Raw genomic sequence first — 288,358 nt, 5'->3', positions numbered from 1 at the left:
ATTTGAACCTCAAGTGACATCTAAGTAATTGTCAATACCAAGCAACAACCACCATGAATTAGTGTGAAAGTGGAGAGGCAATGAAGACAGAATGGTGAACAGACTGATAGACAGGTACACACTTAATTTAATTTATTACATCAGACTTATTTTTGCTGTTTTAAAAATTGATTAATGTAAACCTAGGAAAACTTGAACTAATCCTGAAATCATGTGACAACATCTTAGAATAACACTTTTCAAAAACCTTGCTTACTTGGAAGGTGATGCCGGATGGACAAGAAAATCTAAAGGTTCATTTTCCAGTTTTTGGTTTATTAATCAAAAGTTTTGTTTAATGTCCATCTCATTCTGACTTTATTAAACCCTTTACTTATTTGATTAAAAGCCTAATTTCACTTCATTTGCTTCAAAGATTGTTGTCAAATCAGAAGAATCATTTTGAGCAGCACATATCAGTTTAAAATGGAAAATGAATATTTAAACATGTTGCTGTCATTCTACAGTCAATAGCAAGTTACTTAAAATGTATTGAGGTTAATTCCTACATATTGAAAAGTACTGATACAAAATGCCAAAAAGCATCATTTTTGATTAATTTTCTAAATGTTTTTATTTACTGATGTACTTTCCATGGAAGGCTATTTATGAAGTGGTTTCTAATTTAATTATAATGTATTCTGCATAATATATAAGCAATCTATATTTAAAAAAAAATATAAAAAGCCCTGTCTGAAGCATGCTCAGATAAAACATTGTAACATGCTGAGTTATTCATTTTTTTCTATTTTTTGCTCTATGTTCATTTTTTAAATTTCAACTGTCATTTTTACGGGTCTCATGCTAAATGGGATACAAAGTTACAATTGCAGTGAAAAGAATAACATGATCTTTAAAGGGTGATTTGACTCAGGTCTGCTTTTACTCATTAATTTTACATGTGTTTATTTCTTCTTAGTTTTTTATTATTTTGCTAGATTCTCTTTTCTTTTGTGGGTGTCATTATTGACTAATGTCTATCTGCTCATACAAATTCTTCAAATATCATTGTTGGGTTTTCTGAAAGCATTAAAAAAGTTAAGAACATCATAAACTCCATTTTAAGAGTTGTCGTTTATTTACAAGTGTTTATCAAAACCCACTTGTTAATTGCTAAATGCTGGTTAAAGCAGCCGTCTCTTTTGCCAACCTTAACAACAGACAAAGATTGTGAGAGCACATTAAATTCATATCATGATAATTCTCTATAAAAAAGAAAATTAAAATATATATTTCATTAGATGCTTCCATAACTGAATGCAGTAATGCATTATTTATATTAAAGCATTGGTTACAGTGGTGGCTGTATCAGGGCTACAAGCTTGTGAAGGCTACAGCAGCAACAGGTTATTGGCTTTTATGAGTATAAGAATAATAATTTAAACTGAAACAGTGATTTATGTTCTGTCAGGATTGTTGATGGTAATATTTATTTGCTACTAAAACTGAATATTGGTTATGTGTTTTTGAGAGAACATTGTAGTTTGAACACATGCTACACATAAAGCTTAATAGTTAATTTTCTCAGATGTCATTTTAACTATGCCAATTAAAATGTGGTTCCAAAATACCAAATAGCTATGCATAAGAGTAGGATTTTCCCATCAAGGCCTGTGAATCCTAACAAGAGTAGTGTGCCTAAGAATACTTCCTTTAAATCAGAGATGCTGTTCAAAATTGAGAATTAATGCTACAGTTGTAGGAAAACTCAGTCCACTTGCTTGTCTCAGTAAGTAAATGAAAGATACAGGATTCAAAGAGTAGAATTAATGTTGTTTCTCAGTAGTATTAAACAAAACAGGAAGGTTTAGATTCACTAACAGTATTGTGAAACTGAAAATAAAATAAATTTTTTTGGAAATTTCACAAGTGAGAAACTCACTAAAAAGAATTTTTGGGGTTATACATTTTTTAATGGTAGAAAACAAGAAAGGTCGCTTGTTAATCACTCCTTTACACTTCTGTGTTTATCGATGTTTTTTTCTGCCACAGTGTAATGCAAGTAATCGTCTGCATATCTGTCATGTCAATTCTATTACAGTGATCCCTCGCTATATCGCGCTTCGACTTTCGCGGCTTCACTCTATCGCGGGTTTTAAATGTAAGCATATCCAAATATATATCACGGATTTTTCGCTGGTTCGCAGATTTCTGCGGACAATGCGACTTTTAATTTATGCTACACGCTTCCTCAGTTTGTTTGCCCTGTTGATTTCATACAAGGGACGCTATTGGCGGATGGCTTAGAAGCTACCCAATCAGAGCATGTATTACATATTAACTAAAACTCCTCAATGCTATAAGGTATGCTTCCCGCGCGGTGCTTTATTGTTTGCTCGTCTCTGCCTCTCTCTCACCCTCTCTGACATTCTCTGCGCCTGACGGAGGGGGTGTGAGCAGAGGGGCTGTTTGCACAGAGGCTGTTTGCTTAAAAGATACTGACACTCCTCTAAAAAATGCTGCTTTATTGCGGTGCTCGGCATATTTAAAAGCACAAAAGCACACGTATTGATTTTTTGATTGTTTGCTTTAATCTCACTCTCTCTCTCTGACGTTATCTGCGCCTCAGTCTGTCAGTGGAGCAAGACAGTAACAGCAGTCTGTCGCTGAAGCTACTCATCTGTCTGGAGATGATCCTGTTCAGTGGATGTAGTGGATTCTCCATGACTGACAGGAGCCTGCTCAGGGCCAGTTGTTCTGCCACAGATGTTAAACTGTCCAGCTTCATTCTTACAATAGAGCCTGCCTTCCTCACAAGTTTGTCCAGGTGTGAGGCGTCCTTCTTCTTTATGCTGCAGCAGCATAGAAGAGGGCACTCGCCACAACCGTCTGGTAGAACATCTGCAGCATCTTATTGTAGATGTTGAAGGACACCAGCCTTCTAAGGAAGTATAGTCAGCTCTGACCTTTCTTACACAGAGCATCAATATTGGCAGTCCAGTCCAATTTATCATCTAGCTGCACTCCCAGTTATTTATAGATTTGTACCCTCTGCACACAGTCACCTCTGATGATCACTGGGTCCATGAGGGGCCTGGGCCTCCTAAAATCCAGTACCAATTCCTTAGTCTTGCTGGTGTTCAGGTGTAAGTGGTTTGAGTCGCACCATTTAACAAAGTCCTTGATTAGCTTCATATACTCCTCCTCCTGCCCATTCCTGATGCAGCCCGCGAGAGAAGTGTATCAGCGAACTTTTGCACATGGCAGGACTCCAAATTGTATTGGAAAAGTAAGCATCTACATTGCATTTCCATCCACCCCAGAAAAGTTGTGTGAAGTAAAATCAGAATCCATGCAATCGATGACATCCATCATGTTGCAGGAACAGTAAATTATACCTTAATTCTTATTTACTCTCAGCCTTTTGGGACCTACTTGCACCTGCTCTGAAGTGTTCTCCCATATAGGTGGATTTGCAAATATAAATGACTTTTTATAGATATGACAAAGTGCCCATGGTGTACCCGTGATGCCTTCATCTGGGCCAGTTCTACAGTGTGCCTAAAGACAAGAAGTGAAGTGTTAGGTGGTGGACAACTACTGAAGGATTGTATTCCCTATGTCCATAACCTTTGACATATGTAACTATCTCACAGAAGGAGCTATGGAGAAACAAGGAATGGAAGGTTGGAAATGTAGAAATTGCTGATCCAGAAGCAGTGGGCGCATAACTAGGCTGGCGTGGAGGCTAAGCAGGCCATCATATCTACTGTTACCTAAAGAAAGACTTTATTTATGCTTAATCTCTGTATATTTAGCAAATAAACTTTGTGCACAGTCGAAAAATATAGAAGTTAATCTACCTGTCTATCTGTCTAAAATGTAAAGGTAACTCACCCATTCCCTCACTCATCAATAAAGACACTATTTCCCATTCAGTTAAAAAGCTGTAATTTGACAGGATTGTACACCTTGGTTAGTAGGTATCTGCTAAGGAATGACATTTCAATATATTAATATTTAGAACAAAACAGAAAAACTAAATACCATCAAATCTCTAAAATGCTTTGACAGATTTGATGGAAATTTGATGACATTATACAAAAGAGAAAATTAGCCAACCCTTTTTCTTTTGTCGATAATAAAGCTGTAGTGACTGGGCTATTCTAAGATGCCACATCCTCATTTTCATTTCATTATGTCAGTTTAAATGCTACTGCAGTTTATGGAGTGTTAGCAAATCCTTACAGAACAACTTTCCTTTTTTTTCTACACAGCACCCCCCTCCCAAAAAAAACTAAAAACTCTGAAACCCAAATACCTGTTTATAGTAAGTTTTGCTATTACAAAACTGTGTGCAAAACGTAACATATTCCGAAAGAAACTCTGCTGTCTTGCATATCATTACTATTGTGATGTTATATTTGACATTATCTACAAAGTTAGAGTCGGGCAGCTTATGGTGGCAACTTGATGCACTTGGCCAAGCGTGCACTGCAGTAAAACTAAAAAATAAACTGATAACAGAAATGTTTTTTAATTGGTGGTTCCATTTTTGAAAAAGTCAACACTGTTGTCCGCCTACGTGTCATTATTACATTCACGATACAAACAATGATAAAAAAACACAGAGGTAATTAAAAAAAATAAAAAAAGAGTAGAGCACTATTTTTTCTGTAGCTGATACAGATACTGGTTTTCAGATTGTGATACTAAGAGTACAGGATGGTGCTTTTGAGTGATTAAAAGTATCAGTTAACTTGTTTTTTTTTGTTGGTAGACATTTTCTTCAATGCCGATGTATAATGAGGCTATAATTATTTTAGACTATGATGCCAATATAGAATCAAGATTTTTAGCAGTTTTCACGGCTCCAGCAGACTCCCGTGACCCTGTGTTAGGATATAGCGGTTTGGATAATGGATGGATGGATGGATGAATCAATTTTAAATCGCCTTTAATCAATACCACTATCGTCCTGTTATACTTCCACACCATTCACCATATTTTTGGCCCAAGAGTATAGATGCTTTCTGCAGTCCATTCTGTACATAGTTCATTATATTATTTCTTTTCACTTGTTCCTTTCTGTACAATGCTTAAAACGTTCAGTTCAATGCAAGGGCATCATAAATGTGCAGTCTGTTAACATCTTTAATGCTTGTAGTAAGTTAAAATAAAACACAATTCAGTGTAAGAAATGTATTGCCTGCCAGTGGTTTTCATGGTAAAGCCTTATTAATAAAATAAAAAACACAAAATGATAATAACACTATCTTAATGCATTCCCCTTTCTACTATAACTGATAGTAAACTGTAAAACAAATTCTTGATTGAACAAAGTAAAACCCACATCTGAAACTGAGCTGAGTTCTGTTCACTTGCTACCATTGTATGATCCTGTCGTAGTATTCATTGCAAAAATGGTATTTGCTGCACTTTTTATTTCACTTTGTATAGTTTTCCATGTTGTACATTTATTTCAGTTCTTACAAGTTTCATTTTTTAGTTCCCCACTTTCCCTGAGTTTGACTTTTGTTCCCATACTCTAGGCGTGTTTCAGTGTGAGCATTGCTGTTGATGTAAACTCTTCAAAACTTTGTAACAGTACAAGATTACATATCAAACCTTTGATTGAAGTCACTGTTTTTACAAAATGTGTTGGTAAATGGCCTGTATTTGATATAGCGCCTACTAGAGTTCAAGAACCCCCCTAGGCGCTTCACAACACAACAGTCATTCACCCATTCACACGCTGGTGATGATAAGCTACTTTGTAGCCACAGCTGCCCTGGGGCGCACTGACAGAGGCGAGGCTGCCGAACACTGGCGCCACCAATCCTTCCGACCACCACCAGCAGGCAAGGTAGGTTAAGTGACTTGCCCAAGGACACAACAGCTGCATTCTCATGCCGGGAGCCAGGATCGAACCTGCGACCCTACGATTGCTGGACAACACGCTTTACCGACCAAGCTACTGCTGCCCTGCTGTGTTAAAGGGTGAAATTATATGTACACCCAAAATTCCCAGTATTGAACTTATTAGCTGTTTCAGTGAAGAAGATTACAAAGTAAGTTGTAAGAAAAAAATAAGAATTGATCTATGGAAGGAATGTTTTACTCATGGGCAATTTTATGTAGCATGTTTAAGAGTAAATGAACTCATTTATATTAGTCCTTGGTAAAAAAAAAAAAAACATACATACAGAAAAGTATTAATTTAACTACATAGTACTTCTGACACATCCAATTAACGGATGACACTATAACTGAGGCCCATTGTCTTAGAAAATTGGGTAACATGAGTAGTATTTATTTACTATATATATAGAATTTATTTAGAGACCTTTGTTTAATACAAAATTCCTTCAGGCTGTCCAGGTGCTATCCATGTGTCTAAAAAGAAAACCAAGTACAGAATGCATAAAATTAAGTAACAAACAGAAAACTGTACAAGAGGAGTGTAATACTGACATGTTCATCATAACTCAACTTGTTCAGAATGAACTGTTCCTGGGCCTACTATCGAGACTGGTTATATCATGGGTCAGACAAAGCTAACTCTCTATTTAACTCCAGGGCTGTGTACTCTGCCTTTCGCATTGCCTCAGAAGCTCACATTTTAATTAAAATAAGCCCTCCAGAGTAGCTCCTCTCTATCTTAAGAAACAGAGGCTATACCCTAAGATCCCAATGTATTTTCCTTCTCCTATCATTGACAGTTAAATCAACAATCTCATTTTGGACGTTTTTTACTCATGATTTCTTTTTGGTCAGTACCCAGAACTCATTTCCTGTTATTTTATAGCCAGGGTTTGTTATGTTATATTCATGTTTCTTTTTTATTAATACAGTATTTCTGTTATTTTTAGATTATTATTGTTTATGTGTTTTCTTTTTTTTGCGCCATTTTTATTTATATTGCTTTATGTAAATATTTTTAATTATACATTGTGTACATGGCCTTTTAAGTCGCACTCCTTATTTTCTGTTTGTGGAAACCTCAGGAGATGAGGCTACCATTATAATGGTACTGAGGGGCCGCTTTCAGCCTATACGAGATGTGATCAAAAACGTACAGTGAATGTTGATGCAGTGCACCATCCAAGAGCAATACAAAAAATTCAATGCATGTTCTGACATGTCCATCCTATAGCCTGGTTTGTGACAGGTTTCAATTTGTTTGATACTTTCAGTCATTTGTGAGCCACTGTTGAGTTCAAGTGTGTTTTTCAAGTTTGTCGTTAATAATGGATAGTGAGCAACGCATTAACATGAAATTTTGTTTTAAATTGCAAAAAGCTCAGGAAACCTATCAGTTGTTAAAATCGGTTTATGGCGACACTGCACCGATAATTAAAACTGTTCACTTGTGGTTTTTTCGATTTTGTAATGGATCTGACTCGGTTGAAGACAAGAAAATATCAGGTCCTCCTTCAACATCAATAACCAAGGAAAATGTTGAAACAGTTTAATTCTTTATCATGACAACGCTCCTTGTCATACATCCCTTCTAGTATGACAATTTCTGTCGAATAAAAACATTCCGCTGTGTCCGAATCCAACTTATTCGCCGGATCTGGATCTGTGCAACTTCTGGCTGTTCCCTAAATTGAAAATGATCATGAAAGGCAAATGATTTCAATCCATTGAGGACATCCAGGCATCCACGACAGCCCAACTAATGACACTCTCGAAAGAAAACTTCCAGAACTGCTTCGCAAATTGGCAAGAGCGTTGAGATAAGTGCATTCATAGTGGAGGAGAGTATTTTGAGGATGACTAGTAATTGTAAAATTTTACTGGATTAAACGTTTCTTTTTTAAAACACTCACTGTATCTTTTGATCACACCTCGTATATTTCAGGCTGTTGAGTGAGATTGGAAAATAAGATCATTATTGTGAGTATTGCGTTTGTGATTTTACTACTTCTGTCTTTAGGTGTAGTCTCTGGATTACAGATTAGACTTGTTTGTTCCATATTGCCTTTTTAGGCAAATCCTTGTTGCCCTTATTTTGCCTTTTTCCATTTGTTGTTGTTATAAAATAAACTTCCTTTTTGAATGTATTTTATATTTTTTTTTTCAGCAAAGGTTTCCCTCTCTCTTGAAGGGAGTTTATTTACAGTATATCAGGGCCATTTAAAGGAATACTCTACCCAAAAATTATATTTGTCATACATTATTTCATATAGTTTGTAATGGAGGGCAAGAAAAACTTTTAATCTCATGTTTTCATGGACATAATAACATTTATGATAGAATGGGACACAATAGTAACTATTGGTGGACAACAGCAAGGAATGAGAAAACTGTCCATAGAATAAAAAAAAAAACTAATGTTACTCGTGTTGCATAATCCACATATCTGTTATCCTGTGATACACTCAAAACGTGCAAAATGCATGCTTTTATACTAAAATATTGTAAAATAGTTACTTTCTGAACGAACAGAGCAACTCATAAAAAATAAACAAAGCCTCATGGGAGCCACTTTTTGAATTAAGACAGGACTCTTCACCAATGAATGAGGGGTAGAGGCGGGTCTTCCTTCAGAAATATTTTATGCCTTATCTCCACAAAAACATGAGGTTAAAACGTTTTTCTTGGCAATCACTACAAACTTCATGAGGTAGGTAACGTATAAAAAATGCCATTTTTTGGGAGGAGTATTTCTTTAAAAGCATTTTTGAACTGTTAATCATGAGGCCCATTTTGGATCTGTACAGGTCAGGCTGCCAGGGGTAAAACATGCTTTTGGATTTCTAACCAGGTGAATGTTGGTTTGGTTTAGGATACTTTGTGGCCTGCACCCCTTTACATGATTTTATGTAGAATATATTATGATTGAAACTGCTGTAATACTTTTATTTTCTGACTGCTCTGGCTAACATTAAATTCAAGTATTGCTAATGCATGTGTTCTGCTGTCAGGGGAAAAAAACCTAGCAGAAAGGATAAAGTGGCTAACTGGAAAAAGTGACAAACGGTAGACAAGAATCTAAACCAACAAAAGGGAAGGGTTGTGCAAATAAGCTAAACTAATAAAGAAGAAATAAAACACGGTTAAATACAGAAATCAAACATGAGAAAGTTTAGCACAAAAGGCTTCTTTAGATTGCCATATTTTTGGACAGTGAGTGCTTCACCAGAAGCCATTTATACTATTGTGAAATTGTAGGAGCGTTACCCTAGCAAACCCCTACCAACCGGGTTCCAAAATGGCTTAAACTTAAAATTATAAAAAATGGCATTGCTATATTTTGCCAAGTACAAACGTAAAATAATGAATAACGGTAAAAACATGCTATGTACAATTGAAATTCTTAACATGAAAAAATCATAACAAATAACATTATTACCAGGTCAACCTTGTTTAATGAAAATTGTATCCTTCTTTGGGACAATTTAAAGTAAATGTGATTAATGACAGTGTGGTGCATATTCTTTATTCACAATCAAAATATGCAAAATTGCCTTTTATAACACATCACAATGAGAACAAAGTGCCATATTCAAATGAAACCACAAGGCAGTATACAATATGTTATCATTCAACAATGAAACAAGTCATCAAATTCAGTAGAAGGTACACTAAACTTGCATTTTAACTTATTTATTGAGTGTTCACTTATCTTTCTTTATTACTTTACCAAAAATAATCTGATGACTTCCTCATTTGCTGTAATGAAATGACATCAGCAATTTACATTTTCTTAAGCTCATTTAAAAACAGCGAACAATGCGCCTGTCAACCTTCTTCTTGTCAATCTCTAGCAATCTTCATTAATGAAATCCTGTTTAAAACGTTGCTTTAAATTGTCTCATTTGTATGACAAAAGGACTTCATTGTGATTGGATTTATCGATTAATTAATATTCTTTATTGTTTAGGAAGCACTCCAGATAGGTTTAATTAAACAAACAATGTTTGTACTTAATTCTTATTGGAAATTACATCATTATGTTAGTGGATGGAGGCACTCAAAAAAGGGCTGTGATTTCCTTGAGCAAATCACTGGTAACTTAATATGAACTGCAATGGATTTTACACTAGATATTTTAATAGTTATAGTCATAGCTGTAAATTATTTAAAAATTCTTATTCAGAAATTATTGCTAAACATTGGAAATACCTTTATATATAATATGCTACTGTGGCTGTTCATTTGTCTGTCCAGGATTTTACATCACCTGTAGCTCACAAATCTATTGACCAGAAATTTGGTACCCATATACTACTTGACATATACTATCCGCTTTTGGGGTGATGATTGACCTCCAAGGTCAAAGGTCAACCCAGGAAGGTGAAGGTCAAAAATCAAATAATCTGTAGCCTGAAATTTGGTACACATAAATTACGTTGAAACTCTGCACTAACAGCTTTATATTAAAAGCAAACAGTTTTGGAATTATTACTATTTTTATTTTATTGTAGAACTAGCAAAATACCCGCGCTTCGCAGCCTTAAAATTTTTATTAAGAAGAAAATTAAACGTTTTTAAACTGAGGGAAAATATAGCAATAATTATTTGTTAAGGATCTCTTTGTATACCACATTGTGAGTTCAGCCCTCCGGATGTAATATGACCAAGCTGTGCGCTGAGCTTACTCTTGAGCATGCAACGTACAGTTGGCCATGTGAACAGTAATCTTGTTTCAAATCTCACAGTTTGGATTGCTGCTGTCATAATCAGTTTGAGTTTCATGGTTTGTTTCATTATGACAGTATTTGCAGGACTTGTGTTGAAGTGACATTCGGTATCTGTCAAGCGTTGTAAGCATACAACCGGTTTCATCGATAACTTTACATCCAGCTTTTGAGAGTTTAAACATTCATAAACATCAAAGTGTCTACTACTGAAATCGTCACCTGTGAGTCTATGATGTTTAAGAGGCATTGGCGGTTGTCGAAAGTGTAAAATATTTGGCCATTTTGGTACACTTGAAAGCGACAACCAAACAATTCAGCGGTAGCCATCAACTCACATGCAGAACCATAGGTGAAGGGCTTAAGCATTTCACTCTTCTAGTGCTCCTGTGTAGCATAATTATCTCCTGTACCATCATCAGTCCACACCTTGAACCTGTCCCTGTCATTCAATACATAAGACACAATGTTCCTCCAGATACCAAGAGTGAGCCTGATATGGCCGTGCAATATGTAACAAAGAGAATGGAAAAGGTAGGTGCCATCTCCGGGCATGGAAACCACTCGGTGACAGTTCTTTGATCGATGGTGATCACCTCGATAGACATGTTAATGCGGGTACAGTTGGAATGATAAAGGAAATGGGTACCTGAACAATGTAAATTAAGTCTAAAATACCTACACACTAACTATAATCATAATAAACGAACAATAAAACAGCGGAGAAGCTGTGGATTAAATAAAAAGGCTGTAGTTATCAGCAGGGAGACGTGAATCCCATGGCAAAGCAAGGAAGGGAATGTAGAGACCGGAGTGATGGACGGCCTTATATAGGCAGGCAGCCAACAACGTGGGAGGCGTTGGGATGGGGACCAACGCCTCACACGGTGACCGAGCTGCAGGCTATGGATGTATATATGTACGTAAGTAGGATTCAGTTAGCATTGGGAACCCGCGCACCAAATTTCTTGAAGATGGACCCATAAGTAACAAAGACAGTGGCATCATACCATTGAAATAAGTACGTACATTGGTTTCGGTTAGCACAGGGAAGCCACCTACCAAATTTCGTGAAGATGAGGCCATAAATAAGAAAGTTCAACATGGCGGACGTTGTCGACCATTATGTCCGTTACGCGTGGAATTTCGAAATGAAACCTGCTTAACTTTTGTAAGTAAGCGGTTAGGAATGAGCCTGTCGAATTTCAGCCTTCTACCTACACGGGAAGTTGGAAAATTAGTGACGTTGGAAAGTTCAATATGGCAGCCAACAGTCGCATCATACCACTGAAATAAGTACGTACATCGGTTTCGGTTAGCGCAGGGAAGCCACCTACCAAATTTCGCAAAGATGGGGCCATAAATAAGAAAGTTCAACATGGCGGACGTTGTCGACCATTATCGACCGTTATGACCATTACATGCAGAATTTCGAAATGAAGCCTGCTTAATTTTTGTAAGTAAACTGTAAGGAATAAGCCTGCCAAATTTCAGCCTTCTACCTACACGGGAAGTTGGAGAATTAGTGATGAGTGAGTCAGTCAGTCAGTCAGTCAGTGAGGGCTTTGCCTTTTATTAGTATAGATCAACTCTTGGCAGTGGCCAGCAGGGTGCATGTGTACGGGAGCCATTCTCATTCCCTAACACCTTCGCTGTCACTTCCCCTACCTCTTCATATCTTAAATCATTATAGAGGCAGATTGAAGAATTATTTGCCAGCGTGAATAATTAAAGAAAATAAGTAATTGCAACCCAAACACTGACTTAACACTAGAATTACCAGAGCCTACGAGAAAACTCGTAAATCCGATTACACCTTAAATCCGTTCGCACCATTCCGTCAGCGTCTTTGTCCTGTAAATGTACCGATTAAGACAAGAAGCAAGCAGCCGGCTATTCCATCCTCCACCGTCGCAGAACGTTCACTAAGTTCTCCCAGCTCATGCCTTGTTTGATTATCTGGGAGTGAACTGCTGGAGTTTTAGAGTGGAAATAATAGATCGTTATTTGGAACACATGCATTTCATGTGTGTTCCGTTTCTACAGTAATCTGTGTAAACACATTGTTAAAACAGAAACTTTTTCATATTTTAGTAATAAATGTTACAAAATGTAGGCATAAATTCTAGAATGTGTGAAGCCTGAAGTCCAAAGATCAAATAAACACTTTCACAAAAGGTTCAAGGAGGATGCAACAGCTTCTGTAGCGTAGCAGTAAGATTTGCTGACTTGTATTTAAGGGGACACCGGTTCAATCTTCACTGCCTCCTATATTTGCCATTTTCAGTAGTGAGCTGCTCTTATTGTTAATATTATACAGTACACACATACATTTGGTTTGCGTCTGTAACAGACCATGCACGTTTATAGTACTGTACTTGTAAAAGTTACCTTATTTTCACTTTTATTCTTTCACTCACGATCACGATCCATAGGATCCGCCCTAGGAATCTGACGCTTTTAGTTTTTATTTGAAACTGGGAATAACTGTAGATGTGAGTGGTGTTTTGCACTTTATTTTTTTATTCAGTCTTATTGAGTGTTCCTGCTCACGCAGAATTAGTATGCACCTTATGGTTTATGATGTCAAAAAAAAAAAAAACACAGACATAGGTATATGTGATATTTTGAAGAAATCATTTTATGACATGAATATTATGAACAGCATCAGATCGGGTGTAAATTTACGCTGGCGCTGTTACTTAGAGTCAGATCAGGAGAGGCCGGGAGGGGGCTAGATGTTAGAGTGTGATCGTCATTGAGAGAATAAAACTGAAAAAAGCTAACTTTTACAAGTACCGTAAATTTATACCCTATGTCCCATATCTCCTGATCTAACTCTAAATAACAGCGCCAGCATAAATTCACACCCAATCTGACGCTGTTCGTTTTCAAATAATATTGCATTAGTGCGATGTTTTCTGATTGGTACTATTCATGTCATAAAATGATTTCTTCAAAATATCATATATACCTGCGTCTGTGTTTTTTTTGTTTTTTTTTTTGACATCATAAACCATAAGGTGCATACTAATTCTGTGTGACCAGGAACACTCAATAAAACTGAATAAAAAAAAAAATAAAGTGACGGTAAGATACGAAGAAGGCAGATTCACCAGCATTTGTGTGTCAGCTTTTATCCCTCCAGATCAGAGAATGTCCAGTTCCTTTGCCTCAAAACACCACTCACATGCTACAGTTATTCCCAGTTTCAAATAAAAACTAACAGCGTCAGATCCCTAGGGCGGCAGTATGGATCATGATCATGAGTGAGAGAATAAAAGTGAAAAAAAAGGTAACTTTTACCTTTTTTATAGTACAGTACTATAAATGTACACAGTCTGTTACAGAAGCAAACCAAATGTATGTGTGTACTGTATAATATTAACCATCACTACTGAAAACGGCAAATATAGGAGGCAGTGGGGATCGAACCGGTGGCCCCTTGATTACAAGTCAGCAAATCTTACTGCTATGCCACGGACACTGTTGCATTGTCCTTGAACCCTTTTTGAAAGTGTTTATTTGATCTTTGGACTTCAGGCTTCACACATTCTATAGCTGATGCCTACATTTTATTACTAAAATATGAAAAAGTTTCTGTTTTAACAATGTGTTTACACAGATTACAGATTACTGTAGAAATGGAACACACATGAAATGAATGTGTTCCAAATAACGATCTATTATTTACACTCTAAAACTCCAGCAGTTCACTCACTCCCAGATAATCAAACAAGGTACGAGCGGGGAGAACTTAGTGAAAGTTCTGCGACGGTGGGGGATGGAATAGCCGGCTGCTTGCTGCTTGTCTTAATCGGCATATTTACAGGACAAAGACGCTGATGCAGAGGTCCGAACGGATTTAAGTTTGGCCGGATTTATGAGTTTTCTTGTGGGCTCTGGTAATTCTAGTGTTAATTAGTTTTAACGCGAAAAGATGCCAACTAAAGAAGAGAAGAAGCGAGCTGTTAGGGTGGAGAAAAGAAGAGCTGCTCAGGAAGCAGCAAGCGCATCAACCTCTGAGCAAGCGAATGCTAAACGTACAGAGAAAGAGGATGAAAACTATGAATGCTCAAGTCAAATGTATTCACTGCACGTTATCGTGCAGTGCGCCGTTACTGGTACTCAAATAATCCCAAATCAAATCAAATTTCTCAAATACTATCATACAATGTATAATCAAAGGCTTAGTTGCTAAACTCCAAGACTGCATTAGAAAAAAGAATATAAAAAAGACATTAAATACACAACTCTGTAAATATCAATAAATATCTCTATATACAATGGCAGCAGTCGTGTGCATAATATTAATAAAAACATATACATATAAAAAAATTGGAATCAGAATCACTTTTATTCATCCATACTTAATTTATAGGAATTTAACTTGGTAACTTTGTGCCTGTTTATAACATAACGCACACAGTATTACATACAAATAACATAAATTAAACAACATACATTATAAACAGTTGCAGAATAGTGCAATTACACTGGCATAAATAGCATAAAAAAAACATCCGCTGCTGAGCCTTCTTAGTGATGAGAGTGATGTTCACATCCAAGAGTGTTTAATTTTCAAGCACAGCTATCTTAAAGGATTACACCATTCAGATTGTTGGATCATTAATTTCTAGTGTGTGTGTGACTGGAGGGTTGTAACTGTTGTTTAAGTATACATACAAATGTTCTTAAGTAACATGACATGAAAATCCAAAAAAAAAGTAAATCTGTAAGAAGTGAAAAAGTATGTAAGCGTGCAAAGGATAAAACAGATGTTATGGCAACGTTCAGCCACTATAAGTGTTCAGCTTCAGTGTTTTGAGACTTTATCTTTGACAAAAGGACATCAGGTAGTCCTAAACACTACCCTCATTTTGACTTAGTGAGTGCATTTAGTCTGCATCCTGGGAGAAAAGATAAGTTATGTAATGAAGATGAAAGTGAAATTTTTCTTACTTGTCTGTTTTTCAGTGGATTAGAAAATTATTGGAATGATAATCCTTTAGTTTAGTTGTACCACTTTCTGAATTATTTCTCTACCAAGTTTGGGCAAAAAGTAACACTATAAATCAGTAGCCTATTTGAATTGGTGTGTATCCTTGTAAAAAAAAAAAAAACTTTCTACTTTGAGAATGTTTCATGGGATTATCATTTTATCCATAGAAACTCTTTCTCCCGAAGTGCATGGTTAAGATTCTGGTAAGCGAGCAGCTTTGCAGACACATAGGAGCACATACCTCTGGTCAGCTTGGGCAACTTGTTACACTGTGGGTAAAGAAGAAATCAGCAGAACATAGAAAACCTGTAAGAGTGGTGTAGGTCCTAGGAAAAGGTTACGACTATGCTTACCAGAAAGAGTAAGAGAGATAAGCTTGTTTGTCTGTGGGTTGGTGAGCGAGTGAGGGAACTCATTTAAGTGGAGAGTTCCAGGATAGGGAATTGGCATTTGTCTGGCATCACAGAGCTAGCCCTCATGGGAGGGAAAGGAAGCAGCAAACGGGATTGGTCACAACAGTAACACAACCATATAAAGCTGGGTGGAAGATGCAGGGGGGGTTCTTTCTGCCATGACTGAATGAGGAGCTGAGGAGCATTAGCAATAGAAAGAACACCTTAGACCTTTACAAGGGGGAGTGTCACTGCATCTGTAAATAACTTACTAAGAGCCTCTTTTTCTTTTTCTTGACTGTTTAGAACGATTTGTTTTTTGATTGTTATAAGGTGTCATCTGGACTGTGTGTGTGTGTTTTTTTTATTGTTACTGATGATTAATGGCTTTTAATGTAATTTTTGATTACTGTAAACAAAGCAGTGTTTTTTCACTTTTTACTTTTACTCTGTGTCTTGTTTCTCTATATTACTGACTATGCTTGGTCATGAACTACTAGATGCCCAGGGTTCAAGATCATGACGGGGTCTCATAGGTATGGTGCATCACATCTAAGAAGACAGAGCAAAATTTATAAACAAGGAAATACTAGTTAAAGTACAACACCATAAAATATAAAAGAAAAGAAAACTGAACCATGTTCAATAGCAAACAACATGGAAGAGTTTATTTGAAAAATAACAACATAAACAAAAGTATCTAAAACCAGCTTTGAAGTTTTGGTCAAGCCATGACAGATTTAACTTTCTTTATGCACTGTTATGTATATACTTTTCTGAACGCTTAAAAGTTCCGGAGGGGCCAGTAGACCTTTGCCTATTATAATTGACCTACAGGGATTTATTTTCTCCTGGAGTTTGTGTTTTCCTTTCTTGTCATCTAGGTCATCCAGCCATACCTCAATTTGTAAGTTAACTGACTTGATATTTTCACGATTTGTTTATTTTAATTATATTAGAACTGCTCTGATTTTATGCTAGTTTAACTTAGTTTGGGTGTTCATGCATGTTGTTTGGTTTAACAATTTACTGTTAATACATTACAGCTGTAAATGTCTGCTCACACTCTGTACAGTCTGTACACATTGAAGGCCTCTATATTAAAATAAATTGAATTTCAACCGCTGCAGAGGCATAGGTTCTTTAACACTAGAATTACCAGAGCCTACAAAAAAACTCGTAATTTCGACCCACCTTAAACTGCTTCTTAAATCCCTTCACACCTCTTCGCCAGCGCCTTTGTCTTCTAAATGTGCTGATAAAGAGAAGCTAGGAGCAGCCGGCTATTCCATCCCCCCACCAATTTAGAACGTGCACGAACTTCTCCCAGCTCATGCCTTGATTGAGTATCTGGGAGTGAAGTGGAGTTTTAGAGTGGAAATAATAGATCATTATTTGGAACACACGCATTTCATGTCTGTTCCGTTTCTACAGTAATCTGTGTCAACACATTGTTAAAACAGAAAAGTTTTTTATATTCTAGTAGTAGATGACAAAATGTAGGCATAAACTATATAATGTATGAAGCCTGAAGTCCAAATAGCAAAGAAACATTTTCACAAGAATAACACAATTGTGCTTTTATTAAAAAATATAACTGCAGAAACAAAAAGCCGCCTTAACATGCGACATTGACTGCACCTTATTGTAACTGCCTCCGTGGTTCAATAGAATCACTTCCCGCTTGGGAATCAAAAGGTCACGAGTTCGATCCTGCGCCACTCTGTTTTGAGAAGTAAACTGCTCTTAGTCTTACTGTTTTAGAATAAAAGCATACATTTGATTTCAGTCTGTAACAGCCGGTGCAATTTATGATCCTTGTAAAGGTTAGCTTTTTTTTTTTAATTCACTTTTCATTCTCTCAGTTGCGTTCAGAATCAATCCATACAACCCCATCTGACCCGGCTGTTTTCACTAAAGACGCGCTATAGCTCTGCAGTGTACCACGATGCATACTAACGCCCCCACCCCAGGTTCTGACACACAAACGCTGGCGAAGCTGCCTTCTTCGTATCTCACCGTCACTTGCTTTTCTTTTTATTCAGTTTTATTGAGTGTTCCTGCCAGTCCCCGCATGTTGCTGTATGTTGTTTCTTTTGTACTCCAGGACATGCAGAGGAAAGAATGGTAAAGACCAGTAACTTCGGCGCTATATGCAATCATCAGACACTCCCCATCTGCCCGTTCGTTCAAACACAGGAACATATATTGGTGTAAAAGTATAACAAAAGTGCACTTTTTCTATCGCCTTTTCCTGTAAGAAGCAATGTACACACTTCTCTCTATGCTGTGGTTTCTATTACACACCTGAAAGAAAGAGACAATACATGTGAAAATATAATCGCACTAATGCAATATTATTTGAAAGTGAACAGCGTCAGATCGGGTGTGAATTTATGCAGGAACTGGAAATTCTCTGATGCGGGACCTTCCCCCAGGGAAGAAAGTACAGTGTCAGGTGCTCATTCAGTGTAATAGAAACCATAGCACAGAGAGGTGTGTACACTGCACCAAGTACACGTGTCGTAAATGTAGGAAGGGCGGTCCTTGGTTGTGTGGGAACTGTTAATATTTGAATGTGATGATTTTATATAGCACGGAATGAAAATCAACACTTCTTAGCATTGCATAATGCAAGCTGTCGTATCAATCGCCTACTGTAACTTGCTTTCTTTTTTCTTCGGTTATACAGGTAGTTTTGAATAAAAGTGCACTTGTTTTGTTTGCGAAATGAAGTGTCTGCGTGCACTTTTCGTGGCATTACACATGTATTTTTTGAGCATGCCCGTTTGAGCAGTACAAACATAAGTTGGTGTAAAAGTATAACAAAACAACGGGCAGATGGGGAGTGTCTGATGATTGCATATAGCGCCGAAGTTACTGCTCTTTACCATTCTCTCCTCTGCATGCCCTGGAGTACAAAAGAAACAGAATACAGACGCGCTATAGCTCTGCAGTGTACCACGATGCATACTAAAGCACCCCCCTAAAGGGTTCTGACACACAGCGTGGCGAAGCTGCCTTCTTCGATCTCACCGTCACTTGATTTTCTTTTTATTCAGTTTTATTGAGTGTTCCTGCCAGTCCCCGCATGTTGCTGTATGCTGGATATTTTCACATGTATTGTCTGTTTCTTTCAGGTGTGTAATAGAAACCACAGCATAGAGAGAAGTGTGTACATTGCTTCTTACAGGAAAAGGTGATGGAAAAAGTGCACTTTTGTTATACTTTTACACCAATATATGTTCCTGTGTTTGAATGAAACGGGCAGATGCGGAGTGTCTGATTATTGCATATAGCGCCGAAGTTACTGCTCTTTACCATTCTTTCTCTGCATGTCCTGGAGTACAAAAGAAACAGCATACAGCAACATGCGGGACTGGCAGGAACACTCAATAAAACTGAATAAAAACAAAAGCAAGTGACGGTGAGATACGAAGAAGGCTTCGCCAGCGTTGTGTGTCAGAACCCGTTGGTGGGTCGGGGGTGTTTGCGTTAGTGTGCATCGTGGTACACTGCAGAGCTATAGCGCGTCTTTAGTGAAAACATCCGTGTCAGATGGGGTTGTATGGATTGATTCTGAACGCGACTGAGAGAATGAAAAGTAAATTAAAAAAAAAAAGCTAACCTTTACAAGGATCATAAATTGCACCGGCTGTTACAGACTGAAATCAAATGTATGCTTTTATTCTAAAACAGTAAGACTAAGAGCAGTTTACTTCTCAAAACGGAGTGGCACAGGATCGAACTCGTGACCTTTTGATTCCCAAGCGGGAAGTGATTCTATTGAACCACGGAGGCAGTTACGATAAGCTGCAGTCAATGTCGCATGTTAAGGCAGCTTATATTTTTGAATAAAAGCGCAATTGTGTTATTCTTGTGAAAATGTTTCTTTGCATGTTCTAAATTGGTGGGGGGATGGAATAGCCGGCTGCTCCTAGCTTCTCTTTATCAGCACATTTAGAAGACAAAGGACGCTGGCGGAGAGGTGTGAAGGGATTTAAGAAGCAGTGGGACGGAATTACGAGTTTTTTCGTAGGCTCTGGTAATTCTAGTGTTAAAGTTAACAATATCAGATAATTCATAATTACAATTTACTAGTCCCAATAATCAGTAACTCATCTTACTTTCATAGCTGGCTTTATTAACATTTTCTGTTCTTAAAGTGTTATTTTTAATAATTGTATTTTTGCCTTTTCATAAAATAGTGAGCAGATTGTAAATTTGAGGAGAACAAGCTGTCCATCCCAACACGGTCGCCAATCTTATCCACCTCATTTTTCCAAAATCACATTAAGTCAAGATTTGAAAATCTTTAATGTCCTACTGTCTACCACACTACTTGGAAGTGTATTCTGTTTATCTAGGTTTACATAAGTACATAAAACTTTTGACAGATGAGAGGAGACCATTCAGTCCTTCAAGTCTGTCTGTCTATCTAATAGCTAAGATGTCCCAATATCTAATCCAGATTCATCTTAAAAGTTGTTAAGGTTTCTGCTTCAGCTACATGTCTCAGTAGTTCCAGAGTCCGATATGTAAAGAAGTGCTTCCTGGCTTCCATTTTAAATGCACTTCCCCTTAATTTCCATTGTCACTGAGTATGTGATTCACCCTTAAGCTGAAAGAATGTTGCTGGATCTTCTGTATTAATGCTGTTGAGGATTTTAAACACCTGGACTAGGTCCCCAAGAAATCTCATCTGCTTTAACTCTCTGTCAGATATGCATGAAAGACAATAACAAGCAACACAAAACATAAAATTACAAAGGCTTAGTTCAGGGGTCCTCAGTCATAGTCCTGGAGGGCCGCAGTGGCTGCAGGTTTTTGTTCTAACCCACTTGCTTAATTAGAAAGCAATTCTTGCCAATAATTTAATTTCATGGCCCATTAGTGCTTTAACTCTGCTATGTCAGGTCATTCTCATATCCTAGATTTTCTTCCCTTTTCTAAGGATATCATCCAAAGGATATGAAGCTTAAAGTGGATGAGTAATTCTCAGTCCTTCACTTTTTTCTCTTCACTGTCCTTCCAAGTATTTAATTAAACCCAATAGTGCATGATAAATACACACGGGTGTAAATGGTAACAAGCTAAATGGAGAAATGCTGGTCTCTTGTCATTTGCATGTTATTGCTAATTAGGAGCTATTGAAAACCAAGAATACAGCTGTTTAAGACTAAAATAAGCAATAAGGGTTCAAAATCTTAACGAGCAAAACAACTAAAGTGAAGCAGAAGTGTTACTTGAGCAATAAGTGCTTCTTATTAAGTATCTGGGTTATAACAAAAACCTGCAGCAACTGCGGCCCGCCAAGACCGTGATTGAGGACCCCTGGCTTAGCTGAACTTTTTCTGTCCTATATAAAAAGGCGCATAACTTATGGATTCTGATCTGTCAATTCTTGTTAATGTCGTTCCTTTGCTCACAGCTAGTCTCTGCGCTGGCTTACTGCCATTATACACAGACACACACACGCACAAACTGTGTTGGTATGAGCGTGTGCATATATTACTGCACTGTCTTACTGATTTTGGGATGAGAAACTCCTAATACCTATAACTTATCCTTCACAAGATTATTACCTTTCAATTACAGTAACACTAATGCCATAATTCATTAAATTGCTTTGTCCTATCAATTAAATTGCAATTAATAGTTCTCAGAAACAAAGTAGGTGTACTTATAGTCTTGGTGTAAACAAGGCACTGTTTCTTTGGTGGTCTGCATTCTCAAGACATGTGGAAGGAACCTCAGCATGCTTTCTTTTTTGTTTAGGGGCTTCTCTCCTTCTTCATTGTGGTCACACCTTTTGGTTGCAGTTTCCCTTCAAGGTTCAGACACACGATGTCATTCATCCTCTTGCTAGCAAAGTTATGTCTTCTGAGAAACTGGTGATCAGTGACCTTTTTATATATGGACTCTCTCAGCTTGCGCACTTGATATTTCTCAGCAAGGTTTTAGCTTGGACTAATGGTACCCTTGACCTAACTCCAATACAGACCAGTCCTCCACCCTTCCAGTCTAGCATAGTTTCACTTTGAATTAAAAAGAATTCTTCAAGCTCTGTTATTGCCTATAAACTGTGGGTTCTGGAGAGCCAAAGCTATAGCCAAGTATAGTCAGAAATGTAAGCTTGCTAAGAATTAGTTAGCTAGATGAATTAGTGTGTGTTTGGGGTTTTTAAAAGAAGAAAGAGAGTACCTGTCATTGGTTTCTTATGTGCACCCTTTTGTTTGATTACTGGTGCAAAGTTCTGTCCATTAATGTTACTCAACCTTAATTTATGGTCCTTTGGTGAAACTTAGATGTCCAGTTCATGCCTGCAAGAAACATTTGTATGTTACATGCTCTGGCATCGATCATCTTATCAAATGAGGTGAGAAGATTACGTTCTGAATATATGAAGAGGATCTGGCAGTGGCTTGCAAAGTCAGGACTTGTATTTTAGTCTGGCAAAATTGATAATGTTATTCTGCCCTATAATGTTATACTGAATTTGTTTTATTCATATTCAATATTAAATGTTGAATATGAATAAAAGTTTAAATATTTTTGAAGTATTGTTTTTAATGTTATTTTTAAGATCTACTTACAGTATGAAATGTTTGTCTGTGAGTTGCTGTTTACTGTGAGTCTTATGTTATAATTCTGGAATGTAAATGACATTACAAAACCTGTGGACACCATGGAAAATGCCTTTTGTTTTAATCATATTTCACTACCCTAAAATCAGAACACAAAACAATTACTTAATTCTTTTAATGATTGCCAGCTGGTGTCAAATTTAAATGGGAGGAGTTAAAATCAGGCTTTCTGGAAAGTTCTGATGAGTGAAGAAGTAGAATGTGGCACCTTGTGAGGGTTTGTATGGGGGCCATTAATTGTGTTTATCTGACATGAACGCTGAGAATTTGGTTGACACTTAAAAGGAACTGACTGGACAGTCACTGCAACCAGCTTTTTAATAAGGCCTCATCAGCCAAAATCCACTTAGTAGACAAGTTGAAGTTTCAGAAACAGAGTTATTTATAGGACATGCTGTCCGCCATCTGCAGGAGGGGAGGTTCATTAATCTTGGAATTTCTATGGTGTTTGCTCGTTAGAATAAATAGACTATAGGTTTTATTTCTTTCCTTCTTCTATTTGGGGATTTATTCTCATTGAATGTCACCTCAAACATGTTTTGCAACCTTTGCTTTCTTTATAACTTGTCATGAAATGACTTCCACCTCTATTTGAAATTGTAACAATATCTAAAAAAGTAGAAGAATAATGAGACGAATAAGGTATAAGTTAAAATATTTTACACTTCAAAAACAATCTTGTATTAGGAGATAAGTATAAAGGCAAATTGGGCAAATCACAATAATTATAGGCCAGTAAGCTTAACTTGCATCACATGTAAATTAATGGAAGCAGCTATTAGGTAAAAAATAAGCATCTCATGCCAAGAACAACATAAAATCAGCATTGCTTCAGATCGGGCTGGTCTTGTATTATTAATATGCTGGAAATCTTTAAGGAAGCAACAAAAGCATATCATTCTTTCCATGTCCCAAAAATAGGCATGCTAGATAATTTGGTGACTCATAAATGGCTCTGTGTGAATGTTCTAAAGTATTTTGGTGCAAAGTGCAAAACAGGCTCCTGCTTTGTGCCCAGTGCTGTCAGTTTAAGCTCCAGTCCCTCAGACAAAGAACTGGGCCGAGAAAGTTCAAAATCGGTAAGTAAATACTGTATATTGTGGTAGAGCTTTCCCTGCAGCCTCGTAAAGTGAAGAAGTAAATGTATAAAAAAATATATATTTGTATATAATAATGCAGAAGTTACATAAGTGTGCTTTGGTGATAGCAGTATTGGGTTTGAATCACTGCAGCAGCCATTTAGGTGAATTCTGTTACAGCAGACCATTATGGAGAAGAGCAACGTTTAGCTGAGAATCCTGCATGGTGGATAAAATGGATTATATAATACAGTGTATATCTTCAGAGTCTTTTTCCATTATCACGCTGAGAAGAATGTGTGCCAGAAGTAGGCACCTGTTTTTCTACTGCTGTCTCAATTGATCAATTAATCTTTATTTTATTTTATTCAGCAGGAACCGCCACAGTGCTAACAAGATTTACAATATACCATCTAAAGAGTAAAGTATGAGCCACATGCAAAGAAAACGTATATACTCTCACTGTACAAATTATTAGGGATATTATATTAATACTAGTGGGGGGCAACTTTTGCTCTAAAAACAGTCTTAGTTCTTTGTGACTTAGATTCAACAGAATGTTGGGAACATTCCTTTGTAATTCTAGTCCAGTTAGACAAGACTGCATTACACAATTTCTACAGATTTGTCAGCTGCGCATTTAGGCAGTAAATCTCCCATTGTACCACATCCCAAACATGTTCTATTGGATTCCGATTCGATGACTGGTAAGGCCAATGAAGAACACTGAACTCATTGTCATGTTCATGGAACCAGTTTGAGATGACTAACTTTTTACTTTGACATTAGCATGCTGGAAGTACCCATTAGAAGATAACTAACTTGTGGCAGTGAAGGGATGCACATGGTCAGCAACAACACTCACTTAGGCTGTGGCATTCAGGTGATGATTGATTAGAATGTATGGGCCAAAAGTGTTTTAAGAATCACCTGACACCATTACACACATCAAAACCACCACCAGCCTGGACTGTGACACGAGGCAGGTTGGGTGTATGCATTCATTATGTTGGCACCAAATTCTGACCCTAACATCTGTGTGCCTCAGCAGACATCGAGATTCATCAGACCAGGCTACATTTTTCTTGTTTTAAATTGTCCTGTTTTGGTGTGGCTGTGCCCGCAGCAGCTTCAGTCTTCTGTTGTTGACTGACAGGATTTAAAGCAGACATTGGCTATCTGCTGTTGTAGCTCATCCACCTCAAGGTTCGACATGTTGTGCATTATGGGATGCTTTTTTGCTCACCTCAGTTTTACAGAGTGGTTATGTGAGTTACTGTCGCCTTTCTGTCACCTCAAACCAGTCTGGCCACTCTCCTCTGACCTCTGTCATCAGCAAGGCATTTCCATCCACAGAACCTCCACTCACAGAAGGCTTTTTGTTTATCATGCCATTCTAAGTAAATCCTAGAGGCTGCTGTATGTAAAAATACCTGCAGATCAACAGTTACACAAATAGTCAGACCAGCTTGTCTGGCACCAGCAATCATGCCACGGTCAAAATCTTGGAGATCAAATTTTTGTTTGATGTGAACATTAACTAAAGCTCATGACCTGTATATGCAGGATTATATGTACTGCGCTGTTGCCACATGATTTGCATTGTATGGATAAGAAGGTATGCAGGTGTTGGTAGAATTTGCTCAGTAAATTTTGAGATATTTACCTCTCCCTTAGTAGCACTGCTGCCTTACAGATCTAGTGTCCTGGGTTTAAATCCTCTACCTGGGCCATGTGAAGTTTATATATTTTCCCTTTCTCTAAATAGGTTTTCCTCCAGGTGCTCCATTTTTCCTCACACGTCTCAAAAGATATGTGTCAGATCACCTGCTGACTCCAAACTGGCCATGTGCAGATGTGACTGTGGACATTGCAATAGACCAGTGCCCTGTTCAGTGCTGTTCCCTTCCTTGCACCCACTGTTTCTTAGGTAGCCTTTAGCCCCCTATGATTTTGAATGGTATTTAGTGGGTTTGAGAATGATATGTGTTTATATTGTTTAGTAGTAGTAGTTTTGTCATATTGTCAACTTCTTACTGACCCAACCAACATGCAACATGATGCCATTCTCTGGCACCATGATAAACAAGAATGTGTTAAAAAACATAAACTTGTTTTGTTTAATAGAAAACACTGCCCACCTGTAATAGTGCAAGTACACATTTACTATTCACTTTAAGCAGTCAAATTGGTTATGAAGGCCAGAAATAAAGTCTGTCAGTGCTTTCTGAAAATGTCCTCACTTCAATTTGCCATTAATAAATGTTTATAAGTTTCAAGGGCCACTATCTTTAAAATTCAATTCAAATACTATGTATATACTGCATACAACAAGTGGTGGCTTAATTATAGTGCTCAGTTATATATGTTGTCACACAATTACATGAGTCATACCTTCAAGGATCTTCAAGAATCTAAAGAGAAACGAATGGTTTTTACCTAGGAGGATGCAGTTGTTAGGTCGTTAACTTCTTCTTCTGTATCATTCTCAGACTGGATCACAAAGCATTTGATGATCTCTGATGTCACTTTCAAGGGCAACCCACTAGTTCTTCACCTTGCACTCCAATGGATATATAAGAGATTGTCAGACAGGAGGTTGGCAGTCATTCTTGAATCTGTGCCTGAAGAGGATGAAGCTCACCTAGCAGATGCTCATTATGTCAAAATGCATTTGCTAGATGCATTGTGTCTTTCTATTATTTGTTTTAGCCTTATGTATTAAATGGGGTACTAGGGTAGTCCCCAACACTATGTTTTGTCCACAAGAAGTACACAAGGGGTGAAAAGGAATCATGTATCTTTAAATTGTTATTTATTCCTGAGCTTTCAACACCTGCCAGGTGTCATCATTAGAGGAAAACGATTAGACATACAGGAATCAAAGGCAAATGAGTATGGTCGGGGTAGGTGTGTGTTTAGTAAAATGGGGTTCAGTCTTTTTTTATTATTTGGATGTTCTTTTTGAGCCTGCATCTGCTGGGTTCATGTCCAAGTAATAGTGTTTTATTTGATAGCCACAATTTACACAGCTCACTGGCACTCTTAATATTTGAACTGAATCTAATTTGTACTGTGTCTCAGTTAAATGTGTGCCAGGTTGAACTGGTATATGCATAAATCAGAGTCTGTTGGTTATTCTTTCTGACAGTGTTCTGATGTCCTTGTATATGTGTTGTGAGTGTTTTAGATGTTTGTACCACATATACAGCTGGGCATGCACTGTATGGTATATAGTCTATCGTGTTTTGTGTCTGTGCTGCAGATTTCTTGCTTTTGGCATTAAAAAGAATTGTCCGTATAGTGTCTCCCGGTTTATGTGTTACTTTAATGCCTGATATGGACAGAATGTGCACTGTGGTTTCAGATATGCCATGGTGATATGGAAGACTGTACAAGGTAGAATGGGATATCAGGTTGGTGCCAATTGTTTGCTGAGGTCTGGGGTGTCTCCTATGTAAGCAGAGTCACGCTTTTGAATTGCTGCATAACCAGTTCAGCTAGGAGTCCTGATAACGGAGATCCCATTACTTGCCTTCTTTCTCTCTGTAATATTTCCCATTAAAATGGAAGTGAGTTTTCTGGTAAAGTGATGTTAAAAGCATAATGTCCTCCATATATAAATATACAGGGTGGTCCAGATCTAATAATGCAATTATGAAAAGGCGAACACATTGCACTCGCTGTTCAACTGACAACAGTCTCCCCGCAATTTTGAAATGCAGGGCAGGTGCTGCCATCTATCGGCAACAAAAAGAATTTTTTGTGAATTCTCTATGTAATAAACTTAATAAGTTATAGTGTAATGAAAATTGCATAATTAGATCTGGACCACCTTAGATATATATATATATATATATATATATACTGTATATGTATATATATATATATATATATATATATATATATATATATATATATATATATTGTGGAGCCGACCCGGACACAGACAGGCGGACATGTTGTTCTTCACCACCACAGGTTTTATTTACAATAATATTTACAATAAATGGTCACTAAGACCCAGTCCAAAAGTGCACAAACCCAAACACACAGTCCTGGCCACACAAATGCCTCTTCTCTGGCCACCTCCACACCTCTCTCGTGCCTTGTCCTTCTTCCACCCGACTCCAGCCCTGAATGAAGGGAGACGGCCCCTTTTATTCTCTCCCGGATGAGCTCCAGGTGGTTCCCGGCATTCCCTTGTTGGCCATGCCCCAGCATGGCGGAAGTGCCGGCTGTTCTCCTGGCAGCTCTCCAGGTGTCCTTCCAAATCTTCCCCCCCACCACTTCCTGATGTGGCAGAAGTGCTGAGGCAACAGGTCCCCAAGGCATTGGGGCACCTCCTGGCGGTGACCACGGGCCCCTGCAGGGTGGGGCTTCCATGCCCTCAACCCATGGCCCCCAAAGCAACCAGGAAGGCGGCCCCCACGTGATCCAGGGTGGGCGCAGACCCACATCCGGTCCCTCACGGCCCATTGGGTCATTGCCTTGGCATCCCTGACAATATATATATATATATATATATCCCTGCGTGGTGTTTGCATGTTCTCCCCGTGTCTGCGTGGGTTTTCTCTGGGTACTCCGGTTTCCTCCCACAGTCCAAGGAGTCAAAATTGTCCTGTGTGTATGTGTGTGTGTGTGTGTGTGTGCATCCTGCAGTGGTCTGGCACCCTGCCCGGGGTTTGTTTCCTGCCTTGCGCCCTGTATTAGCTGGGATTGGCTCCAGCAGACCCCTGTGACCCTGTAATTAGGATATAGCGGGTTAGATAATGGATGGATATACTGTATATATATATATATATACAGTGGAACCTCGGGTCACAAACGTCTCGGACCATGTACGAATCAGGTTACGACCAAAAAGTTTGCCAAACTTTTGCATCTGTTCACAACCACACACTCGGGTGATGAGCAAGCCAGTTTCCCTTCCGGTTTGTACGCACCAATGATTTCTGCACGTATTCAGTCTCTCCCCGTGCATTCCCCATGCAGCAAATGAGCGAGCGTGAGAGAGAGAGAGCGCAAGAAGGCAGTAAGGACGAGAAGGCAGTTAAAGAATGCACCAGGCTTGTTTTTAAAGAGACTAGAGGGTGGCATGGTCCGTCACCAGGGTGAACTCCCGACCCAACAGGTAGTACCACAGGTACGTTACCGCCCACTTGATGGCTAGGGCTTCCCGTTCAACCGCTGCATATCTTGTCTCATGGTCCAACAGTTTCCGGCTAAGGTATATGACAGGGTGCTTGACACCATCGATGCTTTGGCTCAGCACAGCACCTAGACCTGTGTCCAAAGCATCGGTCTGGAGGAGAAAAGGAAGAGTAAAATCAGGTGTTCTCAAAACAGGTGCCAAGGTGAGGGCCATTTTTAAGTCACTGAATGCTCATTTCATCTCCCTATTCCACACCACATGAAAAGGGGCCAGCTTCTTTGTCAAATCCATCAAGTGTGCCGCCCTCTTAGAAAACCGAGGTACAAACCGGCGATAATAACTCACTAGTCTTAAGAAGGCTTGCACCTGCTTCTTGACCATCGGACGGGGCTATTCGAGGATGTCTTTAATTTTGGAACACTGGTTTCACCAGTCCACCCCCTACCAGGTAGCCTAAATACTTGGCTTTGTTCAAGCTGAAAAAACATTTCCAGGGGTTGATATTTTGCCCAGCTTTCGCTAGTGTCAAGAGAACGGCGTATAACTGCAATACATGTTCCTCCCAGGGGCCGGAAAAAATGACCACGTCATCGAGGTGGTCGGGACTGGTGGGGCCGTAGCACTCTGTCTACCAGAAGCTGGAAAGTTGCTGGTGCCCTGTGCAGCCCAAATGGGAGGACCTTGTATTGCCAGTGTCCACTAGGGGTGCTGAAAGCTGTTTTTTCTTTTGCGGATGCCGTTAAGGGAATTTGCCAGTACCCTTTGGTCATGTCAAAAGTAGCCAGATAATGAGCCATCCCCAGCCTCTCGAGAAGTTCATCTACTCGGGGCATAAGGTAGGCATCAAATTTGGAGACCTGATTGAGATGTCTAAAGTCGTTACAGAATCTTCAGGAGCCGTCTGGCTTAGATAGGATTGGACCAGGGCCTGTGGCTTTCTTCGATAACGTTCATATCCAACATTCATTGTACCTTTAGCTCCACCTCCGCATGTTTCGCCTCTGGGAGGCGATAGGATCATTCCCTGACTACCACCCCCGGGTCTGTCACAATGTCATGCTGAATCAGCGTGATCCGTCCTGGTGCTTCACGGACCACTTCCGGAACAGACTGGATCGCACCTATGAGCTCCTATCATTGGTGGGGACTCAAATTAGGACCAAGGTTAAGGTGTTTTTTTCCGAGAAAAGGGAGAGGGCCGGTCCGGAGAGGAGCGACTCTTCCCTATCTCTCCAGGGCTTCAAGAGGTTTACATGGTAGACCCTCTTGCTCGGCTGACGATTTGGCTCGAGCATCAAATAGTCTACGAGCCCTTTTCTCTCTTTAACCTCATAGGGACCCTGCCAATGGGCAATAGTTTGAAGTGAGAAGTGGGCCCGAGCACCATTATGCGGTCCCCCTACTGAAATTTGCGTAGGGAAGAATTTCTATAGTTCTGGGCCTGCGCTGCTTGAGCCTTAACATGTGTTCCTTTAGGAGGGGTTGAATTTTCTCTAGCCTGTCACGTAATTGCACGATATGTTCTAGGATATTGGTGGAGGGAAGTGCATCCCCTTCCCAGCCCTCTTTTAACACATCCAGAATACCCCGGGGCTGGCGTCCATAGAGGAGTTCAAAAGGGGAAAACCCAGTGTTGGCTTGGGCCACCTCCCGGTAAGCGAAAAGTACCAGGAGTAAAAGTTGGTCCCAGTTCCTACCGTCCGTGTTGGCTACCTTCCGGAGTATCTGTTTCAGGGATTAAAACGCTCCACCAAACCATCAGTCTTGGGATGGTATACTGTCATCCTGAGATGCTTAATGCAGAGCAACTTGGCCATCTCCCTGAACGTATCCGAAGTAAAGGGCGTACCTTGGTCTGTAAGGACTTCTTTAGGTATGCCCACTCGGGAAAAGAGAGCTACTAGTTCTTGTGCGATGTTTTTTAGATTGGCAGCTCACAGGGGAACTGCTTCTGGGTATCGAGTTGCATAGTCGACCATCACCAATATATATTTGTGGCCTCGTGTCAAAGGTTCCAGGGGTCAAACTAGATCGACACCGATCCTTTCGAATGGCACGTCTATGAGGGGTTCAGGACGAGAGGAGCATGGTCCCTCCTGGGAATCTGGCGTAACTTACAGAAGCGTCGTACCTCCTCATTGATCCCGGACCAATAAAACCGGAGCTTCACCCTCTTCAGTGTTTTTTCAGCCCCAAGGTGGGTGCCTAAGAGGTGGGCATGTGCTAGTTTGCACACTTGCCGCCGGTAGGTCCGTGGAACTAGCAACAACTTCCGCACCTCGCCTTCGTGTTCCGCAACTCAATAAAGCAATTCGTTATCCAATACAAAGTAGGGTCCTGGTGGTATGGAATCAGCTAACGATATGTCATTCGCGGATACGATCGCATTCCAGGCAAACTTCAGGGAATCATCATTCCACTGTTCTGTCTTAAAGGACGCTGGCGTTAAGCGAAACTGATACTCCACGCTGGCGAGCAGATCGGGGGAATCTCGTCTCCACCTGGCACCTCATTGCATTTCTGGGGCGAAGTCCACAGGCAAAAAAAGTGATGAGGCATTTGAGAAAGCATAGCAAAAATCAAGTAACATTATCCAAATTGAGAAAAAATGGTCATGAAATCCAAAGTGCACTTAGAAATCAACTCAACAAGAGGGCTAAGCAAGGTCACAAAGTACGCTGCAAGATCAATGATCCACAGCCAAACTTCCTACTTAGCTTTGGTTAACAATTGCTACAAAAGTGAGGGAATGGAGAAAATAGAATGTGACAGCAGGGGTCAAAGTAAAACCAAGGTAGAAGACCTACTTAAAATTCCCCAGAGACCATAAATGTCAAATATTGGCTCAATTTCTTTTTCAGTCTGGGTGGATTCTCGATTGCATTAAGAGTGACTATCACTTTTAAAGAAGCACCTTCAGGATTTTCATGACATTATTAAGTTTTTCTGTCATCCTGCAAATGAGTAAGGCATTTATTTATCCATGGAGCTCCTCAGCCTATCTTTATAAACAACAAACAGCTTTGCAATTGCTCGTGAAAATATGATGGGTGCACTAAAAATCCTAAAAGGTAATTTGTGAAACATATAATTAACTTTATGTTCTCTTTCTCTGTCTCTCTTGTGGCATTTAACAAAATGTACAGTAGGCACCTGGACTTAAGATAGATAGATAGATAGATAGATAGATAGATACTTTATTAATCCCAAGGGGAAATTCACATAATCCAGCAGCAGTATACTGATACAAAGAAACAATATTAAAATAAATAGTAATAAAAATGAAAAGAATTAAAATAAAATTAATGTTTGCATTAACTCCCCCGGGTGGAATTGAAGAGTCGCATAGTGTGGGGGAGGAACGATCTCCTCATTCTGTCAGTGGAACAGGACAGTGACAAAAGTCTGTCACTGAAGCTACTCCTCTGCCTGGAGATGACACTGTTAAGTGGATGCAGTGGATTCTTCATGATTGACAGGAGTTTGCTTAGTGCCCGTCGCTCTGCCACAGATGTTAAACTGTCCAACTTTACTCCTACAATGGAGCCTGCCTTCTTAACAAGTTTGTCCAGGCGTGAGGCGTCTTTCATCTTTATGCTGCCACCCCAGCACACCACCGCATAGAAGAGGGCACTCGCCACAATCGTCTGGTAGAACATCTGCAGCATCTTACTGCAGATGTTGAAGGATGCCAACCTTCTCAGAAAGTATAGTCTGCTCTGACCTTTCTTACATAGAGCATCAGTATTGGCAGTCCAGTCCAATTTGTCATCCAGCTGCACTCCCAGATATTTAAAGGTCTGCACCCTCTGCACACAGTCACCTCTGATGATCACAGGGTCCATGACTTACAAGAGTGTGCGGAAGTATCGTTACACCAAAGTCGGTAACACCTAATTCTCTGTTTCTCTTAATTTGTTTAACTGCTTACATAAGTGTCACCATTATGCTTTAGGACTGTGAAAAACTACTTGGTTGACTCATCTTTTGACCGTGGGAGGAAACTGGACCCATGGGGAGCCACATGCAAACTCCACACAGGGAGTGGAGCAGAGCTGTCACTGCACCACCGTGCCACGTATTTGTTGATCATAAACATATTTACTTTAGTTGTGGCTAATTTTGAGTAAAAAATACATTTTATTTTAGTAGCAAAGTCTTTATTCCTCTTAATTGCTCCACACCTGATCCTAATCCTGTTTTAGATAGATAGTTAGATTTGGTGTTGGTCGAGATGATATCCATTTTTCAGTAGGGATCTGAAATTTTCTTCAGGAAAATCTTTGCTAATTTTACTGTATTTTTCTTGAGCCTAGTTTAGCATCTCATTTCAATCGCCCCATGGCAACAACAACATTGCAATAAAGCAGACTGTTCCATGCTGATCTGCATATCACAAAGAAATTAAATCTAAACTTTGTTCCATGGCCTATGGTATATCTATGAAGTGTCTTCCAATGTTCTGTACATCAGTAAGGTTTTCACACAGTTAAAGATTTTACTAAAAAGAAAGGCAGATATAGATAAATCAAAATCTTGTATGTATCTGTGCACATCACACATTAATTCTATTTGAACTAAAATATACAGTATATGTGTATGCTCATGTGTCAGTATTGAATAATATAAGAATTTAGTTCAGTTGAATCATGTCACGTTCTTGTGGAGGATGGCACGGTTAACTTCTTTTGCTTTGATTTCTCTAAGGAAATGAGAATTTTTCAGAGCACATTGTCAGTGGCAGTTGCATTGTCCATCATGGCTGTTTCGAAAACCATTGAGATGTGACCTATTTTTCTGCACTTCATACACTCTGCATTTCTGCCAGCACAGGTCACTATCTTTCTCATGATTCTTTCTGCAATTGTAATATTTCTTTGTATTTTTGCTCTCAGTTACTTACATTTCTTTGAGAGTGACAAGGTGTGCCTTGGTTTTGACTTCATTCAGTTAATGTGGTAACATCATCTTTTCACCTGTTTAGAGCGTTAATTTACTCAACTGTTGTTTTTTTTTCTTAATTCCAATATTAATCATGTTCAAAAATTTTTCTGACTTAGTAACATCACATACTAATTTGTTAGAACTTGTTATGTAGATAGATAGATAGATAGATAGATAGATAGATACTTTATTAATCCCATGTACTCTCAATGCTTCTATTAGCTTGGATAAAAGTCTGTCATATTGTAAATAAATATACTAATTTGTTAGAACTTGTTATGTACTCTCAATGCTTCTATTAGCTCGGATAAAAGTCTGTCATATTGTAAATTTTATCAATATTATCCAAAAAAAAGTTATTTGCGCTGTGCAATTCTACATTACAATCATCCTTATCATTTCAGTTTCTAGATAAAAAAGCATTAAAGACTTTGGTTTCCCATTGTGTACACAGGATTACTAAAACACACTTCTCTGCAATTGAAGAATCCAGTCTTAATCAAGAAAGTTTGAGTGAACTCTTAAATGTGTTTTATAAGTGTGCACCCAAGTTGTCAGATTGGTGTTGCATTCACATTGAGGACCTTGACCTTATGCCCTTTGCAGCATAGGCAGAGTTTAAGAAGTGGCTGTGGGCCCTGACTCCACCAATGGATACACCATGTTATTAAAATAAAATGTAGTTTTTATTCAAAATTAGCCACAACTAAAGTAAATATGTTTATGATCAACGAATATGTGGTGTAGTGATAGCTCCGCTACCTGTGTGGAGTTTGCATGTGGTTCCCCATGGCTCCAGTTTTCACCCACAGTCTAAGGATAGGCAGGTTAGGTGAATTGTCCATAGTGTGTATTCACCCTGTGATGCTTACTGGTATGGGTTCCAGTTGCCCTGTGACTCTACCCAGTTTAAGTTGGTTTAGAGGATGGATGAATCAAAGAATAATATAATCCATCCTGCCCTAAGCAACTCTGCCTCTGGCACATTGCCTATCCTTAAAACAGAGAAACATTCTATGCAGTTTCAATTAGAGATGAATTTACAGTTTCAGATTTATCTTAAGATGTTGCTATGTCTTCTTTTATATTTATATGCATTTTTTTTCCTCTTTGACACATCCTGAAGGTAAACAAATTATCGTTAGTCAACACAAACGGTTGAAACATTAGTGCCTGCATGCCAGATGCTTCTGCTGCCTGTACACACAGTGATGCAGCAATTTGAGTAAATCTCTATCATACAGCACACATAACCCTGTGACAAAATAATTTGAAGAACAAAAAAGTGCTATCTGTTTGTTTGATAAAGCAAAACAATTACTAAAACTGTTCGAAATTTCAAATCAGTTCACTACGTTCCCAAACACATTGGAATGTTACACCATGCATATATTTTCTAACTTGTTAAAAATATGAAAGATCTTATTTTGCCACAATTATAATATGGAGAAACACAAACTTTAAAAAGCAGCATTTTCTAACATTAAAATAACTTTAATGATATTTGTCTACTTTTTCATACTTTCAGAATTTTAATTTTGTTAATGTAAGTGAGGTGTACACTACAAATCGTTAAAGTTATCTTACTTACAATCAGGGGCAGATCTAATATGAAACTAGTGAAGCTAATCCCTAATCCTGGAGACTTTAGTGCCTATTAGCTAAACATTTTGGGTGTCTATTGTACAAAAAGGGTTTTTTAAATAATAACATTAATAATATAGTGTAATTCAATACAAAATAATAGTTAAAATAAAAATGTAAAGGTTATTAAGGTATAATGTTGACTAGCTGTAAATGAAAACATGGGAATATTAAGGATGTTTAATTCTAAATATATTTCATATAAAAAATTACAAATAATTTAAAACATTATTAACATTTATGACAGAAATTTAAATTTTTATTAAACTTATTTATCTTAGGCTAGCTGTATTTGGAAAAAATGAAAGCATATTTCATTGCTTGCAGTCATTGAAAATGATAACATTTTGTTACATTTTTATTTACAAGAACAATTTATTAAAACCTTAAAATATGTTAAACTTGTAATATTATAACAATAAATAATAAAAATTTGACAAATGTACAATTAAAATACAGGACAAATTAAAAGGTAATTTAAAAATACCTTCGTTGCTAGGTTCAGACAGTGGATGATGTGTTGTACCAAAAAAGAGGAGCTGTTGAAAAGGCAATCAAAATGCTAACGTGATTTGTGATTGCCTTTTCAATGTGATGGCACTTGTGATAGCAATTTAGACAAGATTTCTTTTAATAAAGTGTTCATAAGGATACATTATATTAATTACCCATACTAAAAAATAAATGTTAAGATAACGGTGGTTAGTCAGATCTCGTTGCAGGTCACAAAGGATCCTCAAAAAAGCAGGTCCGCCAAAGCTTTACAATTTACAAAATTTGACACAATGTGATTCTAATAAATGCAGTTATTTTTAACTCCCAATGCTAAATGTTAAACACTCTCCATGCTTTGTTTGGAGAATAGGTTATTTAGAAAATAAATTAAATGGTGTAGTATAGTGGGTCCACGGCTCAGAAGGAAAGGCCCTTTTTTAAATAATCCATTTGGCCATGTTATTCTCCGTGGCCACGATTGTGTAGCCATGGGGAGTTGGTGATGTAAATGGCGCGAGTCAAACATGAGGGTGCAGTCATTCTCAATTGGTTAATTGGCTTCCTGCAGTGCGTTATTCAATCTCTGCGCCCACAGAGTCGTATAAGAATGGGCCAGCACAGAGAAACAGGAAAGAGTTATAAAAGAAATGAAAGAAAGAAAGGCTCGGAGAGCAAGTGTGCTGCATTGGGGGAATGAAAGTGAGCGCACAAGCCAGCTAGCTGATGAGAGAGGTCAGTGTGGTCAGGGGTCCCATGTGGAGCGAAGGATCGGCACTTGAGGGACAGATCATGTCCACTGATGATGTGGAAGAGTGGGTTCGATGAGGGACGGATCGTATCCACCGATGATGTGGAAGAGTGGGTTCAATTGTGGAGGAGTACGGGATCCGAGAAACGACTGCGTGGGCGAGAAAGAAGATAGGAGGACAACCGACCCCAAGCGGTCTGACAGACGCAGGTGGAGACAGCCAAGATGGGGTTCGTAGTGTGTGGACCGCAGCGGCTGAAGTCTCCCCAGCTAAACAAGCCTTGGGCGACCTGGAGAGACTGGGAAGGAACAGTGCGTGGCTGGTGTGATCCCAATCTCTACTGCAGGATTTTAGTCTCATTTTAGCCTTGTTTTAACCTTTGGGATTTTTATCTTTTTATGGATTATTTATTTATGGACATTTTTGAGCAATGCACTGTTTTGAACACTTTTTGGTTTTTACTATTTTTGGAATAAAAGCACTTGGATCTTTTGCACCATCCCTTTGCTCAGTTTGATTTGTTCCCATCAGACCAGCTCATCCGGTTATGTTACCGACGCTGTTGGGTTTAAGGGCTCCCAAGTGTGGAAGTGGTAGCATAGAGCAGGACCCGCATCGTCACAAATGGCTTGCTTTTGAAAAGCGGCAACATCATACTTAGCTGGTCACCTGGAACTTAACGTCCCAACTTCCTCTATACGTCTCATGAATGATACTGCAGGTGTGATCCTGATTTGTTTCCAATACTGAATGCTATAAAGGCAAGCCAAACTCACAACAAAAAAGAGGATTATTAATACAAAGTAAATTTAAAAGTTATATTAAATAAAATAGAATTGCACACATAATAAGCATCTTTGCCTTTTAAATGTCAGTTTGGTGTCTTTGACAATCTGTAGGAGGGCTTGCTCACTTACTTGATCACGTCTTCCTATCATTCCCCAAGCACCAAACACTCCTCTCTCTCTCTCTCTCGCTTATTCTTTAAACTATAATCTTCCTACCAGTCATGTCCTTGTTCTCTATGCTTCCAACCCTACATTTTTTCAAATTGTGAGCTGAAGGTGGCTGTAGATCCCAGACTGATTTTCGGTCATGCATGAAATTAATTCTGGATCAGAGGTACATAGGTAATTGTAATAAAAACATCAGGCTAGCAATCCATCTATTGGTCTCTTGTATTCATGCATTCCTTGAAGTACTTACTAGCCGTAAATGGTCAGAGTTTACTGGCTGCACTAAATGGCAGCAGTCTGAGTGAAGAATAGAATTGGGAGATAGAACAGAGATGTATAAGCCAGCCAAGGTCAAAACCAGGAAATCAAAAAATAAGAAAAACAAGCTTCAAGCATGAAACAAAAAGACATATTTAGGGGGCACAGCAAGAAAGTCAGATTGAGCCAGATATGCAAGCCAAAGGTCAGGGTTGAAAAGGACAGAGAAAAGGTCATAATTAGCAATAAATTATAATGCAAATTAATATAATTGTTATTAGGTTATATCCAAAAACATGGGAAAGTCAAGAAATACATGACGGTGTTGTTATGGTTGGATTCTATTTAAAATTTTTATGCACCTTTCCATAGTGATCATGGTGTTCTGGGCATCTTTTCAAGGATTTTCAGGCCCAAGGAATTCATTTCTTCTGTTTGTTTTTTACCCGAATGCATAATTAAAAAAGTCATCGTTTTTTATGTTATCTTTTACTGCCACAATGGGTGCTTCTATTTTGTAAATTTCGCATTGCATGTTACATTGGTAATGCTTCCCACAATTCACAGGGATGGCAAAACGATGATATCACCGGCACAACTATTTAAGGATTAATTCTAATTTAACTGAGATTGGATAAAATCTCACAAACTCCTTGTCAGTTTCTTTCAATTTTCTGCCTTTAAAAGATTGTGTTTCTTTCTAACTTTTGACAACAATTTTGTTTTTGCCTTGTTTTTTTTGATGATTGCCTTCTGGCTAAAGAACTTTGCATGTCTCTGACTCTGTTTTCTCTTCCAGTTCTTTTCAAACATCTTTCTCTGTAACTTAGGCAGAACAGCTAACTTCTTAAACTGTTCAGGTAATTATGTTCTCACTTCCAGCCATAGCAGCCATCAAAATAACTGTCTAATAATAGCAGTGCCCACAAGACAAAAAAATGCATCACAGGGGAACATTATTTACTTTTAACATTGTTAAAAACACATTAAATTGGAACAGAAATGTTATGTCATGTCATTTTCTAATCTGCTGGCGTGACAGAGCATATCCTAGCTAACTGAGGGTACAAGGCAGGAACATATCCTGGGCAGGGTGCCAGTACATTGCAGGGTGAAGGCACACACATTTATACCCTAAACACACACTAGGGCCAATTTAGCAATGCCAGTTCACCTAAACTTCATGTCTTGCAACAGAAAAGCAACCATCATATTCCTTGGTCTCCAAAACCTGCAAAAGTGTGCCTCAAACATTGCTGTCCCAAGTTTCCCTTTCAGGGGCAATATTGGCTACACTGGGCAAAAGGTATTGCCAACCCTGATGTCTAAATCCAGTCCAAGGCATGTAGGAAGGAAAGTCCTGCACCCCCCAGTATCAGTTGCCTGTCTCCAGTCATTAAGTAGGAGTATTGACTTTTCTTTCTTGTTTGCCAGCTTTATCTTTTATTGTAGGTGGCCTTGCCTGACATATATTTGAGCTACCTTATCAAAATGGGAGAAATTCTGTAGTATGTCTATGTCTACAGTTACCTTTCATCCTTCATTCTTATAATAGCATATTAAATAGCATTTTTAAACATCATCATTTAAAAGTCTCCAGTATTATTGTCCTATAGAAATATATTTGTCAAAGCAGCCTAATCAAGAAATTTGAATATATGTCCTTGTGCACTCAAGGACAAACATTGCAAGTAGTAAGATAGAGCAATACTGTATAATTTTCAGTTCTTTGTTTAAAAATAATCGCCTTAGGCTTAGTCAGGACTGAACTGGTGAGGTAAAAATAGATTTCTCGAGTGGATTGTTTACCAAGATCATTTAGATTTGTTTTGTGCTACTAATGGTAGAGAAATGTTTGTCCACAGAGTCACATGTTTGTTTAGAATTAGCCACAGAGCAGCAATGAAGTCTATAAAAACAGACAGACAGAAGAATGCAGAATGTATTTAATTGAAGTGATTTAAACTTCCTTATGCAAAACCTTACTTTCTAAGATTTTTTTGTTTGTTATGCAGTACCCGTTTGAATTTATTTTTGCTTTCTATAGCATATAAAGAAATAAATAGCAGTAGAGCTTGCCATAGGCAAAATAATACTGGAAACTGACTAGACATTGTGCTAAATATTTAATGGGCTTTACTTGAATCAGAATAAATAGCATTGTTCCTGACTATACAGAATGATAAGAAGAGAGTAAAGGGAAAAGCAATTAAAGCTCTCTTTTTCTATTTCTTATTAAGCAATTGAACTCCAGAAAGAATAACACACGATATAATGGTTTTCACTTTTTATCTTTTAAGAGAGGCGGAATTAAGGCTGTTTAAACAATAATGACAAAGTAAACATTTAGGTTTAAGAATAATTCTGCAATGATTTTGTTTGCTGTTCTGTTAGACTCTTCCTGGCATTTCTCTTCCCTCACATTACTTTCAGTTGCATGACCATCATGAAAGGAGTGTGAAATAATTTGTAAGCGGACATCAGGCATGTCTGATAGAGAAGCATTTAAACAAAATCTAAGAAATGTATTATTTTTAGTTGTGATTATTTTTTCAATACACTATGCTGAAACACCTATGAGTGATGTCTAGATTTAATATCTTCTTATATAATACGCTACCGTGGCTGTCCGTTTGTCTGTCCAGGATTTTAAATGACCTGTAGCTTTTAAACCATTTGAACTATTGACCTGAAATTTGGAACACATATACTACGTGACGTCTACTGTCTGCTTTTGGGGCGATGATTGACCTCCAAGGTTATTCCTCTATTTATTTTTATGTTATTTTATTGTAGAATCACCTCTCGACTGTGGCCAGCAGGGCGGCCATGTGGCTCATGTGTACGGGCGCTGTTCTCATCCCTACCACCTTCGCCATCACTTCCCCTACCTTTACATATCTTAAATCATTCTTGAGGCAGATTGAAGACAAAGTGCCAGCTTAAGTGAAAAATTAGGGAAAATCTACTAAGTAATTACAACACAAACACTGACTTAAACGGTTTTAACGCAAAAAGATGCCAACGAAAGAAGAAAAGAAGCGGGTCACTAGGGTGGAGAAAAGGAGAGCTGCTCAGGAAGCAGCAAACGCATCAACCTCTGAGCAAACGAATGCTAAACGTACAGAGAAAGACAATGAAAACTAGGAATGCTCAAGTCAAATGTATTTACTGCACGTTATCGTGCAATGCGCCATTACTGGTCTATGATAAGAATAGATCTCAGGGGAAAGATGTGATTTAAGAATTAGGATCTAATGATCACAATATAATAGATTCACTGTGTTTTTGCAAAAGTAATATGCAAAATTAAAACTTTGAAATGTAATTGCTGTTAGGCAAACTTTCAGCAAACCTGGCAACATTTAAAAGAGACCAACTGGGCACACTTGTAAGAGTGGAAATGATTAAATGAAAAAGGGGGTTGGTTTGAAAGTGTTTTGCTTACAATGTAGGATGTGTTCCTGCACGTCAAATTAAAAATCAGAGAATCAAAGTTAACTCCACAGAAGGATAGATAAATAAAAAGTCAAAAAAGAATTGCAAAGGAAAATCAGCTACAGTATATGGCTTTCTTCTTTTTTTAGGTTTTTACTCACAAAGTAGTTGATAACATCCCAGTAACCACAGTTGGCAGACAGATAGTGCAACTAGGGTTAAAATGGTGAAATCAAATATATCTCATGGACACATTACATATACTGTAGATTCTGTAATGAAGTTAGTGACCAGGGTGTTTAGAGAGAAGTATGTACTTTGTCAGACATGGCACTCAGATTGCCATCGTTCATGGTGGATCTTAATCTTGCTTTCAGTATTGTAGGCACCTTGTTTTCTGTCAGTTTTCCAGAAATTTTGCAGCTGGAAGTACTTGAACCCTAGAGTAGCAGGGGAATTTAAAAGAAGTCTATCAAAGTTTTTTTGATTGATTTCTTCAGATTGTAGTTGACTCCAGATTTGTTTCCAAGTGAACTGTGCACGTGCCATCATATTTGGTAGCACATACAGCTGCAAGTACAGAATTTTTAGTCAATATATAATTTTTAAAATATATTACAAATATATAATATGAAGCCATAACAGAATACATTTTTAAATTATTAAACACAAGGTAGCACGGGGCCGACCTGCACCATCACACCAAGTAAGAAAATGAAAGTGTAATGGAAAAAAAAACAATCAAATAATAATGATATATTACTAAGCATTATTACTCTTAAGCTTGTTGCACTCATTAATCTAATCGGTGGAGGGTTACAAGGAAATTCATTGACTACTAAAGAAAAAAAGCTTGAAGAACTTCTTGCTAAGCTTACGTCAACACCTAAAAGGGACAGTGTCAGTGCAAAATGTGAAGATGTACATAAAGCCTCTAACACATAAAGCTTTGGTGGTATGCAATTCATTCAAATTAATTTTGTGAATTTTGTTTATTTTTCTATACAGTATTGTACATGTCATTTACATATTTCCTTTTTATCATTGACAGCTAATCTACGTCATTTTCTAAAGCGTTTTGTGCTGAACAGGGTCATTTGAGTGCTGGAGCCAATCCCGGGAGAATTGCTAATACTGAGATACTACATCACAACTGTGTATTAGTCAAGTCCCTAGCACACGTAATGCATGCTGATTCCTGAGTCTTATATTGCGGAGGTATCAGATAATTCCGAAGAATTACCTAGGGGCAGAGAAAGTGAACTGAAAGTAGTAGACGTGTTAATTTGGAAAAACTATTGCTTTTTCTAGAATTTATTGTGATGTGATTACTACTGACAACTGACTGACTGTTGTGAGTTGTGCTCAGTACCAGCAGCAGCCAACTTTACTTAAAATAAGCTTTTATTAATCTCACTTCAGTCCACACATATATAATACATTTGCTCATACAGAGCTCACTCTCCATGAATACATACATTGATGCATGATGCAAGATTTAACATACATTGATATGGTGGTGCCAGTCATACCTACTTTCCTACCATGTAAAACTGTCATGTAAAGGAATAGATTTTTAACACTTTGTTACAAAACCAGTACTTTTGCTTTCATAATTCAGATACATTAAAGGTTTTTATAATTATCATCTGGTGCTTCCAAAGTCATTTTTTAAAACATCACATTAAATTTTACTTTGCACTCATCAGCCCAAGTGTTGTGCAGTTGTCTGTGACAGAAACAGTTTGACCAGAGAAGTCTTTTTACAAAAGGGTAGAATCAAAAGGAAGAGCAACCTTTTGAAATGAAAGGGATGATTTTACTGGATGAGAGGAATCTATTATTTAAATACGGATTGCCATTTATTACATCCTGTTATCACGATGGCCATTTGTTCTAACCACGAGTCACCCCAATGAGACTGTCGTTAACCTCATTGTAACTCATATTGTAAAGGAGCTATTTAATGGTCAACAGTGGAAACCCATCATTATCAGATTCACTGAGGCATCCTTGCCACTACATCGAGATGCCATATTGCCTATATTCTAAGATGGTCTATTCCTGGGCTGTATTCCAAGTTTCATGAAATCATGTACAGCCAATTTGACTGAAGCAGCATATGAGCTAGAATGAAAAACTGAAGGAGCTGAATATGTTCAATTTAAGCAGAGATTAAGTAGTGTCATGATAGAAGTGTTCAAAATTATGAAGGGATTTAGCAGAGTGGTTGCCAGCTGTTAGATTAAAATAAGTTCTTCAACTAGCACGCAGCAGCATAGGTGGATGCTGATTAAGGGTACTTTTTAAATATAAGGTCATTATTCTACATACAGAATACCAGAAATACTGTACATGGAATACAATACGTTACCAAAGTAGTGAAGTAGAATTTGTTTGTACCTTCTATGCTCAATTTAATAATATTTTGCGAAAGTTAAGAAGAGAAAAGCTTTGCTAGCCTTCATTTCTTGGTTTTATCAAAAATATTCTTGTGTCAAGTTATTCTATTAAAGGTTTATATACACAACCATTCATTTTCTTAGTCTGTGTCATAAACAAGGAGTCCCGAAGCATGAAGACCCAAAAACACTTTCAGAAATGCCCACTAGAGGAGGATATCACCATCAAACCCCAGCTAGTAACAGGGGAAACAGACCCTTTATAAGTAAAAAGATTTATTTTTCATAAAAGTGCTTGTAACAAGAATGGAGATCTGTAGAAGCACAAAAGGCAAAAAAGGAGTTGCCTTTAACACCAAAGGCAATCCAGAGCAAACAAGTCCCAATACAGATATTCACAGATTTCTTCTTTGTTCTTTATTTCGCCTTATACAATTTCTCGTATTAGGAATTTGTTAGTTTTCGCATAGCCCTTTAGGTCAGAGCGCAGGGTCAGCCATTGTACAGTGCCCCTGGAGCAATTGAAGGTTAAGGACCTTGCTTAAGGGCCCAGCAGAGTAGGATCTCTTTTGGCAGTGACAGGGATTTGAACTGGCAACCTTCGAGATACCAGCGCAGATCCTTAGCCTCAAAGATTTGTTAAAATACAAAGCCAAAGGTCCAATAAATTAAATAAATACAAGTAAATTCATCACCCCTAGGCATGTTTGAAATGAACAGGCCAAGAACTGTGGGAGACTCTCTGGATTTATAGGGTGGAGAGCAGTTCCTGGCAGTGATTGGCAGGTGGCCCTGCCTCTTTGGGGACCACCCACAAAACACATGGAAAATAACACAGGCAGTTTACATAAATAATCAAAATGAAAAACAAAGAATGATGCACAAAATCAACAAAAGTAATATTAACATAATCAGCAAAAACCAAAGTATCAAAAATGAACAAAATAGACATAAAACGTGTATTTGAAATCCACTAAAGGGAGGGACCCTGGCTGAGACATAACAGCCTGATTAATTTTCATAAAGTATAACCAGTTAGCCACAGCATGACTTACGTTTTGTTCTGCCAGTTAAGTGTATATGGTAGTTAGTAGTTTTAACAGGACCAGGAAATGAAACATTGTCATTCTTTCAAGAGCTGAAACAGTTAAATAACTGCTAAACAAAACTCAAAGTCACTGACAAAGCAAAGGGTTGACACACTAAAGTTCACAATACAGATAGTTTGATAGGTTTTTTGTTTCACACTCCCAGTCATCATTATGGCAACTATAGACAAAAATGATGGCGCCCATATTCCTTAGGTGTGAATAAATGTTGGCATTTGGTTGTCCATTATTTTAAACAACAACTAAAACCAAAAAAAAACACCAACAGATCCAGAAAGTTTTTTTAAGCTAATTGTCAAACCAACCCTCCGGTAACTTTAACTTTTAAGATAAGACTCTTGACCAAAGAATTAGTTGGAGAGGTGGAAGATCAAGTGTGAGCTGGTTTTTCTGGAAGTATTTAGTTAATAATATTTTTGCAATAAGTGCATGTTGATTGCATGTTGTAAGCATAAAACAGGATATCTGACATGTGGATTACAAGACACAAGTAACGTGAGATTAATTTTTCTTTTTTCTAAGGACATTTTTCACATCATTTGCTGCTATACAGTATTGGTCACCATTGGGTTGAATGATATCATAAACCTTCTTTATCTTCTTTCTAGAAGAACAATTTTTTCTCAGCTATCACTAAAAAAAAATATGGGTTAAGTAGCATAAAAAATATAATTTTGGGTTGGAGTATTCCTTTATGGCATATTAGTAAGGAGAAAAACATTCAACAGACACTGTCTCATTATAGACCACCTTCCACCTTCCAATTGTTCATTTACTAGACTCTCTTAATCATGTTTGTGGATTGCAGGCTGCCAAAGACTCCACTGAGCAATCTTATTTCAATCACTGTAATGTTATAAAATGCACATAATATACTTTCAACTTAACTCTTTCTCAACTAGTGAAAATGATGGCCTGAATTATTGTTGCTGCACCATGAAGGTGGCAAAAGACTCAGTCACACTGTCACATTTTATATATGTTTGTCCCCATATTTATGTTTCCTGTTCATAATTTCACAACATAATTTTGTGTGGTTTCTGTTATTTTTGGAACTGCGTTAAATCATCTTTAATTGTCTTAAAGCATGAACAGTATGTATACATGCACACATTTTACATCCTTTAATAACCAAAAAAAAGTTACTTTTCTTCGTGAGTATCTTTCTGGTTGTCTTCCCACATTCAAAAGATGTGTAGGATGGGTTGACTGGTGACACAAAATGCGGATCTGTGCCAGTTTTGGATCTATAAGATTAGTTTATACTTTGCATCAGCTGCAGCCAATGTAATTGAAATAACAGTGTTCAAAATGGATGACCTGCTATGCTGAAAATGAATTTCACAGTCCCTTTGATGATGCATATAAATGACAAATTGTGACAAGCTGAGAAAATTAGAACGATAGTGATGAGATCAGGCCATTCAGTCCAACAAGGTCCTCCATCCTATTCACCTAAATTGTCCAAACTAACATTAACATCAACATTACTTGATAATTTATTCTTTGTGTCTGTGGTTCTTTGCAAGAAGAAAAACCTGTTACTATTTCTGCCATTAACAAGTTTCCAACCATGTGCCCATTGGCAATAATGGATACAATGAGTCTATTAGAAATAAACTGAATACATTAGAATTAAAAGTCAAGATGGAGGTAAAAAGCTTAGGGGTAATTGTTGACTGTAATCTGAATTTTAAATCGCATATTAATCAGATCACTAGGACAGCATTTTTTCACCTAAGAAACAAAAGTTAGACCTCTTATATGATGCTGAGAAATTAGTTCACGCATTTGTTTTCAGTCGACTAGATTATTGTAATGCACTCCTCTCAGGACTACCCAAAAAAGACATAAATCATTTGCAACGAGTGCAGAATGCAGCTGCTAGAATCCTAACTAGGAAAAGAAAATCCGAACACATTTCTCCAGTTTTAATGTCACTACACTGGTGGCCTGTGTCATTCAGGATTGACTTTAAAATTCTGCTTATGATTTATAAAGCCTTAAATAATCTCGCCCCATCTTATATATCGGAATGTCTGACACCTTATATTCCAACTCGTAACCTTAGATCCTCAAATGAGTGTCTCCTTAGAATTCCAAGAACAAAGCTTAAAAGAAGTGGTGAGGCGGCCTTCTGCTGTTATGCACCTAAAATCTGGAATAGCCTGCCAATAGGAATTCGCCAGGCTAGTACAGTAGAGCACTTTAAAACACTGCTGAAAACACATTACTTTAACATGGCCTTTTTATAACTTCAATTTAACTTAATTTAACTTAATCCTGATGCTTTGTATGTTCAATTTCCTCATAATAACTACTCATGGTGGCTATAAAATCCGTACTGACCCCTACTCTCTTTTTCTGTTTCTTTTTCCGGTTTCTTTGTGGTGGTGGCCTGTCCACCTCCACCTACTCAAAGCTTCATGATGCTCCAACAATGATGGATGGATTAAAAAGCAGAAGTCTACGTGACCATCATCATCATCAAGTCCTTCCATGAAAACCCTAAATCCGAAGAGGACTGTTTCATTTATGTGAGGTAGAATGCCCAGAGGGGACTGCGTGGTCTCATGGTCTGGAATCCCTACAGATTTTATTTTTTTCTCCAGCCGTTTGGAGTTTTTTTTTTGTTTTTTCTGTCCCCCCTGGCCATTGGACCTTACTTTTATTCAATGTTAATTAATGTTGACTTATTTTGTTTTCTTATTGTGTCTTTTATTTTTCTATTCTTTATTATGTAAAGCACTTTGAGCTACTGTTTGTATGAAAATGTGCTATATAAATAAATGTTGTTGTTGCCCATATTCTTGTTGAAGAATTTATTTTAAAGTAACATCTGGGACACCCTTTCTTAATTTTAAACACTTCAGTCATGTCACCTCTTAATCAGAGGCGTAGCTAGGGTTATCACTACCCGGGGACAACTGAAGATTTCGCGCCCCCTCCTGTTTGCCAAAATGCAATGGGGAAGGGAAAGAAAATTTTAAAAAATGTATTTAAAACAATAGTATTTTAAGAAAAAAAATTTCATATAAGTCTCCGAAAATGATAATGCTGCATTGTGTTCTTGAAAATCTAAATCCGTCATTAGTTTTTGTAAGAAAAAATTCACTTTCCACATTTAAAAATGATTTTAAAGAAAGTATATAGCAAATTATAAAGCAAAATAATTAGATATTTATAAAAACTGCAATACTTACAATTTATTCGTACGAAAATATAATGGGGAAACGTCTAGACTTTTGCAGCCATCTACTAGAATACTTCACCACAGCCCAATCAATTTTCTATCAAACACATAAACATAAATCACTTGGCACACAGAAATGGCATTTGCAACAACTTAGATAATGATACCCTAATGCCTCATGTCAGTCGCGTGACCTGTTTAATAACGTCAAAAATGTTTCTGCGTGGGAGTCAAGCATGTTAGAGTAGTGGAGGGAATAAATTATTGTCTGTTGGGTATGTAGAACTAATATGGGCTTTGAAATCAGAAAAAGACAAAAAACATTGGAAAAAGGTATCCTCATACTGATGGAGTGATGGACTGAGTATGTGAATGTTTTTTATTAACTTTTTATTGCATTTAAGAATGGAAAACATTTCATTCTAAAATTTCCTAACATCAATTTGGTGCCCCCTGGATGCTGCATCCGGGGACAGATGTCCCCTCTTGCCCCCCTTAGCTAAGCCACTGCTCTTAATGTCCATTTGCTTAAACTGAAAAGGTTCAATTCCTTTACTCTCTCTTCAGAGCTCATACCTCTCACTCATGGAATAATGCTAGTTGCTTTCTCTAGCATTGCTCTGTTTTTGTTTTTGTACTATGATGACCAAAACTGTACACAATACATAATGTATGCCAAACCAGTGAGTTATCTCTCTATTATAAACCCACCACCAGCAGCAGCAGCAGCAGCAACAAGCCAGCAGATGATCCAATTGCTTCTCCTTAGCTTGCGTTCAGCCTACAAAAGTTTTAAAGTAAAAGTGAAAATAATGCATATGTAACAAAAACCCATGAAAATAACAATCTCTTTAAATTGTATATCTGGTTAACCAAACCCGAGGGTGGGTGAGGAAAGCAAACAGGGGGCAGAGCCCCCTAGTATAATTTAAGAGTAACCTCCCTTGACTTGTAGTCCACACGATGCTGATGTAAACCTTCACATGTTACGAGCATCCTTGATCTCTTCTGTACACTGTCTGAATATAGAGAGTGATGAATCCATTATGATTTTTATATCCTTCTCATTAGGTGTGCTTTCAAGTTTCAGGCCTCCTACTGTGTATTCAAATCTAACATTTTTACTTCCTACATGTACAACTTTTCATTTACTTGCATTAAATTTAATCTTTGAAATCCTGTCCAGGTCCCTCTGTAACAATTTAGCTAATTCTACATTATCTGCCCTCCTAGTTTAGTATCATCTGCAAGACACAGACCCTAATATAGACCCTTTATATTCAGGTACTTAGAGAATATTTTGTTTTAATGAATGCTCAAGCTAAATAATACCATTGAGAGGGTAGTATGATGACACAGTGACTAGCAATGCTTCCCCACAGCTCAAGAAATTACCGTGTAGGCTTTTTTTTTCTCTAGTTAACCCTGCTTCCCTTCCATGTCCCAAATGACTACATGTTAGTAAATTAGAAAGTCTAAAACAGCTCCATTTGAGTTTGAGTACAGAGCTGAGTGTGAATTGCAATGAACTGGCTCCACAGTTGGTCCCTAACTTGCCTCTGATGCTGCTGGGATAGCCTCTGGCCACCATGCCCGTTGAACCCTCATGATGGATACAGAGAATGAATGGATGGATAGATATGTGGGTAACACATAAAGAGTGCCTGAAGAAATAATAATTTATTGGTAATAGAACAACTCTATACATAATAACTAAATAAAAAAGTGAAGCCACCCCTTAGAATCAGGTCAATAGTTGTCAGTTCCTGTGGCAGATGACAGCCCTACTGGGTTAACCACTGCTTAGAAACCTAACAGTACACAGCCACGCATGTTCAGAAACAAGGATGTCATGTTTCCAGTGGTTACTATGGGAACCAAGCTCTGCAGATCAAAAGCATAAGGTGATTTTTTTCTTTTTTTTATTATTCTCGAATTCCACAAACTTAATTAAATATAAAGTGCTTCATCTGTGGGATCATTCAAGAGGGTATTTATTGTGTCTTGTTGTCTCAGTAAAGATGAAAACACTTAGGAGCAAAAATAAATAAATAAACAATATGATGTAAAATTGTGTGTTGCTTTGTTTTTGCTTGACAAGGACAAACTGTGCAATATGCTAGGACTGGATTTCCCAGGTTACTCTGCCTCTTTTACTTTCAGTTCATTTTTACGTACTTTATACTTAAATATACATCACCTTTAAAAGTTAGGAACAAACTACCCAGCTGACATATGTTATCTTGTACTAGTTCGCCATGGTTAATTGTGTTTAGCGTACTTCATGTACCTTCTCCTGGGCGTACAATCTGACTCTGGAGGGTCACACTGGCCTTTGGCTTTTTCTCAAAGCAGTTTCTGAATTTTATGTCGATTGCTGCTACTCTGATAGTCAGATGGCTCACTCCAGCTCTGTGCCTGCAGTCTGATCAGTTCATAAAATGACTATATTTACTTAACTTTAAAACTCCATATTACCTTTGTTTTGTCTCATTTCTTAGTTAAAAATGTCAGGGTCATTATTGTCTCTTTTTTCAGGTTATGTAGTGCTTCATGTCTCTTGATTTCTCCTTCCAGCATGTCCTCCTTAAGTCTCCATTCTGCTTTTAGCTGTTTGCTGCTGTTGCTCCTATCATCTGGTCTGCTGAAACTGGACATGCATTGACTTGGTCACTGCTGGCAATCACTTGGTCACGTTAAAAACATGCATAGAAGTACTTGAGATTGTGATTGGACCACATTAAGAGCAGGTGAGAAGTAGAAAGTAACCGCATTTAACACAAGCATAAATACAAAAATGTATTTTGTATCTGCATGCAACAACATAATTTGATTTGAATTTTATGCAGGAACAGTGACACTGTATTTCCATCTAGACACAGTGCCAACTCTGGAGAAGCATTTTAATGTCAGGTATAAGTGTAATCCAGCTAAATTATATCCAGCTACAAAATGCATGTTATTGCCAGGTGAACACTTAGGGCAGTTTTGAACTTTCTTCCATGCTGTTCTCCTCCTGGATGTCTGCAGGTGTGCCAACCTAATCAAACATCAGGCAGCTTTGATTCTGATTTTGTCTAACCTCTAGTTTTTCATTCATTTTTGTCACTGTTTTCAGTACTGCACTTATTGTGCAATGCTTAGAATTTCGATCTTTATTCCTTGTAAACTTTAACCTTTCTAATCATTCATATTTTTATTGGTTTGCAATCAATATGAATACAATGGTAAGCTGTTTATTTGTATGTTTGTTCGTCAGTCACGCGAAACAACTGAATCAATTTTCACGAAACATATGGGTTGGTGACCAGAAAGCAGGAGACAGAACTGGAAGTAGCAGAGTTAAAGATGTTAAGATTTGCATTGGGTGTGACGAGGATGGATAGGATTAGAAATGAGGACATTAGAGGGTCAGCTCGGGTTGGATGATTGGGAGACAAAGTCAGAGAGGCAAGATTGCATGTGCAGAGGAGAGATGCTGAGTATTTTAGGAAAAGGATGTTAAGGATAGAGCTGTTAGGCAAGAGGAAAAGAGGAATGCCTAAGAGAAGGTTTATGGATGTTGTGAGAAAGGACATGAAGGTGATGGGTGTGACAGAACAAGATGTAGAAGACAGCACGATAATGCAACCTCTAACGAGAGCAGCCGAAAGAAGAAGAAGAATATTGCCTTTGGTCCAACTTAAAATATAGACTGTATAGTATATTGGGAAGAAGGGTTATAATAGAGAGGAGTAACCCAAAAAACCAGAGCCAACATGCAGAATACATTTCTGATCAGGCAGTTATAAAAGGTCAAAGTAGGATCTCATCTAAGACCACAGGCACAATATTTTCTTCTCTACTAATTTGGATGAATAACAATTTTATAGTCTTGCTAGATTACAGATTTTGTCTAGGAGCATATCATTCTGTTTCATCATGAGTTGTGTTTAGCCATGTTGAATTTTCAAAAGACAGTTTTTCCCCATTTATTTTTCATCTGTATGGTGTATGGTGTTACCAAGCCCTTAAGAAGCAATGTTCCTTTCTGTCAACCCCTCAAAAAACTTTAAACACAAAATATCCTTTTCCGTGAGCTTCACAGTTGTGGAATTGTATACAAAACAAAGTTTAGCTTTAATTTTGCATAACAATATGCAAAGGGAAACTCAGGTGTTTTGCTCAATACTGCCTATTATTTTGTGATGTAATAAGTGGGTTTACAAAATGAATGGACATTATGCATAATCAGTGGAGTGAGATTTAAACCACTGGGCAAGGGCAGGGGCAGTCTGCTCTGTGTTAATCAAGTATGAAGGTGGGAAATTCATTGCATTGTGTACACACAACAATAACTGAACAGATAACAGTACATTTTCTCTGACAGCAAAACCTTACATTTTTTGAAACGTCAATGCTATTACCTGCATACCATTACTAAGTGTGACAAAGATAGGCCATGGTGAAATACCATAATAATATGGAGATCTGCAGCAATGTCTGTGCACTCCCATCCCCCTGCCAACCCTTCAGGTGCAGAAGCTGGCAAGTCAGTAAGTAAATATCTAGCATCATAGTTATGAATAATTAAGGGTAAACACACTTACTTAGTGGGATGAAACTAGGGTAAATAAAGAATAATTGGATAGAGCAGTACATAACGCTCTTATTGAAAAGCAGTAGTGCTAGTAGAGACCAAGTGCGAATGGAAGAATGCTTTTATTCTAAGTACGGTGTAGGTGGCAGGCTTGAAAGTAAAAAAGATGGGCTCCACAATAGGAAAACAGTCATTCTAGTGAGAGAGTAGAGCAGTGGAGGCAGTGGTAGACAAGTGAATAAGTCTACTATCACTATAACTGTCAAATGTACACTTACTCAGAAATGAAGATCACAATAAGAGAGAGGTGTAATACTAGTTTTTAAACCTATACTTTATCTTTAATTCAGTAATGAATAAAACTCTTAACATTAGGTTAAACCATGTCAGTCAAGAGAATCGCACCAGTACAATTATTAATATCAATATCTTAAACCCATTTACCAATATCAGAATGGCACCTCAACAAATTTCACCAGATGCAAAAGTAAATAGTGCCTACAGAATAAACAACTATAAACCCAAAAACATCTAAAAACCCACCACTGTACAGAGCATACCAAAATCAACGCTATAAAGAGTAATACGACAAAAGCAATAGCAACAATGACAAAAGTCATAAAAAGAAAAATTAAAAGGAAAATCAGTTCCACATGTAAATACTGTGCAAGAATCACTTAATGCAGTACACCAAAATGGTCCCAGAATGAGCTAAAGAGGACAAATGATCCTTAACCATAAAGGGTACATCATGATCCAGAGTATGCTCGATCAAACAAAGTTCATAGTCCTCTCTCATGAAGCAGAAGAGGTCAATCCCTTTCTTTTGTTTCTTCCCTTCCTACACGTTTCAGAACTGGCCCAGTTTCTTTATCAAGGATTACTTTCACATGGGAAATGAAGCACTATAACTTATAGACACATTGGGAACACATTACCAAAACATGATGAGCTTTACACATCATAAACCCTTACACTAGTACAATGAAAACATGAAGACAAGTGAATAAGTACATAACCAATGGTGTAACAGAAGATAGTATTCAGTAAGTTAGTTTTCTTGGTGAGAAGGAATTTGGATGTAAAAATTTAATAAAACAGTTCTTAGTGCTCATATCAGGGAAAGTCAGCTCTAATGAAAGTGCCACAGCACAAGTGCTCATTAATAGGAAGGAGCGCAAATGTGTAGGCAAAGGCACAGAGCTTGAAAGTAAGAAGGTAATAAGAGGGGCACAGAGTTGCGAGAACAGATAGTAGGGAAGTAAAGGGAAGAAAATTAAAGTTTGTTAACTTCAAAGAAAGAAACACAACAGGCAGTTGAAGGGGGAGAATATTACAGGAGCTGCAATAACTGCAATAGTTAATTAACCTGATATTAGTTGAAATTTAATATGAAGGGGTTGAACAGTTATGTAATCCAAATTTTAAAAATGAGGTTAGTACAATTGCAAGTCCTGTTTGATGTTGGAATTTTCTTTGTGTGGCTTAGATGAGTCCGTCCTCCTTGACAGCTGTATCTGCAGGATATTCAGCACCTCGGGGTTGAACTTTGAGAAGGAAGTGGGTGGCCTGCATTGTACTACAGTCGGGCCTGGCCTTGCTGTCTTTGTGGAGATGGTGTGTACCCCTAAGGTGTCATGGAAGGAGACTCCAGACCAGAGAGGCAGATATAATTTGGTTACAGTTGAAAGTAGGCACAAGGTAAAGGGTTCACTTTGTTTGGGGGAATCAACCCAAGAACTGAAAGTGTCAAAACCATTTTCAGGACCTTGGTTAGCTGGATGGTTACTCTGAAAACTCTGAGGTGGAAGACAGGTATGAGGAGCCATTAACAGGTCACTCAAAATCAGCCCCCAGAAAGAAAGGATACAATCATTAAGGGGATTAACATGCAAGTTCTGCTCCAGAGACAGAGAGTCTCACACAGTTTGTTTTCTTTCAGCTTCTCTGATGGGAGGCCTCCCTGGAAGGGTAAATATGCCGTTGGCCAGATTGAGGGTGGATCCAGCTGTGATTGTCCATATTGGAACAAATTACATACTGTTAATAGGTTCAGGCAGTCAATTCTGAAGTCCAAAATTAAAGAGTCAGGTGCCAAGTTGAGAAGCAGAACTGTCAAGGTAGTCATTTCCAAATTTCTGCCTGTGCCATGACTCAGTCCAAGTAAGACTGAGAAATTAGATAGATAGATAGATAGATAGATAGATAGATAGATAGATAGATAGATAGATTAGAAATCTTAATGTGTAGCTGAAATCTTGGTATAGGTTTATGGGGCTTTGAGACTTCTTCTGCAGCAGATAGGACCTGTTCCATCACAACATGTTATAACTGAGCAGAATGATCACCAATGTACTGGGAAAATGAATGAGTAGATTAGTTGACAGTTGTTTAAACTAGGAAATGAATGGGCAAGAAGTTTAGGGCAGACCAGATTTCGAACTTTACAGGCAGAGTGGAATAACAATTAAGAATAGTAACTTAATTTCTATGTTAAAGATGGTGGGCTCCAGGGATGAGGTTAATCTTGCTGGATAGGCTCTACCAACTCATGACAAATTCAGTAAAGAAAATAGAGGGATGTATGGAGGAGCGCAGATATGTACATGATTATTCCTTCTGGTGGCATCATGTACAGTCTTGGTTCTTCCTTGTTACTGATGTTGACAGGGCAACCTACAGCCTTACCATTATCCTATTTTAGAATAGGTGGGCTCAGAAAATGGATGGAGGGATATTATCTCTTAACACTAGAATTACCAGAGCCTATGAAAAAACTCGTAGATCCATCCCACCTTAAATCGCTTCTCACCTCTCCGTCAGCGTTTTTTGTCCTTTAAATGTGTTGATAAGCAGCAAGCAATCTGCTATCATATCCCCCACCTGTACACAGTTTTCTCAGCTCAAGTAATTAACAATGTGGCAAGATAGCAAGGAGTCCAATAGCTAGCCATGTATAGTACCTAAATAAATTAACCTCCTTGGAAGTTGTCATATTTTATTGTTATACAACATGGAATAACAATTTATGTAATTTGGCATTTGTGGCACTGATCAACAGAAAAAGTTAAAACAGACCTGCAAAATGACATAAATCGATTACAAATATGAAACACAAATAATTGATTGCATAACTGTTCACCCCCTTCCAGTCAGTATTCAGTACTGTATATTCACCTGTGGCACAGCTTGAAACCTGTGTATACATCCATTAATGAGCCTGCTTAATACAAGTCATGGTTGTGGAATACTCATCCCAGAAGCACTGACTGCAAGGAGTAACTAACACTGGGTGGCGTACCAGTGTATTGCAGGGCACACAACCACAATCATTCATTCATTTGAAATGGGCTGGAAAATGCTCACTGATAGGGAGAAATTCAAAAATATGTTAGTGTGTATGTAAATCTGTGTTTGGAGTACTATGTAAAATGGCTTTCACTTTACACATAATATAGAAATACAGCACAGTGTAATGCACCACTCTTTAGGTGAAAACCTCCATCTCACACCTTGTATCTCTCACTCATTTCAAAAACTTGCTCTCAAGAGATGGCAGAATTTTGCAGCTTCTGTTCTTTTCCCATCCAAGGAACTGTTCAACATGCCTTCTACTTCAAGTTTGCCCTGCCTTTTTAATTCTCTGTTGTTTGCTCTGGGCTTCAGGGCTACCTCCAGAAGGCTTTGGATTTCCAGGAATGCTTTCTTCAAGTGGATTCTTGATGTACGGATCCCTGGCAATACAAATGAAGAATGTCTCCTGATATTCCCCTATTTTTCTACTGAACAGGGGAGCAAATACAGGACTGGCTTCTGCAATTAAATGACGACTCTTATGAGTGTAAATATCCCTTTCACAATGCTCTGTTGAGAGGATACTGATGAAGACAAACTGCTTCTAAAAAAGTCCACGTGCCTCTTCTCCTGTCCCAAGTGTTTGAAGTTTAAAGCAATAAGTCCTGATACTCTCCTTGGGCTGCTTGCTAGTCAGTATCAGCAAATCATATTAAATTAAAATTTTCTGCCTTGAATAAAACAAGAAAATCATGCTGATGTTCACAATATATACAAATCAAATTCGGTTATTTTGAACACTGAAGTTATGAAACTTTCAGAATAACAAATACCTTTTGTTGGTCCGAACAAACGTTCATACAACATCATGTTAAATTAATTTAATTTTTCAGCAAAAATGGCCACCAAAGTTAATAATGCAATGCAAAAAATACTTAATGCCATGCCTGTAGTTTCCGCTCTGAATTTCGGGAACCCCTACAACAGTAACAGACAGTTGTGAAATTTCTGGTCTCAGCCAGTCTTGGTGAGGCTCGGCAAGATTGTAGGCATGACAATATACACATAGCCGAATTATGAGTGCTCCACCTAGCATCCACATGGGTAGTTATGTCATGTATGGATACTGTACTGCTTGAGTTTCAAAAAAGTGAGAAACAGCGTCAGATTAGGTTGAAAGAAAAAGTTAACAATCCTGGAAAAAGTTCATTCCAGAATGAAGAAAAATGATGTGGTGAAAGCATTCAGAATCGCACCTTCATCTTCGTTTAAAGTCTTGTTTTCATTCTGTAATTACATATCTGTTGTGGCAAGCGGCTGGGGGCGGTACGCAGCTGGGATGCCCAGAAGGACCGGAAGAAGGACTACGCCTCCTCTGGTCCACGAGAAGGCAGCCGCCATGGATGGTATGGGGACCATGGGAACAGAGCTTGGAAGCTCAACCCTATAGGGGCCCGTGGTCACTGCCAGGGAGCGCCCGGGTGCCTGCAGAGCCCTGGTCCTCAGCACTTCAGCCACACCCGGAAGTGCTGGGGGGAAGAAGATCAGGGACTCCCAGAGTGCTTCCAGTGCACAGCCAACACTTCCGCCACACCAGGGAGTGCCGGGAGTCACTCCTTGGGAGGCACCTGGAGCACAACTGGGTGGATATAAAAGGGGCGGACTCCCTCCATTCGAGGGCTGGAGTCAGGAGAGGAGAAGGATGGAGCACGGAGGAGAGGAGTAGAGGCAGACCTACACAGAGAAAGGCATTGTGAGGCCTGGACTTTTTGGGTGAAAGTGGGTTGTGTGCTGTATTTCACTGTATAGTTGTAAATAAACATGTTGTGGTGCTGATAACAATGCGTACCGGTCTGTGTCCAGGTCGTATTCCACACTGTATTTCTATAATAAAAGTTACATCTAACGTCTCATTTTCATTCTGTGTTTATACCTGTATTTCTGTTAAAAAAGGTATATGTAACGTCTCGTTTTCATTCTGCATTTTAAAACCTGTAATTTAATTAAAAGCACAGAAAAAGCATTATTCATCCTGCCAGAAGAGTTTAGACTCTGGAGTTCCTTTCTTAAAGTAATAGCTTCTTCTTGGTCTTCTCAGACTAGTCTCAGTCAGTGGTACAGAGCTTGGCTTGGCTTGGCAGAGTGTATCTCAGCTTTCAGCTCCCCAAAGAGAAGAATTTTATCAGCTTTCAGCTCCCCAAAGAGAGAGCAGCTCATCAGTTATTAGGTTTAATAGAGAGAGAAGAGAGGAGTGCAACTAGTTTTGAAGGATGATGTTATCTCAGATGATTGGATCAAGGCCACTTTCAGTTACAGAACCCAGTACCTGCTAATAGGAGCATTAACTTTTTCCATCACATCCAGGCAGGTTCAGATTCTGATCACAAGCATAAGATAAATGTCAATTTGGGAGATTTTGTCTGTGGGATCCTCTGCAGAGGTGTCAGCTCAACTCTAATTTACACCTTTTTTTATCAGATGAAATACAGAGATGGCCAATGTATGGTACGATCGTCAGTTTATCCATTTATTTTGGAATGAAGTCTGGGGGAAGGTGCAAGTGGCTTTCTTCATCCCTGATAATTCTGCTGTGTTAGCAGGCCTTGTGCTCCACTAAAGCCACTAGTAGAACAGGTATAGACACAAATCCCAAAAAGATGTTTTTTACAATACTTTAATTGAAAAGCAGTGTAAATATGTATATTTTTAACAATATAAGTGTTTTACATGTTGTGAACAAATGACTAGATAATCCATTTGTGGATTTTGTGACATGGGTAACAGGACAATTATTTCATGAATGTTTTCACATTGTTTGCTATTGCACAGCATTGTTTACCATTGGCTTCTAATTGTAATCATAAACTTTTTTTACATTTGTTCTCAATCGAAATCATGAGATTAAAAACATTTCTCTGTCATCACTTTAAAACACATGGGGTAAGCAACCATTTTGGTGAATTATTCCTTTAAATCTGGAGTTATTTAATGTGATACAACAATGAAAAGTAAAAATATCCAAGAGTCAAAATATTTTTAAAAGCATTTATGCAGTATATATTTGCTATAGATAAATATAAAGGGCAGTAATGAATTGAATTAAGCAGATTTGAGAATTTTATGCTATGTGTAACTTGTATGAGGTGGAATGCAGGATCAATATACTATATATGTTTTGTAATGCTTGTCTTCATTAATAAATGGTATTCTCTTGTTACCTAAAATAAGCATTGCTCTGTTAACACTGAAATATACACTCACCATCCACTGTATTAGGTACACATGTTCAACTGCTTGTTTATGCAAATATCTAATCAATCAATCACAAGGCAGCAACACAATGCATTTTGGCATGTATACATTGACAAGACAACCTGCTGAAGTTCAAACCAAGCATCAGAATGGGGAAGAAAGGTGATTGAAGTGACTTTGAATGTGGCATGGTTGTGTCAGTTGTTGATGCTAGATGAGCATTCCGAGTATTTCAGAAACTGCTGATCTACTGGGATTTTCACACACAACCATCTGTGGGGTTTACAGACAATAGTCAGAAAAAGGGAAAATATCCAGTGAGTGTATTGTTCTCTGGGTGCAGAGGTCTGAGGAGAATGGCCAGACTCAGCAACAGTAACTCAAATAACCACTCATTACTACTAAGGTATGCAGAAGAGCATCTCTGAACACACAACACATTCCACTTTGAAGTAGATGGGCTACAGTAGCAGGGGACCACACCGGGTGCTGCTCATGTCACCTAAGGGTACAATTCACACGGGCTCACAAAAATTGAACAATAGAAGACTGGTAAAATGTTGCCTGGTTTTGATGAGTCTCAATTTCTGCTGTGACATTTGGATGGTAGGTCAGAATTAGGCTTCAACAACATGAAAGCATGGATCTATTCTGCCTTGTATCAACAGTTCAGGCTGCTGGTGGTAGTGCAATGGTGTGCAGGATATTTTCTTGTCACACTTTCGCCCTCTTAGTACCAAATGAGCATCATTTAAATGGCACAGCTTACCTGAATATTGATTCTGACCATGTCCATCCCTTTATGACAGCAGTGTAACCATCTTCTGTTGGCTACTTCCAGTAGGATAATGCACCATGTCACAAAGCTCAAATCATCTCAAACTGGTTTCTTGAACATGCCAGTGAGTCCACTGTACTCAAATGGCCTTCAAAGTCACCAGGTCTCAATCCATTAGAGCCCCTTTGGGATGTGGTGGAATGGGAGATTTGCATCACGAATGAGCAGCAGACAAATCTGCAGCAACTGTGTGATGCTATCATGTCAATATGGACTAAAATCCCAGAAGAAAGTTATTAGCACCTTGTGGAATTTATGCCATGAAGAATTACATCAGTTCTGAAGGCAAAAGGGGGTCCAGCCTGGTACCAGCAAGGTGTACCTAATAAAGTGGCCGGTGAGTGTAAAACCAAAGGCCATAGGCAACTTCATTCTGAAAGAAATACATTTGGAGATATCTCTATAAGAGATAATTAGTCTGAAGCCCTTGCCCCAAATTACAGCCAATGACAAAGAAAAAATCCTTAGATCCTTTAATTTTCATGGCAGTGATTAATATTACAGACTCTCTTCAGTTTGCAGATTCAGTCATTTTTCAGTATAATTTCAAGGTTCAGCATGCACTGCTGTTACCACATTCATCTATCCATTTTGATGATAGCTTTTCTAACTCAAGGATACGGGCACATTGAGACTGTCTCAGCAGAACTGGTGTAAGGCTAAACTCGGCCCTAGGGTGGGATGATAGTCTGTCATAAAATAAATTCATCTTGGTAAAAACACCATAATAATTTATAATCATATATTGGAAGAAGAGTGTGGAACATACACCAACTCTTTAAGAAAATGTTTTGGCAGTTACTCTCTTGATCTTTTGTTATCAAATTTTAGCATCACAGAGAGCTTATTGAAAAAAAGACTCTAAACATCTCTAGATGGGGCACCAACCAAATTCTGGTCACACCACACTAGACTACAAACAAGTCAGGATTCAAACTCAGCCTCCATGCTGCCCACAAACTGAACAGACACATAATATTATTCTGTAACGAATGTTGTGAATAGAATATCTGTGTCAATCATAATGTCTGTTTAAATTTTGTAAAGACTGTTTCACTGACTATTACAAATTAAAATGTCTGGACTCAGAAATGTTAAACAGTCTATTAAGAATGCTGAGGTAAAATGATCAAATCACAGTAGAAAGAATGAAACAGGCAGTAATATGCACCTATATTATCTGATAATGTAGAAAATATTGTCTGTGTGGTTTCTGAATGTATTTAATTCATCTATATGGTCAGGAAGAGTCAAAGCTTGCATGGGCCATGCAGGATTGAAGGCAGAAACCATCCCTGACGCAAGCTCCACTCCATTGCAGGTTACACTCATGCCAAGCCAATACTGGGTTGCTAATTAAATTAAAATGACTGTGTTTGGAATGTAGGTGGAAAACTGGAAAAATGTCCAAGCAGACACAGGGAGAACATGTAGGCACTACACAGGTGGGAGCCCAGGAAACTACACATGTAAGGAAGCAGGGCTAAACACAGTGCCACTGTACCACACTCTTACTGATTCAACTTAATCTGGCTTTATAGAGTCAAAATGAGTTGGGGCCTAAGCTGCCAGCATCAGATGCAAGACAGGGATCATCTGTGACCAGGGTGCAAATCCACTACAATGCACAATTATGTAAACTTCAACACTCATTTATAATGCAAATGACAACTTTTCTGTAAAACCAGATTACACTTTGGGATACAAAGACATCACTGGGCTATTTGTAAAGGTGCACGGTGCACCACCAGTATGTGGTCTCTGTAGCTCATCATTATGACGATATACTCAAAGTCAAATAACTTGAGGCTCAAAGAACTGGCAGCTTATGTTCACAAAAACATGAGTTGTAAAATAGTCATTCAAACTAAATTTTGTGCCATGTTACTCAGTTTACTGAAAGCCTATTTTTCTGCTAATGTAAAACAAAAAGAAGTGCAGATTTTGGAACTCAATACACCCAAAACAGTAAATATGGCTAATGATACTGACACTTCTTCAACAAAATTACGGACAAGGCTGCACAGGATCCACCTGCTCACTGTTTGTCTGGATGATTAACTAAAGTAGGTAAAAATGCAATAGCAGAAAATTGTTGCAATGTTTTAACACATAGTATATATACTGTATTGTGGTAGACCAGCCCAGACACAGACAGACACTGAGACAGCCAAGTCTAAAATCACACATGTTTATTCTCTTTTGCCAAACCCACAATAAACTCAGTCCTTTACTTCTTTTCTCTCTCTTTCTTCTTCTCTTCTGCTGCCTCCACTCATCTCTCGCAAGCTTCATCCACCTAACTGTGGATTCTTGAGTGGAGTGAGAAAGCCTCTTTTAAACTGCACCCGGAAGTGCTCTCCAATCACCCTCTGGCAGCACTTCCGGGCAGCACTTTTTTGTCAACCTAATATATCATGTGAATAATATAATTAAATATGCATTTTGTGAAGTAAGTTTTTCAGTTTCTTAATTAATTCTTCACTGATTAATTACATTCTTGCATTTTATGCACTTACAGATAGTTTAATAACTCCTAATTTTCACTTTTGTCAGTGAAATATTTAAATGGAATATACAGTTGGTATTGCAACATTATAACAGATATTCCAGTATTTTACAACAAACATAATCAGAACAAATTATTCCAAATCTCATTTATGGATAACCAGCAACAAATGGGGTTCAATGTTCTTCCTCATTTATGTGTGCCACCAAAATCTCACTACATCTCCACAATACTTTGTCTAATACTAAGAAAGTAGTAGTAGTTAACATTAGTGAAGAGAATGACATCTTAGCAGGTTAAAGAGCTTACCTTTGCAAGCAAAGAGATAATCCTTGTGAAAGAATTTTTTTGATATTTGACATCTTTCAGCACTAATACAATTTGAGAAGCTCCACTACGTTGGATGATGTAATCTTCTGCAAACTCAAAAACATTGTTTTAAAAACTTCTGCCTGGGGATCCTTTTTACAGAATTTAGGTTTGCATAACTATTTAAAACTGGAAGTTATTAAAATACACTGGTGAAAAAAGTACTATATTTTAATATACTTTAATTTTTATGTTAGTTGTTTTTATTAATTAATATTTGACATGCAAATGTTTACACACTTTGAAAATTGAAGTAATATCAGACAAAAAAATCCAGAACCTGGGGAGAACCTACAAACGCCACACAGACAGTGAGACATATGAGATGGTAACGTTAACTACTATGCCACCTTATTTGCCATCCAGCCTCTTCCAAACCTGGCTCCTCGATTAAAAAGATACAATAGCAGAATTCAGATGCTGCACAGCTAGAAATGTATTTAAAACTTCAGTTATAAGTGACCTTGAAGTGAATTGTAATTCAGCTCAACCTAAAAATGAATCATTATACAAATATTTGTTTTCACGGATATTTTTGATGTACTCATTTCAAAGGTCAGCATGAGATCAATGGTTTGAGTTTTATGTCACAGGTGAATTTGTTTCTCTTGATGGAGGCAAGACTTCAGTCTACTTTTTACTTTATTCTTAGAACTAAATTTTGAAGTTCTGACCACCTTTCATCTCCTTTTAAGCTGATACCTTTATTCTGTTTTCAGCATTTCCCTGATCACACAGAAGTAATCCTTTAATGGATATAATTGCTTAATTTTAATTAATTGAAACTCGACTCAGCTCCATTATGCACTGTAACATTGTCTAAGAGAATTCACTGGAGACACTAAATTGCTTGTGCTTAACGGCTTATTATGGAAGCAATACATTTTGGCTTGATTTGTTATGGACAACCCACATCCAGCACTTTTAGCCCCCAGGGTGTCTCATCTCAGCCTTTTAGCCCTTGGGACATTTCACTTTGTGACCTTTAGCTGTTATGACAGTTAGCAACACTGAAAAAAAATCATCCTTCACTTTCTTAACCCAGTCTGGAAAAGTTCAAATTTTAAGCTTGTCCTTCCTTTATATATCAATTTGGAAAAAAAGGTATATTCAACATATTAGTCATTATTCAAGAGACAAGAGCGACTGATTCACTTCACTTCTTTAGTTGAAATTGTCTCAACTTAAGCTCAAGTGTGCATATTATTTGCTGATTTATAGCTTAAAATATGAGTAATCTGATCACAAGCTAAACATAATTATTTCCTATAGCTTGTATGGATCAATTTTTTAATTCACTGAATCAGTTTACTGTCACGGGGAGCTGGTAACTATCCTAACATAATCACTGCAAAATCAATCCTAGATGGTGTGCCAATCCATTGTATTGCCCACACAGATTCACTCATACTGGGACGATGTAATTAACAAACAAACAAAAAAACATTAGGATGCAGAATGAAAATTAATATATCCAGAGAAAAATTCTGCACATGCATTGGGAGAAATATCAGGTCTGGGACACACATTCACGACACTGGAGCATTGAGGGAGCTGTGCTAGCCACTTTGACACCTTGCCACCCTTGTTAATTATCAAAATTAGTAAGTGTCTTTTGCTTTGTTTTATTTACTTCTCACATTGATTAGTTAAACACTCCTTGAAAATTATGCAGTACAGGCATCGCAGGAAACTCTGGGGACTTGCTTTGCTATCAGCAATAGCTGAAGGATATGCTCGGACTTGGCATTCATATGCTGATGTCTGTTTTCATCCGTACTCACTCCTTTATTAGCCAACAGCATTTTTCTGTTGTTTTGCAGCAAGAATCTCCCAATACCTGCTTGCTGATTTGGCAGATGCCTTTATCCAAAGGAAGTTTATTAGATGAGGATGCATTACAATTGTTTCATATATATATATATATATATGGTTGAAATAGTTTTTACTGTCAAATAATGCAAAGAGTACGCAACTCGTGTTTCGCCCTAATTCTGGGCTCATCAGGCATACACACTCACTGCACTCCCTCTCGGGAATCGAACCTCGGGCATCAGCGGCGAAGCCTCTCACGTTGCACCACAGCGTGTAGTTCGTTTATTTGACAGTCTGTAGATCGGGATAATTACATTCAATGCATTCATAGTCTGAATCACAATCTGATTGTGTGGGTGGTTACCTACCAGGTAACGCTTGTGGTTGGTCAGCAAGTCAGCTAACGTCCGCCACGGTGCCCTCTTTCAGTTGCGAGAAGCAGATCATAGAATGGTTGAAATAGTTTTTACTGTCAAATAATGCAAAGAGTACGCAACTCGTGTTTCGCCCTAATTCTGGGCTCATCAGGCATACACACTCACTGCACTCCCTCTCGGGAATCGAACCTCGGGCGTCAGCGTCAGAGGCGAAGCATCTCACGTTGCACCACGGCGTGTAGTTCGTTTATTTGACAGTCAATGCATTCATAGTCTGAATCACAACTGAAAGAGGGCACCGTGGCGGACGTTAGCCGACTTGCTGACCAACAACATTAAGAATTAAGAACATGCCAGTTACCATGTTGAGTACCATCATGTCTGCTAAAGGTTGACCCAAGCCACTGAGCCATGGAGTTTGTCAATCTCATCTTGGCATCACAGATGGCTTGTGAGTTAATGGAATGTCATTACTCATGTTTAACAAAAGCAGCTTCATTCTCACTAGATGCCCTTCTTGCAATATAAGTGTGGTAAAGTGCTCTAATTATTCTAGAAGAACTAAACATTGCTGCACATTGCCCTTTTATGTTGGCAAAAAATAGATGTTTAATGTATGTACTGTATACCCACACGATATGAAAAATTAATGTAATATTTCACCAGTAGGTTAAAGGCTTCCAGGACAGCAGGCACTGAGGAGCGGAGCTTGGAGTTATTCCAGACCTGTCAGCCAGGTCAGGGTGAAATGACAACAAGTAGCCTATATAAACTGATGGAAAACCAAAAAAGTTCTTCAGTGCAAATGACCCCCTTAAAAAAATTATTACTTTTGAGATGTAATATGTATGTCACATCAATGAACATTATAAGAACTGTTCAGTGAAACATATGAATTATTGTACACTAGCCGAAGCCCGCCATAGCATATGGCGGTGTAAGAATAGGAACGGAAAACGGTGAGAAAGAAAATCAGTATAACAAAGGCTTAGGAAACCACCGTCGCAGTATAATGAAAATAGCAAGGAGCGAAACCAATGCCAATGGTCGAGAGAGTACCTTCCTGAGGCTACGGAAAACATAGACATATATAGATAGACACCGCATTCACTGTGTTGCCCAGTCAACATGATACTGTAAGTCAGCGCGTGCGCACTATTGCGAGTGGTAAAAGTGCCATTTAAACTAATACAGATAGACTTGGAAACTGGGTTTTCTGATGAAAAAACAATAACGTTTTAAACAGTATCGTTTACATACAACAGATTTTGGCGAATCCTTTACATGCAATTATTTATATCCATTTATACACTAATAATGGCAATTATTAAATAATTATTATTATTATTAAATAATTCCTCCTGTATAAGTAACATTTTATCGGACTGCTTTCTTCCATCTCCGAGACATTTCTAGACTTCGTCCTGTTCTTACGCAACACAGTACTAAAGTATTGGTTAATGCCCGAGTCACCTCACATATAGATTACTTTAATGCTATTTTATCTGTCATCCCACAAAAACATATCCATCACTTACAATTTATTCAAAATTCTGCTGCCAGGATAATAACCTGCTGTTCTAAATCCACTGAACATACTACACATATTCTCTATCAACTTCACTGGCTCCCTGTTAACTACAGAATACAATACTAAATACCGCTCTTAACATTTAAAGCTCTCCACAACCTCACTGATCTCCTAAAGGCTGACACTCCTCTCGCTCACTCAGATTCTCATCTGCAGCTGTACTTTCTGTACCATACATCGAATTCTGTGCTATGGGAGCTTGAGCGTCTCTCATAGTACTCCTCAACTCGGGAATTCCCTTCTCTCTCATATACATATGCTCGATTCAATAACACATTTTAAAACTGCCCTCAAAGCTTTTCAAACTGGCATACCAATTGTGAATTTTGCACTGTTACTGCCAGTTATTTTTGTTTGTTTGCTAATTATTGCTGTTTGATTTAGCCTTCTCTTTTGCCTCGAGAGTGACGGTGGATGTGGACGGAGGATTAGAGATGGCGGGCGGGGCTCTGTCGTGCGTTCCCCATGACGCGACAGGAGGGTTAGAGTGGGCGGGCGGGGCTCTGTTGTGCGCACCCCATGGTCGGGCGACTTGGTCAATTATATATATAGAAAAGCAGCCGGTATCAAAAAGAACAATGAAAAGTCAACGTGGCTCTGAGGTTCATATGGACTGTAGCAGAGACGAAAGTGATTGATGCTGTGTTTGGTGAGGTGTTCTGTTCAGGCACATAAGCAGGCAGTACGCATGCCTCGAAAGCAAGGGTGGACGCGGCAGTAGAGTTAGAGTTGGCGGGCGGGGCTCTGTCGTGCGTATCCCATGGTCTTAGAGTTGGTGGACGGGGCTCTGTGAGTTGGCAGGCATAGCTCTCTGTCTTGCGCTCACTGTCTTGCGTGCCCTTAGTTAATTATATATATATATATAGATGTGAGTCGTCTTTTAGCTGGTTTAGATGCATTTCTCTTCTTGATCAAGGGTGTCATCATTTCCCAGTTTCTCTGAAACATTGCATATGGATAAGTCAGAGTTGACTTAAATATATGCAAGTTTTCTAAAAATTAACTTCTGGTCTGCCAGAAATGCCATTTTGCATTTGGAGAAAAGTGATATACATTTAATATGTTTAGTTTTCTCTTTATTTCAATGAAAAATACAGTTTATTTTTAATTGTTTTTCTTTGCAAAATGAGCAGGAAATCAACAACGACCTTGTGCTTCTCTGAATAGTCAGAACAGAAACTCGGTTGAACACATTAAAGGGGAAAGATGAACCGCCACAACTTGAAGCTCCAAAAATTCCAAAAGTACATGAATGCAGCATAACTCCTCAAAAAGTAATCACAGATTGCCTGAAGATTACAGTAGTTATGTGGTAATTGGATTCTTGTAACTGTCTGGCTGATCAGCCTGTCTTATGGTATGAATGGTATAATGTTCTATATAACCCCCAAACTTTGCATTATTTTTAAGCTGATTTCCAGTGGTGAGCAGAGCCTTTTTATAGTGCAGTGTTTGTGCACTAGCTTTTTAACTTACCCTGTTACTCTTTATTTTAGCTTATAAGGGTTTTCAAACTTTGAGGCCCCAACAGACCATGCAATGGGAGGTGTTATGTTCTGTTTACTCAATCAAGTAGCAATGCTCCTCAGCCATGTTTCCAGTCTGTCAATGCACTCTTTCTGAATTTTATGCATTTCATTTTCAAAAATATACAAATTAATTATGCATAAATCTAGAGACTGCTCTTTATCCAATATCCACAATGCACATCACAATATGGCACATAACATACTTAATTCAGTTTAGGAATACAGCTCATCCTGGTAGAGTAGGGCACTAAACAAGAACCAACCCTGGACTGAGTACCAGTACCTCGCTAGACTAATACACACATAACCACTATTAGTGAACCAAATCAGAAAACCCAGTTAACCTAACCTGCAAGTCTTTGGATTTGGGAGGAAGACTGGAGTACCTGGAGAAAAACCTACAAAAACATAGAGCGAACAAGCAAACTCTACACAAGCAAACACTGGGAGTGGGGTTCTATCATAGGACACTAAGGCAGCAGTGTAAATGAATAGGCCATCCACAGCATGTATAAATTAGGTATATAACCTAACTTTCCCTACATAAGGCTGTGATTCTAGCAGTATTTTATTTTTTTGCATTGAAACATTTGGATCTTATCTTTTTGAAAGAATTCATATTCTCCTTCCCCAGCTGTGCTGCAGTTAGGGTGTAAAATCATTATCTCTGTAGGGCAAAATGTACTAGAGAGATTTTGCTCAAAATCAATAGGCTTCTAGTATTTTACAGTGCTAATAACCTGGCCAAGTTTCATTCATTCATTCATTTTAGAGTTATCATGTCCACAGACTCACAGTTCTGACACCAGAACAGACAAACAAAAACTCTCAGGCATGCCTCTAAAAAGTGATAAATCATTCAAGGGTAAGTCTGTCTGACTGGTAATTCCATAGAAAACTCATTTTTAACAGCATTAACAGTAGTGTACCTAAGTATATACTGTATCTATAGTCTATGCAGTTACCTCTTCTTCTTCGTCTTTTGGGTGCTCCTGTTAGGGGTTGCCACAACAGATCATCTTTTTCCATATCTCCCTGTCCTCCTTTATCTTGCTCTGTCCCACCCATCACCTACATATCCTCTCTCACAAGATCCATAAACCTTTTCTTAGGCCTTCCTCTTTTCCTCTTGTCGGGCAGCTCTGTCCTTTTCCCAATATACCCAGCATCTTTCCTTTGCTCATGTCCAAATCAATGCAATCTCGCCTCTCTGTCGTTTTCTCCTAACCATCCAACATGAGCTGACCCTCTAATGTACTCATTTCTAATCCTATCCATCCTCGTCACACTCAATGCAAATCTTAGCATCTTTAACTCTGCCACCTCCAGCTCTGTCTCCTGCTTTCTAGTCAGTGCCACCATCTCTAACCCATATAACATAGCTGGCCTCACTACCATCCTGTAGACCTTCCCTTTCAGTCTTGCTGATACCCGTCTGTCAAAAATCACTCCAGACACTCTTCTCCACCCATTCCACCCTGCCTGCACTCTCATTTTCACCTCTCCTCCACAGACCCCATTACTCTGTACTGTTGCTCCCACGTACTTAAACTCACCCACCTTTGCAACTCTATTCCCTGCATCCTCACCATTCCACTGACCTTCCTCTCACTTACACACATGTATTCTGTCTTATTCCTACTGACCTTCATTCCTCTCCTCTCTAGAGCATATCTCCACCTCTCCAGGGTCTCCTCAACCTGCTACCTATTCTCTCTACAGATCACAATGTCATCAGCAAATACCATAGTCCACAGGGACCCCTGTCTAATCTAATCTTCTGCCTCCTAAGACATCTCCCCCTCTTCTTCTCCTTGTACAGCCAACAGTAGGCCAATTTCCACTAGCACCCTGATGGCTAAAAGTACTGGTGGCGGCTGTTTTTAACCCAGGCCTCGACTTATCTGGTATGGAAATGTGCATTGTTATCTGCATATTGATCTGGCAAAATGTTTAACCAGATACCCTTGCTGACATAACCCTCCCCATTTATCCAGGCTTGGGACCGGCACGAAGAAACACACTGGTTTGTGCATCCCATGTGGCTGGGTTCTCCCTGTAGCAGCACATCTTAAATTCAAATCCTTAAGACTTGCTTAGAAAGCAGTCATTGGGTCAGCACCTATACATATATATATATATATATATATATATATATATATATATATATATATATATATATATATATATAGAGAGAGAGACACTTATGAGGTCCTATGCTCCTTCTCACCCACTCAGTTCTGCTGTGAAGCCATGTCTGTGTAGCATCAAATATTAATCTAGACTTTTTTCATGTGTAACTTCTAGCTGGAGGATGATAGCTGGAGGAATGAGCTTCCCAACATCATTTGAACTTCTGACTTCCCCACTGTGTTTAAAATGTGTTCAAAAACTCTCTTGCTCTTTGAATTTATATCTCATTGATAATTGGTATGCTTGGATCTTATACCTATGGAAGTAAACATAACCTTGTTTGTTCTGCACTCTTCACTTGTGATGATCAATTTTGTACCATTGTCTTGTCACTCTTGTTCCAACAAACTCCCCCAGACTGATTGGTATGTTATGGTTATGTTGACATCTTTTGGATAAAAGCATCTACTAAACGAATACAGTAAATATGACTGTAACTCCCTTCAAAGGCATTCAGCAGGCCTACCATTCATATCACTTCCTAGCAGACCCTACTTTCCCACTCTGGTATTTGTATTTGAAGGACATCTTCTGGTGGTTATTTTTCACCCAGAGTTCTTTTCTAGGACATATCCTGACGTCTGCCATCAGCTGGGCAATCATTCATAGTCTGCATTTATTATTTGCTTACTTTTTTACTTAATCCATAAGTTTCATTATCAGTGTGCTTGTTTGTCATGTATTCGTTTGTTCAGTTATGTGTGTGCTTGCTGATTGAAATGTTGAAATTATTACAGATACTGCAAAGCAACTTCTATATGTCTAGACACCTTGGATTCTTTAATTATTGTGATGCTTTTTGCCTGTTTCACCTTTTTCCTCCTAATTTTCTGAGCTCAGTTTTCCAGTTATAGGTGTACTGGAAAGCAGAGTATACTTGTTTACCATTAAGATTAAGGTAGAGGCCAACGCTAAACAGGATGACAGCTCATCACAGGATATAATCATACGCTGCTTCACTCCCACACCTAACACACACACCACCACAATTTAGTCATAAATTAACATAATCTGCAGATTTCAGAAGAAAAACGATGTACTCTGAATGTCTTTTTGGAACTGAACCAAGGATGCCCACACTCACTCATCACTGCACCACTTTGGGTCAGTTTTCTAGTTAAATTGAGTGATTTTCCATGCAAACTGCACTTGTTTGAGGATATCATTCGGCATTGGCTGTTTGTTTTCAATCAGTCATTTTCCTCATACAGTATAAACTAACGGTGCTTACTATTTTGGAATAGGAGAAAGTTTTTGCCATTTGTCAGACACATTTGTAATTTTTTTCTGTATTCCTTTGTTCAGAAATATAAATGTTGGTATCACAGAATCTTGATAATTACTTTTGTGAAACGTTAACAGCATGGAAAAATACCGACAGCGGTTAGCTAAGTTCCAACTGTGTTAATTAATGAAACTTTATGCTCAATTGAAATAAAATAGTTTCCCTAATAACTGAACAATGAGCAGATTAAAGTGATACCAGTTTGGCCACTAAAAAAGAAGAAGAATATGGTCAAAGGAGATATAATTGCATCGGGACAAAAGAAAGAATTCCTCATTTGTAATAGTTTAGAAATCTGAAAACATTGGTGGCATTTATAATGAAATGTGAAGCTATGATGTGTGAGACCCCCAGGTTAGATGTGAATGCTAGTATGATTAGAGAGGTGTTTGTATAAAGAGAGATTTAAATGATAGGCTGACTTTCTATTTTTTCAAACAACCTTAGGTAACAGTACTAAAAATCGATCATTAATTTTGATTCCCCTTGTTTCCACCACAATTATCGCTAAGGATCATTTTCAGGCTAATTGTGTAGGAGAGTATAAAATGAAATCATTTGAGAGTTTTTGCTACTATGCCAGTTTCAGTCCCACAGGGAAAATTTGTTGGACACCAAGCACAGTCAGAAGGGAAAGCCAATATCTTGTTAAAAAAGGCAATCTGCAGTACCTTACACACAAGTAAAGGTCTGCCGGGTTACGGAAAGTAACGTTCAAACAAGTAGTCATCAGCTGCCTCACCGCACATTTCTTACCATTCTCTCTTTTCACATTTCGAAGAAAAGTGGTTGCTCTGACTTTAAATTCAGACCCATTGTACACTTAATTGCCATTATTAGGGGCCTGAAATGGATTTTGTGGCCAGCTGGTAATTGCCTTCTCCGGACAGAAATGTTGACCTCAGTGCCAGAGCCTGAGTTTACCTCAAAAGGAACATCACCAGGAGTCATTCTATCCACATAATGTTTCCTGTATTTGGGTTGCGCTGGGAAGCAAGGGAGATGAAATACTGTGCTTTAATGAGTTCTATTTCTCTTTTAAGAAAGTTACCATCATAGTCAATTCAGAGACCTGCAATCCATTTGTAAGTTGAGCCAAATTGTTCTCTGTGATTAGCTGTACTTTTCATAGGCAGCATATAACAGCTTATGAGTGCATATGCAAACCATCTAAGGTGCAGTAAAATTAATCTTCAATATCTTGAGAAACTAACTGCAGGTTCAAGCTGTGACTGAGATTCCTTTTATTATGGAGGGATATTGCAGAAGTTATTAATTATCATAATTGCAATGACCATGCAGGGTAAGATTATTCCAGGGTTTCAAAACTGTCTCTTTCATTGTAGCAGCTGAAGAGTAATGTTCTGCTCATTGACTCACCCAGCAGTAATGTTTCCTAGCAACACGCTCTCAATGTACTCTACTTCTGCATCTCATGGGCACCTTAAATAATCCGCTCGGCTACTTCTGTATATGGCTGTTTAAAGATTTATGATAGAGCTAAAATCTTGCTTTCTTCAATATGGTATTTCCTCGGCATTGATTTTAGTAAAAAAAAAAAAAAGAAAAAAGAAAAGACTTTCAGACTGTGAAATTAGCAGTGCAAATTATCCATGACAAAAAGCAATGCAACTGAAGATTCCTGGTGCTCACCACTAATGTAATCATAAAAATTGTACTTATATTAAGAAGAGCTTGTCAAAAGTTGAGTTATTTAATTTGTGGTGCAAACTGTGTTTCTACATCTTTAATTGGAGAGATCTGAGTTAGTCGATCAAGCATGCAGTCCTAATGATTGATGGAACCTATTAAGAGCAATGAAGCTTACACCCAATATAGAGTGCTTCTCAAGAGAATATTTTGGGCCAGAAGTTATGACATGTAAAGAATGGTAATATGTTACGCGTATGTTTCCAGCACAAACAGTGCTCTAATTAAGTTATGTTGTCAATGGAACAATCATGGGCAAATTATTAAACTATAGTAACTTTTCAACTCTTAAAGAAAGAGGCTATGTAATTTACCTCACGAGTCCTTCATTTCCACTAATAAATATGATTCCTTGCGCTGCATTCTTGATTAAGGCATACATAGGTTGTATATATACACAGATTTGACAATATGTTGATTTATTAACCTAGTATATTATCAAGCTCCTGTGTGCAATTATAAACTCTGAGCACTGATACAGAATTAGATACATCAAAACAGCATTAAAACCGTTCAAGCAACTTAAACTAGCTTATAGAGAGCTTAACATTATATCAGATCTCATTTTATCATGTTATCAGATCACCTAACATGAAAGGTACCAGCTTACAGCTGAAGAGCCTACATACAGGAAAACCCATGTGACTGGACAAAGACAGTCATTGAGTACTTAATGCCTTTGCTGACCAACTTTGTGATATCTTCTCCAGAAAGTGCTGAAGCTATGGAAAGTATCCTGTATTTTTCCAGTTCTAAACATGGTAGACACCCATTTTCCTAATGATTACAGTCCCATGGCCCCTGTGTCCCGCATCCTGAAGTCCTTTAAGAGGCTGGCCCTGGACTATATACAGTATATACATCCTCTTGTGAAAGACCACTTGGACCCACTGTAGTATTGCCTATTAGATGAAGTGCAGTTACCTTTCTTCTCCACAAAGCTTAATCCTACCCGGACAAAGCTGGCACCACTATGAGGATTATCATCTTTGATTTTTCCAGTGCATTTAGCACCCTTATATCATCCCTGCTAAGGGATAAACTCAGAAATATGCAAGTGGATGACCCTTTGGTGTCCTGCATAGTAAACTATCTGTAAGGAAAACAACAGTTTGTGAGCTCCAAGGGATGTGTGAGCAACACTGCAGCACCACAAGGAACAGTTTTGTCTCCTAATATGCTTACTTTGCACATCTTGTAAATTTAACAGCATGTCATGTCGCCTCCAGAAATTCTCAGATGATACTGCACCAATGGGGTGTATTGGTAGGAGGAATCAGACAGAGAATAAAAGTCATGAAGTCACGCAAAAAGAATTGTATGCATCTTAACATCAGCAAAATCATGGCTCTAGTTATTGACTTTCCCTGCACCAAATAACCTTTATGCCTGGTCACTATTCAGAATGCTAATGTGGAGGTGGTGCACTGCTACAAGTATTGGGGGTCCACATCAATGACAAGCTGGACTGATCTTGTAACAGGGAGGACCTATATAAGAAAGAGCAGATCAGACTCTTTTTCTTAAGGGACCAGACTTAATTAATGCGGGTAACAACAACCGTTACATCTATAAATCTGTGATGGCTAGTGCAATTTTCAAAACTGTGGTGTGCTGGGCCAGTAATATCACTTCAAGAGAGGCTCATGGAATCAACAAACTAATTAAAAAGACAGGTTCAGTCTGGACCCTCTAGAAGTAATAGTGAAGTAGAGAATGAGAACTAAACTGTTGGCCATTATAAACAATGCTACATATTTTCTCTCTTAGCCACCAAATTATTCAGTAGAAGTGTGCAAAGAAATGCTACTGGGGCTCATTTATGCCTATGGCAATACGCCTCACTGTGACTGTGACTGTGACTGCTCTTTTTATCTTTAGTCTGTCAGAAGTTTTCTTTTTAGTTTTCTTTCATTTTAGTGATTCTTTTGTGTATTTGTTTCTTATAATGTTTATTTACTGAGCTTCTGTAAAATGCTGAATTTGGTACAAATAAAGTACTATCTATCTATCTATCTATCTATCTATCTAAATTTCAACCCATCTATATACCTATTACCAGTAACATCGTAACTGTCTCCCTTTCTATAATTTACCCTATGTATTCAACCCTGAGGAGCTGTAATGGCAGGCTGTTTGCTGAATGGCACTGTCAAAAAAGCAAAAGCAAAGGAAAACAAAGATATGGCGAGAGACAGACAAGAACTCTTTGGCAGTTTTAAAAGAAGCTGGGGTTGCTTCTCTGGCATCAGGCCCCTCCTTCTTCTTTTTTTTTTTTTTTTGATTTTATTAAAAACAAATAACATTCCATACAATCAAATCAAGCTTACCAGAACTAAATTCAATCCCCACCCAAGTGAAACAGCCAGAGTGAAACCCTTAAACCCTTTTCCCATATATAAATGTTTATTTTAAAATGTTATTGATTAGATCCTGCCATGTTTTAAAAAGGTTTTGTACAGATCTTCTAAAGATCTTCTCTGAGAATATGATTTTTTCCCATTTCAAATAGTATATAACATCAATTACCCACTGACTTAGAATAAGTGAGTTAGGATTCTTCCAATTGAGGAAGATAAGTCTTCATGCTAGTAGTGAGGTAAAGGTAATTACAGTTTGTCCTTCTCCACTATAAGCCTATCTGGGTGTACACCAAACACAGCTGTTAATGGATTAGGAGGGATTGTGACACCAAGGCTGTCTGACAGGCATTTAAAGTTGTTGGTGTAGAATGATGTTAATTTGGTGCAGGCCCAAAACATGTGGCCCAGTGAGGCTGGAGCTTGATTGCAACATTTGCAGGTTGCATCTTGCCCTGGAAACATTTTGGACAATTTTAAATAACATAGATGTGTTCAATAAAAGATTTTAAGTTGAATAATTGTATGCTTTGCACACATGGAGCTAGAGCAAATTCTGTGCATGGCTGCTTTCCAGGGGGGAGGTGAGGAAAAATGGGAAGATTCTGTTTAGCAAAGTTTCTAATTTGAAAGTAGTGGAAAAATGATCTTGATGGGAAGTTAAATTTGACATATAATTGTTCTTAGGATGCAAAGACATTATATACAGATCTGTAAATGATTTAATCCAAACATTAAAAAAAGTATAAGTTTAAGAGGGTGGTAAAAGGTGGTTATCATGTAGAGATGCAACAGATAATAGCTTCTCTATCTTATGATATGCTCCCTAAATTGGTTCCATATTCTGAGTGAATAAAGGACAATTGGATTGTTGGTTAATTGACGATAACTTTTATTTACTGGGGTGCAAAGAAAGGAATATAAAGAAGTACTGCAGGATTTTATTTCTGTTCATTTATTTGTGTCAATGTCCAGTTTTTACAGCTTGTATATTTGCCACCCTTTAATAAAATTGAAAGTTAGGTAGTACCATGCCACCTTCTGCTTTATGTCGTTGCAGGGTTACCCTTTGGATGCGTGGATGTTTTGAATTCCCAATAAATGAGGTTATGATTGAATCTGACTTCTTAAAAAATGATTTGTTAATGTATATGGGGATGCTTCAGAATAGAAAAAGAAGCTTGGAACAGATATTCAACTTGAGAGTGTTGATTCTCCCTGCTAAAGTGAGGTAGAGGGTAGACCATTTCTGCATGTCTTGTTTGTTTTTCCATGCAGACAACAAAATATTGTTGAAAAAGAGCTTTATATTTATTTGTGATGTTTACCACTAGATATTTAAACTGATCTGCAATGATAAAAGGGAAGGTGTTCAATCTAATTTGTGTACTAGAGAGATTACAGTAGTTTCATCCATGCACATATGTTCGGACCTAACCCAAATTTATGGAATGTGGTGAATAGGTAGTCCCATTCAACCATATCATTTACTGCATCCAAAGATAATAAGATCTCTGGGGTATTAGACCTTATGGGTGAATATATTACAATAAATAGGTGTTGAAGATTGGAAGCTAAGTGTCTGCCTTTAATAAATCTGGTTTGGGCTTGTGATATTACCGAAGGAAGGACCTTATCAAACCTTCTAGTTAGAACTTTGAAGAGTATCTTAGTATCATTATTCAGAAGTGAGATTGGTCTGTATGATACACATTGAAATAAGTTCTTATTTTTCTTAGGAAAGATGGTACTTAATGCTTGGCAAAAAGCATAAGGTAGATATTGTTTCTGACTTCTATAATGCTGCTAATAATAGGGGAGCTATTTCAATTGAATTTTTTTTTTATAAAATTCAGCAGGGTAGCCATCAAGGCCTGCTGCTTTTCCACTCAGAAGTGAGTTTATATCATTTAGTAATTCTAAGTGTCAGAGGTTTATCCAGTTCCTCTGCACTAAGAGGCGCTCAGCTCCCACCCACCCCCCTTTTTTTTTGTTCAAACAGGAACTACATTGGGATCTGTTCATGTTAACATTATGTGTTGCAGTTACTCATAACAAAGAAATGCTTCAGACATTGTTATCAGAAAGCCCAAGGTTAGTGTTATGAGATTCCCAGCTAATTAACCAAAAATATAAAATAACAAAATCATAAATTCCTGCTTCATGTCCCAACTACACCAGCATGCATGGCACATGTGTTTACTTTGACAAGAATGGAATCAAATCAAAAAGCCTCTTACTTAAACATTTTAAATTATCTTCTGTATAATTCTTAACATAACGCAAATCGATCCACTCATTCGTTCAATTTTCTTAAACCACGATATGAATGAGGCCATTTTGAAAATGGATTGATGGAATGTTATTTTTCTAATCCATCTTATTCCAATAAGGCTTTTAGGACACATAGCCTATTTCAGCAGATTTCTATGCATCACAGGGCATTGCCCATGCATATACCTACATTCACACACAATGTCTGTTTAGAGTTGTCCATCAACTCAATCAGTATATCTTTGGGTTGTGAAATTAAAAAGCTGTATTCATTCAGATACTTGGTGTGGAACGAAAAGAAAGAAGACAAAATAAAATGTTGGGGTCTCCAATGAGATCCCCATTTAATAGCAATGATACTAATAAACTGAAGTTACCCTATAAAAGGAACAGCAAAGCAAAGTTGTATGAGATTGTTTTAGCGATCTGATTTTAGAGTGCCGCTGTGGCAGTCAGGCTTTGTGAGATGTCGTCTGATGAATCAATGGTTATACTGTTTCTTATAAATTATGTGGTCGGGCAGTGAAATGACAGACTGGAATCAGTCAAAATTTTGAACACCAACCGGGTCGTCTGCTTTATTTGTCACCAGTCTAAGTAAACTGAGCATAAAAAAAGAAACGGAAAATGCACAAATGCGTTGCTCCCCAGTCTGGGGTTCCTTCTATACAAGAGTCAGTCTTGTGCTCCGCTCTGCAGCTTGCTATGGCCTTCCAAAAGAGGCCTCTCTTTAGGCTGCCTATCCATTATGGAGAAACCACCGGAAGAGGTTATGGGTAGGTGCCCTTATTGGGTGGTTTCTCTGAGCTGTGAGGGAAGAGGATAAACAAGACAATCAGTGGTTGCCTCCCCCATGTCAGTGGGTTATTATATACCTTTACCAAGCCCTCAGAGTAGTCCTCCAACACCCATGCATGACACGGCAGTAGAGGGTATTTGCGTTGGTGTGGAGTGATCCTTTCTGGTGTACTATTTTAAATTTATAAGGCTGGAGACTCAGGAACTACCATGAGACCCTCAGATTTGAGTCCTGATGAGAAGAGAGTCACTGCAGCAGGGTGTGGTCTGTGACCAGCATGAATTCCTGTCCCAGCAAGTAGTACTGCATTTGGATTACTGCCCACTTGATGGCTAGAGCCTCATGCTTGATCACTGCATACCTCGTCTTCCGTTCCAGCAGTTTCTGGATGAGAAACATAATGGGGTCCCCTTCTCCATCGACAACTTGGCTCAATACGGGACCAAGGCCGGTGTCTGAGGCATCAGTCTGGAGAATAAAAGGACTAGAGAAATCAGGTGTCATTAATACTGGAGCAGAAGTCAGGGCCACCTTCAAGTCACTGAATGCAGCATCTGCCGCAGGATTCCACACCACTGAATTGGGTGCCTTCTTCTTTGTTAAATTGTTCAGAGGGCAGAGCCCGTTCGGAGCTCTAGCAAGCTCCAGCAGCTGACCTATCTCCAACTCCACCTCTACCCTCTTGGCCTCTGGGAGGTGGTAAGGACGCTCACGTATGAGCACACCCACCTCCATGACAAAGTTGTGGTTTATGAATAATGTGCGGCCTGGCTGGGTACCGATCACTCCTTTCACTGAAGCTATTACAGCCCCTAACTCCTGTCTCTGTCGGGTGCTGAGCTTATCACCATAATTTATTTGTTCTGCGTCCAAAAACAGGGAGCCGGTGGTTCCGGGGAGTCACGGTCAATCCATCATTTTAGCAAATTAACATGGTATACCTGCTCTCATTGGACTGGTAAATTGAATAATCTACCAGTTCTTTTCTTTCACGTACCTCAAATGACCCCTGCCAATGTTCCAGGAGCTTTGAATGACTTGTTGGAGTAAGCACCATGATGCAATCCCCTGGGCGGAACTCTTGGAGACAAAAGTTCCTGTTGTACAGTCAGGCCTGTGCACTCTTTTCACCCTCAAAATGTTCCTTCACAACCAGTGATAATTGCTTGTAAGAAATCTCTAAGCTCTGTGATGTTCTCTACCACAATACGGAAACAAGATTGAGCAGTCTCCTGGGTTGCCTCCCTGTGGCACCTCCCAGAAAGCAAATATGGACAGCAGGTGAAGTTGGTCCCAGTTCTTCCCATCAGAGTACCCTTTATAGCATTTGTTTGAGTGTCTGATTGAAACGCTTAACTAATCCATCCACCTGGGGGTAATAAGTGGACATCCTGAAGTGGCATATCCGGAGCAGCCTGGCACCTCCTTAAAGGTTTGCAACATGAACAGTATCCCCTGATCTGTGAGGACTTCTTTTGGGGTGCCTACTCGTGAGAAGACCCCTATAAGTTCCTGGTCAATCACTTTGGATGTAGCCACCCTAAGGGGTATGGCCTCTGGATATCGAGTGATGTAATCAGCCATGACTAAGATATATTTATGTCCCCTTGCTGAAGGTTCGAGGGTCCCCGGAATATCTATGCCTAATCAAATGTTGATTATACGTAAGGGGACCAGAGGGGCGCAATCCCTACGGGGTTTTGCGTGAGCTGACACTCTGGACAGTATATGCAAAATTGCTGTTCCTCGAAGTGCATGTCCAGCCAGTAAAAAAGTGCAGTTACACGCTCAAGGGTTTTTTCAGGGCCCAAATGCTCCCCCAACAGGGGCCTTATGCATAACGCTGTGCATAGAATTCACACTATAACATGGCGTAAGGACAAAAGCGGAAATGTGTGTACACACATACATAAATCTGTACGTTCACCAACTTCCACATTCTTCCTCTCCATAAATCCCAGTCAGCGTGAAAAGTAATGCACATGCACGCGCCAGCCCTTAAATAGCCCTTAAGCTCAGAGTTCTGTGAAAAGTCAATGGCAAAAGCATGGGTGAAAATAGAAGAATTTCAGTGAATACCAAGTAGAGGCAAGGGAAACGTATTATTTGTTGGTTTAAACAGTGGTATAAACAACTAAAGGAAGTTGATTGAGTGACATAGAGTGTCGCAGAAACTTGAAAGCTCAAGTTCACAAAGTTGCTCAGTGCCTGAAATAAAAAAGAAGTTGTCAGATATCAAAGTTGCCGTGAAAAGGCGAGTCGTAGCCCACTGTCTGAGTGTCATATGAAAGCTTATTAGGGTACGGAGAAAATAAAAAAAAAATAGGGACACAGTGAGAAAAAAGCTCAAAATGTCAACTTTAATCTTGAAATTTCCACTTTAATCACTGTGGCATATGGCCAGTCGTTCATCCCGGCCAATACCCCCAGGCGCCAGATGCCTGCAACATGGAGGTGCCCCGAAGGCCAGCAGGGAATCCTGGACAATCGAGTTTTTATCCACAGCCGTGCTGGATACAATGGGGGCCGCTAGAGGATGCTGCAGGGAGGAACAAGGAGTATTTTCCATACAGCCTGGAAGTACGTCCCAGTCACATGGACAGAAGAAATGATGTACTTCCGGGTTGAAGAAAAAAGGAGTTAAGGAGTAAAGAAACACTTCTGGGTCAAGGACTATAAAAGACTAAGAGAAACACCAGAGCATTGAGCCGAGTCGGGTGGCAGGGTGACAACGCGTCTGGGAGAGCAGGACTGTGTATTTGGTTATTGATTTGTTTATTGTTTATGAGTATTGTGGAGTGGAGGGTGCTTTGTGCAGTGTATAGTCCGAATAAAATTAATTATTGGACTTTTACCTGGTGTCTGGCGTCTGATCTGAGGGTTCAAGGTGACGACAGCGCCCCCTATCTGTGACATCACGTAATTCATTTTGTCATTAAAGTAGAACATCATAAACTTCATCTTTAAATTGTTTCATTTATTAATTTCTCAAATCCATCGTAACTAAAGTAGCACGTTAAATGCTGTGTTTTGTATATGTTCTTCTATGTGCTCTGTGTGTGAATCACTACATGCTTCTTAAATGGGCTTTACATTTGTGATATTACAGCTCTCTGAATAATTAAAATACTCATATGTATACTTGATTTAATTTTCATGATGATAGGAGTTAAAGCAAGTTATTAAACATGGGAACACGGTCCTGCAGTGATAGTGACGAGCTGGCACCCTGTCCAGAGACTGCCTCATGCAAGATGCTTGCTGCGCGACTTTCAATGAAATAATTTATTGCAGCAGTACTGTCCCTTTCCAACGTAGTAACTCCCAATTCCTGCCCTGCCTTTTCTTTCTCCAAGTAACCAATCACCACACAATCAGCACTGTAACAGATGTTAAGCCATCTGTAAGCTTAGAACGCAGATTCTTCAAAACATTTAAGGAACATTGAAATATCTTCACAGTACATGTTTAATTATTCTATCCATCTATCCCTCCAGTGTTGCGCCAGCCCCAGCAAGAATACAGCGCGAAGCAGGAACAATCCCTGAATGGGCGCCAGCTCCTTGCTAGCGCTGCGTTACCGTGTCCTCACATGTTTAATCATTAACAATATAGATTATTTAAATTATGTTAACATTTTATCTGTATAATGTAATAAACATATTTTGCCGTATTTCATCTTAAAAATTATATTGTCATCATATGTAAATACGGGCTTTATAAAGTGGTGCAGGTTGTGCAATATTATAACTGTATCGCAAGTTTACAGTGAGGTAATTGTACTTATAGATACAAACAGTTCTATAAGGGTGATTGAGTGCCTTTATAGTTCCTGGCATGAAACTGTTTCTGAACCACAATATCCCTACAGAAAAGGCTCTGAAGCATTTGCTGTTTGAGAGCAGTTCAATAGACAGCATGGTTGACGCAGCGTGTGCTTGATGCTGTATACCGATAATTCTCTTTCAGATCAGATTGCATACTCAGATACAGTGATATAAATACTCCGAGTGGTGCATTGAGAGGAACAACGCAAAAGCAGCTATGGTATTTGGAATAGTTTGGCCGTTCCGTGGAGCATTATATTGTTACAAGTTAATTACAGTCAGATGCCTTAAACTTATAAACAAAATGTGGTTAATTTCAGTGTATACGATAAAGCCACATCAGGGATGTGGATCTAAAAAAGAAAGGGAAACCACACTTGAACAAAAACACTGATTTGAAGCTGGGTGCCGCCAGTTTGTAAAACCAAGCGGAGAACTTGCATACGCCAGGCATTTAGCTAGCATGAAAATGTGCGTGGTTTTACGGCAAGATTAGGTTATATACATTGTGATTTGAGCGTGGAAACGGGCTTACAGAACATTTTTGTGCGTAGGCACCGTTTATATATGCGGCCCCAGGTGAGCGTGAGCCAGGTCATATATTTTCTGGCGAATTGGCCGGGGAACAAGGAGTTGGCTGCATATCCTGTCTGGGCTTTCTCTCACCTGATATAACAGATTGTTCTCGAGGATAAAGTGAGGCATAGGAGACGTAGAATCATCAGTGGATTACCCTTTAATGGCCATGCTAGCATGCTTCAATGATTCATCATTCCACTGCTCTCACCTAAAGCACGATGGCAGTTGGTGGAATTGTAGCTGTAGAGACACCAGGGCATTAGGGAGGCTTTGAGCTGACACAATGGGGTTTTGAAATGCAGTGGGTGGGTCATCCTCCCCACACGCTGTCTCCTCTCCTGGCTCCAGATCCACGAGGTCATACTGAGTAACCACCCTCTTACCTGCTCTTTCTCATGTCTGGGACTCCATCACGGACGGGCGTGTTTCAACTGTAATAAGGCATGTGGAGCCAACAGGACACGCCATAGTCCGGTTGAAGTTATTCTGGGACCAGTCCATCCCTAAGATCAAGGTGTAAGGAGGCTGCAAAATCACCACCACACACATTCTAGTTAATTATCCCTGAATCACCAACCAACAGACCACGGTGGGGTAATCCATAGCCTCACCATGAATACACGTGAGACTGGTCCACTTGCTATCGTACTGTCCCAAACGAACGTAACAAGAAGCAACAATGGTTGCATTACTGCCGGTATCATTGAGGACTTGGGCTGGCTGCCCATTCAGTCTTGGCATGCATGTGACAGGAGAAATAAAAGGGTTAGACGTGACTGCATAATAGTACTTTCCCACTTCACCCCAGGCACAGTCCATCGTGTTTTTTCCCTTGGAGCAGATTGCCACTGTGTCTCCCAGCTCACTGCATCAGTAGTGAAATGGGGATCTTTCCCTCTTCCAAGTTGGGGTCACTGTGTCTCAGAATGGATTCTCACTCTGGGCTGCTCTGACTGTAATGGGTGTGGCACCTTTCCTCAGGGTGCTCGGTTTGGATGGCAGATATGTGTCATTCCATAATTTCAACCAACACTTCTATGTTGGCCCAAGGTATTCTCCAGTAAGGCGTGTACCAGAAAATCTGCTGCAATCATTTCTACACTTGGGCATGGCCAGCACATCATTCTCTCCTACAGGTTGAAGGCTTGGGCTCATGCTGGTCTCTCTGGGTCAAATCTCCATTCCCAGCAGTGTTGTGCCTGACAACTAGGGGTCAAAAGGTCGGATAATATCCTCTTCATCTCTCTTCCTCTTTGCCGACTTCATAATATGCATGTTGTGCCTCGCCTGCTAGAAGAGGTGCTAGTATGTGACTCCAGCCCCAGTGCACCCAATACTGCTGTGTGCCTGTACGCTCAAATATCAACAAGTAAGCCTCAACATCTTCCCGGGCCTCATGAGAACGAGTAGCTGGGCAGGACCTTGCCCTCTTCCCCGGTGTACCCCATCCTGACATACTGTATGTGGCGTCTGTCCACGTCCATCAACTCCACCTGGTGGGCTTGCTGCTGGGCTAGCTATCAGCCAATTGCTGCACAACTTCAGCCTGCCATACTGGCTCAGATATCATAGAAGCCCAACCGATCTTGCCGACTATGCCACATGTAGTCAGGCAGCGGAAGAACAGACTGGAATTAGTCCAAATTTTGTGATACCATCCGGGCTGTTCCCTTTATTCTTTGACAGACGAACAAAGTGAAGTGAACAAAAGTAAGAAATGAAAAACGTGTAGATGCGCTGATCCCCAATCCGGGGTTCCTCCTGTATGGGAATCAGTCTTGTGCTCTGCAGCTTGCTCTGACCTTCCAAAAGATGCCTCTCTTTAGGCTGCCCATTCTTTATAGCAAAACTACTGGAAGGACGGGGGCAAAGTCAGCTGTAGCCAAGTCATCTCGGCAGGTTATTACATACCGTTACCAAGTCCTCGGAGGAGCCTCTGATGCATGACATGGGAACAATTAGAAAGTGTGGGGGCTAACTGGAATAATCATCATGGCTCTTTTGGAGGTCACCTCCTCCATTCTAGAGCTATAACAGAAGTTAGAAACTATATCTCACTCAAAACTCACACAAGTTTACTTTATGAACGGAGCCTCCAACGTGGTTCTGTAGAATGTCATGGGGCCATGGCAAAATGGCAGGATGCAGTTATTTTTTGTTTTTTTTTTTTAATTATGCAACTCAGTTTTATGATTGTAGGTGTGTATAGGGTTAGGATGTAAGAGAAACCAGCGCAGCTATCCCGTATTTGTGACTCTGTGGGTTGTTTAGTGAAATACCTGCATTCAGGAAATAAATAATCTGAACAAACGAAGAAGAGGATGAAAGAGTCAAAACTAATGGAATGTGAACAAAGTCCAAAATGAGAATAGGGAGGGTAAACCAGATAGACACTAAAAGAAAAACAGTTGCCCCATTTGGAGACACCCCATAAAACGAGTAAGGAATGCCATTCTGAGAAATGCATTTCAAATCTGCATGGTTACAGGGATCATTGGAATTCAAGGGCTCTGGGAATCTCACTGCAGATTCCAACAGAGGTGACAGTGAGGAAATCATGAAGACTGTGTTATTTGGTGTCTCACACCTGCTGAACATATCTGAAGAGAGAGGAGGAGAGATGAGGGGGATAGAAAAAGACACTAGTATAAGAAAATTGTGAAGACCGATTCTGATTTAAGTTCCTGGTTTTAACTATTTATTGGTTGATTATTTTTTTTTCACACTGCACTATTTTAAGCATTCATTTTTTAACTGTTCTGCACAATGACACTTTTGTTTTTCATTGTTTAACAAACTTGTACAATTTTGCACTTTGCTCCTCAATTTGTTGTCTCCTCACTTGCCCTAATCCATTTTGGTCTATGGTGCCCATTGGCTGGCTTGCATTAAGGATCACACATGCATACATAACAAAGGAAAACATACAAACTTGACACAGCTAGAAACTGGGCTTGAATTGAACCCAAGATGGGCAGACTCGAATGTTGATCTTTTAAATGATGGTTTAGACTAATTTATGAGCGAGGAAGTAGATATCTATTAATTTTTCACAGGATTTCCTGCATGCTTCTCTGATTCCTGCTTGTTTTTGACTATACCTCAAAGGTAACTTGTTGACTTACCTCAGAAAAAAATGCACATGGATCTACAACATTGAATGAAAAGGCAATATTCTGATAGACAAATATTATTAAACCCCTTTAGTTTAAATGACTACATAGGAACTTAGTTGTGTTCAAAGTTCTAAAAGGCATTGATTAAGTTCACGAGAATTCCGGAAGAGTTCCCTCATTTAGTCACTTTATCAAGAACAATGGTAGAAATTAAGGAGAAATGCATTTAAGATGGAAGCTGTTGTATGAATGTGTAGCGTTTCAAAAGAAAATCATTCAATTAAGAAAGTTCACACACAATTTTTAGAATTTTGAAATACAGCAAGGTTGCTTTCCAAGAGTGTGAGCTTAATGTAATGTGAAAATGTGTATCGAATGTGAATTTTGTAATGTTTTTAAATGTCCTTTTTCAATACAGTTATTAGAAGTAAGAGATGTTATTGGATTGAACCAATGTTTTATGATCGCAGTGTGCACACATCACCTTCTAGCAGAACATTTTCGTGGTGATATTCCCCATAATAAATGAACTGAAGAGAATGAAGAGCAGTTTAAAAGACTAAATGTTGTTATAGAATGTTATAAATTGTGTAACAATTCACTCCTGTTGTGCAATGCTAATATCGTGAACCAAAAAACCACGAATTACAATGAAACAACATATAGCAGAGTAATTTAGAAATAAGAAAAACTGGGAAACATTGTTAAGGTGGGCAAAGCATCAACAATTTTCTTCTTAGTACAACAATCAAAAGAATTCACTACAATAAATTATTAAATTAATAAATATAAAAAATTCATGAATGCCCATTAACAAATGACAGTTAAAGCATTTTTTCTCACCTTGAGAAGACACAGTTCTCCTTATTTTGGCTAGAGGCTTTGAGGTGGACTTTTTTATTTTAATTGGAAGAGAAGGAGGAGGAGTGATGAGCAGGGATATCAGAATTCACCTTCTCTTCTTGTAAACACTTCAAACATTTCTTGTGAAGCTTCGTCAGTTGCTAATTGGAGCAGCGTCAAGCCAATATGTAATGCTCTATGCAAATTCGCACATCCACGCATAATCCAAATGTGCTATCCATTTAGTTTGGGTTTATTAACTTGTTTATTTTATTTTACAATACTTTTTTACCTTTAAGATTGAAAACAGTGGTTAGGATGTAGAGTATATGCGTTTATTATTATTTTAAGAATTTCTGTTTAGCTTCATGGAATGGAAATTAAATTACAATATTTAAATAGAAAAGGATTCTCATATGAGTTATTCATTATTTAGAAAGGAATCAATTCTTGCCAGTTTTGTAACTTTGAACATGTGTGAAATATCGCAAGTGGGTACTGTAGTCATGTTTTTATTCCTGTAGCTTGAACATGACGTAGGATTACACAATCTGTAACTTTTTTAGTGACATAATTGATTAGCAAGGTTTCATTGCTTTTGGGTTTTTTTGGAAAATATGTGAATTTTCTTAGCACTGGTACTATTGACAGGAGATTAAAATGAAGAGTTTGTGAGGGTGGTATAATGTAATTTCTAAACCTGCTTAATTCAGTTCAGGACTACATGGAGTCTGGAGCATAGGATGCCAGGCAGGATCAAACCCCGGACAGGGCACCAATCCAGTGGAAGGCAAAGCATGAGCCAGAAACACACACAGTAGAGCTAATTTGGTATCTCCATTGCTCATAACATGCATGTATTTGGACAGTATGAAGGAAACCCATGCAGACACATGGAGAACATGCAAACTCCCTTCTTAGCCATCCTCCACCTCCACCCCTAACCTCCTTGTCTGCTGATGACTTTGCCACCTTTTTTAACTATAGGGTGGCTGCAGTTTTCACCTTCACTGCTACCCATTATGCCTTCTCCCAAGCATCACCCAACATTCTGTACATTCTCTCCAATCTCTGCCACTGATGTTTACAACCTTCTCTCCAATCACCCCACTCCCTGTCCACTTATCCCTATCCCCATACATTTCCTTCAGACCATCTCCCACTCACGAACTCCTGCAATTACACACATCATTAATACCTCACTCAGCTCAGGAACATTCCCTAAGATCTTCAAACACGCTCTGATAACCCCATTTCTCAAGAAACCAACACTCGATCCATTTCAAGTTAGCAATCACAGGCTTGTCTCTCCTTTCGTTTCTTTCCAAAACACTTGAACATACTGTTTCTAACCAGGTCTCTTCCTTCCTTATACAGAATGGATTGCTCAATACCAACCACTCCAACTTCAAGAGGAACCACTCAACTAAGACGGCTCTACTAACGGTCGTTGACCAGCTTCAACTTGCTAGAGCTACTAGCAGGTCATTGGTCCTGATCCTCTTAGATCTCTCTTCCACCTTTGACATGGTCAACCATGACATCCTTCTTGCCACCCTCTCTGACCTTGGCATTATTGGGACTGCTCTCAAATGGTTGGGCAGATCCTACAGCGTGTCCTGGCGCCTAATACCATTTTTCTTCCTCCCTTTGCATAATGAATGATTGATGATCCTTCCACCTCTGACAATACTTCCAGTTTCCGCCCTCCTGAACCCGTCCCTTCTGGGTCTTCACCTTGAAAACTAGTCTGAAGTAGATTACTGCTGAACAAGACACCATCACTTCTTTCTATTAATTTCTAATTTCAATTTCAGTTATATTCAGTATACAGGGTTCACCCAGGTGCCGTAAACCTTTATGACATGTCCTTGACTTAATTTACTTTATATATACTGTATTTGTGCATGTGTGTTCCTGTTGTCATACATGCAGATTTAGCGTGTCTTTTATGGGGTCTCATTTTAAGGGTATTTTAAGGTCTCCTATAAAAGCCACTTGTCTCTTCCACCCCCTGTAGAACTTTAGATATGTCAAACCCTGCCTCGGAGCTTATCTCTTCCATCTCTTGGCAATAAGATTAACAAAATAGAAAGTTGTTGTTTTTTTTTGGGACCAACAGAGCTTCACTTCACACTGATCAGAAAAGCAACTCCCTTATTAAATTGGTATTCTTCTGCCTTTCCAGTCATTTGTATCTGTTTTAAAATGTATATACTGTACTGTATATGAACAAATAGACTTTTTTGCATCTGCCATGTTCACATATTTTTTAATCTATTCTGAAAAAACAGCAAACTAGGGGTTAAGCTTCTTTAATTCTCTAAACAGATGCTACTCAATTCTGTATTTGCCTTTCATGTGACAAAGAGAAAAGCGAACATCTAATGGCTTAAAATTTCATTCTAATGAAGGACCCTCCTACTGCTAGTCAGCTGTGCAGGACATCTTGCAAAGCTATTGAATTGTCACATCAAAAGCATTTATTGAAGGTTGGTCATTTGTGCATCAGCCTGGGTCTTGCAAAGTAACAACCTTCTACCTCCAGTATATTATGTATTAAACTGATAGCTCATTTTCAAAAAAGAAAGCATATATTCATTATATAATATAAAAACTGCCTATGTCCTTCTGATAGCCTTTCTGATTATTATTTGTCATTAATTCAGGTTTGGGTTTCTTTCATCCACTAAGACTAATATATGGTTAATTAGTGTAAATAATACATTTATATTGTTATTCATATGCAAATAAAACCTGTTAAAAATATACTCATAAAAACTAGGGAACATCAGCCAGTAGAGGATCTAGAAGACTGTTGAAAACAGCTCCAGTGAGACATTTTCAGCACCTGCTCTTTCTTCTTTGAAAAGCAACTAAATGAGACCCATTAAAAGGATATTGTTCAAAATTACCAATGTAATTTTATGAGCCATAATTTAAATTTTGTCATGTTTTATTTCCTGTTTGTTTGTTTTCATGATTTTCTTTTTCTTTTTGGATTCTCTGAAATCCAAAGAAACAATTTAGGACATTATCTTCACTAAACTCATAATTATGTCTAAGGGCTTTTCTCCTCCTTTAAGATTAAATCAACATGATGATGTTTGAAGAGTGTTAATTTTATTGCAGGCTGACAATATTCAATTCATTTTAATGATACACCAAATATTGTTTAACAATGTGCCTGGTTGCCCTGCAACTTCAATTAAACCGTGCTGTTTGATATTTGATGATAAAACAATGATTGTCCAGAGCTCATGTGCTTACTTCAGAATGCATCTTTAAATAAGGAGATTCTTTTTAGTGGTTGCTTTAAATGTGTAAATACTAGGAATCTGTGTGCCACTCTACATTAGGCAGTTTATACCGAACTGAAAAAGGCACAAATTTCTAGAATATATTGTCAAATATTATGCTACCATCTTATAGTGATCATGATCATGCAGAAATGACCAACAGGGAATAATCAACCCTAGAAAAGATCCATCCTTTCATTTTCAAACTAGCTTAGTTAAGTTCATAGTTACAATGGCCAGAGGCTACCATGTTAGACTATTGTGGGGCATACTTCTAAACGCATCAATCCACACTCACCAACAGTTTTAATTGTGAATGACCCGAATTGGGATGTCTTAGGAAATAGTGAGGAGAACATGCAAAATCCACACAATCATTGAAAGGACTGGAACTATGAAGGTAGGAGGTAGCAGCACTAACTGTGTCCCCATGATCACCAGTTCCCAGTCAATTGAAAATACATCACATTTGACTTGGTCTGTTCATTACCTATTATAAAAATCCAAAGGTATGAGAACAGTAAGATTTACCTCTTATCAGAAGGTAAATATTCTTGCCTACCAGGTTCTAACTGAATTCCTGAAACTTATTTCCAGTTTCACTGTTTTTGTCATAGATGGCACAATGTGACATGTCTCCAAGGGGGTTCTGAGCCTAAATGAAGAGAACTGTTCCCACCCTGGATGGATAATTGGAGAGAAAGGACTCACAGCCAGGGAAATGAAATTCCCAGTGTATCACTCTTTGATATGGAAAGTGGCATGGATTTGTATGTCATTAGTTTACTGGTACTAATTGGTTCCCAGCAGATGATTCACCTGTGGATCTGGACCAGGTAATGTACATAAAAGGATCCGTCAAACTGATCCCCTGGAAATACTAAGCACCCATGCTTTGATGTGATATAATATTCTTTAGCAGTTCTGATTTAAGTACCCATTGTTGCCCAAGTGGGTTAAGGTAAGAAAGCAGAAATGTAGGTATTTTTTAAATGTTGACCCTTTTGCTATTGCTGGATGTCACGTCATCTCCACTATCTCTTTTTCAGTTTCTCTGCTCTGATGAGTTGAGTATTTGTTCTTTTTTAGTTATGATTGAATTCCATAATTGCAGTAGGTCCTTGCTGGTCTGGTACCATGAACACTACTTCTTTGTATTTCCTGGTTTAGTCTGACTTCATTAATAAATGTTAGTAAACAGAGTGGCTTATTGAATAATTGAATCCATAGAAAGTAAGGAGCCCAAGGGAAATCTGCATTCAAAGATATTGCTGCAGGTCTCTGAATTATTCCAGAGGACAGTGCAAGTGGCAGTATTTGAAAATGTTATAAAGATGACTCAGAGTTGATTTATTCAATGCTGATTTAAAATTGCTACAGATTACAAAAGTGGAATTGACAGCAATGCCCAAAATGCTAAGCATCTAATCATATAATAGACTTGAACAAATGTCTACCTTCAAAAAACGGTTACCAAACTAAGTTACTAAGTTACTAAACCTGTTCTCAGTCCTTCACTTTCTACCATATTATCAACCGGAGGCGTGACCATGGGGGCTGGGGTGGGCACTGCCCCCCCAGAGACAAGCCGTGCCCACTCTGCGAAATGTTCTGTCTGTTCAGTGAAAACTCTGAAGAAGAATAACATTTGATTTTCAAAACTGAGTTGCTTTCCGATTAGACAGGCTGCTCACAGTTCATTTCGCCGCACATTTTGCAGCATGTTTTGAACCTGTTGACCGCATTCTTTAAAATGGCGTATACGTTCCATTCTTCTTTTATTTTCTGGTTGGTAACACCAAAGGCTATGCATCGGTGGCTTATTAAAAAGCAGACATGCAGCACAGTGCACCCACGTCGGTAACTGAAACTCCAAAAGATGTAGATAAGTTTGCACAATCCTCCAGCTCTGCGCCCATGTCGGGTACTCCAAACCTCTGCCTTCAACAAGATATACAGTCCGGACAGCCTGACTTAAATATGAATAACCCATCCCAGCCCATTTTAATTAATTATCCCAAGCGCGCATTCGGAAAGACACTCAGATATTTTAGTGCAAGCTGGCATCAGTCTCGACCATGGCTTGAATATTCTGTGGTCCGTGATGGCAGCTTTTGCTTTGCCTGCCGCAAATTTAGTGTTTCCAATTCGGACCGCGAGGACATATTCACCAAACACGGCTACACTAATTGGAAAAAACCTCTAGAAAAAGACGGTGGCGGCTTACACACACACGCGTCTAGTATCCCGTACATCAGAGACATGTCTGCATGGCAAGAGTATCGGTGCCAGGCAGAGACGGGTGAAAGTATAGTTCAACTACTGGGTCCAACCCAGATACAAAATAGATATGTGAAAAGCATTGGGGAGGCCGTTCAGTTCCTCGCAGTCAATGAACTGCCTCTGCGTGGTCACAATCACGTAGGTGGGGAGGAGGGACTTTTCCTTAAGTTCTTTGATTACACAATCAAAAAAGATGCCAAACTTGCAGAAATTGTAAAATACATCCCAGACAACGCAAAATACACATCCAATGTAATTCAAAATGAAATAATTGAGACTCTTGCCAAAATGGTGGTAAAAGATATCAGGACCAAATATGAAAAAGCTGACTCTCCTGGACTTTGCATTAAAATTGATGGTGCCAGGGATCGCTGTAACATTGAGAATTTGTCTGTAGTGATTAGATTTGTCCAGAACTCCATCCCTGAAGAACACCTGTAGGCTTAATTGAACTGAATCAGCTTGATGCTGAACATATTTGTAACCAAATTCTGTCACATCTCTCTGAGCTAGGTTACAGCCCAGACAATTTAGTGTGTCAGTGTTTTGATGGTGCTTCTGTCATGATGTCTTGGGCAAAGGGTGGTGTCCAGGCTTTGTTACAAGTACATTCCATACGTACACTGCTACAACCACCAGCTCCATTTAGCAGTGATACAGGCAATGGAATCAGAACCTCTGGCTAAGAAGTTCTTTGACTGGTCAAACTCATTGAACACATTTTGTCACAGACATTATGTTTCACACACATACAATACACCCACACTGACAAGACTTGTAGAAATACGATGGACCAGTCATTATGATGTCACAAAGTCCATTGTCAAAAATGAGGAAGCTATAAGGGGGCTTCTCTCGAGGTAGCAGAGGCTGGCACTGCCCCTTTTGACATTTGCATAGAGGCATGTGGTCTTCTGACCCAATTAAAAAAGCAGAATTCCTTCAATACAGGAAAATTCCTCCTTCATGTGCTTGGTGTGCTGAAACAAGCCAATGCAATTCTACAGGCACATGCAGTGGACTTGTGTACGGCTGGGGAGGTGGTGACAGTGTCACTGGCCACACTGAGGACTCATTCTGGGAGGATCATTTCTTTCAGTGTGAAAGTAGGCCTACAATTCGCTCAAAAGGAAACGGAAAGTTAATTCACAGCTTGATGATAGTATTGTCGTGTCTATGCTTGGGTATGGTGAACAAATTACTCCTAATCAGACTTTTAAAAGGGCTATGTTTAGCATTCTTGATCCTCACAGAGAAATGTTGAATTATTGAGGGCTGCATCGCTTCTCCTGCCAACATCAGAATTATTTCTTGATCATTCTCTCCTGAAACCACTTCAGGCACTTGCAGGCACAGAGCAAAACAGCATGAACTTGCAAAATAAAATTGCAGTGGCAAAAGCAATGTTGATCAATAAACTGGCATCTGATGCTAATCTCTCTGAAGCATGCAAATGCATTCAGCAGTACAAAGAGGCCTTCCCTATGTTGCATTCACTATACGTCACACCTTTCATCATTGGTGTGTCTTCAGCTGCATGCGAAAGCTCTTTCTCTACTTTGAACCGCATTCTCACTCCACTCCGCCGAACAATGCTGCATTCAAAGAAAAGAAATTTAGTCATTCTGGCACATGAGAAAAACATTACAGAAAATCTACATGAATGAATTGATTTCAGAATTTGCCAAGAGTAACCGCAGACTGGTCCTGTAGATAATATCCAAGTTAAACACTGGAAACTGATATCCTATAGCCTCCCTAATGACTACAATGAGCCACGTTTCTGTTCTTGCTCTCATATGTTGTATACATTTGACTTTATTGATATTTACCTTGTAGATGTAGTTCTATATTTGTTCACAAAAATTAATATTACAAGTTCCATTGCCTCTGTTAATTTTATTGAACAATAGATTATGATTTATGCCACAATTTTTGCTTTTATATGTTATATAAAACTATGTTGTTATTATTATTTGACGCCCCCTAGAAAAATGGGGATGGATATTTTTTGCTCCCCCAGACAAGCCAAATGCCCACCCACACATGATGTTCTGGTCACACCTCTGTTCTCAACAGAGACTCAGCATGCACTAAAAAACATGTTTCATTCTGCTTCGTCATGGCCTATGTCTATTGCACTTAGTAATGATATGCAGGTATTCAATAGATTTGGCTTTTTTAAAAATGTATGGTTTTGCTTTTATAAAACATGTAGCGTCATCAGTTCATTTCAGAGTTATTATCACCTGTACACTTCCATGTCTGGCAGCTTAAATCTCACTCCATTGGTTATGAATAATATCTATCCTTCAATTTTCTAAGCTGACTTTTTCTAGAAGGTCGCAAAATAATAGATAGTAGTGAGCGAAACAGACAGTTTTGCAAATTTGATAATAAACTTAATTCCACATGTGCAAATGAAAAACTCACTAAAACAGGTGTTTTGGAATTTTGAAAGTTTTTTTGGAGTCATCTGAAAGACAGTTTCATTGCTCCTTAATGGTTTAGCAGCATCATACAGCCCTTTTGGACACGTATATTTGCTAAAAAGAGTCTGGATGAAGATAAACCAGAAAAACTGTCTTTTGGAAATTCAGCAATGATACATCATGGCATGCTCTTGGACAAAAACTGCAATCCAGCCAGATCGTCAAATTGGTATCCCAATTAGTTGAGAAGAAAACAATGCACTTGCAGTCTTAAATAAGATCACTGGGATTAAGATCTGGGGACTTTCCTGGCCACGGGTCCAAACTTTCAATGTTCTGATCTCCGAGCTCCGTCATTATCACTTTTTTCTTGGTGTGACATGATGCTCCATCATGATGGAAAATACACAGATCATCACTAAATTGCACCTGGATTGTTGGGAGAAGTTGCTTTTGGAGGACGTTTTGATACCATTCTTTATGTATCGCAGTATTGTTAGGGAGAATTGTGAGTGGGCCCACTGCTTTGGATGAGAAGCAACCCCACACATGGATTGTCTCAGGATGCTTCACTGTTAGCACGATACAGGACTCATGGTAGTGTTCACCTATTCCTTCTCCGGAGAATCAATTTTCCGGATGTTCCAAACAGTCAGAAAGAGGATTCATCCAAACAAATAACTTTGAACCAGTTTTCTGCTTTCCAATCCTTGTATTTCCTGCAGACTTACAGTCTGTCCTTGATCTTTTTCTGGGAAGGAAGTGGCTTCTTTACTGCCCTTCTTGACACAAAGCCATTTCCAAAAGTCTTTGCCATATCGTGTGCGCAGATGAACTCACACCCACCTGCTGCCAGTACTGAGTAAGTCCTACACTGTTGGCAACACAATTCTGTAGCTGACTCCTCAGGAGGAGATAGTCCTGGCTCTGGCTGGACACGTTTGGCTGATTGTTTTGTGTTGGGGCCAAAATAAGTGAAAATGGGTTAACTTTTTATGCTAATAAAGCTCTTTCTAATGAATTAATATGCACCTGATCAATCTGCACAATAATATAAAAACAATGTGAATTGACACCACAAAAAACGAAGCTGCAAATTTTGCAAAATACAACATTTGTGTCATTGCCAAAACTTTTGGCCACTACTGTAGATCAGTACATTTACACTTATGTACTGTATCAGTTAATTTAGCTGCTAGACAGGAACCAACATTGAATGGCCTATGTACGTAAAACATGCACGTTTGAAAAATATTATTGAAGATCTTGACCACCAGCCCAAACAGTCATTTCACTTTTCTCTTTCTGGAGTACAAGTACTTGCACAATTATATTTAGAAAGAGTTTTTATCCACAGGCCATAGTGCTGCTCAAAAGCCAGTCTTATAAACAACTGCGTGAGTGTTTCTTGTATATAGAGTTTTGTCCCGTGCTGCATTTAATGAATGATGCTGTATTGATTGTCCAGGTTTGAATTCATATTCTGTTGTTGGTATTGTGCCACTTTTATTAAGGTGCAGGAGAAATGCAAGTAAAAATTCCACTTGTATTTCTATTAAGCACTGGGTGAATTATTCTTACCTTTATGTTACGATATGAATTTATTTGTAATTTTTCTATGGACTAAGTTCCTCATTTTGGGGGTTTGGATATATATAGAGTTCAATTTAGCTACTTAAAAATATTTGGAAGTGTATTTAAGAGTGTTAATATCTAACATATTACTGTAGTGCCATTATTTATTTGTGGGCACCCCCATTTTGTGAGCCATTTTGTTTACTGTTGCAATTGCTGTGTAACCCAGGAATCACTGTGAGTGTATATTGAGTGATGTCATCAGTGCAACAGTTTAAACGTTTGCACAATGTACTTCCAGGTCATCAGAAATTGGGTTAATTCCTGCAAGTTATATAATATGCTTCTTTAGTTTGATTTTAGTTAATAGATTATTCGATTACTATTTTTGCCTACTGTTTTGGTTTAGATAATTAATAGAACTGATATTCTGGTAATGAAGTTTGGCTAGGTTAAAGTTAACGTTTCGTAATAGATTTGTCCTTAACTCAATTTTTGTTTTTGTAAGAAATTGATTGATTTGTATGGATTGCAATAAAGTAAATAAAACTTCAAAAAAAAAAAAAAAAGTTAACGTTTCATCTCTTTGGTTTCCTCCTTGAAAAATTCGGCCTCCTTTTGTCAAAGCATAAAACTTTGGAATGTGGGAGGAAAGACCATGGAGTCTTGCCACGGAGACAATAGGTGGAGAGTGTAAGGAATTTTTGGAACCATTTTGCTTTATTTAGCTTAATATCCAAAATGTTATTGTCATTTTAATGTTTAATGTTTTTATCATTATTATGGTAACATCATTGGTTTCCCTATGGGTGCTGCAATTTTGTATATTTGTTTTTCATGGCTCCAGCATTTTCTTTTCAATGGGTGCATTTTGTGTGTTTGGTGGTTATGATGTTTCATGGTTTCATGTGACCTGTGATATTAGTTTAGAGCTAATTGGAGTGAGTTTTTAGAAATGTGCCTTTCACTTTGTCAGAAACCTGATAGCCTTGTGTGACCAGCTAATGCATTATGAAAAACTATCAGGCAGGAACTATCAAAATCGAAGCCAGAAATTCATTTGTATTCTTGTTTTTTAAAAGCATGAGGATCCATTTCTGTATTTTCTTTAGATGGGGTGCATCTATAACCCCCATTGTCTTAAAATAATGAGGACTGTCACACCAGAAATTCATACTCAGTAACTTTTCCACAGCAGGAAAGCATCCTTAGATACAAGTATGACACTAAAATGAATGATTTCTTCAGTAATATAAATGAAAATAATGAAATATATAAACAAAAAAAAATTTCAAGAATAAAAAAACATTAAAGATGCAAACAATATTCACAGACCACACAATTTATAACAACCTGTTGTTTCTCTTCACACACTAGCACTTTGAATAAAGCTTCTGCTAACTAAAATACACGTAAATCTTCATCAAGTTCTTCCATGAGAACCCTGAATACAATGAGGACTGATTGAGGTAATTTGTGTTAGGTAGAATGCCTAGAGGTGGCTGGGTGGTCTCATGGCCTTGGAACCCCTGCAGATTTTGTTTTTTTCTCCAGCTGCCTGGAGTTTTTTTTTTTTTGTTTTTTTCTGTCCTCCCTGGCCATCGGACCTTACTTTTATTCTGTGTTAATTAGTGTTCCCTTTGTCTTTTTTTCTCTTTCTTCATCATGTAAAACACTTTGAACTACATTATTTGTATGAAAATGTACTATATAAATAAATGTTGTTATTGTAAATGTAAACATACTGCAGAACTGATGGAACCCCAAGAGGATCCAAGGATCTTAAACTGAGTGGGACTGGTGAAAAACATTACATCTACAAAATATAAGCATTGCTCTGGTCTTCTAGTTTATAACAAGTGCATTATGCTTCAGAAATAAAGTCACAAATATCTCATCTGCAATGTTTAAGTGTTTAAGTAGATGAGGAAAGTAAGGCTCCAAACTAATTATTAACACTGGCTTTAATCCAGGCCAGTAGTGCACATATAAGAAGATGTATTGTCTTAGGTAATGACAGTAAGGAAAGAAGAAATGAAACAGTGGCATAAGGGGACAGGGTCTTAGATTCTTCATCCCCTAATATATTGTGCCTAGCCTCCAATCTTTTTGTCCATAATATACACTGTGACTGAGACAGCGGCTGCTGTTCATTCCTGCCATTTATTGTCAGCAGCTGTATGCAGAAACTCTGTTCAACAGTATTTCAATGACACACAAACACATTTCTAAGAAGCCCTGTGCGGGATCAGCAACACCCTTACTGCGTAAAATGCTTGTTGCACGATGCTTAGAACATTTCAAGCTGAGCCTTCACTTACGCTTTTGCTCCCTGTCTTGTCCTCTCCTCTCCAGACTGCATCTGACCCAGCCGATGCTTCTCAGCCTCTGATTCTGCCTGATGAGAAAGGCTTTTTGTTCTTTTAACCTTAACAAGCGAGCTAAAGCAGGACAACTACTGTGATGCTTCGCGTGTGCAGTGTGCTTATGTGCTAAAGAAAAGCCTGGACTGCTTCTGCCTTTTCAACGATAAAAGTTATTTTATTGGACTTGCCTTCCTGTCCCTGGTGCAACTCTGTGACCCAAGCTTGACAACAACTTCAATAGCGGCAAGCTCCTGATCTTTTTTGTCAAACATATACCACATAGAACCTAACCAAAGCATATTTTATAATTTGATGCCCTCAAAGGGGGAACCCCCTCCCCCATCTTTAATTTAATATACATATAAGATTGGGCATGACAATAAACACCTTGATACTTGCAAATTCTGAAAACGCCCTTGGTCAGCCATTTACCTATTGTTATTTTCATGTTGTCTCGTGAAGTCAGCCTATTAATTCATTTCTACTTTGTTAAATTTCTTGTCCAGCTCAAAATATACTTGTGCAGATGCATGCTTCTTTAATCTTAAATGAATGTCTCATATATATATATGGTATATCTGTGCTATAAAAATATATAGTATTAAACATATTATTTCTTTCCATCTTTTGTTTTTTAGAATATATGTAATAAAACAGGACATATTGTATTTGTGTATTTGTGATATCTGTATGCCCGCAGCTGACACCACCTTGACATCGGTAGTCATGGCTGGGGTTAACCGTGGCAAGTGAGGTAAACAAATGAGACTTTAAAATCAGAATTCATGAGAGCTTATTAGAACATAAAAAATAAAAAAGTAAAAATCAGTTCCGGGTTCAGGTTAATAAGCCAATAAATAAAAGAAATGGTGTCCTAGGGTGCAATTTAATAATCCAAATAAATAAAATTCCAAAGCTTTAGGTAAATTCATTATGACAATGGGAGACTTTAAAGGTTGCAGCATGTTGCTTCCTTAAGCCATCCCATAACTGTGCTATAATGACCGCCTCGATTCCCAAGGCTTGCTCATCTTTCAACTGTCAATGCAAATGGCTGCTTCCCCACTGCAGCTCAATGCATCCCCGATCCTTCTATTGCATCTGAACCACCACCGCTAACGCTTTCCTTGCAGCCCCCAGGACTTTTTGCCTGTCTAACAATGCCACTGTGATTTAAGCTTTCCTCCATCCCGCTCCTAGTTCATACTCTCTCCTGTCAGCTCCACTTAGTCTAGCTCATCCTATGATGGACAGCCCGACTGCCACTGCCCTTGCCTCCATCCTATTACCTCTGCCCATCAGTGATCGCTCACACTGTTTTTTTCTGAAGCCAAATACAGCCTCTGGTCTAACCACACATCCCACTCCACAAACTACCAGCTCATACGTAACTTTATCAGCCTGACACTTGACGAATCTGGTAGCCCGAGAATGAGGCTAGCACACTTCACACTGTTTTGAAACCAAATGCTAACATTCTCCCAAAACTCCCCCCTATAAAACTGTAAAAAACACAAACAGGGCAAAATGAACAATACAATGAATAAAACCTTTGTGACGGGCGGCTGGGTCCCATGCCCGGCCGGGACGCCCCTGCTGCATATGTTCTAGGGGAGCAACCATGGGCAGCTCAATACCTCCCCTAGGACGCTTGGTGGCAGCCTCCCTGACCAATGGTGATTCCCCAACCTCCCGCAGGGCTCCATGGAAGATGAAGTCCTCAACAGCCCGGTTGGGAGCTGGGGTGGCCACTAGGGGGTGCTGCGTGGATTCCACAGCCTGGTTGGACAAATATTCAGCCCCACCTGGGTGGGCTATAAAAGGGGCCAGCCACCACCACTCAGTGGCCAGAGTCAGGAGGAGAGGACGAAGCTTCAAGGAAGGAGTGGCGGTGCCAGAAGGGCATGTTACTTGGTAGCTTGCTTTTGTTTTGTGCTTTAATTAGGACTGTGTTGTGGCTGGGAGGTTCACGGGGAAGACGTGAAGAGAAAATAAACGTTTGTGTTCTTTTTACACGTGCTTCAGTGTGAGTCTGTGCCGGATCAGGCGCCGATATAGCACCTTTTATCATACCATAAAAGTAAAATCATTTTCAAAGTCCATTGGTATTTTGTGCATTTTTCTAAAGCAGTCATTTACCCTTCTGGATAAGACCTTCTGCCACTCTTCTCCTTTCATCCTGCGTTGTTCTCTTCTGTGCCTCACTGTCACCAGTACATCACATCGATGCCACCATTTTGTGATGTCCAGGAACCATTAACTTGACTTCGGACATCGTTAGTCCTTACTGGGATAAGCCATGGAAAGTGAGGTAGACAATAATCCATGGCATTTTATTAATGTAGAGAGAATAACAAATTCCTCCATCCAGCCTCCTAAGCTCTGTCTGCCTCCTGTCAGCTCCACTACTCAGCTGACATGAGCTCAGCCATTCACATAATGGAATTAACATGATGGCCAGCCCAACTGCCATTGCCTCTACCTGCATCTTGCTACCTCTCCCCATCTCCCCATCAGCTATCACTTAATCTTCATTTCTTTCTGAAGCCAAATTCGCTCTCCTGCCTTTTCTCAGTATCTGTGTTCCTACAATCATTGTGGGCTTCACTGTTAAACATAGATCTGCAAAAGACTGTTGTGTAACCCAGCAGCAGAGACCACCCGCATTCAAAAACAATTATTTTTAAAAGTCAATGGACACCTACAATGCTTAGTGATTCTATTATTGTAAAGTGGTGTGGGTAAAAGAAAACAATTTTCTCAAAAATGGTTCTTAGTTTATTTCTAAAGAAAACATTAAAGTTAAAAACTTTTGATAAGTCCTAACCAGGTATTTATAGATGAGTTGTAGGATAATTAACAGAGATTTTTTACACATTTTCACTAAGTTCAAGCTCATTGGTTTACAAATTGCAAAGGGCAAGTAGGTGCCGTCTTCAAGGCTTGTTCCAAGTTTGTGCCCAATTCTTCTGGGACAGGCTCCATTACACGGCAGGCAGTAGGGATGGGATAGTTGGGGTCCACCTCGAACTTCCCTATTTAAATGCAGTGTTCAAAAATTAGGTGGAGGAAAAAATAAAAAAAATAATTTGCTAGTGTGAGGGTTGCACTGTTTTACCTCTTGCACTTGATGACATCTTGATGGTCTTTGTTGGCTCAATATCCTGGGCACTGCAGGATAAGGTATATACTGGCAGGTAGGAGGAACTCTTCCATTTGTAGGTCCTCCTGGTTGTAGAGGAAGATAACAAACAGTAAGTTCACCTCAATATCCTTTAGATAGATAGATAGATAGATAGATAGATAGATAGATAGATAGATAGATAGATAGATAGAACTTTATTTGTCCCCAGGGGGAAATTTGAGTTTTTACAGAAGATTTTTAAATAAATACATATATAAATAGAAAAATAAATATGTACACACAAACTTCGGTGTGAACACACACCAGAATGACTAAAAAGCAAGAGTATTAAAAAGAAAGGAAACTTCTGACTTGGCAGTCCTAGTCCCGCTGAGGGATCAAGCAGGCATATTGCAGGTACAATGTAGGCCTAGTTGTGTTTCCTGGCACACTTCTGCTGAATAATTTGTTGGCTAAAAGTCCTCAGTGTTAGTGTGTCAGAGAGAGAATGTGCAACATTATTCATAATGGCACTCAGTTTTGTCTTAATTATCTCCTTTGCTATTACCTTTATAACAGTGTTCCTTCTAAATAGGCCCGTGTAAAGCTAACAACACACTCACACACATGACAATGGCTGTGAAAATGCTAGATTATGTCATTATGGAATTTCAGCCCCAATGATTTTAGAAGTAGTATGGACAGTCCTTTGGAGGAGCTTGCATCCATGGCAAGTCAGGTTACCAAACCACACCATGATTCATTCATTCAAGATAATTTCAAAACTGTAGGGTTAGAATTTCACCAGTATTTTGGTTTCCACCTTAAAGCTCTTAAGCCTCCTCACGAATAAAGAGCCTTTGCTGATCCTTTTTGAGGAGGCAGGTGGTGATGACAGACCACAAAAGGTAGTCTTTGGTTCAGAAACACAGGAACCTGTAGCTGGCAATTGTCTGGATGGGGGAGCCATTTATGTAGTGTGGAGCATGATTTCCTTTGTTCTTCCGACCTCCTTTGTTTTGTCAATGTTCAGGGAGAGGTTGCTGTCTTGGCACCATGTAGTTAATTAAGTCTTTTACCTCCCTACCGTATTCAGCTTTATCATTGCTGTATGACTTTTTTCAGGAACTGCTATTGTATTTGCAGTTTCCCTGGGTGACACTGTGGTACAGTGGTTACCACTCCTGTCTCCTGGATCGCAGATTTTGGGTTTCCCGTTAGGTGCTCTATTTTTATTTCAACATCCTCAAAGGTGGATGTGGTAGAATAGATGGACTGGTGACCCTAAATTGATCCGCTGCCAGTCCCAGTATGGATGTGAATGTGTATATGCCCCTTGACAGATCGAGAAAGTGTGGATGTGTGCATTAATTAAATTTTTCTTTTTAAGATTCTGTCCTCAGCAGTGGTAGTTGTGGAAATGTGTCAGAAATGTATTATTTTATTTTACTTTTTACTATTTATTTATTTTTACTTGCATGTTTTTTCTTTAACATCTTGTAAAGCACTTTAAGGTTCATGTTTTATTTGAAAATGCGCTGCAGAAATGAATGTTATTGTTGTTGTTTACAGATTTCAGGACCCTAGTTCCCAAGAAAAAAAACAAAAACTCTTAGGCCAGCACCATATAATTAATAAGCAAAATGAAGGTTGTATATATTATTTTACTCAAATCTCTCTATATATAAAATGACAAAATGTTTGGCACATGTCTGTGCCCAGATTGTATAACAGTAATAACATTTATCAACATTATTAATACATTAAATATTCTTAAAGTATCTTATAAGAACTGAACAATGTATTTCTCAGAAATATAATAACTGTACTTATTCACTTTACATTTTTAACTTTAACAAATAGTTTACTGGCACTAAAGGTATATAAAACAATGTATACAATAAACTAAACAAATGTGCTGAACTTACATTGCTTCATTAAAACCGCTTGACATTACATAGCGTTACAAGCGCAACATAGCAAACGTTCCGGCATTTATCTGTGCCTGAGCATAACAATGTGTCAATCTTACGGCGTCCGCCACGATATCTTTTAAAAAGTAGTTACTTTCAATTAATCCCGTAAGGAATTAATAAAACCTAAAATGAATTTTTATTCAGATGAGAAGCGAACAGAACATGAAAAGAAATTAAAAGAACGTATGGCAGAACAAGTTATAATGTCAAATGAGCAGAGACCACAAGAAGCACAAAGAAAGATGAATGTAAGAACTGGAATGTCTTATCAACAAAGGAAACAATAAGTACAAAGTAACAGGAATGTAAGGACTGGAATGTCCAAGAACAAAAACAACAAGAAGCACATAGGACAAACAATTTCATCTGACAGTTAATGACCGGACTCCATATATATTCAGAAAATGTTATAGGAAACATAAGATCAATCAATAGCACCTTGGCATTTGCCTCTATGGCTGCTAGGATCACATTTCCACCAGGTTTTGGCCTGATTTAATGGTGCGATTTACCATCGTATGGGTGCATTACATCCAGCTAATGGAGAAAGAAGACAGTTTACCTAAAACATTGTATACAAAAAAATCATTAGTCTTTACAGATTTTGTTTTATACAACTCCAATCCATAAAATAGACAAATTAATAACAACAATGATTAAATATACTATGAACAAATGTTTACGTGACACTTCTGATAACAATGGCACTATTTCTGCTCTCTTAAACGATTCTGTGGCTTAAGTGAGACATATTTTTCTTGATATTGGCTACTTCAATATAAGACGTGTGAATCCTTCATATTCACAAGTAATTTTACCAGTGTTTCAAAAGCTATTAATATGCCATGCCACACAGAGATGAATAACCACTTTACTGATGCTTTATAAGCATAATGTCAAGGTTTTGTTACCTAAGAGGGATGAAGCAATAGATGCATTTTTGCAGTACCTAAAGTGTTACCCTAATAATCAATATGGAAGCTACTATAAAGAAAAAAATAAAATTGGGGTAATAAATACATATTTTCTGTTTCTTGTAAGGACTCTAGTTGCTGCATTCTAAACTAACTGAAGTCTATTAAGGGATACTGAAGTGCACAGAGCAAGTAATCAAATAGAGAAGCAATAAATGTATTGATACTTTTTTCAGCATCTTGGAATGGTAACACACTTCTGAATTTTACATTATTTTTTAAGTCAGAGACGGCTACTCAAGAAATATTTTTCCTCTGAACAAATTAATCTATAGAGACAACAGAAACTCTGACTACTGTACTACAAATGATAGAGATGCCATTAACAGACATTTTACGTTTAAACTGTCTTTTTTAGTGGCTTTAGAACCAAGGACCAGCACCATGGATTTGTCAGACTTCAGCACAAGAAAATTACAAGCCAACCAATGTCTAGTATCAGACAAGCATCCCTTTTGGAAAACTGAGTCACTTTGTGTGGTTTAACTGAAATATAGGGCTGATATATCATCCGTATAGCAATGAAAGCTAATGTCATTGTGGACCACCAGGCTGGCACTGCCGCCTCAACCCGACACAGTCAAGTATGGGACACAAGTTCAAGGCACATGCGTATTTTTTATTTTCCTATTACCTTTTGGGAAATGTCTCCACCCCCCAGCACCCGGATATGGCAGAAGTACTGCCCAAAAGGACTCAGCAGATCCTGCTGCAGCACCCCCTTCTGGCACCCGTGGATCCCAATAGGGCTGCACCAAACTCCAACTCTCATGGAGCCCTGTGGGAATCCGAAGCACTGCTGCAGCCCAGAGGTGCTGCCATCTAGTGTCCCGAGGGAGGTAATGCTCTGGCCACGCTTGCTCCCCCGGTTCTCGCAGTGTGGAGACATCCCAGCTGGTCAAGGGCCCCGGCCGCACGCTACACATGCTTGTGAAATATATGTCCAAGGGGTAACATATACAAAGAGAGAAAGAAAATTACAAGTCAACTAATGTTTAATGTCAGGCAAACTTATATTCTGGAAAATTGAGTCACTTCTTATAATTTAACTGATACATCTTCCACAAAGCAATGGAAGCTAATACTAGTCTTGTCAATTATATGACCAAGGGGTAAAATACACAAAGAGGGCAGCAAAGGACCATTGAGCACCTAGGGACCCCATACTTTACCCTGGTATTTATTGGTTACATGTAGAAACTGACAGTGGTCACTTAGATAAAATCCAAACTAAGATAAGGCCTGCAAACATATATCAGAATGTTTTTTACTAATCAGTCCACACTTTCAAATGTTGCACTCAGACCTAATAACACAAGCAGAGGAATATAGTCACAGTGACGAGATGTAAATCATTAAGTACATTGACAAAGCAGTCTGTACTATGGTAGTAATGTCAAAGACATTATTTTCGGAAAAATATATAGTTTAGTTACAGCTTTATCTAAGATTTTTGAGAAAAAAAGGAGATTCGAAATGGGTCTCTGATTTGGCAGATGTAATTATGAATTTTATAATTCAACAATAGCAGACAGAAGACTTTTAACAAATTTTGAAGCAGGCAAGTAGTTGACTTAGATGTTATAACTAATGCACCAAATTCTGAATATTCTGTTTAGCCAAGGGATTCTAATTGCTGAGTGTACTCAGCAGTGATTTTATTTGCCATTACCTCAGAGAATGAAAAAGAAGACCGAGATTTATTATAAACCACACTAGAGATTAGAAAGTGGGCAAAGGCAGGTACACAAGTGGGCAAACAGCAAGCCCAGAAGCAGGTTTAAAACCATAGAGATAAGAAATAAGGTTCTTTTATAAGCAATCAGGATGTAAAATGAGAACAGTGAAAGAGTAAAGGCAGTCTGTTCTGGACTATTCCCTGGGCCACTCCTTTTATCTTTTACGTGCCGCCAATCATGGCGTTAGTTCTAGCTATCAAATGCAGTTGCTAAGTAGCCTCAGTGATCAAGCACGCATTTGATTGGAAGGAAGTGCATATTTAAGAGGGGCAAGCCTTTCTTTTGGGGCTTTAGCTTTGTGTTCTAATGTATTTCAAAATCATATGTACCTGCCCTGCTGTTTTTTGGAAATGTTGCCTATTTATTACATTCTGCACCTCATTTGGGTTTGTACCCCTGTTTCATCCAGCTCACATAATTACCAACCTTTCTGTTTTTTGAATTTCGGAATTTTGGACAATAAACCTTTTACAGATCTCCTGGCTCCTGATATCTCTTTCATGGTGTGAACGCTGGCCCAGACACAGACAGACGGACGGACATCGCCTTTGCACCCAACACACATTTATTTACAATATTTACAAGTTAATTTTCGCAGTGCCTCCAGCACCGATCCCCCTCAATCCAGGCCTCACAGTCTTTTGTGCCTTCCTGGCCGTCTCCAGTCCTCTCTCTCCAGCTCCGTCTCTCTTCCACCCGACTTCCGCTCTCGACTGAAGGGAGGTGGCCCCTTAAATAGGAACCTGGATGGGCTCCAGCTGCTTCCCGGCATTTCTCCGAAGACACGCCCCAGTGTGTCGAAAATGCTGGCTGCGCACCCGGAAGCCCTCCGGGTGTCCCCTGTCTTCTTCCCCCCACCACTTCCTGGTGTGGCGGAAGTGCTGGGCTCCAGACTTTTACAGGCACCGGGGCGGTCCCTACATGGTCCCTACATGGGTTGGGCTTCAAAGCCCTTTACCCGTGGCCCCCAACATAACCAGGGCGGTTGCCCCCTCGCGGTCTGGAGGAGGTACAAGCCCTCCTCCGGTCCTCCTGGGCGTCCCGGCCGGGATCCACAATGGCTATTGCTCCACTTTGTTCCGCCTCTTCAGTCACACCTGTAAATCCACCCTACTTGCAGTATATGAAATACATGGCCAGCACTGCTTCATTTGGCACCATTACACTCCACAATCATAGTGGCTGGCCAGATGTTGCACAAGAACATTGTCATGACAGCATGTTTTAGAGGAGAAGCTGGCATTGTTTTTTTCCCTCTATCCAATGTAATGTCTGTTCGGTTTGTTCTAGAACAGTCTGAGTGGTCTAACATATACATATTTTGTTCTCTAAAGATTTATTTAATTATCTGAATAGCAACTGATATACCTTTCTACATGTATACTTGAAATTTGGCAGTGGAGTTTTAGGGACAGCTCCCTAAGTCATTATTACAGAATATCAGCTCTGTTTTGGGACTATTCTGAAGCAACCCTAATTCTTTATGAATGCGAAATAGAGTGACCAAAGGTACAATGATTGCAGCCTGCACAGAAAACTGGAAATGGGATGCACTTGATTGAAGCCATTAAAATTCCTTTACAGTTAAAGAAATACTTCCATCAAAAATATTTTTAATACTCTATGTGTCACGCATGCCCACCTGAGGATCATCTTCAAAGCTCACATTAGATATGTGGTACCACCCCAGGATGAGAGGGGGTGCTGTTGCTAACAGTCTTGTCTTCCTTTTACCTCATAGCTTCAAGAAACCAACCCTTGAGGGCAACGAAGCCAAAGAAGCTGCACACATTCTGGTCCAGCAGATATAAAGCTGAGACCCTCCCAGGAAGTGGCATCTCAAATTGGACCTGACAACCCATGAGGAAGGTTTCATAGACGCCACACAGGCTTACAAATGATGGAAACTTGCAGAATTTTGCAGCAACACCGAGCGCATATTTTTGTTAGTTTTTTTTTTTTGGTGTGGCAGGGTTTTACCTGGTTGGCACCCCATGTATTTTTGGACTTACCTATTGTCATCCTTTCCCCACAAATGTTACTTACCCCATGTAATTTGTATTGATGGCTGAGAAAAAATTTTAATCTCATGATGAACAAAGATAACAAAGTTTCTAATATTGCAGGGGAATATGATAACCAACTTTGGACAACAGCAAGCAATATCAAAAAGTCCATGAAAAAATCTCCCACTACTCGTTTTGCATAATCCCCATTTCAAATCATCTAGTTGTATACTAACAACATCCAATTTCTGGGAAACACTCTTGTGAATGAAAATGGAACATGCTCACATGAACGTAAGGCTTTGAACTGAAGGCCCACCTCCCTGTCTCAATAATTGATTTGGAGTCCAACTCAGTAACAGCTTGTTCATTGGATAACATTGTTCTTTGCGTGACATCAACAAAAAGTGTGCAGATATTCGCCAAGGCCATGTGTGCATTTTCTAACTTGACATACCAACATCCATTTGTACAAGGTAAATTTGCAGTTTGCTTCTTCTGTTTCATTTGGCTGCTCCCGTTAGGGGTTGCCACAGCGGATCAACTTTTTCTATACCGTCCTGTCTTCTGTATCTTGTATTGTTACACCCACCACCTGCATGTCCTCTCTCACCACATCCATAAACCTTCTCTTAGGCGTTCCTCTTTTCCTCTTTCCTGACAGCTCTATCCTTAAAATCCTTCTCCCATTATACTCAGCATCTCTCCTCTGCACATGTCCAAACCAATGCAATCTCGCCTCTCTGACTTTGTCTCCCAACCGTCCAACTTGAGCTGACCCTCTAATGTACTTATTTCTATTCTTGTCCATCCTCGTCACACCCAATGCAAATCGTAGCATCCTTAATTAACTATAAATACAAGTATTTGAGAAGGAGTGAGTGGAACATCAACAGAAAACCATGTGGAGACAGTGACTGGGCTGGAAATCAAACCTGCCTACCTAATGTTGTGAGACAGAACTACCTTTTATGTGCCCCCATTATTCAAACTTAAATTACCATATCATAATGTTTTCTAAAACCACTTAATCCTGAGTGGTATCATGGGAGCCTGGAGCCTATCCCAGCAAACAGAGTAGAAGGCTGGAACAAGCCCATGGAGAGGGCACCAGCCAATCACATGAAAAACACACTCACATGTGCACACACACACAGGACCAATTTAGCATCTCCAGTCCACCTACTTTGTATGTCTTTGGACTGTGGGAGGAAACCAGATGAAACACAAGTGGAAATGTGGGGAACATGCAAATTCTACACAGCAGACAAGGTTAATCTGTACCACCCCTCATAGTTTAAGTTAGGAACTTAAATTAAAGGCAAACATCTACTGTTTGCGTAGTCACAGGGGCAGGCAACACCAAATATAATTTTTTTTGTCTGGAATATTTGAATGTTAAGCACAAGAGATGGAGCTTAATTTCAATGAAGTGTTCAGCCGAGTGATATTGCTTAATATGCCAATCAGTCAAGCATGGGAATAGCTGGTACTTTCAATTCTGCTGTACAAATGCCTCTATTTTAGGCGTTTGGATTTGAGTCTTTCATGAGCTCTCCACTGGATATAAAACAATAGCAGGCAAAGAGGTATGTCCGTTTTTTGACATCCTGATGCAATTTTTCAAGGTTGAGGAATGGTACTAAACTGCAATTTAGATGGCTCCCCATATATGTTCAATGTAATTAAGGTCAGGAATCAGAGTAGGCTGTTCAAGAATATTTGATTTTTCATTTTTAGTGTCTTCATTATCGCTCTGGCAGGGTGCAGGTTCTGTCCTGCTAAATTGCAAACATCCACCCCAGTGTCAGTCTTCTAGTGTGTATATTTATCATTTTTCTACATTTGACCCTTTTAAATTTTCCCTCAGTTCTGACAAGTTTGCCAGCCTCTGCTGCTGAAAACATCTCAATCATACAGTACCTGTCAAAAGTTTTAAAACACCTTAGTTTTTCCAGTTTTTCTTCAAACTTAATCAGTTGAAAATGATGAAAAGATAAGCAGTAAACTGACAGAGGTTTAAACTTAAAGTTTAGGTTAGCAAAAACTGAAAAAAGAAATTTCAGAATGAATCGGTTACAACCTACAAATGTTCAGCAGCAGTTAAAGCAAATTAAGCCTTGCAAGTTGAAGCAAACAATTTGTACAGATGTCCCAACTTCTGTTGATTACTTAAAAATTCTTTGTCTATCTTAAAGTAGAGTGTAGATTCCAATGATAATTAATGGCAAGAAAAAGGCAATTAGCAAATTAAATTAAGCACAACATAATTATCCTAGAAGTGCAGGCCTTTCATTGAAATTGAAAAAAAAAATCAAAGTGTCAGTGAGTACAGTGATGTCCTACACAGTCCAAAGGCAAATGGAAACTGGAAGAAACTCTGATAGGAAGACATCTGGCAGACCCAGAAACACTTTCTGAGGGTCACTAGCTAATGTGATCACAAGTGCCTCACAGCACAACAGCTTCAAGCGCAGCTTAACAATGGTCGAAAAAAGCAAGTCTCAGTTTCTGCTGTAGGTTTGTCACAGCAACTGGCACTAACAAAGCCATTCTTTAAAGGACAAAATGGGGCCTTGAAATACCAGCTATGGAATACTGGAAACTGGAAGAAAGTCTTATGGACCAATGAATCAAAATTTGAAATCTTCTGCTCATCACTCAGAGTATTTGTATGGCATCGAGTTGGTGAAAGAATGGTTCCTCAGTGTGTAACACAAACTGCCAAACATGGAGGAGGAAGTGTGATAGTCTGGGGTTCTTTTGCAAGAGGCAGAGTTGGTGACCTCAAAGGAGAGGGCCATTGAGTCAGTTGAGTGAGAAAGCTGGCTCAGTAATGTGACGCACTCTCAAACCACAGAGGAGAAAATAAAGACAAAACTGATGGCCATCTTTCACCTTTACACCTGGTGCAATTGCGTTGTTCTTATGTGTGAGTGGACATTACTTGTGGGGAGGGCTTCCATACTTTTTCTCTCAGGTAGAACCCTCTTCCTCATTTGAGTTCATCTCTGTTACAGCACCTGTTTATTTGAAAACAGCAGTGTCAGATCAGGGGAAGCGTGAACATGACTGAGAGAATAAAACTGGAAAAAAAAAAGCTAACCTTTACATGTACAATAAATGTACACCGGCTATTACAGACTCAAATCAAATATAAGTTTTTAATGTATAATAGTAACAATAAAAGTAGCTCACTGCTCAAAACGATAATTCTGGGAAACTGCCGGGCTTGAAACTGCAACATCTTGATTATGAGTCACCAGTTCTTACCGCTGCACCACCCAAGCAGTCGTGTCAGTGTTGTAACCTAGCCCGATTTCTTTTTCTTCTGTTATATTTATAACTAGCAAAATACCCGCGCTTTGCAGCGGAGAAGTAGTGTGTTAAAGAAGTTATGAAAAAGAAAAGGAAACATTTTAAAAATAATGTAACATGATTGTCAATGTAATTGTTTTGTCAGTGTTGCTGTCATCAAGGATTTGATTATCATTATTTCTTTCAATCAGGTTCGTATTTGGAGGATGTGTTGTGTTCAAGTAATATTCCGTGTTTGTCAACCGTTGTAAAGATAACAGGTGTCATTCATCGAAGTGTTCACTACCCAAATCGGTACTCATGAATCTAAGATGTTTAACAGGCATTCCCGGTATTAAGTTGTGGATTTACTTGTTAATATTTAGCGGCAGCGTGTCTATGAACGTAACTTAACAAAGGCTTGTCAGATTCAGAGGGTCGTTCCTTTCTTACTGCATCAATAAACAGCTCATCTTCCTCTTTATCTGAGTCATCACACACTGCATGCACGGGTTTACATTTCCCAGTCCTGCAAAGTCAGTTCACGTGAGCTGCTCGGAGTACTTGCATCGAAGGTTCTCAGCTGTGCTTGTGCTATCACATGCAATATTGCGATGTCCACGGCTTTATTTAATGTTAGCTAAGACCCAGCACTTAAAAGTTTCTCTCGCACTTTCGCTGAGTTTGTGCCAAACACTAGTCTATCCCTGATCATCTCATCTTTGTTTGCATAAGCACAGTCCTTCATCCGCAAATATTTAGCGGCAGCGTGTCTATTGGATTGCTGCTGACGGACGGCCTTATATGGGCAGGAACTCAATTACGTGGGAGGCGTGACGATGAGGGACGCAACTCCGCCTCACACGGCGACCGAGCTGCAGGCTATGGCCATATATATGTACGTAAGTAGGTTCCAGTTATAACCGTTACGTGTAGAATTTCGAAATGAAACCTGCCTAACTTTTGTAAGTAAGCTGTAAGGAATGAGCCTGCTTAATTTCAGCCTTCTACCTACACGGGAAGTTGGAGAATTAGTGATGAGTCAGTCAGTCAGTCAGTGAGGGCTTTGCCTTTTATTAGTGTAGATAAAAGCATACTTGTTTTGTTATACGTGTACCTTTTGTGAAAGTGTTTACTTGATATTTGGACTTCAGTCTTCACACATTATCCACTTCATGCCAAAATTTTGTTGTTAGTACTAGTTTTTTATTTATGTGTTCAACTTTTCTTGTATTTCTCGTATTTCCTGTAATCCTACATTTACACAGATCGTTGTAGACATGGAACACACATGAAATGCATGTGTTCCAAATAACAATATATTATTTACCCTATACAACTCCTGGCACCTCACACCCAGATAAACAGACTTGAGTTGGGAGAGCTTTTTGTCCGAGTTGAGCTACGTCTGGGGAATGATGGGATAACAGGCTGCAAGCTGCTTGTGCTGATCGACACATTTACAAAACAAAAGATGCTGATGGAGAGGTGGGAAGGAATTTAAGGTGGTCCGGGATTACAACTTTTTTCGTAGGCTTCAGGGATTCTTGTCTGTACAGCACCATAAACTATAACAAAACAGAATATATTTAGGCTCTTGAAATAAACTGAATAACATAATTACAAAATGTAATAACATTTAGTAAAAAAGAAATGTCTCTAAACATTTATCCATGATTCATGTTAACTGTATCTTCACTAATTGATGCAAGTAACGTAATATCACCATCTAATGAATGCATCATCTCAGGAGTTAAGATGAAAAGTTTACTATCAAACCATTGACAGTGAAAAACAAGAGAGGATGGTATTTATTGAGTTTTAACACAAATATTATTTTATGCTGATTTGATAGACTGTTACTTGTTTGAATAAAATTAGTCTTTAGCAGTGCATTCAAAGCACAGAGCTACAGTAGTATTGATGAGTCAATAATTTCATTTTTTTTCTGCACCATCTATATCTCCTATGCTATACCAGTTTGAGGATTTTTGTTGTTGTTGCAGGATTGTTTTCAGTGTTGTAGCCAATGGGCAGCAAAAATGTACTTTGCCTCAGATGCCACTACTTTATGCATTTGCCCTGCTTGGTGGTTCCATGATAATATGTATAATCTTTATTTTTTACTAGAAATCTTAATAATAGTCATAAGTAATAACTTATAAAGTATTACATTATTTTAGGATGTATATACAGTATGTATGTTTCACTGATAAAATAAATGTAAAATAATTAAATCTAAATAAGCAAATGGTGTGTGTCATTTCTATGGTTTGCTTAAATTTTTAATTTTAAGAATTTTATGTTTATTTGAAATACATTTTAAACTGAGCCTACTGCAGCTTTATGTTTATAAATAAAATAGACTAGCAAAAAATCATTGTTTCTAAAAAAATAAAGTAAAAAAGTAAATCTTGGCATGTTATTAAATTGGCAGGTGTTGCGTAGGCAGTCATCCTTCTGCGTGGGCTGTATTCATTGGATCAGCTTGACAAAACTAAATAAAATTCAATGTATAGCAAGAAAGATTTTTTTAAGCAGCCATATATTGTTGTCCAGAACACAAAACAATGCATTTTTCCAATATTCATACTTAATATTTCAGAACAGTATATTTCATCATTTGATAAATCAATCTTGATTTCATGTTATGTATAAAAAAGAAATGAAGTAGTATTCTAGAGGGGAAACAAAAGCAATGAAAGCACGCCTTGAATAGGTAGAGGGGAATGAAAGGGTAATGTTGAAAAATATCCACTGTCCATTACAATATGAAAATAGGATGTCCTTCCATCCGTATTCTTACTCCTCTGTGCTGTTCCCACTCTATTTATAAATGGTCATTAGTAAGTCCTGGCATTACTTTTTAATATTAAAAATTTCTCTATAGAGCAGTTTGTCACCATTATGCATAGAACACAAATTGACTAAGAGAAGAGGATGGCCTTGATTTCTGATTTTAATACTGATTAAGGACAGCAGAGATAGCCAGATTTTTCCAGCAGGAGTGTATTTTATAATTTATCTGTCTGATATTTTAAAATTAGTAATGTATACATGGACTGAATATGATGAAGCCTGTAGCATTATCACCTTAAAGTGCAATCAAGAGCCCGATTCAGTTCTGGATTGTTGGATATTTCTGTTTGGATTCTTGATGGTTTCCTAAATATTTCTGTTGACACAACTCTGTTCCAGTATTCCAAAAAATATATATATATTTTTTTTTTTTGGTGTTTGGAAATTATGGGAATGTCGGTTTTAATGTGTTCTGTCATGAGTTTATGTCTCACCCCAAGCTACATACGATTTTCCGTCTGATTTGATCACAGAAGTCACTTTGTTACAGTACTGTAAGTTAGATATTGGATGGAAGGGGAATAAATAAATGCCACCATGCTTTAATATATTTTTAAACTTTATCTAGTTTCAGGTGATGGGAGCCTGAACCCATCCTGGAAGCAATTGCTACATGTGAGGAACTAGAAACTGATCAGTATGTCAGTCTGATGTAGGGCTTACTTACACACTAACCATCACGTGGGTCAATGTATAGTTTCTAATCAACCTAACATGTACACTTTAAAGAGGAAAAAGCAAAATGGCAGAAAGAATTTCTCATATCTTTATGGGGAGGATGCTCAAAAAGCCAACATCTTTCAGTACTGAATAAGATCCAATAAATCTGGGAGCAAGCTTGTTAGATTGAACCCTTTAAGCAAATGTCCAGTGTAGCAAGTGACTCCTGCCCAGGTTTAAACTTCAACCACACATTACCTTTTTTCGGAGAAACTTTTCGTAGAGATTCCCACTGTAACACAAGGTCTGTTTGATAAGCTTCAGCTTCCTTTTTAAAGCAGACAAATATTTTGATAAGCTTAGAATGGATGAGGAATATGATTGAAAGGTGAATTGAAAGGGCTTAAACCCTTACAAGACCTTTCATGGCATCAGCAACATATACATACATGAATTCCGTAAAACATTTCTGGATAGATCTGTTAATTAAAGGTAATTGTTTCATTCTGAAAGACTAAACTACAGTAGATGTAAGGAGTTTTTGAGATCTTGATTAATATGCTTAGTTTGTTATTTGTTCTCTGGGTGGTAACTAAAATTGAGATTTTATTTTTAAGTCAACATCAGAATTAATGGTTACTAATTAGAAATGATGGTTCAAGTGAATCCATGTAAATGAAAAAAAATTCATAAAAATTTCAGTAAGTTATTTTATAGATAAGCGTGTTGTTAAGTGGTATAAGATAAGCTTGCTTAGAAAAATGGCCGACAATGACTAACAAAGCAGTATAACCATGGGATGACGAAGACATTTGATTAAATCCTAAATATTTCTCCCTGTGGTCCTCAAAGAGTTTCCCTGATTGCAATTATCACATATAGATATGTAATCATTTAAATTTTGATATTGATATTCAACAAAATATGCATTTATTAACTACAGAATTGTAGATATGCTGGTGTATCTAACTATCAAGGAATCATATGCTCGTTTTATCTCTAAGGCATCAGTGTACAAAAAATTGGAATCAGTAGAATTAGACTTAAATAAACAACTACAAAAAAAATCAAAACAAGTATATCAAGAAAAAAATCGAACAAACTGAACATTTAACAGGAAAGTGCTGAATTAAGAATTGATAAATGAGTGAATGAAGATAATGTTTTAAATTCAATCAGCCAAGTATAAAGAACTTTATCGTTACATCATAGAGACCTAAAAAGTAACATCCCATATAATTTTTAGTGTGCATGTGCTATTGCTGTAAATAAGAAATCATAAGTGTCCAGAGCATCAAGTAAAATGTGATAATTCATTAAGTGAAATTAATATTAATAGAACATTAATATTTCCATTCAAACTTCTTTTAAACTGTTCCTCTCATAAGCCCTAAAGTTTGCGCTGGAGTTGTCTTGTACATGTTATATACCTGTTTATTTATTTTATTATATATCAACTTTACTCTTCTTTTTTTTTTCTTACTGCTCTAGTGCGTTAATGCAACCTGTAGATAAATGAAAGGCCAATAATGAATATTCTCCATTCTCACCATTAAATTGTACTTTCTGTCTTTTTAAAATGTTGTTCAATTCCATGTTAATAATTCTATCTAGGGTTCCCTTTTGTGTTCCAGTCTGAAAGAAAAAAATCAGAAAGAAAAAAATTTGATTCAATTGCTTCTGTCAAGTTGTATCTCAGGGGTAGTAGCATCTAAAGTCTATAGTCTCTGCCAAACCTTAAGAGCTAGGGTAGTGGGAAGTGTTTACCATATGAACAATCTCAGGCTCATCTAAAAGAGGAAAACGGTGTTCAGTTGCCAACTGGGGAATACTGTCCAATTATATTTAACAGTGACAAATGGGCTAGAAATAATCCTGAAGTTTAGAGGTGGCAAGTTGTCAGGGACATAGAGTAACCATCTTGACATTTGAAATGTATATAGGTAATTTCAAATGCTGCAGGTATAGGAAAGACATACTGTGTGGTTGGACTCATCTTCTTTTTCCAGCAATAGTAGTTTGTGTCATGGAATGCACTCTTTGTAAGATGTACTATGTATACATAAGTGTATGTGTATTGTACATTATGTATGCAATAGATGAATATATGTATGCAATCTATATTACTGTGCTGACATTTGGTCAGAGCACTAGAACTGGCTCATTGCGAACTGCAATTTTGACATGGCACTCAAAAAAGAAAAAAAAAACTTGAAGTGTTTACATCTGTAAATGAGGTGACTCCATCTAGGAGAGCTTCCTTTGCAGTGGCCCGCAGCTCAGGTCAGGGTGGTAGTCTGGCTGAATTGAGCATCAAATGAGTAGCCATTGAATGGATGACATCCTTTCAGCATTTGGCTCTAAAACCAATAACAAAATCCAGTTTTATCCTACCAATTGTTCATTATTGTTGTGGGTGATTGTAACATCTACATTTACAGTGAACCCTCGTTTATCACGGTTAATCTGTTCCAGACTCTACCGTGATAAATGAATTTTCGAGAAGTAGGATTCTTTATTTATAAATCGAATATTTTCACAGTTAGAGTATAGTAAACCTGATTACGACCTTCTAAATACGTTTTTTAACATTATTAGAGCCCTCTAGACATGAAATAACACCCTTTAGTCACCATTACACTCGTATTACCCAATATATTAGACAAAATAAGAGAAAATAAGACATATTAGACGTTACAAATATCATATTACTAGGCGCACTCGCCTTTTAAGGCGACCGACTTTTATCCTCAATTTTTGTGCGCTCCATGTGTACATCAGGCATGTAAGTGTAGGGAATGAGAACATCAAAGTGCCCATTCATAACATCTCATAACATTTTTTTTTATCCCCTCAAGTGCCTGTCCAAAGTCGTACAATGTCAGCCCGAATCTGTACCGCTAAAGATGGAGTTTCATGCACTAAATCAGCTATAGATGTGAATAAGCAAGCACCATCTCCCCTGATATTTACTACACGGTGAGGCATTTGTACTCCATCAACATTAATTATTTCCAGAGACATAATTTTGTCTATTTTTCCAGCGCATTGCGCACAAAAGCAAGGGAACGATGAGAGCACCAGAACTCTGCTCACATCGCGTCGCCTCATACCTCAAGCCACAAGTATTAAGTCTGTAATAAGAGGAATACCGCTACACTTTGCACTCACGGGACGGAAGGACAATCCCGAACGCTTTTATATAGTAGATTATTGTACTGTACATTTAATTGCACACCAAAACACACAGTTCTCACACACAACCACTAACCTATGAAGGCACGACCTCAGTAGGAGAGTCTTCAGAGTTTGGTGCAGTATCTTCAGCAGGTGCGTTGTTGTCTTCTTCCGCTGAAGGAGTACTAGGAGTAGGCAGTGGGTGTCATGGTGCGTGGCTGAAGAACATCTTGATAGGCAGTTGCTGGCGCTGTCTTTTCATATGCGTGAGGAGGCTTTTGTAGGGTATTGCCATCTTTAATCATATCCAAGAGTTTCACCTTCTCCTGGATAGTAAGCATCTTCCTCCGGCGCTTAGTTTTATTGTCAGAAGGCTTAGAAAAAGCAGCACGTTTAGGAGCCATCGTAGGGCTTAGATAAAAGTTCTCAGAAAGCGCATGCATAGTGACTTAAGCGTGTATGAGAAAAAAATCGCGATAGAGTGAAGCCGCGAAAGTCGAAGCGTGATATAGCAAGGGATCACTGTATATTCCTACATGGAAACATACACAAACTGTGTTATTTTTTTTCATGGCTGTCTTCTTTTTTTAAACTTATTGTTTCTTATTCTAAGTCAGAATTTTGATCTAATCTTTACTGTTTATTGCTTAATAATAGTTATGTATATAGTAATGTATATTGTTTTTAATGTCATATTTCCTTTTATTCCTGTTGCATTCCTTTGAATTTATGTGAAGCACTTTGAGTATGACAAAGGTGGCATATAATTAATAAGTATTATTATTACTGTTATCAGAAGGGGCCTCATTTGACCTTTTAGGTGACTTCATGAACTCTTCAAAAGTAAGTCAAGCTCCTTGCCATTACTTTATAATCGTGTAGTGGTCCAAAAGACCCTAATATTGCAAAAACAGGCAAAGACAATATGGCCCACCATGCCAGGACAATAGCATGTATGAAACAGGGCAGTGAGGCTTATGAATGTATGCTGTGCTCAGCAAATGAAACAGACAGGGACAATCATGTTGAAGGAGAAGATTCAAGTGTTGGCCAGAAACATGCTTCATTCCTCCAGACTACTACAAGGCAGGGATTCAAACTTTGGATAAGGTTGCCTCACCTTCTGTTCTGGTGGTTCTCCAGATCAGTCCTGGAGGACCCCGCTGCGGTTGTACATTTTTGTTCCAGTCAATTTCAATCTGTTAGTTACCTTCCTTTAAACTGATGTTGTTGTCAAATTAGCTCATTTGTTTTTCTTCTCTTCTGTTGCCTTAGTGTAATAGTGTTCTAATAATAAGAAACTTAAAGACATTTATATTTTTGCCATTGTTTTACATAGTTAAGTCCCTGTTGTCATTTTACTATTAAGTCACCTTTCTTCTCTGGAGTTTACTTCTTTAAATGTGCCTTAATAATGGCAATTAATGATGTCGACACAAGGGCAAATGACACTGAATGATGGATGGCTTAAATAATCAGGACACCAGAGAATAATGAGAAACATGTTGATGATGTTTAAAATCTTAGATAAGAATATTAAAGTATTTCAATTTAATATATAGTAATGTGTATTAAATTGCAATAACAATTTAGTTTTGTAATTTTTGTAAAGAAAATAAAATAGTACATATACAAAATATTCAACCTTCTCGGAAGTTGTCACATTTTATTTTTAAAAAACACTGACTCACCGTGAATTTATTGATCAACAGAAGACGACACTTTAATGTCAAAGTGAAAACAGATCTCTGCAAAGTCTTCTAAATTAATTACAAATAATTAACATAAAATAATTTGGTTCAGTATTTAGTAAATGATTGTTTGACAACATTGAGTCTGTGGATAGGTCTCTGTCAGCTTTGCACATGTAGACACTGCCATTTCTTTTCCTGTTCTTCTTGTTAAAAATGCTTAAGCTGTGTCAGGTTGGATGGAGATTGTGAGTGAACAGTCTTTGGCAAGTCCAACCATAAATTCTCCATTGGATAGAGATATGGATTCGGACTCGGCCACTTCAGCACATTAACATTGTTGTTTGTAAGTACAGTAATAGCTGTGTAGCTTTGGCTTTATGCTTGGGGTGGGTCAACAAATCGTTTCCCAAGGTGCAGATTTCATGTAGACTACATTACGTTTTCCTGCATTTATTTTACCCTCTACTCTAAGACGTCTTCCAGGGCCTGCTGCAGAGAAGCATCCCCATAGTGTGATCCTGCCACCATCAGGCTTCAACAACAACAACAACATTTATTTATATAGCACATTTTCATACAAACAGTAGCTCAAAGTGCTTTAAATAATAAAGAATAGAAAAATAAAAGACACAATAAGAAAAACAAAATAAATCAACATTAATTAACATTGAATAAGAGTAAGGTCAATGGCCAGGGGACAGAAAAACAAAAAACTCCAGGCGGCTGGAGAAAAATAAAATCTGTAGGGATTCCAGACCATGAGACCACCCAGTCCCCTCTGGGCATTCTACCTAACATAAATGAAATAGTCCTCTTTGTATTTAGGGTTCTCATGGAAGGACTTGATGATGATGGTCACGTAGACTTCTGCCTTTTAATCCATCAATCATTGTTGGAGCATCATGATGCTTTGAGTAGGTGGAGGTGGCGCAGGCCGGTACCACAAAGAAACCGGAAAAAGAAACAGAAAAGAGAGTAGGGGTCAGTACGATTTTAGAGCCACCATGAATAGTTATTATGAGGAAATTGAACATACAGAGTATCAGGATTAAGTTAAATTGAAGTTATAAAAAGGCCATGTTAAAGTAATGTGTTTTCAGCAGTGTTTTAAAGTGCTCTACTGTATCAGCCTGGCGAATTCCTATTGGCAGGCTATTCCAGATTTTAGGTGCATAGCAGCAGAAGGCCGCCTCACCACTTCTTTTAAGTTTTGTTCTTGGAATTCTAAGGAGACACTCATTTGAGGATCTGAGGTTACGATTTGGAATATAAGGTGTCAGACATTCCGATATATAAGATGGGGAGATTATTTAAGGCTTTATAAACCATAAGCAGAATTTTAAAGTCAATCCTGAATGACACAGGTAACCAGTGTAGTGACATTAAAACTGGAGAAATGTGTTCGGATTTTCTTTTCCTAGTTAGGATTCTAGCAGCTGCATTCTGCACTAGTTGCAAATGATTTATATCTTTTTTGGGTAGTCCTGAGAGGAGTACGTTACAGTAATCTAGTCGACTGAAAACAAACGCGTGAACTAATTTCTCAGCATCTTTCAGTGATATAAGAGGTCTAACTTTACTTATGTTTCTTAAGTGAAAAAATGCTATCCTAGTGATCTGATTAATATGTGATTTAAAATTCAGATTACAGTCAACAATTACCCCTAAGCTTTTTACCTCCGTCTTGACTTTTAATCCTAATGTATCCAGTTTATTTCTAATAGCCTCATTGTATCCATTATTGCTAATCACTAAGATTTCAGTTTTCTCTTTATTTAACTTGAGAAAGTTACTATTCATCCATTCTGAGATACAAGTCAGACATTGTGTTAGTGAATCAAGAGAGTCGGGTCATCAGGTGCTATTGATAAGTACAGCTGTGTGTCATCAGCATAGCTGTGGTAGCTCACGTTGTGCCCTGAGATAATCTGACCTAACGGAAGCATGTAGATTGAGAAGAGCAGCGGACCCAGGATAGAGCCTTGTGGAACACCATATCGGATATCATGTGTCTTTGAGTTACCACAACTAACCAAATTTTTTCTCCCTGTCAGGTAGGATTCAAACCAATTTAAGACACTGCCAGAGAGGCCCACCCATTGACTAAGGCGATTTCTAAGAATATTGTGATCAATGGTGTCAAATGCAGCACTCAGATCTAAGAGGATGAGAACAGATAAATGGCCTCTGTCTGCATTCACCCAAATCATTTACTACTTTAACGAGTGCAGTTTCTGTGCTGTGATTTGTTCTAAAACCCGACTGAAATTTATCAAGAATAGCATGTTTATTGAGGTGGTCATTTAACTGCATAATGACTGCCTTCTCTAGAACTTTACTTAAGAAGGGCAGGTTAGAGATGGGTCTAAAATTTTCAAGAGCTGAGGGTCAAGATTATGTTTCTTAAGTAGGGGTTTAACTACAGCAGTCTTAAGACAGTCTGGGAAGACCCCCGTATCTAATGACGAATTTACTATGTCCAGAACATTATCAATTAGCACGCCTGATACTTCTTTGAAAAACCTTGTTGGTATCGGGTCAAGGACGCAGGTGGAGGATTTTAATTGAGATATTATTTTTGTAAATCAGGTAAATCTATCCTAGTGAAAGAGTTTAATTTGTTTATAACAGGATGCTGGGGTTTAGGAGGATCCTTAGTGTTGGAGGGATATACTATGTTATTTCTAATATCATGAATTTTTTGATTGAAGAATACACAGGTTTTACTGGAAGTACTTAGGAGGCATTCCTTTGAGTTACCTGGGTTTAGTAGGTGATCAATTGTAGAAAATAAGACTCTGGGATTACTAGCATTGTTATTTATAATCTTGAGAAATAGCAGCGCCTCTCAAGACGGACAGTGTTATTGTATTCTGTTATTTTAACTTTTAATATTTCATAGTGGATAGTAAGTTTAGTCTTCCTCCATTTACGCTCAGCTCTACGGCATGTTCTCTTTAAATCAGACACTCTTTGGGTCTTCCATGGTATAACAATGCTAGAAGATTTTTAACTGTCTTTTCAGGTGCAACTATGTCAACAGCAGCTCTCACTTTAGTATTAAATCTTTCCACCGTACTATTTACATTATCCTCGCTATTATAGTTGGCACTATAAATGGACTGATTCCTTAGAATGTTTGTAAGTTTTAAAGCTGCTGCTGAGTCAAAGAAGCGTTTTTTAACAATATGCTTCTCATGAGTGTTTTTTATCATTATTTCTATATTAAAAAGTAGAAGAAAATGGTCTGATAGACCAATATCAATGATCTGTTTTATATCAACTTTCAGTCCTTTAGTAATCACTAAGTCTAACGTATGACCTGCTTTATGTGTAGGCTGATTTATGAGTTGTCTCAAATCAAAAGAATCCAGGAGGTTCATAAATTCTTTTACTTTTAGATCACACTGATTATCTATATGAAAATTAAAGTCGCCAACTATTAGGAGTGTGTCATAGTTAGTAATTAAAATTGGCATTAAGTTAGAGAATTCCTCAAAAAAAGACGTGTTGAATTTTGGAGGTCTATACACGGATAATACTAGAACTTGAGAATCTCCATGGATAACAACGGCGAGATACTCAAAGGACTTGAACTTACCAAAACTGACATCTTTACATTTTAACCGGCTCGAGTAAATGTTTGCCAAACCGCCTCCCCTTTTTCCCTGGCGGTCTGCACGAGAAAAACTGTAATCCGGAGGCGCAGATTCGATTAAAACAGCCGCGCCGTCTGAGTTAAGCCACGTTTCACTTAGTGCAATAACTGCTTCATAGAGGTGAAAGTGTGTTTCTGATAATATGCAGTGTAACATGGCTTCAAATGTGATGTCCAAAAAGCTCAGTTTTGGTCTCATCAGACCATAGAATAGTTTGTGCCTCTGTGTCTTCTGGCAAACTCTAGCCCAGATGTGTTGTGCATTTTTTTAACAGTTAACCGTCTCTTTACCAGTCTTCTGTTAAGCTGCAACTGGTGATGCACCTGCGTAGCAGGTGTTATCTGCACAGTCTCTCCAATTTTAGGCACTGTAGCTTGTTATTGCTTCAGAGTTCTCAGAGGTCACTTGGTGATCTCTCTCACTAGTCTTCTTGAACAATCACTCAGTTTTTGTTCACAGCCTGTTCTAGGCAAATATACAGTACATCTGTGCCATACTCTTTCCATTTCTTAATGATTGTTTTAACTGAACTAGAAATATTCAACGAATTGGATATCTTCTTATCTCTGTCCCCTGACTTGTGCTTTTCAGCCCCCTTTTACATAGTTGCATGGACTGTTCTTTGTTCTTGATTGTGTTGGTTAGGCTGCCATAGTGACTCAACACAAGCTGGAGTTTCCAGATAAGGTGCATTTAGACTACAGTCATTTTGCGAACCCCAGACAGGTGGTCTCCATTGTAAAAATTCTATGACTTTTAAAACCAATTAGGTGTGCCAGTGATGTTTAACTTGTGTCATATTAAAGGGAGTGTATACTTATGCGATTAATTATTTTGTGTTTTATATTTGTAATTAATTTAAAACACTTTGCAGAGATCTGTTTTCACTTTCACATTATTGAGTCTTTTTCTACTGGTCAGTGTCAAAAAAGCCAAATGAAATCCACTGTGATTCAGTGTTGTATAACAATAAAATGTCAAAACTTCCAAGGGGTGAAATCATTTTATATATACTGTAGACAGAAACTGTTAAGTCACAGTTTGCTTAATTAAAGCAGGAGTCAATTAAAACCAGACGTTGGTTGTAACAATACCTACAGCCACTGGGGGGACCCCAGGACTGTTCTGTGAGAAACCTGGCATTGGTACTTAAAGCTTTGTGCAGCTCGGGGGTGGAAGGACACCATTTGCTGCTACAGGAAGTGTTAGCCTGCTGTTTCTATAAGGCTGCTCCTGAACTTAGAAGTAATTCTGAATCTCGGCAGAATGCAAACTCTGGAGAGGGCTTAATGGCACCTGGAAACCTGCCCTTAACTGAGGTTAGAGTCCAGAGGAGTGAAAGGACAAGTACATGACAGGAAGAAGTCAAACAAACCAGAGTGACACTGCATGGTAAAGAGGTGTGTTTTGGTGATTATGCACAACAACGGGGCATAGGCAGGTGGACAAGGAGGTGGGAGCACCAGGCATGGGTTTGGAAGGTCCGGGTGTTTGTTGTGCTCCTTCTGTTACTTTGTATTGTAAGCTACCCTTTTTTTATCCTGTCTCGTTATAATTTTTCAGCTATTCTTTTGGCATGAGGAGCAGCTCAAGAACATCTATTCTCTGCCGGTGCTTCAAATGAATTCAGGATTCCCTACCCCAATAATTTATCAACCCGCTTCACAAAAAAAGCCACTGGGATAGAATTAATTTCCCCGTGAAAGTGGGTTCAAGAAATGGAATGATAGATTGAGGATCTGAACTGTACTGAACAAAAAGATGGGCCTTGTGTGTTGTTTTGAATACAAATGAATTTCACTGTGAGGAATGAATCTAAAAGCATTTTGTCACTTAAAAGATCAAACACTAATATGAATCAGCATTGATTCTTAAAAGAAAATCTAATAGAGTTATATTAATAGCTATAGTAGATGCCTTTATGTGGAAGCATTAGTTTTAAGAAAAATTCAGTTTTAAAATTAATCAGGCATTCATTTAGAAATAAAATATATGATACTATATTGTATTTCATCTTCTAAGATAAAGTTTTGATTCTTTTTAGGACTGTCTAACTATCAGCTTCTTTTTCATAATATTCCTGTTTAACGTGAAACTGCGCTGCTTTCCCTCCATAGCTGCTCTCCATGGGGAAATTTCTTTTAAATGTATTCTCTACTTCAAGACAGATCAACAGTATTACCAGAAATGTCATTAAGAAAAATGTTTCTTCATTATATGATGTTATTCATTAACCAGCAATGGCAGGTGGAACTCTCATCAGAAAACAAGTTTGCTTTATCATTTAATACATGAAAGTAGAAGGAATGAATGACCATGTGATGAGAATAACAAATAACTTGAATTCAAGCAGAATCAATCCACATATAAAATCAACCACTTTGAGCAAAAACCTTTTATTAAAATTACAAGCTGTGACACTTTCGTTAATGTAGTCACTCTCTCTGAAGTACCATTTTATTGACTGTGCTGTGTACATCTTCTCTCTAGCCAATGCAAAATATTCTATTTGTGTTTTACATAAAATAACTTTAGACAGTAAACTGAAGTGCTTTATGGAGTAACTAAAAACTAATTAGTTGACCAGATGATTACAAAAATGTATTTTATGGAAATCTCATTCAAACTACCAAGGAATGTAGATACAGCATGAAGCCTTTGGACTGCTTCACTATTAATTTATTAGACATTTGGCCAATTTGTTTGTCCAAGACAATTTCAAGACCAAGATATGTCACAAATGTTTACAGCTCGGGTAAGTGACCTCCTCAGGGTCACAGAGACAGACAGACAGATAGATAGCTAGATAAATAGCTAGATCCCTGGGAAAATATGCCTTTTTACAGAAGATCATTAAATAAATCAATACATAAATAGATAAGTAGTTAAATAAATAAATAAATATACATACATGTTGGTCTGAACACACACTAGAAAGACTATAAAGCAAAATAATTCAAAAGAAGGAAAAGTTCTCCCTTGGCTGACACAGTCCCAGTGATGTCTTATGCAGACGTATTGCTGTTGGTATAGAGGAGCCCCCTGTTGCGTTTCTTGACACACTTCTGCTGAATGATTTGTTGACTGAAAGTCCTCAGTGTTAGTGTGTCAGAGAGAGGATGTGCAGCATTGTTCATAATGGCACTCAGTTTTATTTTAATTCTCTACTTTGCTACTAACTTCAGGGGTCCAAACTGCATTCTATAACTGAGCTTGTCCATTTAATTTGCCTGTTGAATTGGTGGGCCTCTCTGGAAGTGATGTTACCAGCCCAGCTCACCACAGTGTAGAAAACTGCACTAGCCATCACAGAGTTATAGAAGATGTGAAAAATATCACTGTACACATTAAAGGGACACAGTCCCTTAGGAGCAAGGATTCTGCTCTGCCCTTAATTATATATTTCCTCTGTGTTCTGAGACCAGTCCAACTTGTCATTAATGTGGAGCCTCAAGTTCTTGTAGGAGTTCAGCACCTCTCCTTCCACTCCTTGAGTAATGACTGGACATAGAGGCTGTTTGATTTGCTGAAAGTCTATAACCAGTTCCTTGGTTTTGCTGATGTTAAGATACAGTGTCAAAGAAAAACAAAAGAGTCAAAAAAAAGGTTTGTGGCAACCTCCCATATACTTGAACCGGGCTGCAAAATTTGGTAAATTGATTGTACAGTTATGCACAGAGTCCAAAACAGAACTGACTGGGTGACGTAAAAATGGCAGTTTTAAATCAAGGCAGAGGAAGTGATGTTATCGGGCTGAGACCAGAAGTGACATCATTGGGGCCAGGAACTAAAGTGGTGTCATGAGGGCCAGGAATTGAAGTAGCATCATCAGGGCCAGGCAGAATTTCCTGTAACTGGTCTGCAGTGGAAAGAGAGAAAGGATTATCACACTCTGCCACCCCCTGGTCTGGTGTGGAATTACCCTCATTTGAGCCCTTTAGCTGCCTCCCATGTACATGTCTGTGACAGCAAACAATCCTCTTTGTGCCAAGAAACAAAGTTCTCCACCTGACCCTTATACTCTATCTCATCTCATTTATGAATACACCACATAAGTACAGAATCATCTGAGAAATTATACAAATTACATCACCTGGTATTTACTGTATAGTCTGAGGTGTCGAGAGTGAAGAGAAAAGGAGACAGGACTGTTCCTTGCTGTGTTCCAGTGTTGTTCACATCTGTATCAGAAACACAGTGCATCAAAATTAGGAACTGAGCCTTCAGCCTTGTGTTATAAAGTCCATTGCCCTAGATGCTACAACACACTGCCGGCCATCAGCTGCTACGGTATCTGTATTAGGTAAATGGACTGAATGTTCTCATGTACTGACATGTACTGACCACCTTTACTGGGGAAACACTTAAGAAATGCACAAGCAGTCAACAGTGTATATGGAATAAATACGGGAATGGTGCTTAGTCTCTTGTATTCAAATGGAATTAACTGTGGTCTAATTGGGAACCTACAGAGAAGCAGCAATCTTTTCACAGTAATCTTGTTGCAAATTGAATTCATTGTGGCTGACAGGTGCTGCCATTCTCAAAGATGAATTAATTTGTATTGAAGACGTTTTTCAAAATAAGGAGTAGTGCATGCTGTTAATTAGAAACATGCACAAGCAAATCACTGCATTAAGTTTATAGATCATTCTTACTGTAGACTCAGATACGAAGACACCTAATTATAAAATATCAAATAAACATATACCACCTTGAAAGTGGGAGGACACTGTCAGACAAAGAGGTAGACATTGTGATGTGATTTCTCCATGTAAAACATGTAAGAATTTCACTGTACTCTGTGCTTGAGATAATAATGGCTCTATAAATCGCACAACCCATGCTGATACTCATAGTTAGAAATATATAAAGCAGCAGTCATGCTACAAAAACATTAATTTGAACACTAATTGTGAATTGTTATGGTATTTTACATGAATGCTACTGAACCATCCTCCTCATAGCCCAGACCTTGCACAAATGATATTGATCTCTTTGGTCTTTCAAAAAAGTACTTGTGTAGTATGCAGTTTGCATCTGAGGATGGTGTGCTGTGTATCTTGATGCCAATTTCTTCACTGTGGGACAACCTTGAAGAGTATGTGGAAAAACTAGCACTTAGTACTTGACTAAGCCAGCAGTTGTACAACCTGCACTTTCAGAACAGGTCATCCACCTGAAGCTAAGCATGTTGGGGTCTGGCCAGTACTTGGATTGGAGATTATCTAGGTCCACTAGAGCATCCAACTCTGATCTTAAAGGGCAACATGGCTGCAGGTTTTCTTTCTAACCATTTTCATAATTAGTGACCAGTTTTTGTCCCTAATCAACCTGTTTTGCCTTAATTTTATTTGACTTGTTTTTTGAGACTCAGAGTCCTTAAATGTTTTTTTTCTTTGATTAACAGCCAAAAAATAATTAGATGTAAAGCAAGCCAACACTTCCTAGCGACCTTGATCCGTCATACAATATCTGAAAATAAAGAAAGGTGAAGGTCTTAGTAATGTTGGTCTGCTCAGATCCACAAAACATTTTGATGGTGCTCTTAAAAAAAAAAAAGAAAATCAACCTCTGGAAATGTCTGCTATGGCAGATTGAGATTACCAACAAGCCATGCCTTTAAATAACTGGTTTAATTAATAACAAGGATAGACTTCTAATTAGTTGAAATTTGAGGCCCCAACTTAGTTAGTCATCCGTTGGCTAACTTCACATCTCATTTTTGTTAGGCTGACATTTAAGGTAAATAGAAGCAAATGAGAGGGCTGAGGCAAGAAGGCAATTAAAATGAAGGGAGAAGAAGTAGCAAGAAGGAAAACCTTCCACTTGGATCAGAGTTGGATACCCCTGATCTAGGAAAAGCTTGGGTCGCTGTTGAAAGAGGTGCTAGTGAGGCAGTCTGTGGGCACTAACCATGTTATCTGTGTGTAGACAACACAAAGCTGTCCATAAAAACATGAGCACTGGTGCAATCATTTAAAAACTGATGTCTCCTTAGCTTAACCCTGTATGGTCTCTTGCAGCCAAGGGGGTATTACACAAGCAATTCAGCCAACCTTCTGCGTTGCTTCTAGGCTTGGACCCCTGCAGTTGTCTCAGGGCACCATCCCCTAACCCTCCGACTTCCGCTTCCAGGCTTGCATCCCTGCAGTCCATGGTTCCCTCGCAGGATGCCTCATTGAGCCTTCCAATTTCCCTGCAGCCACACTGCCTATCTTCCAACCTTAAATGGAGTTACTCCAACAGAGCAGCGCTTCAGTCACTCCAGCTCCCTAATCACTCAGCTGGAGTGGCTTCCTTCTGCCCGACAATGTCTGCCACATGCCTTCCTTCTCTCTCTCTCTCTTTTTCATTCAACTGCCCCGACTCTCTCCGCTTCCTGCCTTCTCTCTCCATCCTTTACCCTACTTTCATTTATCTCCTTTTGTTTCTTCCTTCTTACTGTGCCGACTCCCTTTTTATATGCCTCCCTGGACGCAGCGTCTCAGTTGCGAACCTCAGGAAGCCAATGAAGCCATTGAGACAGATCGTACCCTATCGTGCACGTGCATCTTGCCCCCGTTACTTCACCAAACCCCCGCAGCTGTGTGAGCATGCACACACCTATGGAGAGTATTTATAAAAATTGTCCAACTTATTCTAAGACGTGGACCCACTGTACCACACTCTGTGCTATAAAATTTGGAGAGATGTAAAACCACTCTCTGCGGTCATAAAAGATCCCAAGTCATCTTTCAAAAAGAGTAGGGTGTTTCCCCAATATCTTGGATTATTTGGCCACTACGGCCTTGTCCGTACTGGACCCCTAAATTTCTCCTGTCCCTTACTGGCTAACTATCTCTCTCCCCTCTTCACCACTTAATAGCTAATTGTGGTGTGTGCCTTGGCAATGGCTGCCGCAGCATCATCTAGGTGGATGCTGCAGATTGGTGGTGGTTGAAATACCCCACCACTGTTTATGTTAAGCTCTTTGAGTTGGTTAGAAAAGCGCTATATAAATGTAATTAATACTTACTAATAAGCCTTAGTATTGTTTATAAGCATGAAGGCCTTTGATTAAACATTTTGTAATCACATTCATGAAAGAAGAAGCAAATATTTTAAATATATCATTTTGGAAATGTGGCTCTATGCTAATTTTATTTTCACTGCTTCTTTGTGTCATTTTACACTGCTTCAAGATAAGGTTCTGCTTAAAAAGTTTCCAAAGACATTTTTCGGACAAAGTTTGATTTAAGGTATTGCCACAGTGTTTATTTGGCCACTCACCGAAATTTGCAGAAATCAATTTTTTAACCCAGGAATGCCTTTTTTCTTAGTTAAACAATATGAGCACCAAAGATTTAAGAAAAAGATAAATAAATATGAGCTATAAAAAGATACTAAGCATGGAGGGCACTAAGCACTGGATATGACAGTGCAGATTTGGCTAATTGGTAGATCTAAATTTGAATTCTATAGGTGAATGTGAGCATACAAATTAGTGTGCTCTGTGGTGGACTGGCATCTCACCCTGGGTGGGTTCCTTCTGTGTGCCTAATGATACCATGATGTATGTACAGTTTGTGGAGAGTAAATCTGGTATTATTTTGAACAAAAGTGACAACACGTTTTAATCATTATTTACAGCCACACTCTTAACTTCTGAGCACATCCATTTATTTACAAAAGCTGCATTATACTCTTCAGCAATATGGAATGGAAAAACATTCCATTCTTCTACTTTTCAGGAATGATTATTAAGTTACTTTGAAAACAAACAAAGTGAAGATATAAATTTAAGTTATGTTTTTAACTCAGGTGGATTTCAGGAAGGAATAAGGCGTAAACTCCTCTATCACCATCAATGGGACTACTCTGGAGAGGAGGAGCAGTTTGAAGATCCTTTGTGCATAAATCGCCAAACATCTCACATGGACTGTTTGCATCGAAACAATGGTGAAGAAGGTGCAACATTGCCTTTTTTAACTCAAACAGCTGAACAGGCTTGACACTGTCAGATCATTTTGCATCTTTACTATTGAAAACATACAATCCGGTTGTGTCACTGCCTGGTATGGGAATTGCACTGCCCTCAATCGCAAATCCTTGCATAGTATAGAACGTTCTACCCAAGTAACTATTTTGGGTGATGCTCCTAACCTACAAGAGACATATGTTAGGCAGTGTCTAAGGAAGGCCGGAAAAATCACTAATGACCTCAGTCATCCAAGTCATGTGCTGTTCACATTATTACCTTCAGGCAGAAGACACCATAGCATCAGGTCCAGGACCAGCAGGGCCTGAAACAGCTTCTTCAATTACAACCTTCTGGTACTAGCCCATATCAAAACCTCACGCCTCCCCTTTATTCATGCTGGAATTCTTTCATCAGTACATTTTGTTGCACCAAAACTATTTTGTTATTTTTATGCATTTTATAATGTGGAAATTGGTGGTATGCCCATGTGTTTACTTATGTGATGAGTTTATTTTGTGCACTGCATGACCGGTGAACCAGCTGAGGGTAGGGAAGGCTGCAGGGATCTGTGGTATCGGTGATAAACTTCTCCAGGTTGGTAGTAAGGCTGTCCTCCTTGCTTTGCAAGCAATCTTTGCTTCCATTTGGAAGTGGGCATCATCCCAACTGGCTGTAAAACAGGACTTCTTGTCCCTATCTGAAAAGGGAAGGGTCCTCACCTGGATTGCAGCAACTATATAGGGATAACACTGCTCTCGTTGCCAGATAAGGTCCTTGCTAGAGTCATCCTCAATAGAGTCTGTGATCGTTTGCTTACATACCAGTGAATAAAGACTCTTCTTATAAAGTCAGTAGATGGATTGGGAGAGCATGGAGGGGTCATGCGGTTGCTGGAAAGGGGGGTGTATTACAGTCCTGAAATCTTTGCAAAAGGACAAAGGTCCAAATATTTAGAGTCCTGGTGCTTCCTGTTTTGCTATATGGTTGCGAGACATGGACACCATCCAGTGACCTGAGATGTAGACTGGACTCCTTCAGTGCTGTGTCTCTTTGGAGAATCCTTGGGTACCGCTGGTTTGACTTTGTGTCGAACAAGCAGTTGCTCATGGAGTTCCAAATAAAGCACATTACTTGCATTGTGAGGGAAATTCAGTTACGGCACAATCACTCCAAGGGTGATCTGGCTTGCAGGATCCTCATTGTTTAGACCAGAGCGGCTAGACCAGTCCTGGTGGGCACTTATGTAACACCTGGCTGCAGCAGATAGATGGTCATTTCTTTGGGGTGGGATTGGGCCACATTTCTGCTTGGAGGGTTGCCAACCATGATCTCAAGTTGTTTTGCCATGTGGTGGGGGCGGCAACCCACTTTACAAGTGCATGTTCCAAACCTGATCTGACCTGACTTGACTTGACCTGTGACTGTTGAATGAATATTTAAATGTATGTTACGTGTGCACTGTATTGTGCAAATTTGAACTTAAATTAACATTGCTCTACTGCTGTGAACCTTGCATACATGTTTTTCACTCACCTGCTATGTTAGGTTAAGTAATGTGACAATGAAGGACTTGACTTGAATTTGCTTTATATTTTCAGTTAGCAAACCAATTAACCAAATGCATTAATTAGTCACCCATTTAACCAACCAGACCACTAATTGTTTTTCTTTTAGGACCTTGCATAGTCTGAATGATTGATATACATGGCAATTCACATTACACCCTGGGTGATACAGTGTGTAGCTTGTACATATTAGACTATTAGTCAAAGAAAACAGATTGTCTCCTCCAGCACTATGACTACATACTGTATACTATGAAATATAGAAAATGTTTGTGTGATTACCAGATTTTAAAAGAAAAATAAAAAAGTATAAAAATTCTATAGATGCCTTATAAATTGCTGAGTAATGCCTCAGTGTTAATTCTGGCAAAATCTCAAAGATGCAGCACATATTCCCATGATTTCAGAGTTTATTTTTAGCATCTGTGGAAAAGAGAACAGGAACATGCTGTGTACTCTGTAGTCCGTTCCATCTGGTTGTCAAGAGAAACCATCTGGTTGCTATGCTAATCTGGATATGCCACTGCAGATGAGGCTGGTAAATTACAGTGTACCTTAAGGAGGACCTCAGGAATAGCTTCATGAATCTTGGAAATGGGGAAGTAATATGAAATGCAGCCTATTTCCACCTCCCTTACAGAGAAGAAATTATATCTTTTTCACAGTGTTTTCATTTATCTGACTTTTTACAATAGTCGTTATAACAATTTTTTTTTACATTAAGATTGATGCCTAGTTAGTATAAATTCAAAAGTGATAACACTTTGTATAATAAACATTGCTACAAAACAATCCAGAAGAATCATATTAAAAATATACATTGTTTAAGCAGAAGAAAACGACAGTCAAATGAGTGTTGGGGAACCGTGGAATGCCTCATTTAATAAAAAATAGCATGTGTCATGCACAAAGAGTAACAGCAAACTGCCATGTTAAAAATAAGCAAAAGATTTAGGAGCTCTTAGGAGAGCAGCTTTATCCTGATCTCAGGCTGGTCCAAATCTGAACAATACTGTATACTGTATATAGATGTGAGAAGTTTTCCCTCATAGCTACTGTCTCATGAGTCCACTGTCCTGGGTTTAAAACCCATTGCTCAGACATTGACTGTGCAGTTTTAAATGTTTTCCCTGGGTCTGGAGTCACTCTTAGTCGTGGTCTGTTTCCTAATCCATGCCCAGTGCTGCTGGAATAGATTGTGGCCCCTCATGACCCTAATATGGATTAGGATACTTTTGTGAATGAGATAAGGATAAATGAAATAAGACAAATGATGATACATGACATGTGATGAATTATTGTTTTATAGAATGCTGTTTTAGCTATTTATAAAGGTGTTGTTTATACTATTTGTTTAGTTTCTCAATTTAATTTGGTAATAATCTGCTAAACCATGATGCAGGATTTCAACCAAAGGTCAAATTGCCTTCTTCCATGATGATGACAGCCATTATAGTGATGTACTTGGTGTCTAAGGATCTATTGTGTTTTCTCATGATATATAACAATACTAATAATTTTAATGACTATATTGCTGAAGTAGTTTGTTTTGAATATTGCCCTGGGGGCAGCTAGACAGCATGGTTGGACCTACAATTCACTCCGATTAAAAGAGATTACTTGATTTGCATCAATTCTGTCTGTAAATGTGCTCATTCCTCCTATGAATATTCCACAATTTGATGCACTACAGTGCTGTAAAAAAGGATTTACATTGTTCCTGATATCCCCTATTGTTTGTGTATTTGTCCCAATAAATGGCTTCATATTTTTAGACAACGTATAAAGTTAGATAAAAGGAATTAGAGTAAAGATATAACACCATTCTGAGTTGCTACTTGATATGTTTAAGTAATAAACACCTGCATTGCCCATGTAAAGTGGTAATTGCCCCCTTAGTTACACACTGAAACAGCTGGCCAGTTATTTTATACATAGACGCAGCCAGCATTTTTTAGCCTGAACTATATGGCCTGTTCTAGTCTAGATTGTTCTAATTCTAATTCTAATTCTAAATTCTAATATACTGACCCTTACCATGATAGTAAAGTACTGTAGTCACTAGAAGAAGAACACTATTCCTTCACCAAAGGGAATTCTAGAAGAGATTATTAACATACCAAATTTTGGCATTACTATCCCAATGTCACAGCAGAAATCAAAAATTACCAGACCAGGCAAAATTTTTCTAATTTATATCCAGTTTTGGTGAATTGTAGCATCAGTTGCCTGTTCTTAGCAGACAGGAGTGGCATCCTGCTGCTGTAGCCCATCTCCTTCAAGGTTCAACGTGTTGTGCATTCAGAGATGCTCTTTTGCATACCTTGGCTGTAATGAGTGGTTTTTTGAGTTACTGTTGTCTCTCTATCAGCTCAAACCAGTTTTGCCATTCTCCTCTAACAGGAGAGTGTTAAAACATTACAAACTTTATTGCTTGGAAAACTGGACATACTCAAATAGATTAATGAGTGTGAGTGGATTTATTCATCGTATTGACAGCCAACCAATCAGGTACATGTATCAATCACATCTTACAAAACTCCCATAGCATTTTAAAATAAACATGACAGACTAAATGAAGAGAACAGAGCGACATCAGAAGAGAACAGAACAACATCAGAAGAGGGCGAGAGCAACGTCAGGAGAGGGTGCCAGCAACGTTTGGCTGTTTTTCATCTGATCATCGGGAAAGCATCTCATGGACAGTTTCGATTGCTAGATCACAAGCCACCTGCAACACTCATCCTTGACATCTTTAACTTTTCATTAGCTTTTTCTAAATACTATATATATCCAGACTTTACTATCAGTCTTATTTTCTATCATTCTTTGTTCTATTTGGTATTATTATTCATGTAATAAATATCACGCTGCTTTTAACTTTCTATGCTTTGTCTTCATGTCTAGAGTGATTGATAGTAGGGAACAGTACATTTCTTAGTTGAAAAATGAACTATAGCCAAGGATGTTCAGCTTTTGTATGTGTAAATGTATTCCTAGAGACCAAAGTAATATTTAGGTCTGAGATATATTTTAAACGTCGTATGTTGTTCGTGCTGATAATAAGTAAGTCTCTTGAAGTGCTAAGAGAGTGACAGGTTGTGTTATTCATAGGCCCATTGTGTGGTTAAAAGTGCTAGAGATTAACCAGCTGTGTGTGTGTCATTCATAGGGCACAGTTGAGGTTCTGTGTGTATGCGTATATTTATGTATGTGTGTGTTAATCTTAAGGTGCGACAGTAGACCATCCCGAAGCCTATGAAAAAACGTATAATTCCAGCCCACCTTAAATTCTTTTGCACCTCTCCATCAGCATCTTTTGTTTTGTAAATGTGTCGATCAGCACAAGCAGCAAGCAGCCTGCTGTCCCATCCACACCCCCCTTGATGTATCACAACTCAGGCAAAAAGTTCTCCAAGCTCAAGCAAAGGCTCCTTATCTGCATGTGTGGTGCCTGGAGTTGTATAGGGTAAATAATACAGTATATTGTTATTTGGAATAAATGCATTTTGTGTTTGTTCCATGTCTACAATGATCTGCGTAAATGTAGGATGAAATGTGAGGCAGGAATTGTTGAACACATACTGTAACTAAAAAAGAAACGTTTTCATTATTTTAGTAATAATTGACAAAATGTAGACGTGAAGTGTATAATGTGTGAAGACTGAAGTCCAAATATCAAATAAACACTTTAGCAAAAGGTACAAATATAACAAAACAAGTGCACTTTTATTTAAGGATATAACCGTTGGAAAAGAAACCGGGTTAGGGTGCAGTGCTGCAACAATAGCTTTCATGGTGCAGTGGTAAGAACTTCTGACTCGTAATCAAGAGGTCGCTGGCTCGATTCTGAGCACAACCATTTTGAGTAGTAAGCTGCTCTTATCGTTACTATTATGGAATAAAAACATACATTTGAATTTAGTCTGTAACAGCTGGTGTGAATTTATGGTACTTGTAAAAGTTAAAGTTTTTTTTTATCCAGTTTTATTCTCTCAGTCACGTTCACACTCCTCCTGATCTGACACTGCTGTTTTAACATAAAGACGTGCTATGACAGAGGTGAAGTCAAATGAGGATGAGGGTTATATATCAGAATAATAGAAGAGAAGCCTTCACCGCAAGAAACTTCCACTCACACATAAGAACAACACAGCTGCACCAGGCGAAAGATGGCACAGTTTGGATGCAGCAACTGGTCGCCCATCAACCTGCCAGTCAGTCTGCCCCACACTTGTCCTTCAAAGACAAAACACGGCTTACAGAGCTCGCCAAAGTCCTGTTTGTGATTTTGTGATGGTCTTTATATGAAAAACTTTAATATGTTACTTATATAAAAGCCAGATCGAATGTTATTTACGTATTTACCTTGATTTATTTACTTATCTTCCTACAGCGTAAAGTCACAAGTAGACTGCGGAATTTGATTGACATGGACATTCTGACTAAGTACATGTGTAATGCCACAAAAACTGCATGCTGACACACAAACAATGGTATGAGAATGCAGTAAGACTTCTTTTTTTGGACCCATACACCATCCAGATCTAAACAGTAGCGTGGAGAGTCACTTACGTACTGAAGAATCTATAGCTGCAGGTGGAAGCTGACGTTGTACTTTTGTACTTTGTCAGCATGTCTGTGTCGATCAAACACAGGTAACTCTGTAGGAAAGGCACAATGATCAGTCATTCAAGAAGCCACAGAAAATCCCAGATCCCTCTAGCCTCAGCTAAGATTAATGTTTATGACACCACAATGAAAAGAGACTGAAAACAATTGGATTTGTGGGAAAGTAGCAAGGCAGAAATGTCTGCTATCCAAGAGTAACTCCAATCTCTCATTTGCAAAGAAATACCTGGATGACTCCCAAACCGTTTTGAATAATATTCTATGGAAAAAGGAGAAAGAATGGTTAGTTCTTAAAGTGATGGACATGACACTCTGGTCTTTGTCAATAGCGTTAAGTCTGTTAGGGTGATTTTGTTTTTGTGAGCAGCAATATGAAGTTGGAAAGATAAATGTTTGAAATGTTTCATCATACAGTGGAACCAGGGAGCAAAATGGCAATTCATGTCTGAATTAAAAAAAAAAAAAATGAAAACACATTCAGGTTGTTCCGGATCTCAACAGCAGGAACGCCGTCGAGTGTGCCACTACCAAATATTGAGTTGAGCTTCAGTTTCCATGAAGTAAGTCTGCATTTTCTGTTCAAGTTGTTACATTGATCAGCAGTTACAAAAACAAATCAAAACTTCAACACTGTAACAAATAAAACAAAACTAAACAAAACAAAAGTAGACATTAATAGTTTTTAACACAAAAACATTTAGGTTTTCTAAAATTTATACTCATTTCTTTGTATTTGTATTTAATATCTGGTCTTGGTTAAGGTTGCAATGTGACTCAACCTTCTCATGCAAAACTCCCTCATAGAAGTAAATCACTGTGGATTCTTGTCTGTCAAACATCCCAATTACTTCTCCCTTTTATTATGAATTAGAAAGGGGAATAGAAATAATCAGTGTAATCAGCAAAATGTCATAATCATATGAAATTTATGAAAAAAAAGTTATTTTTAAATTGTACTGTGCCATAGATTAGAAAAGCTATGTTCCTCTTCACACTGGAAATTTCCAGTGATTACAGACAAGTTCAACATAATAGGCCCTCTGCTTCCCTAATTATACTGCCTTTGGCTTTTAGCATTTAACTGCACTGGGACCTAAGTTTTCTTTCAATAAATTGACTTCATTTTCATCAAATTATGCAAGCTAGTGCTTTTCCATTATTTTTACTCTCACTACTGCATCATGTACAAGGGGACAGTTCAATTGTAAGTGCCTTGATTCATGCTGCCTTTTAATTGCTTTTACAATTTGGCTCTAAAGCACATGGATACTTTTAGTATTCCCTAAAGTATACATAGATTTAGAGCTGAAGGGTGGCTTTGATTATTGCTCTCCACATTGCGCTTATATGTGCAGTTCTGCTTAGCATCTATTGTGCCTAACACATTGTTCCAAAATTAATAGTTGCAAGGTAAAATTATATCTCCTAGTCATTGTCAAGGCATACCTCTGATATATGCAGCCAATATGTTAGTACTGCAACTAATTAGATCTAAATTAGTGATGGAAATTATTTTTTTATTATAAAAATTGAGGATATATATATATATATATATATATACAGTATATTTATATATAGCGGGTGGCCGGAGTATGGAAGGACAGTTTCTTCCCCGGGCCAATAGAAGGCAGCCTCCTTGGTTTCCAGTGGGGCCACTGGTTATGAGCATGAGAGCTCAACCCTGTTGGAACCCGTGGCCACTGCCAGGGCCTTATTTGGCTGGAATAATGTCATTAGGCACCTGGAGTCCTTCCAGGTGACCTATAAAAAGGGGCCAGTCCCACCATTCAGGGGCCAGAGTCGGGAGGAAGGAGTGGACAAAGCCTGAGGAAGAGTGGAGGCGGAAGGACTGGCGGCAAGGATGGGAATGAACTGTGTATTGTGGTGTTGGTGATTGGTGCACAAACTGTAAATAAACCCGGGTGTTGAGTTGAATCTGTGTCCTGCCTGTCTGTGTTGGGGGTTAGAGCGGCAATACGCCCCCTAATGGCTTACAATATATATATATATATATATATATATATATATATATATATATATATATATTGTAAAGGACCGAGAGAGACAGTAGCAAGGGTTGGGGTTTTTCCGGCCCCGTATATTGTACACACAAAAAAACAGGTCAAAATTATAAACCAAACAGTTCATAATGCGCGACGCCGACTCCTGGCGTCGCGGCCATTTTATTGGGGAGGAGCCGGAAGTGGAGGAATGTCGGGAAGGACCGCAAGGGAGGATGGGAAGGATGACGTCAGGGCAAGATGGCGGAGGAAGGGCGGAAGTATCGCACTGCGGTCAATCCAGGCCTATGGTGCAGGAAGGTCTTTTTTCTATGAGGAAGCAGAGGGAGAAAGTTAATACCCCACCATTCCCTGGCGAGTGGTTTCCCAGGTGCTGTCGAATCAATCCATGCCTCCTCCTACGCGCGCGCGTGATCCCCCTTAGCCCAGGACCGTCAGGTCGGGCGGACCTAACCGAGAGGTCGTGAATACGAGAGAGGGCATCGGCATTGGCCTGAAGGGTGCCCGCCGATAAGTGACAGTGAACTTATACGGCTGTAAGTCCAGGAACCACCTGGTGACCCGCGGATTCGACTCTTTGTGTAGGGACATCCACTGAAGTGCAGCGTGATCAGTCACCAGAGCGAATTCGCGACCCAGCAGGTAGTACCGGAGGTGGGTCACTGCCCACTTAATGGCCAAGGCCTCCCTCTCCACTGCCGCGTGCGGGTCCCCGGTCCATCAGTTTCCGCTAAGGTACATCACAGGGTGCTCGACACCATCGACGCTTTGGCTCAGCACGGCACCCAGGCCTGTGTCCGGCCGGTCTGGAGAATAAACGGGAGCCCAAAATCGGCGTCCGTAACACAGGTGCCGGCGTTAGGGCCTTCTTTAGGTCACTGAACGCGTGTTCTGCTTTGTCGGTCCACACCACGTATAGGGGAGCGCCCTTTTTTGTCAGGTCAGTCAAGGGTGCTGCTCTTTCGGAGAAACGGGAACAAACGGCGGTAGTAACCCGCAAGCCCCAAGAAAGCCTGCACCTGTTTCTTGGTACTCGGACGGGCCATTCTAAGATGTCTTTAACTTTGGAGCTCTGTGGCGCACCTGTCCTTGTCCCACGAGGTAGCCTAAATATTTGGCCTCCTTTAATCCAAAAACACTTCCGGGGTTTATGCGGAGGCCGGCTTTAGCCAGTGTTAGGAGGACAGCTGCGACCTGCAGTAGATGCTCCTCCCAGGTGCGGAATAGATGACAACGTCATCCAGGTAAGCGGCGCTATAGGACTGGTGGGCTTCAGCACTCTATCTACCAGACGTTGGAAGGTCGCCGGGCCCGTGCAGCCCAAATGGGAGGACCTTGTACTGCCAGTGCCCGCTAGGGGTGCTAAAGGCCGTTTTCTCCTTTGCGGATGCCGTTAAAGGAATTTGCCAATACCCTTTTGTCATGTCAAGGGTAGTCAGATATCGAGCCGCACCCAGCCGCTCAAGGAGGTCGCCAATGCGGGGCATGGGGTAGGCATCGAACTTGGAGATCTGATTCAGACGCCTAAAGTCATTACAGAACCTCCAGGAGCCGCCTGGCTTGGAGACGAGGACAATAGGGCTGGACCAGGGACTATGGCTCTCTTCAATTATGTCCATGTCCAACATACGTTTCACCTCCAGTTCGACCTCTGCGCGTTTTGCCTCCGGAGTCGGTAGGGCCTCTCCCGGACGATTACCCGGGCTCCGTGACTATATCGTGCTCAATCAGCGCGTCCGCCGGGTGACTCGCTCACTACCTCGGGATGGCTCGGAGTGTTTGGGCTAACTCCTGCCGCTGCTTGGGGTCAGCTCTTCGCCGAGGTTAAGGGCAGTTGTGCTTGCGAAAGGGAGAGTGACCTACGGGAGCTGGGAGCTCCTCTCTATCTCTCAGGGCTTTAACAGGTTGACATGATAGATCCTCTCACTTTCGGTCGACGATTGGGCTGTTTTACCAAATAGTCGGCGAGTCCTTTCTCTCCTTAACCTCGTAAGGCCCTTGCCAGTGAGCGAGCAGCTTCGAAAGTGGGAGGTCGGGACGAGCACCATAACTCGGTCCCCGGCGGAACTCCCTGAGGACGGAGTTGCGGTTGTAACACCGGCCTGCGCTGCTTGCGCACGCAGTCACGTGCTCTTTTAGGAGGGGCCTGATCTTTGTGAGTCGGTCGCGCAGTTGCGCACGTACTCAAAATATTAGAGGAGGGAAGAGCCTCGGCCTCCCAGCCTTCTTTTAGGATGTCGAGGATTCCCGGGGTTGTCGCCCGTATAGTAATTCAAAGGGGAGAAGCCGTAGAGGCCTGGGGTACCTCCCGGTAGGCAAAAGCACGAGCGGGAGGAGCTGGTCCCAGTTCCTGCCGTCCGCGCTGACTACCTTGCGGAGCATCTGCTTAAGCGTCTGATTAAATCGTTCGACCAACCCGCCAGGTTGCGGGTGATAGACTGGCGCTTTCAGGTGCTTTATCTGCAGTAATTTGGCCACCTCCTTGAGCGTATCCGAAGTGAAGGCGTACCCTGGTCCGTGAGGACCTCCTTGGGTATGCCCGCGTGAAAACAAGTTAACCAGTTCCCGCGATGCTTTTAGTATTAGCGGGCGCAGGGGAACCGCCTCTGGGTACCGGGTGGCATAGTCCACCATGACTAGGATATACTTGTGGCCACGGGTTGAGGGCTCCAGGGTCCCACCAAATCGACCCCTATCCTTTCAAAGGGGATGTCCACGAGGGGAATAGGGACTAGAGGAGCACGGTCCCTCCTAGGAATCTGGCGGGTCTGGCACTCCGGACAGGATTGACAGAACCGCCGGACCTCCTCATTGATCCCAGGCCAGTAAAAGCGGAGCTTAATCCTCTCCAGTGTTTTTCGCCCGAGGTGGGCCTAGGAGGTGAGCATGTGCCAACTCGCATATCTCCCGCCGGAAGTATGCGGAATTAGCAACAACTTCCGCACCTCGCCCTCATGGGTAGCCACTTTCGGTACAACAGATCATTCTCAAGGACAAAGAAGGGTCCCGCGGTGTGGATCCGTCCGCTGTCGAGCTGTTAGGCAGAACAATCGCATTCCGGGCAAAGCGCAGGGAGTCATCATTCCACTGCTCCCTCTTAAAGGAGGCGGCGTGGACCGAAATTGATGGTCCAGGCGCCGAGAGGGTCTTGGGGCCTGGGCCGGGAGAGTTCCTGGCTAGTCCCTTCTCCGGCGGAATCTTCGGGTCAAGGTCCGTAGCCACGAAAGGTCCCCGAGACACCAGCGCCCATAGGGCCTGCCCTTGTGCACGGCGTGGAGGCCGGGAGGGGTGCCTTTTCCCCTCATGACAAGATCCAACGAGGCCCCGGGAGCGGCGAACGGCTTACCGCTGATTCTTTTCGACCAGTCTTGTCCCAGGATCACTGGGAAGGGGGGGTCAGGTAACACAGCGACCGTCATTTGGATTGGTTCCCCCTTCCAGGTAAGATAGCAGTGGCGGAACGATATGACCTAGTCCCCCCATGCACACAGGTAACCAACAAATGCTGCTTTAACCACTGTTGCGGTAAGACGAAACGGCGAGCAACAATGGTAATGTTGCTGCGGAATCAAACAAAGCCACCACGGCGTGCCCATTTAGCAACACCACTCCCGATTCGGACTCGCCAAGGGATGCGGCGGGTACAATACCTCTCCGTGATGTCCAGCTGCAGTCCATAGGCTCCGGGCGATGTGATGGGGCAGTTTGGCAGCAGGTGGCGGTCTCGCCACACTTGAAACAGCGCGCGGACCCGGCCTCTCTTTGGCTCTGGCTGGCGCTTCTGCAGCGCGTCGAGGGCTCGGGGTGGCCGCCCGTCCCTGCGGTTCCCGCGAGCAGGCTTTTCTGACCCCCCAAGTCGGAGGACCGCCAACTGACGCTCCAGGACGTCGAGGAGGCCCGACATGTTCTGATAGGCGTGCCCCCGGACCTGCTGGGCGAGGGAACTGGGCATTGCATTGACCAGGCCTTCACAGGCCACCCGCTCGACCACTTTCCGCCCGTCGGGGCTCTCTGGCCGTAGCCAGCGCCCATCTTGCCCCAGAACTTCGAGCGCCTGGGCGCGAGCGGGCTTTTCGGGGTCAAAGACCCAGTTCCGCCATTCGGCCGCCTGCTGGCCCGGGCTAATGCCGTAGCGGGCCAATATTTCGGGCTTGAGGAGGTCGTAATTAGCGGCCTCCTCCTCAGGGAGGTCATAATAGGCCCGCAGCGCGGGTCCCTTCAGGTATGGCGCCAAGATGGGCGCCCACTGACCGCTGCCACTCGTCCGGGTGGCGTCCTCTCAAACATGCCCAGGTAGGCATCGGCGTCCTCGAAGGGCCCATCGGTACCATAGGGAGGCGGCTGCCTGGGCGGGTCTGGTCTCGCCCGTTGGGCTTCCACTAACCTGGCCTCGTGGCCTCCAGCTCCCGGTTGGTAGCGGCTTGCGCTTGCTGCAGGGCCTGGAGCTGGGCGTTCATTCCCTGCAGCACGGTGTTCAGGTCCTGTCCCTCCGTCATTCCGGGATCTTCTGTATCCTGCCGACTACGCCACTTGTAAAGGACCGAGAGACAGTAGCAAGGGTTGGGGTTTTTCCGGCCCCGTATATTGTACACACACAAAAACAGGTCAAAATTATAAACAAACAGTTCATAATGCGACGCCGACTCCTGGCGCGCCATTTTATTGGGGAGGAGCCGGAAGTGGAGGAATGTCGGGAAGGACCGCAAGGGAGGATGGGAAGGATGACGTCAGGGCAAGATGGCGGAGGAAGGGCGGAAGTATCGCACTGCGGTCAATCCAGGCCTATGGTGCAGGACGGTCTTTTTCTATGAGGAAGCAGAGGGAGAAAGTTAATACCCCACCATTCCCTGGCGGCGAGTGGTTTCCCAGGTGCTGTCGAATCAATCCGCGGCCTCCTACTCGCGCGTGCGTGACAATATATATATATAATAAACATGCAATAAAAATTCACCCACTCACTCATCAACAAAAATACAATTTCCAGTTTAGTAAAAACCTTAAATTTGGCAGGATGGTAAATCTAGGGCTATATGTATCCACTATGAATGGACATTTTTCTATATTAGTATTTAGGTTGTAAAAATTCCCCTACAATAGAAAAAATAAATATTCTCAACACTGCTTTTCCAAATTCTTTACATATTCATTCACATCTGTGGAGTTTAAGGGGGAAATACTTGAGTGAACGACATAAACATATGAAAATCATTAACAAGAAATAATGATAATATTTACTCAAATTTCACATTATTCCTACTGATTGGCCATTTCAATGCAAAAGAATTACCTTTCCTGAAAATATTTGCTTTGCAATGATCTTCAACAAAAGCAAAGTCACTGGGAAAAGCAGGAATTCATCTAATGTAGGAATGTACTACTCATGGAGAATTATAACTCCGTTATTACTTATTATATGACTGACACCTTTATCCAAGGTGACTTACAGCATCTCAGATGCAATTGGCTGCATTTCTTCTGTTTTCCCAATTGGAGCACAGGTCACAACCTGGAGACCAAGGTTTAAAGCCTTAACCATTAACACCTGACTGACTGCTACTAATATTAGCCTTTTGTAAAAGTCATCATTAGAGGAAAATGATTAGACATACTGGAATCCAAGGCAATACATGGCAAATAAGAAGAGAAGAATAGATGGATGTAGGGAGAAGGGGAAGATTAACACTAGAATTACCAGAGCTAACAAAAATACTTGTAAATTTGGTCCACCTTAAATCCCTTCGCACCTCTCCGTCAGTGTCTTTTGTCTTCTAAATGTGTCGATAAGCCCAAGCAGCAAGCAGACTGCTATACCATCACCTCACTTTGCAGAGGAACTTCGTTGTCGCTTCTTACAAGAAAAGGCGATGGATAAAGCAAAAGAGGATGCAACGTCAACAACCTTCTGTTCCAAGACTGCCGCTTCCCCCAGCCCCTTCAGTGCAATAGGTAATACAGCATAGAGAGAAGTGTGTAAATTGCAACAGGTACACATGTCGTAAATGTAGGAAGGACAGTCTTTGTGTGTGAGGTAACTGTTAACATTTGAATCTGTTGATTGCATATAGTGCAGAACTGACCTCTCTGTTCTGTTCTTTCCTCTGGATGTCCTGGAGTCCTGTGCAGACTGGGGAAGATCAAAAAAAAAACATGGTCACTTATTACAACTGCAAGAAGGTGTGTGAATTAATATGAATAATGCTGCATCAGTGCCACAATGTTTTCCAAAATGTACTATACAGGTCATAAAATGAGTTATTCCAAATATCATATACCTGTATACGTATGTCTCTGTTTTGTTGTCAGTGTGGCTTTGATATCTTGGACCATAAGGTGCATACTAATTCAGCGTGAGCAGGAACACTCAATAAAACTGAATAAAAAAAAAATTCAAGTTACGATGAGATATGAAGCTGGCAGATTCACCAGCGCTTGTGTGTCAGCTTTTATCCCTCCAGATCAGAGAATTTCCAGTTCCATTGTCTCAAAACACCACTCACATCTACAGTTATTCCCAGTTTCAGATAAAAAGTAACCACGTCAGATCTGGGAAGGGGGGTGGTTCTTGTATCGTGATCGTGACTAAGAGAATAAAAGTGAAAAAAAAAATGCTAACTTTTACATGTACTGTAAATTTACACTGGCTGTTACAGACACAAATGAAATGTATGTTTTTATTGTATAATATTAACAATAGGAGTAGCTTACTACTCAAAACGGTAAATTTGCGGGGGAGATGGTTTCCAACTCATGACCTCCAGATTATAAATTGGCAGTTCTAACCGCTGCACCATGGAAGCTATCGCATTGTACCTGCACCTTTTGTGAAAGTGTTTATTTAATATTTGGCCATCACACATTATACAGTTCATGTCTACATTTTGTTATTTATTACTAAAACATGAAAAATGGTTCTGTTTTAACGATCAATCAATCAACATTTATTTATATAGCACATTTTCATACAAAAAAATGTAGCTCAAAGTCCTTTACAAAATGAAGAATAGAAAAATAGAAGACACAATAAAAAATAACCATAAGTCAACATTAATTAACATAGAATAAGTAAGGTCCGATGGACAGGGTGGACAGAAAAAACAAAAAAAAAAACTCCAAAGGCTGGAGAAAAAAAATGAAATCTGTAGGGATTCCAGACCAAGAGACCACCCAGTTCCCTCTGGGCAATCTACCTAACATAAATGAAACAATCCTCTTTATATTTAGGGTTTTCATGGAAGGACTTGATGATGATGGTCACGTAGACTTCTGGCTTTCAGTCCAACGATGCGTTTACATAGATTGTTGTAGACACAAAACACACATCAAATTACTTCCTCTTACAATGCTGGGTAGCTCACTCCCAGATAATCAATTAAGGCAGGAACTGGGAGAACCTCTTGCCTGTTCTGAGGCGGTGGGGGGATGGTATAGCAGGCTGCTTGTTGCTTGGGCTTATCTCATTTAGAAGACAAAAGAGGCTGACGGAGAGGTGTGAAGGGATTTAAGGTGAGCCGGATTTGCACATTTTTTTGTAGGCTCTAGTAATTCTAGTGTTAATGAGGTGGGTTTTGGAGGGTGTTGTTCATAAAGTCTTATTTATTATTTGCATATTCTTCTTTTCAAGTCTGCACATGCTGGGTCCATGTCCAAATGTCTGTTAGTGGTGTTTCATTGGATAGCCATGATTCAGCCAGTTATCTGGCACTTTTAGTATTAGCCTTGAATTTTACTTGCAATGAGTCCCATTTAAACGTGTGTCCGGTTGAACTTGTATGTTCGTATATCACGGACTGTGGATCCTTCCTTCTGACAGCATTGCAATGTTTCTGTTTATGTGTTGCGAATGTTTTTGATGTTTGTCCCACATATACAGCTGGCCATGAAACACATGTTATACTGTAAACCACATTCTGTGTCCATTAAAAAGGACTGTGTGGAGAGTGTCCGTGGGCTTGTTCGCCTATTGGATTCCTGATCTGGAAAGGATACGTGCTGTACCTTCTGACACCCTGTGATGATAAGGACGTGTGTGCCAGGTGGGATGGGGGGAGATCATGTTAGAGTCGATTGTTTGTCTTTAGCATCTCCTATGTAAGCATAGTTTGATGAATGTCTTTGGTTAGCCATATGATATGAACAGTTGAAAAAGTTAGCATCTTTCATTTTTTTTTTCTCCTTGTTATTATAATGGGTTTGAACTCTTCTGAATAGAGTTTTAACACAGCTACATTTATGCGATGATAGGTGATTACTATCAAAGTGTAATAGTTTATCTGGATAACATTTCTTGTGATAGATACCTGTAATCAGGGTGGTGTCATTTTCTCTTTCAGGAAAAGGATGTCCTGGAAATTAATGCATTGGTTTATTTCTTTTTCTACAGTGAACTGGATTGCATGGAATATTGCACTTATGTTGCTCAGCTGGTCGCTTTTTAATATGACGAATGTGTCTACAATATAGGGTATCCAAAGGTTAGGTGTGAACTGAGTTATAGCCATACCTTAAATCTCTGCATTACCAGTTCAGATAAGAGTTCTGATAATGGAAATCCCATTGGCATTGGCAGGAGACTGTTTACTTCTTATTATTCTTATTATCCATTCATGATTTTCACTTTTAATAGGGAAGAGGTTTTGTGTTTGAAGGATGGAAGGATGGAAAAAATGTAATCTGCATGATTTTGACTGTGGCAGGATTGTCGGTACCACACGGGCAGGTTTGAGTATTTCTGTATCTGCTCATCTCCTGGAATTTTCATGCACAACAGTCTCTATAATTTATTTACAATGGTGTGACAAACAAAAACAAAAAAAAAGTTCTGCAGACAGAAATGCCCTGTTGATTAGAAAGGACAGAGGAGAATAACAAGACTGACAGAAATAATAGAGTAACTCAGAAAACCACTCTGTACACCTCTGGTAAGCAGAAAATCATCTCAGAATGCACCATATATCAAACCTTGAGGGTGATGGGCTACAAAAGCAGAAGACCACATCAGGTTCCACTCTTGTCAGTCAAGTCCAGAAAGAGGAGGCTGCATTGGGCACAGTCTCACCAAAACAGGACAGTTTAAGACTGGAAAAACATATTCTAGCTTGCTGAATCTCAATTTTTGCTGAGGCACACAGATGATACAGTACGATTTTGGTGCCAACAGCATGAATCCATGAACCCAACCTGCCTTGTGTCAACACTCCAGGCTGGTAGTAGTGATGTAATGGTGTGAGGAATGTTTTCTTGGCAAACTGTGGGCCCATTAAAACCAATCAATCATCACTTGAATGCTACAGGCTATCTGAGCATTTTTGCTAACCATGTGCATCCTACCATGGCCACACTTTACCCATCCTCTGATGACTTTCCAGCATGATAATACACCATGTCACAAATCAAAATGTCTCACAAACTTGTTTCATAAATAAGAAAATGAGTCTAGTGCTCTTCAGTGGCCTTCCCACCGGATGGGAATAGAGTAGAACACTTTTAAGACGTGGGAGAACAGGAGATTCACAGCATGACTGTGCAACTGACAAATCTGCAGAATTATGTCAGCATGGCAGAAAGAAAGACTGTTGGGAGAGCAAAAGGAGGCCCTACTGGGTATTCTTCTCTAATTATTATTAGGCTGACAACTTTATCTAAAGTGACTTAATACATTTGAAATACAATTGGCAACATTTATTTTCTTTTCGCAATTGGAGCACAGGTTGGTGAAGTGACCTGCCCGTGGTCACACAGTGTCAGTAGTGGGATTTGAACCCACATCCTCAGAGTTTACAGCCTCAACCACTACACCACAGTGCCTGCCAATTAGTATCGTGTTCCTAAAAATTTGCTCAGCAAGTGTGCATTGAGTTCAGTAATTACATTTATGAATTCCTGTTCCTCTGCACCACAACTTGTTGACTTTTTCCCAGTGTATACCTGAGCAATTCAAGTTGTGCGTTGCTAAAACATGTTTATCTGAGGTATTTTGATATGATTGTACATGATTTTAGATTTCCATGCATATAAAGTTTCTCTGCAGGGTGGGTCTGTAACATACCCTCAGTGTTTTGTCTTGTATTTGAACTTAAACATTGTTTGCAAAATGCAGCTAATCCCCCTTTTGAGGGTTCTTTTGGATTTGGGGATGTCACTGAAGTCCCACCTTCGGTAATAAGAGGCACAACAAAGAGAATGAACAAATGCAATGCAACATGCTTCCTCACAGAATGTGGTTTTCAAAGTTAACTGATACAGATACGAGCACAATAAAATGCCCCTTTTAAATTTGCATATAACAAGTGGAGGGTTTTCAGTACAACATATTAATGAGATCTTTATGTCCTTTTTGGGGTACGTAGACAATTTTGTTTCTCAGTAGCTCGCATCTTATATCTGGTGAGACATTTGTCCAAATCTGTCCATAGTGCATGGGATTTAGGAGCAATGCTCTCAGTCTATTGAACAGTTGTTGTGTGACATTTCTATAATAAAGCACTACCTCTAATGCCACTGGCTATCTGAGCAGCTGGGTCAAAAGACGCCCATAGGCACACTCAGTAATATGTGCATTCGGATGGAAAAATTACCTACCAAAGTACAATTACATGCTACACCATCATAATGCATTATATTTTAAGCCTTTAAAAACAGACTGAAATAGAAATAAGTAATTAAAAAGAGCTTTTTTATATTTTAGAGAGGGAAGTATGCAGCCTGTATTGTAATTTGGCAACCTTCAATTCAAAGTCTGCCAAGAAAAGTATGTAATTAATTAGAATTTTGTACAATATTTAATTAAACTGTTACAAATTTGCAGTATTTTTCCTAAACATAATCAAATTATTGCTGTACACAATACAATTGACATTACTTACATGTACTTCACCAACATAAAGATAAATAACATAATCCCAAAAATGCACAAAGGGTGACAATTCATCTGTCTTTGTTTTGCTCTGAGCCAAAAATGAGGATAAACCCTGTTTTAATTAATTTAGGGCAAGAAAATTAAAGATCTAGTAGTCAATTTGTGTAAGATACATGTTGTGCATTAGTGATGGAGGCATAGATAAGTAGTCAGCTGATATAAATCTTTGACAGATGTTAACAGTTGCAAGGATTTGCTTATAAATATTTTTCCTTTAATATATAAAATGTACAGTATAATATATTGTGTTAGAAAGGGGCGCACTCATAACAAGCTTCCACCCAAGAATGTTGCTAAGGAGACTGAAAGTATTAAAAATGTATGTCTTTTTTAATAAGACAATACAAAAAGGGACATCACAAAGTACCCAATGGGTGCTTTTTTTACTTACCCACCTCAAAAGTACCACTACAAGCCACTCTCTTGTTCACCAATCTGACTCTAAACTAAATGTGTGCTCTGAGTCAAAGTAGCTTTACACACTGGCCAAGCCGCAAAACCCCTTCCTAGGTTGATGATCACCCTACTTGAGTTTGATAGCTTCTTGAACGAATCCGTGAATAGATAGATAGATAGATAGATAGATAGATAGATAGATAGATAGATAGATAGATAGATAGATAGATAGATAGATAGATACTTTATTAATCCCAAGGGGAAATTCACAATAATCACAATATCACAAGAACGATAGACACTTGGAATACTTTAACATGGCCTGTTCATAACTTCACTTTAACTTAATCCTGATACTCTGTATGTTCAATTCATCATAATAACTATTCATGGTGGCTCTAAAATCCGTACTGACCCCTGCTCTCTCTTCTGTTTCTTTTTCCGTTTTTTTTGTGGTACCGGCCTGCGCCACCACCACCTACTCAAAGCATCATGATGCTCCAACATTGATGGACTAAAAGCCAGAAGTCTACGTGGCCATCATCATCAAGTCCTTCCATGAGAACCCTAAATACAAAGAGGACTGTTTCACTTATGTTAGGTAGAATGCCCAGAGGGGACTGGGCGGTCTCATGGTCTGGAATCCCTGCAGATTTTATTTTCTTTTCTCCAGCCGTCTGGAGTTTTTTTGTTTTTTCTGTCCACCCTGGCCATCGGACCTTACTTATTCTATGTTAATTAATGTTGACTTATTTTATTTTCTAACTGTGTCTTTTATTCTTCTATTCTTCATTATGTAAAGCACTTTGAGCTACATTTTTTTGTATGAAAATGTGCTATATAAATTAATATTGTTGTTGTTGTTGTAGACAGTAAGACTTTAGGGACTTTCAAATGTTCTTTTTGTAAGAAATAAGTGGATAGGACTGGCGAGCTTTGTTGAGCTGAATTGCCTGCTCTCATCTAGATTTGTCTAATGTTCTAATCACAGTTCCAACCATTCCCCCCAGGCACTGCCTCCAGTGTGACCTAACTGGTTTGCGGTTATAGGGTCATGTGACCTCTTGCATAATAAGTGAACTTTGCAAGGTTCTTGCCACACTATTTTTCTGTCATGTAGAGTAGTGCTGTTGCTCTTTCGGTCACCTAGCAAACATTACCTGGCAGCCCCCATATGACAACTTATGTTGATCCATCCAATACAAGTTTGCATCATCTTGGTTGGGTTTCGGAAGTCCATGCCTTTGTCCAGTGCCACCTTTTTATACTCTGCAGTGCTCATCCTGACAGCATCTCTCCTTACAGTTATCACATGGATATCAAACTATATGGCTTATTGGAAAATGTTGACCTAAGGAAATAAAAAGAAAAGAAAAAAATCCCTGCTTTTGGAAAATACAACACCCCACAAGTACAGTTTCTTTATTGTAAGAAAATAAGCACATAATAATTTTGAGGAGAAAAGGTCATTCAGCCCAGCGCAGCTCCTCAATTCCTACTTACGTAACTCTTGCAAAATGTCGTCAAGTTGACTTTTGTTTGTCCCCAAAGTGCTACTATCCAAGACATGACTTGATAAATTTATTCCATTTAAATGTAACTCTGTAGATGAAGAAGTACTTTCTAACATGCATTCTTGTTGAAGAATTCATTTTAAAGTGTCAGATTAAATCCACTGTACTAATTCTTTTCATACTTTTAAGCACCATGATGTTACCTCCATTTAAGTTCTGTTTTCCAGAACAGAAGTTTTCATTTTCTTCACTCTTTCCCCGTGGTTGTTATCCATAGTCAGTCTAGTTACTCTTTTCTGCATGTTCTCAAGAGCTGTTGTTTTTGTTTTTGCAATACAGAAAACACAACTGCACACGTTATTCCCGACAAGGCCACACTAATGCATTGCTTAACCTAACAATAGACTCCCTTGATTTGCACTTGAAACCTTATATTATAGAATTCAACATCCTGGTCGCCAGCTTGACCACTTCATTACACGGTTTGGAAGTGGACAATGAGAACTCCCCTATGTGTCCTTCACATAAGATGCACTTTTAAATTTCATACCCCCATGTATTCAAATCTAAGTTTTACTTCTTACAAATACCCGTTTACATTTACTTATGTTAAATTTAATCTGAGATATATCTGCCTAAGCCTGATTTTTGTCATAATATTTCATTAATGATTCTTCTGATACTAGGTTACTCACTCTTCCACCCAAGGACGAATCCAACTCTATGTGCCCCAGGTCTGCAAAGACATTGGGCATGCCACTGTTTTATTATGGATGGGTGACCCCATCCTAACTTTGTTATGTAGACTTTCAATTGTGTTCCCCCCATCCCATGCCTCTTGCCCTCTTATCCTTGCACATCCCTGGCTGGGAAGGGGACAATATGCCTGAACTTTCTCCTCTCCACTAATCTCTATATCCCATGTGACAAGGTAGAACAACAAGGTAAGTTGGGGCTATGTGTGGATGCTTTATTCAGTCATTAAATTTTTAAAACTATTAATATACCAAAAGCAGAAGCAAAGCAAATGCGAGTGTGGAAATCACCATACAATCTGGAAGTTTGAGCAGCTGTCACTTTCAGTGATTGCCAACATATCCAATGTATGTCAGCTTGAAGAGTCTGAAGTCAATACAAGCCCTTTCAGACACCCTCTCTCCACTTCATATGCTGAATATTGCTCCTATGCAGCTGAAAATACAGCAAAAATAATGCTTTAAAAGGTAAAAAGGTAAAAAAAAATACATCACCAATCAGTAGACAACCACCAATATACTGTATTTTTAAAATTTGCTCCTTGGCAAAAACAAGCATAATCACAACCCTAACTCAGTCAACAAAAATAAAAAACAGGATAAAATAATAATACAGCAAATACTCTGCACATCATTATAGACAAACACACAATCAGATTCCAGATCATCTTGGAAGGCAGCCAATCCAGGGCTTTTTGGGCATTTTATAATATGGTAAATGCTGATGCCATTTAAATCACTATGATAGGCTCATATGAAGGTCTAACATTAGTCAATTATGATTCCATTGTCTCCTGAGCACCCTGCCATCATGAAACATGCAGTATTCCAGGAAGAGCAGCTTCGATAAGGCAGTAATTCAACCAAGTGCCACAGCAGGGGTTTACAGCAGCTGTTCAAACTAAATGGCCAATAGCAACTTTACACAAATACACACAAGAAGCGTATACATTATAAACACTTGCCCCTTCAGATATAACAATTTTATGCAATGCTAAGACATATATTTTTTAAAATTGCATTCAGTGGGTATCATTCTATGGGGTCTTATATGGCAGATCAGTTCAGTGGTGCTCTAACTGAAGGTTTTGATCTTACACTTTGAAAAATGCATCTGCAAAAACTAGACAAAAAAAACAATTTAAATGGAAATTGTTTAGCTTGTACTTGGTAATAAAAAAATAAATGTTCACAGGGGTAAACAAAATTTACTTGACAAGATTTTTTTAAGGTAAGTTAAATAATCATAAATAAAACTTTTTGGGTAAGTCAATAATTCTTACAATAAGGAAAACTAGATTTAATGTCATGATTTAAATACCTTTCACTTGTCTTAGATTTCATTTTTTTAATCAGTGTACTGCAGTGTACTGCACTGGTACAATATGCAAAGACCTATATATTGTCCTAATTTTAGGTTTGTGCATTGAGAAGATTATTTCTTTCAGTTCTGACACTTGTCATTACTTTTTTGTATAATATGACTTATCCTGTTATGATGTTGACTTCATTGTGGTGCCATTTTGTTTTTGGAGGATGTCACCATTTTGTTTATGGTGGCCCATTTTAAACATTAAAAAACAAATATGTATGTAGTGGTTTTATTGTTTTTTTGTGCATTTTAAATATCTGAATTTCTCCTTTGTTTAAATGGATGTTTGCAAACAGGTATTACCAAATACAGACTCATAGTTTTGACCATAAACTTAATTATTAAGTAATAAATGGAGGGTTGTGCAGGGTAGTACTCTTGACTTATGGATCCAGGATCCTGAGTTCAAGTCTTATGTATGATTATCGTTTGTTTGAAATTTGTATGTGTTTTTACCTCTGGAAACTCGGGTGCTGGTTAAGTTAATTGGAGTGTGTGTGGATGAGTGGACCCCATGAAAGATTGGCACTAACCCAGGGCTGTTTCCTTCCTTGTGCTCAGTGATGCTGGGGCAGGCTCTGGCTCCCTTCAACCCTGAATTTTGTTAAACAGGTTTGAAGATATTACAGTGTTGAATTACATAATGTATTTTCAAAGAAATCACACACAGTTAGTAAACTGTACGTGGGCAATGGTGAGTGAATTATCTGAAGACTTTAAGGTCAAATAGCTGTTCTGACTGTTGTGCCATGCTGTGCTCATTTGTGTAGTTTGCCATTTGACATTGGTCATCTCTGGAGGTAAAAATATATTGCTGAACTGGTTGCACACCATTGTCTCAAATATACTCATCCCTGTGGCATTGTTTCACCTAGACTTTCTTTCTATTGTAAATGCAGGTAAGGATAAGAGGTCTATTGATGATTAACAGTACTAATGAACAAGTCTCGTGCCTTTCATAATATGGTTCTTCTTGAACATATGTGAATTTTTCAGTTGTCTTAGGAAAATAATGTAAATAAACTTTTAACTAAATTTCAATTAATGATGATTACTCAAGTAAAAGATATAGACAACTCTATATACCGTAATTTCATTGTTTATTATATAAAACAAAGTCACTTCTCATATGATCCCTGGTTGCAAACAGTAAATGAATGTTTTAATTAAACAAAAGCTGCCACATTCTTTAGCAGTTGTAAAAGCAAGCAGATATTGTCTCTTGTTTATAGTTTAATTTTTACATCTTTTTGGAAGATTATTAATTCTAATTAATAAAACTACTTCAATTGCTGTAGATTTGCTTGATGCCCATAATGAACAGCCCACCTCAGACCTCATGACAACAGTTATGCTGGACAAGATCTGGATTTTGGCTCGGCTTTAATTCATTACCCATTCTATGGATAAGTCAATAATTCTTACAATAAGGAAAACTAGATTTAATGTCATGTTATGAATTTTGCTTGAACGCATGCACTTGTCATTTATGAAGTCCCATTTTTAGATCACTTTCAGCTCAGAAACAGACAGCCTGAATTAATAGTTCTCTTAAAATAGCAGTGAATCACCCATATCTATTGTAAATTTATTTTATTTTTTTTTTGTTTTTATTTTTATCTTATTGTGATGTTTCCAGTTTTAGTTTTGCTCCAAAAAAGTATGTATTTTTAACTCTAATATCTATTTTGCTTTAATTGCAGTTGTAGTATTTGATGCATCTCATAAAAAACTCCAGAATAAAGATGTTGTGTTTCATTGTACTTCTCAATAGCAGGCATTTCATTTTACACAATCAGGTGGACAGACCAGAATACTCAAACACATACAGTACAGCTTCTTCCCTCTTTTATCTTTGCTGATGAGTTTTCATATTTTGGGATTCTCTGCTTTCAATTATTTTCTGCAAACAAACAAATCTCCTAGACTGAATTTTCTCTTTTGCCTCCACCTTGCAGAAAAACCGCTCCTTATTTCTGTTTCTTCTGGTCTTTACCACAGCTGATCTCTCTGAAGTTCCATTACCTATTCTTTATTTTGTGTACATTTTCAGAATTCTAAACTCAAAAAACAGGATGAACGTGCTGCCTCAATTTTGTGGACTTCAAGGGCAAAACTTAATGCTGAAATTGAGTGTATATGGCTGCAGTGTACCAAATGATGAAAACAGGTTATAGGTAAATATGCCCTCATTTTGGTATCACAGGTTTATAGTTTGTTAACTAAAATATATGCACATCTGAAAATACATATTTCAAGTTTGTTTAAGTGCCATCACTGCCTCATTGGAGTGAATTTTATAAGAACAGTTAAACTTAAATTTGAGTTACAATACGGCTTTCCCAGTCTAGGCCCCTACCTGCTAAATGAAAGCATGCACTGACAGCATTTAGCAAGCCAAATGAATCAATAATTAAACTCAGGACTCGCTCTTAATAAATTACAGGCCAAAAAGCATGTTCTGCTGTCTGTGGAAAGATGTCTGCAATATTGGACAGGTGCACACTTCTGATGGCTGTTACCTGGATAAATAACTTGTATGCTTACTTGCTTCTTTGTATACATATATGCCTAATTGTTTGTTGTATATTGTCACATACGTACATGCGCATAGAACACAGCTAAAGGGCTCGAATGAGGGAAATTCAGTGCCAGACGAGAGGGAGGTGGAGTGCAATAACCATTTGTCTCCTTCTCCTGCACACCATTTTTGGGAAATTCTGCCTGGCCCTGAAGACGTCACACTTCCAGTTCCGACCCCGATGACGTCAATTCCGATTCCGACCCTGACAATGTCACTTCTAGTTCCGACCCTGAAGACATCACTTCCAACCCCGATGACGTCACTTTCTCTGCCTATCCTTAAATACCACCATTTTCCACCTATGTATCAGTTTCGTTTTGAACTCCATGAAACCAGTTGTTTTACTTTGTTTGCAACCACTTACAACATATGGTGTGGCTACCCCAAACCATTTTGTGACTTCTTTGTGTTCTTGTTGTGACAATATATATATATATATATATATATATATATACTGTTCAAAAGATTAAGAGCATGCCAATTTTCCAAATATTTACTGAAATTTAAGCAGTTCAAGTCCACTGGAATGTTAAATGGTACAAAGATAAGTGGTAAACTGTAAGAAATTTAAAAAACAAAGTTATCAAAAACTGAAAAATGAAATTTTCAGAGTTATACAAAAAAGCCTGTTTCACGGAACAAGTAACGGGTTAACAACTTTCAGTTCAACATCAAAGGAAGTTAATTAAGATTTGAAAATTACGACAATCAGTTCCTGCAAGTGTTGCAGCTTTGGTGGATTACTTACAAACCTTCTGTTTGTATAAGAGCAGTGTTGGAACAAATTATTCTGCTACAACCTCTAAAGCATTATTTGGACAACTGTGCACTCTACATCGCTATCATAATGGTGAGGAAAAGGTAAAAAAACAAAGAAAGACAGACAGACCATTATGACCCTTATAAGTATCAGTCTTTCCATTAGAGACATTGCAAAGAAAGCCAAGGTGTCAGTGAGTACAGTGTCCCACATGATCAAAGGAAACTTGGAAACTGGAGAAAACTGAGAGGAACAGGTCTGGCAGAAGACAAGACAGAATCGGAATCAGAAGACAAGTTTGTGAGAGTGAGTGGCTTATGTGATAGACGCCTCAGAAGACAGTGATTGAAGTAAGCAAGTGTCACTTTTAACTGTGATGAAAAGACCTTGAGCTGCAGGTTTGATTGGCTGGTGGAAGTAAGAAAACTGTTGCTAAGCAATCCTATTTTTTATTAAAATTTGTGCAGTTAAATATATCAATGTACTATAAAATTAAAGAATAGAAAGTGAGGCTTGCTTTCTTCAAACCCTGTTAAGCCATGCTTGAGGCTGTTGTCATGTGAGGTGCCTACGACACAAGCTGTTGATCCTGTTCTGTTGTGGCTCTGGGTCCACCAGACCTCTTACTGTCAGAGTGTCCTCAATTTTTCAAGTTTCTCTTCATGATATAGGAAAGTGTACTCGTTGACACCTTGGCTTTCATTGCAATTTCTCTCCTATGGGTTATAATGGTGGGTTTGTCTCTCTCTGTCTTCCTTTTTAAATTGCCCTTTTTTGTCTAACCATTATTTGAGTAATTTACAGGGATAATACCTCAGGTCTAGCAGCACAGTTTTTTCCAACACTGCTCTTATACAGACAGCATCTTTGTAAGTAATCAACAAACATTGGGACATCTGTAGGAATTATTTGCATCAACTTACAAGGCTGAATTAACTTCCATTGCTGCAGAAACGTTGTTAGCCCGTTACTAGTTCCCTGAATTTGTAGCATTTCATGCTCATCACTACATTTGAACTACTTACATTTCAATAACACCTGGAGAAATGGGGGTGTTCTAAAACCTTTGACTGGCACTGCAGGTGCCTGTCTACCAACGTTAAGACAAGGCTGATCTACATTATTTACTGTGCTACAATATATGGATGTAATGTGTGTTTATGTATGGGTGTCATATTCAGTATAATCCTAAAATACAAGCAGTGTGCTTAACATCTGTGGACCATGGCAGTCCTGAAACACATTTTTTTGATTTTCATTAAACATGAAAAGTGGTAGAGCAAGTAGTGGCAAATATGTGTTTATGCCAGTGTAATCTGCCAATTTCAAACAGTAATATGCTAGTAAAACATATCGTTTGGCAGCTATGCTTTATTTTATTTGGCATATTATTTTTTGTTGATTGCAAGTAGTCTTTTCTTTATCAAGTTTGCCATTTGAAATCTTTTCCACCACTTCAAATAATATTTTAATACAGTTGATTTTTATAAATAGTTCAAAGATGAGACTTATATACTTCAGAAAACTGCACCATTTTCAATCAGTTTAAAATTTTATTTATATCAGTTTTGCCTTTAGACAATGTTGGTAATTGATCAAATAATTTGGCAACAAAGCAGTTCTCCAGCCTTTACACTTATGTCAAGGTAATTAAAACACATTTGTTTTAAGAAACAGAATAGAATAATTTATTGATGAACACAAGGATTATAGAAATACCAGTAATGGCGCACTGCACAGTAACGTGCATTGAATACACTTGACTTGGGCATTCATACTTTTCATCCTCTTTCTCTGTACATTTAGTATTTGTTTGCTCAGAGGTTGATGTTCTTGCTGCTTTCTGAGCAACTCTTCTTTTCTCCACCCTAGTGGCCTTCTTCTTCTCTTCTTTCGTCGGCATCTTTTTGCATTAAAACTGATTAAGTCAGTGTTTGTGTTGCAATTATTTAGTACCTTTTCTTTAATGTTTTACTTAAGCTGTCACTTTAGTCTTCAATCTGTCTCAAGAGTGATTTAAGATATGAAGAGGTAGGGGAAGTGACTGCAAAGGTGGTAGGGATGAGAACGGAACCCATACACATGCTCCGCAAGGCTGCCCTGCTGGCCACTGCCAAGAGTTGATTCTACAATAAAATAAAATAAAAACAGAAAGAGGAATAAACTTGGAGGACAATCATCACCTGGAAAGTGGATAGTAGACGTCACGTAGTATATGGGTACCGAATTTCAGGTCAATAGGTCAAACAGTTTGCAAGCTGCAGGTGATTTAAAATTCTGGACAGACAAACAAACAGCCACAGTAGTGTATTATATATAAAGGTAATAACTGAATAAATATGTTGCCATGTAATACAGGATGCAGACAGACTAGACAAACAAACATACAAACAGGCTGGCAGTTTACTTGATATTTAGTGTTCTTATCTTGGCACAGATAAATAGTTTTACAATACCAAGTCTGTAAAGGTGATGTCCGAAGTGTGGAGTTGTTGCTCTGTGGCTGCTCCAAGTCAAGTGGACGATTCTTCTTGCATTAGAGTGCACTTTTTTCTCTTTGTTGTAGGATCCTTTATTTGTGGTGTGCAGTGCGTCTTTCAGTTAGGCCCTTTGATGTATGATTTGGAAATTCATAGGGAAAAAGTATTACTCTTTCTGGCACAAAAAATTAGATGCTGAACTTACCTTCTTGAAGTAATGGATGTTTCTCAGACATTTCAGCCCACTGTCCACAGCTTGCCAGAGAGATTGTCAGTTTCAGATCTGCAAAAAGAAAGGGGTTGTCAGCTCTCAGCTTCTCAAACTGAGGACAGCTCGTCCGCTTTTAGTTTCAGTGAGAAGTTTCAGAAAGTTATTTTGCAGAGTTCCTAGAGGTAATTTTGCAGAAAATCCCAGAAAAGACACTCTGAGTGAATCCTCAGGGAGATCAGTGAGAGTGTGCTAGATGAGATGAGGAATAGGATAGTTTATAAAGAAAGGTGGAACCTCTCCAGTTTGGATCAAAGTCCGTTCTAGTTACAAAATCAGTGTCTCTGCATAGGCGAGTTTTTCTGTCCATCAGAGTTCTCATTCATTGATTTACAGCTGTTTGTTCTTGCTTGAGTCCATTTCATGTCTTGTAGCCCAAAGAAGTCTGAAGAGGGGCATTTGGAAAGATGGCAGCTCAACATCTGATTTACACCTTTGTTATCAGATGACGTCCAGGCAGATCCTGGTACAAGCTGAGTTCAGTCACAGTTTGCCATGTGAGTAGGAGAAGGCAGAGCTGGCTGCCTACTGCCCTGTTCAATCTTCTTTCATAACAGGCCTAGTGTGCCACTAAAGCCTATCAGAATCAGCAATGCCTACTTTTTCCTACATCATTCAAATAGCACAAAAGCCTAAAGTTACCCCTGGGCATGTGAGATAATACTCAACTGCATCTTTAAATATATATGCATGTTCTAAATCCTCATATTCGTCGCCAGGGTCACAGAGACTTGCAACATTTCCTACCTGCAATTAGTCAGAAATCAACACTGGATGTAACACCACTGTGTCAAAGTCACACTTACTGAAGGCCAATCTGGAATCTCCATTCAATCATACATGCCTATGGGAGTAATATACAAAGAAAAAAACTTGGACATGGGCAAAATGTGCAAACTCTACACAGACAGGGGTGGTGTGAGGCTGTGGTGCTGATCACTGTGGAAACTAGTAATGCCCAACAAGAAGAATAACGATAATTACTTAAAAACATGCTGTCACCAAAAAACACGCACAAAACCATTAATAGAGTTGAAAGCAAAATTGATACAATTTAAAACTCTAAAGACGTTCACTGCCGGGAGTACACACTGAAGTTGTTTAAAGTTTGCATCTGTAATCTTGGATGCTGCACTGAATATGGCATGGGGTTATGAAGAATAGCAAAAGTGATGTCATAGATAGTGCCTTCTGGGATTAATGCCCTTAGCAACAGTGCCGCAAAATCCTTGAAGCTTACAGAATAGCGATGTGACAAACTTGGACAATAATAATCATAAAGTTCTGTTTATACTATTTGTAGTTAACATATTAATACAAAACACCCCTATATTTCTATTAGCTAATGTGTAAAATTTCCAAAAAAAACAATCACAAAAAATATTCTGTATGTATAAGAAAATGTCTCAAATCTAAAATATATGCTGTATGTGTAAAAAGAGCAATGATTTGTGTACGAAGCATTACAGACAAACACTTAACTGTACTGAGATTACACAGTAAGAATGATGCCCTTGTGCCTTGCACTTACACAGTAATTACTATCTAAGTAGACTGCAATTGCAGAGACCTAAACTAAAGTACATCCATAATATAACATAACATAACATTCTAAAATCCACTTAATTGGGTTCAGTGTCTCAGGGGGCCAAAACCTAACTTGGCAGCATTGATCAGCCAGCAGAAACCATTCCTGGACAGGGCACCGGTCCATTGCAGGTCCTACTCACGCTCAAACAGAATCACCAATTAATCTAAAATGCAATCCTAAGGAATGCTGAATGCAATCAAAAGTAACCAGAGGAAAAAAAAAAAACAATGCAAACATGGGGAGAACATGCAGACACCACACACAAAGCAATCATGCCCGGTATTCAAACCCAGGATTCTGCATCCATGAGGCAGCAAAACTGAACACTGCACCAGTGTGCCATCCAGAATAAGATTTTTAACAAGGACAAATGTTCCCGTGAGCAGTCTTTAATTTGCACAATATTTTTATAGAAGCAACAGAGACTGCAGTTTGCCATTCACATATGTGTTCAGATAAAAGCAGTTTGCCTTGTATTTAGTAGGCCATCTGTTATGTAGAGTATATGCCTGAGGAAATTATATTTAGTGCAAATCACTTAAAATTATACCCAACTGGTGTTTTGGAGTTGTACACTGAGAGTTTTATCTATGATCTGGCCTGATGAAAAATTAAAAAGCATTTTCATGCATTTTTTATTTTAAAGTTCAATCTAAACAAAAAAAACTAGTTAAAGTGGAAAATCTTACTGCATGAAGAATGGTTTTGGTTGCTTTTTTAACACACATAATTTTTCTTTATTCACAATGAATACACTCAAATAAGTGCTTAATCAAACCAACAACAACAACTACTAATATGATCATACTACTTTTAAAAATAAATTTACAAAATGATCATTGGTTAAATAATAATTAGATCAAATTTAAGAGAAAATTAAATGATAATGATAATAAGAGGTTGCTTAATAAGGCTGACATGGTGGCACACTGGTTAGAGTTGTGTGGCTACAGATTAAATGTCATAAAATTATCCTTTCCCTGAAAGATTTAATGTTTAAAATACCTTTTGCATTTCTCCCATATACTGCAGAGCTACGACACTCAAATTCTGCTATATCTCTCCCTCTTTCATCACGTAGGCTACTGATTGCTTTTCCAATTAATTGCTTAACTGGAGGTGACTAGGCACAGTTAACTGAGTTTATTCAACTAGATAAGAAATCACCACATACGTTATTTTTAAAACTGCACTGTTTCAGTGAAAGTACGGAGGTCCAAACAGTGGCGGTTCTACATTAAATTACTCCCCGGGCGAGATTCCCTCCCGGCGAAAAAAAAAAAATAACATGACAAAACTACACATTTTGTACACACCACACGTTGTAGTAATTCCGTCATTCCGTAACAGACCAATTTTTGCAAAAAAAAAATAAATAAATAAACTGCTCATAACTTAATTATACTCTGTACAAACCAATATTATTTAAGAAAAAATATTTTAAATTATTAAGAATAATATACAAATAAAATATAGAATAAATCACACTAAAGAAAATTAAATTATTTCACTGCAGAACAGAAAACACAAACTGAAACTAAAATCTGACATTTCTGGCCTTTCTAGATGCAAAGTCATCAATAATGGCATCATATGAGATATGCTCCCCTACTGAATGATTAATGCTTATGACAGCAAGGCCAGTGAGCCGTTCCTGAGACATGGTTGACCTCAGGTATGTCTTGATTAACTTCAGTTTGGAAAAGCTCCTCTCTGCTTGAGCCACAGTCACTGGCAGGGTAAGTGCAATCCTGAGAGCAGTCCAAAAGTTGGGGTAGATCTCAGATAGATCCTTATCGTGCATGGAAGTGATAAGCTGAAGGAGGCTCATGGTTTTTGATGGCAGGTGAGGGAAGTTCTTGATTTCCTGCAAAAGCTCTCTACTGTCCAAATCAGAATGCCCTTCGAAGTGCAGTGTGGTACCTAGTGCATTGCACTGCTCTGCCAGCTCCTCATCTGCAAGACTAGGGAAATTTGTCAAAACCCCAAATTTGTTTTCCACATTTTCCAATGTGGTAAATCTCTCCGAGCTGCATCAAGAACAGCATTGAAGAATCCAATCTCCAACTTCCTAAGGGCATCACTGAAAGGCTCATCATGTGATTCATATGAGAAGTGGCGCTTTGTGGACCTCAGCCTTTTTGTTTCAAAACAGCTTCCACATTCATTTCTTCACAAATGTCTTTGGCCGCCATCTGTGCAGTCACAAAGCCACTTGCCCTGTAGCTCTGGAGACCTTGCTCAGTCTTCTTCAAAAGATTCACAGCTAGGTCGACATGCATATTTGGAGACTGCATGAGTTTGCTGACATGCTGTATTGCAGATAGCATGTCATACCAAACAACCGTGCAGATGCTGAAGCGGTACGACCCCACCTCCTCAGACAAAGACTGGGCCTCACCCTTTATAGCAGGGTCTTTAGTGTTGTCTCTCACCTCAATTAAAGCCTCTCTCACGGCAGCTCCGTGGTACCTCATGGGCTCAACGCTCTTGACCTTGCTCTCCCACCTTGTTTCTGCCCACATCTTTAAGGTGATGCTCACATGGTTCTTCAGAATGGACCATCTTTGGGAGGAGGCTGAAAATAATGTGTAAAGCTTTTGCAGTACACCAAAATAACTCATAGCATCCACAGATCCCTTAGCAGCATCACACACAACTAAATTTAATGTATGCGCCCCACATGGCACAAACAGAGCTCTGGGATTCTTTTCTAAGAGCCTGGCTTGAACTCCCTTATTTTTGCCCTTCATGTTTGCCCCGTTGTCATATGATTGTCCTCTGCAGTCGTCAAAAGGAATTCCCAACTCCTCAAGTCTTGTCAGGATCATGGATGCCAAGTGCTGCCCTGTGGACTCCTCTGCCTTCAAAAATCCCATAAAATGTTCCCTGATATGGGGCTTCTCCATCAGTGACACCACTCTAATGACCACTGACAACTGTCCTATGTGGCTTATATCTGGAGTGCAGTCCAGAATTATTGAAAAAAATTTTGCCTGCTTGATGTCATCCACTATATCAGATATGATTTTGCTGCTTAACAAATCAATCAGCTCATTCTGCACATGATGCCCTAGGTAGCTGTTGTGACTTGCTGTTCCTCTTTCGACACGGTTAAGGTGATCTTTCATAATGGGGTCAAACTTGGCCATAAGTTCGACCTCTTTGAGAAAATTCCCATTTGATGGTGTGAACAGTGTTTCTGTGTGTCCCCTTAGAGCCAAATTTCGAACCGCCAGTGACTGTACAATAGCAGTGAGACGTGTCAGCACTGCTCTCCATCTCACCCTCTCAGCCTCAAGTAGTGCCTCCTCCTGCTTATCAATAGTTTGTCCACTTCCTAACCTCACTGCCAGTTCCTTCCATGCTTTCATGCAATTGAGATGTTCTGGACTGTTTTCATGTGATGTGAGGTGAGTGCTCGCATGTTTCCAATTTGCCATTCCTGAAATTGTTAAATGAATGTTCCTCTTGGAAAACAATTTACAGCAGAAGCAAAAGAGGCTGTTGTTCTTCATGGAATATATCGGCCAACTTCTTGCCATCTTTTCACCACTAACTAATGTCTTTTTAAAATATTGGTGATGGCAACTTCGTCCATCACTCTCATTCCTCTGGAAAACAAAGTCAGTTGGCAACCTACTTGGTCCTCTGCGAACCAGCTCAGTCCGAATCCTGTCATCAGTCAGAGGTGAGGGCCAGTTAGCAGGGTCAGTAGACAGAGGCTCATCCTCAGCAGTGGGGCTGAGTGGGGGTTCAGCTCCAGGCATTTCTATCAGACAACATAGTGGCACATTACTCAAAAAACAGAGCAGTGGAACATAACACATAGGCATATTCAGAAATGATCAAAAATGTTAAAATTACATTAAATTGTAGTTGTCTTGTAGCCTAGGCATACCCCCTTCACACACACACACACACACAGAGAGAGAGAGAGAGAGATGCAAAAACCCACCTGCAGGCTTATGCTGGGTAGAAGTAGAGGCACAGATGTCTTCATCCTCAATATTAGATGTTTGTGGAGACATATGACTTGCTGAGGACACAGATGGTAGCTCATCCTGAAGAGCAGAGTCCTGTGTAGTGGGGGAGGTAGGTGGCTCATCCTGACAAGTGGCAGAGGATGCTCCAAAATATTTTAGAAGTGCCCCTAAAACAGAACGCAGTTGAAATTGACATCAAAAGACTGTTGGCTACAATATTACTCTTAATATTGCAAATTTAAATAAACATGCCCTAACATGTATACAATATAATCTAATCTAAGGGAGGAACAATTAGCTCCTTGGTTAATTTACTGCCTCAAATTATATGCTTTGTCACGTAACAGAGTTATAGCAAATGGAAAATGTTTGTCTTTTACACTATCTAAACATATGTAAATTACACTGGCTATTTACAGTAGCCAACACAAACAATGGAAATAAATAATAACTGTACTTGCAACAGTTTTGTTGCAAAGCATAATTTTGTGGTTAAATTTAATTAGATCTCATGTTGTATACACTGCTGAAAAAACAATAGAACCCTGCCCAAAAATAACAGAAAATGTAATGGATTTAATGGTTATAATGGGAATTGTATTGGTTTTAATGGTAAGTATAACAGTGTCTGCTGGTATATGATGGATTCTATTGGTAGGTGGGATGGTAAATCCTATTGGAAAAGTGCCCAAAACACACTACAATAAGGAATTTTGTAATAGTTTCACTGGAAAAAGTTAATGGTTCACAATGGTATTTAATAGAAACCATTAGAATTTCTGTGATGGTTTGTATATTAGGCTTTTACTGTGTTTTTTTTTTAGCAAGGTAAGCATAGCATGCATCATAAGCAAGAAGGCTAACAAAGTAAGAGTTAACGTTATACCACTAATTAACACAATGAGATGAATACCTTAATCATACAGAGAGAATATTGTTGCATACCTTTATCTTTTGCCCGTTTCTCCTCATCATCTTTTCTTTTTTTCCTAAATTGGGCACCTGACAGCTTTAGCCTTTTTCTCTCCATCGCTGTGTTTACTAAGTAATCGACAATCAACAGATTTCCCATCATCCCCCAACGCTGTCACTCACGACCAGAAGTCAAGACTAAACCAATTCACCTCCACATCATAATCGTTTTTTATTACCTATTTTTATTAGCCATTTCACACAATTAAATAAATAAATAAAAATGTGCCAATTATTGGTCTGTGTTTAAAATATTTTGAATGAAATGTGCGTTATTTGTAAGAAAGTCAGGTGTCACTGTTATAGTTTAGCCCCCCCTCCTTGTCCGCTTCATTTGGGAGAGGTGAACTGTACTCTGCGCTTCCTCCCCACCACCCCCCACCGCCCCTCATCCCCTCTCCTCTCCGCTCGCTCAGCTTCTGTACAGCTCCTTCAGCGGCAGGGCGCGAGGTATCATAGATAATAGAAAACCACTTAGCGGCACAGATGATTTTTTTTTCCTCCAAGTTCGTGTGCCGCCCCCCACGTGTCATGAAAAATGCCCCAGGCTGCCGCTCGCCCATGCCTAAAACCGCCACTGGGTCCAAATATGTTTTATTTTTCCCCCATTGCACACAACACTGCCTATCCTAGTAGTATCCAGACTTGGACAATACCTAAAACATGAGCACATGACCAGAAAATGCATACTTGAAACAGGTGTAAGGGATGGCCGGCAGCTCAACTGGGACACCCCGAGACTTCAAGGATGGGGGAAAACAACTATATTTAGACACTGCCTCCCCCAAGACGCTAGATGGGGACTGCCTTGCAGCATAGCAGTGCCCCAGATTCCCACAGGGCACTATTTGATTTGGATTTTGGCTTCATGGCCCTGCTGGGTACCATGGGTGCCACCAGGAGATGCTGCAGAAGGACCTGGGGAGTCATGCTTCCCTCGTAGCCCAAAAGTACTAAACACGAGTTTTCCATCTGACCCAGAAGTGCTGACAGGTCATGTGGACAGATGAACAGAAGGACTTCCGGGTCGGATAATATATAAAGGATTGCTGTGAACCCAGCAAGACAGCCAGAGTCGGGTGAAGGTGGACAAAGCTTGCTGAGACGTGTGGAGAAGAAAGAGAAGAATATTGTGCTTGTTTATTTGATTGTCTGTTGCTGGCTCTGGTGCTTGGAGGGGATTGTGTAAGAAGAAAAGTTAAATACATATCTTCTTAGTGCTTTTACCTTGTATCCTGCATGTATGTCTGTTGGGTTTAAGGGGCAACAGTGACCCCTAGAGTCCACACAGGCTAAAAACTAAACTCAATGGCCATGTTTATCAAACATCTCACAGTAGGTAAACTGTCCTAATTGGTTCAAAAATCTTAAAGAGTAACACAAATGTGGTCCTTCTTTTAGAAGGAGTAAAATGTGTTTTATCATTTTTTCTAATTTAGGAAACCACTCCTAACTTCAACAGGATTTAGGAGAGTGCATGAGTTGTCCTAACTCCCTGGGAGCTACCAGAAGATGGCATTCAGGGAAAGTTCGGCATGCACATTCCAGGATGTAGAATAGTGGGTCTGTACCTGGGAAATTAGTGGCCCGTTAATTAATAAATAAGTTAATAGCCGGCTTGATCTCTGTGGGTGTGCATGCTCCCACAGCTGCAGGAGGTTGGTAAGGTAATTGAGGTGAGATGCACTTGCACGTGAGGGGGCAGTCTGTCTCAATTGCTTCATTGACTTTCTGCGGTGCACGATTAGGACGCTGTTCCCACAGAGGGCGAAAACAGGAAGAATGAAATAGACTGGGAAGTGAGTGAAAGACCGGCGAAGGAGAGACTAAATGAATAAGACAGAGACAGAGAAATAATGAGTGAGAGCAACTGTGTTACAGGTAGCGAGAGGCAGGTGGTCGGAAGTGAGCTTCAGGGCTACAGGAGCCTGAGATGGAAGAAAGGGCATTCCTACTGTTGGGAAGAAGGAGCAGCCTGATATGTGGTATCTAGTGCAGATGACAAGGGATAAGCATCAGGGGACATATGCAGCTCAGCGTGGTGCCCCAGACTTGCCGATGGGTGGGCAATAGGGACCTGAGCCAGGTTGACTGATGGTTGACTGCACTTGTTGGTGAGCTTCACCTCCTTATCAAAGTCCAAACAGGATAAGGGAAAAAGGGGCCAAGTTTAATAAGAGCAGTATTTGAGTCTCAAACTTTTGTGGATCCTTTCTGGCTTTTAACTACTGATTTTAATGGATATTTATTGGAACTGATTTTAACCACAACTTTTGCACTATTTTAAGGATTATTTATTTATTGACTGATTTAGCACTGCACTGTTTTGGACACAGTGTTTGGACTGATTTTAATAAAGCACCTAATCACTTTGCACCTACCCCATGCTACGTTTGTGTTCTGTGTCCTCCTCCGCTGTTTCATTCCTCAGGTATGTTAGCGACAGTGGTGGGTTCAAGAGGCTCCTGGAAAGACCTGGAAGGGTGGAGCTGACCCACACTGTCACACAGGAAGGTTGGATCGTTTTAGAAACAACAACATGAACCCATAAAAAGGTATTGATTTGACAGAGATGGAATGATTTTTGAACAAATGGTGTATGTCACATGATCACTCCATCTACACAAAGAAGCCATGTGCTGTCACTCAAAATAACAGTGTTGGTAACATTACTTTTTTTGGCCTTAGGAGAAAAATGAAGCTTTGTAATAGTGATTATTTGGATGTCACAACCAACTGTTTCTCAAACTTTGCGCCAGCCATTGAATGTTCTTACAATGTGTGAGGTAATATGTAGAATCATACATTTTCCCACCACTCCACATGAGGTCATGATAAAACAAGTTGCATTCATGCAAATCATTTGTTTCCTTTCCATTGTTGGTGTGACTGACAGCACACACATAAAGATCCTAGTGTGGATGAACATGCATATCTTAATTGCAAGCGATATCACAGTGTCAACACCAAGGTGGTTATGAATGCAAGCCGTAAAGTAGTAGCCAGCATAGTATCCTGAAGAAAGGTGGGATTGAATGGGTGATTGACAGTGAAATATATCATAAGTGCTCTGAGCAGGATATCATCGAGAGGAGTCGCAGTGCACGGCTCAATGGCAACTCTGGTCTGTACTGGGAACTGTTGCAAGGGTTCTGAGGACAGATATAGAGGCGTTTGTTAGAGGAATCTGTGAGCAAGTGACACACCATCTGTGGTCTAGCAACTAATGTCTTGCTTACAGAGGAATCGAAGCATTACGAATCTTTTCCTCTGAGATTTGCAGTCAGGGCAGCTGATGGAAAGGTCCTTACAGATGACACTGCAGTTGTGACCCGTTGGCCAGGCTACTTTGAGCAGTTGCTCAAAGCTGATCCTCTGTCTAGGACGTTGGATATCTCTGGGTCCATAGTTCTTGAGGCTGATCCTCCAATTAGCAGTGAACCACTCAATCTCACTAAGATTGCACAGGTGGTGAATCATTGGGGGGGGGCCTGCAGGGATCTGTGGTATCTGGGGTGAACTTCTCCAGGCTGGTGGTAAGTCTGTAATACTGGCATTGCAAGCATTCTTTGCTTCCATTTGGAAGACTGGTATCATCCCAACTGACTGCAAAACAGGACTTGTCATCCCTATCTGGAAAGGGAAGGGTGGACGCCTGGTTTGCAGCAACTACAGGGAGATAACACTGTTCTCGGTGCTGGGTAAGGTTCTTGCTAGGGTCGTCCTCAATAGGATCCGTGATAACTTGCTCACCTACCAGTGACTGAAACAGTCTGGTTTTACGCCTAAGAAGTTTACCATTGAGTGTATCCTGGCACTGAGGGTTCTCATGTATCACAAACACAAATATCGGCAGAGTTTCTTTGCAGCCTTTGTGAATTTTCACAAGCGTTCAACTCAGTTGATCGAGCTGCCCTGTGGGACATCCTGAGGGTTCACAGAATCCCCTCGAGGTTCCTGGATATCATGGCTAGCCTGTACACTGGTACTGTCAGTGCTGTGTAGAGTGGAGGCAGGACCAGCGGCTGTGGGGCATCTGTTGGTGAAGAAAGCTTCACGGATCTTGACTTTGCTGACGATGCTGTGATCTTCGTGGAGTCAATGGATCCTCTGATCAGGGCGCTCGAGAGACTGAGTGAGGAGTCTGAGTGTCTGGGCTTGTGAGTGTCCTGGATAAAAACCAAGACCCAGGCCTTTAATGACCTCTTGAGCACAGCCATCAGCAGTGTGTCTGTTTGCGGAGAGAGTGTTGACCTTGTTGAGAGGTTTACTTACCTTGGCAGTGACATTCATGTCTCTGGTGACTCTTCCTGTGAAGTCAGTAGACATGAACGCTATCCAGTGACCTGAGACGAAGACTGGACTCCTTTGGTGTGTCGCTCTGGAAAATCCGTGGGTACCGTTGGTTTGACTTTGTGTTGAATGAGTGGTTGCTCATGGAGTCCCGAATGAGGCACATTACCTGCATTGTAAGGGAGCATCAGTTACGGCACTACGGCCATGTGGTGTGTTTCCCCGAGGGTGATCCGGCTCATAAGATCCTCCTTGTTGGGGACCCGAGTGGCTGGACCAGGCCAAGGGGTTGCCCATGTAACACCTGGCTGCGACAGATAGAGGGTTATGTCCGGAGGGTGGGACTGGACCGCATGTCTGCCTGGGTGGTTGCAAACCGGGATCCCAACTTGTTTCACCATGTAGTGGGTGTGGCAACGCACTGTACCAGTGCATGCTCCCCAACTTGACTTGACTGAGCTCAGCATTCCATGAACCACTGAAATATTTGTGTTACATTTTACAAGTTAGTTGGAGACTCTCGGGGCATTGGATAAACTCAACCTTGCAGAAGATAAGGAGAGGACCATGGAGAGAGACACAGCTATGTGGTTCTGGAAGATAATTTGTAATACTTGAAGAGTGAAACAACTTCAGAAACATTGTTGGAATAACCATGGCTAGTTTCAGAATAACTATTACTTTACGAGGTATTTCCAAAGGCCATAAAGGGAAAGTGATTCTTCCAAAAGTATGCCTGTGGATCATCTGTTGTTAAATAAATGTGCCCATTATAGGGCTTTACTCTTGTTTGGTTTGTGTGTGTGTGTGTGTCTGTCTTTCCAATTGGGTGCTCATTACAATATTATTCTTGATGTTGTTGTGAAATGGCAACAATTATGTGCAGCTAAGTGAAGTACCCTTCTACCTTATTAAGTTTTTCTTCATTTTCCTCTTTTTCTCCTAGCTCTCTGAATATTATTGTTATTATGATTATGTTTGTTGTTATGCCATAACTTTTAGTATCAGAAAACCACAAAATGTCATCATGATTTCCAAAGAAACAACAAAATGCCATCACGAACGCCATTTTCAGGTGCTATAAAAACTGTGACATCCTTCATTCTCAAACATGAACTGCTACTCGCTCGGAGTGAATGTAGGACACTTCATAAGTACGTCTCATATCCTGCTCCAGAGTACGACAAATTCTTATCCTAATCAGACTTTTATTGGAATTCCTAAAAGTAATTCTAAGACACTTGATAAATACGAACTTGGATCCCAAGAGCTGTGAAATAGCTTTCACTAAACACTGGGCTGCCGTGCTAAAGTAAAAAGATTATTTTTACTTTTATACAACTTATTACAGCATAATTCATTAATTATTTATGTTTTTTCCTGTCTATCCTCATCTCTTTTATTCATGCGGTTAAAACCAACAGCTAATTAATAATGAACAGGCAGCAGTGCAAATAAAAAGGATACCAATAGTGCAAACAATTTAGTGCCATTTTATACTTATGTTCGTCTTAAAATAAAGAAAAAAACAGGACAGCTGTGGAGATTTTAGTGATCTATAAATGCATTCATTTCTTATAAAATAATATTTCATACCTTAGCTTTTATTGCATATCATATTGATTGCAGGGTTGCACAATTAGTGGTAATAATTGGCTTCTAATTAAATAATTAGTAGAAACAAAAACCAGCAGGAACAAGAAGACCTCACTGAAATCCACAAAACAGAACAATAAAAACACTGACCAGCCCTCATCCAACTTTATATTTTATTATCACTAGAAAAAAAAGCCTTGCTTTGCTAAATTTGTAGAACTATATTCTTGCAATGTTTGATAATTAGTAATTAATGATGCGTTATAAATGCTTCATGATGAGGGTTTTTCCTCTCTAGGTTTCCTAGCAACAAAAAGCAGCCAGAGGATTAAATTAAGTCTTTAATATAATGAAGGGACTCAAAGATTTATATGGTTCATTTTAAATGTGTGGGAAAAAGGAGGATTTCCGGCTAGGGGTAATAATTTCTCAAAAGGACATTACATGATAGCTGTTCTGTAATTTATAAATACTATCTTTTATTGTTTGTATGTAGTAAGATGAGCACAGCTTTGTGCAGTTACTGGCAATTACACTGATTTGGGTTTGAATCCCAAGCCCACTCCTTGTCTTTTTTGGCTTTGGCTTGCTCTCTCTTAGTTTATATGGATTTCTCCCTCACCCAGTTACACGTGTTAGGCTGACTGATAACTCTACATTCACCCTCTAAGTATGAATCACAGTGTGTGTGTGTGAATGTGCCCTGGAAATTACTGCCATCCCATATACAGTAGGTCTGACTCAATAATGGGTTAAGCAATGCTGGAAAATTGATGGATGGATGTTGTACTTTTTCTACAAGCTGTCTGAAGATGTACAAGAGCTCTGCATTCAGTTCTATCTCTTGAACTAATTAAGACAAAAATTAAGTGGAGTAATATTCATATTCTATAATGTGTTACTGAGACTGGAGCACTATGGGTAGTTGTAGTCACCATGCCAGAACAGAACAGCTCTAGAATATGGCAACAAAGTTCAACCTTGGACTAAATGGCATGGCCTACTGTGACAGGGTAAGAAAATTAAACCTGTTTAGTCTTGAGCATAGATGACACATTGGGGACCTAATAACAGGTTTCAGCATTCTCAAAGTCTTTAAACAAACTCAACCTTGATAATACTTTCAATAAAGGGGAACCACATATAAGAATGAAGCCAGGAAATGCTTCCTTAGTCTGAAACAAACTAATAAGTCATGTAGTAATAGTACAAACTATTACCATTTTTGCAAAGTATCAGGATGGAATACTGATGACAACTTAACTAATAGCTAATCAAATGACCTGGATTGACTGAATTTTCCCCTCTCATTTGTTATACCATCAAAACTAATAACCATGCCCCTTGATCTGGGGCTTAATGTCCCCCCTCAGTAACTTGATTTTGTACCTCCCAATTGACAGAACCCAATCAAACCATGAATCATTTGCCTCATATGAATCAAATTTAACTTCACATATCTACACATACTGTATCACAATTCATCATTAGTGTTGATCAGCAAAATTCCCAAAATCGTTTTTTGAAGTGAATATGCTGTGTTCTCTGGTAACCTTGTTTACCGAATATTTTTCTTGACATTTGTCTTGCAGTTGGTTTAATTCTTTTTATCAGTTCCCATGATGCTTTGTGAGGCCAGTGTGTCATCACAGATTTGTAGTAGCCATGCACAGAACTTTCATGCATGCATATTCACATTTTACATTGCTGTCTGATCTTCTTTGTGCATGCAATGATGTTACTAATCCAGTGAGAATTGCATCCTGCACACATTTTAAAAAGACAAAACTCACAGTGTTTTCAGTTAAAGGTTACGTTAGCTGACCATTAATTGTATATTGAGTCTTCACTGCTGGATCAAGTATGTTATGTTGCTAACTATGTAGCTCAGTTCTGGTAGTGATCCTTCACATCCTAGGCTCTCTGGGTGTGTCAGTACACACCAGTACAAATACATTATCTGCTGGTACTTTGAACCTCAAACAAGGAATTGGCAGCATGGAGTAGAACAAACCGATCCCAGCGGCGCATGCCAGGTCCATATCCCACTCTCCCTTCCTTTATAAGTGCATACACAATTAGCCACGAGGCACATTGCCTACTCAAAACAAACAAAGAGAAACGCACAAGACCCTGTGAAATAATAATAATAATAATGAAAGATTTACTACTATTTACAAAGTGTTTCTATCTTCTTAATGCAGCGTTTCTCAACCTTTAAGTATTTGCGACCCGAGTTTTCATAACAGTTTTAATTGCGCCCCCCCCCAACATTTTTTTGAAATGTAGATGCATATTTTATTCTACCTACTTAACTTTTATCGACATTTATCTAACTCTATATTTATTGTTCTAGTATCAGAATGTAGTTTAAGTTAATTTGTTTTGGTTTCAACAGATGTTTTTTTCATATTTTTGATTCTTGTTTTCTTTTTTTCACATCTTCACACCCCCCCTTTTTGTTACTTCGCGCCCCCCTAGGGGGCCCGTCCCACAGGTTGAGAACCACTGTCTTAATGGATGAAGAAAATGTGAGGCATCTGCACAGATAGATCAGACAAAAAAAAAGAGGTGCCAACATTACTCAATCTGTGCAGATGCTTTGCGCTTTTTTCTTCCATCAAAAAGAGAGAAATACCTTTCATTATTATTACCCTTTCACAGGGTTTAAGGTTTGTGTAGAAGCAGCACTGCATCATGCCCTGATTACCTTACATGGATCCAAATGGTTTCTAGGAACTGGGACTCCAAGATTAGTTTGCACTCTCCACTTTGTGGCACAGTCAGTCAGTGCCATGAAGATTGGAACTCTGTGAATATAATGACATAGAGATGTGTTCAAGTCACATTTTTGGTAACAAAATCTGGACCAGCATAGTTGACAGGCTCCTCCATAGCCCTTGGGGACACTTAAAGGACCATTGCAGAATTATAATACATTCAAACTTAGTTCTGGGTCCCACTGACTCAGTGAAGTTCCTGAGCATTTCTGTGGTTTCGTTGAACTCTGTGGGGTTTGCTCATGACTATTCATCATATTGACTGGTATAGGGAAAGGAAAATTCAGAAATACAAGGCCTCATGTATAATACCGTGCATAGAATTCACACTAAAACATGGCATACACACCAAAACTGGAAATGTGCATATGCACAAAGAAGTTGAGATGCATAAAACTGTGTAAGCAAAGTTCCATGCACTGTCCTTTTATAAATCTGAATCAACATGAATTTGAACTCTCATGCACACGCCTACCGCCCTCCCCTTAACCCTTCCCTGAATTTTGCATATTTGAATATGCAAATCAGTATAAATAACCCCTGCCTTTCAATGTTTTGTTAAAAGACAAAGATAAAAGCAGGTGTAAAAAAGAATTTCAGCAAATGAGAAGTGGAAGCAAGGAAATTTGTTGTTTTTTTGGCTTAAGCAGTGGTAAAAGCAACAAAAAGAAATTGATGGAGTAACACAGTGTGGTGGAGAAACGCAAAAGTTCAAGTTCAGAAAGCCACACAGTGCCCAAAATAAAAAAGAAGTGGTTAGATATCAAAGTTACCATCAAAAGGCAAGTTGCAGCCCATTGTCTGTATATTGTCTGCTTCAGACAATATTACAAAAGTTGAACACCATGCTGAGGTCGCAACTCCTGGTAATGAGGGTGCTGTTGTGCCCAGCTCATCTTTGGGTGCTGGATGCTCACACACCTCTGCCTAGGAAAGTGCTAAATTGGTTAAAAAATAAATGCTGCATCTGATTACTTGTTTTTATATTCTGCTAATTACATTCAAACAAAGTTGTAATGCCATCCGAAGTGGCTGATCATTTGGTGGGTCAGGTTCATCATACCGCATCATTTTAAGTATGGGCAAACCACGATTGTGTGCCATATTATGCAGCACGCTACATGCTTGCACAATGCGACACACATTTTGTGCACTATAGAGCAGCACATTAATAGAGTGGAAATGCTTTCAGTTTATATAAGCAAATTCATTGATTGAAGGTGCCTTTATAGTGTAGCAAGCTTCAGCGCTGAGTGGCACGATAGATAGATAGATAGATAGATAGATAGATAGATAGATAGATACTTAATAAAATCCCAAGGGGAAATTCACATACTCCAGCCGAAGCATACTGATAAAGAACAATATTAAATTAAAGAGTGATAACAATGAAGGTATAACAGACAGACAATAATTTTGTATTTTATTAACGTTTACCCACCCGGGTGGAATTGAGGAGTCGTATAGTGTGGGGGAAGAATGATCTTCTCAGTCTGTCAGTGGAGCAGGACAGTGACAGCAGTCTGTTGCTGAAGCTGCTCCTCTGACTGGAGATGATACTGTTCAGTGGATGCAGTGAATTTTCCATTATTGACAGGAGCCTGCTCAGTGCCTGTCGCTCTGCCACGGATGTCAAACTGTCCAGCTCCGTGTCTACAATAGAGCCTGCCTTCCTCACCAGTTTGTCCAGGCGTGAGGCATCCCTCTTCTTTATGCTGCCTCCCCAGCACACCACCGCATAGAAGAGGGCGCTCGCCACAACCGTCTGATAGAACATCTGCAGCATCTTATTGCAAATGTTGAAGGACACCAGCCTTCTAAGGAAGTATAGTCGGCTCTGTCCTTTCTTAAAAAGAGCATCAGTATTTGCAGTCCAGTCCAATTTATCATCCAGCTGCACTCCCAGGTATTTATAGGTCTGCACCCTCTGCACACAGTCACCTCTCATGATCACTGGGTCCATGAGGGGCCTGGGCCTCCTAAAATCCACCACCAGCTCCTTGGTTTTGCTGGTGTTCAGTTGTAGGTGGTTTGAGTTGCACCATTTAACAAAGTCCTTGATTAGTTTCCTATACCCCTCCTCCTGCCCACTCCTGATGCAGCCCACGATAGCAGTGTCGTCTGCAAACTTTTGCACATGGCAGGACTCCAAGTTGTATTGGAAGTCTAATGTACAGTGGGTACGGAAAGTATTCAGACCCCCTTCAATTTTTCACTCTTTGTTATATTGCAGCCATTTGCTAAAATCATTTAAATTAATTTTTTCCCTCATTAAGCAGTGCAGTGATAGTTGACTTTCTACAACTTTCTCCCATCTCCTGACTGCATCTCTGGAGCTCAGTCAAAGTGATCTTTGGGTTCTTCTTTACCTCTCTCACCAAGACTCTTCTCCCCCGGTAGCTCAGCTTGGCCGGATGGCCAGCTCTAGGAAGGGTTCTGGTCTTCCCAAAAGTCTTCCATTTAAGGATTATGGAGGCCACTGTGCTCTTGGGAACCTTAAGTGCAGCAGAAATTTTTTTGTTACCTTGGCCAGATCTGTGCCTTGCCACAATTCTGTCTCTGAGCTCTTCAGGCAGTTCCTTTGACCTCATGATTCTCATTTGCTCTGACATGCATTGTGAGCTGTAAGGTCTTATATAGACAGGTGTGTGGCTTTCCTAATCAAGTCCAATCAGTATAATCAAACACAGCTGGACTCAAATGAAGGTGATCTCAAGAATGATCAGAAGAAATGGAAAGCACCTGAGTTAAATATATGAGTGTCACAGCAAAGGGTCTGAATACTTAGGACCATGTGATATTTCAGTTTTTCTTTTTTAATAAATCTGCAACAATTTCAAAAATTCTTTTTTTGTCTGTCAATATGGGGTGCTGTGTGTACATTAATGAGGGAAAAAATTAATTTAAATGATTTTAGCAAATGGCTGCAATATAACAAAGAGTGAAAAATTGAAGGGGGTCTGAATACTTTCCGTACCCACTGTATATAGTCTGCACAGGACCGGAGAAAGTACAGTTCCCTGCGGTGCTCCTGTGTTGCTGACCACAATGTCAGACCTGCAGTTCCCGAGACGCACATACTGAGGTCTGTCTGTAAGATAGTCCACGATCCATGCCACCAGGTATGAATCTATTCCCATCTCTGTCAGCTTGTCCCTAAGGAGCAGAGGTTGGATGGTGTTGAAGGTGCTAGAGAAGTCCGGAAGCATAATTCTCACAGCACCACTGTCTCTGTCCAACTGGGAGAGGGATCTGTATAGCATATAGATGATGGCATCCTCTGCTCCAACCTTCTCCTGGTATGAGAACTGCAGAGGGTCGAGGGTGTGGCGGACCTGTGGCCTCAGGTGGTGAAGCAGCAGCCGCTCCATGGCTTTCATCACATGTGATGTCAGAGCAACAGGCCAGAAGTCGTTCAGCTCACTAGGACGTGATACCTTTGGAAATGGGGTGAGGCAAGATGTTTTCCAAAGCCTCGGGACTCTCCCCTGTTCCAGGCTCAGGTTGAAGATGCACTGTAGAGGGCTCCCCAGCTCCAACGCACAGGCCTTCAGCAGTCGTGGTGATACTCCATCTGGACACGCTGCTTTGCATGTACAAAGTCTTCTCAGCTCTCTGCTTACCTGGGCTGCTGTAATTGTGGGTGGGGATGTCTCTCCTATGTTGGTATCAACAGAAGGATGGGTGGAGGGTGCAGTACTACGAGGTGAGAGTGGGTTAGGGTATTCAAACCTGTTGAAGAAGTTGCTCATCTGGTTTGCTCTCTCCATGTCTCTCTCAATGGTGGCACCCCGCTTCAAGCTGCAACCAGTGATAATCTTCATCCCATCCCACACTTCCTTCATGCTGTTATTCTGCAAGTTCTGCTCCAGCTTTCTCCTGTATTGCTCCTTTGCCGCCCTGAGCTGGACTCGGAGTTGCTTCTGCATGCGCTTGACCTCATGCTGATCAACGCCTTTAAAAGCTGATCAATAGATCGATTCTCTGCTTTTTACATGGCTCTTTGAGGTGACTTACAATCTTTAAAAAGACTGCTTGCCTTTGTGGTCAGTGAAAGTCAGGAACGACAGGAGACTGACACCAAATAGAAGTAAAAAGCAAATTCTTTTTTCTTAGAGAGCAGAAGGCCGCAGCGACTGTCAGCACAGTTCCACTGACAGCTCAAGTCAGACAGCAGCCCCTGTCAGCAGGGAGCTTCCCTCTTTTTATACCTAGCTTGATTATTAAACAAAAAGAGGATATATGGCAGTTCATTTTGAGGTAATACATAGAGTAGATTGCAATAGCTTGCGGTCACACCCTGGATTGGAACGTGCAGAAGCGTACAGTGCTTCTTACAGATAAAGGAGTTATCAGCACATTTACAGTCTTAGGCAATACGCCCCTGCTAGCCCCGCACATACACAAGACCAGTTACAGCAAGTTTGTCCTAACGGTAACAGGGTGCATGTAACTTCAGCATATTAGACAATACTTATTTCCTCATTCTTTGCACACACATAGCTTATATAATATTAATGGTAACATCAAAAGTTAGTTTGACATATTACATTAGTTTCATAGAAAATACATTCTTAAGCTTATCATTTTGTATTCTATTAGCACCATACTTTTATTATTTGGAAAGGCTGAAGCATCTTAATTATAAATATTCTTTCTCACCTTTTACCACACTACTTGGAAAAAACATCTGTGACTGTGTGGAGTTTCTGTTTTATAGGCTCTCCTGCTATAGTTGATGTAATGCCAACTAATTATTTTGATAATTTATCCCTGGCTGATGTAACTTGTCCAGTGCTATTGCAATAGCAATGTACGTGCAGTTGACCGCTCTGATTACATTTGGAAAACCAGATGTTGCTGTGAATTGTGCTTTCATGTTTGCCATTTCAACCACAGTATAAAAAATCTTACTGTATATATTTAATAGACAATTTGATAATATCCCATACAGTTGGCATGGCACGACTAAGAGATGATTGTGAAATACCCATTCAGTCTGCAAGTTCACGTTGAACAGCTCCTGTGGCCAAAAACCCAAGGGAGAACAGAACTTCAAAGGAGCAGGTAGAGCACAATTCCTCAGTGTCAGGCTTTGTAAAGCTGGTGCCAGTTCAGCACACAGCTCCAAGAGGATAGCTCTTGGATAATTAAATTGACTTAAAGGGCAGTTGTCATTACCTATAAATGCATACTCTCTTCTTATTCTTCCATTTGTAATGTCTTCTAACAATGCTAAAGCAGCTATGGTAGTTAGAAAAATGTGGCCATTCCGTGCAACATTATATTGTTACAGAATGATTACAATCTAGTGAATGAAATTTGTGAACGACATATAATCAATTAATGATATTAGAGATAACATAGTATATCTCCCCAACACTGCAGAACCTCGAAAGCCCCGGTACTCCATTATAAACAAATTAAATGCTTTCACCAGGATAGATTTACCTGAATTACATAGTACTAGCCAACCCGCGGCGTACCATACGCCGCATAATCAGGCCGGTTTTTTTTAATGAATTTTAAGCACAGGGAGAAAATTAACATTTGAAAAATCGGTAATGTAATAAATCGGCAAGAAAAGCAACATCGTAACAATGCACGGAACGAACCAACACACAATCGTCCGTGACGTGGGGGGGTGGGGTGTGTACAAAGTGCAGGAGCATCCAAGAAGACGCATGTTTGTCGCGACGCAATCAGTGGGAGCGTCAGGGCCGATCCTGGGTAGACGGCCGCCTTTGTGCGAATGTGGTTTCGCCGCCCTACGTACCTATTTTCTATTATGATATGACGGATATTACTATTACATGTACTACTTCAAACAGGATTAAGACGGTGTTATGGTTAGAGTTGGGATGTATAAATAAAATTTAATTTCAAACGATTAATTTTATAGAAAAACAGCCTAGATTAGAAAGCCGGTTTATTTAATCGTTCTAAGCGACAGGCAGCTCTGCACACAGTGACAGTCAATTCAGAGATCGCCGCAGCCCCGCTGTCTTTTGCCGCTTGTCTTGACTCGCAATCCCATTGAGGAACGTCGCATCTCACATGAAATCTATCGCCGGGGCGCAACTATGAAACATGCAAGTTGAGCGTTGACTAAGGGACTATACACATTTAGAGGCGTGTCGTAAACACATGGTAAGCAATGGAACCGTTCAGACAGAGCGTGCGATGAGCGGCGACCATCAAAGGTTTTGCGCCGCAGCGAGCAAATCACTATGTGTGTGGAGTCCCTAATAGGCATCAACTACAATACACGCCACACGCAACCGTCAAACTTTGCACACTGCAAACGCCGCCGCTGCTATGGTCGTCGCCGCCCTCAGACTTTAAAATTCAAAGGCGGACAGCCGCCGGTCGCAGCGTTGCCGGCTGCTGCCATTCTCCTCAACGGCCGCCTTTCAGTTTGGCCGCCCACGTGCGGGGCACGCGTTTTTGCCCGTCACCAGGATCGGCCCTGGGGAGCGTATGAGTCGCACTTAGTGGGAATTCCACGGTTTGCAGCCCGAATGGGCTCAACCGCTTACCCACGCGTGGTAGACACACGGTTAATGTCATGCATAATTATTTATTGATGGTTGAACACTTCTGGAAAGACACAGTTATCTACAAAGGGAGGGTTTGAGGATACAACAGAAAGTGAATGAAAAGATGGAACTGTAGACTTTTCATTGCTCTGTGCGGTTTCGGCTGCCTTTCTACATATAATCCACCAAGACACCTGACCACGGTAGTAGGGGGGGGGTGTGAACAAAGTGCAGGAGCATCTAGACGACGCATGTTTGTCGCGGATGCGAATTGCTTTATGTAGCGTGTAAAACAGTTTGCCATGGAGCACGTGGTGGAGCGTCGTAACCGAAAACTGCTCACTTCATTGTGTTTTAACCTCAGTTGTAAAGGATTGTTTTAAGGATCCCATGGGATACCCCTCGCAAACCGTTTGACACGCTGCACCATAGAGTCCGGACGTATTCATGTAATCAGCGTATTGTTGAGCAGACTGTATAACAATGCCTCTGTGACTAAGAACAACGGACACCACGTCACCGAAGTTATCCCAATGTTGGCAAACAAAGCCAAGAGCCATGTCACGAAGTTTGAGAGCAACAGTTTCGTCAATGACATTTCTCCAAAAAAAACCCGACTGACAGAAACAAACAGTTACCTGAAGCAGGAATTTCCATAACATTCAAAGAATTGTTGTTTCCATGAAATACATTTGAGCGGCAGCCATGGAGGGCAAAAGAATAGTCAACGTGGACCACAGCACAGACCAAGGCGAGTGAGTATGTGTTTGATGAGCTGTTTGATTTGGCGGTCAGTGGTCTGAGGTACGTTCCTGAGCACGTGGGAGGAGGGGTAGAGTTTCTGGGCGGGGCTTCGTTGTTCCTTTCGCATGGTTTTTCATGGTGGACGCGGTCGGGTGTCGAAACCGAAAAGAATAATGAAAAGTCAACGTGGCTTAGACATGCATGTGGACTCCTAGCACAGACGAAAGGGGCTAACTGGGTGGTCGGTGAGTTTTTGCGTCCGGGCACATGGGCAGGCAGTGTGAATGCCTAGAGAGCGAGGGTAGATGCGGGCCGGTGAAAAGGAGTGTTGGTGGGTAGGAAAACGTCTTCTGTGTTCCTGCAGGAGCATCTAAGAAGACGCATGTTTGTCGCGGATGCGAATTGCTGTATGTAGTGTGTAAAACAGTTTGCTATGGTGCAAGCGGTCATGCGTTGTAACTGAAAACTCGGTTTTTAAAGACTGCTTACTTCATTGTGTTTTAACCTCAGTTGTAAAGGATTGTTTTAAAGATCCCATGAGATACCCCTCATATACTGCATATGGCGATTCACCTCCGCAAGAAACATGCCTCTATGAACAGTCAACGTAGCTCGGAGGTGCATGACATTAACCTGCCTTGCACCGCATGTGGCCTCCACGACAGACGAATATAAATGACGCCACTTTTTCTGTGTCCTCGCGTCCGACTTGGTGGGCGTGGCCCTGCGAGTTGTCGTATCCAATGGAGTTGGTGGGCGTGGCTCCTATCTTCGTGCGCATAGGTGTCTCACTTGTCGGTGGCTTAGTGAATCCACGCCCCTTCCGGCGTGCTTTTCATGGTTGTCTTGCCTTAGTGATTTATATATATAGATAATCTCTCAACTGAAACCCTCCACCTGCATCCTTGACCCAATACCAACCAGGTTTTTCAAAGAAATATCAGACGTGCTAATTGACAATATTCTGGACATAGTTAATTCGTCATTAGATACGGGGGTCTTTCCAGACTGTCTTAAGACTGCTGTAGTTAAACCCCTGCTCAAGAAAAATAATCTTGACCCCTCTGCCTTTGAAAATTGTAGACCCATCTCTAACCTGCCCTTCTTAAGTAAAATTCTAGAAGAAGGCAGTCATTTTGCAATTAAATGACCACATCAATAAACATGCTATTCTTGATAAATTTCAGTCAGGCTTCAGAACAAATCACAGCACAGAAACTGCACTTGTTAAAGTAGTAAATGACTTGCGGGTAAATGCAGACAGAGGCCATTTATCTGTTCTCATCCTCTTAGATCTAAGTGCTGCATTTGACACCATTGATCACAATATTCTTAGAAATCGCCTTAGTCAATGGGTAGGCCTCTCTGGCAGTGTCTTAATTTGGTTTGAATCCTACCTGGCAGGTAGAAAATTCTTTGTGAGTTGTGGTAATCACAACTCAAAGACACATGATATCCTATATGGTGTTCCACAAGGCTCTATCCTGGGTCCGCTGCTCTTCTCAATCTATATGCTTCCGTTAGGTCAGATTATCTCAGGTTACAACGTGAGTTACCACAGCTATGCTGATGACACACAGCTGTACTTATCAATAGCACCTGATGACTCCGACTCTTTCGATACACTAACACAATGTTTTACTGGTATTTCTGAAAGGATGAATAGTAATTTTCTCAAACTAAATAAAGAGAAAACTGAAATTTTAGTAATTGGCAATAATGGATTCAATGAGGTTATCAGAAATAAACTTGATGCACTAGGATTAAAAGTTAAGACGGAAGTAAAAAATTTAGGGGTAACCATTGACTGTAATCTGAATTTTAAATCACATATTCATCAGACCACTAGGACAGAATTTTTTCACTTAAGAAACATAGCAAAAGTTAGACCTCTTATATCATTGAAAGATGCTGAGAAATTAATTCACGCTTTTGTTTTCAGTCGACTAGATTACAGTAACGCACTCCTCTCAGGACTACCCAAAAAAGACATAAATCACTTGCAACGAGTGCAGAATGCAGCTGCTAGAATCCTAACTGGGAAAAGAAAATCCGAACACATTTCTCCAGTTTTGATGTCACTACACTGGTTGCCTGTGTCATTCAGGATTGACTTTAAAATACTGCTTATGGTTTATAAAGCCTTAAATAATCTCGCTCCATCTTATATATCGGAATGTCTGACACCTTATATTCCAAATCGTAACCTTAGATCTTCAAATGAGTGTCTCCTTATATTTCCAAAAGCTAAACTTAAAAGAAGTGGTGAGTCGGCCTTCTGCTGTTATGCACCTAAAATCTGGAATAGCCTGCCAATAGGAATTCGCCAGGCAAATACAGTAGAGCACTTTAAAACACTGCTGAAAACATATTACTTTAACATGGCCTTCTCATAACTTCACTTTAACTTAATACTGATACTCTGTATGTTCAATTCATCATAATAACTATTCATGGTGGCTCTAAAATCCATACTGACCCCTGCTCTCTCTTCTGTTTCTTTTTCCGTTTTTTTTGTGGTGCCGGCCTGCGCCACCACCATCTACTCAAAGCATCATGATGCTCCAACATTGATGGACTAAAAGCCAGAAGTCTACGTGACCATCATCATCAAGTCATCCCGTGAGAACCCTAAATTCAAAGAGGACTGTTTCACTTATGTTAGGTAGAATGCCCAGAGGGGACTGGGCGGTCTCATGGTCTGGAATCCCTGCAGATTTTATTTTTTTTCTCCAGCCTTTGGAGTTTTTTTTTTGTTTTTTTCTGTCCACCCTGGCCATCGGACCCTACTTATTCTATATTAATTAATGTTGACTTATGTTTATTTTTTATTGTGTCTTCTATTTTTCTATTCATTTTGTAAAGCACTTTGAGCTACATTTTTTTTGTATGAATATGTGCTATATAAATAAATGTTGTTTGATTGATTGATTGATTGATTGGTGTACTTGATAAATCCAGCTTCATGGCTGTGAATATGAAAAAGAAGGGAAACGACACAGAAACAGTAGCACTGCTTTGATGCTAGGTGCTGCCAGTTTGCAAAACTGAGCAGGAAAGTGCGTACACATGGGGTGAGGCTGCCGTGAACATGTGTGCGGCTTTACGCAAAGTTTAGTTTTAATACATTCTGAAGTGTACGTGGAAATGGGTATATGCAACATTCTTGTGCATACGCACTGTTTATACATGAGGGCCCCCTGTGTTAAAACTCAGCTCTGTTCCAGAATAACAGATGTTAGGCTAGCTTTTTTATGCAATGGGCATTTGACAGTTTTCAATGCTTTTTATTTATTTATTTTTTAATCACTGAAGACAGGGCACCTTCCCAATGTTTTATGCTCACTTTTTGTGCTCTTGGCTAATGACCATGGCTGCTTTTAGTCATTGAAGGAATCTACATTAAAATTTTAGTTGGCTTTATTTGTCCTTTTGTATTGTTGTATTGTTGTATTTATCTTTAGTGCGAGTGTGAACAAAGGTCTCAGAATTATTCAACGTGATGCATTGTGCAATCTTAAATATAGCCCTATTTTAACTGAACACCCCTTTCAGCAGAAAGCAAAAGTTGCAATGAAAATCATCAGAAAGTACCTGGACTAACATTTAACAAGGTATATGGAGTAAAATACATTTTATGTTCCTCTCAGATTTGTAAAGAAGTTAAATGCCCTCTGTCAGGAAAGAATGCTTTGCATCTGCCCTCATTTATATTCTCAGTTTCCCTTCATTAACACAGAATATAAGTAGTTACTGCCTAATTAAAAGTTTGACCTTGGGCTCCTAATTAAACAGCTTAGCCTTACCACCTACAGTAAGACTTTCAATTTGAACTATATCTATAAGTACTGCATACTGTATATTTTTTCGTATTTGTGTGCTTAATCCCTTACAGATTTATATTTTTATAGATAATCCCATACAAATCTCTTGGGAATGTCACAGTGGTACAGTGGTTGTGTTGCTGTGCTGCATCATGGATCCTGCTTCCTGGATTGCAATCCCACGTGCCGTTGCACTCTGTGTAAAGTCTGAATGTCTTCTTTTTGTCTCTTTCAATTTTTCTCTGAGTAATCTATTTTTTACTAGATTTTCAAAGAAATGTTAGGTTTGTTCAAAGTTCAAATAGGTCCCTGTGTGGATGTTTGTTAGTGGGCCCCTGCAATCAATCTGGTTTGCTCAATCAATTTAATTTTTTATTTTTTTGTGTATTCTTCTTCGCTGACTGCAGGTGCAAAGCACAGTAACAAATTCTCAGGTAAGTGTAAATAAAAACTTTACAAATTAATAATTACATAATGAGTACACAAAAACATTAATTTAATCATACAGGAAAACAATACAGTTCCAAACTAATTAACACAAATGGAGCCCTGCATTACCTGCCCATTAAGTAATTGTTGAACTTTGGCCTGTTGACAATGGGGGAAAGAAAAATAAAAACTCCGCTCAGCAGCATCCCTGGAGAAATTAAACATGTGAGGGAGTCCACGGTCAATTTTAAGAAAGAACATCAAAGACGAGGTCAGACAGAATCACAGTCCCGGAGATCTCACTCTATTAGTCTCCACTCCCTTCTGGTCATTCTGCAGTACAGTCTTTGCTGGGTCATCCAATCTAATGACAAAATCTTTCCATCTGATGATTCCAAGGCTCCCAGTATCTCAGGTGAAATTTCCGTAGGCAGTAAAGCAATGGCACTAAGTGCCACAATGAGATACTGAAAACTGAAACTGAATAAAGGAAGACTAGTAATCATTCAAAGTTATTGCACTACTTATATTAGTGTAAAAGTCACTAACATAGATGCAATATGCACAGCTAATCAGCAGCTCTAGTCAGGGTATGCTAGACTAAGGTAGTGAGTCTTCAGCCTGAATTTAAAAGCTAAGACAGAAGGGGCATATCTTGTATTATCAGGCAGATTGTTCCAAAACGTAAAGGCCCTGTAACTAAAATCTTGGCCTTCCATTGCTATTTTATTAATCCTTGGAATCATAAGTAGGCTGGCATCTTAGAACTTAATGTGATGTCTGGTTTGCTAGTAATGATAAGTTCAGATAGGTAAGCACGGCCTTTGGTTATTTAAGGCTTTATATGTCAAAAAGGGAATTTTGAAATCAGCCTTAAACCTATCTGGGAGTCAGTGTTAGGACTTGAGAACCAGATTTATGTGGTTGTCTTTTGTAGTTCTTGTAATGATTCTTGCTGCAGCAGTTTGAATTAAATGAAAGCTGCATAAAGGACATTTTAAAAAGCCAAGATCACAAAAACATAAGACGTTTGACAAGCGAGAGGAGTCCATTCAGTCCATCAAGTCTGTTTGTTTAGCTAATAACCAAGCTGCCCAATATCTCATCTTTAAAGTTGTCAAGGCTTTAACTCCATGTCACTGTAGTTTGTTCCAGAGCACCACAACTCTTTGCGTAAAGAAATGCTTTCTGGCTTCAGTTTTAACACTAGAATTACCAGAGCCTAAGAAGAAACTTGTAGATCCGTCCCACCTTAAAGCGCTTTGCACCTCTCCATCAGCTTCTTTTGTCCTTTAAATGTGTTGATAAGCAGCAAGCAGCCTGCTATCACATCCCCCACTGGTGCACAGTTTTCTAAGCTCAAGTCTGTTTACCTGCGTGTCAGTTGCTTGGAGTTGTATAGAGTGAGAAGTCAAGCAAAATCACACCTTTTGTAAATACTATATCGCTATTTGGAACACATCATTTCATGCGTGTTCCGTGTCTACAACGATCTATGTAAACACATCATTAAAAAAGAAACGTTTTTCATGTTTTAGTAATAATTGACAAAATGTAGACATAAAGTTTATCATGTGTGAAGCCTGAAGTCCAAATATCAAAGAAACACTTTCACAAAAGGTACAAATATAACAGAACAAGTGCGCTTTTATTTAAGAATATAACTGCAGAAAAACAACACGCGTTAGGTTGCGACATTGACACACATTTACTACATCTGCTTCGGTGGCACAATGGTATCAACTGTTGACTGGTAATTGAAACTTCACGGGTTCGATCCCCAATAAGTCCATTTTGAGAAGTGAGCTGCTTTTCAGTGTTGACATCGAAGCAGTCGTAGTAAATGCGTGTCTGGTAATTCTAGTATTAAATGCACTTCCCCTTAATTTCCACTGGTGCCTCACCCTTAAGATGAGAGAATGTTGCCAGTTCTACTTTGTCAATGCCTTTGAGGATTTTAAATACCTGAATTATAGATCTTGTTTCAAACCTTGAGGATTGTAAAAACTTTGTGCTTTGTGTTCATTCGTTTCTTATTTTATTAAAAATATATATTTCGAATTTTTAATTTCTGTAATTTCTTTATGACAGGTTTCACAGACTGTTGATAAGGGGAACTATGGGTCCATAAGTGAATTCACCTATGACAGTAGGCACAATGTTTTGACAGACGCAGAGATGAGTATCACAGCTTCAGAGCAATGATTCATAACTTGTATTATTAAGTAATTAACTTTCTTTTTAATTATCTCTTGAGCAAAACATTGTCTGAGAATGCAGACTAAAGCATTACTAAAGAACTGATAAACATCACAGTCTGCACACCAGACCGAGAGGTCTCGAAAAGAAATCAACAAGGGTGAGTCATTGATATTTTAATTCCCACAAACCTTTTTTTTCTATTACATGGTCATAAGGAGTATTTCCAAAAACAACAGGATGCAAGTTCACTGCATAGTAATATTCATTCACTAAACATTTGCATTTAATTCAACATTTTTATAACAAACATACTACAAAAAATAAAAAGGAAAACACAGTTTATTCAATCAATGAATAAAATACAATCAAGCAGTCTCTTCACTGATGCCCTCTTGCCACCCTCCTTGTCTAAAACTAAAATTTTGTAATTGACAACAAGGGCATAGGTTTGTAGGAGGCTTTTCTAAGTGCAGTATGTGAAGTGGAAATTGATTTTTAAGGGAGAAAAGGAAAAAGAGGGTGAATAAAAGAGTGAAGGAGACTGGTATCTAGTTTGGTCACACATGCAAATAAAAACCACATTGTGTGTACACAAAAAAAAAAATATATAAAATTGAAACCCCATGGTACAAAATGAATCACATTCAAACTCCACTCAGAAACTGACTTTAACCCAGATCCTGTAGTTATTAGGTAGCAGCCTTATCAAATGAGCATTCTTAGTTACACCATCATTCAAATTAATCTCAATTAATCTCATTTTAGGATCAGCCATGGTATGCTCATCTCCTTGAAAATCTTATTAAAGATAATGCATAGAACTTTTTAGACCACTACCACAAATAATGACTAGAATAAACCTCAGTGCCATTTCTGATATATTGTATTTGCTATGACAATATTTTTTATGGATATAATCAAAGAGTAACATATTTATAAAATGCATTCATGTGTATACAAAACTAAAAAACTCCTCTGCACTTCTCAAAAATTAATTGCAGATGACTTATTATTTATATAATAGTCCATCAACTCAACTCATTGGCATTCCTCCGTCCGAGGATTTCTTCCTCTCCTTTCGGCTCCAATTGATGACTTTTCTTGTATGCAATAAAGCAAATTCTGGAGGTGATGCACCGGCTACATACTCGATAGATTATTGGAGCTGTTTCTATGTCAGTGCCAAGGTTAGCGGTTCTATGTTTAAGGCACTCTCTTTTCTCCTCATTAATTACCCGTTGAGTGACCTCAAAGGCAAGTCATCCGCTTACGCCACTCTAATCTGTCGGGTTCCTCAGCGGATTGCTGAATTTGCTGAGGATGTTCTTCATTTCATCTTTGAATCTCCAGAGTGCCAATGCTCCACAGAGTACTTGCTTCGGGATGTGGGTGTCAGGGTTCTGTGTGACATGGCTAAGCCAGCACAGTTGATGAGATCAGATTTGAGACTCTGTGTTATAAATAATAGTCAACAGCTGGTGAATAAAACCAAAATCTGCTGGGGTTCCAAGGCCAAAAGACCACCCAGCCCCCAATGGGCATCCTACCTAACATAAATGTCCTTAAGTCATTAGTTATTGTTTCCAGGCTTTGTCTCAGAGGATATGACACAGTGAGTTTTGCCGACAGAATGGGTAGCTACCCTTCATTAAAAAACCACAGGTTCCTGCACAGTGCCTTGATCAGGTGGTTGTGATGTAAAAAAGAAAGCAAAGAAAAGGAGAGATTAGTAATGATTGCAAATCTGATCTGATAAGGTGCCTAGTGAAAGGCTGACCTTTTATGCCAGTTGTTGATCAAGTCAAGGTCACGACCCTGGAGCCCTCACCCCTAGAGATGACCATAGTACACAAATGGCTTCTCTTAAAGAAACAAACTATGAAGCATCTGTTTACAGCCTCAATCATGACAGATGATCATTTATTGGGGCTTCTTGATATTTAAGAGTGTGTGCATTATCATGGATCACCTAAGGCTATATCCATACTGCTACAGTTTCATTTAAAAACGTTAAAACAACTGAAAATACATATGATATATGTAGACATTTGCCAACACTGGGCATGCACACACAGGGGTGGTAATACTGCTGATCATGAGATATATCGCAAAACTATAGATAAAACTGGTAAAATCTGTGCATGTGTACAGAATTCAAAATGCAATTTAGATGAATATGGATAAGCAACACATGAAGTGCGATGGAAACCAAGCCTTCTACGATTGCTATGATGCAATGTGGTTTTCGTTTGTGAATGGTAATAAAGCAGGGAATGTGCAGGGCCACCTAATAAGCAGAAACCAATCAGAGTATGATTAGAGTGTGCGTTTTCAAACATCGGTGTTTTCGCCTGTCCACATTTCTATTGCTGAGGCAGCATTTTCAGAAGTGTCTGTTCTTAGGGGTGGAAAAAAGTGGGGTATTGAGCGAAAGGTGGAGGCTAGTTTTTGCATTTTTAAACAAAACACAGTAGCGTGGATGGGGCCTAAGACTCTCTTGAGTAAATGAGAAACACTTTGCATTAGTGGATCCCACTGAGCCTCAGCTGTAAGTCTAAGCTAATTGAAGTGAGATCTGACTAAATGTCAATTGCATACAATACAATACAATACAATACAATGCACTTATTTTTGTACAACAGTCTTCACTGAGATCAGGCGTAGATCGCTGTGAACAAGTTCTTAGGTGGAGAACAAATATAGATTATACTAATTACTAATACAGAAATGGCATATACAGTGGTGTGAAAAACTATTTGCCCCCTTCCTGATTTCTTATTCTTTTGCATGTTTGTCACACAATATGTTTCTGATCATCAAACAAATTTAACCATTAGTCAAATATAACACAAGTAAACACAAAATGCCGTCTTTAAATGATGGTTTTTATTATTTAGGGAGAAAAAAAAATCCAAACCTACATTGCTCTGTGTGAAAAAGTAATTGCCCCCTGAACCTAATAACTGCTTGGGCCACCCTTAGCAGCAATAACTGCAATCAAGCGTCTGCCATAACTTGCAATGAGTCTTTTACAGCGCTCTGGAGGAATTTTGGCCCACTCATCTTTGCAGAATTGTTGTAATTCAGCTTTATTTGATGGTTTTCTAGCATGAACCGCCTTTTTAAGGTCATGCCATAGCATCTCAATTGGATTCAGGTCAGGACTTTGACTAGGCCACTCCAAAGTCTTCATTTTGATACAGATTTTTTTAAAACAGAAAAAGCAAAGTAGAAACTGATTAGCATGTAATAAATGGAAACCAACAATATATGTCCATTAGTTAATTGTTGACCAAGGGCCAGTTGACAATGGAGGAGATACAAAACTATAAATGAGAAAGGCAAAAACATAGACAGATACAGTCTCAATCCTGGAGACCTTGGCCAACTAGCCACCTACCCCATCCTGGGCATTTTATAGTGAACTCTGTGCTCAGCCATCCAATCGAATGAGAAAATCTTTCCTTCCAAGGATTCAATGTGCCTCTGTCTGAGATGACTTTTCCCTATGCAGGAAAGAAGCGTGACAGTAGAGCAGTGTCACCAAATGCCACATCAAGATAAGATTTCGTAAGCATGCTTTGTATTCTGTGACCATGAATTGGATTAAATGTGCTCGGAAAATGGATAATTTATCTGACATTAAACAGAAATAAAGAGTAGATAAACCCAGGAAACTGTTACCAATGAAAACTACTGTACAAACAACAGCATTTAGTGGATTTCCCTCTGGAGATCAATAAAGTCCTATTAGTCTCTCTATCAAATCACTGTCTTCTAAAATTGTCTTCAGAACAGAAAGGAAGAAAACAGGCAAACAAAATGAAAGGTTCTTTTGTGTATTTATGTTCTGATAAGCACTGCATATGTATTTCAATAACTAAGTGAAAACTATTTAAAGGAACTGTACAAATCAAACTTTTTTTGTACTGAATAATATCAGAGATTGTTACAAAGTAAAATATGATTACAATAAAATAATTCTTATAGCTCCTACTATAAAGTCTTTTGCCACTGCACACTAGTACAATATACATTCAGGCTTTATTCGTGATGTAAGAAAATAAGCAGAACACATAATGGTTTGGGGCATTGAAGCCAAACCCCACATAATTGAATGAAAATAAAATGTATTGTACAAATGGCATTGAGAAACAAACGTCTTTCCAGATGTAAGTCTAAATGTTGACTGTCCAAGATGGTGGATCTTCTGTCTTGAAGCACTTCCAGCAGGAAGAGCTGAGTTTAAGGTTGACCAGAAATGACATCATTGGTGTTAAAGCCATTGATCTTCTTTTCTGTAGAGGACGAAAGAGAAAATGTGTTATTATGCAGTGCCAACCTATGAAGTGGTGGGGACTTACCATTACCAGAGTCCTAAAACTGTTGCTTATGCATATGCATGTGACCGTGACTTCAGTACAATGACAGCATTGGCAAATTCAGTTTGAAAATTCAGTTGATTGATTATGCTCATCATTTAAAGCAGAGTGATCAAAGTGACAGACTACTTCAAAAGGCAAAATACACAACATTCTAAGGGTGCTGGGTGCTTTGGAATGGTTGTCTGTTTAATTTGTTCTGCCAGAATATCACCTCACTTATCATATAATATACTGCAATCATCCTGTTTAGTAGTAATAATAGTAGTATTATCATACTGTATGTATGGAGTACAGTGAAATTATTTCAATAGTAAGAAGAGATCATATCCACATCCTGTGTAATTTGTGTTTGTGATTTCTTCAGTTTCATCATAAAGAGTCAACAAAAAAACTAAGGGAAATTATAAAGAAAACTGTAATTAAAAACAAAAATAAGAAATAATTTATAAAAACCTTAAAAAATATTCAAATCAAAGGAAAGGCAGTTTCTTGTAATTCTTAGAACAAAGATAACAGCTTTGAAGACCCAATTAATCACCAATGATTTTCACTAATTGTCCACCATCACTAAATCAAGGTGTCATTTTCCAGTTATTAGACCTCCAGCTAATGAGGTTTATTCCAAGAGAACCAGAAAACAGTGCAGTTCAGGACTGCTGGAGTTGTTTTCTTTATCTCTCTTCTAAAAATGCAGCATGTTGTTCTGATCTAACCAACATACAAAGTATTTTTAGAATTCTGTGGCTTGATTAATGACATACATTTTCTCACAATTTAGAACATTCTCTTGCATAAGACATAACTGCTTATCCACATGAAACCATTCTCCTTGCTATGTTCATTGTGTTGAGATAGTTGATGTAGCAATTTAGCACAATGAAAGTAATCTGCAACCTTTCTAAAACCGTGCAGCTCATCATTACTTGGAATGATTTAATGTTATCTATTGTTAAGAACAGAAATATATTTATTGTTGTAATTTTAATGTTCATTATTTGTTATTTTTTAATGCATGCTTACATTATGGACTTGGTTATGACTGTATCTATTATGTATCTGTTTCAATGGTAATTAATTTAATAATATTTTATAATTACATTTGCTTACAAAAATATTTATCAAATAATTCCATGCTTAATAATTTTAACTGCATTATTTTGTTTTACATATTGTCTCAGGCTGGCCTTTTGAATGTCTTAGCCTTGAAAAATAACTTCTTTGTGTTCTGTTTCAGCCAGGGTCCCGTCTGGAGTTTAAATACCATTTTTTATGTCTGTTTAGTTCATGTTTGATTATTTTGCTTATGTTACTTTTGTTGGTCATTTAGTTTCTTTATATCTGTGTATCTTGTCCTATCTACCATGTGTTTTGTGAGTAGTTCCCCAAAAGCTGAGGCCACCTGCCCATTACCATCAAGGAACTACCCTCAGCCTTATAAAGGCAGCAAGCAACCAATAGTCTCTTGCGGTTCATTGAATGCACTAGTAACAGTCGTGAGTTCTCTTGTATACAGTATAGCATTTTTTTATTTTTGAGAATTACTGGGTTTTTGACTTTATGCTCTGTTTTTTACCTTGTTTACTGGATTTGTGATTGGGACTTGTTTGCCTTGGAATGCATTGCTGTGACTTTTGTGCTCTTTGGAGTGTCACTCTTTAAAACAAGGATTACCAAACCCTACAAAAAACTCGTAATCCGGGCCCACCTTAAATCCCTTCGCACCTCTCCATCAGCATCTTTTGTCTTGTAAATGTGTCAATAAGCACAAGCAGCAAGCAGCCTGCTATACCATCCCACCACCGGTGCAGAAAGGGCAAAAAGTTCTCCCAGCTCAAGCCTTGTTAAGCTGGCAGTGAGGTACCTAGAGTTGTAAATAATATATTGTTATGTGGAACACATGCATTTCATGTGCGTTCCGTGTCTACAACAATCTATGTAAACACATCGCTAAAACAAAAATATTTTTTATCTTTTAGCAATAAATGACAAAATGTAGACATGAAGTGTTTAACGTGTGACGGATGAAGTCCAAAAATCAAATAAACACTTTCACGAAAGGTGCAAGTGCAATTCAACAGCTTTCATGTTGTAGCGGTAAGAACTGCTTACTTCTAATCAAGAGGTCACTGGTTTGATAGTGATTGCCTCGCAAATTTACCTTTCAAATATTAAACTGCTCTTATTATTAATATTATACAATAAAAACATTAAATTAATAATACTTGTAAAAGTTAGTGTTATTTTTTCACTTTTATTCTCTCAGTCACGATCACAATACACATTGCAACCCCCAAAATTTGATGTTGTATGTTTTTATCTGAAACTGGGAATAAATGTAGATTTGAGTGGTATTTTGAGACAATGGAACTAAAAATTTTCTGATCTGGAGGGATAAAAGCTGACACACAAATGCTGGTGATATCTTGGTATCTCATTGTCATTTGAATTTTTTATTCAGTTTTATTCAGTGTTCCTGCTCACACTGAATTAGTATGCACCTTATGTTCCATGATGTCAAAGCCGCATTGACAAAAAAAACAGAGACATAGGTATATATGATATTTGGAATAATTCATTTTATGACCTGTATAGTACATTTCGGAAAACATTGTGGCACTGATACAACATTATTCAAATTATTTATATTCATTCACATACCTTCTTGCAGTTGTAATCAGTGACCACTTTTTTGCCCCCGATCTTGCCAATCTCCAAATTTTGGTGCATGATGGTGTTTTTTTTGTACTCCAGGACATGCAGAGGAAAGAATAGTACAGAAAGATCAGTTTCGCGCTATATGCAATCATCAAATTCAAATGTTAAGAGTTTCCACAAACCCAAGGACCATCCTACATTTACAACATGTGTACCTGTTGCAATGTACACACTTCTCTCTATGCTGCGGTTCCTATTACATTGAAGGGGTGCCTGACACTGACTGAGTTTGCTTTCCTGGGCGAAGTGGCGCTCTTGGAACAGAAGCGTGTCGATGTTGCATTCTCCTTTTCTTTTTCCATCGCATTTTCTTGTAAGAAGCGTAGATGAAGTTCCTCTGCAAGGTGAGCAAAGAACACCCTTCTTTTCTCAGTGGACCCAGTGCATGCCTTGTACAGTACATGTGCGCTCATCGCCGCCAGGTCAAGCAAATTGTAGCACACAGCAACCGGCCACATGCATGTTCCTGTTCGCAATGAATAAGCTCATGTCTCTGGTCCATGATGTCAACGCAGCACTGGGAAAAAAAGAAAGAGACAAATATATGTGAAATTTTGAACAAATCATTTTATGACCCGAATCGTACTAATCAGAAAACATCATCGCACCAATGCAATATTATTTAAAAATGAACAGCGTCAGATCGGTTGTAAATTTAGGCTGATGCTGTTAGTTAGGGTCAGATCAGGAGGGGAGGAGGAGAATGTGAATGTGACTGAGAGAATAAAACTGAAAAAAAGCTAACTTTTATAAGTACCGTAAATTTACACCTAATCTGACGTTGTTCGTTTTCAAATAATTTTGCATTAGTGTGATGAAGCTTTCTGATTGGTACAAATCTGCAGGAATACCCCTTGAAGTATAGCTCTGACACACTTCGACACAATCAAAAACCCCATTAAGATGTTCTCCAATCGCCATTGCAAAACTGTGATGAAAGTTACTTTTTTAGTTAAGTTAAACATAATCAGAACTATTTTAATAAATTATTAAGAGGATTATAATGTGTGAAAGCAAGAAGCAGAAAAAAACAAACAGGAGCAACAGAAGAAGCAGGGCAGTGGTAAAATAGTAGAGAATCCATACTGTTGATTCAATTAAGTTATGTTCATGACTTGGGGGGATTAGAACTGAACAGCATAAGCAGACTATTGAAGTGGAAACTGAATAACAGGAGCATCTCATACACTCTGAACAAAGTATTTTGCAGCTTCAGAGGAGAGTAACTGATAAAATGTCTGAAACAAAAAGGTAATCAGATCTGTCTGATTATGGAATGAGGCCCAATGTGGATTGTCCACCCGGCAGTGAAAGCTTGAATGTGAGTGTCTTGTAAACTCTGAAGTCACAGAAAATAAATTCATTCTGTTTTCTGCCTGTTGAGGGCATGTTTATATGTTGTGTGAGATCTACCATGTGTCAGGAAAGGCTTTTAACCCTTGCTCTAATTTCAATATAGTGCAATGTTTGAAGTCTTTGAACCTGAGTGACGTAGTGACTGCATTTGCCATAGCTCAGTGTTTCGGAACCTTTGCGGTGCCATGACTCAGTTTTTCACATGTTCGCGACCCACCTTCGTGAATTTAGAGTGATCAAGGTCCCCCTTAGTGTGCCCCACCTTCCCTGTCCATGAATTTAGCATGATTGTCAAGGCAGAGTTTCGAGTCCAACATGATCACCAGACCATCTGAGCATTACATGAATCAAGCGTGATCATTATTAAATTTTTCTCCTTGATAAAATGACCATGAATATCAGAGCGTCGGGTGGGAAGGTTGTATAGGATCATCCACAATCCACCTGCTGCTGCTGTGAATTGCACACAATCAACAGAGTCGGGGTGGGCAGGGTTTAATTTGTTTGACCTGCAATGGTAACATGATCCACCAGGGCCACAGGCAGGAAAACGCTGCAGTATTGTAAGACCGCAAACAAGAGTTTTGAAAATTGCAGTAGTACCTTTACAATTTTTTTTTTTTATTTGCATTTATTTTATTTTTTGAATTATTACTAAGTGCAATTTGTGTTTTTTTATCTCTGCACCTTACATTCATTTTTCATTTAATTAAATTTTTTACTTATTTAGATTTTTAAAATATAAAACTGACCTCATTGTATTATTATTGTTTTTCTATTTAGTGTACAAATGTATTTATCATGTTGTTTCATTTATATAATCTGTTTTTCACAAGGTTAATTACAGTACTTGTATTTGTTAAATTCTCCCTTTTGATCTTATTAATTTAGACAGCACTAAAAAAATGTTACAAGGTCAGCACTGTGGGGGATAGTAAGTTGGAGGGCTCAGTGGAGTTTTTTGCCTGTGGCACACAGAGTCCCTAGAATTACCTCTGCCTGTGTGCAAAAATACTTGACATGCCAGTCCTAAATGAAGTTTTTCAGAGAATTTGGTGAGTGTGAATTTGGCGACTGTTGCCCTGTGGATTTTTAAGTTTTCCCCCATCTGCTTTGCTGTTTTGGTACACGTTGAGTTACACACATACACTCTGTGAAGCCATAGACATAACTGCAATGAGTATTATTTTGTACAAAAGCATAACAGAGGCAGAAATTGCTTGCCAGATAATTGTGGACTTCCATATTTAAATTAATAATGCAGACATCACTGGAAGTTAAGAATAGCTGTTAAACAGTACCTTATTTAAGATACACAGGGGCTAAGGGAATCACTCCAGATAAATAAAGAAAAATCCAGCAGCAACATGAGTTAATGGCAGACATGTTCATCCATTATTCCCTTAGATGGCTGTCGAGATTCACAACCAGTTGTGCACATTTTGTTCTTGTTTTATCTGTTTTGTCATTTACTTATGATTCTCTATTGCAGTGATTCCCAACCACTGTGCCGCGGCACATTAGTGTGCCGTGAGAGATCATCAAGTGTACCGTGGAAAATTATTCAATTTCACTTAATTGGTATGAAAATGATTATTTATTTACTGCAAATAATTTGTCTTTGTTCGTCTATGGGACAGTGATAGGCAGAACAATTAAATACTCTTAATCTGTGTATCTACCTGTTGCCATTCAAACAGTAGAATTAGTGATGCTTCGGCTGTGACATTTCTGTTTGGTGGTGTGCCGTGGGATTTTTCTAATGTAAAATATGTGCCATGGCTCAAAAAAGGTTGGGAAACACTGCTCTATTGAATGCCCACTGTCATGGTTCAGCAAGGGATTTTTCCTCTGGTTCAGTGTATAATTTGTATATTTACCCTTTTTATCTGTACAAACATTGCACTACATTAAGTTATTAATTCTGTTTTTGGTTTGTTATACCTTATGTTTTGATAACTGTTTGGTTTATTGATGTTTTTTTTTTAACTTTTCTATTATTAGTGTTTCTTGTTATCTGTCCTGTCTCCTACATCTGAACCTAAAGAGGCAGGGCCACCTAATTATACAACTAAGGAGTGGCTCAAACATGTATATAAAGAGAAACCGTTTTTTTTTTTATTCTCGGTCTTATTACATGCTATTCTGGGTATTATTACATGCTATTTTTCACAATTGGAGCCCACAGTGCCTTCAAAAGAGTACCTGTAGGAAGCCAACGACTGGAAACATTTAAATTACCAGGAACTTGTGTAGCAATCTCGGAGGCAAGGCTGGCAAACACAGTGAGGCCATTGAAGTTGGATGTTGTGGGTTTGCAGGGGACTCACTGTGTGAAACCCTAATACTGCTGGGTCTCACAGGGAAGGCAAACAGGAAGGCTATCAGATTGGTTACTGAATCTGCAGAGATCCACCTGGTGGCTTTGGATAAAGGGGCTGATGCATGGTCAGTTGCTGCTGGGAAGAAAGACAGGGTCTGATCAATCCTGGCTTGGTCATTCAGGAAAGGGTCTGAAATACCTGAAACACCCAATAAACCCAGGTCATATCACTGACGATGCAGATATGTAAAGATACGAAAGTGCATAAATGTCACGAAAAATTAGTTTCAATATTTTAATAAATAGGTAATAAGGAATAGCAACGCAATTTAAACAAAACATGTTAACAATGAAAAATTAAACTTACTTGAACATTTGAAAAGTCAGTAAATGGTAAAATTATTCCTACTGTAAAGGCCAACAGGCAAGAACACCTTGTGATTAGCTTCAGTCAGCTGCCTTTAATGTTTATTGTGTAAGTAAATGACATATGGCGATGTCTCTGTGTCTCTCCCATCTTGTGCTGTTTACACTAACAAAAAGGCACTTGGCAATCAAAAAAAATGCATTTTATAATTTGCCAGTCATTTTCACAGGAAAAGTAAAAATAACAAAATGTACATCAGTAAGCACTACATTTTTTAAACTTAATACTTTTCTTTAAAATGTTTTTCCTCTGTAAATCTAAATCCTTTTTGTTTAAGATTGGTTAAGAAACTGTATACAATAATAAAAAAAACATTAATGTAGCTATTAAAGTTTTAATTTTGAAAGTTCCTTAAACTGAAATTAACTTATCTTTGATAATCATATTCTTTCAATGCATTATAAAACTGATAAAATGTAACTTGAAAAAAAAAGTATAACATTAATTTCTTAATAAAAAAATCAACATCAATAAATCCACGCAGGAAATTAACTGTCATATAATGTTCTAAATTAACGTACATGTCCGGTACAAATCTGACAGCATTGTACTCTACACCTACATAAAAATACTGTGCATTTGCAGTGCAATCATGCAAGGAATGCAGAGCTGCTATCACACTCACTTCCTTGAATGTTACGTTATCTGGAATGCCTGCCCTTCAAGAGATTTATAAAATTTACAAATCAGTATCTATAAACTCATTACAAGAATTTAAACTAAAATGTGGTAAACTACACTGTTACTGGGAAATGTTAATTAGATTAGAGTGATGCATGACTTTGTAAGGTATCACTTCAAATCTGGGGATCTGTTTAACACCATTATTGGAAGCCATTTTCCCATACTTAAAAAAATCAGGCCTTAAAAATAGTAATCTGAATTCTTCAGATCATCGGGACATTTTGTTAATAGTTTCGCCTACACTTCTACACAATAATAGTATGTTGAGTCCCTTTGTTTTGTACACCTATCTAAGTCTCTTTTCCCCATCTTTTTCTTTGCTTTCAGCACTGTGATGCTTCTACTTATTAGGGACTAGTTAAAACAGACAGGTGCTCACACTTACTGTACAGAAATGAGTGATGCAGCATGATTTGTGGAGTGTACAGTACATCAGGGTGCCTCTTAGATTCTTCCTTTCCAGGCTAATGTTAAGGGTTGTGTTAGGTTTTCTGAAATAACATATTTTTTATTTTTTGTGTGCCTTATGCCTGCCTAAATTTAGGCGATATAGGGCCTTACTTAAGTCCAGTTTAAAATGCATGATTAAATATATGTGTCTGGTGGTTGTTACAGAAGTAAGTTAGCAGGTGATAACTGAATTGGACAGTAATGGTATTGTTTGGGTTAGCTTTCTCTTTGCTGAAGCCCATTCATCCATTTGCTAAATTACTTATTTATGTCAAAGATGTGGGAGTTATCTTGGGAGGTGCTACATGAGAGGTTGGTCATCATACTAAAAAAAGTGGAGGATCAGGGTGTAGTGTATAGATGGGTGCAAAATTTGGTTCAGACACAAAAAGCAGAGGCTGATGGTGTAAGGAACCTTTTCAGAATTGGCTGAATTTAAGAGTGGCATCCCTCGGGGATCAGTGCTAGGGCCCCTACTATTTTAATATACATAAATATATGAAGTAAAAATGTTAGGCTTGATTACACAATGGCCAGTCTGAAAATCGTTAAGTACACCTTATGAGAAGGATTTCGGAGTCACAATGGACTGTCTTAACACAGTACTGGAGTTCTGTGTATAATTTTCATCTCCAGGATACAAAAACAACATAATTGTGCTAGAAGAGGTGAGCAGAAGAGCGACTGGGCTGATTACAGGGGTGCAAGAGAATTGAGTTATGAGGAAAGATTAAAACAGCTGAGCATTTTTCCATTTAAGTAAAAGGAGATTAAGAGGACACTGAATGAAATGTTCAAAATTATGAAGGGATTTAGTACAGGTGATCAAGACTGTTACTTTAAAATTAGTTCATCAAGAACACGGAGACAAAGATGGATCTTGTTAAGGATAAATTGTGCACAAACATTAGAATTTTTCCTTCACACAGATAATCATAGACATTTGGAATAAGTAACCCAGCACTGTGGTAGACTGTAGGACATTGTCAGGCAACTGGTGCGCCGCGATTTTCTAGGGGCGCCGCGAAAACTTTTGCAAAATATTTAAAATTGCTAATGTTTTTGAACTTTTGGTTGATTAAAAAGATAATGTTTAAAAAAAAATGTTATGTTGGAAAAACAGATAATGGAACACTTAATGGAAATGAAGTCTAAGAAACGCAAGAGACTTCAAATGATCGACAAGGAAATGCACGCCTGTCTTTCGAAAATTGATCCTTGCATCAATCTCATATATGCTGAAAAACAATCTCAACGTTCACATTAATTAAATTTAAGATTTATCCTTTGATTCTTTCATTACTAAAATGTCTTTCAAACTTGTAAAATTAACTGTTTTTATTGGCGATTGTCCATAGATTGTGTCGTCACGACTTTATTTATGGGCAGTCCCTCAGGTGCGCCGCGAAAGAAACTTTTTGGACTTCAAAAAGGTTGCCTTTCACTGCTGTATGACCAGTGTGATGATTATTCTTCTCCAAAAGAAAATTGCACAACACAAAACAAAGTTTTGGGGACCGTCCCCATATATTGTCATCCAGACAAATAAAGAATGAATGATTCAATGTCTCAAAAACAAAACAGTGAACAGTTTTCTCCAGTCAAAATGGCGACTTTATACAGAAAAGGATTATGGGACAGGAAATGGTTGGCAAGAAGTGACTTTGGAAACAGGAACCGGAAACAACGTCATCATGATGGGACGGAAGTGAGGTGGATTGATGGAGCCGGAAGTGACATCATCATGGTTGGCCGGAAGTGACATCGTCGCGGCCATTTTGGAATCCGAAGTGGAGGAATTATTTTTCTTCAAGTTTTCTGTTGACCAAAAGAGATTCAGGTAAGTACCACGTGACAACCCTTTATCTCGCGATGTTTCACTCACCTTTAGGCTCTTTGACTGCCTCCTAATCGCACATGTGTGACATGACCCCCCCCTCAGCCCAGACCCCTTGGGTCGGGCGACCTGCACCGAGAGGTCGTGGACACAAGAAAGAGCATCTGTGTTGGCCTGCAAGGAACCCTTACGATAAATGACACTGAAATGATAAGGCTGAAGATTCAAAACCACCTAGTAATGCGAGGGTTAGACTCCCGATGAAGGGACATCCACTGTAAAGCAGCATGATCTGTCACCAGAGTAAACTCACGCCCCAGCAGGTAGTACCTCAAAGACGTGACAGCCCACTTAATCGCCAAGGCTTCTCGCTCCACCGCAGCATACTTGGTCTCCCGGTCCAGCAGGTTTCGGCTCAGGTACATAACAGGGTGTTCAGCACCATCAACGCATTGGCTCAGCACGGCACCCAAACCTGTGGCCGATGCGTCGGTCTGGAGGATGAAAGGAACAGAAAAATCAGGAGATCTTAAAACAGGTGCTGAAGTAAGGGCCAATTTTAAGTCACTGAATGCTTTCTCAACCGAAATATCCCATACCACTTTTAAAGGTGCTCGTTTCCTTGTTAAATTAGATAAGGGGCAGCAACTTCTGAGAAATGCGGTACAAAACGACGATAGTAACCTGCCAATCCCAAAAATGCTTGTACCTGCCGCTTATTCATCGGACGGGGCCAATTCAAAATGGCATCAATTTTAGAACATTGTGGTTTAACAACACCCCCTCCTACTAGGTAGCCCAAATATTTGGCTTCTCTTAATCCAAAAAAACATTTCTTCGGATTAATTCGAAGACCAGCAGACGCTAGCTTGGAGAGTATTGTTTGAACCTGCCATACATGATCCTTCCACGTGCTGGAATAAATGACCACATCATCTAGGTAGGCAGCACTATATGAATTGTGGGGCCTTAGCAGTGTGTCTACCAGACGTTGGAAGGTAGCTGGTGCCCCGTGCAAGCCAAAAGGAAGGACCCTGTATTGCCAATGTCCACTGGGTGTACTAAAAGCGTTTTTTTCTTTGGCGGAGTCCGCTAAGGGAATTTGCCAATACCCTTTCGTCATGTCAAGAGTAGTTAGGAATTGAGCGTTCCCCAACCGATCAAGTAAATCATCCACCCGCGGCATGGGATACGCATCAAATTTAGAGACCTGATTAAGTTGTCGAAAGTCATTACAAAACCTCCACGACCCATCAGGTTTAGAAACTAAGACAATTGGACTAGACCAAGGGCTATGACTCTCCTCAATAACCCCTAATTCTAGCATTCGTCTAATTTCCAACTCTACTTCCGCTTTCTTTGCCTCCGGGAGCCTATTAGGTCTCTTTCTGACAATCACTCCAGGGTTAGTAATAATATCGTGAACAATCAACGCAGTACGTCCCAGGTATCTCATCCACAACTTTAGGGACAGACAAGATAGCCGCCTCGAGATCTTGTCGCTGTTTGAATGTCAAATCGGGGCCAAAATTAAGGTGGGCACATGACATAAAAAGAGAACGAGGCTGATTGAACGAGGGATCAGGTTCCCTGTCCTTCCATGGTTTCAGCAAATTAATATGATATACTCGTTCAGTAGGTCGCCGATTAGGTTGTTTAACCAAATAATCAACGAGACCTTTTCTTTCTTTAATTTCATAAGGGCCTTGCCAATGTGCTAAAAACTTTGAATGAGAAGTTGGGACCATCACGATCACCCGGGACAAATTCCTGAATGGTGGTGTTTCGGTTATAATAACGGGACTACGCTGCTTGTGCCTTTTCCAAATTTTCTTTTAGAATAGGTCTGATTTTCTCTAATCTATCGCGTAATTGCGTGATATATTCAAGAATATTTGAAGTTGGGAGGACCTCCTCTTCCCATCCTTCTTTTAACATATCCAAAAGCCCTCTGGGTTGTCTTCCATATAATAATTCAAAGGAGAGAAACCAGTAGAGGTCTGAGGACTTCCGATAAGCAAACAAACGAGAGGAAGCAACTGATCCCAGTTTCTTCCATCCTCGTTAACTACCTTGCGTAACATCTGTTTCAAAGTTTGATTGAAACGCTCCACCAACCCGTCAGTTTGGGGATGATAGACAGACGTTTTCAGATGTTTTATTCGGAGTAATTTGGCTACTTCCCTGAACGTCTCCGAAGTGAAAGGAGTCCCTTGGTCCGTTAAAACCTCTTTGGGGATCCCAACACGAGCGAATATCCCTACTAATTCCCGTGCGATGTTTTTCGTATTAGCTGAGCGCAACGGAACAGCTTCCGGAAAGCAAGTGGCATAATCTACTAGCACCAAAATATATTTAAAGCCTTTTAACAAGGGTTCCAATGGTCCTACGAGATCGATACCGACTCATTCAAAAGGGATATCAATAAGGGGAAGGGGAACGAGAGGAGCTCGCGTCCTTCTAGGAATCTGGCGAAGTTGACACTCAGGACAGGAAGTGCAAAATCGCCGGACCTCCTCATTAATTCCCGGCCAATAGAATCGGAGCTTTATTCTCTCTAACGTTTTTTCGGAGCCTAAGTGGGCTCCTAGAAGGTGAGCGTGTGCTAATTCACACACCTTTCGCCGAAAAGTGCGTGGAATTAACAACAACGTTCGCACTTCTCCCTCGTGTTCTGCCACTCTATATAATAATTCGTTTTTAAGTACAAAGAACGGCATCGGTGGCATGGGATCCAGGGTTGTATAACCCTCGGTAGATACTACTGCATTCCTAATATTTTTTAAGGAATCATCGTTCCATTGTTCTCTTTTAAAAGACAATGGTGTTAATAGAAATTGGGCAGTTAAATCTTGTATTGGGTCTTGTGCGACCTTAAGGGGTGTGGTTTCTGTCGCCACGTCTTCTACGTTAACTGCACTAGTTCCCGCAGAGGTCGATGGGACATCAATTCTTCACATTGGGTACCCGTATGGGTCCGTGCTACTGTGGGACATGGCGTGGAGGCAGTCGAGCAGTATTCTCCATTACTAAGCCTAAATGTTTCTTAGGTACAGTTACGTTATTACCGCTGGTAATTTTATTCCAGTCTCTACCCAATATAACTGGAAAAGGGGGATCCGGTAATACAGCCATGGCCATGCTCGTTGGGTGATGATTCACCGATATCACACATCTGGCCGTTTTATAATATCGGATATCCCCATGAATACATTTTAGACTAGTTTTATCCTAGTCCACTGTTGCGTAAAACAAACGGGTGGCAACAATGGAAAAGTTACTCCCAGAATCAAACATTGCTGTTACCTTCCTGCCATTTATAATAACTGCACCTGTATATGGAAGAGATAAAGGATTAGTCACAGTGGCACAATACCTTTCTCCCTAACTAATGAGCAATCCATGGGCTCGAAGGTACAGTTGGGGGACAGATGTCCAATCTCCCCACACTTGAAACAGCGGGAAAGACTAGCACCTCTGTCCCGTTTACGGACGGCAGGCTCAGGAGCTTGTCGGGTGGGCTCAGGAGCTGCCCCACGTGCCTGTTGGGTTCGGCGTGAGAACCGTTCTGATTTGCAAGCCGCCCAGTGGCGCTCTGTGATTTGGATTAAGGTGTCCATGTCATCGAAATTATGTTTCCGTACTTGCTGGGCGATATGGTCAGGGAGGGCATGCACAAAAGTTTCACACGCTAGCAGCTCGGCCATTTTGTGTGAATTATTAATGTCGGGCCGTAGCCAGCGACATACTTTCCCCAGGCTTCAAAGCCCTGGGTTCTTACGGGTCTCTCGGGATCGAACTGCCACTCCCTCCATTCTCTCGCCTGCTGTTCCGAAGATACGCTGTAGCGCTTGAACACCTCCTTTTTTAGAGCGTCATAATCAGCTGCCTGCTCCTCAGTTAGATCATAATAGGCTCTCTGTGCCGTTCCCTTCAGGTAGGGAGCCAGTAGGTACGCCCATTCCGACCTCGGCCATGCGTTCCGCTTAGCGGTACGCTCGAAGATCAAAAAGTATGTTTCGATGTCGTCCGACTCTGTTAACGTAGTGATAGCAATAGGTGGTGGCCAAGCGACCTCCGTCCGTACACCTGCAGCAGCAGCAGCACGAGCGTTGGCTTCTGCTACTTGGGTCCTTGTCTTGCCCATCTGTATTTTTAGGGTTTGCAGATCGCCCATGATGGTGCTCAGAACGGTGTTAAGGTCCTGTTCCTCCGACATCTTTAAACAGACGAAAAACAATCCTGCCGACTACACCAATTGTGATGATTATTCTTCTCTAAAAGAATGTTGCACAACACAAAACAAAGTTTTGGGGACCGTCCCCATATATTGTCGTCCAGACAAATAAAGAATGAATGATTCAATGTCTCAAAAACAAAACAGTGAACAGTTTTCTCCAGTCAAAATGGTGACTTTATACAGAAAAGGATTATGGGACAGGAAATGGTTGGCAAGAAGTGATGTTGGAAACAGGAACTTGAAACAACGTCATCATGATGGGACGGAAGTGAGGTGGATTGATGGAGCCGGAAGTGACGTCATCATGGTTGGCTGGAAGTGACGTTGTCGCGGCCATTTTGGAATCCGGAAGTGGAGGAATTATTTTTAGTTTTCTGTTGACCAAAAGAGATTTAGGTAAGTACCACGTGACAACCCTCTATCTCGTGATGTTTCACTCACCTTTAGGCTCTTTGACTGCCTCCTAATCGCACATGTGTGACACTAGGTAGACATTCAAAACTAAACTTGATGTTATTTTGGAAAAATTTGGTGGATAGGACTGGCAGCATTTTGTTGGGCTGAATGGCCTATTCTGATCGAGATTGTTCAAATGTTCTAATATCCCAGCAGCATTATTGGTATAAAGCGGGAACCAACCCTAGGTGATGGTGTAAAATGTTTGCTAACATCATTCATCTAATTTCATGTTCTCATCCTCTTTGCCTGATGGGGGTCAGGGTGAAAGCAGGCAAAGTGGGTCATCCTAGACTTCCCTTTCTAAAGCTACAGATTCCAGCTCTTCTTGGGCCATTCGCAGGCTTTCCCAAGACAGTCAAAAGATATAATAATCCCTCCAGCATGTCCTGCGTCTGATACATTGTCAGACAGGGGGAAGTGCCCCAGAGCAGCTCTAGGGGAGCCATCTAGGGGTATCCTTACAACATGTCCAAACTACCATAACTGTCTGTTCTTGATCCACACGAGTAGTGACTGTAGATTGAGGCTCTCATGAGACGCTGAACTTCTCAGCCTATCACAGAGTGCCAGCTTAGCAACCCTTTGAAGAAACCTCATTTCTGACGTTTCTACTTGTAATCTTGTTCACTAGTCCATGATGTAGTTCAACTGGTAAACCAAGAGAGCTGTCTGCAGTGTCAACTGTGATAAAATAGCTATATCACAGAAAGAACAATGCATAGGATGACAAAGTGGATTTTTATTATTAAATTTTATATTTAATGCAATTCGTTAATGTGTTTGGCATTTTTAAACTGCCATGGAAATTCTAAAACTTATTTTGTACAGGTGGCTCAACAAATTTGCTTCAAATGTAACATTCAAAGTTAGAATTTGACTGGCTTAGTAATTCATTCGATTATCCCATAACTACACACCCTCCAATCTGTTGTTTACTTTTTAATTTTTTACTCTTTTTCAGAGCAAATATTTGTATTGTTACTAAATATGTTATTTAAATTCTCCACTTCTCCAAAATCAATAATCAATGTAGAATTGAATTGTCCTGAATTAAACTGGCCCAAATAGAAATTGACAAATGATTACTGACTTCTTAAAGAAGACAGAAGTAGATAAATGTTTATTTGTACCCGGGGGGAAATTTGGCAAGAGTCCTAATTATCCCCTGTGATTTACTTTGTTTATATTTCTCATTTTTAGTACATGTTTTTAAGTTGATTACTTAGTAACGGTTTGTAGGACTCCTGTGTCATTCCTAACATTAGTTTCTTTTTTTGTGCTCATTTGAATATAGTTGATCATTTTTTTTGTGTGTGTCTTCTCCTGATGCCATTTTGTTTGTTTTGATTGGTCAACACTATTTTGTGGCAATGTTATTTTGACTCTGAATTATGCATACATGATATCACTTAGTCAGTGGTATATAAAGTTTATGTTGGGCACTTTCTCATTATCCAAATTTGACAGATTATCCATGTAAAAATTTGCAGTTACATTAGTTACTATTTTCAAAGCATTATAACATTTTGAATGTTTCTTTGACTACATATTATGATTTTGCTTTGGCTTGAGTCAGTCTAGTTTTCTGGTTTTGATCTTGCCCTGTTTTATGACTAACATTTGATATCCTGGGCTTCAGTTAAAACCCTTTCTCCCTGATCAACTAGACCTCCACATTGGAAAACTATTTTAAAAATCACTAGTTGTTCAAAGCCTTAGTTTCAGTGTATCTACTTTATACATCAGGCCCTTCATTCTTTTTTTCCCGCTGGTAAACAAGACCTACTTTCTGAACCATTCCATATACTATGATGAGTTAGTTCATCTTTAGCTTCCACTGACAGATGGTTTTAAAATGCAATGAAGACACTTTGATTCAATTTGAAGCATGCTGCCATTAGCCATACTTTAATAAATATAAAGTATATTATGGGCTTGTTCAGCAGTTTTCATGCTTAATAACCAATGGGTAGCCCTTTAATTTCTACCACATCAAAAAGAATCTGAATTCCTAAAGCATGGCAGCTGAACTATAACAGCACGAGTGTTCATTTTCAGTTGTCATATCTTACATTAGTAATTAAACTGTAAATGTAAGCTTTAGTGTTTATGAAAAGGAAGAAATACATTGCATCTTAAAAATGCTGATTAAAAATAACCCTAAAAGCATCCAGTATCCCAGTATAATGTCCGAAGTAATGGTTTCTTATTCGAATGACTGGAATCTTGTAATGAATCACAGTCGTAACTGCCAGAGCAGTTCCTTTATCAGTTTACTATATTGGGCTAACTGGTTAAATTCTGTCATTTGTTGTTGAAAACTAATAATTCTTGTGGTGTAACCTAGAAGAGAAATAAAACAAAGCAAAAGAGCTTCACTACCTCTGATGTATCCGTGATATCGACTGACTTGAACTGACCTCAACTTAATGTATGTTGTGTCTTTGAGTGCTGCTCCATAATAATATTTAGCAATTAAAGACTATTTATGGATTTAAATAATCATTACTGGTTAGAGCTCAATTTTTCAATGCTGCCTTTATTGTTAGATACTGTAGCTTTAAGTCATTGTCTGGTCTAAATTAAATAAAGAGGACAAAGCAAACGTGGTTAAAAGTACATAAGCACAAATTAAAGAATCGATAATTTAAGCTGACAGAGTTTTAAGAAGCATTTATTGGGGAGAGGCCAGCTTGAAACTAGAATGAAAGTAGGCATATATAAATTATTTAATTTTCATTTGTTCAAACTGTCAACAAAACTAAAACTAAAATAATAAAAGTAACACAGCACATGGTGTTTCTCTGCGATCATCACCTGCAGTAATGGTTGTCAAAGATGTTTCAGAAGTGGTGTGGCAATGACTAAGAGTATGACAGCAAAACCCAATACTTTACTACAGCAACTTTTAAATGCTTTATAGTTAAAAAAGTTTTGTGGACAATTCCTGCGGCATTGTTGTATTGCTGTGGTGTGAATTTGTAATGGCTGAAGTTACTTAAATCTGATTTTTTGCCTTAATATGACACAAATCTGATGTTTTCAGGTCTGTGTGGACACAGAAATCTAATCTTTTCAAAACAGATTTTAGTCACTTTCATATGTGGTTTTAGATTGGATACTGTGGCCAGGATGCCCTTTTGACACTGGGACTGGAGGAGCAGCCATGGGATGCACGCTATGTCCCCCGGAACACGTGGTGGCAGCCCTTCTCTTTTACATTGGGCTCACAGGCGTGGGACTTCAGGGCCCAGACCTGTTGGGCTCCGTGGCCACCACCCGGAGGAGCTACATGGCTTAACGAGCCTGTGTGGGCTGGAATGCAGTCACACCCGGAAGTGCAGCCTAATCAGGCCAATTACCAGCTGGAGCATTACAGGGAGGGCTATAAAAGGAGCCTGCGGTCACTACTCAGGACACCAGAGTCAGGACGAGGACAATGACGACGACAAAAACAATGACAAAGCTGCCATAGAGTAGAGTAGAGTAGAGTAGAGTAGAGTGTTGGTGTTTTCGTTTTGTGTATTTTGGGACTGTGCTGTAGCTGAGGGACAGGGGGAAGACATCATCCCCCAGCGGAAGAAAAGTAAAACCTTTATTTTCATTTTCACCTGTGCCTCCGGTATCCGTCTGTGTCGGGTCGACGCCAACCAAGCGCTTTTGCCACAATATGTATTTGATTCGTGGCATTGCGACATAAATGAGAATGGTCAGATCAGAGTTCATGTGTTTTTTTGGCCTGTACACATGAGTTCAGCGCTGCTATTATCAATCTTGTCAGTCAGCACCAGCAGTATGGCCATCCAACAATGGAGGAGAGTTACAGGTGTGACAACAATCACAGTCTCACCATTGCTGGCTCTTTTCTTGTACCCTTTTGGTGCAGTAGTTCCAACAATTGCTGAGAAAACAGCAAAAGCTCGCCATTTGGCTTTCCTTCACCTTCCTGACTTCATCATGTACAGCTTACAAACTGTCTGCCGTCTTCCGGAATGACATGTAACACATACACACTCATTTTATCGGTTTTAATACCATGATTCATCTCTCAAATATGATGTTTTTTCTTTTTGGTGATACAGATGACCTGTTGCCAAACCTATCAATTTGCACAAGCCGTGTGGCTACAGAGGACAGATGTGTTCATATTAAAGTTAGATGCAGGTCACTTACGTGAACCGTCAAGATTGTCAAATCTGATCTGAGCAAACAATTTGAATTGAGCAATGAGGCTTGTAATTTGAACATAGCCAAAAAGTTTTTTTTCATCCTTTAAAGTTTCTGTAGTGACTTTGCTGTACCCAATTGCACTCAATAAAAGTCAGTAAATTTATTTAAAAAAAAGTCAGATTATAAAAATTAATGTAAGATTTTATTGATGTAAGTGTAATTCTGAACAAAGAAATATTTTTTGTATGAATCCAAGAAGAAGTCGGGGAAGAAGTAAGGTTAAAAAAAATCAGGCAGTTCTGTAAAATCAGTTACAATTTTCCAGCCATTGCATTAAAGTACATTAAAGTAAGTTTCAAAACTTTGTCACACACGTGTATTTAGGGGACAACCAAAGGGCCTGAATAAATGCAGATCCACGCCGGACCAGGTGGTGGCGAAGTGCGCTAATTCTCTCCCTTAATTCCTTGCAGACCATTCTCAGGAAATCCCACCCTGTTTTGGGGTAGACAATGACATCACTTCTGGTTCCAGTCTTGATGACATCACTTCCCCTGTGAGGGTTTAAAAGCTGCCATCTTATAAAAGATACTCAGTTGTGTTTTGGACTCAGTTGTATGAACATGTCTTTGTCTTTTGACAGATTTTGCAGTTGGTAAATATTATACGGGTGGCTGCCCCAAACCTTCCCAATGTCTCTTGGCTATTTTTGTGACAACATTTAAATTATATTTTAAGCCAGTTGTTCTCAAGTTATATAAGTCACAAGTTAGGTAGGCCCTTGTGGATACAGATTTTTGTGCCCACCAGTTTAACAATTGATCTCATTGTTTAAGTTGCTGCCATTTTTTCTCCTCTTATTGTGCACCGAGAAAAGTGCAGTAGATTGTAATAGGCATTTATAAGAGATATCTGTATTGTTTTCAGTGCTTAACTCATTTTGTCATTTAATTTTCAATTCACTTTTCCTCTGGAGTTTGCTCTTTAAATTGTATTTGGCTACTGACAATTAGTGAGCAGACACCAGTACCAAACAACAGAGAAAGTTAATTAGCAAGTACCCATTTAAAGGGCTTATTAGTAAATAAGAAGTTGACATTACTCCCGTCCTGGAGGTCTACAGTGGCTGCAGGTTTTCATTCTAAGCTTTTTCTTAATTAGTGACCAGTTTTTGCTGGTAATTCACTTCTTTGTCTTAATTTTAATTGACTTGCTTTTTAAGACTCTGATCCCTTAATTGTTTCTTTTTTCCTGAAATAGAAGGTAAACCATAGTTAGATACAAAACAAGCCAACAGATGACCAGCTCCCTGTGTCCATCACACAGCATCTAAAAATAAAGAAAGGCGAAGGTCTCAGTAATGCTGATCTGCTCAGGTCCAGAAAACATTTAGTAATGTAGTGCACTTAGTAAAAAGCAAATTAACAGTTTTGCAAATGTATGCTATGTCAGAATGAGATCACCCCAGAAGTCATAGAATTAAACAATGTGTTAAACGAACAGCAAGAATGAACTTCTATTTAAGAAACTGGTTGGAGTGCAGTTGGTTGGAGTTTTAGGACCTGATTTAGCTAGTCATTTGTTGGCTCACTTCACATTATATTTTTGTTTGGTGGCCATGTAAGTTAAAAAAGAAGTAACTGAGTACTGATATTGAGTAGAGACTGAGACCCTTGGTGTTCCACCTAGAGAAATCTAATTACCAAGATTAACCTGAGTAATTTTTCCAGGTTAGGACAGAAAGACGGGACCCCTTCAAATTATAACGTTAGTAATCCACAACATATTTCTCCTTTCCCAAAAGCAGTGTGTTAATAAATTGGTGAGATTTCAATACACCCAAAAAGGGGGAGAACACACTGTAGCTGTGCTTACCCAAAATTACCTGAATTCTGCAGCTTAAGTATGCTTCATGGGATCTTGTCAATAGCTTGACACATTGAAATGATTCCACAGACAAAATATCTATATTTTTTTAAAACTTTAGTAAAAATTCAAGGTAAACCAGTTCACACAAAAATACAGAAAAAACTGATATAACAAAGAAAGTTTTTGTTTAAGAAAAGTTCTGTTTAAAGCTTATATATATTTCATTTTTTGTTTGCTCATACATTTGAACAATTTCTAAAATGTCAGAAAATTGTATGCCAGCTGGTCCCGATTGCACCTCCGGGTGGGGCTGATAACTCGTCCATCTGGGTTGTTGGCTCTCGGCAGCACCTCCTAGGGGCCACCCCATCTCCCAACCAGGCTGTGGAGGACTCCATGTTCCATGGAGCCACGTGGTAAACTGGGAAATGAACAACGGCCAGGGAGGCTGCCCTCAAGCGTCCCTGGGGAAGGTATTGAGCTGTCCATGGTGGCTCCCCCGGAACATATGCAGCAGGGGCGTCCCGGCCAGGCATGGGACCCGGCTGTCCGTCACAATGTATACGCACCTGCTGTCCCACCCTGTCTCCTCCCAGAATTACACCTAATTGAATATGGAAATCAAAATAAATAGCCCTTAAGCTCTGCGTTCTGTGAAAAGGCAATGGCAAAAGCATGGGGGGAAATAGAAGAAGTTCAGTGAATACCAAGTGGAGGCAAGGAAAAACGTACCATTTGTTGGTTTAAACAGTGGTATAAACAACAAAAGGAAGTTGATCGAGTTACATAGAGTGCCGAGAAACTCGAAAGCTCAAGTTCATAAAGTCGCACAGTGCCCGAAATAAAAAAGAAGTTGTCAGATATCAAAGTCGCCATGAAAAGGCAAGTCGTAGCCCCTGTCTGAGTGTCATATGAAAGCTTATTAGGGTATGGAGAAAAAAAATAGGCACGCAGTGGGGAAAAAAGCACAAAATGTCAACTTTAATCTCTAAATTTCCACTTTAATCATGTAGTTTATCTTGTCATTAAAGTAGAACATAATAAACTTCATCTTAAAATCGTTTAATCTACTAGTTTCTCAAATCCCATCGTAACTAAAGTAGCACGTTAAATGCTTTGTTTTGTATTTGATCTTCTATGTACTCTATGCATGTGAATCACTACCTGCTTCTTAAACGGGCTTTCTCTTCCTCCGACAGGACACAGAATCTATTACATTCGTGATATTACAGCTCTCTGAATAATTAAAATACTGAGATGTATACTTGATATCATTTTCATGATGATAGGAGTTAAAGCATGTTATTAAACACGTGAACATGGTGGTGAAGTGATTGTTCATGCGTCACGCAAGATACTTGCTGAAACCTGCGCAACCTTCAATGAAACAATTTATTGCAGTAGTACTTTCTCTTTCAAACGTACTAACCTCCAATTTCTGCCCTTTCTTTTCTTTCTCCATTTAACCAATAGCCACGCAATCAGCTCTGTAATAGACGTTAAGCCATCTGTAAGCTTAGAATGCTGATTCTTCAAAACTTTTAAGGAACATTGAAATATCTTCGTAGTACATGTTTAATTATTCTATCCATCTATCCTTGCCTTGTCACACCAGTCCCAGCAAGCATACAGCGCGAGGCAGGAACAATCCATGAACGGAGCGCTAGCTCCTTGCTAGCCCTGTGGCACCGTGTCCTCACATATTTAATTATTAACAATATAGATTATTTAAATTAAGTTACTTTTATCTGTATAATATAATAAACATTTTGCTGCATTTCATTTTAAAAATGATATCGTCATCATATGTCAATACGCGTTTTATAAAGTGGCTCAGGTTGTGCAATATTATAACTGTATCTCAAGTTTACAATGAGGTAATTGTACTTATAAGTTCAAACAGTTCAACAAGGTACACTTGATGGACTGATTGAGTGTGTTTATAGTTCTTGGGATGAAACTGTTTCTGAACTGCGAGGAAAGGCTTTGAAGCGTTTGCCATATGAGTGCAGTTCAATAGACAGCATGGCTGTGGCAGCGTGTGCTTAATGCTGTATACCGATAATTCTTTTTCCGATCAGCTGCTGTACAGCTGTGATTCATACTCAGATACAGTGATATAAATGCTCCGAGTGGTGCAGTGAGAGTAATATGGAAAGAGATGATCTGCTGTGGCAACCCCTAACGGGAGCAGCAGTGCAGTGAGAGTAACAACGCTAATGCAGCTATGGTATTTAGAATAGTTTGACCATTCTGTGGACCATTATATTGCTACAGATTAATTACAATCAGATGTATCACAACTAATAAACAGTATGTGGTTAATTTCAGTGTATTTATAAAGCCGCATCAGGGATGTGGATCTAAAACAGAAAGGGAAACCACACTGGAACAGTAGCACTGCTTTGACGCTGGGTGCCACCAACTTGCGTGCGTCAAGGTTGGAGCTACCATAAAAATGTGTGTGACTTTATGCTAAGTTTAGGTTTTATATATCGCGATTTGAACGTGGAAACGTTCATATGCAACATTTTTGTGCATACTCACCATTTATACATGAGGCCCCTGGTGACAGGAATTAACAGTAGTGCCATAAAAATGGGGTTGATTAAAAGACCGAAACAAAAAAATCTAAATCATAACCAGAAGTGTTATCCAAGAATAAATGAATGGATTCCTTGGGATAAAAAGCCCTCAACAGAGGCAAATGTTCACACAGATAAACCCTGGGCAAAATGTAAAACATATTACAAATGGGATACTCCTACAAAAACTAAACAGCTGATTAAAAAAGAAATAGTAGAACTAGAAAGCTTAAACCAAATAAACATATCTAAACAAAATTCTTACAAGACACTGAGCATACAATTACATAACTGATCACACACAACAAAGTTAAAAATATCCCACCAACATGACCTAAAGGAAAGTAAATACAAATAAGTTTTTAATTGAGATTTAAAGTAATCAATAATGCAGCTGATCTTATTTGTGATAGGTCACCACTATGCTTCAAATAAGTCAAAGGAGAAGACAGAAATAATTTGATAGAAGAGCTGAAAAACCTGGAAGATGAGTTAGGGCAAATTAGTCTGACTTCTCATAATAATAAAATGTTAAAATCCTCCATGTACCTCACAGGGAGCCAATGGCTTGTTCTCATCAAAATAGTTTTGAGCCATCTCAACTGTCCATCCTTCACACTGGACGAGACCAACACTTCCAGGTTTCTGTTTTTAAGCGTCTCCACTTCCAGTAGCCTATGTAATCTAGTCTCCATAACTGTAAGAAAATTGATCAGACTCATCAAAAAGTTTAAAAATAATTATAGTCAAAAGCAATTATTCACATTTTGGCCCTGTTTTACAACCAAAAATGTAAAAGATATTTTTTGTTAAAAAATTACATTTGTCAGTTTTTGATATTACATAAAAACATCAAAGTACTATCTTTCTTAGAATCTTCTTTTGAAATATGTAGAAAATAAATTGTACAGCCTTTATTGTGTGGTAGTATTTAATTAACAAGGCTTTACCAAGTCATTATGTTGATGTGCAGGCAAAAAAGCATATGATTTATGATTTAGCATAAAAATAAATTCTTTTTATTTCTGAGACGACTATGCTTTGACCCGCATCAATCGTCTCTCTATTCATTAGTAAAAAATGAGAGAAAAGTGAGAAAGCTGTGCAGTGATGCAGGCACAACACCAATAACTTGGGTAGCAACTGAATTAGGACAAATGACTTATGAAGTCAAAATTTATGTTACCCCAGCACCAAACCAACAACTAGTAAGCAGCCTACTTATAAATTAAATGTATATCCATTTTCTGCTTATTGTCCCGACTTCCTATGTGTTCAGACTATTAGGTATGTGTTCAACACTGGGCAAGAAGTAGACTTATAATACACTGATGACACCAGAAACTTGAACTCTGTGGTATTTGGGAGGGATTATTCATGAAAGTAGCTTCTAATCTCTTCACTCTGTACACCTCTGACTACAAATATAACAGAAGGTCATGTCACTTGCAGAAAATCTCAGATGACTTTGCACTTTTAGGGTGTATTGATCAGGGGGTGAGGACAAATGTTTGGGAATCAGGAGGTGAACTTTGTTTCTTGGTGCAAAGAGAATTGTCCGCATCTTAACATCAGCAAAACCAAGGAAATGGTTATTGACCTTCACCACAACAAACAGCCTCTATGTCCAATCATTGTTCAAGGAGTGGATGTAGAGGTGGTCCACCCCTACAAGTACTTGGGGGTCCACATCAATGACAGGTTGTACTGGTCTTGGAACACAGAGGAACTACTTTATATAAGAAAGGGCAGAGCAGGCTCTTTTTTCAAAAGAGGATTGTGGTGTAGAATGTGAGTAATGACATCCTTCACATCTTCTACATCTCTGTGATGGCCAGTGGGATTTTCTATGCTGTGGTGTGCTGGATTGGTAACATTACTTCAAGAGAGGCCCACTAAAACAAAAAAGCTAAATAAAAGAGTAATCTCAGTTACGGGGCACTCTCTGGACCCCCCGGTGGTTGTAGTGAAGGAGAGAATTAAAACAAAACTGAATTCCCTTGTGAAAAATTCTGAACATTGAGAATATTCAGCCAACAAATCATTCAGCAGAAGTGTGTCGAGAAATGTTGCCGGGGTGCATTTGTACCAATACCTATCTATCTAATAAATGGAGGTTAGCTTATAGAAAGTAGGTGATGGAGCTAAAAAGAAAGCAGAATACATTTAAAGGAAGACTTCTAGTAAATTATTCACATCAGTTATCTACCTGAAACCATGCCATATTACACTGAAGCTAATTTGGCAGCTTATTTCAATTATTTTATATCTGTTATGATCATCTGTAGCTGCATTTACCTAAATTGCCAAAGTTCTGCAGCTTTAGTATGCTTCATGGGATTCTGGCAATATCTTCAAACGTTGAAATTCCACAGACAAATTATCATCATTTTTAAAAGCTTTCTGAAAAATTCAAGGTAAAACAGTTTACACAAAAATACAGAAAAGGTTTGTAGATAGATAGATAGATACTTTATTCCAAAGTAGAAAAAAGATCTTCTTTTAAAAATAAATTTGTTTAAAGTTTATGTCTTGTTTCCTCATACAGTTGAGTCATTTCTAAACGGTCAGAAAACTGTATGCCTATCTCATTTACAAACTGTAAATGGGTCTATCAGTCCATACTAGCAATGAGATTAATCCAAAAGTGGCTTAATTTTTGCACACTGCTCTACTGATATAACAAGAAATTTCCATCTCATGTTAACTTACAGGGGGTAAAAGGCTATACCATATTCTAGGTAGCTATAAGACACTAATATTCTATAGGAATCAAGCAAACACTGTATGAATTTAACTTTAAGCATTAACTTTCTGAGACTGGCTCTTCCATCATCTCTTAAAGAAGTAGTTAACAGTATTGTGCGTGACATATGCAGGCAGGTATTGTAAGTTCCAAGTATGTTTTTTCTTGATGATATTAAGAAGTATGGTTCTTGCCTTTTAAAACCTTTGGCTACATGCCAGCCGCTTCTTGCTCCAGGAATGGGTTCGGTAGTTGTGACTTGTTCTGAGTGGTGTTTCACAGATTTCTGCCTAAGGGCTTCAGCTTTCCATGAATAACTAATTGGCCAATATGGCCTCATATTCTGTTCATAAGTAGATGTTGCCCATCTGCTCTATATTATCCACATGATATTTTTCCTTCACCTCTTGAGGTCTTTCCTTTAAATACATCATTCTATATTCTTGTCTCACTTCAATTTTCAACATTTGCACTGTTGCTCTGAAATGCTCAAATGCAGATTTTGTGTGCAGCAGTTGCTAATGCTGGCTAATTCAGAAGCCATCCTGTAGATATTGTTTCTCACCATTGTTTGTTCATCTTCAAGATGCCGAGTCAGTAACCACCCTTACTTTGCAACACTGAACAGTCCATTTCAAGTCCATTGCAGCCTCCTGCCCAAATGAGCAATGGTGTGCATTAAATACACTGCGTCTGTGTTATTTTTCATCCTCCCCTCTGTGTTAGCATTTTTCTTTGAGTTTTATGGATACCTTTCTACATATTTATAAGGTAATACCTCTTCTACCTACTGCGTCTGTCTGTGTAATAAATTATAGATGTCATCTTGCCTAGGGAATTTGTAAACCATGCAAAAATTCAATGTACTATTCCTTCTAAAGAGAAGAACACAGCAGCTGGGTCCAGAACTCTTTGATAAAGAATTTAAGTCAGTAACCCTAGGGTAGGAAATCTCAAGCACAGTAAATTCAAATGGTGTCACATTATGATCCATTTCGACAAACTGCCTGAATACAGGATGTTTGATAGAGCACCGCCTAATATATCCTATAAATTCAGAGCGAGTGTTTGTGCTAAATGTTGGAGGAGTTTATTTACAGAGCCAACTGTAAACCTCAATAGTGTCATAAAGAAACATGTTTTTTAATAAATGTACATATCTGGAATAATTAAATTCATTTCAACTTTTTTTCTGTATTAAATCTGTCAGTGAGATTGTTAAAGATGAGAGAAAAGATTTGGGGCAGCCACCCGTATAATTTTTCCTGGCTGCAAATGGAAGAATTTTTAGTACAGATGTGCACAGATTCGAGTCCAAAACAGAACCAACTGGTGAGTTTGAGGGTTTTTTAAAGTGTGGCAGAGGAAGTAAGGTAATTATGACCAGAACCAGAAGTGACATCATCGGGCTTGTGACCAGTATGGGCATCTTCTGGACTGGACGTGCTGTCATCAGGCTCATGACCGGAAGGGGCGTCTTCTGGACAGGAAGTGACATCATCAGGCTCGAGATCAGAAAGGGGTGTCTTCTGTACTGGAAGTAACATCATGGGGCTCCTGATCAGTAGTGACATCATGGAGGCCATCATGGGTCTGCAGTGGAAAAAGAGAAAGGATCAGTGCACCTCGCCACTCCCTGGTCTCGTGTGGAATTACCTTCCTTCGAGCCCATACACACATGTGTGACAGCAGGAATGCAATACCTTTGACAATACTAATGCTTATAGTAACTCTAGAAATCTATTTCTTTCATCTACCTAAAATCAGCAGACTCCATCTTTACATTTTTTTGCTGATGTGTTTGGTCCCACCTCATCTGATTGCTGACGTTTTAGTGACCATGTTTCACAAAGTTTAAAAGACAGTCATTAGATTTCTGTTGGAATCAATCCAAAGATCACATTAACATGACAGTAATAATAATAAAAGGAAGAAAAAAGAAGACAAATTTCATCTCATTTCATCTTCTGAAACCACTTTACTTTTGAGGGCTGTGTTGGCAGAAGGTCAAGCATGTCATCCCAGACGTCACTGTCCTAAGCTACAGATCCCAGCTCTTCCAGGCATTCTCAAACCAGCTAAGAGAGATAATCTATCCTGGATATTCTGGGATGTGTCCAGGGGAACCATGCTTATAACAGGCTCAAACAACCTCAACTCCTCTCCATCTGGTTCAGTAGCAGCTCTGCTTTGAGGCTCTCCCAAATTCCCAAGCTTCACACCCTATCTCAGAGTATCGTCCTGCTTGTACTCACAATCTCATTGTTTTCAATCATTACACACAGCTCATGACCATAGGTGAGAGTAGGGATGTAGATCAACTTGTAAACTGAGTCTTTTTGTCTTTATTCAGCTCCTGCTTCACCACCTCAGACTTGTACAGCACCTGATTTACAGCCACTGCCACTTCAGTGCACTTTTTGATCTCACATTCCCTTTTTCCATCACTCATGAATGAACTCACCAACTAACAGCAGCTGTTCTCCTTTCACCTGGAGAGAATAGTCCACACTTTTCTGAGATAAAACCAATAATAATAATAATAATAATAGATTTTATTTATGTAGCACACCTGAAAATAGTAATCAAAGGGTGTCTCATAATTAAAAACAACAATTTGAAAGAATACTTAAAGAAGATTAAAAATGATCCTTTAAAATATTAATGAATCAAAAGGTCCATGTGAGAATATTGATCACTGTGAATAGCCAAATGCTTATCGATGAACTTGAGTCTTCATGTTTTTGTTAAAAGAAGCCATTGTTGCAGATGCCCTGACAGTTTTTTCAAAGCTTGTTCCACTAACTGGAACCAGAAATAAAAAACACAAAGCACGGTCACCCATAGTAAATGCCATTGTCCAGTGAACAACAAAAAGGTCAAATGATGCTTGTGATATCTATATTATTTCACGTGAAATACAGCTCTTTTCTTAAATTCTTAAAAATATTCCCCTTCTTGCAGTTTAAAAATTGGTCTTAAGAGGTACCAGTAAAATGTTGAAACAAAAACCTAAAAAATTACCAAGTACTTTCACTTTGAAGGAGCAAAGATTTTGATAGAAGGAAACATGCCTTCTGTGTTTAAGACATGCTTCTAACACCAAAAGGACACCAGAAGTAATATATTTTATCAAAGTTTCCTGCTCACAGCAACCATCGTGGGTGGTGTTTGAATGTTTTCACTTGTTGTGTTACAGACAGGGTTTGTTTCCTAGCTTGTGTTTATTTCCCTTTTTATTTGTTGCTTCTGGTTACTTTTGAAGTATTATTATTTTTATGTACTTTTTGGTAATATTGTCTTGTGCATGTATTATTTAAGATTTATGTATTGTGCATATACAGTATGTTTAATTAATATATTCCCTGTTTTCAGTGGGCTCCAAGGGGTAGGTCCACTATTACATCCCAGCTGATGGACCACCATCAGTGAATCCAGCAGGGGGAGCTAGCTCCCTTGTTGGAATAAGTTCTTTTGTAATTGCAGCATGTTACATAACTCGAAACTATATAGATATAATATAAAAAGGCCCCTCCCTTAGTGATACGGCGGTAAGAAATCACATAGGAGAAATAATTTTGTTTTCTTTAATGATGATTTACGTGACATAACAGACGAGGAAGTCATGACAAGACCATGACCAAAGTGGAAGACTGGTGTATAGAGTCTGCCATTTTCGACGCTGCGCTGGAAGGATTTTCCAGATCGAATGATGGGATCTCCCATCCATCTGTCGGCTTCAAAGTTGTGCTGGGCAATGTTCCAAGGCTTTATACTCTTTCTCCATGTGCAGGCCCCCACTTAGGTAAATCATGCCATTCCAAACAAGGAAAAGAAGATCCAATGTCATGCTGACTCTGACACACAGAAATAGTACAATGCCCATTTCGCAGTTATCCTTATCTTGTCTTCTAATGCTTGCCTAGCAGTTCTAAATGAACTCCTATATGCTAAATCTGGCCTTGTGTTAGCTGTACATGTGAGTGGATTTATAAAATATTTTTTTGTACAGAGCACAGTGACATATTTAACTTACAGTATATACAGTACTTATTACAGTCTATTTGGTTTCAGGCTGGAGTTGGTGGTGTATAATTATTATTAGTAATTATTGGATTGTTTTTTCCTTTCAACTGAATTTTGCTTCATTCTTTTGATTTTGCTGTTGGGTGTTAAATTTAAATTTATTTGCTTGGTATTGACTTTTTAGGCAAATTGCCCTTATTCTGTCTTTTTCATTTTCTTCTCTTTTTGATGAATATTAAATAAGTTATTCACTGTATACTGTATTATAAAAATTCTTCATTGGCCTTGGCCTTAGAAGCCAGAGGTTTACGGTCTCCCCCTTCCTTGAAGGCGTATTTCTGGAATCTTTATATATTATTCTGATCTGAGCCCTATTTTGGGTCCATACAGGAGAGTAGTGGTTTTGTTTTGGATATTTTGAAAATTGCATCTCTGTTCAAAATTTTGTGTGTAGTAAATACAACACAGCCATAGATTCAGGCTGGATATTTTCCTCCTTTTGTCTCTCCAATTCTGTTTCATCATTTCATCATGCTTTGCCACGGCTTGTAACAAATCATGGTCTGCACAAAATTGTGCTGACTATCTGATATAGTGGCAAAGCTGTCAGTACGCTATTACATCATCTGATTAGAGTATGTATGTTCTGTAAAACCATAGTGTATGTGATTCAAAAACATGCATTTGCAGCATATGTGTAGTTAAATCATACTTTTAAATGAAATGCTGGTGCACATACCAAATCACATACAGACTCAATGGTTTGACTAAAAATGCATACACAAATTTGATTCATATACAGTCAAAATACATGTTGCATGAAATATTTGGTGCAATCCTACTGTTGTGTCAGCATCAAACAAAGTATAATGACTATTTTTATTACATTTTCATACATTGTTGGATCTGCCATGCCGGTGAGCATCCATCCTACCAGCACTGTGCTCTGCACCAATGGCTTGCCATGTCAACTCTGTGCCATCTTATCTTTTCTTTGTGTGAAAACTTATGCAGTCTATGTGCTAATTACCCCAAATTTATAACAAAAATTGCAATGCCATTCCTGCTAATTTAATACATTTATTTTAAATCTGAGCTTAACTGATTACATTACATAAAGCCTTGGATTTTTTAATGAGCCAAGGCCATCTGTATGTAGTTGCTTAGTTCACAACACTCAGCATTACACTCTTTCTGTGGTCTGTTGAGTGTCAGCAGTCATATCATCAATAAGTGGCATGGATTGTGGACTATCTTACAGCCAGACCTCAATATGTGCGTCTTGGGAACTGCAGGTCTGACATTGTGTGCAGCAATACAGGGGCACCGCAGGGGACTGTACTTTCTCCAGTCCTGTTCAATCTATATACATCAGACTTCCAATATGACTCGGAGACCTGCCACGTGCAAAGGTTCGCTGATGACACTGCTATTGTGGGCTGCATCAGGTGTGGGCAGGAGGAGGAGTACAGAAAGTTAATCAAAGACTTTGTTAAATGGTGCGACTCAAACCACTTACACCTTAACACCAGCAAGACCAAGGAGCAGGTGGTGGATTTTAGGAGGCCCAGGCCCCTCATGGACCCTGTGATCATCAGAGGTGACTGTGTGCAGATGGTACAGACTTATAAATATCTGGGAGTGCAGCTGGATGACAAATTGGACTGGACTGCCAATACTGATGCTCTATGTAAGAAAGCTCAGAGCAGACTATACTTTCTGAGAAGGTTGGCATCCTTCAACATCTGCAGTAAGATGCTGCAGATGTTCTTCCAGACGGTTGTGGCGAGTGCCCTCTTCTACGCGGTGGTGTGCTGGGGTGGCAGCATAAAGATGAAAGACGCCTCACGCCTGGACAAACTTGTTAAGAAGGCAGGCTCCATTGTAGGATTAAAGTTGGACAGTTTAACATCTGTGGCAGAGCGACGGGCACTAAGCAAACTCCTGTCAATCATGAATAATCCACTGCATCCACTTAACAGTGTCATCTCCAGACAGAGGAGTAGCTTTAGTGACAGACTTTTGTCACTGTCCTGTTCCACTGACAGAATGAGGAGATCGTTCCTCCCCCACACTATGCGACTCTTCAATTCCACCCGGGGGAGTAAATGCGAACATTAATTTTATTTTAATTCTTTTCATTTTTATTACTATTTAATTTAATATTGTTTCTTTGTATCAGTATACTGCTGCTGGATTATGTGAATTTCCCCTTGGGATTAATAAAGTATCTATCTATCTATCTATCTATCTATCTATCTATCTATCTATCTATCTATCTATCTATCTATCTATCTATCTCTATCTAAACACCAGTGACTGACTTCCATTCACAACCATGCATCATCATATAATAACACTGCCTCTACCATGTTTTACAGATGATGTGAAATTCATCAGATCATGAGCCATTTCTCCTATTCTGCATACTCTGCTCTTTCCAACATTCTGGTACATACTGATCTTGGTTATCTTTTTCCAAAGAAAATAGTTCCTGAACTGTATGGGCTTTTAATTTTTTTTTTTTCCTGCTGAAGTCTAATCTGTCCTTTCTATGCTTGAGGTTCGTCAGTGGTTTGCACCTTGTGGTAAACCCTCTGTCTTTACTTTCATGAAGTGTTCGCTTGATTGTAGACTTTGGGAATGATGGGCCTACCTCACGGAAGGAGGTCTTGGTTTGGCTAAATGTTGTGAAGGGGCTGTTCGTCACCAAGGACAAAAATCAGCGATCATCCAGAATGATTGTCTTCTATGATTTTCTAGAGCTTCTAGTCCTGCTAAGCACAGCAGTGCGCTCCTTCTTTTTAAGAGTATACCAAATAGTTAATCTGGCCACTCTTCACGTTTCTGTTGTCTCTTTGAAGGGTTTGTTTTGTTTTCTCAGCCTAATGATGACCTGTTCTTACTTGTATGGACAGCTATTGAGATCATATATGGAGAGCTCACAGTGACTGCTTCCCAATGCAAATTCCACACTTGGAATATATTCAAGACTTTTTACCTTTGTAATAGTTTAATGAAATAATGAGGGAACTGCTCCCACCTGGCCATGGAACAACTTGTCCACAAACTTCTGAAACCCTGGAAAATTTGGGGGGGTGCTTATGCAGAAAATGGTTGTCATTCCTAAACAGCTCATAGAATATTTGTGGATAAACCCCTTATAATAAAGCTGAAAGTCTGCAAATCAGTCATATAATGATTGCTGTATTGCAAATCCACTGGGGTGGTGTACAGAGCCAAAATTATGAAAATTGTGTCACTGTTCAAATACTTATGGACTTGACTGTACCCGAGTAAAAGTACCAATCCGGCTGGAAGGGGCTGGGACCTTCAAAGTCATACAAGAAATGATGTTTTGGTAAGCCCCAAGCTGATCCTCTGGTCTTTGAGAGAGAGAACAGGTGGTTAGTGATCGTTTTCTACCCTGCCCTATGCTCAACAGTGCTACCTTGATAGAGCTTGTTAGATGCTCCCCTAGTGCTTTTGTACAATTACATGTATAAATATACACTGCTCAGAAAATTAATGGAACACTTAAATCACACATCAGATCTCGATGAATGACATATTCAAGTGGAAAATCGTTATAAAGTAATACCATGTAATTCATCCATCCATCCATTATCCAACCCACTATATCCTAACAACAGGGTCACGGGTGTCTGCTGGAGCCAATCTCAGCCAACACAGGACGCAACGCAGGAAACAAACCCCGGGCAGGGCACCAATCCATTAATGGCTGGACTCAACATCACACCAAAAATCAAAGTCAAAAATTTAAATTAAAGGATAATCCATTTTATGCGAATTTCACTATGGCAACTAATAATGTGAATCAGTAGTGTGTAAGTCCCCCACGTGCCTGTATTCACTCTGAATAACATCTCGGCATGCTCCTGATGAGACAGCGGATCGTGTCCCGGGGAACAGAACCTGGATTAGGACATTAGTGCGATCCTGATACATAACATCCCAGAGGTTCTCAATTGCATTCAGATCTGGAGAACATGCTAGCCAGTCAATGGCATCAATACCTTCGTCATCCAGGAACTGTCTACAGACTCTGGCCACATGAGGCAGGGCAATGTTGAGCACCACAAGGATCCCAGGGCCCACTGCACCAGCGTAAGATCTGACAATGGCTCTGAGGATTTTATCCTGGTACCTAACAGCAGTCAGGGCACTGTTGCATGGCTCACTGACATCTGCACAACCCTTCAAACATGCCTCCCCAGACTATCACTGACACACTGCTAAAACTGGTCATGCTGGATGATGTTGCAGGATGCATAATATTCAAAAAGGCATCTCCAGACTCTTTCACATCTGTCAAGTGTGCTGAGTGTGAACCTGCTCTCATATGTGAAAAGTACAGCGCACCAATGGTGGAGCTGCCAATTGCAGTATTTTCTTGTGAATCCCAATCAAGCTGCACAGTGACGGGCTGTGAGCACAGGTCCCACTAGAGGATGTTATGTCCGCATGCCACCCTCATGGAGTCTGTCTCTGACAGTTTGGTCAATAACATACACACCAGTAGCCAGCGGAGGTCAGTTTGTAGGGCTCAGCCAGTGCACAAAGGAGCAGGTAACGGTCCTGCTGCTGGGTTGATGCTCTTCTATGGCCCTATCCAGATCTCCTGGTGTAACCACCCATTTCCTGGTATCTCCTTCATACTCTTAAGACTATGCTGGGAGACATAGCAAGCCTTTTTGTTAATGGTACATATGTATGTGCCACCAAGTAGGAGCTGGACTACCTGTGCAACCTGAAATGGCTTCAGGTACCACCTCATGCTATCGGTAGTGCCAAGGACAGTACCAAAATGCAAAACTAGAGAAGAATCAGTTAGGAAGGATAAAGAGAGAGCAATTGTATGTGCCTCTCTAGTCCACCTGTTGTCACTTTCATTTGCACCAAAGCAGATGAAGTTCATTCACTTCTGCTTCCTAACTGTGATGATTGAGTGTTCCCTTACTTTTTTTGAGCAGTTTATATCGTATGTGTATATAAATGTATATATATATATTGTGGAGGACTGCCGGCTTCCCAGGCCGGTTCGCACCCCCAGGCCGCCAGGAGGAGCTCTCCCGACAGCAGGATCATGCCCCGAGGTCCAGCAGGGCCTTATGGACTCTGTAGTGTGTATACACAGGCCTGCTGGATACATTGGGGACCACCAGGAGTCGCTGTGGGGGGACTTATGGGCTCTTTTGTGCCTTATGACCCGGGGGTACGTCACGGTCATGTGATGGGAAGGAACGACGTGCTCCCGGGTTGAAGTAAAAGACTGATTGCCCTGACCCGGAAGGAATAAGGAACTGTGGACTGCTGGGACAGGACGATGCCTCAGTCCAGACACTGAGCTGAGCTGGGAGGTAGAGGAGCAAGTGTCTGGGCAAGGAGGAGGATTGTTAGAAGAGTTTATTGTGTTTATTATTGTTGGAGTATTATTGGTTTATTATATGAGTAGTGTGGAGGGTGCTTGGTGCACCAAAGAACAAAATAAAAAGTATTGGACTTTTACCCGGTGTCTGGAGTTGTACCTGAGGGTTCAAGGGAGCACTAGTGCCCCCTACTGCCACACTGGCGTAGTCGGCAGGATTCTCTGGCCATCTGTTGGCAGGGGACCTGTATTAAAAACAAATTTTGTGTGGGCAGACAACCCTAAGAAGGTCACGCATCAGAACACGGAGGTGCAAACACCACCCGCTACGGAGAGCGCTACTGTTGAACCTTTGCTACTTCGGACTGTGATGGGTAAGAAGACAGGGAAAAAGAAGGTCAGTACCAGCGGGGTACAGAATATGACCGAGGCCGACATGACCTGGGCTTACCTGACTGGGTGCGAGGAGGACCGCGCACTGATAAAGGCTGAACGAGCCCGAGTAGCCCAAAAGCAGGAGCACGGTCAGCAATCGAGCGCACCGAACTCCCCAAGTAGACGGGGAACACCGCTGCCGAGTCCAGAGGTAGGTACAGGGAAAACGCCCGATGCAACGGGGTGCTTTTTATCCTGTTTTGCAGACGCCCGCATTCAGAATCTCAGCGGCGTCTCCGATGCCTGCCTCATGTTTCGGAAAAATGGCCGTGGCTCCCAGAAGGCAAGCCAGGACGCGAGACGGCTAGCGACGGCTCCATACGAGGACAACAGACTGGTCACCCGCGGTGCATGCCGGGAAGGTGAGAGAAACTCGGAGTCCTCCAACGAAGTCGTTCATTCCCTGACGGGTCCGAGCCTCCTGGAAGGGGAGGGGAAGGCGTGCAAAGCAGCGCCTACACAGACAGCAACCGACAGGGACGGGTTGTGGCTGAAGGGTCTGCCGGTAGAAAGAAAAAGGCAGATCTCAGCCGGCTTGTAGTAGCCAGCCGTCCCTCTGATGACTCCAAGTCCCAAGAGCCTTTGCGCGACCCAGCTGAACGCGTGCCAGGAGGGGATGTGCTCATTGGTTCCCGGCCGGAGGGTAAGCAAAACGCGGAAGCGAAAATACAGCCGGCCGTAATGACTAACTGTCTGGACTTACGGGGGCTCGAGGAATACCTCGCGCCCCTAAAACGTTTCTTACAGGAATATAGTGACCTGAGAAAACAAGTGGAGGAACTGGGAGCAACGGCAGCAGCACCAGTGAAGGCACTGATGGATTTCGTGCAGCAGCTGGGCCGGGAAGCTCCAGAGATGATCCATGCGGGAGTGCAGGTGAGTCCCTCCCGTGTCGTAGAGCATAAAGGGACACAGTGCGAACCGGCACCGCAAATAAAAAGTAGCGCGTGTCAAAGCACTTTGTGCCCGACAAAGGATTGTGGCACTATGACCGAAGGGTTGGAGAAAGGAGTAAACGGTCCGGGGCATGCGTGTGACGTGGCTGCCCGGAGCCGTACAAGTGTCCAGCTCCCAACCGGTCCTATGTGCGGGGTAATGTCAGTGACAGGAGGCCTGGGGAAAGCACCGATTGTGCCGGTGCAGCTGAATAGTGCTGTTCATCGGAGCGAGACGGTGCTAATGACGTCGGCTCCTGGTAAGCGGAAGGAAACTGGTGTGCAGACAGCAAAGAGGCTCTCTTCTTTCCATGGGGAGCCTCAGGCTGAGCACAAGCCCCAGATCAAGCGGGAGATCCCCAAAAGGGCTTGAGGGCAGCCAAGCGGCCGTAATGCCTTCCCTGGCAGGTGAAGGGGCGGAGACGACACTGACGGAGTTCCCAAGATGATTTTGGTCCTGCAGAGGGAAGTAACCAGGAGGGCTTTGTTAGTGCTACAATTGCCGTTGACCGGGCCACGAGTGGCGCCATTGTCCCCGGGGAGACAGGAGGTACACCGTCCCCCCAAGGTTCGCTCGAGGACACGGGCAACGCAGTCAAGGCCCGGATAACGCGTCCTCCTGGAGGAGGATGTCCCTCGCGGGGCCGGACACTCCGCCCCAGAAGTCGTCGCTAAGGGGGGGGGAACTGTGGAGGACTGCCGGCTTCCCAGGCCGGTCCACACCCCCAGGCCGCCAGGAGGACCTCTCCCGACAGCAGGATCGTGCCCTGAGGTCCAGCAGGGCCTTATGGGCTCTGTAGTGTTTATACACAGCCCTGCTGGATACCTTGGGGACCACCAGGAGTCGCTGTGGGGGGACTTATGGGCTCTTTTGTGCCTTATGACCCGGGGGTACGTCACGGTCATGTGATGGGAAGGAACGACGTGCTCCCGGGTTGAAGTAAAAGACTGATTGCCCTGACCCGGAAGGAATAAGGAACTGTGGACTGCTGGGACAGGAACACCTCCGGGTCAGGGGCTATAAAAGGACGATGCCTCAGTCCAGACACTGAGCTGAGCTGGGAGGTAGAGGAGCAAGTGTCTGTTTATTGTGTTTATTATTGTTGGAGTATTATTGGTTTATTATATGAGTAGTGTGGAGGGTGCTTGGTGCACTGAAGAACAAAATAAAAAGTATTGGACTTTTACCCGGTGTCTGGAATTGTACCTGAGGGTTCAAGGGAGCACTAGTGCCCCATACTGCCACTATATATATATCTATACTAATAAAAGGCAAAGCCCTCACTCACTCACTCACTCACTGACTCACTCACTGACTCATCACTAATTCTCCAACTTCCCGTGTGGGTGGAAGGCTGAAATTTGGCAGGTTCATTCCTTACAGCTTCCTTACAAAAGTTGGGCAGGTTTTATATCGAAATTCTACGCGTAATGGTTATAACTGGAAGCAGTTTTTCTCCATTTACTGTAATGGAGATGAGCTTCAACGTCGTGGGGGCGGAGTTTCGTGTGACATCATCACGCCTCCCACGTAATCACGCAGTACATAGAAAACCAGGAAGACCTCAAAAAAGCGCTGAAGAAAACATGCATTATATAATTGAGAAGGCAGCAAAACAATAAGAAGCGAGCGAGTGACATATACAACCATATTCATCAGTTCTGCTACTTCGGAAACAAAGCACGACGTAAACCTACACTTTAAATTAAGTTCATAGACAGGCTGCGCTGGCGTTTGTAATTTAGTGCCTGCCCATATAAGGCCGTCCGTCAGCGGCAATCCAATAGCAAACTGCCACGGGTAAATATTCACGGGTGAAGGACTGTGCTTATGGAGAGGAAGATGAGATGGTCAGGGTGGTGTTTGACACAAACTCAGCGAAACTGCGAGAGAAAGTTTTAAGTGCCAGGACTAAGGTAACATTAAATACAGCCATGGACATAGCACGAGATGGCATCAGCACAGCTGGGAACCTTCGATGCATGTACACCGAGTGGCTCACGTGAACTGACACAGTGCACAGATAAAAGGCAACAGTTCCAAAGAGCGCTGAACAAAAACCGAATTACACAATTGAAAAGGCAGCAAAAAATATGAAGAGTCTGATAAGCATATTCATAAATGCAGCTACTGTGGAAACAAAGCACACGGTGGAAAAAGTCAATGTCCCGCTAAAGAAAGACAGTGTAAAAAAAACCCGTGCATGCAGTGTGTCAGGTCTCAGATAAAGAAGAAGACGAGCTGTTTATTGATGCAGTAAGAAACGAATCGATGAATGAAACCTGTCATCTTTACAACGATTGACAAACACGGAATGTAACTTGAACACAACACATCCTACAAATACGAACCTGATTGAAAGAAATAATGATAATCAAATCCTTGATGACAGCAACACTGAGTAACACTCACAAAACAAATACTGTATATTGACAGTCATGTTACGTTATTTTTAAAATGTTCCCTTTTCTTTTCTACCTTTTTTAACACACTACTTCTCCGCTGCGATACGCGGGTATATATATATGTATATATATATATCCCGCTCTACATACTCGAATAATGGATACTTTATTCGCCATCAATGATTGTTTTGGTAAAGCCATACTCAGTGTATTCATTAGATGAACGGTAAAAAGTAAGAGCGAGGGAGGATGACTCATTGAGGCATGCAGGCTGTAGTCTTGCGTCAACTCTATCTGAATTGCGCGATCACATTTGAAAAATATATCTTTTCAAGTTCTATTTAGTCCATATGTGTCAAACTCAAGGCGCGGGCCACATCCGCCCAGTGTAATTATATCCGGCCCGAGATCATTTTATATACTGTATTATTGTTATTAAAGCACACGGATATATGAAGCGCTGGTAACACAATAAACTACAGATCCCATAATGCAGCGCTTCAGCTGCCTTGCCGAACGCTTACCGCTTACTAGAGTTATTGCGCATTGAGTTTGCACGGCGCTTTGGTGACTTTGAAGAACAAAAAAAGTCCGTCTACATGCGGCTCGAACCTTGTGCATGTTTGGTAGCACATATCTGTGTGAGAAGCTCTTCTCAGTGATAAAGACTAACAAAACAGCACACAGGAGTCGCCTCACTGATGAGCACCTGCAATCCATCCTGAGAATCTCCACAACACAGAACCTCACACCAAACAGAAACGAACTTGTGGCCAAAAAAAGATGCCAGGCGTCCAGCTCTAAAATGACATATGAGCAAAGACAACTGAATGATTTGATTTGTTATTGCACGTAAGAGCGGGAGTCAACCGTTTTAACAAACAGCGTATTGCACTGATACGAAATAGCTGTGTGTGTATATATGTAGATATGTATGTATATGTATATATATGTTTATATATGTGTGTGTGTGTATGTATGTAGATATATATGTATGTATATATGTGTATATGTATAGATATGTATATATGTTTATGCGTGTGTGTGTAAATATATATATATATGTATATATATCTCAACAACACTCATCACTCACAACAGTGACAAAACAATTACATTGACAATCAGGTTACGTTATTTTCAAAATGTTTCCTTTTCTTTTCATTGCTTCTTTAACACACTACTTCTCCGCTGCGAATGTATATGTGTATATGTATATATGTAATATGTATATGTATATATATGTATATATGTTTACAATTAATTATATTTATATATCATTTTCTTGCTACTGAGAACACTTTACATAGACAGAGGGGAACCACTTCAACCACCAACAATGTGTACCACCCACCTGGATGATGTGACAGCAGCCATTAATGCCGCAGATGTTCTATCAGACAGTTGTGGTGAGCGCCCTCTTCTACGCAGTGGTGTGCTGGGGAGGCAGCATAAAGAAGGAGGATGCCTCACGCCTGGACAAACTGGTGAGGAAGGAAGACTCTATTGTAGGCACGGAGCTGGTCAGTTTGACATTTGTGGCAGAGCAACGGGCGCTGAGCAGGCTACTGTCAATCATGGAGAATCCACTGTATCCACATCTCCAGATAGAGGAGCAGCTTCAGCAACAGACTGCTGTCATTGCCCTGCTCCACTGACAGATTGAGGAGATCGTTCCTCCCCCACTCTATGTGACTCTTCAATTCCACCCAGGGGGTGTAAACATTAACATTATACAAAGTTATTGTCTGTTATACCTGCCTTGCACTCTCCACCTTGCATTTTCTAACTTGCACTGCACTTTTATCACTCTTTAATTAATATTGTATTTATCAGTATGCTGCTGCTGTAGTGTGTGAATTTTCCTTTGGGGATTAATTATCTATCTATCTATCTATCTATCTATCTATCTATCTATCTATCTATCTATCTATCTATCTATCTATCTATCTATCATTACTGCGCCAGTACGTTCATCACACATTAGCTGTTAGGTGGTGAACGGGTGAGAGACAGAGTATGTCATTTATTAGCCAGGACATCATTATAAATCTGACTTCTTCTGAAAGAGGCCCAGGGATCTTTTATGACCACAGAGTGTCAGGACCCCTGTTTTACGTCTCATGTGAAGGACAGTGCCATATTTATCACTGCACTGAAGCATTGGGATCCACACACAGACCACAAGGTGACCACTACCTTCTGGTGCCACCAACACCTCTTCCAGCTGCAACCAAAGCTGATTATTTTACATGGCCTCTGATCTAATTACTGTCCAGGCCTGACCATGCGATATACTGCCTAATATGTGTAGCATGATGTTACAATGGTTAGTACCATTTACTTTAAATTTCAAAAGACTGAGTTCTTCCATGTCTACTTGATTTTTCCCTTTTGGTCCAAAAAAGTGCAGTTAATTGGCAAGTATAACTTATATGAAGAGCGAGTATTTCTTAATCTGGACCTGTTGCTGTTGTCAGGATAGGTTTCAGCCCTCCCTTACCTCCAGACCACGAATTTGAAAAGCAAGTTCAGAAATTGGTAGATTTATAGAGTGTATGTTATTTTTAATTTAAGCTCATTTTAGGAATGTTTTTGCTTTTGAAATTACTTTGCATAATACAAACAGTGTATGCTGCAAATGTTCTATGTAAATTTAAGCCCATTCAAAACACAATTACTGGAATTACCACAGTGTAATGATATTTAAAGGTACATTTTTGTCCTACGTCCTAAAAATCTCTGCACATAATTAAAAAGGTACTGCAGTCTCTTTCAAAGGGCACAGTAGCACAATGTCTACCAGGAAGCAGGTCCTGTGTCTTGATGAATAATGCTGCATTGAGGGCAGGTATTGGTGTTTTTCTTTCTACATGTTAATTCTCTCTTTGAAATTCAAGGACAAAAAGACAAGATTTATAGTGCACACAACATCTTAGCACCTCCATTATACTAAACCATGTGTTATAGCATTTTGTTTAATTAGCTCCCTGTTGATGCAAGTTTAGAAGGTCTTCTCCTGCAGAGAAAGAGATATACCAAATGTAAGGCAGTTTTCATTTTACGGTTGTATTGAAAATACATAACACCATATAGACAGAGATGAGTCATGGTGATCTGACTGATAGCTTTAAGGAAAGTGTACTCCATAAAAAAACTAAATTTACAACCTGTTCATAAAACAGGAAAAGTGGAATGATTCCTAGCCATTTCCTAAGGGCATTTTAAAAGAAAAGAGACTGATGTGTTTAAGGGGAGTTATGCTTTAATGTCTTTGCCATTACCATGTAATATGTTCTGTTTGTTTTTGTAATGGGTTGTGAAACTTAATAATACAGGATAATGTGCTTTAGACCATGAATGTATTTGATTGGATGCAAAGAAAGTCTTAATGAATATGTGGTTGGTATAAATTAAAAAAGTTAAACTATGCCAATTATACCGATTGCATGCTTCATATTCCAATTAATGAAAAATGCATGCATAATACATACAATTAACACAGTGATTATCACTAAAAGTGAATTCTGTTTGCCATTGAATTTATTTTTGAAGTATGTTTCAGTAATCTTTCCTTATTTATACACACTAACAACTAATCTGTTTAAGAATCTATCAATTACACACCTACTGGCATGCATGAATGATAGGATAGGTAGCTAAATAGCTAAAAAAGAAAACCAGTAAGAAGTTAAAGGATGTGAGCCTGCGGTTCAACAGGCCAAAAAAAAAGAAAAGCAAAGCTAAGAAAAAGTTTAAAAGGCGAGAACTGGGAAAGAGTATATATAGGCTGCCACAGGCGAGGCCATGCAAAGAGAGACAGAGAGAGTAGGTGTATAAAAAGACAGCATGCCACCTGTTTAAAAAAAGCAAAAGAATTTGATAAGGGAAAAAAAAAAGTTTGCCATTAACTGAAGAAGAAAGCTTGTCCTGCCATTCAGGTGTAACAGGCAGTGGTGTGAGTACATTTTGAGTGAGGGGAAGCTTGTTATATTTTAGAGGTTTTTTGAGTACCAATAATTACAAGAAGACCACTCACTTGTGTCAGAGAATCTGACCAAAAGGTGAAAAGATTGTATGTGCTATGATGCAGCATATTAGGCCAACACATTTGGCCTTTGTTAAGCAGTATGGGAGTAGACCATATGCCTGTGTATGTCCTGTTCCCTTTCTGTTTGAGAGTCTTTACATTGGAGCTCAGGGGATACAAGTCAGGCCCCATGAATCGGTGAGCCACATCACAAGTGTAATTCAGTGAAGACACCACAGGGCAGGATGGTGTTAATGATTTTGTCTTGTGCTAAAGATTACAATCAAGGAATGTATTCTTTTCTTCATTATAGAGCACTTTTGTTTTTCAAGATCCTCTGTCTTGAGGACCTTATACACTGAAGGATCCTTAAATTAAATGCCAAGAATGCATGAGAGGGTCTGTTTCTGCATCAGTTGTTACTGACAGTGATTAAGTTGCATGTCACATGAAAGTTGAGTATATGTTGAAGTGTAGCTCAAGGTTTTATTGTAATCCACTTTTAGCTAGTTTATATTGTGCACAGGGCAATTTATTCCTTTACGACATTGACATTTGCTCCTTGTGGAAGTGGCCAATTGCCTGATTGTTTGCACTAGCCAGTAGCCAGTTATGGTCAAGTGACAATTGCAAGTGTTATTAAGGCAAGCACATAGACCAATAGGTTTTAAGCACAGAACATATAGGAAAAAGACATAAATGAGAGGAGGCCACTAATGGTAAATAATAGCAAAATTGTCTCTGTAAATGAGAGGAGAGCATTTATTCCATTTCCAATATTTGATCAAATGAAAGCAAAGTTGACTCAGTATTGAGTCCAGTTGGCTCTTAAAATGATGTTTGGATAACTATTTTCTCAATGTCCCTGTTTTGTTGTAGAAGGGTCCAATGGTAACCTTTGACCACTACTCTGTGACCACAGTCTGTAGCTCTGCTTGTGGTCTCTGTCAAGATAAACCAGGGATGACTGCATCTATTGTAAAAATATTTCGTCAATTTTCTTGTCTCTAGATCTCATTCAGTTTAGAAAGGGTATCAGGCGAGCAGAGGAACTAATTCCAACATTTATTTGTGCAATATACTGTAGATTAATATTCTCTAACTTATGGTTTGTCATGTGTCTAAAGCAGAAGCAAAGACAAATTAATGTGGCAGCTCACAACATTACAACATGGATGGATAGCAGGTGTTCTTGCTTGGAGTCTAGATGCTGAGTGTGCCACAATAATCAGGGGGCTCTTCATTCTTATGTTGCACATATAGGCTGATCAATCTTTGATCTGGAATGATCTCTGGATGGAACTCATGCAGTTAGAGACACTGAGCTTCTGGCGAGCCAGAATTTATACTAATTCCCTACTGCACCCCTTAGACCAATGCAGAGTCAACTTTAGGAGTCAACTCTGCTGCCATGTCCATACCTCATACCCCTGAACATATCCTGGCTAGGCCTGTGTTCTCAAACCTTCTACCAATCAGCATTCTACTTATGGCAGACTCCAAGTTCCTCTTTTAGCTGGTTCTGTCTGTCATGCAGAGGAAGCAAGCAAATTCCTAATTTAACTAAACTGGGCAGTTACAGTGAGAACATTTCTTCTAAATATTTTTTCTAGTACATGCTTTATATAAAGGCAGGCAAAAAGATCAAAATAAAAAATATCCATCCTCATTACAGTCACTGGGTAGTTTCTTCTAGATTTCTACTTCATTCTTCGTCTGAAAAGCAATGATGCCATCGAAAGAGCACCCAATATCCAAGATCATAATGTAAAATCATGTGCCTTAAGGGCAGAGTTTTGATGGAAAAATATTCCAAAGGGTGCCGATAATTCCAACCCCTTCTTGGAAATTTTAAATTTTGTATAGACTGTACATAAGAGTTAGTTTAGGTTAGATAGACTTTATAATTCTAGAACGAATGCCATGGATTTTATACATTTCCTGAAGTGGCTAGTTTGTCCTCAGGAATCTGGAAGAAAATGTTGTACATCCAACATCATAATATCATCATTTTTTCTCCATGTGGCTGCAGGAAGTTAAGTTTAATTAAATATAATCAAATATTGTAACTGAAAGAACAAGAACTTGGTACAACTTATGATAAATAATACAATACTTTCATTTTGTAGATTCCTTGTGGTGATTAAAATAAAAGGAGTCTAGGATTAAAAGATGAGGCAAAGGAGGAGCAACATTTCTGAGAATACATTATGTTATTTCTAGATTACTGTGTCAACCAAAACCTTATCATCTTAGCCATTTAAATAAGCAATTATGGGAAATGAATGTTGCACAGGAACCAAACATTATAGTTGATTTTAAACTTCAATATTAAAGATGGATTATGTTATAAGAATGGTTAATGAGGAATAGGGGAGCAATTGATAATTAAACATTAAGGATTTTTTATATAGTATTAAATGAAGGAAGGAAAAATGTAATAATGAAAAAAGAAATAGGAAATAATTAATTCAATGCAGCAGGTTTAGAGAATGCATGCAAAATGAAAAATTGGACATTAAAGATGGCAAGGATAAATGGAAAGATTATTTTCAAAGGGAAGCTGACAGAACAAAATATAGACTTAAATGAGATGAAGAAAAATAAACACGTCATGGAAAGTATTGTCACACATGTGCATCTGTGGATCACCCACCCAGCTCATCTAAAGCTGGTATTACCACCCGGGTCTGAGAGGGGGCACTTTTGCTAACCTGCTGCTCTTCTTTTTCCTCCGCAGCACTGAGAAGATGCCCAGTGAGGGCAATTGACTCCTCCCCTTCCAGTCTCCTGCCTTTAAAACCTGCAGGTGGCGGAAGGAGGCGGTCAGTATTAAAACAACTGGACCAGACAGCAGAGCTCCAAAACCTGAACGACTAATTAGAAAAGTGTGGGAATGCTTGCCATGCTTTTTGTTGATTTTGTACAGGCACACATAGCAGCCCTTTTTTGTTAAACTGTGATTGTGTTAAACAAGGACAACCGTTTTAGCACCCCGATATTTTCCTGTCGGAACCTGCAGTGCCTTATTCGACCACAGCATTCACATATAATGTCAGGACATGCTGGCACATTGCCTATAAAAAATATTCACCACCTTGCAAGTTTTCATATTTTATTGTTATACAGTATAACACATGCCAACAGTGGATTTAATTTCTTTTTTTTTTTCTCACAGTGATCAACAGAAAAGACGATTTATTTACAAATATAAAATACAAAATAATTGATCTCATAAACCCTCTTTAATATGAACCACACAAATCATCAGTGATGCATCCAATTGGTCTTAGAAGCCACAGAATTAGTTCAATAAAGATCACCTATCTTGGGCTTCGACTGATTGTGGTATAAATGCAACTTAACAGAGAAAAAAGAGAAAAAGGTTGCATTTTAACGAAAAATGGAGTAATGTGGATGTAGCCTCAATTTATAAGCTGAAGGCAGTCCCTTCACAGGATCTTAAAGGTGGTCCCATTTTTTGGGGTTCTACCAACAAAGTACAAAGTGCATCGGAGAATGCATCATACACAGATGCTAAATAATAAATAGACATTATACATGTACATAAGCATGTAATAAACTTAAAAATAAAAAAGACCTAAGAAATACATATGCACATAAGCAAGGGAAAAAACATAACACTTAATAAAAAAACAAAGGTGGCCCATCTGGTTACTTCAGGGACACCTGACCTGGCATGCAGGCTAGACATCTCTTAACTGTTGCTAAAGTGTTATTGCATACTTGAAGCCTGTTTGACCCTTAATGGGTCAGATATCACCAGCTACAACTTTCCTATAAAGAAACAACATGGTCTCACTCCCCAAAGTAATGAATCATGTACTACCTTCTATTGTTTTGGCAAGAGAGTATTGCTCTTAAATCAGAAATATCTTCTCTAGCTGCAGGCCTTGTGCTGCCACCTGTCAGTCAGCAGGCTTTCCTGGCCTCTTGTCAGCCTTTCATAACCCCCAACTCCCTCTCTGTTTCATTCTCGTTGTCTCTAGGCATAGGATCAGTCACCTTTTGGATGTTTTGAGTCGCCTGCCAATTAGCATTCTGGAGGAAACTCCTCAAACACTCCCCAGCCACCTCTTCCTCCTTCTCTCTTGTATGATGCTTCTGCCTGTTTTGCTTTCACGGTACCGTATAAGATTTTTATTCCCACTGACATGCCAAGCTCCACTTTAGCAGAGTTTTGCTGTGAGACTTTGCCATTTTTGTAGTGCCCTTGTCTTGTCATCTGGACACCATTTCCTAGATATCATTTGTCTAATTACTCAATGGAATGTTTTAATTTTCATTATGAATCACATTTTAAGACATTTCTAGTGCAGTTAGGTTTAATTGCGTCAATTTGAAAAATAGTTTCACCTTGCCCTCCATTATATTTTTGTACTGTTCCATATTTTAAATGTAGCCACACCTTGCTGCTGTCTGAATGAAATAAAAAGTTCTTTGATTTTACATGGGAATATTCTAAATTTAGTACAAGAGAGTTAAAAATAATTCACATGGGGGCTCAAGAGGAATTTATGAAAATAGAAAGGGCTGTCTATATGCACTGAAGGGGGCCCCAAAGCTCATTGGAAGAAACACTGTGTAATTTATTATTATTTTAGTTCTGCAGAAAATCCAGTAGGAACCACCCTCAGGCTGAGACGCATTATTTAACAGGTACAAGAGGAGAAAATGCCCTAAGGCCCCTGTGAAACAAGAGAGGGGATACTAAATCCTCTTGGCTGACTGAAATATACAAATAATCAGCACCACAATCAGCTAAATTGCTTACATGGGTTGAATTGAAATCTATTAAGATGGAGTGTTATACTGTCACAGTGGTTATCATTACTACTCCACAGGTCCAGTGTCTGGCTGCTGTTTGTCTGCATCCTCCAAGATACTAGAGTTCTTCTCTCATCTTAAATGCAGAAAACGGCTTGTGTGAGTAAGAATGGGTCTATGTGATTGTGTGCCAACAAGATCTGGCACCCTAGCCAGGCTGCTTCCCAATTTGCACTCAAAGCTGCCAGTATAGGTTTTGGTCTGGACCTTGATTTAACTGAGTGGACTGGAAAATGAATGGATAGCAATTACAAGCTACATTTTTTGTTTGTATTGTTATACGAATTGAAGGTACCATGAATTAGACCCCTTAAACCTTTTTCGCATTTTGCCATTTGCAGCCATGTGCTAAAATTATTTAAATTAATATTTTCCCCACATCAAGGAACACTCAAAATCCCAAAATGACAAAGAGAAAACAGGACTTCAGACATTTTTTATACATTTATTAAAAATAATAAACTGTCAGTCTCCTCTGGGGCATCACAGATGACTTGTACATTAATGAAATGTAACTCCTGAAGGTTATGAAAAACATCTTCATTCTTTCTAGATGCCCTTATGTTAAGAAAGCTGGACACTGCTGTTACAAATCAACTTTTTATGTAACACCCACACCATATGGAAACTGAATATAGCACCACGTTAGTCCACTAGCACAGCAAGCATGGTGGACCTGGAGCTTGGCTGAGATATTCCTGATATGTTGGCCAGTTCCCTCTGGTAGGTGCCTGGTGTTAGAAAGCCAACCATTGTTGAAACCTGAATATGTACAGACAGAGCCTGATTTTGGGTAGTCTGTCCTAATACTTAGAACATAATTCTAACAGAATGGCTCTTGGGAGCCTAAATAAGCCAGTCATCATCACAGGCAAAAAAATCCAGCCAGTCCCTAAAAACACGTTCCCATCATATATAACCATTTGTCTTCAAGTTGCGCCAAACAAGGCTTGTTGTGTCAAACCATTAGGCTATGAATGGGCTATAGACTATGATATTATAACTTTCTGAATGTAAGAAGTGAATCATGCCTGTGTTTTTAGTCCACTTTGGTTTAAAATCCTCAGAAGTGACAACAGGTAGCCAATATAAACTGACGAAAAAACAACAAAGTGCAAATATTGGTATCTTAAAAAACAAGTGACATCATATCCATTACTTTTGAGGTTTAATATGTTTGTCATGTTAAGGCACAATATAATAACAGATGAGGTAAATAACAGATAACAGGTAAATTATTGTAAATAAACAGATAATAAACAAATGCAAACAGATAAATTATTGCATGAGTCATCATTTAGCTGGTTTGGCTGCATTTCTCTATTTATCAAGGTTGTCATCATTTCCCATTTACTCTGAAATATTGCTATAAATATATGCAAGTTCTCTGGTCAAGTTTTCTTTTATACATCCCGGCTTTTGTGACGAAAGTTGTGTATGAACATTTCAAGCCTTTCTTGGGTGTATACATGTTTTATAAATCTGACTTCTGATCTGGCTGTTATGGTATTTCTGAGGCCAGGACATTTTCAACATTTTGCCATTTTACTGCTTTATAGCAAAACTGAAACAAACACAAAATGAATATGTTCTTAACATTATCCTGTACAGTCACGTTTCTCCCCTCTCTATGACTAAATAGTAAGAAGAGCTGCCATCCATTCAGGTTGTACAGTTATGAGTTGTCACATTCATTTGCTTTGCTTCTGCTTTTGGCAATTTAAGAATTCTAGTTTAAAAATGTTGTTTTTCGGTATTGGGTGAATAAAAGTGTGAACTTTGAACCTGCTTGTCTGCTAAACTGCTTAGAGAGAAGAGAAGGGAGGAGGCATTTAAACCATAGTCACAGTCAACGCTAATTCATCCTGGTCGCAACCACAAGTGGAGCTGCACACTGCAGCTGCATCTCCATGATGTGTTGATTAGTGTGAATTAGAAGAGTTAAAGGTTTGGGATACTCAAGTCCACATATAAAGTCCTATTGTGAGGATAGGCTCACCAATGGACTTTCCTACAATAAAACTGGCAGAAATCAAGAGTGAAACACAGAAGGTACAGATCTGTGGGGGGGTGTAGTGTAACCATGAAAGTCAATCCCTGAAAATAAGATACAGTATTTTGAACATATGTGAATGGAAAGACTTCTAGTGGTTTCTGGCAAATTGAGCTTTCTATAATGGTGCTGGCTAAATCACACTTTTTCCACTCAGCACAAGGGATAAGAAACAAAGGGCTTTAGACTCCTGGAAGGGTACCAATCTGCAGCCAATGTGGTACAAATCGGTATGCCCATTGCATACTAATGACTTTATATCCTTTCAACATATGGTGCTTGTTTCCATGTAATATTAATATTTTATATTTGTGATAGGTTCTGTTTGAAGTATTACGAGCATATGCTTAAATCTTCTTCATATGTTGCCATTACTGAAGAAACAGTTAGAGCATAGGTGTAAACACTGTACAACAGTTTTGTCTTGTCAGCATTAAATACAACCAGATACATTAAACATGAATTAAAATGAAGCAAAAAAGAAAGTTTGACATAGAGGGGAACTGACATAACAATTTAGAAAATGGTAGGAGTCATCTTAGCTGCCAGGAAAATTATGCGTTGTGGTTTGCTCAAAATACTCCAGCCATCTGTTCCCCTTTATCCCATTGCTTCCACCCTACTATCATGCTTAATTCATTCTATCATTATTCCACACAATAGTAAATATTGTCTTCTAATGTGATGCCAAACAATTAAGCTTCTTTCTTATTCAATAAGTTAATGCGTATGTTGTATTGAGTGGGGGGTAGATTTAACAATTTGATATATTAGGCATATTTTGCATAAGATAAATTATTCAGTGTGAATGCTTTCAGATTAAATTAGCTTGCATTTTCTGAACAGGTAGACAATCATCATGCACATATATTTAAACTGAAGGATTATCAGAGTCATTTTAAAGTTTAGTACCTTGAGATAAACAAATCTAACAATTTTACAGTGACATGCTGTTCAAGTGTTTTATTTTAAATTATTGATAGGTTTTTGTAATACTGGAAGTCAGCCATGCTTTTGTTTAGCCATGCCAGCTTATGTCAAGCATACACTAAAGATCTTTAATATCATATATTAGCTTTTTCATTTCATTACCATCTAGTATAGCCTGTGGATTTGCATTTTCTTTCCTGATGTGGTGCTTAGAAATTCCAGGAGTTCAGGAGGATAAAAAGCATTCAATAGGCCCTGAGTAGGCTTTAGATGATAACTGAGTCCTTCTACAAACCTTCTTATAATAACTGACAAAAGAACTGCAAAATCCTCAGAATCTGAAAATTCTTGTGATATCCTGGTATATCATTGATATTTGATTTTAAAGCAATATTAAGTGAGTGAGAAATGGTTATTAGTTATGCATAATTACATATAATTAAACAGCTGTGATCAAATAAGGCATTACAGGTTGATACAAGAAAATAAAGTCTCACAAAACAAACAAAATAAAAGGGTGCGTCTCTTAAAAGGGCAACCAAAAAGCATGGTGAACAAGCTGGTTCTTTCTCTTTAATTGTTTGAGTTTTGGAGCTCCGTTTTTTTTGGTTCAGTCATTCTAATACTGAACATCACCCCTCAGCAGTGGCGGGTTTTAAAGGCAGGCGCTCGAAGGGGGCAGAATCAATTGCTCTCACTAAGCATCTTCTTGGTACTGATGACAAAAAAGAAGAGGAGAAAGGTAGCATGAGCGTCCCCTCTCAGCTTGTGTTGGTAACACCTGCTTTAGATGAGCCCGGAGGGTGATCTCCAGAAGCAAATGCATGACACAGCACACCACTAAGTGTTATCTCACAACATATGACTCAAGCAACTTTAATTTAACATGTTGACTTTACATGTTCCCTGTAAACAGATGACACATAATGAAAAATGAGGGAGGGGGTCTCGAAGGATGCCTCATTTAATTAAAGCATTCAAAAGACAAAGCACCAGCGTTCTATTTTAAATTGTCAAATCCCTACTGTATTAAAGGCACAGAGCCCCATAGTTCTCTGAAGGTGGTCCATTAACTAACATCAACTTCCAGGAACAAATGTATTTACTACCTGAAAGTGAAGGACTTTGCAGGTACACAAAGTGACCTCAGTGGTCCTCTGGTGACTTCCAGATGGAGCAAAAGTTAGTGGTGGCATCACCCTCTGTTCCTTCCCCATAATCATCCAGCATAAATTTATAGAACACTCCTTAAACTTATGTTTCTGACAGCCCTTAAATACGTGTCACATCTACACTGCTTGCCTGTAATAGTTTATAATAAGAAATTTTACCATGTAAAAGCAAAGCACCCAAATAAACAAGTTAAAACTTTACTGTTGATTAAACCAAAATCTAATTCATTAAAATAGGAACGTTAAAAATGAGTAACTACTCTAGACTTATTAATAAGTCATTGAAGATACAGTAAATACACTTAACATGGGCAATTTGTTGGAAAGATAATGATTGCCTCAGAATAAATTTGTGTAATGAAACTTTCTTAGATGAATGCCAAGTTCAGCATGACATGAGAATTTCCTTTAACAACTAATGCTGACTTAATGTTGAACATGTGCCAGCCCTCTGTCCATAACTGTTTATGCCATTGACATCTCCAGCTACCGTGAGCTGTTAAATTATTACACAAAATAGAGTTGTTTCATATGGCAGTGCTGTCTCTTGTGACTAAGACACTATATTTTAAACCTCAAGGTGGCCAGATAAACTCATGCATTCAAATAACCATTGAGAAGTCACTTAACCTGCATGTGCTGTAATTGAAAAAAATTGATTCTAAATGCATGGAATGAATCCTGCTTTTGTGACGCACCTTGGATAAATAAATATGCAATAAAAAAAATAGGTAATATTTGAAACATTTAAAAATCTTAACCAGTGACTTTTTAAAAGTTGTCCAGGTTTCCACTTCAATTACATGACTGTATTCAGTTTTAAATGAAATTCCCTGGTGTCTCTGCCACATGTCATTGAGTCTGTCATTTGTGATTTAACTGAAAGAATTCTGCTGGATCAGATTTATTGATTCCTTAGAGAGTCTTGAAGCTCTAGATTAATCCCAGGTATCATCTGCTGTACTCCAGAATAAACAATTTTGCTTCCCTCATCCTGTCAGAGTAGAACAGGCCCCTTGACTCTAGGATGTCTTTGGTTGCTCTTCTTTGTATAGTTTCAATAGATCTAATGTCTATTTTGTATTGAGTGGCCAGAGCTACACACTAAACTCACTAGTGGCTTATGAAGTCCGAGCATAATGTTTCTTGAATTATATTCATTGTATTTTATTGGGACATGAGAGAGGACATGTAATATTATTTTTATTGTTTTCTTGAGATAACAGAATGGTTTTCTCAAGTAAGTGCAATATCATTAGTTTTTTTATTGCTTTATTAAGATAACAGAATGCAGTAATCCCTCCTCGATCGCGGGGGTTGCGTTCCAGACCCCTCGCAATAGGTGAAAATCCGCGAAGTAGAAACCATATGTTCGTATGGTTATTTTTATATATTTTAAGCCCTTATAAACTCTCCCATACTCTTATAAACATTTCCCGCCTAGTTATACAGCATAATCCCTTTGTATTCTCTTAGATATTAGGAAAAATTCATTGAAATTATGTATGTAAACACACTGTTTATATACAGTAAAACCTAAATATTATTTTAAAGGTATCGAGTGTCTCCGATATCACATATGTTATAGCCATTACGATAGACAGGCCACCAGCAATAAATACGTACAATGCAAGAAAAATTGTATACAGTAAATGTGTGTACAGTGACACTAAAAGTACGTACATGTACAAAGTCCTGTAAGTAGAAAATTAATTATGGTTACTCACCAACAATGACACGATGACTTATCCGATAACGATGAGTTTAATTTTACTGCACAACAAAGGAGAGCGTTACAGCCCTTCTAAAGGAGCCACTTCAGGCGACTGTGTAACACTGCCGTTGTTGTTCTTCAATCCAAATCCCTAAGGCAGATTCCATCCAGACTACTGCCTTATTACATCCACTTACAACTCGTTTTGCACCCTGGTTAAAAGGACACTGTGGCCGTAGATCTTATATTCCTTTCCTACTTTTTAAATAAAAAGAATCGTAGCCTCATTGATGCTGTAATGGTGTCCTACAGCGGTGTAGCTTTTCCTTCAACAAATCCAAAACGTTTACCTTTTTGGCAATCGTTAACATCTTCCATTGGCGCTTGGGCACGGCCCCTGAAGCAGTAGCAGGAGCAGATCGTTTTGGAGCCTTAATGAAGGGCTTGACTATGCACAAAGATAAACACAAAAGTAAACTCTTTACACAGCGAAACACGTTGATGCTGAATGAGCGAGACGAGACTTCCTGGTTAACACCGCATTCAGCACACAGAAACTTAACTGCGTGCTCTGATTGGTTAGCTTCTCAGCCATCCGCCAATAGCGTCCCTTGTATGAAATCAACTGGGCAAACCAAATGAGGAAGCATGTACAGGAAGTAAAAAGGCCCATTGTCCGCAGAACCCACAAAGCAGCGAAAAATCCACGTTATATATTTAGTTATGCTTACATATAAAATCCATGATAGAGTGAAGCCGCGAAAGTCGAAGCGCGATATAGCGAGGGATTACTGTAGTTTTATTGAAATTTAACCTTCATCCCTGAAAAATTTGCTAACACATGACAACAAGTGATAACAACAGTGACCGCAACTGATGACAACTTGTGACAACCTATGCATACATAGGTAAGACCTTCTTCCATTGTGCATTTTGATAGTGATGTAATCATGTTGAATGATTTGATACTTGTCTGCCTTGCATTACTTTGTGTCAAATAGCAATGGCTAACATAGGCACGATTTCGTAGAGAGATTCAATCTATTTTTGGGCAAACTAACCACTATTGTCAGGTTAGGTTAAGTTAGGTAGACTTCACTATCACAGTGGGATATCTCACCTATCCATGTGCCAAATGTAATTTGGTACTCGTCTGAGGAGTCTCCTGCATCTTCTTTGCAGAATGCTCTCTAGATCAAAACATGATTGTATTTCATATACCAGAGCTTTTGAGAACAGTGATATAGTCATCATATGGTATCCAATAAGCCAAACGTTAAGCTTTATACTTTGAGAAAACATTCCATTTTCTCATGATCTTGCCAACTTTAGAGGAGGGGAGCCCAGAAAACTGGCAAGCCTGCCAAAGTGTCAGATTAATTCCAACTAGTGCAGCAACAGCAAGCAGTCACTCTAAGGAAAACAAACTATTCTAAAGAGCAAAGAGTGAGAGTCCATTGGCTGTCAGTCCAAGTTAGTACTGGAACGGTGCTACAATATTCATGATGACAACAAATTGCAATTTTTGGACTAATGACAACATGATCATTGTAAGATCAAAATGAACACACAGTGATTGTAACTATGTAGTCAAAAAGGGTGAGGGAGACTTGGACTGTGTCAGGCTCATGCTTGCTAGGATTTCTGTAACCTACCAGATGTTGTGAAATAAAATTTAACTGCTTGCAAGCTACTAAGGGTTAAAAGCTGACAAAGCTGTTTTGGTATAACGGCAGGATATTCATACAGCCATTTTTCATAATACAGGGTGCAGTAAGCTGACCGAGGACAACTTACTCTTTAGGGCCCCATCTGACACGTACACAAAACAGAAATGGTTGGCCAATTTGTGCAATACAAGATGAAATGCTTAGGTAAATGATATTATACTTTTTGAGAAGTAAGAGGAAGGGGAAAGGGGAACTTTGTTCTTCTGCCTTGCAACGCATTAATCCATTCACTCATCTGTGACTGAATAAAAGATGGTTGATTGAACTATTTCTGTCTTCCTCGGGGGTTACTTCCACAGTGTCAATATTTTCAGAGCTTCAGATCTTTTTCTACTCAGCCAGGAAGAAGTTTTAGATGTTTCAGGGGACTTTGTCTGCCCATCACTACAAGATAATTCACGATGAACACACACACAGAGAACTGCTGGGTCATTTTCTCATTTTCATCTTATTGCTAATTAAGACCAATTAAAAACAGTGAATGCAGTTGTTTAACACAGAAATATATCTTCATAAGCCAGAGAACAAAAATGAAGCATAAAAATGTTTCTTGACCAATAAGTGCTTAATCAGCAATAGTTCACTTCTTATTAAGAAAATGATATGGAACCAATCCCTGCTGCTGCTACAGCCCTCCAGGACCAACTTGTAGATACCTATATTAGATAATTGGATTTTTAAAATAATTATAACCTATACTGTTTAGAATGTAGAATGGTAATGTATTTATTTTTATGATTTAATTTCCAAAGTTGTAAATGCTTATATATTGTACTGTATATACAAAGTATTTCAGTATTTTATAAAGTGTCTAGTTACATTGGAGCCATCCACCACTCTTTGTAACTTACTTATTCAGTTTATTAATACAAGAAGAATGTGAACTGCGAATGTGTCAGTGAACTGCAGGACACTGTGACAGTGTGGGCTGGCTCCATGCTCCCACTCTTGTCTGGGATCCTGTTGAATCCGACACTGTCAATAACGTAACTGGATCAGCTTGGCAGATGAGGACAAACGCACACAAAACAAGGGGATGATGTAAAAATGCTCCATGCTTGTATTGAAAACAGTTCAAAAATCAAACTGTTCAAAAAGTGCAGTGATCAAAATGTCACTAAATAAATAATCCGGAAAATAAAGTGTGCTGTGGAGGTTAAAATCAAATAAATAGAAAAATCTATTAAAAGAAAGGTTAAAAAAACATTGTGCAGGAAACTCATTTAAAATCTACAAGCCCTGGTGCCTTCCTTTAAAACTGACACAGCTCCGTCTTATCCTAATCGGATCCTGCAGCCCAGAGTGGTGTCAACGAACAGGTGCAGACACCCATTTCATCTGGCCTGTGTCCCCGCCACCAGTCCCACAGCGTCCATGGGTAACCACTGAGCCCTGCTCCACCCAAACCGCTGACGATCCTGGTTCCACCCAGCACAGGGACTCCATAATCCCAGAGCTGTTGTTTCAATGGCTCCTCCTGGCAAAAGTAACTTGTGAACATGATAGTCGTTCCTGCTACCTAGTCGCTCAGCAGCAGCGACCCATCAGCCCCTTCCTGAGCTATGGCCACTCGCTTCTCCTTGGGGCTTCACTCCAATCCACCTGTTTCCATTCTCTACACCAGCTTGTTTTCTTTCTCTTTCCTGCCTGCTTCTCCTCCAATCCTTTACCCTCTACCTCCTTTGTCTGTTTAATTTTTTTTCTTCCCTGATCTAGCTCTTGCAGTCCCTTTATAAAAACCAGGGACGTGGCACTGCCGCGGCAGTCAAAAGCTCCTGGCACCAATTAAGGTCACAGGCTATCTTGCACCTGCGTGCTAAGTGTAGGGCCACCCGCCACACCCCCACACAAAGATGTGACATGCCAACCAACCGCAGACCTCACTTTACCACAGACGCACTGTTTAACAAATATCCATACATATACTCTAATTCATAAAGGTCCATTTTGGAGTTGCCAAATAAGCCAACATGTATGTCTTTAGGATGTGGGAGGAAGTCCCTCACATACAAACATGGGAAGGGGACGTAAACCTTACTAGTTCTCTGGGGCTGTGAGGTACAAACACTAACCAATATGTCACCATTCCATTCCTTGAAAAGAAATTATTAATGTTTATAATATAGAGTGAAACATTGTTGTACATTCTGACTAAAGAATAACTAACCCTTTGGTTTGAATAAAACATCTGAATAATTCTATGTTGTGACTGTTCCAAATACACTGGTAATGTTTATTATTCAAGGGACTGCATTTATGATATACTTTGTAACTGTAATTTATCTGTTTTACATATTGGCTGTAACTGCAGGGACTCAGCCAAAAATGCAAAAATGTTCCTCAAAGTTCAACACCAAAATGTGGCTTAATGCTAAAACAATATAAAATGTAGAAAGTGTAAAAACAAGAGTATTGCTAAGATCATAATATTTTTCCAGCTTGAACTTCATGTGACTAGTTATGTGCCATGTTAAATAAAAAATAATAATTTCATTGATCACTATTCCAGACTAAACCAGTGAATCCTTTTAAACACAAAATGACAAGAGTTTGTTTGGAATAGGTATATTGTAAAATAATCTATAAAGCAGTGACAAAGTGTTACAGTTCATTATGGTACATGGCTCAACTTTATTTCTTGTTCATTTAGTTTTTGTACTTTTATTTAAATATAATTTTTTGCATTATGTTACCAATTGTGTTTTTGGTTTTGCAGTTTTCGTTGTAATTTAGTAATTTTATGATCTTCTTTGTAATTTTGTCTGCGATCTGCCCTGCCTCTTGTGAGCAGAGCCTAAGGTGGTGGGGCTACCTAATCATACATCTGGGCTACCGTCCCCAGTAGAATTTATGCCAAATCTTTACAGTGTTTTTCGGCTTTGGAATAATAGTCATATTTATAGTTTGTACTCAGTTCTTGCTTGGCATTTTGTACTTGTTTGGATGTTCTGGTTTTGACCCGTCTTGTGGATAAGGTAAAGTCTCCAGATTGTGTATTTAATTTGTTTGCCTTTTTGTCTAGCCTTCTGTTTTTGTTATCCTGTGGAATCTCCTTAATAAATCTTCTATCTAAAGAAACTTACTTTGTTTTGTGTTGGATAAGAAGATTAATAGTTTACTTCTTTTCCATTCTTGTGAACAATTTGAGACTTTTTTAAAATTAAAATTAATTATCTATTAAAATTAATAGATTATTTAAAAGCCTTACCCCTATTTTGGGCTTGACGGGTGTTTTTTCATTTAATCAGATCACCTGTGTTATACACAAAACATGACAGATACCAACTTACTTCTTAGGTTGTTTTCTTAAAGAGAGGTAGGAACAAATGTGAAAAACAACTACACAACCATTACCTGTAACCTCTTACCTGTGTCACCGTCCATATTGTACTCCACATATTCAACTCTAGGGACCTCTATGGCAGGCTGATTCACTGACTGAGACTGGCTTTTACTTTCACTCCTTTACTTCAATCTGGTTACTCACCAATAGAGGACTTCAAAATTCTACCTTTATGAGGTTTTGAGGTACCACAGCTAGACATGAAATGATCAATCCATCTCTCAGATCTCTAGTAATCAATCATACAGATACTGGCTTCAAACATTTACTTACAAAATAATATTTATTTGCATAATAACCAATGTCAGCAAAACATAAGTAATATACAGAATTAAATATCCTGGGTAGGTTCATGTAGTCTTCATTCAGTCACAGATGACATTCAGAGATGGTCCAGATCCTTGGTTACAGAGTATATATCCATCCATCCATTATCCAACCCGCTATTGTGCAGGTGCGGTTATAAAGCAGCTTTATTTTTCAGAGTCACGGTGAGAAGAGTTTCAGAAAAGCAGACAATCAAATATACATGACAGCATCAGGGCTCTTCTGAACCCCGTCTGTTGGGTGGGGTCCAGTTTTATACCCCTAGAATGCGTGATTTAATATCATTATAAAATGTAACAGTCAACACATTTATTATACACAAACCTTGAGCCCCTTTAACGTCCCTTGTAAAACTTGATTTCTTGGCTCCTTTTGTTATGGCGTTCAGATGTAAGCTAAGGGAAAACGTGATAAGGCAGACTCATGTGTGGAATGCTTAGACCTTGAGTCCTTTGCACAAACATTTTTCTTTTTGCTAAAACAAAGCATGCTGTTACTTGGTTTCGTAAAGCTTACTTCTCAGACATGAATTAGTACAAGGGAACGAAGAGAACATTCGTCTTCCACACTATGTCCTAACTACAGGGTCACGGGGGTCTGCCTGAGCCAATTCCAACCAACATAAGGCGCAAGGCAGGAAACAAATCCTGGGCAGGGCGCACACACTCACACACACACCAAGTGCACACTAGGGACAGTTTAGAATCGCCAATGCACTAACCTGCATGTCTTTGGACTGTGAGAGGAAACCGGAGCACCCAGAGGAAACCCACGCAGACACGGGTAGAGCATGCAAACTCCACGCAGGGAGGACCCGGGAAGCGAGCCCACTGAGCCACTGTGCCACCCATAGAGTACTGTATATATCCTTAATGAAAAAATGAAAAGAAAGATTACTTGCCACAGGGAGAGAGAGCTTCTTTTCCAAGTGTCGAGCAGATAAGCAGCAAATAGAAAGCGTTCATTTTTACAATTGTGCCAATCACTTGACCCCCATTTAAATAAGCACACATCTCAAGACTTTCTTTCTGCTAGCAGAATTCATTACTAATTTTACTAATTCATTAGCCCTTGAGCGAGGTCCTTAACCAGAAAACTGCTTCAGGGCACTGTACAATGGTTGACCCTGCGCTCTTTCCCCCAAAAGTCATGCAAAAAGACAATTTCCCTTTGGGGATTAACAAAGTATATCAAAATCAAAAATTACCAAGTCAAGTTTGATTTCCGTGGGAATTAAATGCTGCACTTTTAAACTAAGCAAAATACTTTGAATTCTGTTTTACCTTTCTACTTTCCCAGCATACACTGGGAATAATATCTGTTAAGCCTGATACATCTGTTGCATTTTGGTCTGGCTGCCTGGTATGAGGCCTATTTTGTGAGTGAGACTCAGTGAAGGCCTGGTTTGACTGGTGGCATTTGGAAGCCAACCCACCCTTTTTGTGTCTCTATGGGAAAGGATTTTAGATCAATTTTATATTCACACTGAAAAAACCTATTGATGTTTATAAAAGCCTAGAAATATAGGCAAACATCTGTAAAGGAACAGTTTACCTCTTACTTATAGTGTTTCTTACTTAAAATATTGAATGTCTTTCATGCTAGTCATTCATTTTCCAGTCTCCTTTTGTGATATTCAGGGTCCAGAGGACCTGATTGAAAATATAAAAAATCTAAATCTAAATCTGATGCATCTTCATTTAGTAAAAGGCTCTAAGCAGGAACCAGTCTTGGATGGGTTGTCATGCTTTTTTAAGGTATTCTCATGTATGCACATCATGCTAATCAACCTAGGGGCATGTTTTTATACTGTGGGATGTAAACCACAAAGGTAGAAGATGGATATTCCACAGTTGAATAAGCTTTGTGTACTCCACTGTGCTATTTGGCTTCACATATACCATCTTATTTGTTAAAAGATGTACTTTTATTTAGGTTTTATGGGATGTAGTGATTGATTCAAGCGTGAAAGAGCATCACAGTGGTTAGAAGTGATGTCTCAAAGCTACGTGGATCAGGGTTTCGTTTCTAAGTCACTCACTGTGTGATGTTTGCACATTTTCCTGTGGTTTTTTTTTTAGGTTTTCTCCTGTTGCCCATAAATGTTCAGGTTAGACCGAATGACAAGTATAAGTAGCCTCAGAGTCAGTGAGTATGGATGCATGCAAATGTTGCACCTTTGAGAGTAGGATACTTCCTTGCACTTATTTTAGATAAGATAGCTTCTAAATAATTATAATTCTGTAATGGCAAAGCAGGTCTGAAAAACAGATTTTGGGTGGACAGATGAGTGCATGGATGGATGATTTTTTTGGTGTATTGCTAAAGAGAACCAATTCCTTATTTCACACTATATGTTAATGCTTAATTATAAATTGACTTGCTAAAAATGGAGATACCAAAAATAGCTATTAAAAATTACTTAGAAAAGACCTTGATAAACATTAAGCACATCTCCCAAATCAAATTACCCAAACGATTTGAACTAAATGGTCGACTAATAAGCTAAACAGGTGAAAGAGTAGGTTTGCTGTTGTTAGAACCAGTCTTGGATTTACAGCAAACAATAAAATGAGATGCTACTGCATTCGGACTGAGTGATAAGTATATAGAGGGCTAAGGGAAAAGAATACAATCAATTAAATAAATACAAAAAGAGAATGATACTTTACATAAAGCAGTCATACATTTTAGGATGAAAAGTAGTACCTCTTAAAGAAAAAGAGAAGAGAGCAACTGAAAATGAAGAATCATCACTTTCAGTTTCATAAATTAATTTCTTGATATAACATCCCTGATTTGTATGAGCAGTTAGTAAATCCCAACACAGTGGGATGAAATGAATGTACAGTACCTAGTAAGCTAAAATGAAGTCTCTGCATTTAAGAACAGGCTGTATGACCTCAGCTAAGAAATTTAATGCTTAATTAAATATTGTTATTGATGGAGGGAGCAAATTGGGCAGGCCCTCGGTGCTGCTTTCAAGTCACTGGCGCCACCCTGGAGGTTTCACCTGCTCAATCTCCTATAATGCTTTGCATTTCCTATTTGTGGCAGTGTTCCCACTGCCACTGTAAAGATCCCACTCCTCAGAGATGCCAGCAAGTGGTGCTGATCTTCTTGGCGAGACATACAGTATTTTCTTTAGAATGACAATTGTGGGTTTCATTACCCAGTGATAGGAAATGCAGCCAGTATTTAATTTGCCTGTACGTTAAAGTATCTAAAAATGCAAAAGCAATGGCCTTTCTATAGCTCACATTCTTACTGACATAAGCACTAAGACTTAACCAAATAAGAACACTGCAGCATCACATACCAGGTTGCTTCTTTACCTAAAACAGATACATCCAGGCTCAATAACAGCTCCCTGCATTCCATGAATAGAACTATGTGGGTCTTGAATTCAATAAATTAAGCTTTACATAGAGTCACTTTAAAAAATTTGTTTCAGCAACACGATTCCCCTTAGCAAAAGGAATTTCTGCTTTCTTTTAAGCCACTGTCAGCATCCTCATAATTAAGATGAAAGATCTTCCCTTATTCATTAGGTCAGTGTCTTTGAGAATTTTGGATTTTCTTTGCACTGGAGTGAAATAAGAACCTGCAAAGAGGATAGGCCTGGGTAACTTCATGGAGGAAAGTCAAAGGTTTGAGACCAGGAAAATTAATCACCCATCGCAGGAATATTAAAGCACATTACCCATTTTGAATATCCTTAGTAATTACAGCCTTGTATAAGCACAATCGATGGCAACAGAGGCAAATATGGAGCAGGCAAGGAGACACTAGCAAACATAGAACATGTTCTGACAACAGCAAGTGACACAATACAAAGGAAATACAGTAGCTCTCAAATTTTGCATAATGTAGAGCACACAGCCATCAGCAGTGTGCCTGTCTGTGGAGAGAGTGTTGACCTTGTTGAGAGGTTTACTTACCTCGGCAGTGACATTCATGTCTCTGGGGATTCTTCCTATGAAGTCGATGTAGATGTATTGGGAGAGCATGAGTGGTGATAAGGTCACTGGAAAAGGGTGTGTGGCATTCCCAATATCTATGCAAAAGGACGAAAGTACAAATATTTAGAGTCCCAATGCTTCCTGTCTTGCTACTGTATATGATTGCAAGACATGGACGCTATCCAGTGACCTGAGACAAACACTCGACTCCTTTGGCACTGTGTCTCTTCGGAGAATCCTTGGGTACTGCTGCTTTGACTCTGTGTCGAATGAGTGGTTGATCATGGAGTTTCGAATGAAGCACATTACCTGCATTCTGAGGGACCGTCAGTTATGGCACTATAGCCATGTGGTGTGATTAACCAAGGGTGATCCGGCTCTCAGGATCCTCATTGTTGAGGACCCGAGTGGCTGGACCAGGCCAAGGGGACGCTCACGTAACACCGAATAGAGGGTCATTTCTGGAGGGTTGGACTGGGCCACGTGTCTGCCTGGGGGGTTGCCAACCCGAGCTGTTTCATCGTGTGGTGGCTGCGGCAGTGTGCTGTACCAGTGCATGCTCCCCAACCTGACCTGACCTGAGAACAGACAATGCATAATAACTGAACTAGTCAAACATTTACAGTGGTGTGAAAAACTATTTGCCCCCTTCCTGATTTCTTATTCTTTTGCATGTTTGTCACACAAAATGTTTCTGATCATCAAACACATTTTACCATTAGTCAAATATAACACAAGTAAACACAAAATGCAGTTTTTAAATGATGGTTTTTATTATTTAGGGAGAAAAAATCCAAACCTACATGGCCCTGTGTGAAAAAGTAATTGCCCCCTTGTTAAAAAATAACCTAACTGTGGTGTATCACACCCGAGTTCAATTTCCGTAGCCACCCCAGGCCTGATTACTGCCACACCTGTTTCAATCAAGAAATCACTTAAATAGGAGCTGCCTGACACAGAGAAGTAGATCAAAAGCACCTCAAAAGCTAGACATCATGCCAAGATCCAAAGAAATTCAGAAACAAATGAGAACAGAAGTAAATGAGATCTATCAGTCTGGTAAAGGTTATAAAGCCATTTCTAAAGCTTTGGGACTCCAGCAAACCACAGTGAGAGCCATTATCCACAAATGGCAAAAACATGGAACAGTGGTGAACCTTCCCAGGAGTGGCCGGCCGACCGACCAAAATTACCCCAAGAGCGCAGAGACGACTCATCCGAGAGGTCACAAAAGACCCCAGGACAACGTCTAAAGAACTGCAGGCCTCACTTGCCTCAATTAAGGTCAGTGTTCACGACTCCACCATAAGAAAGACTGGGCAAAAACGGCCAGCATGGCAGATTTCCAAGATGCAAACCACTGTTAAGCAAAAAGAACATTAGGGCTCGTCTCAATTTTGCTAAGAAACATCTCAATGATTGCCAAGACTTTTGGGAAAATACCTTGTGGACTGATGAGACAAAAGGTGAACTTTTGGAAGGCAAATGTCCCGTTACATCTGGCGTAAAAGGAACACAGCATTTCAGAAAAAGAACATCATACCAACAGTAAAATATGGTGGTGGTAGTGTGATGGTCTGGGGTTGTTTTGCTGCTTCAGGACCTGGAAGGCTTGCTGTGATAGATGGAACCATGAATTTTACTGTCTACCAAAAATCCTTAAGGAGAATGTCCGGCCATCTGTTCGTCAACTCAAGCTGAAGCGATCTTAGGTGCTGCAACAGGACAATGACCCAAAACACACCAGCAAATCCACCTCTGAATGGCTGAAGAAAAACAAAATGAAGACTTTGGAGTGGCCTAGTCAAAGTCCTGACCTGAATCCAATTGAGATGCTATGGCATGACCTTAAAAGGCGGTTCATGCTAGAAAACCCTCAAATAAAGCTGAATTACAACAATTCTGCAAAGATGAGTGGGCCAAAATTCCTCCAGAGCTGTAAAGACTCATTGCAAGTTATCGCAAACACTTGATTGCAGTTATTGCTGCTAAGGGTGGCCCAACCAGTTATTAGGTTCAGGGGGCAATTACTTTTTCACACAGGGCCATGTAGGTTTGGATTTTTTTTTCTCCCTCATTTAAAAACTGCATTTTGTGTTTACTTGTGTTATATTTGACTAATGGTTAAATGTGTCTGATGATCAGAAACATTTTGTGTGACAAACATGCAAAAGAATAAGAAATCAGGAAGGGGGCAAATAGTTTTTCACACCACTGTAATATTATGGAAACTACAGTGGGTCAAGCAACTGTTAAGGTGGCGATGAGATGTTGTTAAGGTAAGACTGGGATGCAGCAAACTTGAATGAAATAACCAGGTGCATCAATCTTAAAAACTTTGAGTGGATTTGAGTGTGAAAATATGCACACATTAAAAAAAAAAGGAAAATACGTACCAAAAAAAAATCATATATATAAAACCTGATATACAGTATGTACATTTGTACTCAATTTATCCTTATAATTACAAACACCTTGTAATTGTGTGTGCGTGAATGTGCCTTGAACACCTCCCTAAAACATCCATATATGGAGCATGCTAATCAACCTGATAACTTTGCAATCAACATGCTCAGAACTTCATTGGCTGGTGGAACATCTCGCTCTTGACACATTGAGACCCCGCCACCTGCATTCAAGAGTACTTGGCTGCACTCCACAACTGAATGCACAAGATCATTCAAAGCATTATAGTGTCTCTCTTCTGTACACTGCGGGTCAGAGAAAGGTGTAAGAGCCAGGGTCTGAAAGGGTAGACACTATCAACTGGTACATGTAATAAAATGGTTGATGTTACAATGAAGAGTACAGGCCATGTGAAAATAGGAGGGTTCAGTCACTTACCTTACCAATAAGACAGTCACCATGTACATTAAGTACCATTACATTTGTCAAAGCTACTTTGCCTCAAAATAAATGAATCATGTGTTGACCAAGAATACTGAACCATGAGATTTATCAATATCTTCTTGGCATTACAGATAACTTGTGTGTTCTTCATTCTCAATAGGTGACGATATCATAATGTACGTGTAGTAAATTGTTCAGATTACGTTAGGGGAACTGGGCACTGTAGATGTTAGTTTATGTTTATGTATCATGGACCCACACACACTATAAGAAAACTGGATGTGCCTCGTTCGTCGGTTAATGGCTTCCAGCACAGTAGGCATGATAGAGTAAAGCTTGGCTGAGATACTCCTGACCTGCTGGCTAGTTCCTGGAAAGTTACAAGTAGCCAACAAAATTGATGAGAAACTAAAAAAAAAAGCATTTCAGTGCAAATGCACAGCATTGGTTCTCTCTAGTTTGTGAATTTCCCCTTAGGATTAATAAAATATCTATCTATACAGTATATCTCTTAAAATGGAACTGAAATCACATTCATTTAATGGTGGTTTATCTGCATTTCCATACTTGATCAAGGATGTCATCATTGACCAGTTTGTCCACAAAAAAGCCTCTTTCTGTATGCACGCAAGCCTTTTAAATGAAGTCCCAGGAGAAGTCATCAAAACAAGCAAGATATCATAATCAAAAGGCTGAGAAAGAACATTAAAACCAAAACATACGTTTTAATTTGTATTCTGTCAAACTTATAATTAATTATAGTTCCATTGCACTGATCCTGATACCATCACCGAGATGCCACGATATATGTAACATCCAGGTCATCACAACCACTGACACAAAACAGCTAACTAATAATCAATTGTTTGAAAATAATTAATAAACTACCACAAGGAAAAAATTATGAAACAAGGGCAAGAATCATGACAGCAATTTCACCAACATCCCACTATAAAAGTAATAAACAAATGCAACCAGACAAATACAACAATAACAACATTTATTTATACATCATATTTTCATACAAAAAGTAGCTCAAAGTGCTTTACATAACGAAGAAAAGAAAAATAAAAGACAAAATAAGACATTAAAATAAGACAACATTAGTTAACATAGAAAAGGAGTAAGGTCCGATGGCCAGGGTGGACAGAAAAAACAAAATCTGCAGGGGTTCCAGTCCCCCTCTGAGCATTCTACCTAACATAAATGAAATAGTCCTCTTTGTAGTTTGGGTTCTTATGGAGTCACTTGATGTTGATGGTCATACAGACTTCTGGCTTTTATGACAACTTGTGCAATACTAATCTGCTGTCTTATGTAAACGTATCAAATAAAAGACTTGTATTGTTTTTATTTTGTCATATTTCTTATTGAGAGATGCTTTTTACTGCCTAATTGGATTGTTTTGGTAGAGTGCACTAGTATAGTCTCATTTCCATTGTAATTCATGTATTGTCTTTTTTTCAGCTAGTCTGTTACCTTATGAAAATTCAACTTTCTAATGGCTAAACTGAAAAGTAGTAGAATTGGGGGCTGTATTAGTAAAATGCATATGTGTACCTGGAGACTGACAAATGGGATAAGCTGAAATCAACAGAGATACTGGAGTCTTATCCTTGGTGCCATTCTTTGTTCCTTTATCTTGTTTGTTTTGACAATGTTGTGCCTACTTAATTTGGCTAATTATTTTCCATTCAAGTTGGAGGCAAAAGGGTCATGACCTCTAGCCTGGCAAGGACTGCAGGCACTTGAAGAAATTTTAAAAAAACCTTTCTGCCTCTGGTCTTTTTGGTCTCTTTCTTTGGTTGTTTAACAGTGTTGTTTAGTTGTTTTCTTTTTGCATATGACATTGGTTTTATTTTGGATGGAAGCATTTTTTGTACTTTTTGGTTTGTACTCCAGTTCTGTCAGTTGAGGATTTAAAAATTCTTAACGCTTGTGTTGTTCCATTTTTCTGGTGTCCAAGGATTTTTAACTTTTATGTAAACCAGGGGTGCACCTACTGCCCTGACCCGACACAAACTGGCAGAGTCGCCTGTTCAGTCCAACATAAAGCCTATTATTTAGGGAAAGGCTCCCCAACCCATACCAACAGCCACAAGCAGAGTAAAACTCTGGTGGCTCGTTAGGAAGATCTGAAATTACTCCCAGGTATGGCCGAAGCCCAGTGTAGGTCTCTGCAGCTCCTGCAGCTCTCACACGCATCCCTGCAACCCAACAAGGCTAGGCCCAACAATACCAAGTCCCATATAGACCTGTGGGACACCAAGGAGCCGTTACATCCCTGGGGGACTGCCAAACAGCAGTTTGGGGGAGATAGCACCCTTTGTAAATCATCTCCTCTGTCCTTCTGGTCGGGTAATGGCACTGGCCGCCATCCATCACATTTCCCCCACCCTCAGCTGAGCCGTGTAGGGCGAGGCGTCCCGTCCCATGAAGATTATCAGTCTCCATGGAGGGCTCTTGGCAATGACCTGTTCCTAGCTCCTTCCTGAAATAGGAAAACAGTGTGAAATGGAGATACTGCGCCAACACTGCCCCGCGGTACCTACGTCAACTGCAAAGGGGCAGTGCCTCCAACTATGGTCAGGCCAACAGTACTCAAAACACAGTCGTGCCCCTCTCATGCTCCACGCCGTATCGCGAATGGAAGCAGGATGGGCTTTTTCTTTTGGGACTTGCTATCCTTACTGTATATATTGTATAGTGTCCCTATTTTTGAGATATTGATTCTTAATGTGTTTTGTGAGTCAGCTGCTGTGTAGACTGTGTAAAGAGCCTACATGACACTGTAACTAAAATCCACTTTAATTTTTGAAACCCAAACCTTTGTTTCTGTGCTGTCCTGTCTTTCAGATTCCAATTGGTCCCAAACCACATGACATCCAGTGTGTAGTCTGGTGCCCTCTTTCCCACTGCATGGAGTATCAGAATAGTTTGAAATATCATATAATGTGACTGAGACAGTGGGATCTGTTGTGAAATGCTGAGACGATGGCTGTCATAATTAAGTAAGTCGCATGAATATAGTTTGCTCAACGGTTCATTTTCAGAATCAGAATCACTTTATCACTAGCATTTGAAATTGACTTTGGTTAAGTTCAAAACATTGGATACAAGACATTATCAACTCAAGACAACACAATTTTAGCCCACCATTAACATGACGCTGTGCAAAACTCTATATAAATACAACAATTTCTTGAACAAAACATTTGCAAACTTCAATAGTTAACTCAAATAATTAGAAAAACTGTACAAAATAATATAGATTTCAAATAGTACAAGTTGAGCAACTATGAATCCTTTACGAATAGACAAACTGGAATAATACTGGCTGCTTTAAAGCAGTTATGTTAAGATATGACACACAGGGTGTCAAGGATTACTGTGAGTAACAAAAGATCAGGAAACAATTAGAATGTCTACAGTTGTAGTCGAAAGGCTAGCAAAGGGCAAAATATCAGGAAGTCAAAGTGAAACTGAACAACAGAAACAAAAAGGGCAAAGTCAAAGTCAAAAACAGTGAAAAAATATCAGAACCAGAATGCCAAAACTAATGCTCAGACTGTTATGTATACAGCTTCATTTATAAATGTTATTACAGTGGTACCTTGGTATACGTCCTTAATCCGTTCCAGATCCTTGGACTTATACCAAACAGGACTTATACCAAACAAATTTTTCCCATAAGAAATAATGGGAAAATGATTAATTCGTTCCCATGAAAAAAAAATTCTATTGTTATTGGCATATTATACATTGATGGGGTTGTATAAAATAATTTAAACACTGCTTAATACTAAAATACATAAATACAAAAGCAATTAGATGAAATAAATGAAAATGACTTGTCCGATAACAATGAGTTTAATTTTACTGCACAACAAAGGAGAGTGTAACAGCTCTTCCAAAGGAGCCTCTTCAGGCGACTGTGTAACACTGTCGTTGTTCTTCTTCTGGCAGTCTTCAATCCAAATCCCTAAAGCAGATTCCATCCAGACTACTGCCTTATTACATCCACTTACAACTCGTTTTGCACCCTGGATAAAAGGACACTGCGGCCGTAGATCTTATATTCCTTTCCTACTTTTTAAATAAAAAGAATCGTAGCCTTCAACAAATCCAAAACGTTTACCTTTTCGGCAATCATTAACATCTTCCGTTTGCGCTTGGGCATGGCCCCTGAAGCAGTAGCAGATCGTTTTGAAGCCATAATGAAGGGCTTGACTATGCACAAAGATAAACACAAAAGAGCACAAAAGCTAACTCTTTACACAGCGAAACACGTTGATGCTGAATGAGCGAGACGAGACTTCCTGGTTAACACTGCATTCAGCACGCAGGAACTTAACTGCGTGCTCTGATTGGTTAGCTTCTCAGTCAGGAGAACTTAAATGCGTGCTCTGATTGGTTAGCTTCTCAGTCATCCGCCAATAGCGTCCCTTGTATGAAATCAACTGGGCAAAGCAACTGAGGAAGCATGTACAGGAAGTAAAAAGACACATTGTCCGCAGAACCCGCGAAGCAGCGAAAAATCCGCGTTATATATTTAGTTATGCTTTCATATAAAATCCACGATAGAGTGAAGCTGCGAAAGTCGAAGCGCGATATAGCGAGGGATTACTGTACAGGTTAAAACTTTTTTTTTTTGAAGGCGCGCGCCTGGTATACCACACGTGTTGTTCTAGCACACGAGTCGTATTCCAAACAAAGGTCGTATACCAAGCAAAATATTTTGCCTCTAAACAGGACGTATACCAAGTTGGACTTATTCCAAAGCAGACGTATACTGAGGTACCACTGTATATGGTAATGGAAATGGTTGTGTGCGCAAGTGTAATATAAATAAGGGGGTGTGGAGTTTAGAGCAATATGTGTAAAAGAAGCAATAGAGAGGCACGTGTGTGAGAAGGATAATAGCATTTGCGGTTAGTTCAGTTGTGTAAAATAAAGTGTTCCTGTTGTTCATCACCCTGTGGAATTTGTTTGTGTTAAAATGTATACAGAAAATACGAATATATAACAAATTAGCGATGAGATGGGTCCAGCGAACTCAACGCAAAAGCAACAATGGCTCAAATAGGAAAAATATCAAAATACGAAGAATCCAATGAGGACTTCAGTTCTTACCTGGAACGGTTGGAGCTCTGGATGACAGCAAACGATACACCAGAGGATAAGAAGGTCTATGCTTTTCTGTCTATTATAGGTACAAAGACTTAGGGCTTGTTAAAGAATTTAGTCGTGCCACCTACTCCAAGTACAAAGACGTACGCAGAGCTGAAAGAAGCGCTGTTAGCACATTACAAACCGCAGCCTTTGATTATAGTGGAGTGGTTCAGTTTTTATAAACGAAACCAGTGCGAAGAGGAAAGTATCACTGAATATGTTGTGGCCTTGAAACAGTTGTCAGCGAGTTGTAATTTCGGGACTTTTCTGGAAGAAGCGCTGCAAGATAAGTTATGTGGCATACACTGTGAAGAAATACATAAAGAACTTTTGTCACAAGTAGACTTAACTTTTCATAAGGCTTGTAAAACGGCGCTGGCTATGGAACTTGCTGCTAAAAACTCGAAGGAACAGGCTTGCAAATCCACTTTGTAAACGGAGTTGGTGCGGAGAACAGTCTTCTCAAAAAGAATATCGCCCCAAGTCATTTAAAAAGAAAACTGCATCAAGTTTCTACGGAAGGGGAGGAGAGGACTTTAATAAGGACAACAAATTTTATCGCTGTGGGGGCAAGCATGATGCTCAGACGTGTAAATTCAAAAACGAAAAATGCTTCTCCTGCTCTAGAACAGGTCATTGTGCCCGCGTGTGCAGAAACAAAACTGAGAATAAAGGTGCAGCAAACTGTTTTCTAAAGAGGAAGAAATTGATCTTAGTGACAGTGATTTAGGAGTCTGCACGGTGTTCACAGCTAGTGAAAAAGTTGAAGAAATACAAGTAGAAGTGATGCTGGAAGGAAAAAACATAGTACAGTAATCCCTCGCTATATTGCGCTTCGACTTTCACAGATTCACTCTATCGCGGATTTTAAATGTAAGCATATCTAAATATATATCACGGATTTTTCGCTGGTTCGCGGATTTCTGCAGACAATGGGTCTTTTAATCTATGGTACATGCTTCCTCAGTTTTTTTGCCCAGTTGATTTCATACAAGGGATGCTATTGGCGGATGGCTTAGAAGCTACCCAATCAGAGCATGTATTACATATTAAATAAAACTCCTCAATGATATACGATGTGCTTCCCGCGCGGTGCTTGATTGTTTGCTTTTCTCAGTCTGTCTCACTCTCTCTGACGTTCTCTGCTCCTGATGGACGGGGTGTGAGCAGAGGGGCTGTTTGCACAGAGGCTGTTTGCTTAGAAGATACGGACGCTCCTTTAAAAAATGCCGCTTTATCGCGGTGCTTCGGCATATTTAAAAGAACATATTGATTTTTTGATTGTTTGCTTTTCTGTCACACTCTCTCTCTCTCTCTCACTGATATTCTCTGCTCCTGACGGCGCTCCTTTAAGAGAAGATATATTTGCATTTTTTTAATTGTGAGAAAGAACTGTCATCTCTGTCTTGTCATGGAGCACAGTTTAAATTGTTGGCTAAAGGGTGTTATTTCATGTCTAGCGGGCTCTAATAATGTTAACAGTGTGGGAGAGTTTATAAGGGCTTAAAATATATAAAAATAACCATACAAACATATGGTTTCTACTTTGCGGATTTTCATCTATCGCGGGGGGTTCTGGAACGCAACCCCCGCGATCGAGGAGGGATTACTGTAATGCAAGTAGATACTGGAGCCACTGTTTCTATAATATCAGAGATATGGTGTAAAACATTTATGCCACATAAGCAACTGGAAGAAACGTTTATGGATGTAAGAACATATTCAGGAGAGAGAATTGAGCTGATAGGTAAGACAGATGTGTCAAGTAAAATACAAGGAGCAGTCGGCATTGCTTTCGGTGGTTGTTACTAAAGGAAGTAAGGCAGCGCTGCTGGGGCAAAATTGGTTGAAAGTTCTTAAATTAGACTGGGTCAGTCTTTTTCAAGTTAAAAGTCTTGAACCACTGTCACATGAAGGAGGTTTTGGTTAAACACAAAAAGATATTTGAAGTAGGGTTAGGGACAATCAAAAATTTCAAAGCACAAAGTAAAATGAAGCCTAAGTCCTAAGTTCCATAAAGCAAGGCCTGTGCCATATTCACTTAAACAAGCTGTTGAACTTGAACTGGATAGATTAGAGAAGGCTGGAATAATTTCTAAAACTGAAAGATGCAATTGGGCTGCCCCAATCGTAGTGGTACCAAAAAGTGATCAGTCACTCAGAATATGTGGTGACTATAAAATTACAGTAAATCCAGGTATAGAATAGGAACAGTACCCACTGCCTACAGCAGAAGATTTGTTTGCTACTCTTGCTGAGGGTAGACTGTTTACCAAATTAGATTTGTCGCATGCTTGCCAACAGTTAGAACTGGATGAGAAGTCAAAACAATACCTGGTGGTCAACACCCATAAGGGTTTATAATGCTACAACAGATTGCCATATGGAGTTTCCAGCACACCTGCCATTTCTCAGTTGGTAATGGACCAGATTTTACAAGGATTAGAACATGTCACATGTTTTCTGGATGACATCCTAATTACTGCTAAAACAGAGCAACAGCATTTACAGATTTTGGATGCAGTGTTGTTAAGGCTGGAACAATATGGAATTAGAGTGAAACAGGCAAAGTGGAGTTTTATGCAAGAAAGTGTGGATTATTTGGGGCACCGAATTGACAAGGATGGCTTGCACCCAACGAAAGAAAAGTGAGTGCCATCCTTGAAGGTCCTGAACCCAAAAATATTGGAGAGCTAAGATCATTTTTAGATCTACTCAATTATTATGGAAGGTTTCTGGCTAGATTGTCTACAGTATTACAGCCACTTCATGAGTTGTTACAAAATGATAAGACATGGGACTGGTCTTCAAAATGCAGAGCAGCCTTCAATCAATGTAAAGAAATGCTGGCCACTAGTGGAGTACTGGCCCATTATGATACCCAAAAGCCCTTATTTTTAACATGTGACGCCTCACCATATGGTGTGGGAGCTGTGATATCACATGTAGAAAATGGTGAAGAGAGGCCTATAGCCCTTGCATCAAGAACATTAAGCTCTAGTGAGAAAAACTATGCCCAAATCGAAAAAGAGGCATTAGCTTTTTTTAAATATATTTTCACAAATATTTATATGGCCGAAGGTTCACATTGCTCACAGACCACAAACCTCTGCTGTCCATTCCGGGTCCTAAAACAGCAGTACCTACCTTAGCTGCTTCTAGAATGCAGAGGTGGTCTGTCATTCTTTCATGTCATAACTATGACATTTAGCACAGAAAATCTGCAGAACATAGCAATGCTGATGCTTTTTCAAGATTACCTCAGCAGCAAAGGGCAAATGTAGAAGCAGAAACTTCAGACATTTGGACATTGTCTAACACAAATGAGCTTCCTGTCAAAGCTATTGATATTGCAAAAGAAACCAAACATGGTCCAATATTATCTAAAGTGCTTGATTTAACTTTAAATGGGTGCCCAGGTTAGGTGCAAAATTTGCTGTTGCAACCTTTTTTTATTCGGAGGCATCAACTCTTAGCTGAGCAAGGATGTATACTTTGGGGTCGCAGAGTAATTATACCACCTAAGTATTGTGAGCAGTTACTTAAAGGACAGCTGGTTTTGATACAATAGATCATAACATCCTCCTTCACCACCTGCAATACACTATTGGACTCTCAAGAAATGTTTACAACTGGTTCACATCATACCTGACTGGCAGAACTGAGCATGTCGACTTGGACAGCGCAAAATCTCACACCCACAACGTCACCTGTGGTGTCCCACAGGGTTCTGTGCTAGGCCCCATCCTTTTCACCAATTACATGCTCCCCCTTGGAATTGTCATTAGCAGACATGTTTTATCTTTCCATTGCTATGTCGATGACACTCAGCTTTACCTCAGGACTACCCCAACCTCCTCTATTGCTCCTCCGCCAATATCTACACTGACTACCTGTCTGGAGGAGATAGAGGCTTGGATGAGGCTCAGCTTCCTTCAGCTGAACAGTTCAAAAACAGAAGCCATCTTAGTTGGTACACCGCACCATCTCCGTTCTTCTACTATCACCAGTATCACTTTCTCTGGTCAAAATATCCCTCTTTCCACATCTGTTACCAATTTGGGTGTTAAAATGGACTCACAACTCACCTTTGACACCCACATTAAACATCTCTGTAAGTCGTCTTTTTACCACCTCAAGAACATCGCCAAACTACGCCCAACATTCACCCTGGTAGATGCAGAGAAGCTTGTCCATGCCTTTGTCTCTTCCAGGCTGGATTACTGTAATGCACTCCTCATCAGGATTCCCGGTAAGAGTATTCAGAGACTTCAGTATATTCAGAACAGCGCTGCCAGGATCCTGATGAGGGTGCGAAAGCACGATCACATCGCCCCATCCTGAAAACTCTTCACTGGCTCCCGGTCCAGCTCAGAATAGAGTACAAGGTCTCCCTTCTCACCCATCAGTGCATTTATGGACATGCCCCTCTTTACCTACAGGAACTTCTCACTCCTTATACTTCCTCACGTACCCTCCGCTCTGTACACATAAACACCCTCTAAGTCCCCAGAACTAAGCTCGGCAGCATAAGTGATAGAGCTTTTTAATCTGTGGCGCCAAAGCTTTGGAATGCCCTCCCTGATTACCTGAGAGCCCCACAGTCAACTGATGTTTTTAAACGAAATCTAAAAACTCATTTCTTTAGAAAGACTTTTTGTTAAAGTATTTTTATAGACTCTTATTTTTGACTCTGTAGCACTTTGAGATTGCTAAAATCTAAAGTGCAATACAAATAAAATTTATTATTATTATTATTATTATTAAGAATTACATGAATCACACCTGGGAATGTGCAGAATGAAAGCTTTGGCACAAAGCTATTGATGGTGGCCAAATATGGACAGTGAAATTGAAAAAAAAATAAATCAATGTGATGCATGTTGTGCAGTACGTAACCAGCCACCACCTGCCCCTTTGCACTATTGGAAATGGCCTACTAGAGTATGGCAGAGAGTTCATGTTGACTTTGCTGAGAAAGACCAGCAGTATTTTCTAGTTCTTATTGATAGCCATTCTAAGTGGCTTGAGGTTTTCCCTCTGACTAAGCTAACAACAACCCTGACAATTGAAACTTTAAGAATATTATTTGCAGCATATGGAATTCCGGAAGAGCTGGTATTGGACAATGGACCACAGTTTGTGTCAGAAGAATTTAGGAGATTTATACAATCAAATGGCATTAAACACACTTTGATTCCTCCATACCATGCGGCTACAAATGGTGCAGCTGAACGAAGTGTACAAATTTTGAAAAGGGCACTTGAAAAGGATGTGTTGGAAGGTGCCAAAACACACGGATCTTTATCTCTATCACACCATTTAGCAAACTTTCTGATAATGTATAGAAGCACTCCTCATTCAGTCACGAGTCATTCACCTGCAGAACTGTTTTTAAAAAGAGAAATTAGAACTAGACTCTCCCTGCTTAAACCAAACATGGAACAAACAATAAGAGATAAACAAAACCATTAAAAACACATTCATGACAAATCCAGATGTATGGAATGTCACATCTCAGAGAATGATGCAGTTTGGGTAAAAAACTGGAAGGTGGGAAAGAAAAATGGATTAGAGGAAATGTTTGCAGAAAACAAGGGCCAAGGAGTTTTGTAGTCAACGTAAACGGAGAACTTAAACGAGTCCACTTGGATCATCTACGGAAAGCTGAAGCCAGTGTAGCAAATAGTGGAAACGTGGAACCCATGATTTTAAGTTCACCACTTTCATTAGATGGACCAAAAGCAGTTACCTCAGGAACTCAAAGTAGCCAAAGCAGCTCAGTTATGATAGATGCTTCCAAGGTACACAACACTGAGAACCCCCCTCTGGACAGTGTTCATTTGGATGAAGGGAATGCACCAATTCCTGAAATGAAAGAAGCAGATCCACCTATATTTTTAAAAGAGAAGCGCTATCCATTTAGAGAGAGAAGGCCTCCACAAAGACTCAGTTATTAAGAAGCTGACTTAATACATTGAGGTTTTGATAGGAATCCAGTTCTCAGGATAAGGGCAAAATAATTCCTTGAACTGTGGGTTAAGGACATGGGGGCGACAGTTTTCATCCTGTATTCTGTCTGTATAATACCTCTGTGTAAAATTTGAGGTGGAATGTGTATAGAATATAGAATATGTTTAAAAAAAAGAAGACTGTTAAACTTAAGGGGGAGGAGTGTTATGTATACAGCTTCATTTGTAAATGTTATTATATGGTAAAGGAAATGGTTGTGTGCGCATGTGTAATATAAATAAGGGGGTGTGGAGTTTAGAGCAGTGTGTGTGAAAGAAGCAATAGAGAGGCACGTGTGTGCGAAGGATAATAGCATTTGCGGTTGGTTCACTTTTGTAAAAGAAAGTGTTCCTGTTGTTCATCACCCTGTGGAATTTGTGTTAAAATGTATACAGAAAATATGAATATATAACACAGACCTACTTGAAAAGAAAGCTAACAAGCATTAAAAAGACAGATTTTTTGCATCCACTAAGTTAGAAACTGAAAGTACAAATGCTTCCTTATTTGTTTGCAACATCCTATGATGTCACAAGCGCAACAGCACGATCACAAAATCAAGATGTTAATAAAGTACAACTTTTTAAATTCAATTCAAAATGCAAGCAGATGTTAATATAGGATTCTTAAACTTAAATAACATAAAAATACATTTGGGTATAGTAGAATTTTACCGAAAATGTCATCATGTGCTCTGTTGTATTCATACCAATGTGACCATGGAAGGCACACTACCAGTCAAATCACATATTCTTTGATAAGGGTTTCCATCTTAACTCTGTGCGCTTGCTTTATTAGAGGTCAGTTCAAGAAGCTTGGTATAACAAGGAGCTTTACAGCCAGATTATCCATTTCTTTGCTCTTTCCCAGTTAACACAGTTTGTTTTTTCTTTAAACTTCTTTGCTTAGGAAATGTTTGTCATGGCCATACAAAAGCCTCCATCCCAGTTAGGGGAAGAGAGTTTTCTTTTAAATAAACTTAAAAGTAATCCATGGATCCCCCTTCCAAGTGGACTTCCTGAAATTCATCTGGTTGGGATCTTCCATCTTTCCTTACTTTCTTTATGAAATCTTGGGGCTTCAAGACCAGAAGGGGTGCACTGCCTTTTCTACAAATTGACCTTACTGAATGGGCCACACCTCTGTGAGCTTTCCATTACTCTCATGAATGTGGCTTTTTTGATAGACACTCATCCTTTGACAAACCTTAACATCATATAGTCATGCCAGTGTATTCAAAACATCATGATTTGTTCTGAATATTGTAATTTCCTGGACCTTTATTTGGGTTACTCCCATACCTTTCACGGATCCAATGGCAGAGCATATTCTTTGTCATTAGCTATTTCTGGGGTTTGGATCAGAGCCTCTGTTGTTACAGCTGATGTTTGTCTAGTGCCTTAGGGCTTTCTTTTTTAAATTAGGAACTTTTGATAAAATTTTTACCAAGTAAGTTTTAGTTTGACGTCATGTATCATAAATTGGTAATAAAAGCTTTAATGTTATATCAAAGCTAACTGCCAGAATAAGTTGGCAGAAAGCTGTACTTGAACAACATTAGTGATGTCAAAAGCCATAAGACAGTAAAACAAACAAGGTCACTTTAATAGCGTATTTAAAAGTTATTCATTTGTTTTCTCACCTTTGACAGCAATTTATATTAACATAAGCCAATAAAACAAATCTTCATGATTGAATAGACAAATCTTCTGACAGGATAGGCCCAAGTGTGCCTACACAGGAGCTTTACCCCTGATTTGTATGATTTCCTGGATTTCTGCATTGATTTTGGTTAGGATATTCCAGTTATCCACATACCAAAGAAAATGTGTGTTAAGTAATTTTAAAATGGCATCATGTGAGAGTGTGCATAGGAGGACCATATGATCAGTTGACATTGCAGTGGTTTGCAGGCAATGCCACCTGACCACCCTGAACTTGAAGGGGAGGCACAGCTGAAGTGCTGTTGCCTCAAGGAACCAAAGTTCTGGATTCAGATTCTGGTACAGTCATTGCCCATGTAATTTGAATGTTCTTCCAAAGTCTGTAATGGATTTTACAGTAAATACTTTGTCAAGGAGAGATATATGGTCAAGTGACATTTATGCTAGTGGAAAGGATTCTGAGTATTATACTTTGATCTAATAGAATATAATAGAAGTCTAGGACCTGTTTAGTCAAATTAATATTGGGAATTTAGGTTTGTCATTTTTATAAATTGTGTTGTAACAGCCAATTCTCCACTAGCAGGGGTACCCAGCACTGCTAGAGGTGGAATAAAGTGTGGGTGTGTTCACTAAATTAGTTGAAGATTTGGCCTGTAACAAAAATTTCACTAACTAAACCAACTGTGGGGAGCAACTTTCAATACCTGTGCTAAGTCCCAAAAATGTCCCGTAAGGTCCCCTAATAAAGTGCAGGTGAATGTGGTTGAGTGGTATCAATACCAGTTTTTGGATCCAATAATGGTTCAGAGTGAACAGTAACTCAAAACCACCCTGTCTTACTCCAGCCTCTCAGGTGCACTGCACAACTGCATGCCTTCCTGTCACAGTGCACTATATACTGATCCCCTCTTTTTATAGTATAAAGTATCTTGAAGCAATGGAGAATGCGTCCCCACAAAGCCTCAGTTGTGTTGAAAAAATATGGGGGAGCCATGAAGTCTAGATAATATCAAAGAAATAAGGAGGGTAAGGGTCACTGTGAAATCTTGATCATGAAAAGGCAATGAGGTGGGGAGGGGTCGTCACCTATGAAACATCCTTTGGCATTGAAGCATGTGCATTCATGAAGACTAACCATATTTTTCCACAGCTACACCACCGAGTGTCAGAGAAAGAGTTGAGTGGAAAGCTGACGTCTTCTTCCCGTTCCAAAAATTTGGCAATGCTGGTACTGTACTGTTTGAAATGTTGAGTTTTTTGGTACTTTTCCTGTACTGGTATACCATGCCACCATAGTGAGGTCACTACATAAAGCTCCCTAAGGAGATTAAGTTTGGAATGAAACAAAGCCTATGCACTGTACAGATGTGGAATCTCAGCAAAATATGAGAGAAGCTCAATGGTATGGATTTGCATACCAGGCAATCACACAATTACACATTCAGTTTTATAGATTAGATTACTAGCTTCATGCTGTTTGCTTTTTTTTTCAACTTTCCTCTATTTTCGCATAGTAGGTGTATCTGTCAGTCAAGGATTCGTGCTGTATCTCATTTTCATTGTAATTACATTTACTTTCTCTTTTTTGACTTTTTAGCCATAAACATAGATAGGCACCGGAAGAGTTAACTTTTGGACGTCTATCCTTTTTTGCCGAATGTTCTTCAACTTGTTTGTTTTTCTCAAAAGGTCAAGAAAGCATTTTCTTTATTCAGCCTTCTTTAAACAAAAGATGCAGTGTTTTATGGATAAATATCATTTTGTTTTGCTTTTATTTGTTTAGTTTTCTTAAAGGTAGATGCAGTATGTCATATAGAAAATGTTTGAGATGAGTGCAGATGCCTCTGTTTGTGTGAAATGAAAAAGAAAGCCAATTAACACTGTTCAATTGCCCTAAAATCTAATCGAACTTGGGATGATCATTGTTGCTTTACCATTCCTGATGATAAGAAGTACATTGTCTTCCTCTTTGAGGTTGGGGAAAAATCAGCCCCAGACACACACAGGCACAGACACAAGTGTAAAATACACCCTTTTATTTTCTTCTTCTCATCACACAGTGCACAAATCACCAACAATAAGCTCAGTTTCTTTCCTCTCTCTCTCTTTCTTTATTCTTTCTTTTCTTTACTGCCTCCAGTCCTCCACACAAGCTCTGTCCTCCACCTCCCGACTTTGGCTCCTCAAATGGAGTGAGGAGGATCCTTTTTCTGTTGTATCTGGATGTGCTCCAGGTGCTGGTTGATGACCTTCCTACAGCATTTCCTGGTGTGGCAGATGTGCTGCCGTTCAAGGTTTAGGAACTGTACAGGCGCCCCCTAGTGGTGGCAACAAGCCCCAACCAGGTTGAGCTTCCAAGCTTTGTTCCCGTGGTCCTAATGTCAACCAAAGTGGCTGCTCTCTCATGTTCCGGATGAAGATATTTTTTCTTCCCCAGTCCTTCCATTCTCCAGGTGTCCCGGCTCAGCAAGGGTTCCTCACAAGGTATATTAGTATTAACACACATTATAACAGAAAATAATAATACATTTTATTTATATAGCGCCTTTCCCATGCTCAAGGCACTTACAGAATATAAGAAATAACGTCAGGGTATACAGCGTATAGCATATGTATATTATACTAGCCAACCCGCGGCGTAGCATATGCCGCATAATCAGGCCGCTTTTTAAATGATTTTTAAGCACAGAGGAAAAAATAAACATTTGAAAAATCCGTAATTTAATTAACCACCAAGAAAAGTAACATTGCAACAATGCACGCTACGAACCAACATACAATTGTCTGTGACTGAAAACCGGAGGAGCGCTGTCGCGCTTTCTCCTTCCAAAGCGAAGGACGGTGTTGAATGGCGCTCATTCAGTACGCACTGCCCGCCCCCAACTCCCTACCTGAGTCGCTTTCGTCTGTGTACAGTCCACACGCACCTGTGAGTCACGTTGACTGTTAATTTTCCAAACACTGCCTCAGTCGGTTTCCACGTTGATTTTTCATTGTTCTTTGCGGTTCCGGCTGCTTTTTTTTATATACACTGCTCACAAAAATTAAAGGAACACTTTAAAGAAACACATTAGATACATCAGATCTCAATATGAAGTTGTATATCTATACAAATAACGACAGGGCAATGTCTTAGGAACAAAAGGATGCCATCTTTTAATGGAAATAAAAGTTTTCTGCCTACAGAGGGCTCAATTGTGTAGACACCCTAAAATCAGAGTGAAATGGAGATGTGGCAGGCTAGTCCATTTTTTCAAAAACTTAATTTCTGCTACTCAAAATGCTTTTCAGTATCTTTTGTGGCCCCCACGAGCTTGTATGCATGCTTGACAACGTCGGGGCATGCTCCTAATGAGACGACGGATGGTGTCTTGTGGCATTTCCTCCAGATCTGTACCACGGTGGGAGGGGGTGTGTACAAAGTGCAGGAGTATCTAAGAAGACGCATGTTTGTCACGGATGCAAATTGCTGTATGTAGCGTGTAAAACAGTTTGCTATAGTGCATGCGGTCGTGCGTCATAACCGAAAACTCATTTTTTAAAGACTGCTCACTTCATTGTGTTTTAACCTCAGTTGTAAAGGAACGTTTTAAGGATCCCATGGGATACCCCTCGCAAACAGTTTTACATGCTGCATATGGCGATTCACCTCCGTGAGAAACATGCCTCTATTAACAGTCAACATGGGTTGGAGCAGCATGTGACCTCTACGACAGACGAATATAAATGATGCCAGTTTTTCTGTGTCGTTGCGTCCGAGTTGGTGGGCGTGGCTCTGTGAGTTGTCATCGTATCCAATGGTCTTGGAGTTGGTGGGCGTGGCTCCTTCCTGCATGCACCATAGGTGTCTCACTTGTCGGCGGCTTAGTGAATCCACGCCCCTTCTGGCGTGCTTTCCATGGTTGTCTTGCCTTAGTGAATTATATATATAGATGTATGTATATGTATATATTAACACACATTATAACAGAAAAGGTCTCTGGATCCATGTATAGTTAACAGAACAATATTAAATAACTTTTTTTTTATTTTAGCACATCTCTCCATTGATTTTATGAAATGATGTCAAGGTCAGGGTTCCTTTTATTGTTGGTCAGTCAATCATCGTCCAACCCACTATATCCTAACACAGAGTCACAGGGGTCTGTTGGAGCCAATCCCAGCCAACACAGGGTGCAAGGCAGGAACAAACCCTGGGCAGGGCACCAGCCCACCGCAGGGCACACACACACTAGGGACAATTTAGGATCACCAATACACCGAACCTGCATGTCTTTGAATTGTGGGAGGGAACCGGAGCACCCGGAGGAAATGCACGCAGACACATGGAGAACATGCAAACTCCATGCAGGGAGGACCTGGGAAGCAAATCCAGGTCTCATTAGTGCGAGGCAGCAGTGCTACACACTGTGCCACCATACTGCCATCCTTTTATTGTCACACGTACAATTATTTTATGTCAGATCGACACAAAGCATAAGACAGACAAATTTGCTATAGCACCTTTTTCATGCATGTCCATCTATGAGAACATGATTTAGATTAAATGTATATTTACACTTACAATGTAATTCAATACAATTTCAAGACATTTAGGGTTTGGTTTTATACTCACATTGCAAGCCCAAAGTCTTTCTCTGCTCCAGTTTCCGCAAATACTTACATGGCTGTTTTTTGATAACACACCATGTCTGTTAAAGAGGGTACTTTGTTTACCATATTCAGTAATAACTCAAGTGCCCAATGGCAACACTGCGATTTTAAAAGTGACATTCTTGTATGGTCAGTAATGATTAATTTGACCTTGTTGAATTATGTTTGCTTCTTGCACGCTCGCAGCTACCTTTTTATTTCACTCTCTCTGTTGCATAAGGGCATGTAATAACTCATTTTGTTATGCACTAAAAATGAAAATAATGTACTAACTACCTTGAGACTGTGCCAATTGATTATATAGGGTACACTCCTTCAGTATCAGGATACTGCAGTTGTCATGTACAAGATCTCTGCGGTGTAGTTACTATCTGGCACAGAAATGTGGTAAAGGTTTATTTGTATATACTGTTATCAATGCAATTCATGGGGGTTAGAGGCACAGAATCCCTTGCAAATGCAAAAATCTGTGAAGACGTTTTGAGCCTATAATTACTGTATATTCTAAGTTAGCTGCACTAAATAAGATGCAGAAAGTTGTGTGAAACATGTGACAGGATGATCACTGTAAGATGTGATAGGAAGTTGATTGAAATGTCCAACCTTATCTGGAGTGGGTTAGTTCCTTGAAAGCATCAGTTGCAATGCTACTTTTACATAAACCTGATTCAGTAAATAAAATGGTCGCTTTTGTGTTCGTACCACTGTCTTGCTGTCTTCCATTTTTCAATCATGCAAAGCGGTACATTTTTTTTATTATAGACTGTACCGCTCTTAGAACCGGCACGATTATAATATGCACTGCCCTCCTAGAGCAGCAGCAAAGTAAAGAGAAAAAAAATAATCAGAGGCACGAGTGACCAACACTACTTTCCTACTACACCACCCCAAGCATAGAGACACACCAGTGAAAGCAGGGTTAAGTAAAAAATGATTATTGGAAGACAATACACACTTACTGTAACAAAAAACCCTATATACATAATATCGCGCTGCAGCGCTTCCCACACAAAACACTTAAACACATAAGCTGCTAATACAGAAATTTGAGCAAGAGAAAAAAATAATGTATTTGTAGTCCTTTAAATATTATCTATGCAGAATGTCAAGCTCAGTCTGCGGTGGGGAATGAGGCGCCAAACCATACCTCCTATTCCGGGAAGCGTACAGATTAACAGTTCCTTGTGCTGGCCTGTCAGGTCCTCTCCCAAATACCTTTCACCAGAAAGTAAAATTAATTCGTCTTGAAATGAACCCGTGTTCACCTGATGTTTTCCATGCAGTGTCAATCCTTTCCCTCTTGCTTTTTCCTGTGATGGCATCCACTTCTCTCTTGGTTCTGCGCTTCTCTCTCCTTTTTCCCGCCACCCATTTACATGCTGTTGGCTCCTCCCCATACAGTCTATTGGCCCTGCAAGCCAGGTGCTCCCCTCCCCGTGTACAATTGGCCGGACTTACAAATTAAGCCATTCCACTAATAACAGGAATGGGACAAGGTTCAAACTCACAGTGACACACACATATTCCAGATGACTGTTACAAGACATTCTCTCTTTTTTTGATCAAAACATTTCAGTTTGAGTATGTCCTCTTTAAATGCAAACCTTTGTTTGTAGTTCTATTAAATACAATATAATACAATACATTTTATTTTTGTATAGCCCAAAATCACACAGGAAGTGCCGAGACAAAAAGAAGACAAGGAAAAACTCCCAAAAAAACCTTGTAGGGAAAAATGTAAGAAACCTCGGGAAAGGCAGTTCAAATAGAGACCCCTTTCTAGATACTTTGGGCGTGCAGTGGGTGTCAAAAGGGGGTCAATACAATACAATACACAAAACCGAACAAATCCTCGATACAGTATAAAAATAAAAATTTTAGAAGCATGGAGCAGAATTTAACAGTAGATGATATCATATCATAAGATTTGGATATTTTTAGAGTCCTGGAGACCTCATCCATCAAGCTGCCTCCCCCATTTGGCCATTCCACGGCTGAAACAGTGCTGGGCCAGCCAATCCGATGAAAGGATCCCTCTTTCCCATGATTCCTGCGATCCTCTATTAGGGATGACTTTACCATAGGCAGGAAAAACAACTTGGCATATGGGCCATGACACCAAGTGCCACATTTGAGTGCCGAGAAGAGAAACAGGATAGGTGAAGGTTAGTATCCAATTATAACTATCATGTTACTTATGTTTTAGTGCTAATGACTAACAACAGAGATGCAGTCCGTACAGTTAATCAGCAGCTCTAGTCAGGATATGCTCAACTGAAATAGTGAGTCTTCAGCCGGAATTTAAAAACTGAGACCGAAGGGGCATCTCTTATTGTAGCAAGCAGACCATTCCACAGTTTAGGGGCCCTGTAACTAAAAGCTGGACCTCCCACTGTTATTTTATTAATCCTTGGAATCATAAGCAGACCGGCATCTTGAGATCTTAATGTGCGCTCAGGTTTGTAAGTCATGATAAGTTCAGACAAGTAAGCCGGACCTTGGCCATTTAATGCTTTATATGTTAAAAGGAGGATTTTGAAATCTGCCCTAAACTTAACTGGGAGCCAGTGTAAGGATTTAAGAAATGGAGTTATGTGTTCATATTTTCTTGTTCTTGTAATAATTCTTGCAGCCGCATTTTGGATTAACTGGTGGATGTATAGAGAACAGTTTGAACAGCCAGTGAACACCGCATTGCAGTAGTCAATCCTACTAGAGATAAATGCATGAATTATTTTCTCTTTAATTTCTATTAAAGAATATACACCCACATTTTTGGAAGGTTTTGAAGATGTGATTTACTTGGGAGATTTTCTTCTGAAATCATAATTTTTGAGAATTGTAACTGATAGCCTTTTGTTTTTGTTGAGTCTGGGTAATTACATTTGCCACACTAGTTTTGGAATTTCCATAATGAGAATAATCTTATTTAAAAGTGTTTTTCTTTAACTTTTGGAATATACTATTGAGCACCTAACATGTTTTCAAAAAGTTTTAAATGGATCCTCTTAAGGAATATTTGATTTTTTTCCCAGTTTGAGATAATATAATACATGCATTGTTTTCCACTGAGTTATAGAAGAAGGATTGGAATTCTTCCAGTTGAGTAAAATAAGTCTGTCTGCTAGTAGCATAGTTCGCTTGATTGGATTAACTTTTGAAGCATATAATTGTATTTGCTATGTTAATCTTACTTGTTTGATTCAGTTATGTTTTGTTCTCAAATGTAGCAAAAAAATAAATATACATTTGTTTTCTTATTTCTGTTTTCTGGAAAAGAGTAGCCTTTGCTCACATTTTTGGCAAACCATTGAGTTTAATAGAGAATTGATTTTTAATAAATAACTTCTAATTAACTTAAATCTCTTGTGGGGCTCTAGGGCTTTTTCCTTTTGCCTTTCTACCACTAATAACAAAATCAAAGAGAAAATCAACCTCAAGCCAAAAACAATTATTTGTGGTGAGCTCAATAAGGTAAAATTCAAACAATGCAATACTTCAGTAAAAAAAAAAGTGTTAAAATTAGAAATTGTGCAAGTAGAAAAGATACTTTCTTCAGCAAGAACCAGTTGTTGCATGGAGGGTCAGGGTGGGTGAGTGGTAATGTGTGAGTACATCTAAATATATTTGCTATTATTATTATGATTATTATTATTAGGTCATAAAGCCATCCAATTTTAAACACTTGTTACTCAATTCGGAATCATGGGAGCACCACTTCATCAGAGGAAACATTCATTCTTGTCCATGCAAGTCACAAATTATTGATAATATTACACACTTAGAGAAATACAGACGCATGGAACAAGTTACAAGAGAGTGTGTGTGACCTACTGTATCCTGCAGGACGCGCAACATGCTTCCTGGGAATGTGTTCTTTTAGAATTGCAGGTATACTAAAGCCATATACTGTATACAGAAAATTCAAGAGGAATTCAGACTCCTTCACTTTCTACACACTTTATAGTGTTGCAGATTTAAATTTAAATGGATAGATTTGCCATTTTTACCTATCAATCTAGACTCAATAACCCATAATCATAAAGTGAAAACATGTTTTCAGAAAGTCTCGATGCATGCGCAATAATCCAGGTAAGGAAATTCTAGAATGTTTCAGAAAAAAACTATGTCCAGATGAACAGAATCAATTTTCTAGAATGTTTTCAGAAAGGTTTGCAAATTTACTACAAATCAAAAACAGATATCTCTCATTTATATAAGCATTATATAATTAGCCTTTATTCATTAATTTATAGAGACCCCAGATTACAGTTTCAAGTCTTCGTAGGGAAGTCTCTACAAGGTTTGCATATTTGGATTTGGGCACTTTATTCCACTCTTCCAGGCCAATTTTGCACCATCAGTTGGTCCTCCACAGTGTAGAGTGAAGAGTGAAGAGCAAGATGCTGCTCAAGTCCATTTTGATAAGTAAAATGTCCTATACTCAATGCATTCCTGATATTAATCTGCATTATTTATCCATGTTACTGTGGATATCTATAAGTGAGGAAATGGTACTATGCTTTTTGCACCTATTCATTGACTTGCTCTGCACTACATAATCATAACTGCAAAAAACACAAACTGAAAGTGCAAATGCACAGTTAAAACAAACAGTCCCTGTTAATGTGGAGAAAAGGTTATCTATCCTTCAAGCCTCAGTGGTAAACAGGAAAGATCAGTTTGTAAATAGTGGGTATAGTGGACACTGCAGGGCCAATTGGTCCTACCCCATCAGTCAGATACAGGTTTGCAGTACCTAATATGAAAACAATTTCAAATCCTATAAAAAGCAGCATTTTTCTAGATGAGAAATTACATTAAGAACGTAATGGAAAATTGAAAAGAAAATGCTTAAGTAGACAAAATTGAGAGTTGTTATAAACATTTTATTAATAAGGTAAATTACGGAGGGAAGCTTAATACTTATTTTTGCCCCACTGGCCCTTAAAGCAGAAACATCATCAGTCTGGGAGAAGTTGATGCTGCGATATCCTATTCTACTTGTATTCATTGTGTTTGTAAAGCAAATTATAATATTGATGGATCACTAGCTACAGGATTTACAGCACCTTTCATGATATTTTGGACAAGACACATTTTTCCTTGAATTACCCCTCGGCTCCAAAGTTTAAATTTACAAATCAAACCGCTCAGATGTGATTAAAGTGAACATTGCAGAGTTTCATTTAAGACCATTTGCATACATTTTGGTCACACAATGTAGAAATGACAACACTTTTTCTACATGAACCCTGATTTCAGGGCACCATAATATTTGGGACCTCACGATGGCAGCTCTATTAAAGTAATCATATTTAGTCATTTGTCACGTATCCCTTGCATGCAATGACTGCTTGAAGTTTTCGACTCATAGACATCAACAGGTGCTGAGGATCTTCTCAGTGATGTTCTGTCAAGCCTCTAATGCAGCCATCTTCACCTCCTGCTTGTTTCAGGGGCTTGTTCCTTAACACTAGAATTCCAGAAGCCTACGAAAAAACTTGTAATCCTGGTCCTCCTTAAATCCCTTCGCACCTCTCCATCAGCGTCTTTTGTTTTGTAAATACATCAAGTCAGCACAAGCAGCAAGCAGGTTCCTGTCCCATATACAAAATATCACACCACAACAGTCACATAACCCAGAAAGATTTCTGTAAAGTACTGCTATTACTCTAGTAGTATTCTGATCGTGCAGCTGCCCAGGGCTTAGTTGTATAGTATTTGGTGTAATCTTTTACCCCTTGTAGGTTAATAGGAAATTGAACTTTCTTAGCTATATCTGTAAATCTGAGTGTGAATTAATCCAATTAGGGAAACGTCTCACTGTTAGCATAGGCGGTTAGATATCTTTGCAAATAGGATATTGGCATACAGTTTTCAGACCATTCTACGCGTAATATGGCTATATGACCAAACTTTGAGAGGAATGAAACAAAATAAATAAGCATTAAAAAAAGTTTCTTTAAACAAGCAGTGTTCTTTTCTTTGTAATAATAATTTTCTCTATTTTTGTGTGAACTGTTTTGCTTTGAAGTTTTTCTAAAACTTTTAAAACAAAGATATTTGGTCTGTGGAATTATTTGAAAATGTGTCATACTATGGCCTGAACCATCCTATGAAGCAAGCTAAAAGCTGCAGAACTTAATTTTGTAATTTTGGATCACTGCAGCTACATTAGGTAATCCTAAGGTTTTACTGATGTCTCTAGTGGTTGTATTCTTGTTTTTCTGCCTCATAATGGTTTCTTTGACATTCACTTGCACAGCTCTTGACTTCAACTATGGCAACTACAGACTCCAAGGGGTAGAAGCAAGTATCTTATGCCTGCACTAATGAAGCAATGAAATATACATGATTAATCACAAACACCCGTGATGCCAATTGTCCCAAAAATTATGGTGCCCTGAAATAAATGGGTCGGTTCATTTTAAACAGTGGAGCAGAGGTGTAAATCAAGGAAAAATGCATCTTTGTCCCAAACATTCTAGAAGGCACTATGGGGGGTTAAATGAGATTACCTTGCTTTAGTACTAGTATATAGAGATTCATTTTGTAAATCAATATGATCCTACATGATTGAATAAAAGCTCTGCTTCAGTTTTATAGTAAACTTTTGAAAAATCCCCTAAATCATCAGTAAGACAAAGGCTAATAAAATGGTCAGTTACCATGTGTTACACATATTATTGAATTGCTTTAGAGGATTATCTGTTTAATTATACAATGATACAATAGTTCAAATGTATAACACAAAAACTGTTTTAGTATAATATACAGTACAGGCCAAAAGTTTGGACACACCTCCTCATTCAATGTGTTTTCTTTATTTTCATGACCATTTACAGCACTCCATCACTCTCCTTCTTGGTCAAATAGCCCTTACACAGTCTGGAGGTGTGTTTGGGGTCATTGTCCTGTTGAAAAATAAATGATCGTCCAACTAACCTGACTTCTGCACAACACAACTGCTGGTCCCAACCCCATTGATAAAGCAAGAAATTCCACTAAATAACCCTGATAAGGCACACCTGTGAAGTGAAAACCATTTCAGGTGACTACCTGTTGAAGCTCATCGAGAGAATGCCAAAAGTGTGCAAAGCAGTAATCAGAGCAAAGGGTGGCTTTTTTGAAGAAACTAGAATATAAAACATTTTTTCAGTTATTTCACCTTTTTTTGTTAAGTACATAACTCCACATGTGTTCATTCATAGTTTGATGCCTTCAGTGAGAATCTACCAATGTAAATGGTCATGAAAATAAAGAAAACACATTGAATGAGGAGGTGTGTCCAAACTTTTGGCCCGTACTGTATATTTACTATTCAATTGTAAAATAAAATAAAATATCCTTGCTTCATTTTTGATTAACTTTATTAAAGTCTCCTAATAATCTGAGTTGAGGAATAGAAGAGTAATATTAGTTTTTTCTTTGTGTTACACTGAATGTTTAGCTTCTGCATGGTTTAGCATTTGTCTTAATCAAAATCTGGATAAAAATAGAAATTCATGGAGGATTTGTGCTTAGAATAATGACTTGAAATTTTCAGATTATAACCGAGCTCAAGCTGAGACATGACAAGTTTTTTAGTGTTACTTCAAGCTAACAAGAAACACAAGTCCCTCTTGTCTCATGAAATACATTCTTTATTAAGGATGTAAGGAAATAAGTCAGGGTGGTGCTGAATGTGTTACTGCCTTTCAACTCTGGAGACCTGGGTTCAGTTTCCAATCCAGTTACTGTGTGTGAATGTTTTTCATGTTTCTTCATTTGCTTAACAGATGCTTTTATTCAAAGACTTGCAAAGGAGGTGAACCTAAACGAGAACACATCGGCAGACTGTTTGGGAACAAGTGTTACAGGACAGGCTACAAAACTGATCTCTACAATTGAAGAGCGCAGAACAAAAAAACTGCTCATTACAAAAACCTAACAGTTAAAGGCTAGTGTCACATTAAATGTCTTTTCCAGAGATTTTCAGTCGTAGCCATCACTTACAAAGTTCTTCAGTTGAAGGCAGTTGGTGGTGTGCTCGTGTGACGCATATCATCTAAAGAGACCAACTATGCAACTGTCTGGGATAAAATCAACAGGTTTGATTTTCTGTTTGGTCAGAGGGACTGACTTTTCGCATGCAAGAGTTGAGAATCAATGAGCATTCAGTCGGCAGTACAATGCATAGAATGTAGTGAAGAGGAATAAGGAGCATGCATGTTTTGAACCTCACAAATAGAGGAGACGCTTGTCTGTTTGATACCTTGTGTTTTATGTACTAAAACAGAATGAAAAAGGAAACAAAGGGCAGAGATTGTAGCTGAACGCACCACAGCTATTAAACCTCTACATAGCACCGGTATAGTGCTGGCTGTGTCAAGCAGCATGTGGGCTGTGGACCTCCCAACCTCATCTGAGAAGCTCATCTGTTTGATGTCTTGTATTTTATATACCATTAGGTGCCCAGACTGTTAAATCATCACCACATCCAACATTCCAGAGAGAATCTCAAGCAAGTGAATTTAAGGAGAACCTCAAAACGAATTTCATAATGAGGTGGAAATTGAATGCCTCAATATAACTTGACATTCAAACAAGAATCAAAACAATGGAATTATGATGTGTTGTAAAATTCAGCCAAAAACAATAAAACACCTTGCCAACTCAAAACTTTTAATAATTTAAGTTCATTAATTAAATAAAGAATTTAAAATTTGAACAATTAAGGCTCAAAAATCTAAAAAATAAAAAACTTAAAGAAGAAAAGTAATGAAACAAAATAACAATAATTGGAATTGAACAAAAAAATCCACAAATCCAAAGTCAGAAACACAGATACCAGAGCTAGGTGTTAAAAATGAGAAACAGTACAAAGAAATCAAAATGGTCAAAAGACTGAACACCTGACACGTGTATAAAGGGAAGCTTAAGAACACTGATGCAAATGGGTAATGCCACAGCAAGGAGGCTCTGGCAAATGGTGCCTTTAAATAGGTAATTGCGCCCTAATGACCACAGAACCTGCTTCAGTTAACACAAAAAGCACAAAGAATAACAGATCAAGCATTAATCAGAAACATCAAAAATAAGTAAAGCCCAAAGAATAGAGTAGGAGAAAAGTGACAAAACTAAGAAAACGAAAAAGCAGCAATTCTAAGTAGAGATGTATGCAATACTGTACCAGCTAATGCAGTAATTTAAATACATATCCCAGTAATGAAGTAATATAGTGAATTGCATGGTAAATTCTCATAGTCATAATGCAATCAGTGATTTAACTAGAAGTTTTATGCGTATTGCACATATGTTTCTTAGAAAATAATATGCAAATGTTGTAAATGACTTGAAGGGCAGGTATTCCATTTGTCATGATATTCAAGGAGGCGAGTGGCTTCCTGCCCTGTGTCCCCTGCCCGATTTGCACTACACACGCGCACTATTTTCTGGTAAGTGTAGAAGATATTAAATCTGTTGGATTTATACCAGAGATGTGTGTTATTTAGTAACATTATGTGATTGGGATTCTATAGAGGTGAACTTTATCTTTATTCAGAAATAAAGTTGCTGAGTTTTACTTTGAAAGATAACAATGTTTCAGTTTTTAAACAGATTAGTAGAATATGATTAATGGAGAGAACAGAATTCAACAGAGTGATTAATGGAGAGACCATAATTGTGATGTACAGCCTCTTGATCAAAGACCTTATAAAGTGTTAGATTTACAAAGGCAAAACATTTTTGATATCCAATTAAATAAAACCATAAGCATCATGGGTCACAAAATGTTGCATCATATCTCAACTTGAATTTCATTTTTTTCACTACATCTTTTTAATATGGAGATGTCTGTGTACAAGTAAGTTAACTGAACTTGTGAATGTATAATGGTTGACTACCTAATAAGAATGCTTTCTTTTAGATCAGCACATTTCT

Source organism: Polypterus senegalus, chromosome 6 (assembly GCF_016835505.1).
Source record: "Polypterus senegalus isolate Bchr_013 chromosome 6, ASM1683550v1, whole genome shotgun sequence".
NCBI classification, from domain to species: Eukaryota; Metazoa; Chordata; class Cladistia; order Polypteriformes; family Polypteridae; genus Polypterus; species Polypterus senegalus.
The sequence above is the reverse complement of the archived record's forward strand: the minus strand, read 5'-3'. Positions refer to the sequence as shown.